The sequence below is a fragment of the Pristis pectinata genome, chromosome 31 (genome assembly GCF_009764475.1).
Source record: "Pristis pectinata isolate sPriPec2 chromosome 31, sPriPec2.1.pri, whole genome shotgun sequence".
NCBI lineage: Eukaryota > Metazoa > Chordata > Chondrichthyes > Rhinopristiformes > Pristidae > Pristis > Pristis pectinata.
Genome location: NC_067435.1, coordinates 20,237,440 through 20,495,695, shown reverse-complemented (window position 1 = coordinate 20,495,695; position 258,256 = coordinate 20,237,440). Strand labels below are relative to the sequence as shown.

Below are 258,256 nucleotides of genomic sequence, written 5' to 3'. Positions count from 1 at the left end.
ATCCTCATCAACACCACCAGCAAATGTCCGCACCAGATCCCGGTACCGCTCCGTGGGCATCTTCCCCCTCCTGCCTGTCTCCTGGTCCCCCAGCCCCAATCGCCAATCTCACCCTTCCCTTTCTCCTCTGACCACCTCCCCCCCCCAACAAGCCCTCCCTCCCGTCACCCCTTCTAAATCCAGCTCCAACCCCTGCCATTGTCCTAACCCACACCCCCCCCTCCACCACCAGTCCCTGAGTGGTCTGTCCACAGCGGAGGCCTTCATACCCTGCACCTGCACCCACACCTCAACCTCAACCAGCTCCAGGCCCAGCGTGAAGCCGAGCTCTTCTTCCACCACCTCCACCTCCGGGCCTATTTCTTTGGCAAGGAGCCCTCCCCCTTGCTGATGACCCTTTCTCCCATCTCCAACGCTCATCAACCACACAGACATCCCCTTCTGGCCATTCACCCTCTCCATCTTTTCACCTCCATTTGTCGACACAACGTCAACCACCTCAACCTCTGCACTCCCCTTTCCCGCTCCAACCTCACCCCCTCCGAACGCACTGCTCTCCGCACCAATCCCACCCTCGTCACCAATCCCACGGACAGGGACAGTCCTGTTGTAGTCTGGCAGACCGACCGGTACCTTGCAGAGGCCAGGTGACGGCTCTCGGACACCTCCTCATCCCTCCCCGGGACCAGGACCCTACCAACAAACGCCAGGCCACCGTCTCCCGCACTCTCACAGATCCCATCACCTCAGGACATCTCCCCTCCACAGCCTCCGGCCTGGTGGTTCCCAACCCCACACTGCCCGCCTCTAGCTCTTATCCACGATCCACAAACAGGGCTGCCCTGCTCGGCCCAATGTTCCTGCCTGCTCTTGCCCCACTGAACTTATCTCCTCATACCTCGACTGCATCCTGTCCCCCTTGTCCTGTCCCTTCCCACCTACCGCCGGAACACCGTGCATGCCCTCCACCTTTTTAAGAACTTCCAGTTCCCTGGCCCCAATCACCTCATCTTCACCACGGACGTGCAGCCTCAATGCAACTCTATTCCCCATCAGGGAAGTCTGAGGCCCCTCTGCTTTCTGGAACAGAGATCCAACCAGTGTCCCTCCACCAACACTCTCATCCTCCTGGCAGAACTTGTCACTGCCCTCAGTAACTTCTGGTTTGGCTCCTCCCACTTTCTACAAACCAAAGGTGTGGCTTTGGGCACTCGCGTGGGCCTCAGCTACACCAATCGGCTGCATGGAACAGTCCCAAACCTACCCGGGCACCTTCCCCAACTCTTCCTCCCCGACGCCGATGACTGCATTGGTGCTGCTTCCTGCACCCGTGCAGAACTCATCAATTTTAGCCCCACCTCACACCTGCACCACCTCAGATTTGTATCAGCTGTGTACGTTGTTTACTCTGTGAGCTTCACCCAAGCAAGGAATTTCATTGCATCCTGATGTATGTGATAATAAACTAATCTGAATCATTCCCACAGCACCTTTCTTTCCTCAGCCTCGTCCACTGCCACAGAGGAGCAACACCACATTCCACCTGGGTATAGTACAGCATGGAAACAGGCCCTTCAGCCCAACTCATCCCTGTTGTCCATCTGACCTCGTCCCATTTACCTGCGTTTCGCTCATATCCCTCTAAACCTTTCCTATCCATGAACCTGTCCAAATGTCTTTTAAACATTGTAGTTGTAGCCGCCTCTACCGCATCCTCTGGCAGCTCGTTCATATACCCACCACCCTCTGTGTGGGAAAAGTTACCACTCGGGTCCCCTTTCCCTCCCCCCCACCTTAAACCTGTACCTCTGGTTTCAGACTGCCCTTCCATGAGAAAAAGACTGAAAATCTGTCATCCATGCCTCTCATGACCTCGGTAAGGTCACCTACATTCCAAGGAAAGAAGTGCCGGCCTCTCTGTATAACTCCCCTCCAGTCCTGGTAACATCCTTGGGAATCTTCTCTTCACCCTTTCAAGCATAATGACATCCTTCCCATAGCTGGGTGACCAGAACTGCACACAATACTTCCTGTGGTTTCACCAACACCTTGTACAGCTGTAACATGTTCTCCCAACATTTGTACTCAGTGACCTGACCAATGAAGGCATGTGTGCAATATCCATCGTGTCCACCTGTGTCGCCCACTTTCCCTGATGATCGAGATCCTGTTGTAACATTAGACAACCTTCTTCACTGTCCACCCATCTTTCCTACATTCTAATCCAAATGGTTAATATAGATGACAAACAACAGTGGCACACCACTGGTCACAGACGTTCAATCTGAAAACAACCCTCCACTACCTCCTCCGGCCCCCGAACACCCTTCCCATCCCCTGCAGCTCCATCTACCCATCAGCCCGCAACTTCACCTGGTTGCACCTATCAGCTACCAGCCCCTGCCTCCCACTCCCTGTACCGGCAACCTCCCCTCGTCTCTCAGTCCTGTTACAGGGTCTTGACCTGACACAACCCTTTGCCACAGATTCTGCTCAACCCACTGAGTTCCTCAAGCAGATTGTACATTGCTCCAGATTCCAGCATTTGCAGTCTCTTGTGTGTCCCGGTACAGTCTGTGCGTAACCTGTCCCAGTCTGTGTGTAACCTGTCCCGGCCTGTGTGTAACCAGTCCTGGCCTGTGTGTAACCTGTCCCGGTCTGTGTGTAACCTGTCCCGGTCTGGGTGTAACCTGTCCCGGACTGGGTGTAACCTGTTCCGGTCTGGGTGTAACAAGTCCTGGTCTGGGTGTAACCAGTCCTGCTTGTACAGGTCTTGACCTCCCAAGGACCCAGAAATCCCTCCTCTGTACCGTTTGTTCAACCAAATAATCATCCAGCCTGTTCTCCTGTTTTATACTCAGGAGTGTGTGACACAGGGAGTAATCCTGAGATTCAACCGGAGTTCCTCACTCTTAAATGTTGTTCCTATTCCTGCCTCCAGCACCTCCTCTGGCAGCTCATTCCAGGTATCAACTGCACTTTGTGTGAAAGAATTACCCTTCAGATCCCTTTTTACCCTTCTCCCTCTCACCTTAAACTGATGCCCTCTAGTCTTACACATCTGTACCATGGGAAACAGATGACCCTACCTATACCTCTCTGTGCACTGCCAGGGGTGGCAGAAGCTGATAAAATAATGGCATTTACAAAGCTTTTAGATTATGCAGGGAATGGAGGGAGATGGATGATGTGCAGGCAGATGGGATTAGTTTAATTTGGCATCATGATTGGCACAGACATCGTGGGCCGAAGGGCCTGTTCCTGTGCTGTACTGTTCTGTGTTCTGAAACCCTAGATTCAACATTGGTTGAGCAGAAGAAGCCAGAGAGCGATAGGTGTGCCACCGGGAGCAGCACAGTGCCTGTTGTTGTTTATCATCAATATTAATGACTGAGATGATAATGTGGTAAACTGGATCAGCAAATTTGCGGATGACACCAAGACTGGGGGTGTAGTGGACAGTGAGGAAGGCTGTCAAAGCTTGCAGTGTGATCTGGACCAGCTGGGAAAATGGGCTGAAAAATGGCAGCTGGAATTTAATGCAGACACGTGTGAGGTATTGCACTTTGGGAGGACAAACCAGGGTAAGACTCACACAGCGAATGGTGGGGCCCTGAGGCGTGCGGTGGAATAAAAGGACCTGGGAATACAGGTCCATAGTTCTTTAAAAAGTGGTGTCGCAGGTAGATATGAGCTTTTGGCACATTGGCCTTCATAAATCAGGGCATTGAGTACAGCAGTTGGGATGTTATGTTGAAGTTGTAGCAGATGTTGGTGAGGCCAAATTTAGAGAATTGTGTGCAGTTTTGGTCACCGACCTATACGAAAGATATCAATAAGCTTGAAGGAGTGCAGAGAAACTTTCCACAGATGTTTCCGGGACTTGAGGACCTGAGGACTTTATTCCCTGGAGTGCAGGAGGATGAGGGCAGATCTTATAGAGGTATACAAATTGTGAGGGGTATAGATAGGGTGAATGCATGCAGGCTTTTTCCCCTCAGGTTGGGTGAGACTAGAACTAGAGGTCATAGGTTTAGGGTGAAAGGTGAACTATTTAAGGGGAATCTGAGGGGGAACTTCTTCACTCAGAGGACGGTGTGAGTGTGGAACGAGCTGCCAGCAGAAGTGGCGGATGCGGGTTCAATTGTAACATTTAAGAGAAGTTTGGATCGGTACATGGATGGGAGGGGTTTGGAGGGATATGGTCCAGGTGCAGGTAGATGGGACGAGGCAAAAGATCAGGTCGGCATGGACGAGATGGGCCGAAGGGCCTGTTTCTGTGCTGTATGACTTCATGTGACCCCTCAGCCTCCTCTGCCTCTCAGCCTGTCCAGTCTCCTTACAACCCACATCCTCCAGTCCAAGCAATGTCCTCGTGTGTCCTTTCTGCCCCCTTCTGGCTGAGTCACATCCTGCAGGTGAGGTGAATCCCACAGCCTCTTGCTTTTGTGCGAATTATACCTTCAGCCAGTATTTTACCCTTGATACCCAGTCATTAAGTTTTTCCATTGTAACTTGGTGTGGTGTCCAACATCATTCACATCCGTGAAATTTGGGCCTTTTGTCCTGGTTGCCACTAAGGTCTGGAGCTGAACGGTTGCCTCGTGAAGCAGGTTATTGGTGTCGGGTTACTGCAATAACTGAATGAACGTCACTCGGGAACGTCACACTGAAATCAACTGTGGTAACCGCAGCATTAGACAGGGCAACTGGACAACACTCTCACAGTCACAGTTCTTGCTCTTTATGTGACTTTGACAAGTAGCATCAGGTTGACCAGCAAGGATGTGTTATTGCCAAAAAAAGGCTTGGGACATTTTCTAGGTCTCTTTCACTGCACAAAGAGAGGGAGATAACTAAAACACAGAGTGCTGGGGGAACTCAGCAGGTTAAACAGCATCTGTGGAGGTAGAGGGACGGTCAACGTTTCAAGTTGAGACCCTGCATCAGGACTGAGTGTGTGGAGGGGAGGGAGAGAGTATAATGGGGGAGGGGTGAGACAGGAGCTGGCAGGTGATTGGTGGAACCAGATAAGGGAGGGATACGAGCCGATGGAAGCTGTGGGGGGAGGGGAGAGTGGAAGCCGAAGGTGTAGCGTGTGGGTGATGGCCAGAGGGAACTAGGTGAGGGAGGGGGCAGACAGAGGGAGAGAGGAGCCCAGGGAATGACCTGAAGTTGGAGAATTCAACGTTCGTACCATTGGGTTGTAGATGACCCAGGTAGAACATGAGGTGCCAAGGACCAACAGGGGGTGTGGAAGGGGAGGGTCGGTTGCCCAGGCTAACGCTTGATCTCACCGGTGGAGCGGAGGCCACACTGGGAGCTCCGAATGCAACGGGTGAGATTTGGGGAGGCGCGTGTGAATCCCTGCCTCACCTGGAAGGGCTGTTTAGGCCCCTGATGGTGATGAGGGAGGTGTTAGGGACAGGGGTTACACCTCCCACGGTTACAGGGGCAAGTACCGGGGATGGGTGGGGAGGCGTGAGTGAACCAGGGAGTCACAGAGACAGTGGTCCCTGTGGAAGGCAGAAAGAGGTGAGGAAGGGAGGATGTTACCGGTGCAGGGATCACATGAAATGTCAGAGAGTGATGTACTGGGACGCAAATGCTGGTGGTGTGAACGGTAAGGAATTCAAATTGGTTTATTATTGTCACCTGTACTGAGATACAGCTTCTGTCTGTGCTCCATCCAGACAGATCATTCTGTACACAAGTACATCAAGGTCATAGAAGGGAAACAGAATGCAGAATATAGTGTTAGAGTTACAGAGAAAGTGCGGTGGAGGTAGACAAGGGCCATGATAAGGTTGATTGGGAGATCAAGAGTTCATCTTTAGTATATGAGAGGTCTGTTCGAGAGTCCGATAACAGTGAGATAGAAGCTGTCCGTGAGCCTGATGGTTCGTGCTCTCAAAGTTTTGTATCGTCTGCCCGATGCAAGAGGGGAGAAGAGAGAATGTCCGGGGTGGGTGGGGTCTTTGATTATGCTGGCTGCTTCTCTGAGGCAGCGAGAAGTGTAGACAGAGTCCATGGTGGGAGGATTGGTTTGCGTGATGGACTGGGCTGCATTCACAACTCTCTGCAATTTCTTGTGATCTTGGGCAGAGCAGTTGCCACACCAAGCTGTGATGCATCCAGGTAGGATGCTCTCCGGATAGGATCATGGGAACTCTGTGCTGTGGGGCTGGGGAGGTGGTGAGAGGGAAGAGTAGGCATCTGGGAAATGGAGGAAATGTGGGTGAGGGGCCCATCAACTACAGAAGAAGGGAAACCATGTTTCCTGAAGGGGGAGACCATCTCAAATGTGTTGCAGAAGAAATCCTCTTCCTGAGAAAAAATTGTGGTGGAGACGGAGAAACTGAGAAAAAGGGATGGCATCCTCACAAGAGACGGGGTGGGAGCCGGTAGGTTGGTAGTAAATCTCAGTGGATAGTTTGTCTACTGAGACGGAGACACAAAGATCAAGGGTGTCAGAAGTGGTGAATTTGAGGACAGGATGGAAGTTCATAGCGAAGGTGATAAAATTGGCAAGCTCTGCACGGGTGCAGGAAACGGCACCAATGCAGTCGTCAGAGTCGGGGAGGAAGAGTTGGGGAGCGGTGCCCAGGTAGGTTTGGGACATGGACTGCTCCACGTATCCAATGAAAAGGCAGAAGTAACTGAGGCCCATGCGAGTGCCCATGGTTACACCTTTGGTCTGCAGAACGTGGGAGGAGCCAAAAGAGAAGTAGTTGAGGATCAGGACAAGTTCTGCCAGAATGAGGAGGGTGGTGGTGGAGGGGAACTGATGGACTGTGTTCCAGCAAGTAATGGAGAGACCCAAGGCCTTCCTGATGGAGACTAGAAGTGTATAGCGAGTGGAGGTGTACGGGAATGGGAGTGTACGGGAATGGGAGTGTACGGGAATGGGAGTGTACGGGAATGGGCTCCATGGTGAAGATGAGGCAGTGGGGGCAGGGAATTGGAAGTTGTTAAAATGGTGGAGGGCACGTGAGGTGTCCCGGAGGTAGGTATGAGGAGATAAGTTCAGTGGGGCAAGAGCAGGCAGGAACATTGGGCCGAGCAGGGCAGCCCTGTTTGTGGATCGTGGATAAGAGCTGGAGGCGGGCAGTGTGGGGTTGGGAACCACCAGGCCAGAGGCTGTTGAGGGGAGATGTCCTGAGGTGATGGGATCTGTGACTGTGTGGGAGATGGTGGCCTGCTGTTTGTGGGTGGGTTCCTGGTCCTGGGGAAGGACGAAGAGGTGTCCGAGAGCCATCACCTGGCCTCTGCAAGGTACAGGTCAGTCCGCAAGACTACAACGGGACTGCCCTTGTCTGTGGGATTGGTGACGAGGGTGGGATTGGTGCGGAGAGAGTGAGAGCAGTGAGTTCGGAGGGAGTGAGGTTGGAGTGGGAGAGGCGAGTGCAGAGGTTGATGTGTGACAAATGGAAATGAAAAGGTCAAGAACACAGAACAGTGCAGCACAGGAGCAGGCCATTCGGTCCACAATGTCTGTGCCGACCATGATGCCGAATTAAACCGATGCCTTCTGCCTGCACGATGTCCATTCCCTGCATACTCATGCACCCATCTGAGAGCCTCTTGAACACCACTGTTGTACGTGCTTCCCCTGCCACCCCTGGTAGCCTGTTCCAGGCACCCACCCCCTCTGTGTAAACAAAAAACTGCCCCCCACATCCCCTTTAAACTCTCCCCTCTCACCTTAAAGCTATGCCCTCTAATAATCACCATTTCTACCCTGAGAAAAAGATTATATTTAATTTAGGATTTAATTTAGGAGATTTAGTTTCCCCAGTATTGACTAGGCACCCAGAGTCTTGAGGGTCTGGATGGGGTCGAATTTATGAAACTTGCCCAGGAAAGTTTCCTGAGTCAATATGTAGAGGACCCTACTTGGGTGGTGCAACACTGGACCTTCTCTTAGGGAACGAGGCAGGACAATTAACTGAAGTGGCAGTCAGGAAGCACTCGTTTACCATCACTAGTTTACAGGGATCACTGTGTGAAAACTAACAGAAGTATGCTCCCATGACCATTATTCTATTAGTTTTAAGATGGTGATGGAAAAGGATAGGACGGGCCCACAGGTTAGGGCCCTAAACTGGAGCAGGGCTAAGTTTGGGGGCATTAGGGAGGATCTAGCAGAGGTTGATTAGGTGAGCCTGTTTGAAGGGAAAGGAATGAATGGAAAGTGGGAGGCTTTTAAGAGGGTGATATCGAGAGTCCAGGGGCAGCATGTTCCTGTTAGGGTGGAGGGTAAACCTGGTAAGTTCAGGGAAACTTGGCTGATGAGAGATATTGAGGCTCTGGTCAAGAAAAAGGAAGCACACATTGCGTTTAGGAGGTCGGGGACAAGTGAATCCCTTGATGACTTTAAAAAGTTTAAGAATACACAAGAGGGCAATCAGGAGGGCAAAGAGAGGGTATGAGGGATCTAGCAGGAAAGATTAAGGAAATCATAAGAGGTTCTTTAGAGGGTGGCCAGGGAGAGAGTAGTTCCCCTTATAGATCAGCAGGGCCGCCTATACCTCAAGCCACAGGAGACGAGTGGGATTTTTAGCGAATATTGCTCCTTGGTGTTTACTGAGAAGAAAATCATGGTTGCTCAAGAGATAAGGGAAACTAGTGGGGATGTTTCGGAGAACATTCATATTACATGGAGGAGGTATTTGCAGCCTTACAGGGCATTAGGTGGTTAAATCCCCAAGGCCTGGCTGAGTGCATCCTCATTTAAAGAGAGGCCAGAGAAGAAATTGTGGAGGCCCTTGTGGAGATATTTGCTTCATCGTTAGCCACTGGTGAAGTTCCCAAAGACCGGAAGGCAGCTAATGTTGTTCCGTTGTATAAGAAGGGAGCAAGGACAAGCCAGGGAACTACAGGCCGGTCAGCCTGACATCAGTGGTGGGGAAGTTACTGGAGGGAATTCTGAGGGACAGGATTTACCAGCATTTGGATAGACAGAGTCTGATTAGGAGGAGTCATGGCTTTGTGCGTGGGAAGTCGTTATTGATGAACCTTTTAGAGTTTTTTGAAGAGGTAACGAAAAGGGTAGATGAGGGTAGGGCAGTGGAGGTTGTCTATTTGGACTTTAGCAAGGCCTTCGACAAGATCCCACATGGCAGGCTGATCTGGAAGGTTCGGTCCCATGGAATCCAGGGAGACTTGGATTCAAAATTGGCTCGGAGGTAGGAAGCAGAGGGTGGTGGTTGAAGATTGTTTCTCGGAATGGAGGACGGTGACTAGTGGTGTGCCACAGGGGTCGGTGTTGGGACCCTTGTTATTCATTATTTATACAGTAAGTCTGCGGATGACATGAAATTAGGAGGTGTTATTGAAAGTGAAGAAGGTTAATCGTAGATTACAGGGGGATCTCGATCAGTGAGGGAAGTGGGCTGAGGAATGGTAAATGGATTTCAATGCAGATAAGTGTGAGGTGATGCATTTTGGAAAGTCAAACCAGCGTAGGATTTGTACTATGAATGGTGGGACACTAGGGAGTGTAATGGAACAGAGGGACCTAGCAGCACAAGTGCATAGCTCGTCACAGGTAGACAGGGTGGTGAAAAAGACATTTAGCACGCTGGTCTTTGTCAGTCAGGGCACTGAGTACTGGAGTTGGGACTCAGTCGTTGGTGAGGCTGCACTTGGAGTTTTGTGTACACCTTTGGTCACCTTATTATTGGAAAGACATGGTTAAACTGGAAAGATTTACAAGGATGTTGCCTAGACTAGGGGGCCTGAGTTATAGGGAGAGGTCGGCCAGGGTAGGTCTTTATTCCTTGAAACTTAGGAGAATGAGGGGCAACCTTATAGAAATGTTTAAAATTATGAGAGGCATAGATAAGGTGGACTAATGGTCTCTTTCCCAGGGTAGGGGAGCCCAAAACCTACAGGGCATAGGTTTAGGGTGAGAGGGGAAAGATTTAAAAGGGACCTGAGGGGCAACTTTTTCACACCGAGGGTGGTGAGTGTATGGAACAAGCAGCCAGAGGAAGTGGGTGAGGCACTTGGATTGGTACATGGAGGGGTGGGGCTTGGAGGGATACGGGCTGAATGCAGTAAATTGGGACTAGCTGGGTGGGCACTGTGGTCAGTATGGACTCGTTGGGCCGAAGGGCCTGTATCCATGCTGCATTGCTCTGTGACTCAAGCTAGAATAAGCTGCCAGAGGAAGTGGTTGAGGCAGGTACATGACCAGCATTAAAAGGCACTTGGACAGGCACATGGATGGGAAAGGCTGGTTTAGGGGATACGGGCCAAACATGGGCAAATAGGACTAGCTTAGCTGGGCAACAGAAACTCTGTTGGAAGAACTCAATGGGTCAAGAGCATCTGTGGGAGATGCTCCCACGGATCTGTGGACAGCATCCCACAGATGCTGCCTGACCCGTCGAGTTCCTCCAGCAGATTGTTTGTTGCTCCAGATTCCAGCATCTTCAGTTTCTTGTATCTCTCTAACTTAGATGGGCACCTTGGTTGGCATTGACCAGTTGGGCCGAAGGGCCTGTTTCCATGCTGTATGACTCTATTCAGTGGTGGTAAAGCCATTGAATGGGAGATGATTAGACTCTCTTGTTGCAGGTAGTCATCGTCCTGGTTGTCTGTGGGAGCTTGGAGCTGTGGGCAGCTTCATTTGCTGATGTTTTGTTGAGCTATGACTCCATGTCCTCTTTTCAACGCCCATTGACTTCAGTTTAACTGGAGTCACAGAGCTCCGCTGAGTCTGTACTGTCCATCCACACTAATCCTACGTTAACCCGCTTTATTCTCACCACATTCCCACGAACTCCTCCCAGATTCTTCCACCCACCTACACGGGGACAATTTACACAGCCAATTAACCTCCCAACTTGCACATCTTTTGATGTGGGAGGGAACTGGAGCTCTGGGTGAAACCCACACATGCATAGGGACAACGTGCAAACTCCTCACAGACACAGGTCGGGATTGGACCCTATCGTCAAGCTGCACCACTCTGCTGCCCTTGGGGGCATCTTGCTACCGCACTCAGTGAGGTGCAGTCTTATGTCGAGGGTGATCACTCTGATCTCATCCCTGGACCAGGGTTGTGACGAGGTCTGGAGCAGCCCTGACTTGTGTGATGGCAGGGATCTCAGGAGAAAGTCAAGATGTTCTGTTTGAACATGGTTGTGAATGTCTTCTGAAGAACATGGAACAGGCCCTTCAGCCCACGACATTGGGCCAAACTAATTAAACTAGTAATTAAATGCCTAATTAATCTAATCCCATCTGCCTACACAATGTCCACATCCCTCCATTCTCTGCACATCCATGCGCCTATCTACGAGCCTCTTAAACGCCTATATCGTATGTGCCTCCACCACCACCCCTGGCAGTGCATTCCAGGCACCCACCACTCTGTGTAAATCTCCGCACATCTCCTTTGAACTTGCCCCCTCTCACCTTAAAAGAATGCCCTCTAATATTAGAGATTTTGACCCTGGAAAAAGATACCAACTGTCTACTCTCATAATCTTCTATCAGGTCTCCCCTCCAGAGAAAACAACCCGTTTGTCCAATGTCTCCGTGCAGCACATGCCCTCCAATCCAGGCTGCATCCTGGTAAACCTCTTCTGCACCCTCTCCAAAGCCTCCACATCCTTCCCATAACAGGGAGACCAGAACTGAATGCAATACTCCAGATGCAGCTGAACCAGAGTTTTATAAAGCTGCAACATAACTTCCTGACTCATGAACTCAATGCCTCGACTTGTAGACAAGCATTCCGTACGCCTTGTTTACCACCCAATCAACCTGTGCAGCCACCTTCAGGGAGCAATCACGTGCAGAGCCCTGTCATGGTTAGGGACTGGGATGTTGAGAGAGTCACCCCACATGTGCTTGCTGACCTTTTGTCCATCTACACTATTCCCATTGGCCCACAATAGGACCATATCCTTCTGTGCTTTGTCTATTTGTGTCAGTCCAAATGCCTTTTTAACATAGTCATTGTATCTGACCATCACCTCCTCTCACAGTGTGCTCCAGATATCAACCGCTTGGTGTAAAAAGAACTTACTCCTCAGATCCCCTTTAAAACAACTTCCTCTCACCTTAAACGTATGCCTTGTTGTCTTTGAGAGGCCAACCATGGGGGAGAAGTTTTGACTAGCCACCCTATCTGTGGCTCTCATAATCCTACACACTTCTCTCAGGTCACCCCTCAGCCTCTTTCACTCAAGGGAAAATCCTGTCCAATCTCTTCCGTAACTAAAGTCTTCCAATCCAGGCAAAATCCCGGTGAATCTCCTCTGCACCCTCTCCAGCGCGACCACATTCTTCCTGTAGTGTGGTGACCAGAACTGCAAACTGAGTTTAAAAGACAGTTGGACAGCTACCTGGATTGGAAAGGTTTAGAAGGTTATGGACTAGCAAATGGGACGAGCTTGGATGGGGCATCTTGGTCAGCATGGACCAGTTGGGCCGAAGGGCCTGTTTCCATGCTGTGTGACTCTATGACCGTGACTCTATCAGCTAACATGTAAATAATGAGAGAGGAAATGGCTGGGACCGGGGGGTGCAGGACCGGGGGCTGCGGGACCGGGGGGGTGCAGGACCAAGGGGTGCGGGACCAGGGGGTGCGGGACCAGGGGGTGTGGGACCAGGAGGTGTGGGACCGGGGGTGCGGGACCAGGGGGTGTGGGACCGGGGGTTGCGGGACCAGGGGGTGCGGGACTGGAGGTGTGGGACCAGGGGGTGCGGGACTGGAGGTGTGGGACCAGGGGGTGCGGGGGGACCAGGGGGTGCGGGACTGGAGGTGTGGGACCAGGGGGTGCGGGACCGGGGGTGCGGGACCGGGGGTGCAGGACCTGGGGGTGCGGGACCGGGGGTGCTGGACCAGGGGGTGCGGGACCAGGGGGTGCGGGACCGGGGACCAGGGGGTGCGGGACCGGGGGGTGCGGGACCTGGGGGTGCGGGACCAGGGGGTGCGGGACCGGGGGTGTGGGACCGGGGACCAGGGGGTGCGGGACCAGGGGGTGCGGGACCGGGGGTGTGGGACCGGGGACCGGGGGTGCGGGACCGGGGGTGCGGGACCGGGGGTGCGGGACCGGGGGTGTGGGACCAGGGGGTGCGGGACCGGGGGTGTGGGACCGGGGGTGCGGGACTGTCCACTGACTGTGCAGAGAGAAACACCGAGTTATGTGACAACTGGTGAGGGACTGAAAAGCAAAGGGGTAGGGGGAGGGATTTCTTCCAGCTTTATCAAAACAGACCCGGATCACTGACATCGATAAGGGCTTGAAAACTGGCAAATGTGACTGAAATTGCAAATTTCCACTTGACAACGTTTCCCAATTTCTTTATTGATTCAGTTGTGACACATTCTGAGCAACATTTCCACTTCAGTTCAGCATCAGACTCTCCTGACTGGATTTGTAAGCATCAGGTCTGATTGAACCTTTTACCATCAGACCTTCATTAACACAGCACAAGCCAGGGATCCGTGCAAACCACAGGGGCAAAAGGTGGCTGAGGGGCAGATAATTGATCAGGGCTTAGACAGCTGGCCACTGGAAATGGTAGAGTAGACTGGTGGGTGTGGAGCTGGGTCTAGACTGCTGGGTACTAGATGCTGCATTTAGGTTGGGTACTGAGTGACATGTTTAGATTGTTGGGTACTGTGTGCTGCGTCTAGGTTGTTGGGTACCGTGTGCTGCGTCTAGGTTGTTGGGTACCGTGTGCTGCGTTTAGATTGTTGGGTACCGTGTGCTGCGTTTAGATTGTTGGGTACTGTGTGCTGCGTTTAGATTGTTGGGTACTGTGTGCTGTGTTTAGATTGTTGGGTACCGTGAGGTGCGTTTAGATTGTTGGGTACCGTGTGCTGCGTTTAGATTGTTGGATACCGTGTGCTGCGTTTAGATTGTTGGATACCGTGTGCTGCGTTTAGATTGTTGGGTACCGTGTGCTGCGTTTAGATTGTTGGGTACCGTGTGCTGCGTTTAGATTGTTGGGTACTGTGTGCTGCGTTTAGATTGTTAGGTACTGTGAGGTGCGTTTAGATTGTTGGATACCGTGTGCTGTGTTTAGATTGTTGGATACTGTGTGTGGCGCTTAGATTGTTGGGTACTGTGAGCTGTGTTTAGATTGTTAGGTTTTGTGTCCTGCGTTTAGGTTGTTGGGCTGGGTGCTGCGTTTCAAATGTTCTGTGTGCTCTGTTTAGGTCGTTGGTACTGTGTTTAGGTCGTTGGTACTGTGTTTAGGTCGTTGGGTACTGTGTTTAGGTCATTGGGTACTGTTAGTTCTGTTTTGAATACTTTGTTTAGTGCTGACCATTCCCTGATCAGTGAACATTTCCCACAGTCTAGGGCTCAAATTTAGTGTCATTCCAAGGCTTAATCTTTCCAATGGCGTCAAGCAGAGACTGGTGGTCAACGGCGTCACCAAACTCCTTCTCCCGGTGCTCCAGCAGGACCCCCTGTGTGGGCAAAATACCAGCAGTTCAGCACAATCACAAGGCAGCAGCTCATCAAATCACTTCCTATCTCTCCTCCCCTTCACACCCTCCCCTCAAACTCTCTGCAGGACACCCTAAAATCTGCCCCTCCAGTAGGCTACCCCCTTCTTCATCTCCAAACTATACCCTCCCCTCACATCTCACCCTCACACACCCCAGAGAATCAGGTTCAATCCCGACCTCTGGTGCTGCTTGTGTGGAGTTGGCATGTTCTCCCTGTGACCATGTGGCCTTCCCCTGGGTGCTCAGGTTTCCTCTCGCATCACAACGACGGTGATCGGCCACTGTAAGTTGTCCTTGGTGTGTAGATGACCAGTAGAATTTAGGAAGGGAGAGGAAAAAGGACAGGCAGCTGGGATCAAGTGAAGCCCTGGAGGAGGAGGAGTGTACTCAAGAAGGAAATCAGGAGGGCAAAAAGGAGGCATGAGATCACTTTGGCAGAGAGGATTAAGGAGAATCCAAAGAGATGTTCCAGGTATACAGAGGGAGAGTAGGGCCCCTTAAAGACCAAAGCGGACACCTTCGTGTGGAGCAGCAGGAGATGGGTGAGGTCCTTAATGAATATTTCTCCTCTGACTTTGGAACTAGAAAAAGTAAATGGGGAGGTCTTGGGGATGGTCCGCATTACAGTAGAAGAAATGCTGGTTGTCTTAAAAGGCATGAAGGTAGACAAATCTCCAGGGCCTGACCAGGTATATCCAAGAACAGAGAAGAAATTGTGGGAGCCCTGGCTGAGATCATGGTTCGACATGGGTGAGGGTGGCGAATGTTGTGCCTGTATTTAAGAAGGGCAGCAAAGAAAACCCTGAGAACTATGGACCAGTAAGTCTAACATCTATGGTAGTTAAGTTACTGGAGAGGATCCTGAGGGATAAGATATACATCTGGAAAGACAGGGGTCGATTAGGGATGGTCAGCACATCTTTGTGCGTGGGAGATCACGTCTTACGAACTTGATTGAGTTTTTGATGATGTGGCCAAGAAAGTCAATGAGGGCAGGACGGTAGATGTGGTTTACATGGACTTCTGCAAGGCCTTTGGCGGATGGTAGGAAGCAAGAGGTTAACGGTGGAAGTTTGTTTATCAGACTGAAGGCCCGTGACGAGAGGTGTTCCCCAGGGGTCAGTGCTGGGCTCATTGCTACTTGACACCTCTATCAATGATTTGGACGGGAATGGACAAGGCACGGTTAGTAAGTTTGCAGATGACACTAAAATAGGTGGTGTCATTGATAGTGAAGAAGGTTATCAAAAATTACAGGGGGATCTTGATCAGCTGGGTAAGTGGGCCGAGGAATGGCAAATGGAGTTTAGTTTGGTTAAGTGCGAGGTGTTGCATTTTGGAAAGTCAAATCCAGGTAGAGCTTTCACAGTGAACGGCAGGGCCCTGGGGAGTGTTGCAGAACTGAGGGACCTTGGAGTACAAGTACATGGTTCACTGAAAGTGGAGTCGCAGGTAGACAGGGTGGGGAAGAAGGCTTTTGGCACGCTGGCCTTCATCAGTCAGGGCACTGAGTATAACAGTTGGGAGGTCATGTTGCAGTTGTACAGGATGCTGGTGAGGCCACATTTGGAGTACTGTGTTCAGTTTTGGTCGCCCTGCTACAGGAAAGATGTTAGAAGGTTATGGGCCAAACGCTGGCAAATGAGAGTAGATTGGAGGGGGCATCTTGGTCGGCACGGACCGGCTGGGTCACAGGGCCTGTTTCTGTGCTGTGTGACTCCATGGTGGGAGAATAAAATGTGTTAGTGTAAAAATAGGTGATTCATGGTCAGTGTGGATCAGTGGGCTGAAGGAGCTGTTTCCATGCTGTAAGTAGACAGAGGGAGAGCACACTGAGGGGGAAGGAACAAGTGCACAGAAAGAGGGAGGTAGAGGATGCACATAGAGTGCACAGAGAGAGAGTACACAGATTGCAAATGCACAGAGAATGGGAGAGGGAAAGGGAGAGAATGGAGAGAGAGAGAAAACGTGTGCAAAGGGAGAACAAACGTACAGAGCAAGAGCCAGCAAGGTCATAGAGAATGAAAGCAAGAGTGCCCTTAGAGATTCAGAGTGATAGAGAATCGAGAGAGACAGAGCGAGCATGAGAATGCAGCAAGGGATCAGTGTGTATATAGAAACATAGAAACACCTACAGCACAATTCAGGCCCTTCGGCCCACAAAGCTGTGCCGAATATATGGGATGAGGAGCGAGTGTGTACACGGCGTGAGCTAGGAAGTGTACTGAGAGAGGGGGCAGGCACGGCTGAGCAAACACAGCACGGGTGCAGTGAGAGTGGATACAAATGGGTAGAGAGTGCAAGCACAGTGAAAGACAGTGTCCGCAGCGAAAGGAAGAGCGACAGGTAGTGAGGGAGACTGAAGATGCCGGGAGGAGGAGATCCCTTGAGCATGCACTGAGCCTCAGTGGACACTGCTCCTCCCAGTTGGCTAGACTGCTTCTCTTGCCCATTCTACCGTTCACCAAGATCTTTTACTCAGTAGCACCCCCTGCACTGACCCGTGTGCCCTGATTCCATTAATATCTAAAAATCTATCAATTTCTGCCCAACATACTCAAGAACTGACACTCCAACAGCATTCCTTGGGAACAGAATTTAAAGATTCATTTGGGTGGAAAAATGTCCTCAGCTCTGCCTTGAACTCCTTCCTTTGAGACTGGGACCCGTCACTCTGGACACAGCCAGAGGAAACGTCATTCATGCATCCATCCTATCAAAGACCTTTTGAAATAAAAGTGGAAAATGCCGTAAATACCAAGCAGGTCAGGTACCATCTGTGGACCTGACACATTAACCCTTTCTCTTCCCACACAGGCTGCCTGATCTGCTGAGTGGTTCCAGCATTTTCTGGTGAACCTTTGCTGCATTCACTGGTCTACTCCTGATCCTGCTTCTTCTCTTGTGGCAACTATATCTTTGCTTGGGTAAAAAGACCAAGCGTACACAATGTTCAGACACAGTCCCTCAAGTGCCCTATATCATTAGAGCACCACATCTCTACTTTTGTGCTCCAATCATCTTGCAATAAAGGCCAGCATGCTATTTGCCTGCCTAGTTAACATACATGATTCACATCTAAGGACACATTTCAAATTCTCACCACTTAAAAACTGCCCAAGTGGATGACCTAACATTTTTATACCTTATATTTCACCTGCCATATCCTTGTCCATTCTATCTCCCTGAAGCCTCTGTACAGCCTCATCACAGCTCACAGTCACCTAACTTTATATCTTCAGCATATATTACATTTGATCTCCTCATCCAAATCATTAACATAAGACTCTGAAGCACTGGGACCCAGCACTGACTCCTGTCACACTACACTGACCACAGCCTCTCGCCGAAAACTAATTTGCTTATTCCTGCCCTCTGTTTTCTGCCAATTAAGCACTGGTTAAATCTGGCTCCCAAATTTCTGGACCTATCTCGGCAGCAAGGCTAGGCTTCTGCACCAGAGCAGAGGACAAAACAGAACAGTATAGCACAGGAACAGGCCCTTCAGCCCACAATGTTTGTGCCAACCATGATGCCAAATTAAAGTAATCCCTTCTGCCTGCACATGATCTGTCTCCCTCCATTCCCTGCTTCCCTAAAAACCCCATAAACGCCACTATCGTATCTGCTTCCACCACTACCCCTGACAGCCCATTCCAGGCACCCACCACTCACTGGGTACTAAAAACCCTTTAAACTTTCCCCCTCTCACCCTCAATGCACTCTCTCCAGTATTTGACATTTCTACACTGGGAAAATGATTCTGACTGTCTACCCTATCTGTGCCTCTCATCATTTTATAAACCTATCAGGTCTCCCCTCAGCCTCTGACACTCCACAGGAAACAACCCAAGTTTGCCCAACCTTATAGCTCATACCCTCTAATCCAGGCAGCATCCTGGTGAACCTCTTCTGTACCCTCTCCAGAGCCTCCACACCTTTCCTGTACTGGGGGCGACCAGAATTCCAAGTGTGACCTAAACAAATTTTTTATATGGCTGCAACATGACTTCCTTCCTGTTATACTCACTGCCTGACCGATGAAGGCAAGCATGCTATATGCCTTGTTTACCACTCTACTTGTGTTGCCACTTTTAGGAAGCTATGGACTTGGACCCCAAGGTCCCTCTGTACATCAGTGCTGTAAAGGGCCTGCCATTAACTTTCCCCTTACATTTGACTCCCAAAGTGCAACACTTTATACTTGCCCAGATTAAACTCCATCTGCTATTTCTCTGCCCATATCTGTAACCGATCTATATCCCGCTGTATCCTTTGATGACCATCTTCACTGTCTGCAACTCCACCAATGTTTGTGTCTTCTGCAAACTTTCTAACCCATCCAGCTACTTTTTCGTCCAACTCATTTAAATACATTACAAACAACAGAGGTCCCAGTACTGATCCTTGCAGAACTTCACTGGTCACAGACTTCCAGCCAGAACAATACCCTTCCACCACAAGTTTTTAAGACATGACCTGCCCTGTACAAAGCCAGGCTTTTCCAAATGTGCATAAATCCTATCCCTAAAAATCCTCCAATAGCTTCCTTACCACTGATGTGAGACTCAACGGTCTATACTTCCCTGGATTATCCCTATTTCCTTCTGAAACAAAGGAACACTGACTATTCTCTGGGACCTTGCCTCTGGCTAGAGAGGACACAAAGATCTTCGTCAAGGCCGCAGCAATCTCCTCTCTTGCCTCTCTCAATAACCTGGGATATGTCCCATCAGGCCTTGGGGATTTGTCCACTTTCATACTCTTCAAGAGACCAACACCACATCCTTGATCTCAAAATGCCCGAGCATTAGTATACCCCAAACTTGTATCTCTATCCTCCACATCTGTCTCCTTGGTGAACACCAATGCAAAGTACTTGTTTAGTACCTTGCCCACATCCTCTGACTCCAAGCATAAATTCCCTCTTTTATCCCTGAGTGGTCCCATCCTCTCGTTTTTAATGTACGTATAAAATGCCTTGGGATTCCCTTTAATCCTATTGCCAAGGACATTTTATTGCCCCTTTTTGGCCCTCCTGATTCCCCGGTTGAGTTCTTTCCTGCTTTCTTTTGTACCTAAAATATTTTTCACCTAAAGCTGTTGTACTTAAAATCTCTCAAATATCCTTTTAATCAGTTCACAGCCCAAGTCGCCCCAATGCCCTGGAACTGCCCTGCAGAATTTCCAGCTGTTAGTTGCTTCTGTTGTTTCCTAACTAGTGATTCAGCTTGTTGGGTCAGATACAACTCTTTGCCACCTCTTGTGACGACCTTCAACTTCAGCCCTCTGACTATTTCTGCAACCCCTTCCATCAGCTGTTCACTCCCCAGAAATACCCTCTGCACTCAAAGAAGTTCTGGGCTTCACTCACTATTAACCTCTTGGGGATTACTTCTAACCAACAACTCACTTGGGCCAGCCACATGAACACGAGGGCAGTGATCAAGGGCTGAACCATCTACTGATGTCCCAAAGCTTTCCAATGCACAAATTGGGGGTACGAGATGCAGTGGGGGTACGAGAGGCAGTCTAGATGAGTGTAGATCCAACAACATTCAAGAAGCTCAGCACCAATCAGGACAAGGCAGCCTGCCTGACTGGCACTCCATCAACCACCTGAAGCGTCCATTCCCTCCACTAGCGATGCACACCAATTGCAGTGTTTACAATCGATAAAAATGCATCTACCCACCTAGACTACTCGACAGCACCTTCCAGACCAGCGACCTCCACCACAGGGTGCAGGAGCTTGGGAGGTTCCACTCTCAGGTGCACTCCATCTTGAGTTAAAATATATTGCTGTTTCTCATCATTACTGGGTCTGACTCCTGGAACTCGCACCCAACAGCACTGTGGGGACACATTTCACCAGGACTGCACAGGCAGATGGATATTCAGTGCTGGCTGACGTCCACACATTGTAAATTGAACCGATTAAAGATCTCAGCTGATCCTCCACCTCCACCCAAGTCCCACAACTCTCATGTCTGTTCCTGTCCCAAACTCCCACCAAAACCCATCAGCTTCTCTACCTGCTCCCCAGCTCCGATGACAAACACTCCTCCAAGGATGAAGCCTTCTCCATCGGTGTTCCCGGTGAATCCCTTCTGCCAGGCTCGGAAGAAGTTCCTCCAAACGCTCAGGCGTACAAGTCCCATCAGTCCCAACACCCGCTGCCTCGGCCCATAGAAGTGTTTCTGCAAATGGAGCGATGTGTAGAGTGAGTGACACAGGGGTGGGGATGGGGAAGTGTGGGATTGAGGAGTAGGGGTGGGGACAGGAGGAGTGTGGGGGTGGGGACAGGGGAGTGTGGGGACGTGGATGGGGGTGGGTGGGGGAGGGGTCAAGGAGCAGGGGGTGGGGACAGGCGATGGGAGCGTACGGAGGAGTGTGGGGGAGGGGATGGGGAAGGGTGGGGGTGGGGACGGGGAGTGCGGGGGAGGGGACGGGGATTGCGAGTGTGGGGGTGGGGACAGGGGAAGGGAGCGTATGCTGGAGTGTGGGGGTGGGGATGTGGGGGAGGGGATGGGGGTGCGTGGGGGTGGGGACGGGGGAGTGTGGGGGGAGGGGAGGGGGTGTGGGGGAGGGGATGGGGTGTGTGTGGGGGGGACGGGGGAGTGTGGGGCTGCGGACAGGGGGTGTGTGGGGGTGAGGATGAGGGTTGTGGATGGGGGGTTGTGGGGTGGAATGGGGGAATGGGGGTTGGCATCACTGAGGGGGTGGGCTGGATGCTGTGGGGGCGTTGGGGACACATTCCCCTCACCAGCTCTCTGCCAATCGGACAGTCCACCCGCTCGATCAAGAGAGGGGAAGTGAAGAAGAACCTTTGGGAAGATCTGATGGCCCCCACCATCCTGCTGCACCCGAGGTGCCCACAGTGGGCACGGTTGGGTCAGGCCCAGGTTTCCATGCAGCCAGCCTTTACTGCTTCCATCTCTATGCAGTTTGCAGCTGTGGCAGAAGACAAGGTGTGCTGGTATCGCCAAGGACCGTCCAAGCTCCAAACTCAGGGACATCAAACAATCCTGGACTCCACCAGTGAGGGAGCCAAGCTGTGTCCCAGGGAAATGCAAAGGCATAAAAAATATTGACATTCAACATGAATCTCCAGTTTGTGCTTGCGATACCCAGCACCCAACCGTCTCAGGGGCAGTGGCTGGAGTTCAACCTCCATACCCTGATAACTGCTACCCTCATCTCCACTTCCCAACACCAGGACATCGAGTACATACATTGACATCTAGAAAGATTTCTCCTTTGAAATAGGGCTGGAAGTCCTCCACTTCAGTTTTGATGTTTTCTTTGACGACGGCGTAAAGAGGGATGCCCAACTCAGTGAGCTGGGGTTTCAGAGAGGAGATCTCAGTAGCCTCCTGCAGGTAGAAACAACAAACATCAACTCAACGTCAGGTATAATGGAGCTGCAAGGAGATTGGGGTTGGAATGTGCATCCCATAGGGTGATCCAGCAATTACTTAGTGAAAGATCAAAACAAATACTGGAGATGCTGGAAATCTAGAATAAAAAAATAAAATGCTGGAATACTGAGCAGGTCAGGCTGCATCTGTGGGAAAGAGAGGGGTCTTTGACCTGAAGTGTGAACTCTTCTCACAGATACGGCCACACCTGTTAAGTATTTCCAGCACTTTCTGTTTTTATGGCAGGACTGAGCACGGTTTCTGTTCAGAAAGCAGCCAAACAGACAGAGTCCCTCAGCAGCTGCTGAACTGCCAACTTCTGGCCACCAGCATTGGGTCCTTTGCTGGTCCCGTTCTCCCTAAAGAAATGGGGATGACTGGTTCTGTCTGGGACGTGGTAAGGAAGACTGAATGGGACATTCTGGGATGGAAAGGCAGGGTCTGAGGGGTCAGAGACAGAACACATTGTTGAGTTTTGGTCTCATGGACGGTGGGCATTGAGATATTTTGGAAGAGGATGAAGGAAGCTGCAAGGTTATTGTATATCTCTTTGAATATATGTTCCTCCCAAGTGAGAGATGTGGAAAAACTAGCTGACATTTCTCAGCTGTCTCCATGTTAAGGATGGGGTTGGGTGTGAGGCCCCTTTCAATGCCAACTCCCATCCAAGAAATGTCTTCAAGCATACCTGGTCAATTACCTGGGAGAACCAGTATTTGATGTTCTTGCCAAGTCTGATTAATGAAAATCCAAAGGCATTTTATACATACATTAAAAACAAGCCAGGGAGAGAGATGGACTCAAGGATAGAGGAGGGAATTCATGCTTGGAGTCGAGGAAGTACTTTGTATTGGTATTCACCAAGGAGAAGGACATGGTGGATCGCGAGATCAGAGTGGGGTATGCTAATAACCTAGGGCATGTTGGGGTAAAGGAAGAGGAGGTGTTAAGTCTATTGGAGAACATATAGAACATAGAACAGTAGAGCACAGGAACAGGCCCTTCAGCTCACCATGTTGTGCCAAACTAATTAAACTAGTAATTAAATGCCTTACTCTAATCCCTTCTGCCTTCACAATGTCAAATCCCTCCATTCTCTGCACATCCATGTGCCTATCTAAGAGCCTCTTAAATGCCTCTATTGTATCTGCCTCCACCACCACCCCTGGCAGCACATTCCAGGCACCCACCACTCTGCCCCACACATCTCCTCTGAACTTAACCCCTCTCACTGTAAATCCATGCCCTCTAGTATTAGACGTTTCGACCCTGGAAAAAAGCTACCGACTGTCTACTCTATCTGTGCGTTTCATAATCTTATAAACTTCTATCAGGTCTCACCTCAGCCTCCGCCGCTCCAGAGGAAACAACTCATGATTGTCCAACCTCTCATTATAGCTCATGCCCTCTAATCCAGGCAGCATCCTGGTGAACCTCTTCTGCACCCTCTCCAAAGCCTCCACATCCTTCCTATAATGGGGTGACTAAAATTGAATGCAATACTCCAGATGCAGCCGAACCAGAGTTTTATAAAGCTGCAACATAACTTCCTGACTCTTGAACTCAGTCGCTCGACTAAGAAAGGCAAGCATACCATACGCCTTCTTTACCACCCTGTCGACCTGTGCAGCCACTTTCTGGGAGCTATGGACTTGGACCCCAAGTTCTCTCTGTACATCAACCTCCTGCCCTTAACTGTGTACTGCCCCTTTACATTTGATCTCCCAAAGTGCAACACCTCACATTTGGCCGGATTAAAATCCATCTGCCATTTTCTGCCCATATCTGCAACTGATCGATGTCCCGATGTATCCTTTGGCAATCTTCTATGTTTTCCGCACCACCACCAATTTACTAACCCACCCATCTACATTCTCACCCAGGTCACTTAAGAAGTACTTGGAGAGGTACAAGGAGGGGAGGGGCCTGGAGGGATATGGGCTGAATGCAGGAAATTGGGACTAGCTGGGTGGGCACCGTGGTTGGCATGGACTTGTTGGGCCAAAGGGCCTGTATCTGTGCTGTATTGCTCTATGGCTCTATAAACTTCTATCAGATCTCCACTCAGCCATTGTCACTTCAGAGAAAACAACCCAAGTTTGTCTAACCTGTCCTTATAGCTCATATCCTGTATTCCAGGCAACATCCTGGTAAACCTCTTCTGCACCTTTTCCAAGGGTTCCACATCCTTCCTTAATGGGGCAACCAGAATTGCAGATAATTGATTTAAAAGGATGCTGCCTGGAATGCAGAGCATGCCCTATGAAAGCAGGTTGAGGGAACTCGACCTTTTCTCCTTGGAGTGACGGAGGATGAGGGGGGACCTGATAGAGGTGTATAAGATGATGAGAGGCATTGATCGGGCGGATAGTTAGAGGCTTTTCCCCAGGGCTGAAATGGTGGCCACAAGAGGACATAGGTTTAAGGTGCTGGGGAGTAGGTATAGAGAAGATGTCAGGGGTAAGTTTTTTACTCAGAGAGTGGTGAGTGTGTGGAATGGGCTGCCGGAAACGATGGTGGAGGCGGATACGATAGGGTCTTTTAAGAGACTGTTGGATAGGTACATGGAGCTGAGAAAAATAGAGGGCTATGGGTAAGCCTAGTAATTTCTAAGGTAGGGACATGTTCGGCACAGCTTTGTGGGCCGAAGGGCCTGAATTGTGCTGTAGGTTTTCTATGTTTCTATAATACTCCAAGTGCAGCCTAATCAAAGTTTTATACAGCTGCAAGGCTTCCTTACTCTTATACTCAATGCCCCGACCAATGAAGGCAAGCATGCCATACGCCTATCTATTACCACTCTAACTACCTGAGTGGCCACTTTCAGTGAGCTGTGGACTTGGACTCCAAGATCCCTTTGTATTTAAATGCTGTTATGAATCTTGCCATTAACTGTTTACACTAGACCTCCTAAAGTGGAGCACCTCACACTTGCTCGGATTAAACTCCATCTGCCATTTCTCCACCACGTCTGTAACTGTTCCTGCTGTATCTTTTGACAGCCCTCTACACTGTCCACAACACCACCAATCTTTGTGTCACCTGCAAACTTACTATTTCACCCATTTACATTTTCATCCATATCATTTATATATACACCACAAACAGCAGAGGTCCCAGTACAGATCCCTGTGGAACACCACTGGTCACGGACCTCCAGCCAGAATGAGTCCCATCGGCCACTACCCTCCGTCTTCTATGGACAAACCAAACGGCCAAGTCACCGAGGATCGCATACACCTCAATCTTCTGGGTCAGCCTACCATGAGAGACCTTGTCGAATGCCTTACTGAAGTCCATGTAGACAACATCCACTGCACTACCCCCAACAATCACCTTCATCACTTCCTCAAAAAACTCAGTCATGATCTGCCCCACACAAAGCCACGCTGCCTGTCCTTAATCAGGCCATGTTTTTCCAAAAGTGTGGAAACCCTATTCCAAAAAATCCTCTCCAATAGCTTCCCTACCACTGAAATGAGGCTCACCGGCCTCTGATTTCCTGGATTATCCCTATTTCCCTTCTTGAACAAAAGAACAACATTGGTTACTCTCCAATCCTCCAGGACCTCATCTATTGCTAATGAGGACACGGAGATCTTTGTCAAGGCCCCACCAATCTCCTCTCTCGCCTTGTTCAATAACAAGGGATATATTCCATCAGGCCCTGGGGACAGAACCACCTTGATGCCCTTCAACAGAACAGGCCCCACCTCCTTCCTGATCCAGCACATCAGCGTGCTGCACTCTGTTCTCACTGTCCTCCACGTCCTTCTCCTCGGTGAACACCAATGCAAGTACTCATTTAGTACCTCACCCACATCCTCTGACTCCAGGAATAAATTCCCTCCTTTATCCTTGAGTGGTCCTACCCTCTCCCTAATTATCCTCATTTTAATCCTACCTGCCAAGGATATTTCCCACCCATTACCTTAAAGCCATGTCCTCTTGTTTTGAGCATTGGTGCCCTGGAAAAGAGGCGCTGGCTGTCCACTCTATCTATTCCTCTCAATATCCTGTACACCTCTATCATGTCTCCCCTCATCCTCCTTCTCTCCAATGAGTAAAGCCCTAGCTCCTTTAGTCTCTCCTCATAATCCATACTCTCTAATCCAGGCAGCATCCTGGTAAATCTCCTCTGCACCCTCTCCAATGCCTCCACATCCTTCCTATAATGAGGTGACCAGAACTGGACACAATACTCCAAGTGTGGCCTAACCAGAGTTTTGTAGAGCTGCATCATTATCTCACGGCTCTTAAATTCGATCCCACGACTTATGAAAGCTAATATCCCATAAGCTTTCTTAACTACCCTATCCACCTGTGAGGCAACTTTCAGTGATCTGTGGATATGAACCCCCAGATCCCTCTGCTCCTCTACACTGCCCAGAATCCTGCCATTTACCTTGTACTCCGCCTTGGAGTTTGTCCTTCTAAAGCGTACCACCTCACACTTCTCTGGATTGAACTCCATCTGCCACTTGTCAGCCCAGTTCTGCATCCTATCAATATCCCTCTGTAAGCTTCGACAGTCCACACTATCCACAGCACCACTGATCTTTGTGTCATCTGCAAACTTGCTAACCCACCCTTCCACCCCCTCATCTAAGTCATTAATAAATATCACAAAAAGTAGAGATCCCAGAACTGATCCCCGTGGGACACCACTAGTCACAGCCCTCCAGTTCGAATGCACTCCCTCCACTACAACCCTTTGCTTTCTACAGGCAAGCCAATTCTGAATCCGCACTGCCAAGCCTCCCTGGATCCCTTGGCCTCTGACCTTCTGAAGAAGCCTACCATGTGGAACCTTGTCAAACGCCTTACTAAAATCCATGTAGACCACATCCACTGCACTACCCTCAGCAATCTTCCTGGTTACTTCCTTAAAGAACCATATCAGGCTTGTGAGGCAAGATCTTCCCTTCACAAAGCCATGCTGGCTGTCCCTAATCAGTCCATGATTCTCTAAATGCTCATAGATCCTATCTCTTAGAATCCTTTCCAACAGCTTACCCACCACAGACGTCAGGCTCACTGGCCTGTAATTTCCTGGACTATCCCTACTACCTTTTTTGAATAAGGGGACAACATTCGCCACCGTCCAATCCTCCGGTACCATCCCTGTGGACAATGAGGACTCAAAGATCCTAGCCAACAGTTCAGCAATCTCCTTCCTCGCCTCATGAAACAGCCTGGGGAATATTCTGCCAGGCCCAACACATCCTCTCTCTTGATATCTACATACTCTAGAACATTACCCTTACCAACACTGTCCTCAGCGTCATCAAGACCCCTCTCCTTGGTGAATACTGAAGAGAAGTATTCATTGAGAACCTCACCCACTTCCACAGCTTCTGGGCACATCCTCCCACCTTTGTCTTTAATTGGACCTACCTTTACTCTAGCCATCCTTCTGCTCTTTACGTACGAGAAAAAAGCCTTGGGATTCTCCTTAACCCTATTCGCCAAAGCCTTTTCATGTCCCCTTCTCGCTTTCCTCAGCCCTTTCTTGAGTTCCTTCCTTGCTACTCTATATTCTTCACAAGCCCTGTCTGATCCTTGCTGCTTACACCTTATGTATGCTGCCTTCTTCTTCCTAACTAGCTGTTCCATCACTCTCGTCATCCACGGTTCCTTCACCCTGCCATTCCTTCTCTGCCTCACCGGGACAAATTTATCCCTAACATCCTGCAAAAGATCCCTGAACATCGACCACATCTCCATAGTACATTTCCCTTCAAAAATGTCATCGCAATTTACACTCCCAAGTTCTCGCCTTATAGCCTCATAACCCACCGATAGATCTGTCACCTGACCCAGTTCATTACCTAAAACTAGATCTAATATGGCATTCCCTCTAGTCGGCCTGTCAACATACTGTGTCAGGAATCTGTCCTGGACACACTTAACAAACTGCGCCCCGTCTAAACCCTTGGCACTAAGTAGGTGCCAATCAATATTTGGAAAGTTGAAGTCTCCCGTTATAATAACCCTGTTATTTTCGCATCTTTCCAAAAACTGCCTCCCAATCTGCTCCTCAGTATCCCTACTGCTACCGGGGTCCTATAGAATACACCCAGGAGGGTAACTGCCCCTTTCTTGCTCCTAACTTCCACCCATATTGACTCTAGAGAGGATCCTTCTACATTATCTACCCTTTCTGCAGCTGTAACAGTGTCCCTGACCAGTATTGCCACCCCTCCTCCTCTTCTCCCCCCTTCCCTATCCCTTTCAAAACACTGAAAACCAGGAATATTCAATATCCACTCCTGCCCTGATGTGAGCCATGTCTCTGTAATAGCCACAATATCATAGTCCCATGTACTTATCCAAGCTCTCAGTTCATCCCCCATATTCCTGATGCTTCTTGCATTTAAGTAAATGCACTTTAGCCCATCCACTTTACTACTTTTATAGCCTGTACTCTGCTTCTCCTTCCTCAAAGCCTCTCTACATGTCAGATCTGACTTTTCCCCATCCCCTTCTTCCTCTGACCTACTCCTCTGGTTCCCATCCCCCTCGCAAACTAGTTTAAACCCTCCTGAACCATGCCAGCAAACCTGGTTGCAAGGATATTGGCCCCCCCCTCAGGTTTGGGTGTAACCCGTCCTCTCTGTACAGGTCCCACCTTCCCCAGAAGAGATCCCAATGATCCAAAAATCTAAAACTTTCCCTCCTGCACCAACTTCGCAGCCATGCATTTACTTGTTATCTCCTCCTATTCCTACACCATCTGCCTGATGGGAGGGGGGAGACGAGAGAATGTCTGGGGTGGTGGGATCCTTGATGATGTTGGCTGCTTCATGAAGGTAGTAAGAAGTGTAGATAATCTATGGAGGGAGGCTGGTTTCGTGATGTGCTGAGCTGTGTCCACAACTCTCTGCAGTTTCTTGTAATCATTGGCAGAGCAGTTACCGTACCAAGCCCTCCTTTAGGCTTGGTGTGGCAGCAATTATCAATAGTTTGATATCTATTATCAATCCATTATCAATTGAGGCATAAAGTGTAAAAGCAGGGAGACTGTGTTGAGACACTGGTTTGGCTGGAGCATTGTGCTCAATACCGTCGGAAGGATGTGGAGGCATTAGGGAGGGTCTGGAAAGCACGAGAACAGTGTCAGCGGCTACAGTTACAGCTGTTTTCTTTAGAGCACAGGAGGAGATTTGATATGTATATAAAATAGCCAGGGGTCTGGAGAGAGTGATGGTGGAAGGGTCATGGACTAGAAGTCACACGAACAAAACAACAGTGAAAATAATTAATGACACGATGTGAAACTTTTTTTTTTACATGGTGTGGTTAGAAGTAAAACACACAGCCTGCAGATTGTGGCCTTCAAGAAGGAACTGGACATCTGAAGAGGAAACATTTGCGAGGCGACGGAGATGGGGCTGGGGGTGGAACAAATGAGTCACTCTGTTGGAGTAAAAATCCAAATAACTGCAGAACCAGCAGTTTTCATTTTTATTTACTCTAGGAGAGGGCTGGCGTGTACACGATGGACTTAATGGCCTATTCTGTGATTAGCCAGACTGGATTGGTCCTGCTTTTTGTGAACAGGATGTACTTGGGAATTTTCCACATTGTTGGGTAGATTTCAGTGTTGTAGTTCTACCAGAATTGTTTGCCGAGAGGCACAGCTAATTGTGGAGCACAGGTCTTCAGTTCAGCTGCTAGGATGTCATCTTTGTTGTATCCAGTGTGCTCAGTCATTTTATATCATGTGCGGTGAATTGAATTGGCTGGACTCCGGCTTCTGTGATGGAGGGGAAGCAGCCAAGAAGGATCATCTGTTGATCTGGTTGAACATGGTTGTGAACGCTTCAAGTCTCAACTTTGACATTGATGTGTTGGGCTTCACCATCTTTGAGGATGGGGAGAGTCTTGAAGTCATCCAGCTGTTCAACTATCCACTACCATTCGTGACTCAACGTGGTCTCAATGTGGTAAGACTGCAGAGCACTGATCTGATCCACTGATTGTGGGATGACTTGGTTCTGTCTCCTTTTGTTGTTCAGTGCACATGTAGGTCCTGAGTTGCTCTTCCACTGGGCCAGCCCCTCATTTTTTGAAATGCCTGCTCCCTTCTACATTCCTTGAGACAGGGAAGGTGCTGCACCACATGGACACCCAGTTTTTCCACACGATATGATGGAAGGTGTCCTCGCTGCGAGGGCTGTGCTCACTTCTGCCAATGATGAGAATGAGATTCCTCACATTGAAATCCCCACCCAGAAAACATTATGTGCTCTTGCTGCTTCTTCCAAGGTGTTACTCAAAAGGAGCAGCAGCAGAGAGAAGATAGTAGGTGGTAATCAGGAGTAGCTTTCCTTGCTCATGCTTGACCTGATGACCCCGTGGGTCTGGAGTCAATGTTGTGCATTCCAAGGGCTACTCCGTCCTGTACATCACTGTGCTGCCACTTCTGGTGGGACAAGGCAAACCATGGAGGGGTCTGGCAGCATAGTTCAATCATGACCACGGGTGCTGTCTGTGTGGAGTTTGCATGTTCTCCATGAGGCTGTCTGGGTTTCAAATTTTTAAATTTTATTTGCAGCATGGTAACAGGCCCTTCCAGTCCAATGAGTCCGCGCCGCCCATTTTAAACCCAAATTAACCTACCCGTACGTCTTTGCAATGTGGGAGGAAACCGGAGCACCCGGAGGAAACCCATGCAGACACGGGAGAACGTACAAACTCCTTACAGATAGCGACGGAAATCAAACCCCGATCGCTGGCACTGTAATAGCATCGCGCTAATTGCTACCCTATCGTGCTGCCCTGTGGGTGTTCCTGTTTCCTCTCACATCTCAATGATGTACAGGTTGGTAGCTTAAATTGTAAGTTACCACTAGTGTGTACTGGATAAAAGGTGGTCTCTTCTGTCACGGATGAAGCCTAAACTCATTCTATGCAACCTTCCCTGAAAAATTAATCCCTCCAAACCTGGCAATATTCTAGTGAACCCTCACCGCACATTTCCAGAGCTCTCTTGGTGTACGACACTGGGTGGAAGTTAAACAGAGCTCAGCAAAGGGAAAGGGATCTGTCATCTTATCCAGCTCGCTGACTGGAAATTGATGTTGTGGGCCTTGGGTCTGCTCGGCATCTTCACGCACACCAACTCGCTGGTGCCCAACCATGCTTCTGGCCAAAGAGGAACTGAGAATGGCAAAAGTAAATGACTTCAGCTCTTTAGAAGTTAATTATTCAGATGTTTGCCCCATTTTCATGTGGAACTTGAGCTCAGAAGCTGTTGTCAGACAGTGGTTGTTGCACAGAGCCAATGACCCTGTTCTCAGGGAAAGTTCGAAAAAGAAATAGGTGGAAGTAACCGAGTCAGAACTTGTCCAGTGCCTGAAAAGATATGTTAAAGTGGTGCTGAGGATGCAGGCAGAACAGTGCCTCCCAACAACCAACCCCCAAATACCTCCTTGCCCTGCAACAAAATTCTATTGGGCATGAGACATAAGATCCACGAGACCTTTTCCACTGCCACTTCTACCGTTGGACTACAAACTGCACGAGTCAGGGTGCAGAGAAACTTGAGCTATGATTGTACATTTGCTTCCTCAGAAAATGAAACAGTCCATCAACACTGCACTGACAGGTGGCAAATAATAACCAGGCAATGTCCATCTCCAACAAGAGGGAATCAAACTACCATGTCCCCCATTATCAAAACTGAACCTGAAATTTAACCAGACTAACCTCACAGGCCAAAGAGTATGTCAGACGCTGCGTAAATTGGTAAGTTGGTTTATTATTGTCACATGTACTGAGGTACAGTGAAAAATGTTGTTTTGCATGTCATCCATACAGATCATTTCATCACAAAAGTACAAGAGAAAAGCAGTAACAGAATGCAGAATATAGTGTTACAGTTAAAGAGAAGGTGCAGTGCAGGCAGACAAACAATAAGGTGCAAGGCCACAACGAGGTAGATTGTGAGGTATCCTATGGCAACAGACTCGTATATCGATTCTCTAAAGTCTTTTCACCACCTACAGGGCACCAGTCAGCCACTCTGTGGAATACTTTCCACTTGCCTTAATGAACACAACAAGAAACTCAACATCATCCAGGTCAAAGCAGCTCTTCTTCCACGCCCCAAAATATTTCCTCCCTCCACCACTGATCCACCTTGGCTGCAGTTACCATCCACAACATACACTGCAGTCCGAACTGCCCTATCAACCAGGTGGCTCCAATAAACAGTGGAATCACCTCTGCAATCCTCGCCTCACCCCATCATGTATCCACTTTGTTCTGTTCTTCCTTCCCCACTCTCTCTGCAGCTTAAAGCCAACTTGTTTTCTCTCATTCCCAGTTCTGATGAAGGGTTTTTGCCCTGAAATGTTCTCTTTCTACAGACACTGCCTGACTGGCCAAGTGTTTCCATTGTTTTCTGTTTATACCATTGCTCACTGAGGCTATTTGGACAGGACACACACCTTTTGAAGCCCACGCCCTCTACCATCAACATTAGCAGGGGAACACACTGCCTGTAGGTTCTTCCCTGTCCAAGGGGAGAAGGCAGGAGAATAGGGTTGAAAAAAAATCAGCCATGATTGAATGTCAGAGCAGATTTGATGGGCCGAATGGCCTAATTCTGCTTCGAAATCTTATGGTCTTATAAGTCACTAAGCCATTGTGACTTGGAAATACGTTGTTTATCCTTCAATATCACTGGGTCTAAATCACAGAATTCCTTCTCCAGCACAGTGGAAGCAGCTTCATTAGAAGTACTTCAGTGTTTCAACCAGATGGCTCACATTAGGACAGTCTGGGATGGGAAATGAATGCTGGCTTGATTCACAATGCAATATCATTAAATTGATGTTTTTAAAAACTAAATGCTGACACTTGATGTGACTCAAAGCCATCTGCTCTGGTGACATGGAACACTATCTCGATACCAATACCTCTGTCAATCAATTAGTCCTTTCACTGCTGTATCCAGGATGCTGCAAGTGCAAAAATGTTGTATCACTGTCACTAAAGTACAAATTAATGTGTGCGTGCGTTGTTTATTCTAAGGTGAACACTTTCAAATGGAAGTATTATTACTGAAGAAAGTGGGAGGAAATTCTATACTCAAATAATGACTACCCAAAAGCTTAGCAAAAGAACCTGGAGGGAAATTGTATGTTATTTTTGTAATATTGCACGCATGTCCCTTGGTGTCACTTTGGCTGTCTGGCTTCAAACGACCCAGAGGGAGGAATGGTCAGAGATCCCATGCACCTCAAAAGGTGTGTGTCCTGTACCCAATAGTGTAAAGGTATCTGCTCTGTTCAACCATTAGAGTCATACAGCACGGAAACAGGCCCTTTGGCCTAACTCGTCCATGCTGACGGTGTTGCCCAATGAGCTAGTGCCAGCTGCCCGTACTTGGCCCATAGCCCTCTAAACCCCTCCTATCCATGGACTTATCTAGATGGCTTTTAAATGTCGCTAATTTGCCCGCCTCAACCACTATAACCAGCAGGTACGGTAGTGTAGCGGTTAGCGTAATGCTTTACAGCACCAGCGACCCAGGTTCAATTCCAGCCACTGTCTGCAAGGAGTTTGTACATTCTCTCAGTGTCTGCGTGGGTTTCCTCCGGGTGCTCTGGTTTCCTCCCACATTCCAAAGACGTATGGGTTAGGAAGTTGTGGGCATGCTATGTTGGTGTTGGAAGTGTGGTGACACTTGTGGGCTGCCCCCAGAACACTCTATGTAAAAGATGCATTTCACTGTGTTTCAATGTACATGTGACTAATAAAGATACCTTATCTTATTTCTGGTAGTTAATTCCAAATACGCACCACCCTTTGTGTGAAGCTGCTGCCCTGATGTCCCTTTTAAATTTCTTGCCTCTTATCTTAACCCTAAGCCCTCTTGTTTTTGGCACCCCTCCCTGGGAAAAAGACTATGTGCTTTCATCCTGTCTGTGGTCTTCATGATCTTATACACCTCTATCAGGTCACCCCTTAATCTCCTACGTTGCAGGGGATAAAGTCCTAGTCTACACAACCTCCCTTTATAACTCAGGCCCCCAAGTCCAGGCAACATCCTGGTAAATTTTTCTGCTCTCTTTCTAGTTTAATAACATCTTTCCTATAATAGGGTGACCAAAAATGTACACAACTCTCTGCAGCCTCACCAATGTCTTATATAACTGCATCATAACTTCCCAACGAGAAGCTAGAGAAACTGACAGGCACCCAAATTCCCCAGGGCAGTGCAGCACAAGGCAGGTGGAAAACCAGGAAGGGCATGCAAGGTGTTTTTATATACTACCAAAAAACCTTAGTGGACACTTCCCAAGAATATCAATGCAAGTACATTGGCCACTGGTTGCAATTTTCAGTTACAACACCTTTGAGCAGTTTTTTTTTAAATAAGTAAATTGAGATCAAATGTAAGGGGACAGGTACACACTTAATGGTAGGACCCTTAACAGTGTTGATGTTCAGAGGGATCTTGGATCCAAGTCCATAGCTCCCCGAAAGTGTCTGCACAGGTTGATACTGTGGTAAAGACAGTGTATGGCACGCTTGCCTTTATTAGTCCAGGCACTGAGTTCAACAGTCAGGAAGTTATATTACAGCTTTACAAAACTCTGGATAGGCCACATCTGGGGTATTGCATTCAATTCTGGTCACCCTGTTATAGAAAGGATGTGGAGGTTTGGAGAGGGTGCAGGAGGTTTATCAGGATGCTGCCTGGATTAGGGGGCATGTGCTATAAAGGGAAGGTTCGACAAACTTGGGGTGTTTACTCTGGAGCGTCAGAGACCAAGGGAAGACCTGATAGAAGGTTATGAGATTATGAGAGGCATAGACAGAGAACACAGCTGGTATCTTTGTCCAAGGGTCAAAATGTCCAACACTAGAGGGCATGGATTTAAGGTGAGGGGGGCAAGTTTTTCCACACAGTGGTGGGTGTCTGGAATGCACTGCCAGGGGTGGTAGTGGAGGCAGATATGATAGAGGCATTTAAGAGGCTCTTAGATAGGCACATGGACGTGCAGAGAATGGAGGGATGTGGACATTGTGTAGGCAGAAGGGATTAGTTTAGTTAGGCATTTAATTACTAGTTTAATTAGTTCAGCACAACATCGTGAGCTGAAGGGCCTGTTCCTGTGCTGTACTGTTCGATGTTCAAACTTTCTACTGCACCTAATTTGATGCATGCCTGAAAATAGAGGTGGTTGTTAAGGAGTGTTTAGCAGGGAAGAGAAGTAATTTATTTAAGTCATTCAGAGCTCAGCTTCCAGTGCACCGAACTGTTGAAGCACAAGTTAGTGTTGTCCTTCACCCTGAGAATATTTTACAGTGAAGAATGTGTGAAAGTTCATGTACAGTATATGTGAAGCACTTATTATAAGGTGCACATTTTAAATGGAAATACAGTACTCTATTGGAGAAAGAGGGAGGAAATTCTATACTCGTACAACTGAAATGATTATCCAAGGCTCAGTTCTCTTGCTCCCAGGTCAGAACATTGTGTATTCCATTCCAAAGGCCCACCCTTCACAAGTAACGTTAAACAAAGCTCCGTTTTCTTTTCAGTTGCATGTATTGAAGTTCATTTCTATTTGAAAGAAGAGCACGGAAGTGTTCTGGACAATACTTACCCCTTCAACTAGTTTCACTAAAGCTCATCACCTGGTTACTATCACATTGTTGTGTGCATCCAGATTGGCTGCCATGTTTATTACATTACAACACTGACTACTTTTCACAAAAAAAAGTACTTCATTAGCTGGAAAGAACTCTGAGACATTGTGTAGTCATGAATGGTGCCAAGTGCATGCATACATAAAATACATGTTCAAAAAGATGCACATTCTGATCAGCTGAATCCTATCCCATGCTCATACAATGAGAAATACTGTGCAAGAACCAAACAGGGTCAATGCAGAAACCCAGAGTAGCACCCAAGGCTCAGTCCAAAGCAGAGGCCACCCAAGAATACAGACGAGCCCTTGGCCTTGGTATTCAGCAGCCAGTAATCCACTTCTTTTCCCCTCACTACCTTGGTTTTGCAGCAGCCAATGACCGCAGCTGCAGCAGGCTTGAGTTTTACCCTCTCCACCTTCTGCTTTCCTCTCCAGCAGATGAAAAGGCAAAATGAAGACAATGAAAACCAGGCTCATGTTCTGTGGATAAAGGGGGGGGGGGGGGGGGGGGAGTGGGTGTACTGAGATGTCCAGAAGGCATCAACAGCTATTGTCAAAGCTAAAAGCTCACACTGTATGAGACAACATATTGGAGTCGACAGAAGATTGGCTGGCTAATAGGATACAGAGAACAGGCAGAAAGTCTGACTGCAAGATGTAACAAGTGGAGTACCACAGGGTTCAGTGCTAAACCCTAAACTTTTACAATTTATAAAAATGACTCAGGTGAAGGGACCAAAGGTGCGGTTGCTCTGGATCAGTACATGGAACTACGATGCTGTAGTCATTACAGAAATTTGGTTGAGATCCCAGTCCTGCTTTTTTCCCAATATTCTAGGAGTCACGACAACAATCTTTCCTTCGATGTCAGCAAAACAAAACAGCTGGTCATTGACTTCAGGAAGTGGGATGCAGCACACGGCCCTGTATGTATCAATGGTGCCGAGGTGGAGATGGTTGAGAGCTTCTAGGTGGAAACATCACCAATAGCCTGTCCTGGTCCACCCACATTGATGCCATGGCCAAGAGAGTGCATCAGTGCCTTTACTTCCTCAGAAAGCTAAGGAAATTCAGTCTCCATTAACCCTCACCAATTTTTAATCAATGCACCATAGAAAGCATCCTATCCGGATGCATCACAGCTTGGTACAGCAACTGCTCTGCCCGTGACCGCAAGAAACTTCAGAGAGTTGTGGACACAGCCCAGCGCATCAAGGAAACCAGCCTCCCCTCCATGGACTCTATCTACACTTCTCGCTGCCTCAGTAAAGCAGCCAACATAATCAATGACCCCTCCCATCTGGGACATTCTCTCTTCTCCCCCATTCCATCGGGCAGAAGATGCAAAAGCTTGAAAACACACATCACCGGGCTTAAGGACAGCTTCAATCCCACTATAATAAGATTATTGAATGGACCTCTTGTGCAATAAAGATGGACTCTTGACCTCACAATCTACCTTGTTATGGCCCTTATACCTTTTTGTCTACCTGCACTGCACTTTCTCTGTAACTGTAACACAATGTTCTGCATTCTGTTATTGCTTTTCCTTTGTATTACTTGGATGTACTTATGAAATGATCTGTATGGATGGCATGCAAACCAAAGTTTTTCCACTGTCTCTCGGTACACAAGACAATAATAAACCAATTACCAATTTGTTAGGTACACCCAGGAGGGTTTTTGAAACAATATGTAGGCAGCGCAACCAGGAAAGGGGACGCACTAGACCTTGTACTGGGCAATAAGCCTGGCCAGGTCACTGAAGTTTCAGTGCAGGAGCACTTTGGGAACAGTGATCTGAAAGCTGTTTGTTATGGACAAGGATAAGACTGGTCCTTGGGTGAAAGTGCTAAGTTGGAGGAAGGCAGTATTAGGTAGGAGCTGGGGAGAGTAGATTGGTGGCAGCTACATGAGGGTAAAACACATCTGACATATGGGAGTCGATAAGAGTTCAGGACCTGTAAGAATAAAAGATAAGGAAGACAAGGCTCAAGAACCTTGGATGACAAGAGATGTTGTAAGTTTAGGCAAAAAGAGAAAGGAAGCACAAGGTTAAGGAAGGTGAAATTGGACAAGGCCCTTGAAGAATCTAAAGGAATCATGGGAGAACTTAAACAAGGAACTAGGAGTGTTAATAGGGGCTATGAGATGTCCTTGGCAAGTAGGATTAAAGAGAATGCCAAGGCATTTTATGCCTATATTTGGAGCAAGAGGGTAGCTAGGGAGGGTAGGTCACTCTAGGACAAAGGAAGGAGTTTACGCATGGAACCAGAGGAAGTGGTGGAGGCAAATACAATGGCGGCATTGATGTGCGGGGAATGGAGGGATATGGACATTGTGTAGACAGAAGGGATTGGTTTCATTCGGCATTTAATTACTAGGTTAATTAGCTCGGCACAACATCGTGGGCCGAAGGGTCTGTTCCTGTGCTGTACTGTTCTATGTTCTAAGTAGGTGAGACACCTATAGAGTTCTTTACATTGGCATTCACCAAGAAGGACATGGATGGTGGTGAGATCTGGGATGGCTATGCTGATACTCCACGGCATGTTGACATTAAGGAGAGCTGCTGAGTCTCCAGAAAAACATTAAGGTGAAGTCCCCATGGCCTGTGGGATCTATCACAGGGCACCGAGAAAGGAGAGTGCTGGGGCCTTGACAGGGATCCTTGTATTCTCTTTAGCCATGGGGCAAGGTCACAGAACACTGTGCACTCACCTTCCTCATTGTCCACGGGATGCTACGGGAGGATTGGAGGGTGGCAAATGTTGTCACCTTATTCAAAAAAGGTAGTAGGGATAGTCCAGGGAATTATAGACCAGTGAGCCTTACGTCTGTGGTGGGCAAGCTGTTGGAAAGGATTCTTAGAGATAGGATCTATGGGCATTTAGAGAATCATAATCTGATCAGGGACAGCCAGCATGGCTTTGTGAAGGGCAGATCACGTCTCACAAGCCTGATAGTATTCTTTGAGGAGGTGACCAGGCAGATTGATGAGGATAGTGTAGTAGGTGTGGTCTACACAGACTTTAGTAAGGCATTTGACAAGGTTCCACATGGTAGCCTTCTTCAGAAGGTCAGAGGGCATGGGATCCAGGGAAGCTTGGCTGTGTGGATACAGAATTGGCTTGCCTATAGAAAGTAGAGGGTTGTGGTGGAGGGAGTGCATTCAGATTGGAGGGCTGTGACTAGCGGTGTCCCACAAGGAACGGTTCTGGGACCTCTGCTTTTCGTGATTTTTATGAATGACTTGGATGAGAGGGTAGAAGAGTGCGTTGGCAAGTTTGCAGTGACACAAAGGTCAGTGGTGTTGTGGATAGTGTGGAGGGCTGTCGAAGATTGCAGAGGGATGCAGAGCTGGGCTGAGAAGTGGCAGATGGAGTTCAATCCAGAGAAGTGTGAGGTGGTACACTTTGGAAGGACAAACTCCAAGGCAGAGTACAAAGGTAATGGCAGGATACTGGGTAGTGTGGAGGAGCAGAGGGATCTGGGGGTTCATATCCACAGATCACTGAAAGTTGCCTCACAGGTGGATAGGGTAGTTAAGAAAGCTTATGGGATGTTAGCTTTCATAAGTCATGGGATCGAGTTTAAGAGCCGTGAGGTAATGATGCAGCTCTACAAAACTCTGGTTAGACCCCACTTGGAGTACTGTGTCCAGTTCTGGTCACCTCATTATAGGAAGGATGTGGAAGCGTTGGAAAGGGTGCAGAGGAGATTTACCAGGATGCTGCCTGGTTTAGAGAGTATGCATTATGAGGAGAGACTAAGGGAGCTAGGGCTTTACTCTTTGGAGAGGAGGATGAGAAGAGACATGATAAAGGTGTACAAAATATTAGGAGGAATAGATAGTGTAGACAGCCAGCGCCTCTTTCCCAGGGCATGAATGCTCAATACAAAAGGGCATGGCTTTAAAGTAATGGGTGGGAAGTTCAAGGGAGATATCAGAGGAAGGTTTTTTACCCAGGGAGTGGTTTGTGCATGGAATGCGCTGCCTGGGGTGGTGGTGGAGGCAGGTACATTGGTCAAATTCAAGAGATTACTAGATAGGCATATGGAGGAATTTAAAACAGAGGGATACGTGGGAGGAAGGGGTTAGATAGTCAGGTGAGGTTTAAAGGTCGGCACAACAGTGTGAGTTGAAGGGCCTGTATTGTGCTGTACTGTTCTATGATTCTATGACTGGAGAATAGCCAATGTTGTTCCTTTACTTAAGAAGGGATAATCCAGGAAATTATAGGTCATTGAGTCTTACATCAATGGTCGGGAAATTATTGGAGAAGAATCTTAGGGGCAGGGATTATTCACATTTGGAAAAGCATGGACTTATTAAGGAGGATAGTCAGATGGTTTTGGGCGGAAAGGCTCCGTCTCTCAAATCTGATTGAGGTCATGATGAAGATGATTAATGAGGGTAGGGCAGCAGATGGAATTCGGTAATGCATTTAACAAGGTCCTTCATGGTAGGATGTTCCAGACGATTAAGTCACACGGGATCCACGTTAAGTAGTTAGCTGGAGACAAAATTGGCTTGGCCATAGAAAGAGGGTAGCGATGGAGGGGTGCTTCTCTGACTGGAGGTCTGTGACCCATGGTGTTCAGCAAGGATCAGTGTTGACCTCTGATTTGAATGAAAATGTAGGTGGACTGATGAGTAAGTTTGCAGATGACATGAAAATTGGTGAAGCTGTGAATAGTGAGGAAGGTTGTCAAAGGATACAGCGGATATAGATCAGTTGGAAATTTGCAGTTTAATCTGGACAAGTATGAGGCAATGCATTTTGGGAGGTTAAATTCAAGAGTAGAATACACATTAAATGGCAGGACCTTTAGCAGCATTGATGTAGAGAGAGATCTTGGAGTGCAAGATCTTTGGCAACAGAAGTGAACAGGCTGGGAAAGAAGGTTAGAACAATACCTGCCTTCATTGGTTGGGGTGTTGAGTATACAAGTTGGGAAGTCATGTTGCAACTGTATGAAACTTTGCTTAGGCCATGTTTGCAGTGTTGTGTGCAGTTCTGGTTGCCACATTATAGGAAGAACATGGAGGCTTTGGAGAGGATGCAAATGAGGTCCACCAGGACGTTCCCTGGGTTAGAGATTATTAGTTGTAAGGAGAGGTTGGACAAACTTGGGTCCTTTCTTCTGAAGCGGTGGAGGGTGATGGGCAACCTGATACAAGTTCATAAAGTTACGAGAGGGATAGAAAGGGTAGACAGCTGGTATCTTTTTCCCCAGGGTGGATAGTCAGAATCTATATCTCAGGGTGGAAAAATCAAATCATAGACAGCATTGATTTAAAGTGAGAGGTGGAATGTTTAAAGGAGATATGCGAGGCAAAGTTTATTTTAAACACGAAGAGTGGTAGGTGCCTTTAACACACTGCTAGGGGAGGTGGGAGAAGCACGTATGATAACAATGTTTAAGAGGCATTTAGACACACAAACAGGTAGAGAATAGAAGGACATGGACCACGTGCAGGCAGAAGGGATTCGTTTAATTTGGCGTGGACGTAGGTCGGAAAGTAACTTTTGAAGAGGATGCAAGGCGGTTACAACGGTTTTTGCCTGCTCACTTAACCCATCAATAATGAACCTTATTGATACGTTAAGAAAACAGGCAAGGACCTGGCAAATGGAACATAACTCGGAAAAATGTGAAACTGGGAAGGAAAAATAAAGGAGGATATTTTCTGGGTAATGAGAGATTGCAGAGCTCTCCAATATACAGGGATTTGGGTGCCTGAGTGTATGATTTGCAAAAGACTAGTCGGAAGGTACAGAAAGTAGTTGAGAAAGCTAACTGAATATTATCATTTGTGAGGGGAATTTAATATAAAAACAGGGAGTTTGTTGTAGTTATGTAGGGAACTGGTGAGACCCCATCTGAAGTATTGTGTACAGTATTGCTCTAATTCAAGGAATGATATCCATGTACCAGAAGGGGTTCAAACATGGTTAGCAAGAAGGAAGATGCGGAAGATACTGAGATCGGTGTGAACTGTGCTAATATATTAGGGCATTTTGAGATAAAGAAAGAGGTAGTGTTGGTTCTCTTGAAGAATGTTAAGGTGGACAAGTCCCCAGGATATTGAGAGAGGCAAGAGGTGACCAAGAGCTATCTGGCCACAGGAGGGGTCCAAGAAGGGAAATAGAGATAATCTTGGAAACTATAGACCAGTGAGTCTCTCATCAGTGGTAGCGAAGCTATTGGAGAGGATTCTCAGCGTTAGGATTTATGAGCATTTGGAAAACCATGGCCTAATTAGGGACAGTCAGCATGGCTTTGTGTGGGGCAAGTCGTGTCTTACTAACTTGATTGAGTTTTTAGGCAGTGACAAAGGTAAAGATGTGGATGTTGTCTCCATGGATTTTAGGACAGTGTTTGACAAGGTCCGTCATGGTCAGCTCATCCAGAAAATTAAGATGGATGGGATCAGGAAGATTTAAATTAGTTTGGCAGTGGGATGGGAACCAGAGCACCAGGTCAAGATGTGGAGGGACTGAGAGGAAGTTAGATGTCAAGTCTGCAAGGATGGGCAAGAGTGAGGTAATAGACACCAAGATCCTGGAGGAACTCAGCAGGTTAGGCAGCATCTGTGGAGAAAAACAGTCAACGTCAGGGCCCTCCTTCAGGACTGAAGATAGGAAAAGGGGAAGCAAAGTATATAGGGGAGCAAAACAGAGCAGTGATAGCTGGACAAAAGAGGGGAGGCAGGGTGGGCACAAGGTGGTGATAGGTAGATGCAGGTAAGAGATAGTGATAGGCTGGTACGGGGGAGGAGGGGAGAGCAGATCCACCAGGGGATGGGTCAAAGGTAAAGAGGCAGGCATCCCATGGGGGCAGGGGAGGAGAGGAGAAAAAGGAAATAGGTGAGCAGAAAGAGAGAGATGGGCTAGGAAAGGGAAGAAGACGATGCAAGGTTGGGGGGGTGCTTTTGGTTTACTTAAAGTGGGAGAATTCAATGTTCATGCCGTTAGGCTGTAAGATCCCAAGACGGAAAATGAGGAGCTGTTCCTCCAATTTGCGTTTGGACTTCTCCTGGTGGTGGAGGAGGCCGAGGACTGACATATCAGTAATGGAGTGGGAGGGGGAGTTGAAGTGACTGGTAATGGGGACATGCAGGTCATGGTTACGGATGGAGCACAAGTGTTCAATGGTCACCTGGTCTGCGTTTAGTCTCACCAATGTACAGGAGGCCACATTTGGAGTAGCAAATGCAGTAGATGTTATTAGAGGAGGTGCAGGGAAATCTCTGCCTCACCTGTAAGGACTGTTTGGGTCTCCAGATGGAGGTGGTGTAAGGGCAGGTGTTATGGTAGAGGATTAGGCAGGAACGAGGGAGTTAATTGGGAACAGCTGTTTTTGGGCAAGTCCACATCTGACACGTGGGGGGTGTTTAAAGACCAACTGCACAGAGTACAGGACGGGGATGTTCCTATAAGAAGAACAAGGATGGCAAGGTCAGGGAGCCTTGGATGTCGAGAGAGCTGGTGAATTTAGTCAATAAGAAAAAGGAAGCGAATGTAAGGTTTAGAAAGCTAAAATCAGATGGAGCCCTTGGGGATTATAAAGAAGCTGGAAAAGAATTCAAGAAGGGAATTAGGAGAGCCAGGATTAATGTAGGATTAAAGAGGCTGAGGAAAAACCTCATAGAAGTTTATAGAGTCAGAGAGCGAAACAACACAGATACAGGCCCTTCAGCCCAACCAGTCCATGCCAACCATGGCGCCCACCCAGCTAGTCCCAATTTCCTGCGTTCAGCCCATATCCCTCTAATTCCCACCCCTCCATGTACCTATCCAAGTATTTCTTAAATGATACTGTTGTACCTGCCTCACCCACTTCCTACAGCAGCTCGTTCCATATACTCACCGCCCTCTGCGTGAAAAAGTTGCCCCTCAGGTCCCCTTTAAATCTTTCTGCTCTCACCCCAAGTCTATGCCCCCTAGTTTTGGACTCCCCTACCCAGGGGAAAAGACCGTTACCGTCCACCTTATCTACGTCTCTCATAATTTTAAACTCTTCCATAAGGTCGCCCCTCATTCTCCTATGTTCCAAGGGATAATGACCCAGCCAGGCCAACCTCGGGCCCTCTAGTCCTGGCAACATCCTTGTAAATCTTGGCCTGCAACATAATGTCCTAACTCCGAAACTCAATACCCTGACTGATGAAGGCCAGTGTGTTAAATGCCTTTTTCACCACCCTGTCTACCTGTGACGCCGCTTTCAATGAACCATGCACTTGTACTCCTCGGTCCCTCTGTTTCATTGCACTTCATAGTGCCCTGCCAATCATAGTACAAGTCCTACACTGGTTTGATGTCTCAAAATACATCACCTCACACTTAGAACATAGACATAGGACAGTACAGCGCAGTATGGGCCCTTCAGCCCACGATGTTGTGCTGAACTATATGAACACCTCCTCCATGATCAATCTTCACTCCTGCACAGCCCATAACCCTCCATTTTTCTTACTTCCATGGGCCTAAGAGCCTTTTAAATGACCCCATTGTATCAGCCTCTACAACCACCCCCAGCAGTGCATTCCAGGCACCCACCACTCTCTATGTAATAAAAAAACTACCTCTGTCATCTCCCCTAAACTTTCCTCCACTCGCCTTAAAAAGATGTCCTCTGGTATTGGTCATTGCCACCCTGGGCAAAAGGTGCTGGCTGTCCACTCTATCTATGCCCCTCATAATCTTATACACCCCTGTCAAGTCACCTCTCATCCTCCGTCACTCCAAATAGAAAAGCCCTAGCTCGCTCAGCCTTTCCTCATAGGACATGTTCTCTAATCCAGGTAGCATCCTGGTAATTCTCCTCTGCACCCTCTCTGAAGCTTCCACATCTTTCCTATAATGAGGCGACCAGAACTGAACACAATATTCTAAGTGTGGTCTAACTAGAGTTTTATATAGAGCTGCAACATTACCTCATGGCCCTTGAACTCAATCCCCGGACTAATGAAGAGCAGCACACCATACGCCTTCTTAGCCACCCTGTCAACTTGCACAGCAACTTTGAGGGATCTATGGACTTGTGGCCATTAACCTTGTACTCTGCCTTCAAGTTCGATCTTCCAAAGTGTATCAATTCACACTTTTCCGGATTGAACTCCATCTGCCACTTCTCCACCCAACCCTACATCATGTCTATATCCTACAACAATGTTCTACACCATCCAAAACCCCTCCATCCTTCGTGTCATCCGCAAACTTACTAACTCACCCTTCCACTTCCTCATCCAAGTCATTTATAAAAATCACAAAGATCAGGGGTCACAGAACAGATCCCTGCAGAACACCACTGGTTACCGACCTCCAGGCAGTATATTGTCCATCTGCTATCACCCTATGCTTTCTGTGGACAAGCCAATTCCGAATCCACGCAGCTAAGTCTCCAGGGATTCCATGCCTCGTGACTTTCTGGATGAGCCTACCATGGGGTCGCTTTACTGAAGTCCATATACACCACATCCACTGCTTTACCTTCATCTATTTGTTTTGTTACCTCCTTGAAAAACTCAATTAGGCTCATGAGGCACGACCAGCCCCTCACAAAGCCATGCTGACTATCCCTAGTAAGACTATGCTTCTCCAAATGCTCGTAAATCCTGTCCCTAAGAATCCTCTCCAATGGCTTGCCCACCACTGACATAAGACTCACTGGTCTATAGTTCCCAGGATTATCCCTATTATCTTTCTTGAACAAGGGAACAACACTTGCCATCCTCCAATCCTCTGATACCACTCCTGTGGCCAGGGAGGATGCAAATATCATTGTCAACACCCCAGCAATCTCTTCCCTCACCTCCCGTAGTAACCTGCGGTATATCCCGTCCGGCCCCAGGGACTTATCTACCCTAACGTTTTTCAGAAGCTCCAACACTACCTCTTTCTTAACCTCGAAGTGCTCCAGCACATTAGCCTGTTCTACACTGACCTCACATTCATCAAAGTCCCTCTCCTTGGTGAACATTGAAGCAAAGTATTCATTAAGGACCTCTCTGAACTCCTCTACCTCGAGGCAATTTTCCCCCTTGATCCCCGAGTCCTACCCTCACCGTAGTCATCCTCCTGTTCTTCACGTATGTGTAGAACGCCTTGGGGTTTTCCTTAATTCTACTCGCCAAAGCCTTCTCATGTCCTTTCTAGCTCTCCTGAGTCCCTTCTTAAGCTCCTTCCTGGCTACCTTATAATTGTCAAGAGCCCTGCCTGATTTTTGCTTCCTAAACCTTAAGTATGCTTCCTTCCTCTCGTCAACCATGGGTCCTTCACCCGCCCATCCTTTCCCTGTCTCAGTAGGACAAACCTGTCCAGAACCCCATGCAGTGGTCCCTGAACAGCCTTCACGTTTCTTCTGTGCATTTCCGAGGACCTCTGTTCCCAATTTACCCTCCCAAGATCCTGCCTAATACCGTCGTAATTAGCCCTCCCCCAATTAAAAACTTTCCCATATCATCTGCTCCTATCCCTGTCCATGGCTATGTGAAAGGTCAGGGAGTTGTGGTCACTATCTCCGAAACGTTCGTCCACTGAAAGGTCTGTCACCTGACCAGGTTCATTGCCTAGTACTAGATCCAGTATGGCCTCTCCTCTAGTCGGCCTGTGTACACACTGTGCCAGGAATCCTTCCTTGATACGCCTAACAAATTCTGCCCCATCCAAACCTTTTGTACTACAGAGGTGCCAATCAATATTAGAGAAGGTGAAGTCTCCCATGACAACAACCTTTCCAAAATCTGCCTCCCAATCTGCTCCTCAGTGTCCTGGTGGCTATTGGGGGGGGGGCCTACAGAATACTCCCAATAGAGTGATGGCTCCCTTCCTGTTTCTAACTTCCACCCACAACTGACTCAGTAGACGATCCCTACATGATGTCCTCCCTTTCTGCAGCTGTAATACTTCCCTGATTAGCAATGACACTCCCCCCCACCTCCATTTTACCTCCTTCCCTATCCTTTTGACACATCAAAACCCTGGAATGTCAAGCAGCCAATGCTGCCCTTGCAACATTCAAGTCTCTGTAATGGCCACAACATCGTAATTCCACGCACTGATCCGTGCTCTGAGTTCACCACCCTTACTCTTAATACTTCTCGCATTAAAGTAAAGACATTTCAACCCAACCAACTGACTGCATTTATACGCTATCCACTGTCTATCCTCACAGTCTCTCTGCACAATGCATCTACTTTACACCAACTGCTGCATCATCTGACCCAACACTCTGGTTCCCATCCCCCGCCAACCTAGTTTAAACCCTCCCCAACAGCTCTCGCAAACCTGCCTGCAAGGACATTGGTCCCTCTCGAGTCCAGTTGTAACCCGTCCCTTTTGTACAGGTCATACCTTCCCCAGAAGAGATCCCAATGATCCACAAATCTGAAACCCTGCCCCCTGCACCAACTCTTCAGCCATGCATTCATCTGCCAAATCATCCTATTCTTATAAGAAGAATTGTTCCCTCTCACTGCTCCGCCGCTGTGATCTCCTCTGCTCTCTGGCTCCTCGACTATGTGTTGTCCACCTATCACTGCTCTGCTTTTCCCTCCTACATATTGGGGCACCTGGAAGGCAACATACCATCCGGGAGTCTTGTTCTCGTCCACAGAATTTCCTATCCGTTCCCCTAACTAATGAATCCCCTATCACTACCGCACTCCCCTCTTCCCTTCTGCGCCACAGATTCAGACTCAGAGACCTTGGCCGCTGTGGCTTTCCCCAGGTAGGTCATTTCCCCCCCAGCAGTATCCAAAACAATATACTTGTTATTGAGGGGAACGGCCACAGGGGTGCCCTGCTCTGACTGCCTATTCCCTTCTCCTCCCCTGACGGTTACTCAGCCACCTGCATTCTGCAACCTAGGTGTGACTGCCTCCCGGTAACTCCTGTCTATCAGCTCCTCAGTTTCCCAAAAGATCCAGAGTTCATCCAGCTCCAGTACCCAAACACGGTCAGTAACGAGCTGCAGCCGGATGCACTTCTCGCAGGTGTAGTCATCAGGGACACTGGAGATCTCCCTCATTTCCAACACCTGCAAGAGGAGCAAACTCCTGCCCTGCCTGCCATTCCCACTGCTCTAAACTGTGCAGAAAGAAAAAAGAGACCTCACCTGAACCTCTGCTCACTTACTCTGCCTCTTCACGCTGAAGTCTCTTGAACTAAAGCCTCAAGGTCCCACTCTTACACTGAGCCACTCAAAAATTGTCTCTACACTTCAGTTTACCTTCTTTATATTGGCTGCTGCTGCCAATTAGACTTGCTCTTCAAACTGCTTCCCGCTCTCTTATCTGTATTGAAATCCATTTGCCACTCCTCAACCCACTTCCCGAACTGATCAAGATCACCCTGTAATCTACGATAATCTTCACTATCAATAACCATCCTATTTTCATGTCATCTGTAAACTTGCTGATCAAGCCTTGTGCATTCACATTCAAATGATTTATATACATAACGAACAACAAGGGTCTCAACACCGACCTCTGCAGTACACATCCCAAGGCATTCTGTACATACATCAAGAGCAAGAGGGTAACTAGGGAGAGAGTAGGACCACACAAGGATAGAGGAGGGAAGATGTGCTTGGAGGCGGAGGATGTGGGCGAGGTCTTAAATGAGTACTTTGCATCAGTATTTACCAAGGAGAAGGATGTGGAGTATACGAGATCAGTGTGGAGCGTGCTAATATGCTTGGCCATTTTGAGATAAAAAAAGAGGTTGTGTTGGGTCTCTTAAAGAACATGAAGGAGGATAAGTCCCCAGGGGATCTAACCCAGGTTATTGAGAGAGGCAAGAGATGAGATTGCTGCAGCCTTGACCAACATCACGTGTCCTCTCTAGCTACTGGCGAGTTCCCAGAGGACTGGTGAGTAGCAATGTTGTTCCATTATTCTAGGAAGTAAATAGGGATAATCCTGGAAACCATATACCAGTGAGTCTCACATGAAGAGCTGTGGATGTTGTCTCCATGGATTTTAGTAAGGTGTTTGACAAGGTCCCTCATGGTAGGATCATCCAGAAGATTAAGATGCATGGGATCTACGGTGACTTAGCCATTTGGATTCAGAATTGACTTGCCAATAGAAGACAGAGAGTTGTTCACGTTGGCTGGAGGTCTGTGACCAGTGATGTTCCGCAGGGATCTGTACTGGGACCTCTGCCGTTTGTGATGTATATAAATGACTTGGATGAAAATGTAGATGGGTGGATTAGCAAGTTTGCAGACAATATATAGACTGGTTGCGTTGTGATTCATGTAGAGGATTGCCAAAGAATACATCAGATGCCAATATGGGCAGAGAAATGGCAGATAGAGTTTAATCCGGCCAAATATGAGGTGTTGCACTTCAGGAGATCAAATGTAAAGGTACAGTACACAGTTAATGCACAGAAGGACTTTGGGTTTCAAGTCCATAGGTCCCTGAAAATGGCTGCACAGGTTGATAGAGTGGTAAAGAAGGTGTATGGCGTGTTCGCCTTTATTAGTGGGGGTGTTGAGTTCAAGAGCCAGGAAGTTACGTTGCAGTTTTATAAAACTCTGGTTTGGCCACATCTGGAGTACTGCATTCAATTCTGGTCACCCCATTATAAGGAATGTGGAAGCTTTGGAGAGGGTGCAGAAGAGGTTTACCAGAATGCTGCCTGGATTAGAGGGCATGTGCTACAAGGACAGGTTGGACAATCATGGCTTGTCTTCTCTGGAGCAGCAGAGTCTGAGGGGCAACCTGATAGAAGTTTATAAAATTATGACAGGCATAGATTGACATCCGGTATCTTTCTCCCAGGATCGTAATGTCTAATACTAGAGGGCATGCATTTAAAGTGAAGGGGGCAAGTTCAAAGCAGATGTGCAGGGAAGTTTTTTTATTATACACAGAGTGGTGGGTGCCTGGAATGTGCAGCCAGGGGTGGTAGTGGAGGCAGATACAATAGAGGCATTTAAGCAGCTCTTAGACAGACACAGGAATGTGCAGAGAATGGAAGGATATGGATCTTGTGCAGGCAGATCTGAAAATAGGGGCCACAGTTTGAAAATAAGGAGTCACCCATTCAACATGACAGTGAGGCATTTTTTTTTCCTCTCAGGGGGAAATGATTCTTTTGAATACTCTTTGTCAAAGGGCAGTGGAAGCAGAGTATTAAGGCAGAGATGAGTAGATTCTTGACAGGTTACTATAGGTAGAAGGGAACGTAAAGTTGAAGTTACAATTACCTCAGTCATGGTCTTATGAGACGGAGGAACAGACTTGAGAGACTTCTCTTAATTTGTATGTCCACTTCTGCAAGTCTGGACAAGTAAATGGACTAATGAAAGCTGAACCATTACACAGAACATTTATGTCTGCTGCCTGCCTTACACAGGAACATCTGGGTCTTATCCAAGGATATCTGATGGTGATTTAGTACCACAGGGGGATGATGATCAGTGAGGGAAGTGGGCTGAGGAATGGCAACTGGATTTCAATACAGATAAGTGTGAGGTGATGCACTTTGAAAAGTCAAACCAGCATCAGACTTATACTACGAATTGCACAGCACAACGGAGTGTAATGGGACAGAGGGACTTAGCGCATAATTTGTTGAAAGTGGCGTCACAGGTAGACAGGATGGTGAAAAAGGCATTTAGCATGCTGGCCTTCATCGGTCAGGGTGATAGGTAGTCTCGCTGGCTGCACATCCAAAAGGAGTACAGGAGTTGGGACATTACATTGCAGTTGCACAAGTCGTTGGCGAGGCCTGTGTACAGTTTTGGTCACCCTGTTATGGGAAAGATGTGGTTAAACTGGAAAGAGTACAGACAAGATTTACGAGGATGATGCCAGGACTGGAGGGCCTGAGTTATAGGGAGAAGTTGGCCAGGCTAGGTCTGTATTCCTTGGAACGTAGGAGAATGATAGAAGTGTTTAAAATTAAAAGGGACCTGAGGGGCAACTTTTGCACAGAGGGTAGTGAGTATATGGAATGATAAACCAGAGGAAGTGGGTGAGGCAGGTACAATAGAATCATTTTAGAAGCACCTGGATAGGTACATGGAGGGGTGGGAATTAGAGGGATATGGGCCGAACGCAGGAAATTGGGACTAGCTGGGTGGGCACCATGGCCAGCATGGCCTGATTGGGCCAAAGGGCCTGTATCTGTGCTGTATTGCTCCATAGAGTCATGACATGGGCTGCTGGTTCAAACCAAAGGTATCAGAAATTTCTGCTAATTGCCTATTCTCGGGAAGGGTCAAAGTACTTATCCAGACACCGGGTTTTTGCACAGTCTCACAACCAAACCTGTTGTCTTAGAACACATCCTCTGCTAATTACTAGCAGCAGTGTACAAATCCATCCGTTAGGAACATAAAAAATAAGAACTAAGACGAGTTGATCATTTGATGGTTCATGCCCGCTCTGCTATTCATCAAGATCATAGGCAAGTTCTTCTCCCTGCCCCAGGGCATAGGGGGGTGGGTCTTCTCCCTCGCTACACATCTGAAATTATTCTTCATCCTTCTCCTTCCTTATCAGTTCTGAACCATTGTACTTTGATTCTGTTGTTTCTGGCTTACCAGGCTAGCCTGTGTCCACTTTTCATTGGCTCTGGCCCAAGGCTACAGGAAGCATTGCCTCATTGCTCTTCTCCCAAATGATATGCCTCTGATGTCATTCCTCTGCTTGTCCCTGAATCAGGCCATTTCAGACCAGTTACGGGCAGCTGAAGTCAGACACTGGGCTCAGGTTATTTCAGTTCACAGATGCAGACTATTCTTCTTAAAAGCCTGCGTTGATTCTTTGTCCTTATCAAAGAGCATCCCACAAATAACTTATTTGAAAATGATCTGATTTAGCAGATTATCAGTAAGACCTTCGTTAGGTCCACTTTTGATTACTTTAATCCAGCAAGAGTTAGTTCAGAAAACCAGTTCACAAAATGGTGGTCACAAGAACAGCATCAGGAAACGACAGCCTCCACTTCTTCATCACGTGGCGAGAACAAAGTCATCTGCTTTGTTTACTCGTTCACTGTCCTTGACTTGTTCCAACTAGCTGTTTTGTAGATTTTTGATTTCTTCAGGCCAACAACAGCTCCCACTGCAACTGGATCTTTGACTTCCTGACCAACAGTCCACAATCCAAGGATAAACAGCAACACTTCCGCCACACTGGTCCCCACAAGGCTGTGTCCTCAGCCCCCTACGTTACTTCCAATAGACCCATGACTGCGTGACCAGATTCTGCTCTAACTCCATGTACAAGTTTGCAGATGATACCACCGTAGTGAGCTGGATCTCAAGTAACGATGAGTCAGAGACAGGAAGGAGATAGAGAACCTAGTGACATGGTGTCACGACAACAACCTTTCCCTTAGTGTCAGCAAAACAAAAGAGCTGGTCATTGACTTCAGGAAGGGGGACGGTGCACATGCTCCTGTCTATATCAACGGTGCTGAGGTCGAGAGGGTTGAGAGCTTCAAGTTCCTAGGAGTGAACATCACCAATAGCCTGTCCTGGTCCAACCACCTAGATACCATGGCCATAAAAGCTCACCAGTGCCTCTACTTCCTCAGGAGGCTAAAGAAATTTGACGTGTCCCCTTTGACCCTCATCAACTTTTACTGACGCACCATAGAAAGCATCCTATCTGGATGTATCACGGCTTCGTATGGCAACTGCTCTGCCCAGGACTGCAAGAAACTGCAGAGAGTTGTGGACGCAGCCCAGCGCATCACGGAGACTAGCCTCCCCTCCTTGGAGTCTGTCTTTACTGCTCGTCTTGGTGTAGCAGCCAGCGTGATCAAAGACCCCACCCACCCGGGACATTCTCTCTTCTCTCCTCTTCCATCGGGTAGAAGATACAGGAGCCTGAGGGCATGTACCACCAGACTTAAGGACAGCTTCTGCCCCACTGTGGTAAGACTATTGAACGGTTCCCTTATACAATGAGATGGACTCTGACCTCACGATCTATCTTGTTGTGACCTTGCACCTTATTGCACTGCACTTTCTCTGTAGCTGTGACACTTTGCTCTGTACTGTTATTGTTTTTACCTGTACTACATCAATGCACTCTGTACTAACTCAATGTAGCTGCACTGTGTAATGAATTGATCTGTACGATCGGTTTGTAAGACAAGTTTTTCACTGTACCTTAGTACAAGTGACAATAATAAACCAATACCAATAGATAGCATCCTATCTGGATGCATCACGGCTTGGTACGGCAACTGCTATGCCCAAAACTGCAAGAAACTGCAGAGAGTTGTAGACACAGCCCAGTGCATCACGGACACCAGCCTCCCCTCTATGAACTCTGTTTACACTTCTTGCTGCCTCAGTAAAGCAGCCAAGATAATCAAAGACCCCAACCACCCCAGACAGTCTCTCTTTTTTCCCCCCTCCCATCGGGCAGAAGCCTGAAAGCATGTACCACCAGGCTCAAGGACAGCTTCTATCCCACTGTTACACGACTACTGAATGATCCCCTAGTACGATAAGATGGACTCTTGACCTTATGACCTTGTGCCTTATTGTCTGGCTGCACTGCACTCTCTCTAACTGTAACACTGTGTTACAGTTGTATGCTCTGTTATTGTTTTACCTTGTACTAACTCAATGCACTGTTGTAATGAAATGATCTGTATGGGTGGCATACAAAACAAAGATTTTCACTGTACCTCGGCACATGTGACATTCATAAATCAATATAATTTAATTTTTAACTAAATAAGAATAGATACACAGTTACACACATAGCCATCTCAGACCTTAAATGTGCCTAACACCCCAAAATTAAGTCTAAGTAATAAAGGACCTCAGATCCTTGTGTGTAGCTCCTTCCACCCTCAGATATAGAGGTCTGATTCTATCTCAGACCACCACAAAAAACATTGGATTAGAGAGTTTCACATTCAACAAATACTATTCATTAAATTATTTATACACACAGCTTCAACAGTATCATTAAAGTCTACATAGTAATTTTCTTCCTGATAGTTAACCCTACCTTAATAAAAACTTCAGCCACCTTGTACCCTGCTGTGGTCTTATTCCTCCCAGCACCAATACAAAGACAGGCTGAAAGGAGATGTGGCTGTTTTATACCCAATCTGCACTGTTAGCCAAATGCCTGCATTGCACAGAATACCGGCAGCTCTGGCCAGGTCACTATGACACCAGAACACCACCAAGGGCTGGCTACTGAGAGATGCTTGGAATACATCTCTGCTCCTTCTCGGGACTGAGCCAAGCTGAGTTTTGTATTCCTACCACTGTTCGGGATACACTGACTCTAAAGCTGCTGATGGTTTTCGCCAAATGCAACATACAGGCAAAATGGAACACGCATTTACGAAACAAGAACCAGGCACTAATTAGTATATAATGAAATAAAATACAATAATTAACCTACCTCTTACATTTGCTGTAAAGTGTGGTGGACAATATTCTAGCTGTGGCTAATCAGTATTGTTGAAGAGCTCCCTGATCTTATGTTCTATCCTGTGTGCCCTCTCATCTAGCTCTCCAACTACTTTTTGGGATTTGTGGACACACGCTCCCCATGTTCCTCTGCACATTTCAATTTCCTGTCATTTATTAGGTATTTGTTTATCTTGTTTACCCTCCCCAAATGCACTGGCTCGAACTTCTCCTGTGTATTCCACTTGCCACTGTTTTGTTGATCTAACCAGTTTCCACAAACCACAGCTTCATCCCCCAGAGACGTTTGTTCCACTGCCTCAGCACTGTATTAATTCAGTTAAGTATTTACATAACTGCTATGGATCTATTTTGAATTTGCATTTCACTCAAATCATCAGAATCTAGTTTACAAATGAAGAAAACACTCCCTTCAGGTTATGCCATTAAAATACTTGGGAATTGAAACCAGTGGAACAAATTTTCAGAAGCAGTGCTCATCAGTTTGTCAGACTCAGTGAATGGAGTGGAGAGAAAGTTTGCTGCCTTGTGACAGCACGGACTGACAGTCATCTCTCTAGTTTTTCAGCCTTTACCTTTAACCCATCCAGGTGTTACATCCACACTCTGAGCCAATCCGCTTTCTGTTGCCTTTTCCCATATTCTGAAGAACATAACAAACAGAAGCAGAACTACACCCCCACCCTTCAAACCTGCTCTGACATCGATCATGGCTGACCACCTAGCTCACTGCCATTTCCCAGCACTATCACAACCGTCAAGTCCTTTAAGAATGTGATCTCCTCTCATTCTTCTCAACTTTGTGAACAGACTCCAGACAATACAGATCTGAACACAGAACAGTACAGAACAGGAACAGGCTCTTTGGCCTACAATGTTGTGCTGAACTAATTAAGCTAATGGCACCTAATTAAACTAATCCCTTCTGCCTGCACAATGTCCACATCCCTCCATTCTCTGCACATTCATGTACCTATCAAAGAGCCTCTTAAACGCCTCTATTGTATCTGCCTCCACTACCACACCTGGCAGCACATTCCAGGCACTCACCATTAATTGTGTGTAAGAAAAACTTGCCCCACACATCTCCGTTGAACTTTTCTCTTCTTACCTTAAATGCACACCCTGTAGTATCAGACATTTCAACTCTGGGAAAAAGATACTAGATGTATACTCTATCTATGCGTCTCATAATTTTATAAAGGTCTCATATATATCAGATCTCCCCTCAGTCTCTTCTGCTCCAGAGAAAATAACCCAAGTTTGTCCAACCTCTCCTTATAGCTCATGCCCTCTAATCCAGGCAGCATCCTGGTGAACCTCTTCTGCACCCTCTCCAAAGCCTCCACATCCTTCCTATAATGGAGTGACCAGAAAAGAATGCGATACTCCAGATGCAGCCTAATTAGAGTTTTATAAAGCTGCCACACAACTTCCCGACTCCTGAACTCAATGCCTTGACTAATAAAAGCAAGCATGCCATACACCTTCTTTACCCCCATCAACGTGTGCGGCCACTTTCAGGGAGTTATGGACTTGGACATCAAGATCCCTCTGTTCATCAACACTATTAAGGGGATTTACATTTAATCTCCCAAAGAGCAACACCTCACATTTAGCCGGATTAAACTCCATCTGCCATTTCTATGCCCATTCTGCAACTGATCTATATCCTGCTGTATTCATTGGCAATCTTCTTCACTATCCACAACACCACCAATCTTTGTATCGTCTACAAACTTACTAACCCACCCATCTACATTCTCATCCAGGTCATTTATCACAGACAGTCTTGGTGCACCTGAAACATCGACAATTCCTTTCCTCCCACAGATGCTGCTTGATCCGCTGAGTTCCTCCAGCAGATTGTTTTTTGTTTCCATTGATCCCTATCCCTTTGCCTGTCGAGCAACAAATAACCCACAATCCAACAACACCTTAGTTTAAAACTCTCAATGTGTTTCAGTCCATCTATCATCTCGCTGTTCCCATCTCTATTTTTTTTTCAGTTCTATAACATGAAAAACTTACATTTTCTGAAACATCGAAAATGCCTAAGCTGCAGGAGAGAGGGAGCAGATAATAAAATTGCACTGAGGTAACATATTGGCCGGGACAGCGAGGTAACAGGAAACAAAGAGCATGCAAAAATGGATCTTTTTCCAATTGGTAAGATGCAATAAGTTATGTGCCCCAGGGAACGGTAGTGAGGATGGAAAGTTCTCCCATGACTATCTCTGCTTGGAGAACAAGGCAATGTACTATTCAATACGGGTCCATGGATAGGAAAGGTTTAGAGGGATATGGGCCAAACATGGGCAAATGGTTAGATGTGAATCGGTCGGCGTGGACCAGTTGGGCTGAAGGGCCTGTTTCTGTGCTGTATGGCTCTATGATTCTAATTAAACACACACAAAACCAAAAGTTCACTCTTTACCTCCCGGCACAAAAATCATCCTGGTCTTCGGACCACCATGATTACTGCTCCATTGTTGTGCCACAGTTCACTTGCTTTAAACGTACGTCCCTCTAGAAAAATACAAACAGTGATTAAACCATTAAGTGATAGGCAAAGATTTGGAAACGAATTTGTAAATTAACACAGTACAGGGAGTCCCCAGGTTTGGGCAGGTTCTGTTCTTGAGGACCGTCTGCAAGCCAAACTGTTCTCAAGTTGAAAACAATGCGTGGGAGAGGCTCACAGTGACAGCAGCGGTGGGAGAGCCAGCAGGCAAGGGAAGAGCGGCCGCCAGCCGGCCTCACTGACTCAGAGAGCAAGCGAGTCTGCTCAACGCTCCGGGCTCAACTTGGCTCAACCCAGCTCCCGGTTGTTGAGGGGCAGCGCGAGGACGTGGGGGGAAGACGCACCCGGAAATGCCCTGTTCCACGCGGCAGAGGGTACCTGCAGCCCCACAGCAGCCGGCAAATCCATCCCGCTGGTCTCCCAAACGCTCGTTCGTATGTACAGGGTGAACACAAGTTGGGTGTTTGTAACCTGGGGAGGACCTGAGTCTGCAAATCTCTAAATCCCCATTACTTAAACTATAAAATTGTATAAAAATGAGATTAGGCTATCTCCCTACACACTGGTCTACACCAACACTCACCACTCACACTGGCTTGCAGGAACTGATTTAAGATTCTCTGCACACAGACGATGCAGTTTCCAAAATTAACTGTCCAACAGCTTCTGGTTTAACTCCCCATAAACTCAAGTGTGCCTGCATACATACATACCCATCAGCAGTAACCAAGCTTAAATCTCTCTCCCTCCACAAACAAACAAACTGCCCAACTGTTTCCAGGATTAATTCTGCTCACACACACTGGTGTCCGATTTAACTATCTCCACAAACAATGGTCTACAGTTACCCATTTAACTGATCTTGCATGCACTGGTCTGCAGAATCCTGGTGTCACTTGCTTCCAATAACCTGCTTACTGTTGCCAGGGACCACTCAAGTTGACAATGAATGCCCTTGACATCAAGACCAAGAGTGGCATCACAGAGCCCACGTAAAGCTGAAGTCACTGGACAAGACGAATGCCCTTCAGTGAAGTAACAGGATGCAGACAAGAGGAACCAGTGAATCAACCACTCTTTCCGGAAGGCATTTGGTAAGGTGTTCAAAGGTCATTGCAGATAATAAAAGACACATTAAAGATAATAATGACACATTAGTGCGTCATTGAGTTACACAGCATAGAAACAAGCGGCTTGGCCCATATCCCTCTACACCTTTTCTACCCAAGTGCTTGCCTTTTAATCATTGTAATCTTACCCACCTTCACCACTTCCTGTGGCAGCTCATTCCAGATACCCACTGCTCTTTGTGTGAACCATTTACCCCTCAGATCCCCTTTAAACTGACGCCCTCCAGTTTTAGACAGCCCTGCCATGGGAAACAAGACTCTAGTGATCTACCCTATCTATGCCTCTCATAAGTTTATAGATCTCCTTCACGTCACCCCTCAGCCTCCTTTGCTCCAGGGAAAAGAGAGCCAGCCTTTCCAACAAACAATCTGCTGGGGGAACTCAGCGGGTCAAGCAGCATCTGTGGGAGGAAAGAAATAGTCAACGTTTCAGGTCTAAACCCCACACCAGTCCCAATGCAGGGTTTTGACCGGAAATGTTGACAATTCCTTTCCTCCGACAGACACTGCTCGACCCACTGAATTCCTTGAGCAGATCGTTTGTTTCTCCAGATTCCAGCCTATCCAATCTTTCCTTACAACTCAAATCCTAATCCAGGCAACGTTCTTGTGAACCTTTTCTGCACCCTCTTTAGCTTCATCACATTGTTCCCACAGCGTGTTGACCAGAACTGTACACAATACTCCAACCGCAGCCTAATCAAGAGTTTGTACAACTGTAACATGACGTCCTAACCCTTGTACTCAATGCCTCGGCTAATGAAGACAAACATGTCATATGCCTCCCTCACCACCTTGTCTTCCTGTGTCGCCACTTTAGGGAACCATGCACTTGTAGCCCGAGATCTCTCTGTTCCACAACAGGGCCCTGCTATTGACTGTGTACATTGTGCCCTGTTCTAACTTCCCAAAATGCATCAATTTGCACTCATCCAAATTAAATTGTATCTACAATTCCTTTGCCCACTTTCCAGTTGATCCAGATCCTGCTGTAACCTTAGACAACCTTCTTCACTGTCCCCCACACCAGCAATCATCTGCAAACTTTTACTAATCATGCCAGCATTCTCTTCCAAATCATCAGTAATATGATAAACAAGAGAGGACCAATCCCTGCAGCACCCTGGTCACAGGCCTCCGATCTGAACAACTCTCCACTACCACCAAGCCAATTTTGTATCCAATTGGCTGGCTTACCCTGGGTCATCACTGTCAGTAACTTCAACTTCCCCAACGTAGACCGGGAACTCCTGAGTGCAAAAGGTTTAGATGGGGTAGAATTTGTTAGGTGCGTTCAAGAGGGTTTCTTGAAGCAGTATGTGGATAGTCCAACTGGAGGGGAGACGATACTGGATCTTGTACTGGGGAATGAGCCTGGCCAGGTCATTGCCCTTTCAGTGGGTGAACACAACTCCTTAAGCTTTAAGAGAGCTATGAGTGGGCCTTGCAAGAAACTATTATATTGGAGGAGGGCAAATGATGAGGGCATAAGACAGGAGGTATGGAGAGTGAATTGGGAAGAGTTGTGTTCAGGCAAACCCACATCTGACACGTGGAGGTTGCTTAAAGACGAGCTGCACAAAGTTCAGAACCGGTTTGTCCCAGTAAGAGGAAAGGACAAGGATGGCAAAGCGTGGGAACCATGCGTAACAAGCGAGGTAGTTAACTTAGTCAAGAAGGAAGAAGCATTTATTCACTTAGAACACTGGGAGGCAACAGGGCACTTGAGAACTATGAAGTACCCAGAGAGGAGCTCAGGAAGGGACAGAGGGGAGATAGAAGGGGTCAGGAAAAGTCATTGGCAGGTGGGATAAAAGAGAATCCCAAGGCATTCTGCACATACATCAAGAGCAAGAGGTTAACTAGGGAGAGTAGGACCGCTCAAGGACAAGTTGGTAACTTAGTTTATTATTGTCACATGTACTGATTTTCAGTGAAAGACTGTGTTTTGCATGCCACCCATACAAATCATTTCATTACAATAGTGGTAGATGTGAGGTCAAGAGTCCACCTGAACGTACTAGGGGACCGTTCAATAGTCTTATAACAGTGGGATAGAAACTGTCCTTGAGCCCGGTGGTATGCGCTTTCAGGCATTTCTATCTGAAGGGAGGGGGAGAAGAGAAAATGTCCAAGGTGGGTGGGGTCTTTGATTCTATGGGCTGCTAGAAATGTAGACAAGAGTCCATGGAGGGGAGTCCAGTTTCCATGATGTGCTGAGCTGTGTCTACAACTCTCTGCAGTTTCTTGCGATCACAGGCAGAACAGTTGCCACACCAAGCCATGATGCATCCAGATAGGATGCTTTCTATGGTGCATCGATAAAAGTTGATGAGGGTCAAAGGGGACACGTCAAATTTCTTTAGCTTCCTGAGGAAGTAGGGGCAGTGATGAGCTTTCTTGGCCGTGGCATCTACGTGATTTGACCAGGACAGGCTGTTGGTGATGTTCACTTCCAGGAACTTGAAGCTCTCAACCCTCTCGACCTCAGCACCATTGATGTAGACAGGAGCATATACACAGCCCCCTTTCCTGGTCAATGACCAGCTCTTGTGTTTTGCTGACACTGAGGGAAAGGTTGTTGTCATGACACCATGTCACTAGGCTCTCTATCTCCTTCCTGTACTCCGACTCATCGTTATTTGAGATATGGCCTACTATGGTGGTATCATCTGCAAACTTGTACATGGAGTTAGAGCAGAATCTGGCCACGCAGTCATGGGTCTATTGGAAGTAATGTAGAGGGCTGAGGACACAGCCTTGTGGGGACTAGTGTAGCAGAAGTGTTGCTGTTTATCCTTAGATTGTGGTCTGTTGGTCAGGAAGTCAAAGATCCAGTTGCAGTGGGAGCTGTTGTTGGCCTGAAGAAATTAAAAATCTACAAAACAGCTAGTTGGAACAAGTCAAGGACAGTGAACGAGTAAACAAAGCAGATGACTTTGTTCTCGCCACGTGATGAAGAAGTGGAGGCTGTCGTTTCCTGATGCTGTTCTTGTGACCACCATTTTGTGAACTGGTTTTCTGAACTAACTCTTGCTGGATTAAAGTAATCGAAAGTGGACCTAACGAAGGTCTTACTGATAATCTGCTAAATCAGATCATTTTCAAATAAGTTATTTGTGGGATGCTCTTTGATAAGGACAAAGAATCAACGCAGGCTTTTAAGAAGAATAGTCTGCGTCTGTGAACTGAAATAACCTGAGCCCAGTGTCTGACTTCAGCTGCCTGTAACTGGTCTGAAATGGCCTGACTCAGGGACAAGCAAAGGAATGACATCAGAGGCATATCTCATCAGGGGTATCTTGATGCTACCTCATTGCTCTTCTCCCAAATAAGGATATGCCTCTGATGTCACCTGTAGCCTTGGGCTAGAGCCAATGAAAAGTGGACACAGGTTAGTCCAACAGAATCAAAGTCAAGGATCCAGTTGCAAAGAGAGGTGCTGCGTCCCAGGTCGAGGAGTTTGGTGATGAGTTTGCTTGGAATTTTATAGTATTGAAGTCAGAGCTATAGTCAATAAACAATCCTCTAACACAAGTGTCTTTACTGTCCAGATGCTCCAGAGATCGACATAGGGCCAGGGAGATGGCATCCACCGTGGACCTGTTTCAGTGGTAGGTGACTTGCAGTGGGTCGAGGTTGTCTGGGAGGCTGGAGTTAATGCGTGCCATGACCAGCTTCTCGAAGCACTTCATGATGGTGGATGTCAGAGCCACCAGTCAGTAGTCATTAAGGCACGGGACCTTATTTTTCTTAGGTACCGGTGTGATAGTGGTCTTCTTAAAGCAGGTGGGAACCTCGGATTGAAGTAGGAAGAGGTTAAAATGTCTGCAAATACTCCCATCAGCTGATCTGTGCAGGATCTGAGGACATGGCCACAGATACCATCCAGGCCAGGTGCTTTCCTTGGGTTTACCCTCCAGAAAACTGATCTTATGTTCGCAATGGTGACTGTGGATTCAGGCGAATTGGAGGCTATTGGGGTGGGTGGTGACATTCCAGTCCCCTTCTGTTCAAAACGTGCATAGAATGCATTAAGCTCATCAGGAAGGGATGCAGTTGTCTGCGATACCGTCCAACTTCATTTTGTAGCCCTTTATAGCATGTAATCCCTGCCACAACTGACGGCTGGTCTGGACTCTATTTTGAACTGATATTGTCTCTTGGCATGCCTGATAGCTTTACAAAGGTTGTATCTCGATTTCTTGTATAGATCAGGGTCACCCAATTTGAATGCTGCAGTCCTGGACTTCAGTAGGGAGTGGATCTTCTGGTTCATCCATGGTTTCCAGATTGACCTCTTTGGAACACAGTCCTCTGCATACTTGCTGATAAAGTACGTGATGGTGGTGACTTACTCATCAAGGTTGGCTGCTGAGTCTTTGAATATGGACCAGTCTTACCATGTCAAAGCAGTTGCACAGAAGCTCATTTATTTCCTCAGACCAGCACTGTGCAACTTTCTGCACTGGATCCTCCCGTTTCTGTCACTATGTAGGGAGGAGAAGCACAGCCTGGTGGTCTGATTTACCAAAGTGCATGTGGGAGATGGATTGGTAGGCATCCTTGATGGTTGTGTGGCAATGGTCAAGGGTGTCTGGCGCCTGGTTGGACAGTAGGTGCTGGTAGTACTTTGGTAACACATTCTTGAAGTTGATCTGGTTGAAATCACTGGCTGTGATAAAGAGGGCCTCGGGGTATCCTGTTTCAAGGCTGTTGATTGTGGAGCATAGTTCGCTGAGTGCAGGATTCAGGTCCGCCTGCGTGGGACGACGTCTGCCTTCAGGACAGCTTCAGAATAAAGGAGAAAACGCGCTTAGAGGCAGAAGATGCGGGCGAGATCCTAAATGAGTACTTTCCATCGGCATTTACCAAGGAGAAGGATGTAGAGGATAGTGAGATCAGTGTGGAGAGTGCTAAGATGCTGGGACATTGAGATTAGGAAAGAGGTAGTGTTGGGTCTCTTGAAAAACATTAATGTGGATAAGTCTGATGGGATATACCCCAGGTTATTGAGAGATGTCTGTACTTTCAATTCTAAACAAGACCAACATCAAATCCGTTGATGAAGTAATTTTCTATGAATCACCCTTCCAAATGTTGTAATTGTTTTCCACTGTCAGGATCACTCAAAACTAAAACTTAAAATTGAAAATTTAAAACTTTGGTCAAACGGCACAAAGCAGATTCAAGGAAAACATTTTTGCTCATTATGTGATTACGATCTGGAATTCAATTTCTGTAACTCCCAAAGGCACAAACAATCAGGGCTTTCAAAAGCAAACTGGACAGGAACTTGAGCGAGAATAATTTTCAGGGATCTGGGAACGCAGCAGGAAAGTAGGGCTGACCTGACAAGATATATAGTTATTCTTTTATTGTTGTTGGGTCTTGGAACTTTCTCTCTAACAGGACTCTGGGAACAACTTCACTGGAGGCACTGCAGTAGTTCAAGGCTGGATGGACAGTAAATGATGAGCAAATCGGGATGGGATGAATCGCAAGCCAAAAAGTGAACAAGTAAACCTATAAATTGTAACTCCCTGAGGTAGATGATTCTGAGGATTTATAACCATTTCATAAATGCATTTCCTCCTCATCTTGAAGCCTTACCCTGAAGCCCTGTCCGTTACTTCTGTACCTCTCAATGAGATCACCCTTGCACCTTTTAAACTCCAGTGAACGTGAGCCTCATAGGACTAAACTCCTCATCCCAACAGTCAAGGTCAATCAGACATTACGAAATCCTTCACTACCGTGACCTGCACTAAGGCCCTTTCTGCTGTAAGACATGGCAAAGAAAATAACAACCAATTAGTATTCTCAAATACAGTCACTGTTATAATGTAAAAATATAGCATTCAATATATGTACAGCAAGTTCCCAAAAATCAGATCACTTGGATACACAAACATTGGCCAGGGCACTAGAGATCACTCCACTGGCTGTTTCTTGGTTTAATGTCCCATCTAAAAGGCAACCACTTCAATGGTGCAGCAGATCATTGGTATTGCAACGAGTCTCGGCCTGTACACAAGTCTCCAAATTGAAGTTCAGAATCGTTACAGGACAGAAAGAGGCCATTCAGAACATAAAAGAAGAGACTGACAATCCAATACCAATGGTGGCTCCCAGAAAAGCAAACCTGTCAGTTCCAGTCCTTGCTTCTTCTCTTCACAAAGACAAATTACTCCACCAGGTGATAAGACAAAAAATATTCTTTCCCCCCCCTCCCCCATCTTTTTATCGTGGCTTCTGCCCTCTTCCTTTCCAGTCGTGATGAAGGGTCTCGACCTGAAACGTCGACTGTTTATTTCCCCCCACAGATGCTGCCTGACCTGCTGATTTCCTCCAGCATTTTGTGTGTTAATATTTTCTCTACCCTGTCTTGAATCATCATGTTGAACTAAACCCACAAACATTTGTCAGATGTGAGGTACAGCCAACTGCTGTAAGCTTGAACCATAATGGGAACTGAAATGAGAAAGACTGCATCGTGCAGTGAATATTGCACTTGCCTGGATCCAAGGTTCTCAGATCAGCCTCTGACAAATAGGCTAACAATGCAGACTCAGGCTGCGACATCAAGAGGTTGGTGTTTGCCAGGAACACACTGCTGATCACAGCTCCCAGAGCACCGAGCCCCACCGTCCACAGAGCCAGCTTGAAATCAACCTGATCACGGCTAGACTTGACACAAGACTGAAACACCAACAGGGAGAGGTAGAATAAATTCAGTAAAAGGATAACTCTCACCAACCGAACCACCCTCCCCCTACCCCTCCATCCCCCTCCCTCCTCCCTCCACACCTGCCCCCTCCACGCCAGCCCTGCACCCCCCACCCTGCACTTCCCCTCCCTCTCCACCCCGCCCCACTCGCCTTGCCTCTCTCTGCCCCTCTCTCTCTCTCTCTCACTGCCCCCTCTTTCTTCACCTTGCCCCTTCCCCGCTCTCTCTCTGCCCTCTGTGCCCTCTCTGGGCCCTACCCCATGCACACCCCTCTCTTTGTCCCCTGGCCCCTCACTCTCTCTGCCCCCTGCCCCACTCTCTCTGTGCCCCATACCCTCTCTCTCTACCCCCGCCTCTCCTTCTGTCTGCCCCCTCCCACTCTCTCTCTGCCCCTTGCCGCCCTCTCCCCCTCTCTCTGTCCCCTGCCCGTTCTCCCCTCCTCCCCCTCTCCCTCCCTCCCTCCTCCCCCTCTCCCTCCCTCCCTCCTCCCCCTCTCCCTCCCTCCCTCCTCCCCCTCTCCCTCCCTCCTCCCCCTCTCCCTCCCTCCCTCCTCCCCCTCTCCCTCCCTCCCTCCTCCCCCTCTCCCTCCCTCCCTCCTCCCCCTCTCCCTCCCTCCCTCCTCCCCCTCTCCCTCCCTCCTCCCCCTCTCCCTCCCTCCCTCCTCCCCCTCTCCCTCCCTCCTCCCCCTCTCCTCCTCCCTCCTCCCCTCTACCTCCCTCCCTCCTCCCCTCTCCCTCCCTCCTCCCCCTCTCCCTCCCTCCTCCCCCTCTCCCTCCCTCCTCCCCCTCTCCCTCCCTCCTCCCCCTCTCCCTCCCTCCCTCCTCCCCCTCTCCCTCCCTCCCTCCTCCCCCTCTCCCTCCCTCCCTCCTCCCCCTCTCCCTCCCTCCTCCCCTCTCCTCCCTCCCTCCTCCCTCCCTCCCTCCTCCCCTCTCCCTCCCTCCTCCCCCTCTCCCTCCCTCCCTCCTCCCCCTCTCCCTCCCTCCCTCCTCCCCCTCTCCCTCCCTCCCTCCTCCCCCTCTCCCTCCCTCCTCCCCCTCTCCCTCCCTCCTCCCCCTCTCCCTCCCTCCTCCCCCTCTCCCTCCCTCCTCCCCCTCTCCCTCCCTCCCTCCTCCCCCTCTCCCTCCCTCCTCCCCCTCTCCCTCCCTCCTCCCCCTCTCCCTCCCTCCCTCCTCCCCCTCTCCCTCCCTCCTCCCCCTCTCCCTCCCTCCCTCCTCCCCCTCTCCCTCCCTCCCTCCTCCCCCTCTCCCTCCCTCCCTCCTCCCCCTCTCCCTCCCTCCCTCCTCCCCCTCTCCCTCCCTCCCTCCTCCCCCTCTCCCTCCCTCCCTCCTCCCCCTCTCCCTCCCTCCCTCCTCCCCCTCTCCCTCCCTCCCTCCTCCCCCTCTCCCTCCCTCCCTCCTCCCCCTCTCCCTCCCTCCTCCCCCTCTCCCTCCCTCCCTCCTCCCCCTCTCCCTCCCTCCCTCCTCCCCCTCTCTCTCCCCCCCTCCCTCCTCCCCCTCTCCCCCCCTCCCCCCCCCCTCCCCCGCCCGCCCCCCGACACTATCAGGGACCACACACCCTGTTCCAATCCTTCGCTATTTTTCAGCCGCTGCTCAAGGTCCGAATTTCCACTTGATTCCCAACCGACAGAGGAAGAGGCGGGACCGCGTCCTGGGTCGGTAGCCAATCACAGACGACGGAGGGGGAGGCGGGACCGCGTCCTGGGTCGGTAGCCAATCACAGACGACGGAGGGGGAGGCGGGACCGCGTCCTGGGTCGGTAGCCAATCACAGATGACAGAGGGAGAGGCGGGACCGTGTGCTAGGTCAGTAGCCAATCACAGACGACGGAGGGGGAGGCGGGACCGCGTCCTGGGTCGGTAGCCAATCACAGACGACGGAGGGGGAGGCGGGACCGTGTCCAGGGTCGGTAGCCAATCACAGACGACGGAGGCGGAGCACCTGTCCCGGAGTCATGGATACGGCACGGTACAGGTCATTCGGCCCAACGAGTCCATGCCAACCCTGGTGCCCGCCCGTCTCGCCGCGCTGCGCTTCCTCTATAGCTGCCACACTCTGCCTTGTGCACCGCCTCACCCCGTGCTACCTGGGTGCACTGTGTAATGCAGTGATCTGTATGAATGGGGTGCAAGACAAGTTTCTCACTGTAGCTCGGTACAAATGACAATAACATTCCAATTCCTGGCAAGATTCTCATAAATCTTATTGTCACTCCTTCCAGTGTAACAATGTCCTTCCTATAACAGGGTGACCAAAATTGTACACAATACTTCAAGCGTGGTCTCACCAACATCTTGTACAACTGCAACATAACATCCTGACTCCCAGACTCAATCTGACTGATGAAGACCAGTGTGCCAAATGCCTTCACCACCCTGTCCATCTGTGACACCACTTCTGTGAAACTATGTACTTGCACTCCTAGGTCCCTCTGTTCCACAACTCTCCCTAGGGCCCTACCATTCACTCCATAAGACCTACCCTGGTTTGACTTACCAAAAGGCAACACCTTGCACTTTTCGGAATTGAAAGCCATTTGCCAATCTTCGGCCCACTTACCTAGCTGATCAAGATCCCCCTGTAATTTTTCCTCGGTAACCTGGATGTCTGCATTTTTCTGCGTTATATTCCATTTAGCCATGTCCTCTTCCATTCACTTGGCCTGCCAATATTCCCTTGAGGTCTACCTGCATCTACTTACAATTTGCACTACCATCTAGCTTTTTGCCATCAGCAGGTCTGCTCCCCTCATTCAAATCATTGATGTGAACTGTGAGTAGCTGGAAGCCCTGCACTGATCCCAATGGCACCCCACTGGTCATAACCTCTCAAGCCAACATGACCTGCTCATTTTTGCTCTGCTTTTCGTCCATAAACCAATCTTCAATCCATGGACTCAGAGTTGCACAGTACAGAAGCAGGCCCTTCGGCCCAACTCACCTTTGCTGACCACGATGTCTATCTACATCAATCCATTTGCCTGCATTAGGCCCATATCCTTCTACTCCTTCCCTAACCAAGTACCTGTCCAAATGCCTTTTAAACGTTGTAATGATATCTGCCTGTACCACTTGCTCCGGCAGCTCATTCCATATAACCACCATCCTCTATGTGAAAAATTTGCCCATCAGATCTCCGTTAAATTTCTCCCCTTTCACCTTAAACCTATGCTTTCTAGGTTAAAACTGCTCCCCCCCCCAACCCTAGGAAAAGACTCCAATTGTCTACCTTATCTTTGCCTCTCATTATTTTATAAACCTTTATAAGGTCACTGTTCAGACACCTGTGTGACACCTCCAGTGAGAATAAACACAGCCTCTCCAATCTCTCCTTGTAATTATAATCCTCCATTCCAGACAACTTCCGCCACAACAGCCGGGACCTCCCGGTGTCCACCCACTTCATTTCCACATTCCATTCCCATACTGACATGTCTGTCCATGGCCTCCTCTACTGCCACGTTGAGGCCAGGCGCAGGTGGGAGGAACAACACCTCATATTCTGCCTTGGGAGTCTCCAACCTGATGGCCTCAACCTCGGTTTCTCTAATTTCCCATTACCCCACCCCTTCTTTCTCTTCCCTCTCCCACTACTTTGTCTTCCCTTATTCCCACGGCTCCCTTCACCCGCCATGATGACCTGCCCATCTCCTCTCCTCCCCTCCCCCATCCTTCATTCCACGGTCCACTGCCCTCTCCGACCAGATTCCTCCTTCTTCAGCCCTTTGCCTCTTCTATCACCTCTCAGTTTATTACATCTTCCCCCCCCCTCACCTCTCCCCTGCCTGCGTGCGCTCTTCCCCCTCCCACCACCTTCTTATTCTGGCTTCTGCCCTCTTCCCTTCCGGTCCTGATGAAGGGCCTGTACTCACGCTGCACATAGCACTGGTCTGCTGGAGGAGCAGGCGGGTCGAGCAGCTTCATGTCTTCACGTACCGATGGGATACGGGACCAGGACTCCTGATGTACACTGACAGGTACTGGTCTGACACCGCTGGTACACATACACGGGACGGTGGTCCGAGGGGTTGGGTAGGACCACAACGGCATTGGTCTGAGACTCCGACACACACCAAGGCATCTTAATCTGAGTCCATTGAACGGCACCTCATATTCCAGCTGGGCTGCACCTCCCCACACATGGGCACCTTCCCACACACGGGCACCTCACCTCACACGGGCACCTCCCCACACACCTCCCCACACACGGGCACCTCACCTCACATGGGCACCTCCCCACACACAGGCACCTCCCCAAACACCTCCCCACACATGGACACCTCCCCACATATCTCCCCACACACGGGCACCTCCCCGCATATCTCCCCACACAGGGGCACCTCCCCACACACAGGCACCTCCCCAAACACCTCCCCACACATGGACACCTCCCCACATATCTCCCCACACACGGGCACCTCCCCGCATATCTCCCCACACAGGGGCACCTCCCCACACACGGGCACTTCCTCACACACGGGCACCTCGCCACACACCTCCCCACACACGGGCACCTCCCTACACACAGGCACCTCCCCACATGCGGGCACCTCCCCACACATGGGTACCCCACACACGGGCACCTCCCCACACTCCACAATAATTAGACGACCTGTTACATATCTAATTTGCAGTGAAGTTTCAGGTATTTTAATAAGGGACACCAGACTGGACAGTGGGCTAAAGCATCTTATTCAGACACATTGAACATCTGGTATAACAATAGGACAATAAGGCTATTTATAACAAAATGACTTTTTTTTTAAAAAATACACCTTTCTATGCATACAAAATAGTCAAATTTCCTAAACAGGCTATGCTCTTGGTACAATGAGGAGAGAACCCCCTGAAGTGAAACATCACACTAACAGTTTTGATTTCTGTAGCATGTTCATCCTTTCGCCTTTCACACACATTTGTTCCTTCGAATAACGTCCAGATTTTCTTTGCTGGCTGAGAAAGCAATGACATAAGTTTGATGGAAACAGGCAGTGAGCTGGATCTGGGATGGTCATCAGACCATTTAACTCATAGAAGATAAGAAGATCTTCTTACACCAGCTGCTACCCTTTGGCTCATTTCAATGTAACATCTAGAATAATTAGTGACCTATTCACAGAGTGACAGTGGAGCAAGCTGGAGCAACAAAGCAGCCTACTCTTACCACATCCCAGCCAAATGGGGAGGATCTCGACAGTGGAATGGTTACAATGGTATTAGAAGAAAAGCACTGAGAAACATTTCATTGGTTTAGTTAGGAATGAGGCTTGATTAGATCAGGTTCTTGGGGGGGTGTGAATGAATTATCAGTAGGGAACACCTGGGGAGCAGTGAGCATCAGATCATAAGGTTTCAGCTCATGATGCAGAGGCACAGCAAGGGAACTTGTAAATTAGAGGAGGTCTAACATCAATGGGGTGAGAAGTCCAGGATATTGTGGAACCAAATGTAGGCAGGTCAGATTGAATGAACAGATACTGTAGGCACAAGCTGAATACATTCAAAGCGGGGAAAGGGAGCACACTGAAGCCAAAGTCCCTGGGATAACAAAGGAGAGAGTAGATGATTCAGGAAAACAGGCAGACAGTGCCACTGGAACTTGAGAGCAGAAGTGGAAAGGCAAATAAATGGAGAATGTGAGAAGAGAGTGGTGGTGAACGGAAAGCGGAATCCTGAGTCCCCTGTAGGTGTGTAAATAGTGAGGGGAGGGCTGGGACCGATGGAGATTAACAGAGACAGAAAGCACAGCTGGAATACTCGAATCGATCTCTACCAAGAGTGAGGTGCTGCCAAAATCTCAGGAGAGGGGGTGGTAGAGAAAATGGATGAGGTGACGATTGATAAGATTAAGGCTGGCTGGCTGTGTGTAAACGAGTCACCGGGTTTATGTGGGATACATGCTAACTTCCTGAGGGAGGTCAGGAGGGGACTACAGGAGGACTTGGTACAACCTGTGATCCAGGAGAGGTGCCATGGGGCTGAACAGTGAGAACTGGCTCACTAAGGACAGGCCAGGCAGTTTTGGTTGTGGGGAAGCTTTCAGAAACAATAACCAGGGAAACCATATCAGGCACTTGGAGATGTTTGTTGATGAACAATATCCAGCACAGGGGTGTTAAAAGCAAATTGTGTTTGATAACCTGACCAAAGCTGCTGTAGGGAAAACAGCAGTTGTTTTCAGGAGATATTTCACAATATCTGAATCCAAAGCTGAACCCAATGGAATTAAAGAGTCAACATGAAATGATTTACAGCAGAAAGCAGACAGGGAGACAGTGGTGTTCCCCAGTATGACTGGACATTGGAGTACGGGGTAAAATTTGCAATATCGACATAGAGGCAATATCGACAATCTGGCACAGGTCCAAAAGATGTGCAGGAGCAGAGGGATCCGAGTGCACGTGAATAAATCCTTGCAATTGGCAGGGCACGTGAGAGACGTTAGTGGAGCACATGAGATCTGGGCATTCCCAAAGTACAAAAGCAGGAAAAGTGCACTGAACCCAAAACACTGGTTAGGCCACACAGGAGTACTGCACTGATTCTGGTCACTGCATGTTAGGAAGCATGCAGAGACCCAGAGAGAATCAAAATACATTTGCCTGAATGATTCCAAGGTTGAGATATTCCTACTGCATTTGGAGGAACTAGGTTGTCCATGTTGCAATAAAGAAAAGTGAAAGATTTAACAAAATCAGGACAAGTTTATATAAAGTATAAGAAAGTGCCAGTTCAGATTTGCAGATGGTTCAACAACCGGGGCCCAGGTTAAATATTTTGGCCAATAACTACAAGTGGCACAGCTGGTGTGGATGTGCTCCCTGTGACCGCGTGGCCTTCCTGCCACATCCCAGAAACATGCAGGCTGGGAGATTAATGGGCTGCTGTAACTTGCCCCTAGTGTGTAGGGGAGTGGTAGAATCCGGCAGTGGGGGGGGGGGGGGGGGGGGGGTGAAGCTGAGGGGAATATCAGGAGAATAAAATGGGATAAGTGTAAGAGGGTGTGTGATGGCTGGCACAGATTCATGGGCCGAAGGGCCTTTCTCAGGTCTGTGTAACCGTAGCATCTGAGGATACGGTCTTTTCTGCCATGGGCAGCGTGATGTGGGATTGAGTGCCTGGTGGAAACTGGGCCAGGCAGGGTGCAGGGGGAGTAATCTACAGTGGGGAAAGGGTGGGGCAATGGGACTGGTGAAACCGTCTACCAGTAGGTGGCAGCATCTCGATGGGCTGAATGGCCATTTGGTGAGGTGCAACACGTCCACCTTTCTGTGATGGGAGACTTCAGCTTCTCTCACAGACGTGAACAGTTCTGGAAATCCAACATGGTCACCAGGCAGCTCTTCATTCATGAGCGGGTGCCATGGGTGAAGCCGCCATCGGTTGCTCATTTCTTGCCGCTGCTGACTTGCTGTGTCACATCGAAGTGTAACCGGAGCCGGGCAGGTGTCTGAGTTGTACCCACACCTGGTCGCATTCTCCACAGGACAGTAGTGAACACGCTCGGTTTCTGGATCTAGGGAAAAACTGAGCAGCCAGAATGCTCAATGTGCAGATCTGTGTTTGTTTTAGGCTGAGAACTTTATACATGGGCAATGTCAGAAGGATTGTAACAAGGTTACTGACTCGTGAACCCAGGTCGTGGACTGTTGAACAGCAAGGTGACCCTCTGACATACCGAGGGCCATTGTGCAGCAGTTGGACAGTACGTCTGATGTGAGGACGGCCCGTGGTGAGTGACATCGGCAGCACCGCCCTGGTGGCGGGGTGAGGGCTGGTGGCCACAGCTATAGAGCTGATGCTCAGTCATGGGGTGGTACAGCCCAGAAACAGGCCCCTCAGCACACTGCAACCACACTGACCATCAAATCCCCATCCACACTATGGACCCATTTACCCGCATTTGGTCCCCAGCTTTGTAAGTATCTCAGCTAAATCACACAGCATCCCTCTGTACCAGTGAGCCAAAACCACCAGATTGTCACGAACACTGCCCTGGGTTACTGGTGCCCTCAGAGGGAAGAGATGTGCTGTCCGCCTCTGGTCCGGCACACGGGGAACTTCAGACCCATAGCCACAGCTTCTCTGTTCCGTGCAACAACTGGCGGCAGTGATCTCAGCCAGTGAACGGACTCTGACAGGGATCCCACTCCATCAATACAACCACTGCAGGATGGATCCCTCAAGGTGAGTGGCTCAAGTCACAAAGTATGGAAGAAGTTTCCTTTCTCACAGGGAATAGTGTGAATAGCAAGGTGTCAGGGTGTTGATACAGTCGCACACAGTGCAAGTTGTCAGGGTGTTGATACAGTCGCACACAGTGCATGGTGTCAGGGCGTTGATGGGACTCGGCATTGAATTACAGCAGAAAGTGGCTCACATGAGCTTCCAGGACCCATGGACATTGTGGGGCTTGGGTTTGGAGTCCCACAGCACAGACAGAGGCCCTTCGGCCCAGCGTGTCAATGCTGCCCATTGTATCTACCTACACTAATCTCACTTACTGCATTAGGTCTGGAGCCTTTTATACCGGGCGATGCTAGTCTAGATACTTCTTAAACACTGTGAGAGTGTCTGTCTCCACCACCCCCTCAGGTAGTGCGTTCCTCATTTCAACCCTCCTCTGGGGGAAAGAATTAGAACATAGAACAGTACAGCAGGGGAACAGGTACTTCAGCCCATGAAAGCGTGCCAAACTAGTTAAGCTAATGATGACTAACTAAACTAATCCTTTCTACCTGCACAAGGTCCATATCCCTCCATCCTCTGCATATCTGTGCCTATCTGAGAATCTCTTAGATGCCTCTATTGTATCTGCCTCCACCATCACCCCTGGCAGCGCATTCCAGGCACCCACCACTCTCTGTGGTAAAAAAAAACTTGCCCTGAATATTTCCTTTGAACTTTCCCCCCTCTGACCTTAAATTAATGCCCTCTAGTATTAGACATTTCGACCCTGGGTAAAAGATACTGGCTGTCTATCTATGCCTCTCATAATTTTATAAGTTTCTATCAGGTCTCCCCTCAGCCTTCGACCCTCCAGAGAAAGTTTGTCCAACCTCTTCTTATAGCACCTGCCCTCTAATCCAGGCAACATCCTGGTGAACCTCTTCTGCACCCTCTCCAAAGCCTCCGCATCCTTCCTGTAATGGGGCGACCAGAACTGAATGCAATACTCCAGATGCAGCCTAACTAGAGTTTTATAAAGCTGCAACATAACCTCCTGACTCATGAACTCAGAGCCTCAACTAATAAAGACAAATGTGCCGTACGCCGTCTTTACCACCCTGTCAACCTGTGCAGCCACTTTCAGGGAGCTATGGGCTTGGTCCCCAAGATCCCTCTGTACATCAACACTGTTAAGGCTCTTGTGTTCTGTCCCTTTACATTTGATCTCCCACAGTGCCCCTCCCAAAGGTCCCCTCTACACTTTCTACCTCACACCCACCCTGGGAAAATGATTTTTACTATCTATCCTATCTATGCCCCTTGTAAGTTTATACACCTCTGTCGGGTCCCCCCCACCCCCGCTCCCTGCAGTGATTCATTCCCCACCGCCCCCCCCCCCCCCCCCCCAGTGTGAGCAACTTAACCCTCAAGTCCCCTTTAAATTTATCCCCTCTCACCTTAAACCCGTGCCCTCTGGTTTCCGACACCCCTGCCCTGGGAAAAAGACTATCCTATCTATGCCCCTGATAAGTTTAAACCTCTACGAGGTCACCCCTCAGCCCCTCCATCCCAGTGAGCTTTACAAAACTCTAGTTAGACCACACTTGGAGCACTGTGTTCAGTCCTGGTCGCCGCATTATAGGAAGGATGTGGAGGCGTTGGAGAGGGTGCAGAGGAGATTTACCAGGATGCTGCCTGGATTAGAGCGTATGAAATATGAGGAGAGGCTTAAGGTGCTAGGGAAAGGAGGAGGATGAGAGGAGACATGACAGAGGTATATAAAATATTGAGAGGAATAGACAGAGTAGACAGTCAGCGCCTCCTTCCAAGGGCACCAATGCTCAAGACGAGAGGGCATGGCTTTAAGGTTATGGGTGGGAGGTTCAGGGGAGATGTCATGGGGGAGGTTTTTAGCCCAGAGAGTGGTTGGTGCATGGAATGCACTGCCTGGGGTGGTGGTGGAGGCAGATACATTGGACAGGTTCAAGAGCTTGTTGGATAGGCATATGGAGGAGTGTGGGATGGGGGGATATGCGGGAGGAAGGGGTTAGGTAGTGTGAGGGTGGTTTGATGGACGGCACAACATGGTGGACCGAAGGACCTGTTTTGTGCTGTATGGTTCTATGGTTCTATGGAACCCAGCCTGTCCATTCTCCCCTGATAGCCACAGCCCTCTGCTCCAGCCAACATCCTGGTGAATCTCTCCTGCACCCTCTCTGTTGCTACCACATCCTTGTCTAAAGCCTGACTAAGGTCCAGGTAAACCACATCGGCTGCTCTGCTTTCATCAGTTTTCTTGGTCACCTCTTCAGATTTGTGAGACAATCTCCCCAGCACAAAACCCTGCTGTCTCCTCCTCATCAGTCCCCGCCTTTCCAAGTGAACAGAAATCCTGTCCCTCAGAATCTTCCCCAACAACTTCCTCACCACTGACCTGGAGTTTCCAGGCTCACCTCTTCTGCCCTTTTGGAAGAGGACACCACTAGCTATCCTCCGGTCTTCTGGTACCTCACCCACACTAACGAAGATGGGAAAATCTCCACCAGAGCCCCAGCAATCTTCTCTCTTGTTTCCCTTAGCATCCTGGGATAGATCTCTTCGGTCGTGGGGATTTGTCCACCCTCATGTGCTCCAATATTCCTCACGCTTCCGCCTTTCTGATACAGACCTGCTCCAGAATATCAGTGCACCCCTCCCTGAACTCTCCAGCCGCCACACCCTTCTCGCTGGTGAATACTGATGAAAAGGATTCTGTATTAGGATCTCACTCATATCCCCTGGTCTGCGCATAGATGACCCCTCTGGTCCCTGAGGGGACTTGCTCTTCCCTTGGCTACGTCTCGCTTCTGATAGGATTTAGGATTCTCCTTAATCCAATTTGCCACGGTTATTTCATGGACCCTTTCGGCTCTCCATATCCCCTTTAAACTTCAAGTGACTTGTTCGATACCAATTTCCTACCCTGACATACACTCGCATCTTTTCCCGGACCATGCCTTCAACATCCTTTGTTAGCTGAGGTTCCCCAGACTAACCACCTCGTTGCACACACCCCTTCCTGATCTATTGCTGTTCAGATAATGATCCATCTTCCTGTTGCCACCAAAGTGGATCACCCCACGTGTCCCCATGGGGTGCTGCTTCTGCCCTGTCTGCCCGCTTCCTCGATCTGTCCAATCAGTGCAGCTTCTCTGCACCTCCTCAAGGCTCCCTATTGCCCCCCAGCCGTGTGTGTGAGTGGAGCTGCCCGACCAGGCTGCAGGGTGGACCCAGGCTGAAGCAGTCTCTGCACTCTCCCCTGTGCGCTCCCATGACCCAGCAGCACAGGGCTGGTCGTTTAAAATAAAAAAGATCAAAAAGGGAGAGGGTGTGACCACGAGGCTTCAATCTGAAAGCCGGATCTCCTAACTGTGGTCTCCTGACAGAGTCTTTGCCAGGACACAGCCCAGCGGCCCTGGGTGGCGCCCTGAACTAGGGAGCTGCTCTGTTAGAGAGACAGTATGACACAAGGGGCCAAATGGCTTCCTACTGTACTGTCCCTGTTCCAAGAAACAATAACCCTGCTCCTCTGTCTATAGCAATTTCACTCTTTCATTTAAGTTACACAGTGTGACTGAAGGACAGGGAGCTCAGTACAGCCAGACTACAGGGTGAACAGTGAGGAGCAGGTAGCTCAGTACAGCAGGACCACAGTGTGAACGGCAAGGGACAGGGAGCTCAGTACAGCAGGTCCACAGTGTGAACGGCGAGGGACAGGGAGCTCAGTACAGCAGGACCACAGTCTGAACGGCGAGGGACAGGGAGCTCAGTATAGCAGGTCCACAGCGTGAACGGCGAGGGACAGGGAGCTCAGTACAGCAAGACTACAGTGTGAACGGCGAGGGACAGGGAGTTCAGTACAGCAGGTCTACAGTGTGAACGGCGAGGGACAGGGAGCTCAGTACAGCCGGACTACAGTGTGAACGGCGAGGGACAGGGAGCTCAGTACAGCAGGTCTACAGTGTGAACGGCGAGGGACAGGGAGCTCAGTACAGCAGGTCCACAGTGTGAACGGCGAGGGACAGGGAGCTCAGTACAGCAGGTCCACAGTGTGAACGGCGAGGGACAGGGAGCTCAGTACAGCAGGTCCACAGCGTGAACGGCGAGGGACAGGGAGCTCAGTACAGCCGGACTACAGCGTGAACGGCGAGGGACAGGGAGCTCAGTACAGCAGGTCTACAGCGTGAACGGCGAGGGACAGGGAGCTCAGTACAGCAGGTCTACAGCGTGAACGGCGAGGGACAGGGAGCTCAGTACAGCAGGTCTACAGTGTGAACGGCGAGGGACAGGGAGCTCAGTACAGCCGGACTACGGTGTGAACGGCGAGGGACAGGGAGCTCAGTACAGCAGGTCTACAGTGTGAACAGCGAGGGACAGGGAGCTCAGTACAGCCGGACTACAGCGTGAATGACGAGGGACAGGGAGCTCAGTACAGCAGGACCACAGCGTGAACGGCGAGGGACAGGGAGCTCAGTACAGCAGGTCCACAGTGTGAACGGCGAGGGACAGGGAGCTCAGTACAGCAGGTCCACAGTGTGAACGGCGAGGGACAGGGAGCTCAGTACAGCCGGACTACAGTGTGAACGGCGAGGGACAGGGAGCTCAGTATAGCAGGTCTACAGTGTGAACGGCGAGGGACAGGGAGCTCAGTACAGCCGGACTACGGTGTGAACGGCGAGGGACAGGGAGCTCAGTACAGCCAGACTACAGTGTAAATGGCGAGGGACAAGGAAGTGATGCAGCACAGGTGACACAGTGTCCATCCCAGCAGTCAGTCTGTATCTTTCACTACCTTAGTGATTCAAGTACTCGTCCAGATACTTGTTAAACGTCATTACAGCTTCTGCCTCCACACCCTCTCACGCAGTGGGTTCCAGATTCCAACCCCCCTCTGGGTGAGAAATTTCCTCTTCAGATCCTCCCAAACCTCTTGCCCCTCACGCGAAGCATATGCTCTTTAGTTTTACCTTTGATATTGGGATATGTTTCTCACTATCTACCCAATCCTTTACCCCATAAGTTTTGTAAACCTGTATCAGATCATCTCTCAGCCTCTCCTCACAAGTAAAAGAGGTGGGACAGGGGTGCAGCTGCCTCACTGCACCAGAGACCCGGGCTCAATCCCGACCTCCGGCACTGTCTGTGTGAAGTTTGCATGTTCTCCCTGTGACCATGTAGGTTGTCCCCGGATGCTCTGGTTTCCTCCCACATCCCAAACGACTGGCCTCTGTAATTTGGCCCTCGTATGTAGGTGAGTGGCAGAACATAGAGGGGAGAAAATAATGGGAATGTGGGCAGAATTAAAAACAAGATGAACGTAGGATTAGTGCGAATGGGTGGTTGATGGCAGCAGGGTGACAGTGTTACTGATGTGCTGTTTGTGAGATGCTTGGCCCTGCTAGAACACTTACAGAAACCACTGACCTGTGGTCTGGGAAAGGGACTGTGCAACTGGCTCAGAGGATGTGTGGGCTGTGAATGTCCTTGGTACAGAGGGCAGACTGACAAGGTGGTCCAGGTTCTTGTACATCTGGTCAGTTTGATTACAAGATCTTGATTTGTAAAGCCTTGAAAAGTATAAAGTGTGCTAAGAAATACACATCTATATATATATTTATATATAAATAAAAACTTTTTTAAAAAGGCAAATAATTGCATCCAGAGCACTGATCGCATAACTGCTGTTTTAAGGCTTAACATTTTGTAAATATGAAACCAGTCTCTAGAATTGTTTTGAACAAGGTGTCACTTAACACGAGCAGTTGTCAGAGACGTAATCAAACTCCTTGAACATGATCTGTTCCTTCTCACTGAGAACGCGAGGTTCCCTCGGCGGGGTCAGTTTCGCTTCTTCTGCTGTAAACTCCTCATCAAAATTGCTGACATCTTCCCGATCTTTGATGGTAGGTATGAAAGGTGGCTTCACTTTCTTTGCCAGTAAGGCTTCCCAATCTATTTCCTGAGAATTTTAAGATGTTAGGAGTTCAACATTGGGAAATAAAGTGAAAAGTGAACATCTGAAACATTTGGAGAAGCGTGCTGTTTAAGCAAAGTTACTCCAAAATGAAAGACAAATTAGTCACCACCACATAACGACATGTGCTACCAACAAGAATTTTTATTAGAGAGTTTTAAACCAAAGTGAGAGTGTTGTGGAGCAGTACTGAAAGAGGGGCAAATTCCACCCAGGAGGTTATATAGTATAAATACCAATAGATTCAGGACGGGGCTGTGGTAAGACAGCAATTATAACTGAGGTGACATAAGGTAAAAGCAAGTTACAACCAGAGGCACTGTACAGGTAAATGTACAAAGTATTCATAACAAAACAATGGTTTTTCAAATTTACAGATGTCTCTGGTAGGGTCAACATTAAACACTAAGTGAACTATACCACAGACAGGCTGGAATACAAACTGGTCTAAGATCCGTGCAGAGTTCTGCAGTACTACATACAACCGTGAGCAGCACACTTCAGCAAGACCCTGGAACTCCCTTCCTTCAAAAGCGATTACAGAACTTGTTAAGTTCAGGTACTTACCAGACTAATAAATTGGAGATACAACTTCAAATCCCACCAAGGTAGCTCCCGAATTTCAATTCAGTTAATTAAAAGAATTTAATTAAGAAAGAACTCGCCTCAGTTGTGGTGACCTGAAAACTGCTTCACTCCTGTGGTTTAGGGTTGGAAATCTGCCATCGTTACCTGGTCCGGCGTACGTGTGACTCCAGACCAAAAGTGGTGTCTGTGGAAACCTGTGTAGTGTGTCAGTCCCAGCTACTGGCTAACCATGTTACAGAGCTGGGCTGTGGATGGATTCACCGTGGAGATCCTGCAATGCTTACACATCCCTGGTTTAGTGAGGTAGTCACACCACAGGTACAGACCACACAGGTAGGGAGGGAATGGGGAACAACCAGGCAGATAGAGGAAGTGGTGGTAGTGCAGGGATCTTGTCTCCAGTAGAGACACCACTTTACATACTGAAAGGGAAATGGTTTCTCAGGGGAACGAAGCAGCAATTTGTGATGTACATTAACAACTTGAAGGTGAATGCAGGAGGTCTGATTAGTAAGTTTGCAGGTGACACAGAAGTTGGTGGTGCTGTGGACAGTGAGGAAGGTTGTCTAAGGCCACAGCAGGATACGGATCAGATGGAAAGTTGGGCGGAGTGCAGGCAGATGGAATTTAATCCTAACAAGTGAGAAGTGATGGATTTTGGGGAGTCAAACAGGGGTAGGACACCTAAGGTAAATGCGAGGGCATTGAGGAATGTGGATGAATAGAGAGACCTAGAAGTCCAAGTCCAAAGTTCCCAAAAGGAAACACTGGTCGATAGGGTGGTGAAGAAGGCGTGTGTCACACTTACCTTCATAGGTTGGGCATTGCATATAAATGTTGGAATGTTATGTAGCGACTTTAGGTTTCGTGGGTTTCGCTTCAGCAGACGTCGGGACTTTGGAGCAGATAAGTTTTTTTTAAAGTAGGGTTTTTATTATAAGGTTTAGTTTTTATAAGGTTCTTTTTTATGTTGTTATTGTAGTGGTTGCTACCGCGGAATAAAACAAGACTCTACTCAGAGGATTGCCAAACAGAACTGGTTTTATTTTCCCGCCTTGCGCGGGCCCTTTAAGGGAGAATGTTCCCGCCCAAAATAACCGGCAATGACGTAAGTCCTACGTCATCAGGACTTTCCCGCGCGCGGGTTCTCCCCGTCGCTCAGAAAGACGAGGCCCGCCGCCATCTTGGGCCTCGTCGCTCCGACACCGCGCGACCCGACTGCCGAGCCGGTTCGCCTGACTAGACGGTGAGTCGCCACATTATATACGTTTTAATCGCGAATAGTGGGGGCTGGACTGCGCAGGAGCGTGCCGTTAGCAGGTAAGGCGTGAGCAGTTTAAAAAGCAAACCGCCATATCCAGCGGGCAGCGTCAGAGCGGGCAGCGGAGTGAGAGGGAGCAGAGTGGTTGGGCTTTGGCTTAAGGGGCTTAGACGTAAAGGGGCAAGGCGGGTGAGTAGCTGGTAAGTCGATAAAGGTAAGATTTTACCTGTTATCGGTTTATAAATTTTTAAGTAGGAAAAACTAGGGGAACAAAAGAAGAATTAGTTCAGATGGAGGACGTGGTGGTGTGCTGCAGCTGCTTGATGTGGGAGCCCGTGGACCACAGCAAGGTCCACGATGGCCACATCTGCAGTAAGTGCTCGAGGAACTTTGGCTCAAACTTGATAAGCTGGAGTTGAAACTTCAAACACTGCGCAGCATCAGGGAGGGAGAGAGTTACGTAGATGCTGTACATCAGGAGACGGTCACCCCCCCCCCCCCCCCCCCTTAGAGCAGGTACTTCTGGAGTCCAGGAAGTAGGTAGAAGGGTGACTGTCAGGGGAGGGAAAAGGAAAAAGAAAACGAACAGGCGGACGGAGCAGAGGAGCCCGGAGGCTGTTCCCCTCAGTAACAGGTTCTCCGCTTTGGAAGCTGTTGAGGGAGATGACCTGCTGGGGCCCAGCAGCAGTAGCCAGGTCTATGGCAATGGGACCGGTCCTGCTGCTCAGAAGGGAAGGGAGAGGAGGAAGGCAGTAGTGATAGGGGGCTCGATAGTCAGGGAAACAGATAGGAGGTTCTGTGGCAGTGAGCGTGAATCGCGGATGGTATGTTGCCTCCCAGGTGCCAGGGTCCGGGATGTCACTGATCGGATCCACAGGATTCTTGAGCGGGAGGGAGAACAGCCAGAAGTCGTGGTTCATGTTGGTACCAATGACATAGGTAGGAAGAGAGATGAGGTCCTGAAAAGTGAGTTTAGCGAGCTAGGCAGAAGGCTGAAGGACGGGACCTCAAGGGTAGCAATCTCGGGATTGCTGCCAGTGCCACGTGATAGTGAAGGTAGGAATAGGAGGAGATTGCAAATAAATGCGTGGCTGAGAAGTTGGTGCAGGAGGGAGGGTTTTAGATTTTTGGATCATTGGGATCTCTTCTGGGGAAGGTGGGACCTGTACAGAGAGGACGGGTTACACCCAAACCTGAGGGGGGCCAATATCCTTGCAACCAGGTTTGCTAGGGTGGTTCAGGAGGGTTTAAACTAGTTTGCGAGGGGGATGGGAACCAGAGGGGTAGGTCAGTGGAAGAAGGGGATGGGGAAAAGTCAGATCTGACAGGTAGAGAGGCTTTGAGGAAGGAGAAGCAGAGTACAGGCTATAAAAGTAGTAAGGTGGATGGGCTAAAGTGCATTTACTTAAATGCAAGAAGCATCAGGAATAAGGGAGATGAACTGAGAGCTTGGATAAGTACAAGGGACTACGATATTGTGGCTATTACAGAGACATGGCTCACATCAGGGCAGGAATGGATATTGAATATTCCTGGTTTTCAGTGTTTTAAAAGGGGTAGGGAAGGGGGGAGAAGAGGAGGAGGGGTGGCGATACTGGTCAGGGACACTGTTACAGCTGCAGAAAGGGTGGATAACGTAGAAGGATCCTCTCTAGAGTCAATATGGGTGGAAGCTAGGAACAAGAAAGGAGCAGTTACCCTCCTGGGAGTATTCTATAGGCCCCCAGATAGCAGTAGGGATACTGAGGAGCAGATTAGGAGGCTGTTTTTGGAAAGATGCGAAAATAACAAGGTTACTATAATGGGAGGCTTCAACTTTCCAAATATTGATTGGCACCTACTTAGTGCCAAGGGTTTAGACGGGGCGCAGTTTGTTAAGTGTGTCCAGGAGGGATTCCTGTCACAGTATGTTGACAGGCCGACTAGATGGAATGCCATATTAGATCTAGTATTATGTAATGAACTGGGTCAGGTGTCAGATCTATCGGTGGGGGACAGTGACCATTGCTCCGTAACCTTTAGAATTGTCATGGACAGGGATAGGAGCAAAGAGGACGGGAAGATATTTAATTGGGGGAAGGCAAATTATGAGGCTATAAGGCGAGAACTTGGGAGTGTAAATTGGGACAACATTTTTGAAGGGAAATGTACTATGGAGATGTGGTTGATGTTCAGGGATCTTTTGCAGGATGTTAGGGATAAATTTGTCCCAGAGAGGCAGAGAAGGAATGGCAGGGTGAAGGAACCGTGGGTGGCGAGAGAGTTGGAACAAGTAGTTAGGAAGAAGGAGGCAGCATACATAAGGTGTAAGCAGCAAGGATCAGACAGGGCTTGTGAGGAATATAGAGTAGCAAGGAAGGAACTTAAGAAAGGGCTGAGGAAAGCGAGAAAGGGACATGAAAAGGCTTTGGTGAGTAGGGTTAAGGAGAATCCCAAGGCTTTTTTCTCGTATGTGAAGAGCAGAAGGATGGCTAGAGTAAAGGTAGGTCCGATTAGAGACAAAGGTGGGAAGATGTGCCTGGAAGCTGTGGAAGTGGGTGAGGTTCTCAATGAATACTTCTCTTCAGTATTCACCAAGGAGAGGGGTGTTGATGATGCTGAGGACAGTGTTGGTAAGGTTAATGTTCTAGAGTATGTAGATATCAAGAGAGAGGATGTGTTGGAGCTGTTAGAAAATATTAGGACACATAAGTCCCTGGGGCCTGACGGAATATTCCCCAGGCTGTTACGTGATGCGAGGGAGGAGATTGCTGAACCATTGGTTAGGATCTTTGAGTCCTCATTGTCCACAGGGATGGTACCGGAGGATTGGAGGGTGGCGAATGTTGTCCTCTTATTCAAAAAGGTAATAGGGATAGTCCAGGGAATTACAGACCTGTGAATCTTACGTCTGTGGTGGATAAGCTGTTAGAAAGGTTTCTAAGAGATAGGATCTATGAGCATTTGGAGAATCATGGACTGATTAGGGATAGCCAGCATGGCTTTGTGAAGGGAAGATCTTGCCTCACAAGCCTGATAGGGTTCTTTGAGGACCAGGAAGATTGATGAGGGTAGTGCAGTGGATGTGGTCTACATGGATTTTAGTAAGGCGTTTGACAAGGTTCCACATGGTAGGCTTCTTCAGAAGGTCAGAGGCCAAGGGATCCAGGGAGGCTTGGTAGTGTGGATTCAGAATTGGCTTGCCTGTAGAAAGCAGAGGGTTGTGGTGGAGGGAGTGCATTGGGATTGGAGGACTGTGACTAGTGGTGTCCCACAGGGATCGGTTCTGGGACCTCTACTTTTTGTGATATTTATTAATGGAAGTGTGGGTTAGCAAGTTTGCAGATGACACAAGGATCGGTGGTGTTGTGGATAGTGTGGAGGGCTGTCAAAGCTTACAGAGGGATATTGATAGGATGCAGAGCTGGGCTGAGAAGTGGCAGATGGAGTTCAATCCAGAGAAGTGTGAGGTAGTACACTTTGGAAGGATAAACTCCAAGGAGTACAAGGTGAGTGGCAGTATTCTGGGCAGTGGAGAGAAGCAGAGGGATCTGGGGGTTCATATCCACACTTGGAGTATTGTGTCCAGTTCTGGTCACCTCATTATAGGAAGGATGTGGAGGCTTTGGAGAGGGTGCAGAGGAGATTTACCAGGATGCTGCCTGGATTGGAGAGTATGGATTATGAGGAGAGACTAAAGGAGCTAGGGCTTTACTCATTGGAGAGAAGGAGGATGAGGGGAGACGTGATGGAGGTATACAAGATATTAAGAGGAATAGATAGAGTGGACAGCCAGCGCCTCTTTCCCAGGGCACCAATGCTCAAAACAAGAGGGCATGGCTTTAAGGTAATGGGTGGGAAGTTCAAGGGAGATGTCAGAGGGAGGTTTTTCACCCAGATGATGGTTGGTGCATGGAATGCGCTGCCTGGGGTGGTGGTGGAGGCTGAAAAGTTGGTCAAGTTCAAGAGTTTGTTAGATAAGCATATGGAGGAATTTAAGAGAGGGATATGTGGGAGGAAGGGGTTAGATAGTCTTAGGTGTGGTTTGAAGGTCGGCACAACATGGTGGGCGGAAGGGCCTGTATTGTGCCGTATTGCTACATGGTTCTATGGTTTATGAAACAGTGGTTAGGCCATACCTGGTGAGCTTGTGTGCAGTTTTGGTCACCACACTAGAGGACGGATGTGATTGCACTGGAGAGGGCGCAGAGGAGATTCACCAGGATGTTGCCTGGACTAGAAGCCTTCAGTTACCAGGGGAGATTAGAAAGCTGGGCTTGTCTTCCCAGGAGCAAAGGAGGCTGAGGGTTGATCTGATAGAGGTGTATACGATTATGAGACACATAGATAGGGTAGACAGTCAATTGTTTTCCCAGTGGTAGGAGTATCAAAGACAAGAGGGCAGAGTTTTAAGGTGAGAGGAAGGAGTATTAAGGGTGACCTGAGTTTTATTTTCAGACAGAGAGATGCTGATATCTGGAACAAGCTGCTGGAGGTAGTAAAATCTGTTACCGCTGCTGTTGGTAAAATCTCAGATGGCGATGAGGAGGTGTACAGGAATGAGACAGATTAGCTGGTTGAGTGGTGTCACAACAACCTCGCACTCAATGTCAGCAAGACCAAGGAACTGATTGTGGACCTCAGGAAGGTGAAGTCAGGTGAACACACACCAGTCCTCATTGAGGGGTCAGCGTTGGAAAGGGTGAGCAGCTTCAAGTTCCTGGGTGTCAGCATCTCTGGGGATCTGTCCTGGGCCCAACACATCGATGCAATCATGAAGGTGGCACACAGCAGCTCTACTTCGTTAGGATTTGAGGAGATTTGGTACATAACCGAAGACTCGAGCAAATTTCTAAAGGTGTACGGTGGAGAGCATTCTGACTGGTTGCATCACCGCCTGGTACGGAGGCTCCAATGCACAGGATCGCAAGAGGCTGCAGAGGGTTGTGGACTCAGCCAGCTCCATCAGGGCACAACCCTCCCCACCAGTGAGGACATCTTCAAGAGGCGGTGCCTCAAGAAGGCGGCATCCGTCACTAAGGACCCTCACCACCCGGGACATGCCTTCTTTCATTACTACCATCGGGGAGGAGGTACAGGAGCCTGAAGACCCACACTCAATGATTCAGGAACAGCTTCTTCCCCTCCGCCATCAGATTTCTGAATGGTCCATGAACCCATGAACACTAACTCATTGTTCCTTTATGTTTTGCACTACTGATTTATTTTGTAATTTATAGTGTTTTATATCTTTGTGCGGTACTGCTGCCGCAAAACGACACATTTTACATCATATGATAATAAACCTGATTCTGAAAATCAGATACACTTGCTATGTTTAAGAGGCATTTAGATAGACACTTAAATGGACAAGGCACATCCCAGGACATTGTGGGAAGCCAGCGATAAAATTGCAGGGGTCCTGGCAGAAAGTTTTGCATCCTTTAGCCACAAGTAAGGTACCCAACAACTGGAGGTTGTGCCTTTATTTAAGAAGGGCTGCAAGAACAAGCCAGGGAACTACAGGCTAACATCATTGGTGGGAAGTTACTGGAGGGGATTCTGAGAGACAAGATCTACCAGCACTTGGAAGGGCAAGGACTGATTAGGGATGGTCAATGTGGCTTTGTGTGTGGGAAATTGTGTTACACAAATTCGACTGAGTTCTTTTGAAGAGGTAACAAAGAAGATTGACAAGGGCAGGGTGATAGATGTTGTCTACATGGCCCTTGGCATGCCCTTTGACATAGTAGGCTAGTCTGGATGGTTGGATCACATGGGGTCCAGGATGAACTAGCCAACTAGACAAGAAAAGGCTATGTGGAAGGATTCAGAGAGTGATAGTGGACGGCTGTTATTCACTTCAGAGGCCTGTGATCAGTGGCGCGCTGCAGGGATCGCTGCTGGGTCCACAGTAGTTTGTCATCCGTATTAACGATTTGGATGATAATATTGATAACACGGTTAGTAGGTTTGCAGATGACACCAAAATTGGTGGTGTAGTGGACAGTGAGAAGGTTGTCTAAGGTTACAACTGGACCTTGGTGAAGTGGGAAGTGGGCCAAGGAGTGGCAGATGGAATTTAACTTGTTCAAATGTGAGGTGTTGTGTTTTGGTAAGTTAAACCAGTAGATGGCAGGGCCCTGAAGAGTGTTGTAGAACAGAGAGTTCAAGGGGTGCAGGTACAGAGTTCCACGACATAGGTAGACAGGGTGGTGAAGGTGGCACTTGGCACGCTTGACTTCATCAGTCAGGACACTGAGTACAGGCATTGAGACGTCATGTTACAGCTGCACAAGTCATTGGTGAGACCACATAGAGTCATAGAGCTATACAGCACAGAAACAGGCCCTTTGGCCCATCTAGTCAATGCCAACCTGATCTTCTGCCTCATCCCATCTACCTGCACCCAGACCATATCCCTCCAAACCCCTCCCATCCACGTACTTATCCAAACTTCTCTTAAATGTTACAACTGAACACGCATCTACCACTTCCACTGGCAGCTCGTTCCACACTCGCCCACCCTCTGAGTGAAGAGGTTTCTCCTCAGATTCCTCTTATAGATTTCAACCTTTCACCCTAAACCTCTGTCCTCTAGTTCTAGTCTCACCCAACCTGAGGGGAAAAACCCTGCATGCATTCACCCTATCTATACCCCTCAATTTTGTAGACCTCTGTAAGATCTCCCCTCATTCTCCCGCGCTCCAGGGAGTAAAGTCCTAACCTATTCACCCTTTCCCTAGAACTCAGGTCCTCAAGTCCTGGCAACATCCGTGTAAATTTTCTCTGCACTCTTTCAAGCTTATTGATATCTTTCCTGTAGGTAGATGACCAGAAATGCATGCAATGTTCTAAATTCAGCCTCACCAATGTCTTATACAACTTCAACATACCGTCCCAACTCCTGTACTCAATGCCCTGATTTATGAAGGCCAATGTGCCAAAAGCTACCTACCTGTGATGCCACTTTCAAGGAACTATAGATCTCTATTCCCAGGCCCCTTTGTTCTATTGCACGCCTCAGTGCCCTACCATTCACTGTGTAAGTCTTACCCTGGTTTGTCCTCCCAAAGTATATCACCTCACCATCTGACATTTTTCAGCCCATTTTCCTAGCTGGTCAAGATCACGCTGCAAGCTTTGAACCTAGAATCAGAACAGTACAGCACAATACAGGCCCTTCGGCCCACAATGTTGTGCCGACCTTTAAACCTCACCTAAGACTATCTAACCCCTTCCTCCCACATAGCCCTCTATTTTAAATTCCTCCATATGCTTATCTAGCAATCTCTTGAATTTGACCAATGTACCTGCCTCCACCACCACCCCAGGCAGTGCATTCCATGCCCCAACCACCATCTGGGTAAAAAAACCTTCCTTTGATATCTCCCTTGAACTTCCCACCCATTACTTTAAAGCCATGCCCTCTTGTACTGAGCATTGGTGCCCTGGGAGAGAGGCGCTGGCTGTCTACTCTATCTATTCCTCTTAATATTTTGTACACCTCTATCATGTCTCCCCTCATCCTCCTCCTCTCCAAAGAGTAAAGCCCTAGCTCCCTTAGTCTCTCCTCATAATGCATACTCTCTAAACCAGGCAGCATCCTGGTAAATCTCCTCTGCACCCTTTCCAACGCTTCCACATCCTTCCTATAATGAGGCGACCAGAACTGGACACAGTACTCTAAGTGTGGTCTAACCAGAGTTTTGTAGAGCTGCATCATTACCTCGCAGCTCTTAAACTCGATCCCACAACTTAGGAATGCTAACGTCCTATAAGCTTTCTTAACTACCCTATCAACCTGTGAGGCAACTTTCAGGGATCTCCAGATATGAACCCTCAGATCCCTCTGCTCCTCCACACAACCCAGAATCCTGCCATTAACCTTGTAGTCCACCTTGGAGTTTGTCCTTCCAAAGTGTACCACCTCACACTTCTCCAGATTGAACTCCATCTGCCACTTCTCAGCCCAGCTCTGTATCCTATCAATGTAATAGGCTTCCTCGCAGTCCACTACGCCCCCAGTCTTGGTGTCATCTTCAAATTTGCTGATCCAGTTTACCACATTATCATTAACATAGATGATAAACAACAACGGGCCCAGCACTGAGCCCTGCGGCACACCACTAGTCACAGGCCTCCAGTCAGAGAGACAATCATCTACTACCACTCTCTGGCTTCTCCTGCTAAGCCAATGTTGAATCCAATTGGCTACTTCATCCTGAATGCCAAGTGACTTAATCTTCTGGAGCACGTGGAACTTTGTCAAAGGCCTTGCTAAAGTCCATGTAGACAACATCCACCACCTTTCCCTCATTGACCTTCTTGGTAACCTCCTCGAAGAACTCTAAGATTGGTTAGACATGACCTACCACGCACAAAGCCATGTTGACTATCCCTGTCTATCCGAATACTTATTTACCCATGACTGACATAAGGCTCACCGGCCTATAATTTCCTGGCTTATTCTTAGAGCTTTTCTTGAACAATGGAACAACATTAGCTATCCTCTAGTCCTCTGGCACCTCACCCGTGGCTAAGGATGTTTTAAATATCTCTGCCAGGGCTCCTGCAATTTCTGCACTAGCCTCACACAAGGTCCAAGGGGATGTCTTGTCTGGCCCTGGGGATTGATCTATCTGATTCGCCTCAAGACAGCAAGCACCTCTTCTTCCATAGTCTAGATAGAGTCCATGACCTCACCACTCTTTTGCCTCAGTTCTATCATCTGTGTCTATCTCCAGAGTAAATACAGATGCAAAAATTTCATTTAAGATCTCCCCCCTCTCTTTCTGCTCCAGATGATCACGCTGATCTTCAAGAAGACCAATTTTGTCCCTTGCTACCATTTTGCTGTTGATATAGTTATAGAAACCCTTGGGATTCTCTTTCACCGTTTGCCAGAGCAACCTCATGTCCTCTTTTTGCCCTCCGATTTCTCTCGTGTTCTCTTGCATTTCTCATACTTCTCAAGAGCCTCATTTGATCCTAACTGCCTATACCTGATAAGCATCTCCTCCTTTTTCTTCACCAGAGCCTCAATATCGCTCGATAACCAAGGTTCCCTAAACCTGTTAGCCTTGCCTTTTATCCTAATAGGAACATACAGATTCTGTACTTTCAATGTTCCACTTTTGAAAGCTTTCCACTTACCAAGCATCTCTTTGCCGAAAAACAGCCTGTCCCAATCCATGCCTGCCAGATCCCTTCTGATGCCCTCAAAATTGGCCTTCCTCCAGTTTAGAAACTTAACCCTGGGACCAGTCCTATCCTTCTCCATAATTATCTTGAAACTAATGGAATTATGATCACTAGATCCAAAGTGTTCCCCTACACTCACTTCTGTCACCTGCCCTGTTTCATTCCCTAAGAGGAAGTCCAGTATCGCGCTCTCTCTCTATTTGGGACCTCTGCATATTGATTGAGGAAACTTTCCTGAACATATTTGACAATATCAATCCCATCCAATCCCTTTACAGTATGGGAGTCCCAGTCAATATGTGGAAGGTTAAAATCACCCACTATCACGACCTTATTTTTCTTGCGACTGTCAGCTACCTCTCTACAAATTTGTTCCTCTAAATCCCGCTAACTATTGGGAGGTCTATAATATTGTCCCATTAATGTGGTCGTCCCTTTATTATTCCTCAGTTCCACCCATATTGCCTCAGGAGACGAGCCCTCCAGTGTGTCCTCTCTGAGCACTGCCGCGACATTTTTTCTGATGAGTAATGCCCCCCCTCCCCCTCTTTCATGTCTAAAACAACAGAACCCCGGAACATTGAGCTGCCAGTCCTGCCCCTCCTGCAACCAAGTCTCACTAACGGCAACAACATCATAATTCCACGTATAGATTCATGCTCTAAGCTCATCTGCCTTACCTACAATGCTCCTCGCATTGAAATAGATGCATCTCAGAACATTAGTCCCACCACGCTCAACAACCTGTCAATTTCTGTCTTTGCTTGTCGGACAGCTGGAGAATTGTGCATAGTTCTGATTCCCCAGCTACAGGAAAAATGTCATTAAGCTGCAAAGGGTAATTTTTAAAAAAATTTTTTAATTTTATTTACAGCGTGGTAACAGGCCCTTCCAGCCCAACGAGTCCACGCCGCCCATTTTACACCCAATTAACCTACCCATACGTCTTTGGAATGTGGGAGGAAACCAGACCGTCCGGAGGAAACCCACACAGACGCGGGAGAATGTACAAACTCCTTACAGACAGTGACGGGAATCGAACCCCGATCGCTGGCGCTGTAATAGCATCGCGCTAACCACTATGCTACCGTGCCGCAAGGATGTTATCAGGACCGGAGGGCTTGAGTTATAAGGAGAGACTGGGTAGGCTGGGACTGTTTTCCCTGGAACATAGGAGGTTGCGGGTACATGATCACGTCTCACGAACTTGATTGAGGTTTTTGATGATGTGACCAAGAAGATCAATGAGGCCAGGTGGTCTATATGGACTTTGACAAGATTCCCCATGGTAGGCTGCTCTGGAATCCAGGGAGAGCTGGTTAATTGGATGCACAATTGGCTTGATGGTAGGAAGCAGAAGGAGATGGTGGAAGGTTGCTTCTCAGACTGGAGGCCCGTGACTAGTGGTGCTGGGCCCATTGTTGTTTGTCATCTATATCAATGACTTGGATAAGAATGTACGAGGCATGGTTAGTAAGTTTGAAGATGACACGAAAAAAGGTGGTATAGTGGACAGAGAAGATTATCATCAAAAATTACAGGGGGATCTCAATCAGCTGAGTCAGTGGATCGAGGAATGGCAAATAGAGTTTTATTCAGATAAGTGTGAGGTGTTGCATTTTGGGAAGACAAACAAGAGTAAGACTTTCACAGTGAACAGTAGGGCCCTGGGGAGTGTTGTAGAACAGAGGGACCTCGGAGTGCAAGTACATGGTTCACTGAAAGTGGCATCGCAGGTAGACAGGGTGGGGAAGAAGGCTTTTGGCCCGCTGGCCTTCATCAGTCAGGACACTGAGTATAGAAGTTGGGAGGTCATGGTGCAGTTGTACAAGATGTTGGTGACGTCGCACTTGGAGTACTGTGTTCAGTTTTGGTCGCCCTGCTATAGGAAAGATGTTATTAAACTCAACACAGTGCAGAAATGATTTACAAGGATGTTGCCAGAACTTGAGTGACTGAGTTATAAGGAGAGGCTGGACAGGCTAGGACTTTATTCCTTGGAGCTTAGGAGACTGAGAGATCATCTTATAGAGGTGTGTAAGATCATGAGGGGCATAGATAAGGTGAATGCACTGTCTTTTTCCCAGGGTTGGGGAATCAAAAACTAGAGGCCATATGTCCATTTGTTTCATCAGAGAGACATATACACAAACAGACGTCTGTCTGAGTACGGATCACAGGGTGTCTGCATTACCCACACCACAGCAGCTGGCAGCAGCTACTGGATGACACCTCCACCAGCCTGGTCCCCAGACAGCAACTGCAACAAACGTGCTCCACAGGATAACCCACTTCAAGGGTTTCAAGGACTCTGCTCACTGACGACCTGTGGCTCCCAACCATCAGGATCTGGACAGTGACTGGTCTGCCAAAAGACCACCATAAATGGCATCTCCTACTGGTGGCACAATGGGAAGAATGAGTCTCACAGCTACAGGGACCCAGGTTCAATCCTGACCTCTGGTCCTGTCTGTGTGGAGTTTGCACGTTCTCTCCGTGAACACATGGGTTTCCTCTTGGTGCTCTGGTTTCCTCCCACGTCCCAAAGAGCTCCAGGTTGGTGTGTTAATTCCCCACTAAAATATGCCCCCGACGTGTAGGTGAGTGTCAGAATCTGAGGAGACGATGATAATGTAGGGAGAACAGGTTATAGGGAATGGGACTGAACTATGAGCTGGCATGGCCTCAATGGGCTGAATGTCGTAAAGTGTGGAAATTACCTTCCCAGCTTCTTCACTGGAAACCCCTGGGTAAGTCTGATGAGAGTTACCGGAGGAGCAGAGGCCAAGCGTCCTTGGCTGCCTTCCACAGCACACTATCCCCTATAATACCCTAGCCTGATAGAGGTTGACAAACCCGCCCATCCACTGAAAAACAAGGTCTCTGGAGCAGATAAAATGTCTGCTGAAATAACAAAGCATCCTGGTTCGAATTCACAACCCCATCTCCTACCTGTTATTCCCGTTAAAGCACATGAAAACAGGACACCCTTTCAAAGGTGTGACTTTGGCTTGTTTGAAGATAACAAAATAGACAGACATAATGCACCAGTACAAACAGCAGCTGTGAGACAGAGAGGAGGCTTGTTATTCCTTTACTCACTCTGAAGAATGGCTGTTTCTTCACTTCCTCTGCATCTCGTTCACTGGATCCCAAGCGACGCTCTGGATTCCTTCGCAGTAGCTGGGCACCAACGTAATGTTTGTCATTACTCAGCCATTTACTATAAGATCTTGTAATTCAATACAAATTCACATCTCCACTGTTAAACCCCCTCATCCTTATTCAGTTTTGTTTGTCAATAGTTTCAAACAATAAAAGACCTAGGACAGTAAGTCATTAGGTCATTAGACCTAAGACAGTAGGGAGGGCACAAAGGAAAATGGAGGGTGGGCTAAGATCCTTTGATTTAGGATATAATATGGAAAATGTGTAATTGTCCATTTTGGCAACAACATTAAAAAAAAATCTAAATGTAGACAGGTTGCAAAATCTCGCCTCTCCCTCGCTTGAGTGATTCAGGCTATTCTGGAAAAATGATTCCTAATTTTATGCAGTATTTGAAAAACTGAGGATTTCGTAAACCCCCTGGGGACCAGTTTGCCACAACTCCTGATGCATTGGTTTATCCTTGTAGACAATTCATGTTGTTTTCAGTTTCCTATTTTGTACCTGTGCCAGTCTAATTAGCAACTGGTGGGATTTCATCCCGTCTTCTGTGAATTTATTGGGCCAAAAACAAGAACACAAGAAATAGGAGCAGGAGGCGGCCATCTGGCCCATCGAGTCTGCTCCGCCATTCAATAAGATCATGGCTGATCTGGCCGTGGACTCAGATCCACCTACCTGCCTTTTCCCCACAACCCTTAATTCCCCTACAATGCATAAATCTAACTGTGTCTTAAATATATTTAATGAGGTAACCTCTACTGCTTCCCTGGGCAGAGAATTCCACAGATTCACTACTCTCGGGTAAAAGCAATTTCTCCTCATCTCTGTCCTAAATCTATTCCCCCAAATCTTGAGGCTCTGCCCCCTAGTTCTAATCTCTACCAATGGGAACAACCTTCCTGCCTCTATCTTATCTATCCCTTTCATAATTTTATATGTTCTAATAGGATCCCCTCTCATTCTTCTGAATTCCAGCAAATATAGTCCCAGGCAACTCAATCTCTCCTCATAGGCTAACCCCCTCATCTCTAGAATCAACCTGGTGAACCTCCTCTGCAATGCCTCCAAAGCCAGTATATAGAACATAGAAAATCTACAGCACAATTCAGGCCCTTCGGCCCACAAAGCTGTGCCGAACATGTCCCTACCCTAGAAATTACTAGGCTTACCCATAGCCCTCTTATTTTTCTCGGCTCCATGTACCTATCCAAAAGTCTCTTAAAAGACCCTATCGTATCCGCCTCCACCACCGTTTCCGGCAGCCCATTCCACACACTCCTGAGTAAAAAACGTACTCCTGACATCATCTCTATACCTACTCCCCAGCACCTTAAACCTATGTCCTCTTGTGGCTACCATTTCAGCCCTGGGGAAAAGCCTCTGACTATCTACCCGATCAATACCTCTCATCATCTTAGACACCTCTATCAGGTCCCCTCTCATCCTCCATCGCTCCAAGGAGAAAAGGCCAAGTTCCCTCAACCTGCTTTCATAAGGCATGCTCCGCATTCCAGGCAGCATCCTAGTAAATCTCCTCTGCACCCTTTCTATGGCTTCCACATCCTTCCTGTAGTGGGGTGACCAGAACTGAGCACAGTACTCCAAGTGGAGTCTGACCAGGGACCTATACAGCTGCAACATTACCTCTCGGCTCCTAAATTCAATTTCCCGATTGATGAAGGACAATACATCATATGCCTTCTTGAGCACAGAGTCAACCTGCGCAGCCGCTTTGAGCGTCCTATGGACTCGGACCCCAAGATCTCTCTGATCCTCCACACTGCCAAGAGTCCCACTATTAAGACTATATTCTGCCATCATATTTGACCTACCAAAATGAACCACTTCACACTTATCTGGGTTGAACTGCATCTGCCACTTCTCAGCCCAACTTTGCATTCTACCTATGTCCCTCTGTAACTTCTGCTTGAGTATATCTTTTCTCAAGCAAGTCTTTGCAATGTTAGCATTCATTTCAAGAGGTCTAGAATATAAAAGCAAGGGTGTAATAGTGAGGCTTTATAAGGCATTGGTCAGACCACATTTGGAGTATTGAGAGCCGTTTAGGGCCCCATATCCAATGAGGAGATTTATAAGAATGATCCTGGGAATGAAAGAGTTAACGTATGAGGAGCGTTTGATGGCTTTGTGGAATTCATTACCACAGACGGCTGTGGAGGCCAAGTCATTGGGTATATTTAAAGCAGAGGTTGATAGGTTCTTGATTAGTAAGGGTGTCAAAGGTTACAGGGAGAAGGCAGGAGAATGGGGTTCAGAGGGAAAAATAAATCAACCATGACCGAATGACAGAGCAGACTCGATGGGCCAAATGGCCTAATTCTGCTCCTATGTTTTATGGTCTGATGGTAAGGAGGTCAGTACCCCAGGTGTAGCCTCACCAGTACCCTGTACAGTTGCAGCATAACCTCCCTGCTCTTAAATTCAATCCTTCCAGCAATGAAGGCCAACATTCAAGACAAGATTTCTTTATTAGTCACATGTACATTGAAACATTCAGTGAAATGCATCTTTTGCGTAGAGTGTTCTGGGGGCAGCCCATTTGTCTTCTTGATAACCTGCTGCACCTGCAAACCAACCTTTTGCGATTCATGCACAAGCACTCCCAAGTCCCTCTGCACAACAGCATGCTGCAATCTTTCACCATTTAAATAATAATCTGATCTTCTACTTTTCCTTCCAAAGTGGATGACCTCACATTTACCAACATTGTACTCCATCTGCCAGACCCTTGCCCACTCACTTAACCTACCTATATCTCTCCATAGACTCTCCACATCCTCTGCACTATTTGGCTTTCCACTCAATTTAGTGTCAGCAACAAAATTAGATACACTACACTTGGTCCCCTCTTCCAATCATTAATGCATATCATGAACAGTTGCAGGCCCAGCACTGACCCCTGCGGCACCCCGCTCACCACTGATTGCCGCCAACTCCACGTATCCTCATCTTATGGATGTCTTTTATGCGGCACCTTATCGAACGCCTTCTGGAAAACCAAGTATACAACATCCACCTGTCCCCCTCTATCCACTGCACTCATTATAGCCTCAAAGAGCTCCAGTAATTTTGTCAAACAGGACCTACCCTTCCTGAATCCATGCTGCGTCTGCCTGTGTCTATCCCGACATCTTGCTATTTCTTCCTCAATGATGGTTTCAAGCATTTTCCCGACTACAGACGTTAAGCTAACTGGCCTATAGTTACCTGCCTTTTGCCTACATCCTTTTTTAAACATTGGCATGACATTCGCTGTCTTCCAATTGACCAGGACTAGCCCAGAATCCAGAGAATTTCGGTAAATTATCACAAACATGTCTACTATAACTTCCACCATTTCCGTCAGTATCTTGGGATGCATCCCATCAGGACCAGGGGACTTCTCTACCTTGAGCCCCACTAGTTTGCTCATCACTGCCTCTTTAGTGACAGCGATTGTATCGAGGTTCTCACCTCCTGAGAGGCCGAGATTATAGTAAACCTGCTCTCCAAGCTTTGCACACCCCATTTAGAAGTCAGTGGGTTGTATCTGCTTCAGAACTGTTCCACTGCTATTCATTTCACTGTTTCTCTGCCTCTTAATCTCAAATATCAATGCAATGTTTGTTTTTAGTTTGCTGGCTTTCAAATTTTATTTGGCTGCTAGTTGTACCTGACAACACTTCTGCATTATATTGATGGATGGTGAACTGATTTTGTAGAGCATCACTGTGTTAACCTTGCTGTCAGTGAAACTTTATCCCCACCTCGAGTGAAGGGTGTAGAGAGATCCTTATTGATGAATCTGATCTTTCCACCAAGAAAATATGAAGGTTTAGGCAGCTGGAATCAAGCGAATCCCTTGAGTATAAGGGATGTAGGAGCACATTTAAGAAGGAAATTAGTAGGGCAAAAATGGGACATCGGATATCCTTGGCAGATAAAGTAAAGGAGAATCCCAAAAGATTCTATCAGCATATTTAGAGTAAAACTAGGTCCCGTTAAGGATCAGCGTGGAGCCATGCAAGATGGGTGAGGTGTTAAAGGAATACTTCTCACCTGTATTTATCATGGAGAAGGTCATGGTAGTGAGCAAGTTCAAGGAAAAGAACAATGATATCCTAAAACATATTGATATTACAAAAGAGGTGTTGGAATTCTTGAAGTGCATAAAGGTGGATGAATCCCCAGGGCCTGACCAGGTGGTGTATCCTAGGAAGTTCTGAGAAGCAAGAAAGGAGATTGCTGGGGCGCTGACAGAGATATTTATATCTTCATTAACCACAGTTGAGGTACAGGAAGACTGGAGGATGGCTAACGTTGTGCTTTTTTAAGCAGGGCAGCAAGGACAACCCAGGGAACTACAGGCCGCTGAGCCTAACATCAGTGGCGAGTAAGTTACTAGAGGGGATTCTAAGAGACGAGATCTACCTGCATTTGGAAAGGCAAGGACTGATTAGAGTTATAGATTTATGCAGCGTGGAAACGGGTCCTGAAGCCAAACTGGTCCATGACGACCAAAATGTCCCATTTGCCCGCATTTGCCCCACATCCCTCTAAACCTTTCCTATCCACGTACCTGTCCAAATGTAAGCAATATAATTAAGGATAGTCAGCACCACTAGTCTGTTGAAAATGACGTCTCACGAATTTGACTGACTTATTTGAAGAGGTGACCAAGAGGATTGATGAGGCAGAGCGGTAGATGTTATCTACAAGGCCTGTGACAAGATCCTGCGGGGTAGATTGGTCTGGAAGGTTAGATCGCATGGGATCAGGAGTGAGTTAGCCAATTAGATACAAAATTGGCTTGGTGGAAGGAGTCAGAGGGTAGTGGAGGGTTCTTATGCTGATTGGAGGCCTGAGACCAGTGGTGTTCCGCAGGGATCGGTGCGGGGACCCTGTGATTTGTCATCTATATTAACGATTTGGATGAAAATGTAGGCACAAGAGTCTGCTGATGCTGGAATCTGCTGGAGGAACTCAGAGGGTCGAGCAGCATCGGATGCAGAGTTTTGAGCTGAAATGTCAACAGTTCCTTTCTTGCCACAGACGTTGGATGAGAATGTAGGTGGCATGAGTGTAAGTTTGTGGATGGCACCAAAATTGGTGGCATGTTGGAGGGTGAAGGTTGTCTATGGTTACTACAGCATTGAGATCAACGGGGAAAGTGGGCCAGGGAATGGCAGTGGAATCTAACAAAGTGTGAAGTGATGCATTTTGGGAAGTTAAACTAGGGCAGGAGTTATACAGCGACTGACAGGACCCTGGGGAGTGTTGCAGAACAGAGAGACCTCGGGGTCTCTCATAGTTCATAGCACATAGAACATAGTTCCCTGAAAGTGGTGACACAGGTAGACAGTGTGGTGAAGGTGGCGCATGGCATTGAGTCCAAGAGTTGGGGATTCCTGTTACAGTCATACAAAATGTTGGTTAGACTGCACAGAGTATTGTGTGCAGGTCTGGTCACCCAGCTATAGGAGGGACATGATAAGCTAGAGAGGGTACAGAAAAGATTCATGGGGATATTGCCTGGACTGAGGGTTGAGTTATAAGGAGAGACTGGATAGACTGGGACCCTTTTCCCTGGAGTGAAGGAGGCTGAGGGTGGACTTTATGAGTGGCAGAGATAGGGTAGATGGTCACAGTCTTTCTCCTAGGGTAGGGAAGTCTAAAACAAGAGGGCATGGGTTAAAATGAGAGGGGAAAGATTTAAAGGGCATCCGGGGGCAAGCTTTGCACAGAGGATGGTGGATTTGTTGAACAAGCTGCCATGGGAAATGGTAGAGGTAGATACAACTACAACATGACAAAAACACACTTGGACAGGTATATGGATAGGAATGGGATTAGCTTAGATGTGTACCTTGGTTAGAATGAACAAGTTGGGGCCTGTATTTTGAGACTATATTTTGGACAATCAACCAGTCGTTCTCCCCAATAAAGCTCTGTACCCTTTACCAATTACAATATTCTAGTAACTCCTCCCTCATTGAACTAGCATGATGCTAACATTATCAATTCACATAAAGGTGTGATAGATCGATCACTTACCCTTCTCATTATGGCAATGGCTTCTGAAGACAGGAATCGAGGGTATCGAACCTCATCATTGACAATGCTGTCAAATACTTCCTCTTCATCATCTCCAGGGAATGGTGACTATAAAACAGAGCGAAACTCAGTACTTTTAACCATAGCTCTATCAAAAGAATTCACAATTACTGAGTTACAGAGTCATAGTGCAAGGAAACAGGCCCTTCGGCCCACTAGATATATGCTGACCATTAGGTGCCTACCTACACTCATTCCATTTTCCAGCACATGGCCTGCAGCTTTTATACCTTGGCCATTGTGGTAAGAGTCTTTCCTCCACCACCCTTCAGATGGTGTGAAAGATTCCAACCATTCTTCAAGTGAAAAAAACTCCCCCTGCAGATTCCCTCTGAACCTCCTCCCTTACCTTAACCCTATGCACTTGTGTTTGATACCTCTGCTATGGGGAAAAGTTTCCTCTATCTATCCATCCACCCCCCTCACCATTTTCTACAGCTCTAATAGGGCCCCCACAATCTCCTAAGCTCCAAAGAAAACAGACCCATCTGATCCATCTTGGTGAATCTCCTCTGCACCCTCTGCAGTGCAGTCACATCCTTCATGTGGTGTGGAGACCAGAGCTGCACACAGTCCTCCAGGTGTGACCTAAACAATGTTTTGTAAAGTTGTTTCATAACCTTCCTGCTCTTATATCCTTTATCTTGGCTAATGGAGTATTCCGTAAGCTTTCCTAATACTTTACCTACCCAAGCTGCCACCTTCAGGGATCCTCTGTCCCTCAGTGCTCCCCACTGCTCTGTTTCAGTCCTAGCCTTACTCGACCTCCCACAACACATCAGTTCACGCCGCAGGGTTACAGTATCTGACACGGCTTTGTCCACCCTACCAACCTGCACCCTGCTGTGGTCTCTGACACGGCTTTGTCCACCCTACCAACCTGCACCCTGCCGTGGTCTCTGACCACCCTTCTCACTTTTAACAACAACACAAATTTTTGTGTGATCTGCAAATCACGCTACTCTGTCGTTAATGTCTCTAACAAACTGCAAGGAGCCCAGCGGTGATCCCCGTGGTTTCACAGAACAACCCACCACCATCACCTTCTGTCCTCTATTAACAAACCAATTTTTGATCAAATTGCCAACTTGCCTTGATGTTAGTCTCACCGGCCTGCAATTACCCGAATTATCTTGAATAAAGTTAGCACATTTGCTGTGCTTTACCATCTGACACTTCACCTGTGGTCAACAAATGTCTAAATGTCTCCATCGGAGCCCCTTGCCTCCCCTTCAGTAGCTTGGGATACATCATCTCACTGGGCCCCATGGATTTATCCATCTTTAGGCCCACTGACGGCAACCAGCTGCTCCTTTGTACAATAACCTAATCACGTGACCTACATGGTGGCTGACATCCATCAGTGGAGTGCAAACACGGGCCATCTTTTGATTCGCCAAACATGACCCACCTTTTGATTTGCCGTTGTGCCAGTATGGGATTTGACAAAAGACCGAACTGTAATCGCCCAGTGACGTTAGACATCGGCATCTACTGCCCCAGTCATGGGAGAAACCAGATGATGACACACAATTCAACACAAGCCGAGCAGTCGGCAAGTTTCTGGCACCCCAAGGAACCAACTTTATAAAGCCAGGCTCTGTCCCTTTGATGAATGGGATCGACTGGGGACAGCCCGGCCGCCCCGACACTAACATCCCTTTGAAATCTGAAATTAAAACCTGACTGCTGGAAGTACTCAGAACTCAATCAGATTCGGTAGATAGAGGACCAGTTAATGTTTCAGATCAATGAGCTTTTATGAGAACTGTTAATGTTAGAAAACAAATATATTTTAGGGTGCAAAGAAGGGGAAAGGCTGGGGAGAATGAAGGGAAAGCAGAGATCTCGCTGTCACAGATAGTGTTGGGCGAGTGAAGGGGGAGGTGCACACAGAGCGAGATGAGTGCAGAGCAGAGAGAAAAGGTACAAAATAAATGTTGTATCTGTGATGTACAAAACAAAGCAGATGCTGGAAATACCCAACAGGTCAGGCAGCAAAGGACAGAAAACAATGGAGTTAATGCTACAGGCTGACGCCCTTGCGTTGGCCGGTTCTGATCAGAGGCAGGGTGTGTAGGTGGAGGGATGGAAGCTTGTGACCAGTGTGCACCAGAGGGGTTGGTGCCTGGACATTCACTGCTATACTCATCAAAGATCTGGACATAAATGTGGCAGGTATGATTTGTAAGCTTGCAGATGACACAGAAAGTCTGTAGTATTGCTGGTAGTGAGTTGGCTATCTGTAGGTTACAGTCGGTAAGATGGGGTGAGCAACAACACATACAGCTTAATGCTGACGAGTACACGGTGATGCACTGTGAAGACTACCAAGGGTAGGGCAGAGGTACAAATCCAAGCATGCCCGAGATGGCAATGAAGGCACACAGGATACTTGACTTCATTAGCCAGGACACAGAACATAAGAGCAGGAAAGTTATGGTACAACTTTACAGGCCACAGCTGGAGCACTGTGCACGGTTCTGTTCACCACACTGTGGGAAGCTGTTGTACCGGAGAGGGTGCAGAGATTCAGCCGCACGTTGCCTGGGAGGGAACATTGTCATTATGAGGAAGGACCAGATGGAGGGATATAAAATGAAGAGGCACATAGATAGGGGAGATGGTACAAAACTTTCCCCCTTAGCAGAGGTATCTAAAAGTAGGGGAAGAGTTTAGAGGGGAGCTGAGGAAGAACTCTTTCACCCAGAGGGTGGATGGAATCTGGAACACGCTGCCTGAGGGGGTGGTGGAGGTGCAGGCAGAGACTCTCACAACAGTTGAGTATCCAGATGAGCACCTGAATCGGCATCACATAGAAAGCAATGGACCAAGTCCAGTAAATGGGATTAGTGTAGTTAGGTGCAGTGGTCAGCATGGACAAGATGGGCCAAAGGGCCTGTTTCTGTAATGACTGTACCTGTCTGGAGGAGGTGCAGGTGGAAGGAAATGACAGCAGAGGAGAGGGAAAAGGTAAATAAAACAGTGCTGGATCAGTGATCTACATAACAATGCAGATGCTGGAAATACGAAACGAGAATGTTGGAGACCTCCAACAGCTCACACCGACTCAGTGACAGAGGGATGGAGTTAACGTTACAGGGTGATGACCTTACGTTAGAACTGTCCCGTTCGCATTAACTGGAAAATCAGTTATCCACAATTTTGAAATCAATGTTGAGCCTCGAGAAGGTCAAAGTACAGCAGGTCGGAGTGGGAGTGGGACGGAGAAGTGACAGACAGCTGAGAGGTCAAGGTCACGCCTGCCGAATGAACCGAGTTTCCTCCAAAGCAGTCACCCATTCAGTTTTTGGTTGCTCCAATAAAAAGAGCTCACATTATGAGCTCCGTGCAAAACATTAAACTGGGAGAAGTGGAAGAGGATTGCTGCTTCAGCTGGAAGGTGTGTCCTTGGGTCCCTGGACGGTGGGGTGGGAAGGTCAGGACAGAGAGAATCCCATCCTTGCTCTGGGTGGGGGAGAGAGAGCGAGGCAAACATGGTTGGGAGTCCTGTCAACTATGGTAAACTGGAAAGCAGGGTTAAGGAAAGAGAAAGACACCTCAATGCGGAAGACCAATAATCAGACGTTACAATAGATCTGTAGAAACTGAGAATGGAATGGAATCCTGACTGGAAGCAGAAAGAAAATCAGAAAGTGCTGGAAAAACTCAGCAGGGCCGGCAGCATCTATGGGAAAAGAAACCTTCGAGATCTTCATCAGACGTGGGAAAGAGAGAAGATGGAGAGGGACGTGTGGAACAAAGGTAGCGTCTGTGGGAGAACCTATCGAAATGGCAGCAGTTACCAGCACATCCAGCATCCCGGTGTGTGCAATGTGTCGTTTATGGTAAAGTGCTGGGATCTGCCCAGCAGGCTAGACTAGTTGGGTAAGGAAAACTGAACCAACATGATATAAAAACAGAAAATGAAAAATGCTGGAAAAACTCAGCAGGTCAGGCAGCATCTGTGGAGAGGAAAACAGTTAATGTTTTATCAGACCGGAGAAAGGGAGAAATGTTAGACTGGGTAGCAGTAAAGGTAGGAGAGGGCGAAGGGTGGGCCAGAGGGTATTTCTCTGACAGAGGGAAGGTGGGATCAGACACTACGATGCGTAATTTGTCACTGATGTGGTTCTGGTAAACCGGACATGCCCAGCGTCAGACTGTACACAGAGAGGGGGGAAGAGAACGGCAGGTGGATATGGTTCTAAAGTTAATTTGATAGGCTGCAATGTGGCCGGTGGAAGATGAAGTGTTGTTCTGGACTAACTTCTGGCCAAAGATAGCACCAAGGTAAGGGTGGCAAAAGAAGAGCTCAATGTGTTGTCACGCCCTGAGTTCATTGAGTTGGGGAGATAACGCAATGAATGATCAGAAAGTTGAAGATCAGAGGCCCAGTGAAAATACAGCAGTGGGTGGGACACTGGGGAGAGAGGATTAAAACTCAAAAACTGGTGAAGTCTGCAGTCTTTGAAGCTTGAAAAGAGCACAAATAACAGAGCCACTGCCTCACAGTACCAGATGTTCAATCCTGCCCTTGGGTGCAGTTTGTGTGGAATTTGCATGTTTTTCTGTGGTGTGGGTTTCCTCCGGGAGCTCTGGTTTCCTCCCACATCCCAAAGACATGCAGTTTGATAGGTTAATTGGCTGCTGTGAATTGCCTCTGGTGTGTGGGGCAGTGGGAGAATTGAGGGGAAGTTGATGGGAATGTGGGGAGAATAAAATGGGACTAGTGTGGACTAGGTGTAGATGGGTGGTTGATGGCTGGTGCAGAGTCGATGGGCCAAAGGGCCTGTTTTCCTGCTGTTTCTCTCTCTGTGACTCCATGAAAAGTCTTTAGTTGAACACCAATGTGCAAAAGATGAAGTGGAATCACAGACCAGCACGGTTTTGAGATGGAGTGCGTGAGAGGGAGCGGTCAAACGGACGCATCATCTCCACCCCACCACAGGCAATCTTTTTGTTTTACCCATTCCCACCTTCCCTGCTCTTCAAAACTATTTTAATTTCCAACTTTTCACAGTTTTGATGAAAGCTCGTCAAAAATTGTTGACCATTTCTCGCTCTGACGTGTCACCTGACCTGCTGAGTATTTCCAGCATTTTCGGTTTTTACCAGGGTAAATATTGATTTAGCCAAAGTCTAAATTGGAAAAGCTTCCCAAAAATAAACTGTTCGGAGCAGCCGGCGGCATTCAGGGAGGAGGAAGTGAAGACTCAGGACAAATGTACAGCAGTTACAGTAAAAAAGGGACCTTCCAATTCCAGAGGCCCAGATACCCAGAACAGTATAGCACTGGACAGGCCATTCGCCCACCATGTTGTGCCAATCTTGATGCCAATTTATACTGTGTCCTCCTCCTGTGTATCATCCACATCCCGCCATTCCCTTCATATTCATGAATCTATCTAAAAGCCTCTTAAACTCCACCAAACTGCCCTCTCCCACCACTACCCCCCGTGACCCACTCCAGGCACCTACCATTCACTGTGTTAAAAAAAAAACTTGCCTCTCATGTCACCTTTAAACTTCCCCCCCCCACCCCCAATCTTAAAAGCATGTCCTCTGGTGTTAGATATTTCTACCCTAGAGAACAGATTCTGACTGTCCACCCTAAACTGTGCCTCTCATAGGTTTAAAACTTCTCTCGGGTCTCCCCTCAGCATCAGACGCTCCAGGGAGACAGCTCATACCCTGTAATCAGGCAGCATCCTGGTGAACATCCTCTGCACCCTCCCCACATCCTTCCTATAATGGGGTGACCAGAACTGCACACAATCCTCCAACTGTGGTCTGACTAAAGTTTTATGTGGCTGCAGCATGACTTCCTGACTCTTGTACTCAACGCCCCGACCAATGAAGGCAAGCGTGCCGTACGTCTTCTCTACCACCATATTCACTTGTGTAGCCACTTTCAGTGAACTATGGACCTGGACCCCAAGACCCCTCTGGCCCTCAACGCTATTTAGGGGCCTACCATTGACTGTACACTTTCTCCTTTCATTTGACCTCCCAAAGTGCAACACTTCACACTTGCTCGGATTAAACTCCATCTGCCACTTCTCTGCCACTGATCTATATCTGCTGTGTTCTTCGATAGTCCTTTACACCATTCACAACTCCACGAATCTTGGCGTCATCTGCAAACTTGTTAACCCACACATCGACATTTTCATCCAAATCATTGATATACATCACACACAACAGAGGTCCCAACACCGATCCTTGCAGAATACCACTGGTCACAGACCTCCAGCCATCCACCCCTACTCTCTGTCTTCTATGGGGAAGCCAGTTCTGAATCCAAACTCGCAATTCACCCTGGATCCCAGGCATCTTTATCTTCTGAATCAACCTACCATCAGGGACCTTGCCAAATGCCTTACTGAATGCCATGTAGATAACGGTCACTGCCTTACCCTCATCAAGCAGCTCTGTCACCTCCTCAAAAAACTCAATCAAGTTTGAAAGGCATGACCCGCCCCACACAGAGCCGTGCTGACTGTTCCTAAGCAGGCCATGCCTTTCCAGGGCAAGGTAAAACAGTAAATCTGACAGATACCCCACCCCCACCACCGCAGAAACCCCAAATCTGACAGATACCACCCCCACCACCACAGAAACCCCAAATCTGACAGATATCCCCCACCACCACAGAAACCCCAAATCTGACAGATACGCCCCCCCCACCACAGAAAACCTGAGCGAGGACAGAAGATACAGAAGTGAAATTAAAATGGAAAGTAGAAAAGCGAAGAGGATGCATGAAAAAATTACCAGTCGATAAAATGAAGGGAACCTGAAAACATCCCGCAATTCTGAGAAGAGAAAGAGGTTTAGAAAGGAGAGGATGGGGGCTGAACACACGTAGAAGCTCCGAATGAATGCACGGCGTGCGTCTGTCATCCTGGAAGAGTGGTGGAGTGCGGGGAACCGCGGCCTCACAGCTCCATGACCCAGCTTCTCCCCAGGGACTTTGCACATTCTTCCTGTGACTGGGCAAGTTTCCCGGGTACTCTGGCGTCCTCCCACATCCTAAAGGATGTGTGGGTTGGTAAGGTAATTGGTCTGGTATATAGTGACGGGGTGGTTGTGGGGAGGGAAACTGATCGTAACGTAAGGAGAACAGAACACTGGGGAAATTAGTGATGAGCAAGTTATGTACTTGCCATCTTTCTCAATAATGAATCTATAACAGACATCTGTCCATTATACTGTGGTTACAGATGTCAACGGTACGTAATCATGTAGCATTGCTCTACCAGAGTGTTACTGTTCAATAATTGGGTGATACTTAAATGCCACTTAATCCAAACCCTGGCTAGTACAGTGATTCCTTACTGGACAAGGCAGAACTCTGGAATTCTCACTGGGCCACTTCTTAACTTTACGCAAGGAGGTTGCTGAAGTAAATGAAGGTGGTCAGGCTGAGAAGACTCCATTAATGAATTCAAGCAATAAGGTCCTGGACTGAAATGACATCTTTGACTTATTTCTGACTCCAGCCACCAGGCCACTACTTCCCTGGGGTCCTCTGCTCCACGGGGGAACATTACGCTGGCATTATTCTCCCACCTCTTCACTGGCATCCAGGACATTTTGATCCAGGCTGGAATGTTATCTGGGAAAACCCAAACTGAGGAATGACAGGTAGCTGACAGAGCCAACCAAACTGTTTCTATGCAAAGAGCAGGCAATTTGCAGAGTTACTTGGAACAGCTTAGCACTGGATGTGAGACAGGTGAGAGTGGGTTGGGATGGAGGAGAATTCGGTATCACATTTGGAACGGGCAGGACCCACTGAGTAAGTGCGACCACTGAGAGCAACCGGTTGTAACCACATTTGACATCCATGATAACGGAAATTGCAGAAAACATCATCAGCTCAACAGCTCTAGTGGAAGATACTTGCAAACCAATAAATCTTTGTCTAGTGCACACTTCTTGAAGTTGACCATGGTTGAGGATATTTACTGCTGACCGCACACATCCTTCTCTACTCCACATGAAACTTGAATCAGCCTCGTGTATTTTCAGTGGGGGAAGATGCCGTACCAAGGGTACAAAGGGTGGAGGTCCATAGTTCTGTATTAATCAATCACTCTTGATCTGTCTTTAGCTTATCCCACCCAGCACTGTGATTGTGGAACACGATGTGATTATGTGCAGTTGACATCTGTACCAATGGTGTACTGAACAAACACCTGCAATAGATTCATTAGCCAGGACGATGCTCAGTAAGTAACTTCCTCACTCCCCTCATAAATGTAAAATTTTATTAATTTATTCCATGTGCTAACAACCTTGAACACTCACCTCTCCCACCAACATCTCATAGATAAGGACACCGAGTCCCCACCAATCTACAGCCCGTGTGTAGGATGTGTCTGTCAGAACCTCAGGAGCAAGGAACTCAGGAGTACCACAGAAAGTGCTTGTCCGTTCTCCATAGCCCATGCCTACAGTGAAAAAAACAGGTGCTCTGAACCTTTGCTGTTGCACAATTTAAACCGAACATATTGAAGAATTCACCATGAGGAGCAGAAATATACCAAACGTCATTAGCCTGTATGGAATTAAGAAAAGGTTCATCAATAAAAAGCTGCAGACGGGAGATGTCTCATTGGTCTCGACAGTGGATAAATCTCCAGGGCTGCTATGGGAAAAGTTTGCTGAAGCCCAGAGGGGAGATAGCCAAAATAAAGAGGTGGGGGGGGGGGAGGGGGGAAGACATCTCCACCATTGTAACAACTTATGATTCCCTGACCCCACTGCCTCATCTTTACCATGGACGTCCAGTCCTAGACACTTCCAATCCCCATCAGGAAGGCTTTAGGTCTCTCCGTTCTTTTATACAACATAGACCCAACCGGTTCCCCTCTACTGACAGCCTCCTCCCCCTGGCAGAACCTGTTCTTACCCCGAACAACTGCTCCTTTGATTCCACCCACTTCCTACAAATCAAAGGTGTCGCCATGGGCACTTGCTCAGGCCCCAGCTATGCCCGTCTCATTAGGCAGAGAGAAAGAGATACAGCATGAATACAGCACTTTTGTTGGCTACATAGAGAAATCTTTAAATCAAACCTACCCAGGCACCACTCCCCAACTCTTCCTCCCCAACTCCGACGACTGCATTGGTGCTGCTTCCTGCACCCGTGCAGAACTTGTCAATTTCATCAACTTCACAACCAACTTCCACTCCTGTCTCAATTCACTTGGTCCATCTCCCACACCTCTCTCCCCTTTCTTGATCTCTCCGTCTCCATCTCAGCAGATGTACTGTCCACCGACACTTACTACAAGCCCACTGGCAGCATCGGCAGATCAAGTGATTAAGAAGGCAGATGGGATACTGGCCTCATTAGTGGAGGCACTGAATACAAGAACAGGGAGGTTATGCTCCAACTTTATAAAACATTGGTCAGACCTCAGCTGCAGCACTGTGTTCAGTTCTGGTCATCACAGTATATTTAACTTTATATTCTCATGATTTAGTACATGATTTTGTATATTTCACAATCTTCATTGCTCTTAGGGGAATGACTCCAACTTCTCCAGCCTTTCAGAGTAACCTAAGTCCCTCGTCCTGATTTCATTCTCGACTTGGTAGTGTCTACAGAAAGGGAGAAGGATCAATCGTTGATGACAACACTCAACAGGAAGAGGAGTCATTTCAAGGGGAATGAAAACAGACTGGCAATTAGAACAGTTTATAAGCAATGGGAAATTTGAGGAGGAGCTGGTTCAGGTTCAGACTCAAAATACGTGCAATAGAAGATAGAAGAGTTCAAAACTGAGCCGGAATCAAGCAGAAGGGAGAAAGTGGAGGATTGAAAGTGGACCGTGGAGGGGTCGAGGACTGCCGGGGGGGGGGGGGGGGGGGGGGGGGAACGATGAGGACGGGAAGTAGTATAAAAGGGAACTCTAACGTGGTTTGTTTTTTTAAAAAATTATAAAGGGGTAGTCAAAGGAAGAATGAAGGTAGTTTAGGACCATAGCAAAACTCTAGAAAAACTTTCACAGCTGTACAAAAGGTGACTTTCTATCCCTACACTAAATGATGCTATCAATGTTATAACAAAGGAGGTGGCAGAGAAATTGTGATTAGAATGAAAACCAAAGGACAGTGGTTAAAATACTGTCAGCTCTCCAGCAGAAATATTCCCAGGTCAGGCGATGCACAGATGGGGTTGAAGGAGGATGAACATAGCAGAGGTCTGATTTTCCTTGTGTAGGGGAGCGGTGACAGAGGACGGTGATATAGCTTACAGACACGTTCAACAACAAGATAAAGCCAGTCAGTCAGCTGGAAGGTGACGGTTGGGTTATTTTAAACAGCCATGATCAGGGACAAAATTAATTGTCACTAAGGAGGACTGACCCAGTGCTGAATTCAAGGGATCAACAATGTCAGAGGCCAAAGACGGGAAGGTCAGACTGGGAGTGGGAAGGCAAATTAAAGTAACAGGCAACTGAGAGCAGTCCATAAGGATAGCCTCAAGTATCCAGTTGCCTGTCACTTTAATTCACCATCCCACCTGAAAGCTTGGATCATCCTTGCAAACTTCTTCCAGTTGCCTGAAACGTTCCTTTGCCAGACAACTCCTGTTCTGATCACCCAGTCTTTGAGCCACCGTGTTTCAATGAAGCTCAAGGAACAGCTTCTGCCCGAGGACATTGTAGTCTTTCAGATAACCAGCCTTTTCAGTTTGTGTCAGACCTGGGCAGGAATGGTGTGGGAGCAGGGAATGCCGGTGCACTTGGTGGGTCAGACTGCATCTCTGGAGAGGGGGCAGTTGTTGACGTTTCAGATCAATGAACTCTCGTGCGAGGGTGCTGCCAACCTGGTTTGTTGGCTCTAGTTCTCTCTCTGTGGATGCTGCCTGGCCTGATGAGTGTTAGCCTTCTTCACCACCGGGAGTCACCATCCCTCGCTGTTGTCCATTTTCTCTTCAGCTCCACCATATCAGAGACATTCATACACAGAACAGGAACAGGCCCTTCGGCCCACTAAGTCTGTGCCGACCATGATGCCAAATTTGACTAATCCCATCTGCCTGCACGTGGTCCATATCCCGCCATTCCCGGCCTGTTCATGAGCCTGTCTAAATGCCTCTTAAAGTTGTTATTGTACTTGCCACCACCACCAGCCCTGGCAGTGCGTTCCAGGCACCCACCACTCTCTGTGTAAAAGAAACTCATGCCGCACATCTCCCTTAAACCTCCCCCTTCTCACTTAAAAGCTCTGCCCTCGAGTATTCGACATTTCCACCTTGTGAAAAAGACTTTGACCATCTACTCTATCTATGCCTCTCATAATTTTACATACGCTGTCAAGTCTCCCCTCGGCTGCCGATGCTCCAGAGAAAACAATCTAAGTTTGTCCAACATCTCCTTATAACTAAAACCCTTCAATCCAGGCAGCATCCTGGTGAACCTCTTCTGCACCCTCACATCCACAGTAGTGTAGCGGTTAGCGTAACGCTATTACAGCGCCAGCAACCCGGGTTCAATTCCCGCTGCTGTCTGTAAGGAGTTTGTATGTTCTCCCTGTGTGTCTGCGTGGGTTTCCTCCGGGTGCTCCGGTTTCCTCCCACATTACAAAGACGTACCGGTTAGGAAGTTGTGGGCATGCTATGTTGGCGCCAGAAGTGTGGCGACACTTGCGGGCTGCCCCCAGAACACTATGCAAAAAGGTGCATTTCACTGTGTGTTTCGATATACATGTGACTAATAAAGATATCTTATCTTATAATGCAGTGACCAGGACTGCACACAGCAGCTGAACCAAAGCTTTACACAGCTGCAATATGATCTGCCAACATTTAAACTCACTTGCCTTCATCGGCTGGGGCATTATGCCGTGCACCTTCTTTAACACCTCATCTACTCGTGTTACCACCATTCCCTCTGACTTTCCTCCCCTCCTCTGGATGTCACTCCAGACACACCTTTGATGACCTTTGAGTGGCCCCTGAGAAACCTGGAAAGCCATTCAGTAGGACTAAACCATACAACATAATACATTAAGAATAAAGCCCGATAGACCATCCAGATCGACCTAAACACTGGATTCTAACATTACAAAAGGTCACACAACTAAATAAACCTGTTAAGTTTTCCTTACTAATGTGTAAGAATTGGTCCCTAAGCTGAGAGAGCTATCCCAAAGACTAACCAAGCAATGCCTGGGATACTTGTCCCAGATCCCCAGCCATGACAGGGGAGGAACTACAAGAGGCAGGGACATTGTCATATTCATTAAGGAGACTATCACTGCAGTAACAAGGCTGCATGTGTGGCAAGATCTTCAGCTGAGGCCATGTGGGTAGACCTGAGAAATATAAAGAAGGTCAGATCACTTTGCTGGGATAAAGAAAGGGAGAGCTCTGAGAGCTCGGACTGACCTGGATCTGAACAAAGGTCCATAATTACTCAGCACTAAATAAAGGAACTGTACCAACCCTAGTCAGCATTATAGTATTGTACATAATCCCCACACTAAATAATAGAATTAAATTGACCCAGATCATAACAAAGAGATCCGACTGATGCTGCCTTTTAAGAAGAATAATTTTAGTTCCAATATCTTGTTTAGACCAAAAAAACAAAAATCAGAAAATGCCTTATTTCAGGGATTTGTACTGTTCCGGGAACAAGGTCATGACCAAGGCTGATTATTCCAGGGTCCGATGTGCATGATGGGGGAAGACTCAATACTCAGAAAGTGTCCTTCCAAATAACTTGATGCTTATCCAACAAGAAAAAGGATTCCAGAGGGAACACCCGTGGTGATTCATGTCTGAATATAGGATTCATACCGACCTGGACTGACCGGGCCAAACTGACAGGTGTAAATAATGGTGTCATAATAACTCTGTGCTAAACGGTGAATATTGACCCAGGTCTGAAGAGAGGGGTCGCACTGCATTAACATAAGTGACACCAACCTTCCTTGCAGAGTCCAAAATCAGCAATTTTCACAAAACCCTGTGTGTCCAAAAGCAAATTGTCCAGCTTCAGATCCCTGCAGAAACAACAGACATATTACTTCTGTCTAATGTCAAGTGGCAATAATTTGGGAATAATCTACTAAGCAATAACACAAGCAAAATAATCAGCGCTACTGAAAATACAATTGGCCAAGGCAATGCATTTAAATAGCCTCCAAATAAGGCTCTGACCTAAATGGTCAGCTCCTGTCCCCTTTATTGGGTTCTCCAGCTGGAGAATCTGTCAGTCTCCTCCACAAATGTCCAGGTCTCAACGACACACCTCATTCCTCCAAACTCCACATTGGTGGCTCTGAGCTCACATATCGCCCAGAGCAGGTAAGCAGGAGTGCATCAGATGAGCATTTCCAACAATCCAGTAGTTTGGTGATTTCCATTGCTCATTCCAGATTTCTTTTCTATAAAGTTATTCAAAACTAAATTCTCCAACTGCCATACTCCAAACTCACTTCTCTGGATCAAGTAACCACCATGGTCCAGTGAACACCATGGTATCACACCTCAGTGAAGACTTCTGATTGTATAAAGCCTCAGCTGTTTACTACCCATCGTCATTTCTCAGGTCTTTGTCACCAAGGAACCAACATTTATTTTTATTTTCCACTTTGTTTGCACACTTGTCTAACGAACTTTAGTTTTTACATTTCTTGCTAATTTGCTCACATCTGCATAGTCTTTTTTTTTACACTGTATGGTATTATTTTAGGTATAATTTATGTACAGTTTATATTCAGAGTGTTGTCTGTAGCCATGTGTCTGTGATACTGCTGCATCAAGTTTTTCATTGTACCTGAACCTCACCGTACTTGTGCACATGACAATAGACTCTTCTTGACTTAACATTTATCTTTTCCCTTTACCAGTTTTTTGAATTTCCATTGTTACTTCCTAAAATTCTTCCAATTCTCAGCCTCGAGCTTTCTTGCCAAAATTATAAATCTCCAGTAATTTAATATCCTTTGTTAGCTATGGATGGATCGCAGTTTACCATATGTTGTTATTTAGGTTTTCAAACAAATGTACATTTGCTGAGGAAGCTATTGATATGATCAACTGACAAAAGCTTTTAATCTAATTTTCACCCTTTCTTACAAAATTCACCCAATATACCTCTGCAATTGACTTTAATTAAGTTTAAAATTTTAGTTTCTGACTAAACTTGCAAACTGAATACAATGTTCCCCATCGCTTTTCGCCATCAGGATCCCTTACAAGGTGGGCACGAGAAAAGGCTGAAATCAGTCTGTTTACGAGTTGGTTCCATGATGTACTCAGAGTTATGTAGCCATACAGCAGAGAAACAAGGCGCTGTCTGCGCCGGCCATCAAGTACATGTCTTAATCCCATTTTCCAGCACGACACCCATAACCTTCAATGCCATGCCCACTCAAATGATCATCTAAGTACTTCCTACAATATAGAGTAGCAAGGAAGGAACTTAAGAAGGGATGGAGGAGAGCAAGAAGGGGACATGAAGAGGCTTTGGCGAGTAGGGTTAAGGAGAATCCCAAGGCTTTTTTCTCGTATGTGAAGAGCAGAAGGATGACGAGACTAAAGGTAGGTCCGATTAGAGACAAAGGTGGGAAGATGTGCCTGGAAGCTGTGGAAGTGGGTGAGGTTCTCAATGAATACTTCTCTTCAGTATTCACCAAGGAGAGGGGTCTTGATGACACTGAGGACAGTGTTGGTAAGGTTAATATTCTGGAGCATGTAGATATCAAGAGAGAGGATGTGTTGGAGTTGTTAGAAAATATTAGGACAGTTAAGTCCCCGGGGCCTAATGGAATATTCCCCAGGCTGCTTCGCGAGGTGAGGGAGGAGATTGCTGAACCATTGGCTAAGGTCTTTGGGTCCTCGTTGTCCACGGGAATGGTACCGGAGGATTGGAGGGTGGCGAATATTGTCCCCTTATTCAAAAAAGGTAGTAGGGATAGTCCAGGGAATTACAGACCAGTGAACCTTACGTCTGTGGTGGGTAAGCTAATTGGAAAGGATTCTAAGAGATAGGATCTATGAGCATTCAGAGAATCATGGACTGATTAGGGACAGGCAGCATGGATTTGTGAAGGGAAGATCTTGCCTCACAAGCCTGATAGGGTTCTTTGAGGAGGTGACCAGGAAGATTGATGAGGGTAGTACAGTAGATGTGGTCTACATGGATTTTAGTAAGGCGTTTGACAAGGTTCCACATGGTAGGCTTCTTCAGAAGGTCAGAGGCCAAGGGATCCAGGGAGGCTTGGCAGTGTGGATTCAGAATTGGCTTGCTTGTAGAAAGCAGAGGGTTGTGGTGGAGGGAATGCATTCAGATTGGAGGGCTGTGACTAGTGGTGTCCCACAAGGATCAGTACTGGGACCTCTACTTTTTGTGATATTTATTAATGACGGATGAGGGGGTGGAAGGGTGGGTTAGCAAGTTTGCAGACGACACAAAGGTCAGTGGTGTTGTGGCTGTCGAAGTTACAGAGGGATATTGATAGGATGCAAAGCTGGGCTGAGAAGTGGCAGATGGAGTTCAATCCGGAGAAGTGTGAGGTGGTACACTTTGGAAGGACAAACTCCAAGGAGAAGTACAAGGTTAATGGCAGGATTCTGGGGAGTGTGGAGGAGCAGAGGGATCTGGGGGTTCATATCCACAGATCACTGAAAGTTGCCTCACAGGTGGATAGGGTAGTTAAGAAAGCTCATGGGATGTTAGCTTTCATAAGTCGTGGGATCGAGTTTAAGAGCTGCAAGGTAATGATGCAGCTCTAAAAAAAAACTCTGGTTAGGTCACACTTAGAGTACTGTATCCAGTTCTGGTCGCCTCATTATAGGAAGGATGTGGAAGCATTGGAAAGGGTGTAGAGGGGATTTACCAGGATGCTGCTTGGATTGGAGAGTATGGATTATGAGGGGAGACTAAGGGAGCTGGGGCTTTACTCATTGGAGAGGAGGAGGATGAGGGGAGACATGATAGAGGTATACAAAATATTAAGAGGAATGGATAGACAGCCAGCGCCTCTTTCCCGAGGCACCAATGCTCAATACAACAGGGCATGGCTTTAAGGTAATGGGTGGGAAGTTCAAGGAAGATATCAGAGGGAGGTATTTCACCCAGATGATGGTTGGTGCATGGAATGCGCTGCCTGGGGTGGTGGTGGAGGCTGATACGTTGGTCAAGTTCAAGACATTGTTAGATAAGCATATGGAGGAATTTAAAATAGAGGGATATGTGGGAGGAAAGGGTTAGATAGTCTTAGGCGTGGTTTAAAAGTTGGCACAATGTGGTGGCCAAAGGACCTGTATTGTGCTGTATTGTTTTACGGTCTACATGTTGCAGAACATGTTCAGGTTGTGCATTCCAGATTTAGCCTCCCTCTGGGTGAAAAAATTCTTTCTCAGATCCACTCCATCTCCTACCTTAAACCTTTGCCTTCTGGTTCTGGACACTGTGTTAAGAGGAATAAGTTCTCATCATTGACTCTATCTATGCTCCTCATCTGGTTCACCTCATTCAGGTCCCCCTTAGCTCGCTCTGCTCCAGGGAAAACAAAACCAGCCTCTCTTCATGGCCGAAACATTCAAGGGAAACTGAACTGAATGCATTCCCTGAACTCGCGCTAGGCCCAACTGATCCATGCTGACCAGACGAGCTGTGTTTAGCTTTGCCAGTTTGAAAAACAAATAAGCTCCAGATGTTGGGAATCTGAATTACTTAGCGTGAGAGGGAAACAGAGTCAACTATTCCAGTCAGTGTGCTTCCAATGAAAGGTGACCAACCTGAAGCATTAACTCAGTTTTCCTCTCCACAGCCATTGCTGATTATCTGCATTTCAGCATTTTCTATTTTAGCCAATTCGATCTCCTTCATTTAGAACATTAAATATCCCAACCATTACTCCTTCGCTGCAAACTTTTCTTATTTCTCCAGTCATTTGCTGTCCAAGAACTGTTATTGCAGAGTTGACGTAGAAGGGCTATGTCCTGCAGTCGATAGTGGTTGTGGTCTTTATCTGTCCCTCTGGAGTGACAACAATTACTGACTAATTCTAGTTCCTGTTTTACTGGCCAAGATCACACCCTTCTGCTGCACCACATTCCTCCCTTTTATCAGCACTACCACACCTCCTTCATTCTAAGTGATGCCCTTTGGGATATCTAATTCCCAACCCAGATCACCATGGATCCGTCACTGTGACAGGCGTTAGATTAGACTCATCCAAATGTAGTAATGCCATTAGTTCATCTAATGTTAGGGATCTTCATGCATCATATACAATGTCTTTAATTTTAACTGTTTAACATTATTTCTTTGATATAACTTTGACACTTTCCTTCCTATAACATTGCTCTAATTCTACAATGTTCCACAGAGCTGAATGGTTCCCCTCCTCTCGTACTCTCACAATTGTTTTGTTTAAGCTCCATTTACAGCTTTATTGTTCAACTTACTAGATCATCAGTAAATCACAAACATCTGTGGTGTTGTTGAAAGAGGATTATAGTCGTGGATTGATGTTGTTCAGTTGGTCAGATGGACGGAGCGACGGCAGGTGGAATTTAATCCTGATAAGCGTGAAGTGGTACATCAGGGGAGGACCAACAAGATGGTGAAGATAACAAGTGATGCGTTTTCATAGGATGTACACAATGAACGCTCGGGCCCTAGCGAGTATTAAGGATCAAAGGAATCTAGGTATACCAAGTCCAAAGAGATAGGTAAGGTGATGAAGGTGGCATTCAGGATGGTGCCCTCATCAGCTGGGGCACAGGGAGGCTGTGGTACAGTTTGATATAACATAAGGAGACATTGGACGAGCTTGGATCATTCTATCTGGAGTGTCGGAGGCTGAGAGGCAACCTGACAGAAGGATACAAAATTATGAGAGACATAGACAGGGTTGACAGAGTCTTTCTCTCAGGGTGGAAATGTCAAATATGAGATATCGGTGCTTTACGGTGAGAGGGAAAAGTTTAAAAAAGAGTTATGAAGCAGGTTTTGTTTTTACACAGAGAGCGGTGGGTGCTTGGAACAGGCTGCAGGGAGGGTGGTGGAGGCAGATACAATAGCAATGTTTAAGAGGCAGCAGATGAATGTGCAGCTGAGGAGCAGGGGGCAGGGTCTTAGGTTTCCGGATCATTGGGACCTCCTCTGGGGCAGGGGTGACCTGTACAAGAGGGACAGGTTGCACCTTAACTGGAGGGGAACCAATATCCTGGCCGGGAGGTTTGCTGCTGCTACCCAGAGGGTTTAGGTTGGCAGGGGGATAGAAACCAGAGCACCCAGTCACAGAATGGAGGGGGTGAAGCTAAGTCAGATGTCGTGAACAGTAATACTGTAAGAAACGATAGGTAGGAGCCAGGGGTATAAACAACACGACAGATCAATAAGATGTGTTTATTTCAATGCAAGGAGTATTAAAAGTAAGAGCAATGAACTTAGAACATGGATCAGTAGATGGAACTATGATGTTGTGGCTGTTACAGAGAGAGGGACAGGACTGGATGGTTAATGTTCCAGGGTTTTGATGTTTGAGAAGAGACAGGGAGGGAGGTGAAAGAGGGGGAGGGATTGCATTACTAGTCAGTGACAATATCACAGCTGCATTTAGAGGGGAAGAACTGAAGGGCTCATCAACTGACCCTATGTGGGCAGAACTCAAAATAACAGGAGGTTTACCAGGATGCTGCCTGGTTTGTCATGTGCTAGGAGGAGAGGTGGGACAAGCCGGGGATGTTTTCTCTGGAGTGGTGGAGGCTGAGGGGAGATTTGATAAGAGTTTATAAAATTATGTGAGGCAGAGATGGAGTAGACAGCTGGTATCTTTTCCCTGTATTGAAATGTCTTGTACTAGAGGGCATGCATTTTACTTGAGAAGGGGCAAGTACAAAGGAGTGGTGGGTGCTTGGAATGCTCTGCCGGGGTGGTGGAGGCAGATAGCATAGGGGTGTTTAAGAGATTCTTAGATAGGTACATGAATATGCGGAGAGGGGAGGGATATGGTCAACATGGGGGGAAGAGGGATTAGATTAATTAGGAGTCATTGGTTTAATTAGTTCGGCATGACATTGTGGGCCAAAGGGCCTGTTCCTGTGCGTATTGTTCTATGTACTGTGGTCTGTTGGTTAAGCCATAACTATGTGTTTAAAACATGAGTGCTGTGTGTGTTTCTGGTCACCACACTGTAGGAAGGACGTGATTGCACTGGAGAGGGTGCGGAGGAGATTCACGAGGACGTTGTCTGAGATGGAGTATCTCATTATGAGGAGAGGTTGGATAGCCTGGGTTTCTTTTCTTTGGAGTGAAAGAGGCTGATGGGGACAGGATAGAGGAGTACAAAATTGTGAGGGCCATAATGGGATAAATAGGACACCTTTCTCAATAGTAGAGTCATCTAGAATGAAAGGGAAAAGCTTTAGGATAAGGGATAAGAGGTTTTGAGGAGATTATTGTTATTTTTTAAGTGTATTAACTGGACTTGGGTCTGCAAGGGACAGCTTCAAAATTGCAATGAGTGGTTGGAATCTCAAGCACACTACTGGGGTGGGTGTTGGAGGCAGACACTCTCACAGACTTGAAAATTATGTAGTCAAGAATGTGAATGGCCAAGGCATTGTCTATAGACCACGCGCTGGTAAATGGGGTTAGTACAGATGGGTTCTGGATGGTTGGGATAGATGTGGTGGGCCAGAGGACCTGTTTCTGTGCTGTATGAGTCTACGCCTGTGCTCAGATGGCTCCACCCCATTACAGCACAGGTACAGTCCAGTACAGGTAATCCGAGAATCAAAACTCTGTTCAACTCCACACCAAGTTAAGGGTGGTTGAGGTAATGATGCACAGATTGTTACCTTGAGGTTCCATGATTTAATCTGAATTTCAGGGGCTGCACGCTGCCCATTCCATCACATTATCCAATATCCTCTTGAAATCTATCATCATCATCTTCACTGACTGGTTTTGTGTTATCTGTAATTTTGGAACTGTCCCCTGTAGTCTCAAGTGCACTTAATACACATCATTAATCCTTGTGGAATCCCACCATATACCCCCCTCGGTATGAAAGGAGGCCATTTACCATAACTCTGCTTTATGTCCCTTGGCCAATTTTGAATCCACACAATTACTGGCATTTTTATTCACAGGTTTTAATTCTGTAAAATTGGAAGCAAATTTCTCTAAAAATCAAGCAGTGTCCATGCTATTAGGATTAAACTGAGCCTCAAACTTGTTTGTGAGCTGGAGCATAAAAACCATCTGACCTGTACACGATCATGTTGTCATGGAGAAACTGCAATCCAAGAACAACACAAGCTGAGTAGAACCTGCAGAAAAAAAAGGAAACATTAATTTGCACGTTACCTTTAACTGTGGTCACATTCCATGATCAAAGTGAGCGGAGATGCTGCTCCCTGCACTCTGTATTACAAGTCCATAACCAGAGTACAGAGAAAGAGTTCAGCTCTCAAGCTGCGTACAGGCCAGGCTGGGAATGGGAGGCATATTTCATATAAAGGAGAAAGGAACCCCAGCTTATTTATCCCCTCTTTGCAGATATAACCTCTCTGTTCTGCATCATCTTTGCAGGTCTTGCATTTTCTCATCTGGTATTTGTCCTAACACCATTCAAGCGTCCCCCACTTCTCTCAATGCTGGGTTAGGTGGGGAAATCCCTGTGGCAACTCCATGTGAAATAACAAAGCCACAAAGAAAGGGCAAACCGAGCACTTGGGTTTCACATCAAGGAAGGTGGAATTGAAAAGAATTGAAATGAGATAAAACTTATATGGAACTGGTTAGGTTATTTTTGCTGAAGTACTAAAATAAAAACAGAAAATGCTGGAAACACTCAGCAGGTGGAGAGAGAACCAGAGTTAATGTTTCAGGTCTGAGACCACTTCTTTTCCAGGAATTCCCAGCACACGCAGTTTTTTGATTTCCATTTTCTGTTGAATTCACCGTCATATCTCCAGGACCGACAAACTTGAAGGGTCTTGGATTTTAAATGTTAACTCTGTTTCCCTTTGCAGAGTTTTATTTTATTTCAGGTTTCCAGCAAAGTGTGTTTTTTAAAAAAATTTCCAATTGTTGAAGTATTTTACACTCACAGTTCCATCTAATAAAATGGATAGAGAACCTCTGAACAAAATGTAAGATCGACAAGGAAGGTACCAGATGTGAGGGATTATGTCTGTAAAGAAAGGCTGAACAGGCTGGGGCTCCTTTCCCCTTCAGGTAACAAAATATCCCCTGCCCTGGATGTGACTCCAGACACACAACAGCGCAGGTGACCTTTGATTGACCCCTGAAAGGCCTGGCAAGCCATTCAGTAGGACTAAACCAATACAACATAATACATTAAGAATAAGGCCTGATAGACCATCCAGATGGACCCAAACACTGGATTCTAACATTACAAAAGGTCACACAACCAAATAAACCTGTTAACTTTTCCTTACTAATGTTTGAGAATTGGTGCCTAAGTTGAGAGAGCAATCCCAAAGACTAAACGAGCAACTGCCTAGGATACATGTCCCACATCCCAGCCATGACAGTGGAGGAAGTATTAGAGGTGGGGACGTGTAATATTCATTAAGGAGACCATCACTGCAGTAACAAGGCTGCATGTCCAGCAGGGTCTTCAGCTCAGGCCATGTGGGTAGGCCTGAGAAATATAAAGAAATGAGATCACTTTGCTGGGATTACACTGATGGTCTCCCATCTGTCAGTAGGAGGTTGAGGCAAATCACACTGAGGTGAAGGAGTGGTAAGGGATTTCAACTTACCGAATGTTAACTGGGATGCCTTCATGTGAAAGGATTAGAGGAGACATAATTTTTAAAGTGCATTCCAAGAGAGATTTTGAGCCAGTATGTAGATAGTCCTACTGGAGAAGGGGCAGTAAAGGACCTAACCTGAGGGGATGAAGATGAGCAATTGGTCAGTATCTGTGGGAGATAATGACCAGTTGGTAAGATTCAAGGTGATTATGGAAAGCATAGGGTCGTCCGCAAATAGTCGTGAACAGGCCCTTCGGCCCAACTGGTCCATGTTGACCAAGATGTCCCATCCAAGCTAGTCCCATTTGCCTTTGTTTGGCCTATAACCTTCTAAATCTTTCCAATACGTGAACCTGTCCAACTTTTAAAGGTTGTTATTACACCTGCCTCAACCACTTCCTCTGGCAGCTCGTTCCAGATATTCACCACCCTCTGGCTGTAAAAACTGCCCTTTGGGTTTTTATTAAATCTTTCCCCTCTCACCTTAAATCTCTCCCCTCTAGTTCTTGGTTCCCCAACCCTGGGGAAAAAGACTGAGTGCATTCACCCTATCAATGCCCCTCATGATTTTACACACCTCTATAAGATCACTTCTCAGTCTCCTAAGCTCCAAGGAATAAAGTCCTAGCCTGTCCAACCTCTCCCTATAACTCAATCCCTCAAGTCCTGGTAACATCCTGGTAACTCTTTCCAGTTTAGTGACATCTTTCCTATAGCAGGGCGACCAACTGCGGCCTCACCACTGGACCTATCAACTACAATATCATCAGGCAGCACTGACAGAAGCAGACTGGAGCAGCCACTTACAGGTAAACCTACAGCCAACAAACGGGAATCTTTGAACTGTGAAACAGAAAGTTCAGGGTCAGTGTGTTCCTGTAAGGGTGAAAGGTGAGGAATGCAAGTCCAGGAACCCTGGGTATCAAGGGTTTGGCAGCTACTGAGTACTGAAAATAGAAGAGACCCTCAAGGAGAACAGAATGTGTAAAGAGGTATTTAAAAAAAGTAATTTGGATGGCAGAGAGAGGCACAAAGTATCATCAGCAGAGAAAAATCCTAAAATCTGGCCTAATCCTGCCACAGATTAACACATCTAAATGGCTTCAGTGAGGAAGAGGTCAGGTAGAATTCTGGAACCACAGAACCATTATGGTGCAGGAAAGCCAGTGAGTTGGTGCCAGCCCAGCACCATGATCCGGTTGTCCCATTTACCCGCACTTCCCTCTGAGCCCTGCATGTCATTTTCCCTCAGGTACCTTTTTTAAAGTTCTAACTGACCACCTTTCCAGCCTCTCTACTGGAACTGACTTCCAGAACACGTACCCACTCTGTGTAAAAGTCCTTGTCCTCATACCCCCTTTGTATCTGTTGCTCATCACTTTAAATCTGTGCCCGTGGTCCTTGAACTGTCCACCAATGAGAATAGTTTCTCCATACTTACACTACCTGACCACACCTCCAAGTCTCCTCTCAACCTTTGCTGCTTCAAGGATATCAACCCCAGCTTCTCCAATCTACCCGTGGCCAAAAATTCCTCACACCTCGAACCACTCTAGTCTAGTAAATCCCTTCCACATCCTCCACAGGAGCTTCACATCTCTCCCAGAGTGTGAGCAGAACTGAACAATACTCCGCTGGAGCTTAACTCGTGCTTTCTGCACCGGGCTGTTTCACTGAGTCTCCCCGGCAGAAAAAAATCTCTCATCCACCAAAAAGTTCAGTGAATCTATGCTGCACCACTGCTAGGGCAGGCTTTTCCCTTCTCAGGCTCGCACCACTGCAGGTCTGGTCCCATCAAAACACTGCACACTTTGCAGGGGCTTCTTTATTCCTGTGTTTTATGAACAAGAATGTCAAATTCCCTCCACACAACGAGGGTTACGAGTTTCTTGCTGTTTAAAAAATATTCTAAATCAGCAGCCTACTTTAACACATACTCCAGTACACATCATGTAATGACAGACATAGGGAGGGTGAGTGGGAGAGCAAACCCAGTGCTGCCGCTCGGTGAAACGTCCTCTGTTCAAAGCCTTTCCTCATCAGTAATTTTGTCTTAATCCATTGTCACTCTCCTCCACCCCGAACCTGCCCTCCCCCCGAACCTGCCCTCCCCTCCCCTCCTCCTCCCTGAACCTGCCCTCCCCTCCTCTTCCTCCTCCACCACCCCAAACCTGTCCTCCCCGCCTCCTCCTCCGTCCCGAACCTGCCCTCCCCTCCTCCTCCTCCGTCCCAAACCTGCCCTCCCCTCCTCCTCCTCCGTCCCGAACCTGCCCTCCCCTCCTCCTCCTCCGTCCCAAACCTGCCCTGCCCTCCCCTCCTCCTCCTCCTCCACCCCAAACCTGCCCTCCCCTCCTCCTCCTCCATCCTGAACCCCAGATCTTCATTTAAATATTTTTGATCCTGCCAAGCCCTTACAGGCATTGTCATCCTAAATCAAAACACACGTAGACATTTCTGATGACTTTGTACAGCTAAGCAAGTTGCCGGTTGTCACAAATGTTAGACAACTGTATTAGACAGATGTTAGACAACATTTTACATAAACCAGCAAAAGTGCAGATTCTCAGCTTTTTATGTTTCCTTTTCATTGCAAAAATATCCATGGGGATCTTCAAACAGCAGAAGATTGCTCTATGAAACAGCTACAAATTAGCCCCTTCTCTTTGACCCCAGCCCTATAATTATGGAGACAGAATACCAGTTACCATCTGGAGTCATCGCTGGATTCGCTTCATCTCCATTGTCAGCAGTTTGCAGAGCAAGAAAATAAAACACCACCAACTGATTCTTTGGCCCCCTGCTTACTGCCACTGGAATTAGTTTCTCCCAATGTAAAAAGGCCCTCATAATTCTGAAGATCTTTTATCAATCTCTTTGGTCCTTCAACCCTTTTGAGTTGAACAATTTAGTTGTGCTGCTCCTTCAACTTTCTATTAAAATGGATCACATTTATTGTTGATTTTAAAAATAACCAAATCAGCCAATGCTAAAATTAAGATTTGAGAATTAATACCACTGGAAACAATGCTCCTTAAATACATGACAGATCAACATTTATGACCAATGTTAGAAAGCTACCAATACTCACACAGCTCGAGGTTCTGAGAAGACATCAGCGTGAATGTGCATCATTAGATCACCGCCGGCTGTGTATTCCATCACAAAACACACATGCTCGAGGGTTTGAAAACAGGCAAATAGGTTGACCAGGAATGGATGATTGGAGAGGTTTACTGTCTCGAAAATTCGTTTTTCACACATTAAGCTGTGGAAGTAAGAGAACATGTTGGTTGACACAATGCATTGTACCAGCATGCTAGGGCCACAGAAATGTAAAGTCAGTATCACTTTAGAGGGTGCATTGAGTTGATATTCAAGTCATTGCACTGAATTGACAACATTACTAAACCAAAGATCTTTCACTGCACCAATCACAATGGTTGATTAACTACAGGTAGACTCAGAGCAGTACATCACGGACACGGGCCCCTTCACCCACCACATTCATGCTGACGAACCAATCCTATCTCAACCAATCCCACTTATCAGCATTTTGTCCACCACCTGCTATGTCTTGACGATTCAAATTTTAGACGCTTCTTAAATGAGAACCTGCCTCCAGCACCGTTTTGGACAGTGCAATCTGGCTTCTAACCACTCGCTGGATGAAGAAAATCTTCCCCATATCCCTTCTAAACTTCTCACTCTTCACCTTAAACTTACATCTCAGACACCTCTATCATTGGAAAAAGTTTCTTACTACCTGCCCTCTCTATGCTTTTCATAATTTTATATAGCTCCATCAGGTCTCCCTCGGTCTCACACACCCAGTCGATTCAGTCTCTCCCCAAAACTGAAACACTCTGTGAATTCTCCTCTATACCCTCTCCGGTGCCCTCATGTCTTTCCTATATGGTGGCAACCAGAGCTGCACGCAGCGCTCCAGCTGACCGACGTTCCACGAAGTTGTGCCCAGATCTCCCCAACCCTCCGTACTGTGCCCCGGCCAATGACGGCAAGCATCCCATCAGTCTTCTTCTCCATCCCATCCACCTCTGCTGCCACTTTCAGGGACCTTTAGACTCAGTCCCTTTGTTCCTCAGGACCCCCGAGAGCCTCACCATTCATGGGACGCGTCTTATCCTCATTAGGCCTCCCAAAATGTATCACCTCACACTGATCAGGATCAATCCCCACGTCTCTTTACCCTGTCCAGTTCACCAGCCAGAGTCACACAGCACAGAAGTCTTCCCTTTGACCTATCACATCCACATTACCTGTTGTAACTGTCTGCTCCAATCCCACTCACCTGCCTTCCATGCCTTGTCCAGATGCTTCTTAAACATCGTGAGGGCACCCGCCAACACCACTTCTTCAGCTGAGAAAACTCCCCCCAACTCCCCCCACACCCCCACTACGTCTCACCATCAACCTTTTCTCAGACATCCTCACCCTGAAGACAAGAAAATAGCAGGAGTAGGCCACTCGGCCCCTCAAGCCTGCCTCACCATTCAATATGATCATGGCTGATCTATGATGGTCTCGACTCCTCTTCTGCGCCAGTTCCCCATAACCCACAATTCCTTGATCTTTCAAGTATTTAATCTTTCTCCACCCTAAATATATCAAATGATCTGGCTCCACCACCTTCAGGGGCAGAGAATTCCAGAGATTCACCACCCTCAGAGAAGTTTCTATGCACCTCAGTTTTAAATGACTGGACTCTTACCTTAGAGTCATTGTCACAGAGTTGTACAGCACGGAAACAGGTCCACGCCAACCCAGACGCCCATCTCCCCTGTGCCCATTTGCCAGCATTTGGCCCAGATCCCTCTAAGCCTTTCTAATCCACGTACCTGTCTGTTACAGACTTGGCGAATGTCCCTTTAAGATAGAGCATAGCGGTGTGTGTGTGTGTGTGTGTGTGTGTGTGTGTGTGTGTGTGTGTGTGTGTGTGTGTGTGTGTGTGTGTGTGGCGTGGTTACGACAACAGAAGATAAAGGATGTAATGACGTTTTTGAAGCAGTCAGTCGGAACCAGTGAGAGAGAGAGGGAGAGAGAGAGAGAGAGAAGAGAGAAGAGAGAGACACCAGCCTGCTAGTTTCTCTATCAATGGATGAGAAACAATAACTGTGCCTGTCACTACAATCCACCTATGGATTTTTGGAGTAACCCGGTGGAGTCCACTTTGTCGTTAACCTGTAGAGGGAAACAGGTATTTGTGTGGACGGCCACATCTCGGATGCTTTTCAGGGTGGCAGATACTTCGGAACAAAGCAGTGGAGTTCACTTTGTTGTTGACTTGTAGAAGGAAACAGGTATTTGTGTGGATGGCCACGATTCGAGAGCCTTTCAGGGTGAGGAAGATGCGGTGGAGTGGTCACTGCTGAGTAAACACTGAGGTGTCGTTTGGGTTCCAAAGTGGAACATTTGGATTTTGCAGTATCTCTATTTTCTCTCTCTACATCTACGTTTTTGTCTTCAGACAACGGTGGTTGTTGAAGAAGCTTTTGCTCACGTTTCACCTTACGGCGTGCTGACTGGAACTTTAAGAACCATTCTTGGACTTGGAGTTTGGGAATTTGCCACACACACATGAAGAGTTTAGTTTTTGGGGTTAATGTTCAAGGTTTAACATTTTTACTTCTAACATTCTAACATTTTTACTTATATTTTTCTCATTATAAGTAGCTATTAATAAAGTAGTTTTTAACACTGAATCGTGACTCAGTGTGTTTCTTTTGTTGCTGGTTCGTAACACTGTCCGACTGTGTTTTAAATGTTGTTATTGTACCTGCCTCAACCACTTCCTCTGGCAGCTTGTTCTATATATGCACTACCCCTCAGCGTCTGACACTGCAGAGAAAACAATCCAAGTTTGTCCAGCCTCTCATAGCTAATACTCTCTAATCCAGGCAGCATCCTGGTGAACCTCTTCTGCACCCCCTCTTTCTGTAATGACGCAACCAGAACTGCACACAATACTCCAAATGTGACCTGATCAAAGTTTTACTCAACACCCCGACCAGTGAAGGAAAGCATGTCTTACACCCCATCCACTTGTTTTACCACTTTCAGGGAGCTATGGACTTGACTGCAAGATCCCTCTGTATATCCATGCTATTAAGTGTCCTGCCATTCATTTACTGTGTACTTGTCTCTTGCATTTGACCTCCTAAAGTTCAACACCCCTCATGTGTTCCAATTAAACTCCATCTGCCATTCCTCTGCCCACATTTCCAACAGCCCTGTTGAATCCTTTGGTAACCCTCCTCACTATCCACAACCTTGCCAATTTTTGTGTCATTTGCAAACTTACTAATCAGGCTACCTACATTTTTGTCCAAATCGTTTCATTGGCAGATCAATTAATTGGCAACGTAGTTTTAACATCAAAGAAACGCATTACACTTTGGTGAACAGCACACAAACCAAGTGATCATGGATCACCAAGCACTTCTTTGCACTCATCCCATTTACCAGCATTGACCCGAAGCCTTCTTTGCTTTGTTAATCCAGTGCTCATCCATCTAGAGACCTGGTTCACGAAGGGGATGTAGAGGGGAACAAAACTGACGTCCCTCCTGAGGACTGGTTTAGGATCGGAGAGGGGAAGATCTGAGGGACGGTGAAAACACATCAGGGGATGGAACTGTGGGCACAGCTGGTGTCAGAGTAAAGCAGAGAAAGATCCCAAGGAATATTCTGTTTCAATATCTGTGGGTTTTGATTTTTTTTAAATTTTCACAAAAATTGCTGGGAGATCAGAAATCTGTACTGCACGAACTAGTTGAGGCAAATTGTTGGCAAATTGGTGAGACAACCATAAGGCAAAGAATTGGAGAGTTACGATAAAAGAGTGAGCTCGAATGGAGCAGAAATGTCTGCCGGTCTGAATGACAGAACACTCCAGTTCTTTATCTAGTTTTCTACAAAATACAGTGTACTTATGATGAAAAAAGTAAAATTTCACCTGTCAACCTCATCTCTTGCAACAATATCTCCTTTCTTCAAGGCTTTGATGGCAAACAGTTGTCCTGTCTTTTTGTATTCTGACAAGAGCACCTGTAAAAAAGAAAATCTCCATGGTGACAAAAGTTCAAGTGCAATGACAACAGAGCTGTGTTGCTGCTCCCTCCTCCTCCCTGTGACCTGTTTGAGAACAACATGGTTGCATTGTTTAGGCTCGGTGAATGTCCACCTTAGACTCCTCTTTATGAGCGAGAAACAAACTGCTGGAGGAACCAGAGGCAGCATCTGTGGAGGGAGATGACAGCCGATGTTTCAGGTCAAGACTCTTTACCTGGACTGAAAGAGTTGGGGGGTGGGGGGGGGGGGGGGGCGGCTAGCCATATAAAGGGTGGGACAAGAGCTGGCAAGTTATAGGTGGGTCCAGATGAGGAGGGGTGATAGGCAGATGGAGGTAGCGACAGGCTGGAGGGTGATAGGTGGAGGTGACAAAGGGTTGAAGATGATGGAATCTGATAGGAAAGGAAGATGGAACATGGAACCAAATAAGGAAGAATCATTGTAACCAATTAAATTGCACCTTAGAACAAGTCATGTGAAGACTTTACTTTTAGCTTCCATTAGAAGTAGAATTCCCAGAGGAATGCGACCAGTGCTGACGGTAATTTTTTGTTAATTACTCTTTATATTACAACAATACAATACGTGAACTCCATTACCAAAACTAGGGCGGGTGACACAGTGTTGATTTGAGCCTGACATCAAGTGCTGTCTGTTTGGAGTTTGCATGTTCTCTCTGCGACTGTGTGGGTTCCCCTGAGTGCTCCAGTTTCCTGCCAAATCCCAAATTCTTGCTACTTGGTAGGTTAATTGGTTGCCCCTAGTACCGTGGATGGTTGGTGAATCGGGGTGTAGTTGAGGGGCATGTATCAGACAATGGGTTGCAGGGAAATAAGTGGAATTGTTCCTGGAATTAGCATAGGCTCGATGGGCTGAATGCTCCCCTATATTGTGAGAAACTCTGAAACTAAAATATGGAAATATGAACACAGTATGAAAATAAAATAAAATACGATAACGTATATGGGGTCACCATCAGCTGCTAACTTCCTCTCCAAATCACACACCACACTGCCGGAAATCTATCATCGCCCCTTCACTGTCACTGGGTCTAAACCCCTGCTACCTAGCAGCGTTGTGGGAATTACCTTTACCAGAAGGACTGCAGTGGTTCAAGGTGGCAACTCACTATCACCATCTCAAAAACAATTAACACACACTGCTCACATCCCAAAAATAAAAATAAAAACAGGTAACCTTCAGCTTTCATCTGTTGAAGAATGTTGATTTAAACGTGCTTTATTAAATACACGAGGGCCTTGGGAGTACTGAGGAACTTCAGTGTACTAGTCCAATGATTCCTGAAGGTGTCCACACAGGTAAACAAGGTGAACATACAGCTTACCCACCTTCATCAGTCATGCGTAGAATTCAAGTGCCGGCAAGTGATGGTACAAATTTATAAACTTTGGTTGGGCCAGTGCTGGAGAACTGTGTACAGTGGTCACCACACTATAGGGGAAATGTGATGGCACTGGAGAGGGTACAGAGCAGATTCACCAGGATGTTGCCTGGGATGGAGCATCTCAGTTAATGAGGAGAGACTGGTTTGCAAGTAGTGGTTATGTAAGTGTGTGTTCTGCTGCATTGTTAACTTCTGGAAATCTCAGTCAATATTAGCCCAATTACTTTGAGGAACAAATTATGAACAAGACCTTTGACTCTCTCTGTCAGTTGGTAGCTGCTAATTGTGTTAGTGAATACAACAGAGCCTGAAGTACCACAATGAGCTTTGAACCTTCTCCCAATTTTCAGTACTGTTCCATTAACCGCAAGGTCATTGCAGCATCAATCCTAACCATGCAAGAGATTTTTAAAAAAATCATTGAACATTAAGAATCAGAATTTGTATCGAACAGAGTCAGACAGAAAGATCATCTGAAATGTTTTGGAGACCACAGTGAGATGTCTAACCAAAAAGGGGAGAATTTTGTAAAAACAAGAGCTTCCCATCTCATAATCCCTTCAAGTTAAGTATATCCCACAATGCTTCACAAGAGGGTTTAAGGATAAACAAAGTAGTGTGACTGACTTTTGATATCAGAAATAGATTTTAAGTAAACATTTGTTTGACAATGTTTAAGGATAAACAAAGTAGTGTGGCGGACTTTTGATATCAGAAATAGATTTTAAGTAAACATTTGTTTGACAATGTATTTTCCAAATGTTTACTATGCTATCCACTGCCTTGACTAATAAAGACAAGCATGCCATACGCCTTCTTGATCACCCTATCAACCTGTGCAGCCATATTCAGGGAGCTATGGACTTGACCCCAAAATCCTTTTGAACCTCAGCACTGTTAAGGGTCTTGCCATTAACAGCGTACTGTCCCTTTACATTTGATCTCCCAAAATGCAACACTTCACACATAGAGTCACACAGCACCGAAACAGGCCCTTTGGCCCAACTGGTCCATGCCAACCAAGATTCCCATCTAAGCTAGTCCCACTTACCCACATTTGGCCCATACCGACCTAAACCTTTCCTATCCATCGACCTGTCCAAGTTCCTTTTAAACGTTGTTGATGTACCTGCTTCAACCACTTCCTCTGGCAGCTCATTCCATATACGAACCACCCTCTGGGTGACAAAGTTGCCCCTCTGGTTCCTATTAAATATCTCCCCTCTCACCTTAAACCCATGTTCTCTAGTTCTTGATTCCTCAACCCTGGGAAAAAGATTGTGCACATTCACCCTATCTATACCCCTCATAATTTTATACACCTCTATCAGATCACCCCTCATTCTCCTATCCTCCAGTTGAAAAAGTCCCAACCTGCTCAACCTTGCTCCATAACTCAGTCCCCCGAGTCCCAGCAACATCCTCGTAAATCTCCTCTGCACTCTTTCCAGCTACAGTAAGTGGCATCTTTCCTATAGCAGGGTGACCAAAACTGAACACAATATTCCAAATGTGACCTCACCAATGTTTTGTACAGCTGCAACATAATATCCCAACTTCTATACTCAAAGCCCTGACTGATGAAGGCCAGCATGTCAAAAGCATTTTTCTCCACCCCGTCTACCTGCGACGCCACTTTCAGGGAACCATGTACTTGTTCTCCTAGATCCCTCTGATGTAGAAAACTCCCCAGGGCCCTACCGTTCACTGTGAAAGTCCCACCCTTATTTGTCTTCCCAAAATGCAACACCTCATACTTATCTGAGTTAAACTCCATTTGCCATTCCTCTGCCCACTGACCCAGCTGATCAAGATGTCTCTGTAAATCCTGAGAACCACCTTTACCATCAACGACACCACCTATTTTAGTGCCATCTGCAAACTTACTAAGCACGTCTTGTACAATCTCATCCAAATCATTGATATAGATGACAAATAGCAATGGGCCCAGCAGCGACCTCTGGGAACACCACTAGTCATGGGCCTCCAGCCCAAAAAACAACCTTCCACCATCACTGTCAAACCAATTCTTTATCCAATTACCCATCTCTCCCTGGACTCAAGTGATCTAACTTTCCATGGAAGCCTACCATGTGGAACCTTATCAAAGGCCTTACTGAAGTCCATAGACCACGTTTACTGCCCTGCCCTCATTGACCTTCTTGGTTACTTCTTAAAAAAACTCAAACAAATTAGTAAGACGTGATCTGTCATACACAAAGCTGTGCTGACTATCCCTCATCAACCTCTGTCTTTCCAAATGCTTCCATATCTTATTCCTCAGAATTCCCTCCAGTAACTTACCTACCACAGAGGTTAAGCTTACTGGTCCATAGTTCCTAGCTTTTTCTTTGCCACCCTTCTTAAATAAAGGCACAACATTCACCACCATCCAGTCTTCCCGAACTTCACCCGTCACTAATGATGATGCAAATCTCTCAGCCAGGGCTCCCGCAATTTCTTCTCTAGCTTCCCACAGTGTTCTTGGATGTACCTGGTCAGGACTTGGAGATTTATCCACCTTCATATGCTTTAAGACATCCAGCACCTCCTCTGCTGTCATGCAAGCTACCTTCCAGACCTCCCCCATTTACTATCTCAAGGTCCGATGTCTTTCTCCATAGTAAATAGAGGAGAAATAGTCATTGAGGACCTGGCCCATCTCCTGCGGCTCCACACAAAGGTGTCCACTTTGCTTTTTAAGGGGGCAGATTAAATCTTGGCCAGATTAAACTACATCTGCCATTTCACGGCCTATATCTGCAACTGTGGCCTACTGTATCATTTGGCAACCTACTACACTATCAATAAACATCGTCTGCTAACTTACCAACCCACCCATCCATGGTTTCATCCAAATATACATCACAAACAGCAGAGGTCCCAGTACAGATCCCTGCGGAACACGACTAATCACAGACCTCCAGCCAGAATAAGTCCCATCGACTACTACCCTCTGTATTCTATGGGCAAACCAATTCTGAATCCAAACGGCCAAGTCATCGTGGATCCCATGCATCTTAATCTTCTAGATGAGCCTACCATGAGGGACCTCATTAAATGCCTCACTAAAATCCATGTAGACACCATCCACAGCTCTACCTTCATCAATCACCTTTGTCACCTCCCCAAAAAACTCAATCAAGTTAGTAAGACATGACATGCCCTGCACAGAGCCATGCTGACTGTCCCAAATTAGGCCATGGTTTTCCAAATGCTCATAAATTCTATCCCTATGAATCCTCTCTAACAGCTTCTCTACCACTGACGTGAGACTCACTAGTCTATAGTTTCCAGGATTATCGTCATTTCCCTTCTTGAATAATGGAACAACATTAGCTACTTGCCAGTTCTCTGGGACCTCACCTGTGGCTTGAGAGGACACGAAGATCTTGGTCAAGGCCCAAGCAATCTCATCTCTTGCCTCTCTCAATAACCTGGGGTATGTCCCATCAGGCCCTGAGGACTTATCCACCTTAATGGTCTTTAAGAGACCCAACACCACCTCCTTCTTTACCTCAACGTGTCCTAACATACTACCACATTCCACACTGATCTCACTATCTTCCTTGGTAAACCCCGACACACAGTACTTACTTAGGACCTCTCTCACATCCTCTGCCTCCAAGCATGTCTTCCGTCCTTTATCCTTGAGTGGTCCTACCCTCTCCCTAGTTATCCTCTTGCTCTTGATGTATGTATAGAATGCCTTGGGATTCTCTTTAATCCTACTTGCCAAGGACTTTTCATATCCCCCTCCTGGCTCTCCTAGTTCCCTCCTCGAGTTCTTTTCTAGCCTCTTTATAATCCTCAAGTGCTTCCTACAATGATTTTTCTTCCTGCTGTTAACTCTGGTGTCCCCAGTTCAAGGCATCTTATTATTTCACAACAAGCTGCCCGTCAGTAGCTGCCTCCAGCATCCCTTCAGGCAATATGCTGCAAATTTCAACCCCCTCTGATCAGCTTCCACATGTATTCTGACAACACCTCCAGCCCCTGCTTCAGTCACTCGGCTCTCATTGTGTTTACAGGCGTCCAAAGGCAGAGACTCAGCAGAAAACCCAGGACCTAAAGAACAGGCAGTGCTGGAGATGGTGCAGGAATCTCAGCAACTTGCCAACAGCCATGAATGTGAACAGATTTCAGGGCTACAAAAGCGCCAGCACCCAAGGCCCACCCCACTGACAGCCAGGATCAGAGGTGAACACGTCAGGAACAGAGAAGCAGTCCCAGACCACTGGAAGAAACACCAAAGACCTTCTCAACTGTGACTCTACCCTTGGTATGAACACGGAACCCCACCCACAGCAGCCTATCCAGGCTCGTTTTGATGCTGCGCCTGATCAACAAGAGATCAAAGAAGGCTGTATCAAATTCAAAATTAACAAGGTCTCAGGAGCAGATGGTATCACTGCTGAAATCCTAAAATTCAGGGTCAAAGAGCTTCAGGCTTGTCACCCATGAGAACATTCCGGGGGAATCTCAGAGATGCTGGAAGGACCACCATCTTCCAGACGTCCAGCTGTGAGGGGTCTCCCTGCAGCCTGCCACAGGAAAGCTTCCACCAGGGTTGTCCTCAACTGCCTTCACCCAGAGCACAAACAGCCACTCCCCAGATCCAGTGCCGATTCCATCCATCCGGAGGTTGAGTGGACATGCTCTTCACCACTCAACAACTGCAAGGAAAATACAGAGACCAACCACCTTGCTGGCCATCTTACACCTCACCAAAGCCTTTGACTCCACTAATTTGGCTGACAACAGAAATTTGTTGGGATTTTGTTCTTATTCCATGTGGGCACGCATTCCAATGGGGCTACAACAGATTCTCAGTGGAGACTGGTATCAAACAACGCTGTGCCTTTTCCTCAACAGATTTCTCAATCTTCCTTGCTGAATCTTGCACCTCTCCTTCAACAAACTTTGAGGGACAGGAGCTAATCTTTAGAATTAATAAGAAAGCTGTTCAACCTGCAGCTATTACACAGCAGAGCTCCACACGTCCATAGTCAAGCTGCAGGTGCTGGTGCCCATGGTGAGGAAGGTGTGTGTAACACTCGTCTTCATCGGTCAGAGCACTGAGTACAGAAGTTGGGACATCATGTTGCAGTTGTACAAAACGCTGGTTAGACCACACTTGGAGCATTGTGTGCCGTTCTGGTCGCCACGCTACAGGAAGGAGGTGATTAAGCTAGAGAGGGTGCAGAAAAGATTCACTAGGATGTTGCTGGGACTGGAGTGTTTGAGTTATGAGGTGAGACAGGATAGGCTGGGACTGTTTTCCCTTGGAGCAAAGGAAGCTGAGGGGCGATCTTCTAGAAGTTAATAAAATTGTAAGGGGCATAGAAAGGGTAGATAAATCACAGTCTTTTCCCCAGGGTAAGGGAGTCTAAAACTAGAGGGCGGAGATTGGTGAGAGGGGAAAGATTTAGAGGAGACCTGACCGGCAACTTTTCCACAGAGGCTGGTGGGTATGTGGAACTACAGCTCTCCATTCCAGGTAACATCCAAATTCACCGGAGGGACAATTGAACCAACATCATGGTCCTCTTCCAGGCTGATGACCTCAATACTGAGGTCCTAGTTACACTTGGTCAGCACATCATTCACATGCCCCACACCAGATTCCAGAAACTGACAGCTTATTCCAAGTTCTGTCCCAGGAAATAATTATCTGGTCAACATGTGCTTAAAGCCAACATCCTCAGACTCCTGGGGATCTCTGGCCAATAACCACTCAAAGTGGAGAAGGAGCATTTGGGATGGAAGCAGACACAGGTCGTGCTGTGGGAGGAGCACACCCTCCTGCCCCATCTGTGCAAGTTCCCACATCGGCCTCACCAACCACAAACAAGTATTGACTTAAAGTAAATCTGCCCTTGGTGCTGATGTGGCATCCTCTCTTTGTCTACTCTCCTTTATTTGTTCTCGTATGTACCTCCACAACAATACCCCCTGTAGTTCCCCACTGGCCCTCAATCCTCAGCCCTTTCATCTCAAATTCAATTATGCCAAGCAATCACCTTGCCCCAGTTATATCCTCCCATCCTCAGACTCTAGCTTCTCATTCACCCTCGAACTGTAAAATCCTACCCAGTGCCATCCCTGGTGCAGCCTGACCTCACACAGCTTAAAGTTGTCTCTGAGTGTGACATACAATCCTTGTCTCTTTATGAAATCACTCCCAGTGCCTTTTTCAATGTTTTTGGTGCTTTATAAGTGACTTAATGTATGAGAAAGGATTTACAGAAACAACAAACCACAGACTAGTGGAAGTTCTGCCAAGTGGCTCTCAAACATTGGAATCCTTACCTTTCCAAAATGTCCCCTTCCCAGGACAGCAATGAATTTGAAATCATGTAGACTCAACAAAGGTTTTTGAGGCACACTGTGTGGAGGAAGAGGAAACACATATTAATACAAATGATGATTAAAGTTTAGTTTATTCTTTGTTAAGGAGACAATGGCATTTAGATTCATAGTAATTTTCATCAACAATAGCAACATAAGTGCAATTTAGATTAACGTCCCAGCTCTCTGTCCATTGTTCATGTGGTACTTCAAGTGTTCACTACATACTTTTTAATTGTGATGAGAAGTTTTGCCTCCAACCTCTTGTCTAGTAAAGTTCAGCCGTGACCACTTCATAGGTAAAGAAATTTTTCTTCAACTCCTCTCTAAAACTTGCACCAAGTTATAATCCACAAAACACATTTTCCAAAACTAGTACTTAAAAACTCAATAACAAATTAGACAAAATAATTATCATAATTACCCAAGTCATAACTCAACTACTAATTCAAAAGTAAACTAAGTTAAGACAGGTACATCAGGTGATGTGGTTTTACAAGTTACTATGTTGAGGAACCAACAAGGGAAAAATTTTAGATCTAGTTTTGTGTAATGAGAAAGGATTAAATAATAATTTGGTTGTTTAAGGGCCTTTAGAGAAGAGTGATCACAATGTGACAGAATTCCTTATGAGATTGAAAGAGACTTAGTTCAATCTAAACCAGCGTCTTAAATCTAAGCAAAACAAACTATGATGAGCCATGCAATGAGTTGACTCTGGTAGATTGAGAAGTTGCATTAGAAGGTATGAATGACAGTAAACAAACAATCACCAACATTTAGATTTACACAAGGAGTATTGAGGAACAAGGGGACCTTGATGTACTGGTCCCTAGATTCCTAAAGGTGGCAGCACAGGTAGATATGGTGGTGAAGAAGGTGTACGTGATGCTGGCCTTCATTAGCTGAGCATAAAATATAAGAGCAGTGAGTTTTGGAACAACCTTATAAACTCTGATTAGGTCACAGCCAGAGTACTGATTGTCAATCCTCTTGATCACACCTTCAAAAAACTCAAATTCATGAGACAAAACCACCCATGCACAAAGACGTGCTGACTATCCCTAATCACTCTTTGCCTTTCCAAATGCAGATAGATCCTGCCTCTCAGAATCCCCTCCAGTAACTTTCTCATTCATCACTGATGTTCGGCTCACCAGCCTGTAGTTCCCTGGCTTGTCCTTGCAGCCCTTCTTAAATAAAGACACAACATTAGCCACCCTCCAGTCTTCTGGGACCTTACCTATTGTTAAAAAGATACAAAAATATCTGCCAGGATCTCAGCAATTTCTTCCCTTGCTTCTCACAATGTCCTAGGATTTACCTGGTCAGGTCCCAGGGATTTATCTACCTTTATGCGCCTCGAGACCACCAACAACTCCTCTTTTGTACTATCAGTACGTTTCAGGACATCGCTGTTCTCTTCCCTGAACTCACTCATTCTCTTGACCTTCTCCACAGTAAATACAGATGAGAAGTGTTCCTAAGACCTCACCCATCGCCTGTGCCTCCACACATAGATTACCGCATTGATCCTTAAGGGGAACTATTCTCTCCCTACTTACCCTTTTGATCTCAATGTACTTATAGAATCTTTCAGGATTCTCCTTTAGCTTATCTGCCAAGGATATCTCATCTTCCTTTTTTTCCCTCTTGACTTCCCTCTTAAGTGTACTCCTGCATCCCTTGTATTCCTCAAGGGACTCGCTTGATCCCAGCTGCCTATACCCGACATAAGCCTCCCTCTTCTTCCTGATATTACTGTTGTAATGTCCCCCATCAAACAGGGTTTCCTAACCCTACCAGCCTCCATCTTCTATGACCAAGCTAATTTTGAATCCAATTTACCAAGTCTCCTTGTATCCCATGTGACTTAATGTTCTGGATTAGCCTACCTTGTCGAAGGCTTCACTAAAGTCCATGTATATAACATTCACTGCCTCACCTTTGCCACCTCCTCAAAAAATTCAGTCAGGTTTGTAAGACATGATCTCCCCTGTACAAAGCCATGCTGACTATCCCTGATGTCCATGCTTTTCCAGATGTGAGTAAATCCTATCGCAAGGAATCCTCTCCAATTATTTCCCTACCACTGACATAAGGCTCACTGGTCTATAATTTCCTGGTTTGTCTCTATTGCCTTCTTAAACAGCATTGGTTATTCTCCAGTCGTCTGGGACCTCCCCCCGGCTAAAGGGATTGCAAAGATCTCTGTCAAGGCCCCAGCAATCTCTCTCCCCACCCCACCACCTCTCTCAATAACCTGGGATAGATCCCATCAGGCCCTGGGGACATATCCACCTTAATGTTCTTAAAGAGCCCCAACACCTCCTCCTCCTTGCTATCAATATTCCCTACAATATGATTTTACCCCTCCCTAATCTCGCTCTCCTCCATGTCCTTCTCCTTGGTGAACACCAATGCAAAGAACTTGTTTAGTACCTTGCCCACATCCTCTGGCTCCAGGCATAAATTCCCTCCTTTATCTACGCTCTTGTTTTGAATGCATGCATAAAATGTTTTGGGAATCTCTTTAATCCCACTCACCAACGATATTTCATGGCCCCTTTTAGCCCTTCTGATTCCCTGTCCTGCTAACTTTATATTCTTCAAAGGCCCCTGTATGCTTATCTCCTTCATATGACAATGTCATCCCCATTGTTAAAAAGAACACAGAAAACCACAGAACATTTAAATGGGTTGAGGCTGTAAATGTTAGAACCATAGAACACCACACAGCACAGAAAAAACAGGGCATTTGGCCCTTCTAGTCTGTGCCGAAACGTTATCCCGCTAGTCACATTTACCTGCACCCAGTCCATAACCCTCCAGACCTCTCCCGTCCATGTATCTATCCAATTTATTCTTAAACCTCAAGAGTGAGCCCACATTTACCACATCAGATGGCAGCCCGTTCCACACTCCCACCACTCTCTGAGTGAAGAAGTTCCCTTTAATGTTCTCCCTAAATCTTTCCCCTTTCACCCTAAAGCCATGTCCTTTCCTAATCTAGGTGGAAAGAGCCTACTTGCATTAACTCTGTCTATACCCCTCATAATTTCGTAAACCTCTATCAAATCTCCCCTCATTCTTCTGCGCTCCAAGGAATAAAGTCCTAACCTGTTCAATCTTTTCCTGTAACTCAACTCCTGAAAACCTGGCAACATTCTAGTAAATCTCTGTACTCTTTCAATCTTACTGATATCCTTCCTTTAGTTAGGAGACCAGAACTGCACACAATACTCCAAATTTGGCCTCATCAATGACTTATACAACCTCACCATAACATCCCAACTCCTATACTCAACACTTTGATTTATGAATGCCAGGATGCCAAAAGCTTCTTTTACAACCCTGTCTACCTGTGACGCCACTTTCAGGGAATTATGTATCTGAACTCCCAGATCCCTTTGTTCCTCCGCACTCCTCAGTGCCCTACCATTTACTGTGTATGTCCTACCTTGATTTGTCCTTCGAAAGGCAACACCTCACACTTGTCTGCATTAAATTCCACCTGCCATTTTCTGGCCCATTTTTCCAGTTGGTTCAGATCCCTGTGCAAGCTTTGAAAGCCTTCCTCGCTGTCCACTGCGCCTCCAATCTTAGTGTCTTAGTTAAACACGATCTACCATGCACAAAGCCGTGCTGACTATCTTTAATCAGCCCTTGGCTGTCCAAATACTTGTATATCCGATCTCTCAGAACACCTTCCAATAATTTACCCACTACTGATGTCAGGCTCACCAGCCTGTAATTACCTGGTTTACTTTTAGAGCCTTTTTTAAACAACGGAACAACATGAGCTACCCTCCAGTCCTCCGGCACCGCACCCGTGACTAAGGACATCTTAAATACATCTGCCAGGGCCCCTGCAATTTCTACACTAGTCTCTCTCAAGGTCCAAGGAAATATCTTGTCAGGCCCGGGGGATTTATCTACCTTTATTCACTGTAAAGCAGTAAGCACCTCCTCCTCCTTAATCTCTATATGTTCCATGACACTATTGCCTGTGTCCCTTCCTTCCATATCCACTATGCCAGTTTCCTGAGTAAATACTGATGCAAAAAAACTGCTTAAGATCTCCCCCATCTCCTGAGGCTCCACACGTAGACAACCACTCTGATCTTCTAGGGGACCAATTTTGTTCCTTATTATCCTTTTACACTTCATATACTTGTAGAAACCCTTCGGGTTTACCTTCACATTATCTGCGAAAGCAACCTCATGTCGTCTTTTTGCCTTCCTGATTTCCTTTTTTAGTATTTTGTTACGTTTTCTATACTCTTCAAGTACCTCATTTGTTCCTAGTTGCCTATACCTGCTATACACCTCTCTCTTTTTCTTAACCAGACCACCAATATCCCTTGAAAGCCAAGGTTCCTGATGCTTGTTAACCTTGCCTTTGATCCTGGCAGGAACATGCTAATTCTGCACCCTCAAAATTTCACCTTTGAAGGCCTTCCACTTACTGAACACATCCTTGTCAGAAAACAACTTATCCCAATCCACTCTTCCCAGATCCTTTCTCATTTCCACAAAATTGGCCTTTCTCCAATTTAGAACCTCAACCTGAGCACCAGACCTGTGCTTATCCATAATTAACTTGAAATGAACGACATTATGGTCACTGGACCCAAAATGCTCACCTATACATACTTCTGTCACCTGACCTGTCTGGTTCCCTAACAGGAGATCAAGTATTGCATTCACTCCCGTTGGTACCTCTATATATTGATTTAGAAAACTTTCCTGAACACATTTGACAAATTCCAAGCCATCCAGCCCTTTCAAGGCTGGAGAGGGACTCAGTTCAAAGGAAGCTGGATGACCCTGTACATGAATCATTGCATAGTGGTGGACACAGCTCAGCACATCACAGAAATCCGCCCGCCCTCCACGACTGTCTACACCTTGCTGCCTCAGAGAAGCAGCCAATGTAATCAAAGACCCCTCCCACCTCAGGCATTCTCTCCTCTCCACCCTCCCATTGGGCAGAAGATAAAAAAGCTTGAAAACACACACCACCAGGCTCAAGGACAGCTTCTATTCTGTGGTCTTGACATTTTGGAATGGACATCTTGCATGATAAAGATGAACTCTTGACCTCACAATCTACCTCAACTTGGCCTTGCACCTTATTGTCTACCTGCACGGCACTTTCTCTGTAACTATAACACTTTATTCTGCTTTCTCTTATTGCTTTTCCCTTGTACTACCTCAAAGTACTTATGTTTTGAGATGATCTGTATGGATAACATGCAAAACTAAGTTTTTGCACTGTATCTCGGTACACGTTACAATAATAAACCGATTCCAATTCACGTGCAGCTACATTAGAGCAGATAGAACATTGTCTGACAGTCTTTGCAGAAGTGCGGCACAGTAGTGTAGCGGGTAGTGCTGCTGCCTCACAGCACCAGAGACCTGGGTTCGATCCTGACTCACGGTGCTGTCTGTGTGGAGTTTTCACGTTCTCCCTGTGAGTTTCCTCCCACATCTCACAGACATGCAGTGTAAATTGCCCCTGTTGTGTAGGCATGTGGTAGAATCTGGGAAATGTTGATGAAAGTATGGAGGGAAAAATGGGACTGATGTAGGATTGGGGAAAATTGGTGGCTGATGGTCGGTGTGGACTTGGTGGGCCGCAGGGCCTGTTCCTGTGCTGTGACTCTGTGTGCTCCATGATTTGAATACAAGCTGCAAGTGTACTGGGCCCTGGAACATAGTGCGCAAGTCTGGGTCCCTACCGAAGGAAGGATATACTGTACTTGTGAAAGACGGAGTACAATAAAGGTTCACCAGGTTGATCCCTGGGTGATACACGTCACATGGAGAGAGATTAAGCACACCCGGACCTCGAGTCTCCTGAGTTTGGCAGAATGAGAGGTGATTTGACTGAAACAGGCAAAACTTCCTAAGGGGTTGGTGAATAGATGCAGGGAAGGGGGATCTGGAACCTGAGGGTCACAACCTCAAATTAAAAGGTTGGCCACTCAAGACTGAGATGAGAAGAGATTTCTTCACCCAGAGTGCAGGGAATCTCTGAAATTTTCTACCCAAGTGGACTTTGGAGGCTCAGTTACTGAATAAACTCAAGACTGAATGATAGAATTTTGAATATTAAGGGAATCAAGGGATTATGGGTAAATCCAGGCAGGATATCCTGGGTCAAAGATAAGTCTTGAATTATTGAACTGCAGAGCAGGCGCCAGAACTGAATTGCCTGTTCCTACTTTTATTTCTTATTGAATCTGTTTCCTAATTATTGATCTCTCTGTTGGAGAAGAATAGTTCTCAATGTTGTTGAGATCTCTCATAACTTTACAAATCTTAATTACGTTTTATTTCTTGTCTATATTTATATAATAAACCCACAGACAAGGGTGGTGCCGTTTTAGTCTGGTGAACTGATCTCTACCTTGCAGAGACCAGACGGCAGCTCTCAGGCACCTCCTCATACCTCCCCAGGGCCAGGACCCCACAGATGGTCATCAGGCCACCGTCACCCGTACCATCGCTGACCTCATCACTCTGGAGATCTCCCCTCCACAGCCTCCAAACTTATTGTTCCCCAACCCCACACCACCCGTTACCACCTCCTATCCAAAATTCACAAACAAACCGGCCCCAGCAGGCCCATTGTTCCTGCCTGATCCTGCCCCACTTGACTCCGTCTGGTCGCCCAGTCCAGTCCCTTCCCACCTACATCCATGACACCTCGCATGCTCTCCACCACTTCGACAACTTTCAGTTCCCTGACCATCTCATTTTCACCACGGACATCCAGTCTCTGTCCCCATCAGGAAGGCCTCAGGGCTCTCTGGTTCTTTCTGGAGAACAGACCCAACCAGTTCCCCTCCACCACCACCCTCCTCCGTCTGGCAGAACTTGTGCTTACCCTCAGCAATTTCTCTTTTGTCTCCTCCCACTTTCTCCAGACCAAAGGTGTAGCCATGGGCACTCGCATGGGCCCCAGCTATGCTTGCGTTTTCAATGTGTACATGGAGCAATCCATGTTCCAAACCTGCCCGAGCACCGCTCCTGAACTTCTCCTCCCCTACACCGACGACTGCATTGGTGCCGCTTCCTGTGCCCACGCAGAACCCGTCAATTTTATCAACTTCACTATCAACTTCCACCCCACCCTCAAATTCACTTGGTCCATCTCTGACACCTCTCTCCCCTTTCCTGATCTCTCTGTCTCCATTCTCAGAAGCCAAACTATCCACCGACATCTTCTACAAATCCACTGACTACCTCGACTACACCTCCTCCCACCCTGTCACTTGCAAAGACCCCATTCCCATTTCTCAGTCCCTCTGTCTCCACTGCATCTGCTCTCAGGATAGGGCCTTCCCCTCCAGGACATCTGGGGTGTTGTCATTTTCCAGAAAACTTGTTATGGAGCCCTCACCTGCATCTCTTCTATTTCCTGCACTTCTACACTCACCCATTTCCCCCATCTCCCCAGACAAAACAGGCATAGAGATCTCTCGTCCCCACCCCAGCAGTCTACACATCCCACATATCATTCATCGCAATGTCTGCCATCTACAACGGGATCCCACCACCAAGCACATCTACCCCTGCCCTCCCCTCTCTGCAAGGATCACTTTTTCTGTGATTCCCTGATCTGCTCATCCTTCCTCACCCCTCCCCCTCCCTCCACAGGCACCCTCCCCTGTAACCACAAGAGGTGTACCACTTATCCCTGCACCTCCTCCCTCACCTGCATCCAGGGACCTAAACAGCCCTTCCAGGTGAGGCAGTCCTTCACGTGAACCCCACCATGTTATTTGTCGCATCTGGTGCTCCTGGTGCAGCCTCCCCTACATCAGTGAGACCTGATGCGGATTGGGGGATTCACTTCGCCGAGTGCCTTCACCCCGTCTGCCGTACCGGCCAGGATCTCCCGATGACCAGCCATTGTAATTCCACCTGCCATTCCCACACCGACATGTCTGTCCACAGCCTCCTCCTCTGCCAGGTCCGGCTAAATGCAGATTAGAGGAACAGCACCTCACATTCCACCTGGGCAGTCTCCAACCCGGCGGCACGAACACAGGATCCTCAAACTTCCGGTAACTGCTCCCCACTTTGTCCCTTTCTCTCTCCTTCTGATCCAGCTGGTCCCATCACCCTATCTCCTTCGCCCAGCCTCTCTATCTGCCTATCACCTCCCACGTTCCCCTCCCCTCCTCCCTCATTGATTCCAGGCTCCACCTTCCTCTCCTATCAGTTTCCATCACCTTCAGCCCTTTGTCACTTCCACCTATCATCTCTCAGCTTCTGGTGCTATTCCCACTCTCCCCTCCCCCATCTGCCCTTCACCCCCTCACCTGGATCCACCTACTGCCTGCCGGCTCCTGCTCCCCCCCCTTCCCTCCACCTTTTTACACCGGCTCTCTCTCCTCTCTTTCTTTCAGTCCAGAATAAGGTTCTCAACCTGAAACGTAAACTGTCCATTTCACTGCACAGATGCTGCCTGACCGGCTGAGTTCCTTCAGCACTTTGTGTGTTGCTCCAGACTCCAGCATCTGCCATCTCTTGTGTCTACGACTTGATTAGATTTCAGCCTCCTTTGTTCTGATGAAGAAAACTTCAGGCTAGCCTGTCCCCTCTCAAAGCTTTAATTCACCAGTCATGACAACAACTTTTCCTCTGCACCTTCCCTGGTTCTGTCACATGCTTTCTGTAACGTGGTGGTCAGACTTGTACACATGTGCTCTGAGCTAGTGTTTTACACAGGTCTCACAGTTCCTCCTGCTCTTGCATTCTGTGCCTTAGACAACAAAGGCAAGAACCTTCTCTTCCCCTTTAACCACTTTATCTCCTTTAACCTACCAGCTTCAGTGGAAGCACTAATTCCCTCTGTTCCATCCACCGCACTTCCTTGCGATATGAACACACAGAAGAACCAAACTTCAAATCCCACTGTGACAGGGAATTTAAATTCAGTTAAGATGAGCAAGAAGCTATCAGATGGTGGTTAAAAACCTAAATGTTTCACTAATGTCCTCACAAACAGTGACCTGCAACCTCCAGCCAGTCAGCGTATGTACAATTCCAGGCCAGTCTGAGGTGGATCAACTGTTGCCAGCAGCACAAGCACAATATCATGGGAATCTAGAGAAGAAATTGTGGGATTCTTGGCTGAGATACTTGCATCATCACTAGTCACAGAAGACTGGAGGGGAGCAAACGTTGTGCCTTTATTTAAGAAGGGCGGCAAAGAAAAACCTGGTAACTATAGACCAGTAGGTCTAATATCTGTCGTAGGTAAATTACTGGAGAGGCTTCTGAGGGATAAGATACACGTACATCTGGAAAGACCAGGGTCGATTAGGGATGGTCAGCATGGCTTTGTGCGTGGGAGATCATGTCTCATGGATTTGACTGAGTTTTTTGAAGAAGTAACCAAGGAAGATGAGGGCAGGGCAGTAGAAGGCCTTTGATACGGTTCCACATGGTAGTCTGCTCTAGAAGGTTATATCGCATGGAATCCAGGGAGAGATGGCTAATTGGATGCACAAATGGCATTCAATTAGCTTGATGGTAGGAAGCAGATGGTGATGGTGGAAGGTTGTTTCTCAGACTGAAGACCCATGACTAGTGGTGTTCCCCAGGGGTCAGTGCTGGGCCCATTGCTGTTTGTCATCTATGTGGACGATTTGGATGAGAATGTACAAGGCACGGTTAGTAAGCTTGCAGATGTCACTAAAATAGGTGGTGTCATTGACAGTGAAGAATATTATCAAAAATTACAGGGGGATGTTGATCAGCTGGGTAAGTGGGTTGAGAAATGGCAAATAGACTATAATTCAGATAAGTGCGAGGTGTTACATTTTGGAAATCAAGGTAGGACTTTCACAGTGAATGGTAGGGCCCTGGGAGTGTTGTAGAACAGAGGGACCTTGAAGTTCAGGTACATGGTTCCCTGAAAGTGGCGTCACAGGTAGACAGAGTGGTGAAGAAGGCTTTCAGCCTGCTGGCCTTCATCGGTCAGGGCACTGAGTATAGAAGTTGGGAGGTCATGGTGCAGTTGTACAGGACGTTGGTGAGGCTGCACTTGGGAGTACTGTGTTCAGTTTTGGTCACCCTGGTATAGGAAAGACGTTATTAAACTGGAAAGAGTGCAGAAACGATTTACAAGGATGTTGCCAGGACTCGAGGGACTGAGTTAAAGGGAGAGGTTGGACATGCTAGGACTTTATTCCTTGGATTGTCGGAGACTGAGGGGTGATCTTATAAAGGTGTGTAAAATCATGAGGGGCATAGACAGGGTGAATGCACTCAGCCTTTTCCCCCAGGGTTGGGGAATCAAGAACTAGAGGGCATAGGTTTAAGGTGAGAGGGGAAATATTTAATTGGAACTTGAGGGGCAACTTTTCTTTTTAAAAAAAGAGGGTGGTATGCATGTGGAACGAGCTGCCAGAGGACATGGTTGGGGCAGGTACAATAACGACTTTTAAAAACAGTTGGACAAGTATATGAATAGGAAAGATTTAGAGGGATATGTGCCAAGTGGGACGAGCTTGGATGGGGCATCTTGGTCAGAGTTTATAAGGATGTTATCGGTATTGGTTTATTATTGCTACTTGTACTGAGGTACAATGAAAAACTTGTCTTGCATACCGTTCGTACAGATCAATTCATTAGACGGTGCATTGAGGTAGTACAGGGTAAAACAATAACAGAATACAGAGTAAAGTGTCACAACTACAGAGAAAGTGCAGTGCAGGTAGACAATAAGGTGCAAGGTCATAACGAGGTAGATTGTGATGTCAAGAGTCCACCTTATCGTATAAGGGAACCGCTATAACATGAATGATAGAGAACTGGAAGGCTATGTGGGAGGGAAGGGTTAGATAGATCTTAAAGCAGGATAAAGTGTCAGCACAACATTGTGGGCCGAAGGGCCTGTACTGTGCTGTAATGTTCGATGTTCTATATGTTCTATGTTCTAGATGGGGAATAAATGTCAGCCTTACCAGCAACACCCACACCTCAAGAATGACAAAAACTCTTCATGTTACACTGATTTAATGACAATGCAAAACAAATGTACCTCTGCTGCTTATCTCCTGTATCAGATGATGATAAAATTCGCTTTCGTGGAGAAACGGTTTGATTGGCATCAGTCTCATTGGTCTGTCATGGAGAAACCAATGAATGCAAAAATATCATTAGACATTAAAAGAAACTGTTAATTGCAAAATACTTGTTTTAGGCTTTTAAAAAGTTAAGCCAGCAGTATCAAAATATTTCCAAAGTTATTGAACTGAATGTTTTTAGAATTCACAGGAGTCTTCTGTTCTGTCAGGAGTTTACTTTTTTTAAATTGACTTTGAGGGTTGTCTTCCAGTGCGCACCATAAAAGGTCACACAATGGAACCTGCATCAGGAATCTGACTGCAGCTTCCTGGTCTCCAAAGACTGTATGACAATAAACAGAGCCCAGCCTCCGCTACGCAGGCCCACAGGACTGAGATACATTTATAGCATTAATTACCAATTTTCAAATAGTTTTTAACCTCAGTATAAATTTCACAAAATAAACACAAAAGTTTAAAGAACTCTGAGCACTACGGCAATGTACAGCAGAAAACAGGGAGATGATTAAAGTCCTTACTCCTTACCATACTTCAGCCACATAAACAGTGACCATAAGAACACGTCGAAACCAATCGGCAATAGTTAACATACTCAGTAACACCTCACAGACCCAACAAACCATCTACAAAGCACAATTCATGACACAGGTGGAATACTCCGTTTGCCTGGGTGAGTGCGGATCCAACAACACTCATAGTTTAACAACAGTCAGGAAAAAGAAATCCATCTATGGGCACCCCATGCACCAGCCAGGCAGAATGGCCGCAGTGCATACCATCAACAAAACACACAGCATTTACTCAGTGCCTTCCAAATCCATGAACTCAACCACTAAGAACAAGAGCAGCAGCCACAGGGGATCCCCACAACCTGCAGCTGTCCTCCGGGCCACACAACATTGTACCCACCCAAAAACACTGGCAGTCCTTCCATCAGAGGGTGGCCCATCAACACATTCTCAAGAGCAATAAGAGAAGGGAAGCAAATGCTTGCTTTACCAGTAATCCCAGAGTCCCAAAAAACAAGCAAAATAACATACTAGGAGCAGTCAGCCGCAGAACAGGGACTGAGGCCTCAGTCTGGCACCAAGCACAGTCCCAATGATGGGCAATGTGACAGCAGGTGCCGTGGGCTAGGGAGCAGACAGGGTGAGCTCAGGAACAACCCACAGAGGAAGTGTCTGTCTGCCAGCCAGCAGCCAGTGTGCAGAGGAGCAGCAGCAACAGTCTGAGCAGCAGTTCTCAGTGTGGTCGACATAAGCAGATGAGCAGTCAGTCTGTGAGTGAGCAACAGTTAGCAGAGAAGTGTGTCAGTCAATAATCAGAGTCCAGAACAGAGCCATATTATGTCAGGTCAACAGGGACAGTATACAGGGGAGTGGTCCGTCTGTCCGTGGGAACATCCACAAATGCACCACCTGTACGTCAATATCCCCGAGCACTGTTGTCACAGCACCAATCTCTCTGACAGTAGAGACACCTACAACAGGTCTCTCAACAAAGCCAACTATGAAGGAGGAGTCAGGGACGTTCAGTGGAAGAGTTAATGGGTTAGTCAATACGGTCAACTGGAAACAAAGGAAAGATAGACAATTTGTTAGCAAGCAGGGTTGATGATGGAGCAATCACTCTGACATCAAGATGGGGCCTGTACGAGGAGGACAGGTTGCACTTAGACTAGAGGGGAACCAATATCCTCAGAGAAAGGTTTACTATTATTCACTTGGGAGAGTGTTAGAGGGGGTGTAATTCTAACTGGAGGGCTGTGACCAGTGGTGTTCCACATGGGTCAGTGCTGGGACCTCTTTTGTTTGTGTACATAGATGATCCAGACAAAAGCTTAGGCAGGCTGATTAGTAAGTTTGCAAATAACATTATGGATAATGAGGAACTTATCAAAGAATTCAGCAAGATATATAGACCCATTGGAAATATGGACATTGAAATTGCAAATAGAGTTTAATTGCAAGTATGAGGTGTTGCACTTTGGGATGTCAAATGTAAGAGGAACACAGTAAATGGCAGGACCCTTCAGAGCACTGGTGTACAGTGGGATCTTGGGGTACAAGTCCATAGCTTCCTGAAAGTGGCAACACAAGTAGACAGGGTGATAAAGGTGGTGTACGGCACGCTTGCCTTTATCGGTCGGGGTACTGAGTATAAATGTCAGGAGGTCATGTTGCAGCTGTACAAAACTTTGGTTAGGCCACATTTGGAGCATTGTGTGTAGTTCTGGTAGCCACACTATAGGAAGGATGTGGAGACTTTGAAGAGGGTCCAGAAGAGGTTCACCAGGATGTTGCCTGGATTACGGAGAATTAGCTATAATGAGGGTTTGGACACACTTGGATTGTTTTCTCTGGAGCAATGGAGGCTGAGGGGAGACTTGATAAAAGTTTATAAAATTATGAGATGCGTAGGTAAGGTCGACAGTCGGAGTCTTGTTCCCAGGGTGGAAATGTAGAATACTAGAGGGCATGTGTTTAACGTGAGAGGGGGAAGTTCAAAGGAGACGTGTGGGGCAAGTCTTTACACAGAGAGTGGTGGGTGCCTGGAACGGGCTGCTGGGGTGGTGATGGAGAAGGACATGATAGTGGCGTTTAAGAGCACGTGAACAAATGGGTAATGGAGCGAAATGGATCATGTGCAGTCAGACGGGATTAGATTAATCTGCCATCACAGTTGGCACAGACATCGTGGGCTGAAGGTCCTGTTCCCCTGCTCTACTGTTCTACGTTCCTAGTCCATGAAGGAGAGGGAGGCAGGATGCAGGAACAACTGACAGGGAAATGGTCAGTCTGACAGCAGGCACAGTCTATCAACCAGCTCAATCCATGGAGGAGAAGTCGGTGTGAATTCAAGGACAGTCCAGGAATTAGGAATTGTCAGCTGGTACAGTCGACGGAGGAATTGTCAGTCTGTCAGCTGCCACAACACTAACTGCAGCACAACCTCCAGAGCCATTGGACTGAGAAGAGTCCCTGAAGGACATTCAACATATTCTTGGGAACAATTGACAAACAATTTGACTTTCAACCAGCAGTATAAATGTTGGAGCAGTCAGTCCGACTCTGGGCACAGCTGATAGTGCAGCATCAGTCCATCAACAGCACAGTCAACGTAGAGTCAGAGAGCCGTACCGCACAGAGACAGGCCCTTTGACCCAGCTTCTCCATGCTGACTGCCATGCCTTTCTACAGTAGACCCATTTGCCTGCATTAGGCCCGTATCCCTCTGCTCCTTTCCTATCCAAGTCCCTGTCCAAATGCTTTTTAAATGTAACCATAGCCGCCTCTACCACTTCCTCTGGCAGCTTGTTCCATATCCCCACCACCCTCTGTGTGAAAAACATGCCCCACAGATCTTATTTAAATTTTACCTCTTTCACCTTAAATCTGTGCCCTCTGCACTGGGGAGAAAGACCATAACCATCTGCCCTATCTGTGTCCCTCATGATTTTACAAACCTCTAAGGTCGCCCCTCAGCCCCCTCCGTTCAAGTGAGAACAAACCCAGCCTATCCAATCTCTCCTTGTAACTACAGCCCTCCATTCCAGGTAACATCCAGGTGAATCTCCTTGGTACTCTCTCTAACGCTGCCACATCCTTTCTGACCGTTACTGATGTGACCACATCCTTGGGAGTGGGAGCAGTCAGTGTGAGGGTAAGTGCAGTCCATGAAGGAGCAATCAGTCCCCGGCAGAGTTGACGGGCACAGAAATTCGGAGAGCAGATGATCCAGCACAGGCACCAGAGGAGTCTCGAGGACCTGACTACAGCACAGGAAGGAACAGAGTGAGCAGCTCGGATCAGAGCATAGACTCTCATATTCTTATAGAATCATTAGTAACCCAAGGTTTCAAAGCAAAACAACACTAGACTAAAACGGAACAAAAAAATTACTAAATAGATTTGAAAATGAATGCACTAAGAGGTTCACATCAATAGCCCAATGCAGAAGGGAGAAAGATGCCCAGCTATAAAAGAAAGATGCACCCATGCCAGAACTCACTTCTGTAAACAGCTAATAGGACTAAAACAGAAGCTGTGTAGTAATGAGAACATTAGCTTTAGCCCAGCCTTGCCGTAAGTGGTGGGGCTACAGCATGTTGTCCATGCAGGTGGAACCCATACCTGAAGTTGCCTGTAACACTGCAATATGACAGACTGTGTTGAAGAATACAAGATATAAAAAAAACATAAGCATTGTAATTACGTATCAGTTACCACATTTAAAACAAATTTTCATTAATTTTTTTCAAAAGCCATCCACAAAACTGTGGATGATGTCTACATGGACTTCAGTAAGATGTTTGACAAGGTCCCTCACAGTAGGCTCATCCAGAAGATTAAGATCCATGGAATCCATGGTGACTTGGCTGTTTGGATTCAGAATTGGCTTGCCCATAGAAGGTAGTGGTTGATGGGACTTATTCTGGCTGGAGGTCCGTGACTAGTGGTGGTCCGCAGGGATCTGTACCGGGACATCTGCTGTTTGTGATGTAAATAAATGACTTGGATGAAAATGTTGATGGGTGGGTTAGTAAGTTCGCAGATGATACAAAGATTGGTGGCATTGTGGATAGTGTAGAAGACTGCCAAAGGATGTAGCAGGTTATACAGTGGCATGCAAAAGTTTGGGCACCCTTGGTCAAAATTTCTGTTACTGTGAATAGCTAAGTGAGTAAAAGGTGACCTGACTTCCAAAAGGCATAAAGTTAAAGATGACACATTTCTTTAATATTTTAAGCAAGAGTACTTCTTTATTTCCATCTTTTACAGTTTCAAAATAACAAAAAAGGAAAAGAGCCCGAAGCAAAAGTTTGGGCACCCTTAATGGTCTGTACTTAGTAACACCCCATTTGGCAAGTATCACAGCTTGTAAACGCTTTCTGTAGCCAGCTAAGAGTCTTTCAATTCTTGTTTGGGGGATTTTCGCCCATTCTTCCTTGCAAAAGGCTTCTAGTTCTGTGAGATTCTTGGGCCTTCTTGCATGCACTGCTCTTTTGAGGTATATCCACAGATTTTCAATGACATTTAAGTCGGGGGACTGTGAGGGCCATGGCAAAACCTTCAGCTTGTGCCTCTTGAGGTAGTCCATTGTGGATTTTGAGGTGTGTTTAGGATCGTTATCCTATTGTAGAAGCCATCCTTTTTTCATCTTCAGCTTTTTTTTTTTTACAGACGGTGTGATGTTTGCTTCCAGAATTTGCTGGTATTTAATTGAATTCATTCTTCCCTCTACCAGTGAAATGTTCCCCGTGCCACTGGCTGCAACGCAAGCCCAAAGCATGATCAATCCACCCCCGTGCTTAACAGTTGGAGAGGTGTTCTTTTCATGAAATTCTGCACCCTTTTTTCTCCAAACTTTCCTGCGTCCTCACCACAAAATTCAGTGTCAGAAGTTTGCAAAGGAACATCTAAACAAGCCTGATGCATTTTGGAAACAAGTCCTGTGGACTGATGAAGTTAAAATAGAACTTCTTGGCTGCAATGAGCAAAGGTATGTTTGGAGAAAAAAGGGTGCAGAATTTCATGAAAAGAACACCTCTCCAACTGTTAAGCACGAGGGTGGATCAATCATGCTTTGGGCTTGCGTTGCAGCCAGTAGCTCGGGGAACATTTCACTGGTAGAGGGAAGAAAGAATTCAATTAAATACCAGCAAATTCTGGAAACAAACATCACACCGTCTATAAAACAAAAAAGCTGAAGATGAAAAGAGGATGGCTTCTCAACAGGGTAACAATCCTAAACACACCTCAAAATCCACAATGGACTACCTCAAGAGGCACAAGCCGAAGGTTTTGCCATGGCCCTCACTGTCCCCCGACCTAAACATCATCGAAAATCTGTGGATATACCTCAAAAGAGCAGTGCATGCGAGACAACCCAAGAATCTCACAGAACTAGAAGCCTTTTGCAAGGAAGAATGGGTGAAAATCCCCCAAACAAGAATTGAAAGACTCTTAGCTGGCTACAGAAAGTGTTTACAAGCTGTGATACTTGCCAAAGGGGGCGTTACTAAGCACTGACCATGCAGGGTGCCCAAACTTTTGCTTTGGGCTCTTTTCCTTTTTTGTTATTTTGAAACTGTGAAAGATGGAAATAAATAAGTAATTTTGCTTAAAATATTAAAGAAATGTGTCATCTTTAACTTTATGCATTTTGGAAATCAGGTCATCTTTTACTCGCTTAGCTATTCACAGCAACAGAAATTTTGACCGGGGTGCCCAAACTTTTGCATGCCACTGTAGATCAGTCGCAGATATGGGCAGAGAAATGGTGTCACAAGATCACAAGATAAGGGAGCAGAAGCAGGCCATTCAGCCCATCGAGTCTGCTCCAAGGAAAAGGGAAAAAGAAATGGGGTGGGAAAAAAAGAGAGAAAAAAAAACTATTCTAATCCCATTTGCCAGCCTTATCCCCATATCCCTTGATACCCTGACTATTTAGATATCTGTCTATCTCCTCCTTGAATACCCCCACTGATCTGGCCTCCACTGCTGTGCGTGGCAAGGAGTTCCACAATTTCACCACCCTCTGGGTAAAGAAACTTCTCCTCATCTCTGTCTTGAAACTGTACCCTCTAATTCTAAGATTGTGCCCTCTGGTCCTGGACACGCCCACCAAGGGAAACAGCCTAGCCACATCTACTCTATCCTTACCGGTCAACATTTTAAATGTCGCTACGAGGTCCCCTCTCATCCTTCTGTACTCCAGCGAGTACAGTCCAAGAGCCGACAAACGCTCATCATACTTAAGCCCTTTCATTCCTGGAATCATTCTCGTAAATCTCCTCTGAACCCTCTCCAACGTCAGCACATCCTTCCTAAGATGCGGGGCCCAAAACTGCGCACAGTATTCCAAATGAGGCCTCACTAGCGCCCCGTAGAGCCTCATCAACACTTCCTTACTTTTATACACTATACCTCTCGAGATGAATGCCAACATAGCATTCGCTTTCTTAACCACCGATCCAACCTGGTGGTTAACTTTTAAGGTATCTTGTACGAGTACCCCCAAGTCCCTTTGTACTACCGCACTATCAATCTTCTCTCCTTCTAGATAATAATCTACCCGCTTATTTCTACTTCCAAAGTGTACAACTGCACATTTCTCAACATTGAATCTCATCTGCCATTTCCTTGCCCATTCTCCTAAACTGTCTAGGTCCCTCTGCATTCTTTCTATTTCCTCTATGCTCCCTACTCCTCCACTTATCTTGGTGTCATCCGCAAACTTAGCCACACAACCATTTATTCCATCATCCAAATCATTGATGTACAAGGTAAAAAGGAGAGGCCCCAACACCGACCCTTGCGGCACACCACTAGTAACCGGTAACCAACCAGAACGAGATCCTTTTATTTCCACCCTTTGCTTCCTGCCAACCAGCCAATTCTCCACCCATTTTGCTACCCTGCCCATAATTCCATGACCTCTCATCTTATTAATCAGTCTCTTGTGAGGCACCTTATCGAAGGCCTTTTGAAAGTCTAAATACACAACATCTACCGCCTCTCCCTTATCCACCCTACCTGTGATTTCTTCAAAAAACTCCAATAGGTTGGTCAGACAGGACCTCCCCTTCACAAAACCATGTTGACTAGGTCCTATCTTGCCTTGCGCCTCTAGGTATTCGGTAACCTCCTCCTTGAGGATAGACTCCAATAATTTTCCCACCACTGACGTCAGACTAATAGGTCTGTAATTGCCTTTGTGCTGCCTCCCACCTTTCTTATACAACGGAACTACATTCGCTACCCTCCAGTCCTCCGGAACCATGCCAGAATCTATCGATTCCTGAAAAATAATCGCCAACGCCTCCGCTATCTCCACAGCCACCTCCTTCAGAACCCGGGGATGCACCTCATCCGGTCCGGGAGACTTATCAGCCTTAAGCCCCTTTAGTTTTCCAAGCACCTTCTCCCTATTAATCTCAATTGAACTCAGCTCCAATTCGTGAGACTCCTGACTAATGGGCACATTGCTTATGTCCTCCACGGTGAAGACCGATGCAAAATATTCATTCAATTCCCTTGCCATCTCACTATCATCCATTATAATACCTCCTGCACCGTTATCAATTGGTCCTATGTCAACCCGTCTCTCTTTTATTCCTTATGTATTTAAAAAAACTCTTAGAATCCTTCCGAATGTTGTCCGCCAGCTTCCTTTCGTAACTCATCTTTGCTTTCCTAATGACCTTCTTAGTTTCTCTCTGCAGATTTTTAAAATCGTTCCAATCTTCTGTTTTCCCACTAATTTTTGCTATTTTGTACGCCGCCCCTTTTGCTTTTATTTTATCCTTCACCTCCCTCGTTATCCACATCTGTGCCTTTTTTCCATTCAAAACCTTCTTTTTTCTTGGAATGTATCTGTCCTGCATTGTCCTTATTTCCTGTAGAAATTTCTTCCATTTTTCCTCTGCCGTCCCTCCAGCTAACTTACTCCTCCAATCAATTTGGGCCAACTCATCTCTCATACCTTTGTAATTTCCCTTATTCCACTGAAATATCGATACACCAGTTATCAGCTTCTCCTTCTCAAACTTGAAACTAAACTCAATCATATTGTGATCACTTGTTCCCAGTGGTTCCTTTACCTTTAGTTCCCTAATCACCTCGGGTTCACTACACAGCACCCAATCCAAAACAGCTGATCCCCTGGTGGGCTCCTCAATAAGTTGCTCCAGAAAAACATCCCTTAGACATTCCACAAACTCACTCTCCTGAGTACTACCGCCTTGCTGCATTTCCCAGTCCACCTTCATGTTAAAATCCCCCATAATTATCTTCACATTGTCACTCTGACATGCTTTTTCTATCTCAATCTGCAACTTATGGTCCACTTCCTGACTGCTGTTCGGGGGCCTATATATGACTGCTATTATTGTTCTTTTACCCTTGCTATTTCTCAGCTCCACCCATAAGGATTCCACCTCCTCTGACCCAATGTCCTTCCTTTCTATTGATTTTATATCGCTACTAACCATCATGGCCACACCTCCCCCTCTGCCTACCCTCCTATCCTTCCTATATACTGTATACCCCTTGACATTCAGTTCCCAATCACATCCATCATGAAGCCACGACTCAGTGATTGCAACGATGTCATATTTATTAACCTGTAGTTGTGCCACTAGGTCATCTACTTTATTCCTGATGCTACGTGCATTTAAATATAGTACGCTTAGACTGGTATCTGCTATTGATTTTATTGTACCTCTATTGATCAGCAGATTATCCTGACTTTCTACCTGTCCATCCTTCTTACTATCTTCGCTACCTACTATCTTAGACATGTTCGTGTAGACCTCATCCCCTATCCTAACATTCGGTATCCGAACATCCTCATCCCCGATCCTAACATTCTGTATCCTAACATCCGGATTTGTTGTACTTCTATTATTCAGTAAATTATCCTGACTTATCACCTGCCTGTCATTCTTGCCATCCTCAATGGATTCGTTTCTATACACTTTCTCCCTCACCTTAGCATCTTGTAACCTAGCATCCTGGTTACCATCCCCCTGCCAGATCAGTTTAAACCCTCCCCTACAACTAAATTAAACATTCCCGCCAGGATATTGGACCCTTTGGAGTTTAGATGCAACCCATCCTTAGCAAATAGGTCTTGCCTCCCCCAAAAAAGGTCCCAGGTATCCAAGAATCTGAAGCCCTGCCCCTTGCACCAGTCACTCAGCCACGCATTTAACTGCCAGAGCTTTCTATTCTTCCTGTCATTGATACGCGACACGGGTAGTAGTCCTGAGATTACTACCCTTGAGGTCCTACTTTTCAACCTTCTCCCTAATGCCTTGTATTCCTCCTTCAGGACCTCTTCTCTTTTCCTACCTACATCATTGGTACCTACATGTACCAAGATTTCTGGCTGCTCACCCTCCCCCTTCAGAATATTCTCGACACGGTCTGTGATATCCCGTACCCTGGCACCAGGGAGGCAACACACCATCCGAGACTCATTATCGCTATCGCAGAATCTCCTATCCGTACCCCTTACTATCGAATCCCCAATAACCACTGCATGTCTCTTCCTCTGCTGGACCACAGTATCAGACACGGTGCCAAGGTCCTGGCTGCTGAGGTCTTCCTCTATGAAGTCATCCTCTCCAACCGAATCCAAAATGAGATATCGGTTTTTGAGGGGGACTGCCACTGAGGTGCTGTCTACATAATCTTTATAACTCCTGTCTATCTCCTGCTCGCTCTCCCTAACCAACCGAAGGTCATCCAGCTGCTGCTCCAGACTCTCAATCCGTTCCTTGAGGAGCCGCATCTCGGTGCACTTTGCGCTGTTTAATCAAACTGGAGTTTAATCCAGCCAAATGTGATGTGTTGCACTTTGGGAGATCAAATACTAGAGGGAATGCATTTAAGGTGAGAGGGAAAAGTTCAAAGGAGATTCGAAGGTTCAAAGGGCGGCACGGTAGCGTAGCGGTTAGCGCAACGCTATTACAGTGCCAGCGATCAGGGTTCAATTCCCGTCACTGTCTATAAGGAGCTTGTATGTTCTCCTGTGTCTGCGTGGGTTTCCTCCAGGTGCTCCAGTTTCCTCCCACATTCTAAAGACGTACAGATAGGTTAATTTGGGTTTAAAATGGGCAGCGCGGACTCGTTGGGCCAGAAGGGCCTGTTACCACGCTGTAAATAAAATTTAAAATTTAAAAAAAAAATTTAAAAATTTAAATTTAAAATTTAATTTAAATTTAGATGTGTGGGGCAAGTATTTTTTTGGAAACAGTGGTGGGTGCCTGGAATGTGCTGCCGGGGGGGTGGGGTGGAAGCAGATATGATAAAAAGCTCTTAAGTAGGCACATGAATGTGCAGAAAGTGAGGGATATAGATACTGTGCAGGCTGAAGGGATTAGTCTAGTTAGGCATTTAATTACCAGTTTAATTAGTTCAGTACAACATTGTGGGCTGTAGGGCCTGTTCCTGTGCTGTAATGTCCTATGTAAAGCAATGTAACTGGCGCTGGGCAGACTGGAATCTCTCACAGGGGTCCAGCTTGACCTAGGACCCAATGGCAGCATGGAGTCAGAGAACAGAGCCCAGCACATTCACGCCAACCATTGCACTCATCTACACTCATCCCATTTTACCTGCACTTGGTCCACAGCAGTGCAGTGAAGGTTGGAAAGAATAGGTGAGGTAAATCAGGTAGCTATGATAAGGTAAAACAAGCTTTGGTTTTAAAAGTCTGAGGCCTGAGGGTGAGGAAGTCTTTCACAGATATAACTAGACCTGTGGGTACAGTGATATCATGGTAAAGTGGGCAGGATACTGGACTGGTAATGCACAGGTCTCTTCTGGTCTCTGACACCAACAGTTCAAATTTCTCCGGAGAATTTTAAGTCAGACAATTAAACAAAGACAGCATGGTTAATAGTCAGAGCACAGAAACAGGCCCTTCGCCCGCATCCAGCAGCAAGCACCCAACCGCACCAACCCTATTTTTCCACATCACCATTAACTTCCTCACCAAGCCCCAATTCTCTTGCTGCCCACCCACACAAGGGGGAATTTACAGAGGTCAACCAACCTCCCAGCCAGCACGTCTTTTCCACATGGCCATAAGACACAGGAGCAGAATTAGGCCATTCGGCCCATTGAGTCTGCCCCACCATTCAATCACGGCTGATTTATTTTTCCCTCTCAACCCCATTCTCCTGCCTTCTCCCCGTAACCTTTGACACCCTCACTAATCATGAACCTATCAACCTCCGCTTTAAATATATCCAGTGACTTGGCCTCCACAGCCGTCTGTGGCAATGAATTCCACAGATACACCACCCTCTGCTGAAGAAATTCCTCCTTGTCTCAGTTCTAAAGGGATGTCCTTCTATTCTGAGGCTGTGTCCTCTGGTGTGAGACTCCCCCACAACTGGAAACATCCTCTCCATGTCCAGGCCTTTCAATATTCAGTAGGTTTCAATGAGATCCCCCCTCATCCTTCTAAACTCCAGTGAGTACAGGCCCAGGGCCATCAAATGCTCCTTTCGTTCCTGGGATCACTTTCGTAAACCTCCTCTGGACCCAGTCCAATGCCAGCACATCCTTCCTTAGATAGGGGGCCCAAAACTGCTCACAATACTCCAAACGTGGTCTGATCAACACCTGATCAAGCCTCAGCATGTGGGAGGGGAAACGTACACAGTCACAGGGAGGACATGCAAACTCCACCCAGGACCCAGGAGTTGGGAGACAGGAGCACCACCGCGCCAGCCGCAGTGACGAGGAATCCACTGCAGTGTCGTTAACCACCCTCCTGGGCCTCTGTGTGACAGCACACACAATGCAGCTGACTCTCAACTCCCCTCTGACATGTCCGAGCAAACTGGAGACACAAGATTCTGCAGATGCTGGAATCTGGAGCAAAAAACAAACTGCCAGAGGTCCTCAGCGGGTCAGGCAGCATCTGTGGAGGGAAACAGACAGTCGCCGTTACAGGTTGGGACCCTGCGTCTGTCCATTTCCCGCCATGGATGCTGCCTGACCCGCTGAGTTCCTCCAGCAGTTTTTTATCTCCTTGCAAATCATTCAGTTATATTAAACCACCAGGTTCTGTAGCTTCACCATTTTCAAGATTACCACCTTCTCGAGGAGATGAACAATAAGTGGTGAGAACATTAGAGACTCTAGCATTTACAAATAAAAATGTAACATGAAGTTCTGATACCCCAGCTACTCTATTTCTGTGCAGTGGGACTATGAGTTCCAACATCAGAGGTATGATAAGACTCCGATATCTCAGTGATGTGCTCTCTACATCAATGTGCACTGTAGGAGTACAACGTCAGTTTTCAACTTCGTAGCTGCTACATTATTTTTCATCCTGAGGCAGTCCCTTACTTTGGTCTCAATAAAAATTTCATAGCAATTATATCACTTTATTACAGGAAATTGCCCCAAGTCACTTCACCAAAGCATAATATAAATTATGTCTACCAAAGAATATTGACAGAGTACATGAGAGAAATGAATCGGTAAGTTACCAAACAAGAGTTAACACCAAAACACCTAGGGAGATATTAGGAATCCCAATCAAAATCTTGGCCAAGAGGATGAGTTCTAAGGAGTATCGTAGATAGCGAAGAAGGTTGTCTAAGCATACAGCAGAATACACTGTAGGTCAGCTGGAGAGTTGGGCAGAGAGGTGGCAGGTAACATTTACTCCAGACAAGTGTGAGGTAATGCATTTTGGGAAGTCAAATTCCATTAGGATATTAGAGTAAATGGCCGGGACCTTAGGAGTGTTGAGGTACTGTGACCTAGGGGTGCAAGTCCATGGCTCACTGACACTGGTGACACAGCTGGGTAAGTTAGTGAAGAAGGCATTTGGTATGCTTGCCTTCATAAGCTGAGGCACTGAGTCTGAGAGTTGGGATGTCACATTGCAGCTGGTTAGACCACACTGGGGAGTACAGTGAATAGTTCTGGTCACCACACTGCAGGGAGGATGTGGTAGAAAGGGAGAGACTGAAGAAGAGATTCACCAGGATGTTGCCTGGAGCGGAGGGGTGTGGTTATAAGGGGAGATTTGGAAGGCTGGGTTTGTTCTCACTGGAACATAAGAGGCTGAGGGGTGAACTTATAAAGGTTTATAAAGTTATGAGGGGCATAGATAGGATAGTAGAATTATTTTCCCAGGGCCGAGGAGTCTAAAACTAGATGGCACAGATTTAAGGTGAGTTGGGAGAAATTTAAAGGAGATGTGAGGGGTAAGTTTTTCCACACAGAGGGTGGTGGGTATCTGGAACAAGCTGCCAGAGGAGGTGGTGGACGCAGACAGAATTACAATGTTTAAAAGGTGTTTGGACAGGTACTTGGAATAAGCCTAATGTAGGCAAATGAGATTAGTACAGCTGGGCACCACGGTTGGCACAGACAAGGTGGGCTGAAGGGCCTGGTTCTGTGCCGTAGTTTCTACGATTCTAGGATCATTAAAGAAGAAAAAAAGAGGCAGAAGGGGGTTAGGGAAGGACTCTTGCAGGACTCAAGAATTGGACGAACGCTGATGTTTCAGACAGACATCGGCTGTCAAAGGTGACAGAGGCGGGCAGGGGAAGGATCTGAAACAAGGAAGGTATTGCTTAACTGAAGACTACTACAGGTCAGTGAGCACAGAGATGATGGGTGAACAGGCAACAAGCAGAGTTTAGAATTACCTTGTTTACTTTGGTGCAAAATGGGAGGGAGGATTAGGAGTGCATCTGAGTCGTTAAATCTGAAGGTTAGCAAAGATACGATTGATGGTTCAGGCATCAGATAAGCCGAAGCCATTGGGACTAGGCAACATTAATAGAAAAGCTGAAAATACCCAATCAGAATGATGGCATGGGTATGTGACTGGCAACTCTCCTTGGAATCAAAGGTTACAGAGAAGCAGAGGACAGATGAGGTACCTCAGTCTCACACACAGGAGACCATTTGGGCAAAGACCTGATTGCAGACATTCAGAGTTACAGGAAAGATGGCACGACCTCGAGAAAGAACAAGTCCAGAGTTTACTGTGGTATCCGTTCCTTAACATGTACTGCTTCTCACTGTGAAATTCTGCAAAAATGGAAAAGTTCCCAACCTGCATTGGCTTTTCTCCATTGTGGCTGCCCCTCGACTCCAGGGAAGCTTTCCGGGGTGTACTTGAGGGTTCATCTGCCAAATCTAACGTCAACTTCTCAAACGACAGGTCTCTGAAACGAAAGAAGCTCCATCAGCAGGTGGTGATGTACTCAGCGAGGATGGATGTCGTCCCAAGTACAATTGCTGAACACTGAAAACCACCATTCAGTCGTCAGTCACTGTCCCATCTTCTTCCACACTGTTCCTTTTCAAATACTCTTCCACTTCATTTTTTAAATCTACTTTTTCCTGCACATTTCCACGTGACATAGGAAGAGGCGAATCAACCCTTGGTTCAACGCTGGCTCTGGAAGCAATCCCATCAATCCCATTTCTCCGCTTATTTCCCTGCAACCTATTCTCTCTCACCTGCCCATCAACTCACCTGCAGCAGTCAATTAACCTACCACCACCATTTCTTTGGGAAGTGGGAGGAAACCAGAGCAGCCGGGAGAAATCCCTGCAGAGACACGGAGAACATACAATGTCCCCACTGACAGCCCCAGAGGTCAGGACCGAAGGCGGTTCACTGGAACTGTGCAGCAGCTGTGCTGGCTGCACCACCGCACCATCCTTTAAAAGGTATGGATTCTGTTCCTGGTAGGCATCCCTTTTCGGAAGAAGCCTCAATAACATCTCCAAACTTTATTACTTTATACCCTTCAGTTACAAATTCATTGATTAGCAGTATTTTCCCGATTACTTCATCAAAGCTTTTAAATTGCGTGTGGTCCCTCCACCACCCTCCCGGCAACCTAATACTTCACTCCCTCCCAGCAAACGGAAACTGTTTCTCTTTCCTCCGGTGTTGCCTGACCTGCTGTTTTATTTCAGAAAATGATGTAAATATTTAGCAGGTCAGGCAGCACCTGTGAAGAGAGAAACCGTTCATTTTTCAGTTACTTAAAAACAGGAGCAGGTGGCCACCTGGGCCTTCTAACCTGTGCCACCATTCATTGGGATCAAGGCTGACCTTCTCCTGCAACCCCCTCTCCCTGCATATCCCCCTGGACCAGAATACTTGTCAATCTACTGAGGTTTGTTTAGAATAATCTCAATGACTGAGCTTCAACGGTCTTCTGGAGTTGACAGGTCCACAGATGCACCTCCCTTGCATGAGGAAATTGTTCCTCATCTCAGGCCCACACAGCCCCCCCTCAATCGCAGACTGTGACCATTGGTTTTAGAGAAACCTGGCTGAGCTGCCTTGTTGAATCATGTAAGAATTTTGCGAATTTTAATGAAACCACTTTGCATTTTTCTAAACTCTAGAGAATACAGGCCTGGATCAGCTTCATGAATCTTTGTTAAACTCCCTTAAATAACTTTTACTTAGGTAAGGAGCCCAAAACTGCACAATGCTCCAGGTGCAAGGCTGTGCCAAGTGAACATTTCATTCTGTGGAGAAGTGGAGAGGAACTGAGGAAAATGACATGGTTCCACGTCAAAAGCTACAGACAAAGAAAAACAAGCAGGAATAGATTTCCTTCACTACAATCACACAGAATTTCATCAGTGACATTGATATGAACTGTCCCAGTACTGTGACACGTATAAATACACAAGAATACAAACAATGCTTTGCTGTTTTAAAAGTGGACAATGCTCTCTTCTTAACAAATTAGCCCACTGCCAAAGCTCCAATCCAAGTCTGAATCTACAACCTTTGAATGAAGAGTAAGAAAGGTTGGCATGGACTCAGCTGCTAATTTTTTATCTTCTGCTGCACATAGATATTACCAGCAGCTAAAAATTAAAATAGTTGCAGAGAACCTATCATATATTGTACAGAAATATGTACAGAATAACGTTAATGTAATCAATGAAGAAGGGAAATTAATGAAACACTAAGGCAGCATCTGTTAAAGAGAAACGATTAATATTTCATCTTAACTCGGAATTGTCAAAGGTGAACTGATCATGAGCAAGTTCAGACCCAGGGAGAGAGGGGAAGAGGTCTGTAACAGGGCAGGAGGACAGCAGTGATTAAATAAAAAAGGTTTGGGCAAGGGTGATATTCAGAGAAGCACTGAAACTAAAGATAGTGCAGAGGTAAATGGTTTCAGAGAGGGAGGGAAGCACAGAAAATCTGATAAGGAAAAGGCTCTTGTGGATTGGAAACATGGCCAGAAAGGTGGCTGTGATCATGCCGTTTGGCTGTGTTCTGAAAAGGAATCAACAAGCCAAGCACCAGCCACAATCCCTTCACTCCTGGTGCTCTGCTGCACTCATTCTCCATCATTAGGCCTTAATTTTAAGGCCTGAAGGTTGCGGAAGGTCAGACAGGAAAAAGGGGCAAGTTTCATTGGAACATCGCAAAAGGTGGAGAAAGCAGATTGTGAAGAAGAATTAAAATGATAACCAAGTGGAACTCAAGAGTCAAACTTGCACACTGAACGTCAAAATGATCACCAAATCTGTGCTGGTTTTCCCAATGTAAGTGAAGACACACTGAACTGCAAAATCAGTATAAAAATAAATGAAATAGAATGGAATGAAGAGGGAAGAAACTCAACAAGCACCTGAAGACCAAAGTCCAACAAAAGATCATGAGCTAAAGAACAGACAGAGGGAGGGAAGTGTGCAGCAGATCCAACATCTAAGTGACAACTACTCACATTGATTCTTCAGCACTGTTGAGGCCATCTATGACTCAAAGACAGACCACACTGGGGTCTTGCTGAGCTTATCAAGGACAGCAAAGCAGTCAGCATCTCAATCAAGACTTTGTCTGGGATGCAAGTATCCTTGAGTCCATTCCACAGCACACTATCTGCCACAACCTTGATGCTACACCAGCTTAACAAGAGGTTGGAAAGAGCTTCCATCATCTGGAAAAATAACATTCCCTCTGGCGGAGATGAAATCCCTGCTGAAGTACTAAAATATGGCAGAGAAATAACTCTGATGTGAATTTTGACCGGATCTCCCTCTTCTGGGAAGTTGACAGTGCCCCGAGGATCACAGATACCACATTAATTCAAAGAAAGGAGACAAATCCAACTGCAGTAACCACAGAAGATCTGCAGACTGACTGACACACAAAAATCATTGGAAGGATCCGACTCAACTGCCTCCTCTCCCGGCACAGAACTCCTCCCCCGGCACAGAACTCCTCCCAGAGACACAGTGCAGATTTCACCCACAAGAGGCAGAATGGACTCTGCATTCTCCATGCAACAAATCCAAGGAAAGTGCAGGGAGCAGAATCAACCACAACAGCATGGCCTCTGAAGCAGGTGAAATCCCTGCTTGAACTTCACAAAGTTCTGTCAACTGAATACAGGATCTTTCTCAAATCTAATTATCCCCAAAAAGGCATCATCATTCTCCATCCATTGCACGCTGACATGCACGCCTTGATTCTCACTGATGGATGCCCACATACCCAATCCCAATGCAGACTGGATCCAACCAAGGCCGTCTCATTGCACTGACAGTCCTCTCAATCTTCCTCTGGGCAATACTTTCCCTTTCCTCTAACTAGCTCCCCAATGAATGGAGTGAATCGGTAGGACAAGTGGGAAACTATTCAACTTCATCACTCGTGTTAGGAGCAGTATTCAAGGAGGAGGCAGAGGATATATAAACCACCTTGATGGGAACAAAAACAAAATCACCCAATCAACGTTGGTCTTCCCAATGTAAATGACATCACAGTGTGAGCAACAAAATCGGAGAGTCAGAGAGCCATGCAGTCATCCAGCACAGAAACAGGCCATTCGGCCCACCACACCCATGCCACCCTTTTTGCCTGTCAACACTACATTTACCCACTTTAGGACCATATCCTTCTTTGCCTTGCCTATTTAAGCGTCTGTCTATCTAAATGTCTCTTAAACGTAGTGACTGAATCTGATCCCACTACCTGCTCTGGCAGTGCGTCCCAGATACCAACCACTCTGTGCAAATCGAAACAATTTACCCCTTAGATCTCCTTTAAAACTCCTTCCTCTCACCTTAAATATTTGCCCTCTTGTTTTTGATATCCCTTCCAATGGAAAATGATTTTGACTGTCCACCCTACCTCTGCCTCTCATAATCTTATATACTTCTATCTGGTCACCCCTCAGTCTCCTTGGCTCCAGGGAAAACAAGCCCAGCCTATTCAATCTCTTCCCATAATATTCTCCAATCCAGAAAACATCCTGGTGAATCTCCTCTGCACCCTCTCCAGTGCAACCACATCCTTCCAATAGTGTGGTGACCAGAACTGACCACAATACTCCAAGTGTGGTCTAACCAGTGTGTTGTAAAATTGCAACATAATCTCCCAATTTTTATATTCTCTGCCCTGACCTATGAAAACAAGTCTCCCTGTATACATCCTATATATTCACTTCCCAATATATTGAAAGTAAATGAATCTGAATGGAATCACCATCGAGGAGGAAGAAGCTGGCACTGGAGATGAAGACGTGAAGACTGGACACCTTGAAGAGGATGGACGCATCAGGAACTGCATCTCCTGGTGAATAAGAGAGCGCTGAGGGTTTGACAGAAAAGGAGGTTAAGGTGGAAAACCTGGCAGAGAAGTTGCCCATGTGAGCTGGAAGAGACTGGACAAAAGCAGGACAACAGTTCAAATTATTTAAATAATATGCTAGTAAGTTATGACAGGAAATCCAGCACAGTGTGCACCTAGGCCGTCGCGATCTTACCCAGGCATGTTGTTGGATAGAGGCTGCCTACCCTCGGAGACAGCAGCCATGTAAGATGAGGGACTGTATGTCCCGGTGGAGTTAACAGCAGGAAATGCTTTCCTCAGCAACCGACCCCAAGTTGCAATGTTGATATTCATCTGAGGAGCTCGAAGGAAAGCCTTCCCTAAAACACAATACATTGGGCAGTTCATTAGTAGGATTAGGGAACACATGCTTTATAAATGAGAAACCAATCGACAATTGTGGGTTTCACTCCAAACTATACCCACCTGTCTCACACCCAAAACTCCCAATAGGTATCTCAAACACTCCTCTGATACACATCTCTAAGTGATGAGTCTTGTTAACAACTTAGGAAAACAGATCTGTGTACTCAGGTTTGCTAACGACACTGAGGTAGAGGTTGAGTAAAAGTGTAGGTGGGAACAGAACGTTGCAAAGGGACATTGATAGATCACGGAAGTGGGCAAGACTGAAATTAAATGGTGGAAAGTACAAGGTACCACATAGAGCCATCCTTCTAAATCTCCACATGGAGAGAAGTAGAATTCTCTCCCAGGGCAGAAATGTTGAATAATAGAGGGCATAGCTTTAAGGTGAGAGGGGTAAAGTTTAAAGGAGATGTGCAGGGCAATTTTTTTTTAAACAAACAGAAAGTGGTGGGTACCTGGAATGTGCTGCCAGGGGTGCAAACAGATATGATAGGGGTGTTCAAGAGGCCCTTAGATAGGCACTCCATGAAGGGAACAGAGGGATGTCGATCCCTGGCATGCAAAAGGCATTAGTTTAATTTGGCATCATGCTCAGGACAGATGTTGTGGGCCAAGGGGCCTGTTCCTGTGCTGTACTGTTCTATGTTCCAGAATTATGGAAGAGCAGAGGAATTTAAGGTTCCAAGTACAGAGATCATAATGAACTGGTGGACAGGTATAACTTGCATTTTTAAAGTAATTACTGCAGAGAAGCAATGTCAGGCAAAATTTGATTTCAAGTCACATAAAGAACTATTAGGACAAATGACCAGAAGTTTTCTTGAAGAGCATCTCAATACAGGAAAGAGGGATAGAAGGTTAGAGCCAAGGGCCTGGAATAGCTTGAAGGAACAATGGTGAAAGAGTTGAAATCGAGATGCACAGGAAGCCACAATTGGAGCAGCACTGCACACCAGGAGGGGAGTGTGGGATGGGGAGGGGAGTGTGCGATGGGGAGAGGAGCATCCCCAGAGAAATTCAACAACAGGGTGATCATTTTAAAATTAAGATCTCAAATGGAACAGCCTTTCTTTCAAGGACTGACAGGTGTACAAATGAATGGTAGATATGTTATAGTTGTGTAAAGCTCTGGTTCAACTGCATCTGGAGTATTGTCTCAATTCTGGGCACTGCAGTTCAAAGTATATATAAGGAGCTCGAGAATACTTAATGAATTTTATAGAGTTGTCAGAACTTTATTTTCTCTGGTGAAACCACCCATGATGGATTAATGATTATTAATGATTTAGATGATAATGTGGTAAACTGGATCAGCAAATTTGCAGATGACACCAAGACTGAAGGTATCGTGGACAGTGAGGAAAGCTATCAAAGCTTGCAGTGTGACCTTGACCAGCTAGGAAACTGGGCTGATGGAATTTAATGCAGACAAGCGTGAGGTGTTGCACTTTGGGAGGACAAACCAGGGTAAGACTTACACAGTAAACGGTAGGGCTCTGAGGTGTGCAGTAGAACAAAGAGACCTGGAAATATAGATCCATAGTTCCTTGAAAGTGGCATCATAGGTAGATAGGGTCGAAGAGAGAGCTTTTGGCACTTTGGCCTTCATAAATCAGGGCATTGAGTACAGAGGTTGGGATGTTATGCTGAACCTGTACAAGATGTTGGTGAGCCAAATTTAAACTATTGTGTGCAATTCTGGTCACCTACCTACAAAAAAGATATCAATAAGCTTGAAAGAGTGCAGAGAAAATTTACAAGGATGTTGCTGGGACTTGAGGACCTGAGTTACAGGGGTAGGTTGAATAGGTTAGGACTTTATTCCCTGGAGCACAGGAGAATGATGGGAGATCTTACAGAGGTATTATGAGGGGTATAGATATGAGGTTGGGTGAGACGAGAACTAAAGGACAGAGGTTTAGGGCAAAAAGTGAAATATTTAAGGGGAATCTGAGGGGAAACTTCTTCACTCAGAGGGTGGTGCGAGTGTGCCAGTAGAAATGGTAGATGCAGGTTCAATTGCAATATTTAAGAGAAGTTTGGATAGGTGCATGGATGGGAGCGGTTTGGAGAGATATGGTCCAGGTGCAGGTAGATGGGACTAGGCAGAAGATCAGGTTGACATGGATTAGATGGGCCTAAGGGCCTGTTTCTGTGCTGTAGTGCTCTATGACGCTATGGTTTTCTCTCCAAATCATGGGGGCACAATCTTAAAATTAGACCATTCTGGATGATATCAAAGCTGGGGAGAACCTGTACAAAGATCTCTTTCGTGGTCCCAGGAATCCCATCTCTTGATAACCTGGGATAAATCCCATCAGGTCCTGGGGACTTATCCACCTTAATGTTCTTCAAAAGACCGAACAACTTCTCCTTGTTGATCTCAACATGCCCTGGAATATCGCCATTTCAGCATACCCCTCCCTGATCTCACTATCCTCCACGTTCTTCTCCTTGGTGAACAACGATGAGAAGCACCTCGCCCACTTCCTCTGGCTCCAGGCATAAATTCGCTCCTTTGTCCTTGAGTGGTCCAACCTTCTAGTTTTTAATGTATGCATAAAACATCTTGGTATTCTCCTTAATCCTACTCATTGAGGACATTTCATGGCTCATTTTAGCCCTCCCGATTCCCTGTTTCTTTGCTGTTTCCTTTATATTCCTCATGGGTCCTGTCCGATTTCAGTTTCCTAACCCTTACATGTGCTTCCTTTTTTCTTTTTGACTAAATTTACAACATCTTCTTAAAGAAGATTTAGAGGAGATTAAACAGAAAGGTTAATAATTGTGGGCAGATTTGTTGTGTTAATTGGGTAATAGCAACTCAACAACTGCTAGAAATTGCTAACTTGTGGACAGGAATTTAAAACTACTATCAAAAGAACAGTAAGAATTTTGTTTTAAAGATAAATAATTGGAAATTGGAGATGCACTTTATTAAACAGTTACTCCATAATTAAAATTAATAATTTTCAAATCCTTTTCCATGGTCGTTCATCTGAACATGAAGTAGCACGAGAAAGACAAATGATTTTCAAATCCACCCAGTTCAGAAGATTTCATTCCAACAACATCAATGGACTGAGAAACCAACATTAAATGTAGCAAAATCAAAGAGTGATCAGGCTGAGACTGATACTGAAACAAGTTTGCTTTACCTTGCTGCTTGGAGAAAATCTTCTTCTGCCGTTGCAGTTTGGGTATTCGTTCAATGACTGGATTGGAGAATGTGACCTGCCAAATAACAATGAGTACCAGAATGGAAGAGCAGCAACTGATATGGTACAAGAGGAATCAGCCTTGCAACCAACTGAGCACTGGAGCTGATCATTGCTCAACCCTGGGGTCACATTTCCAACCTATGTTCACGTTAAAATATCACTGTCAGATACGGAACATAATCAACAAGGCAAATGGAAATACAGTGGCACAGTGGTGATGCTAGCAGAACCACACCTCACAGCTCCAATGACCTGGGTTTAATAGAAAAACAAAGGACCGCAGATGCTGGAATCTAGATGAAAAACCAAGATGTTGATGGTCTGCTTTTCTCCACGGAGGCTGCCTGGCCTGCTGAGTTCCTCCAGCATCATCGTATTTTTGACCTGGGTTTAATCTGCTTGTGTGGAGTTTGCATGTTCTCCCTGTGACTGCATGGTTTTCCCCTGGTTGCTCTGGTTTCCTCCCACATCCCGAAGATGGGTTAATCAGGCACTGCAAATTGCCCCGAGTATGCAGGTGAATGGTAGAATCTGGGGGAGCTGATGGGAATGTGGGGAGAATAAAATGGGTTAGAGCGGGATTAGTTGGCATGTGCTCGGTGGGCCGAAGGGCTTGTTTCCATGCTGTGTCTCTCAATGAATCTAGGAGAGTGACAGCACAGGGGAATAGACGTTTTGCTTCAGCTGTACAAAACCCTGGTTCTTGTGTACCTGAGCTACACTAGAAAGGGTAGTTTAAACCTCGAGGGTAATCAACATGGATCTGTCAGAATAACTGGACTCCAAGGGCAATATATATGGTGAGATGACTCATACTTGGGCTGTATTTCCAGGAATTTGAAAGAAGCGACCCTGAAGTTTTTTGAGATGTTAAAGGCTCACACTCAGACATTCAGAAACAGCTTCTTCCCCTCCGCCATCACAGTTCTGAACGATCCATGAACCAATGAACACTATCGCGTTATTCTTTTTTTTTGCACTATTTATTTCTGTAATTTATAATTTTATGTCTTTGCACTGTACTGCTGCCGCAAAACAACACATTTCACTTCATGCAAGTCAGTGATAATAAAACTCATTCTGATACTTCCCCTTAAAAACACAAATAATTTCCCTTGATCTACCCTTCAGAAGATTCTGATTCTGAAGGGTAGATCAAGAGAAATTGTGTGTGTTTCCTGGGGGAAGCATGCAGAAACATTGGAAGCAGCCTTTCAAGACTGAAATTAGTGCTTAAGGATTGTAGAAGACTGAAATGTTCTTCCATGAATGGTAATTAGTGTATGATTAATCCTGAGATCATAAGATTTTAGTTAACAGAGATAAAAGCAAAGGCAGCTCTTCTCAGACAAAGGCACATGAAGTGAATTTACAATTCAGCCATGAATTGCAGAGCAGGATTGTGGGGGTAGGTAACCCTCTTCTCTTTGTAAAATCAACACATGCAACTGCTTCTGACAAAAAAAGACCATGATGTTTCAGAGCCACCAAAATGACCCTCTCTCCTTACATTTATCCCTCTGTTTACACAACACAATGGAAGCCTTTTTGTGTATCAATAAATCCTGTAAGCATTCGTTAATCACTAGAGCTGATCAGTTAATAACAGAATTAAATAGTTCACCAGATTAATTAATTTTACTGTTAAGCTTCCAAAAGCAACTACCAGAACCTAGTTGATAGAAACATTGGCCTTTGTCTTTGTGAGCCCAGGCTGGTACGGAGTTCTTTTGTGTGAAGCCTATTTCAGCAGTCTCTATCCAACTTTGAACTGGCGTGACTTGAAGCATAAAGCACTCTTTAATTCAATTCAGACTGGCAATTTCATGCCCCTTTCTCTGTCTGAGTGACACCAGTACTGACTGGTATATGGGGAAAACATTAACTAACCATTGAATGAAAGGAGATGAGCGAGCTTCACTCTGAATCCAGCTGCACGGTCGCCCACACCACAGCCCACCTTTGATGATAAATATCAAGAGTTCAAAGTAGTACAAAATTATGCCAGAAAATACGGCTTCATCAAACAGAGGATTTATTCCCCTTCCCAAATGTCTCCCAGCTCTGGATGTTCCTGAATTTTGCATGATTTAAGCCCAACACTCTATCCAACTGGCCATTTCATCAGCTGAGGTCCTCAGTGAAGGTTGGAGGAATAATTAACCATATCTCCATCAAGTCCAATCTTATCTTTGCAACAATTCATGAACATACGAGTACATAAACACACCCACACACAAAAGCAAAGGCACATCTTACACACAGACATACTCATCTACATGAGTAAAGGTGCACCGACCCAAACATCTGTGTACACACTAACAAGTAAACAGATCTGTCTAGAGACACCAATGCAAATCCAAGCACAGATGCAAAGGCACATTCAAATAGATATACTTACACAAATGTAGATGCATCTAAATGATCACACACACAGAAGTACAGACACACAAGTAATGCATACTTGTTACCACCCATCATCAGTAATAATCTGATTGATTTTTCTGCTCCAGTGCCTGGGTTTGCAACACCCTACTACATTGGTCATTGCTAAGCTGGCGGCAGGACTAATTAGTACAGAACAGACTAAGGACCAGACTGAAGGATCTGTGTCTTGTGCATTCAGCAACTCTTATACCTCAATTCCAAAAAATTAATCTCCAAACTCCTAAACCTTGAACTCTGCACCTCACCCCTCTGCAACTGGATCCTTGACTTCCTGACCAACAGACTGCAATCAGTAAGGATAGGTCTGAAACACCTCCTCCTTGATTATCCTCAAAACCGGTGCCCCACGAGGCTGCGTCCTCAGCGCCTCACTGTATTCCCTACACACACACGACTGTGTGGCCAAATTCTGCTCTAACTTCATTTACAAGTTTGCAGATGACACCACCGTAGTGGGCTGGATTTCAAACAACGAGACAGAGTACAGGAAGGAGATGGAGAGCCCAGTGAAATGGAGTCAAGACAACAATCCTTCCCTCAATGTCAACAAAATGAAGGAGCTGGTCATCTCAGTACACATGATAATAAACCAATACCAATAATACTAATCATCTGACCTCCATTAAAAGGAGGTGTGTAAGTGTATTTTCCTTAACTAATAATGAGAGGGCTGTTTCCATTCACAATATCACTGAACAAGGCTCTAGCTAAACTCTTCAGGAATGCTAGGGAAAACCTAAAATCTGAACTCGGGTGAATTTGAAGTCTTGCTGCTTACCCTTCTCCATTTAGTATAACATTACTCTGTGAAAGTGGACACATCTCCTTTAATTTACAGGGCAGATCTTCCTGGGTTTTGCCAGCACCTCTGTGGCAACCTGCCAGTAACTTTTAAGGTTTTCTAAATGCAGAACTCCCTAGTTTGCCAGAAGAATACTTATAGAATCTGTTTGGCCCAGCTCACAATTCGCATTCCCAGTCATTTTTAACCCCTATAGTATTGAAAAGTTATAGTACGAGACTGCAGATGCAGGAATCTGGAGAAAAAAAACTGCTGGGGGATCTCAGTGGGTGAGGCAGCATCTGTGGAGGCAGAGGGATGGTTGATGTTTCAGGTTGAGACCCTGTATTGAGACAGAGTGTAGAGGGGAGATATTAGTATAAAGAGGTGAGAGTGAGGGATGGCCAGAGGCTGGTAGATAATAGATGGATCCAGGTGAGGAGGGAGATGATGGGCAGATGGAGCCAGGTGGGGGAGGAAGGAGGTAGAGATAGGCTAGAAGGTGATGTGGAAGGAGCTGCAAATGCTGGAATTTGATAAGTGAGGAAGGTGATAAGTGGAACCAAATAAGGGAGGGATGGAGCCAGTGGGGCAGGGGAAAGACATTGTGTATTGAGGGGATTCTGGGTAGGGGGGTTGAGGGAATTTGGGTGTTGCCTGTCCATCTGTTCACCTATCACCTGTCAAGTTGCACCTTCGCTCTCTCTCACCTCCTTACACTGGCAATCCCCCCTCGACACTCTCAGTCCTGATGCAGGGTCTCGACCTGAAACATCGGCTATCGTTCTGCCTCTACAGATGCCGCTCGACCCACTGAGTTCCTCCAGCAGTTTGTTTTTCATTCACAATTTTAATGATTTTTGAAATCTTTTACTTGTTTATTTGAGTTTAGTCGCTTTTGAAGCCTTTGAATGTCGAGTACATTTAGAAATACTGCCTGTCAGTTTACCTCAGCAGTTTCACGGACTGGGCTTGTTCTGCCTCACCAAAGGGGTTTGATTACATTGTGTGAGCCACCGGCACTATGCAGGACCTTACTGACCGGGCCCAGAAGACAAACAATCAGCAAATTCTTCCCTATTGATAAGTGTGAGGGTAAGAGCGAGGTAAATACATACATCTCAGCAACAAGTGTGGGCGGTGAGTCACACACAGTGAAATTCAGGCCAATATAAATGCTGCAACATTTGCAACATGCCTTCTGAAAACAGAACAAAGTGACCTTATGTCAATGGGTCATCTCTCTCGGCTGGAGTACCTGCTGTTGGCCTGCAGCCAGCACAATAAATGGGCAGTAACGTTAAATCTGACAACAGGTACTTTTGCCCAGGATGGTAACTCATTTACGCACCTTCATGCACCAGGTAGCCAGTGTCCCCAAATCACATGGTGCACCATTACTTATCTTTCCTGATTCACTCTCTCAGATCTTCAGCAAGAATACAGGATATTTACAAATGCCAGACATCATGCCAACATCTCTTCTGTCACTGTTCTGCTTATCGTCCCCTCTTCCTTCCCACCCCCACCCACTGACTGAGTCCACCAACTCAGTCACTATTTCCCACTGTAATGAACGTGCCACCAGATGTACCTCGGTCAGCAGCACTCCCTGAGGCTCCAAATCCAAGTGAATCTCATGCCGCTGATTATCCAGGAAATCTTCCAGCTTGAGATACTTTAATGCACAGAGTGAACGCCAATCTCGCCAATAAACGCTGATCTCCAGTTCCCGAGACTGCAACATAAAAAAAGGGGGATTATAATTAAAACCGCCAGATGCCAAGAGAGTCCAGCTCATTCTATTGGTGGCAGGAAAGTAGGAAAGTGTTTTCATGTAATGAAGTAATAGGCTTTCCAAATCCACCAGCAAAAGGTTGTGCTACGTGTTAGTGTTAGGTATAGTTCTTAGATCTGGGTTAATGGAAGAGTAGGTTTGGAAACACACTAACCATAAGCATCAGCCTCTAATATTCTTATTCTATATCATCATGATTGTGAAGGACGATACAAATGTGTGAAATCTGTAATTGTATAACGTGTAGTTAGATAAACCTGTGAAGTGTGCGCTAGTCTTTCAACTGCATAGTGTGCACTCTTAAAACACCGTGAAGCACAAGGCTTACTTAACCAAAGTAAAAAATTCATAGTTCAGGAGGGGCCCTTTAAAATGTAGCATTCAGGATCAAAACATTCATTGTGCAATGGAATCTTGAGAGTTGGAAGGAAAGGGTAAGAGGAGACGAGATGGGCCAGAACCCCAAGTCACAACGTCTCACGTTGCCAATGTGCAGAATAAAGGCCCACACACAGGGCAGGGAAAACAAGATGGAGCAGCAGCAATAAGGAGCAAGAGGATGCCATACAGCACAACAACAGGCACTTCAGCCCATCATATCCATCCCAGCCATCAAATACCCATCTATACTAATGAAGACACAGGAGATTGTTTGTTGCTCCAGATTCCAGCATCTGCAATCTGCTGCAGGAACTCATCATCAGCCCTGATGCAGGGTTTCGACCCAAAACGTCAACGATTCCTCTCCTCCCACAGATGCTGCTCGACCCGTTGAGTTCCTCCAGCAGATTGCTGGTTGCCCCATCTATACTAATCCCAGCACTCGGTCCATAGACTTCAACGCCATGGCGATTCTAGTTCTCATCTAGATACTTCTTAAATGTTGTGAGAACTTCTACCTCCTCCAGTCTCGCCACCAATCACCCTGTGGGTGAAGAAGCTGTTCCTCAGATCCACTCTAAACCTCTGACCCCTTAACCTAAACCTGTGCCCTCCAGCTTAAGGTAACTGCCGTTGGGAAAATATTCCTACTAACTACCCTGTTTCTACCAGTCAGAATTTTGTACACCTCTATCAGGTTCCCCCACCCAACCTCCTCTCCTCCAAGGAAAACAAACCCAGCCCATCCAGTCTCTCCTCATTGCTGAAATGCTCCAATCCAGGCAGCAACCTGCTGAACCTCCACTACACTGACAGCATGAACGAGGAGGGGAAATTACATTACAGATCAGTGAGAATGTAACAGCATTCTGGAGGGCTCAACCACTGAGACAATGTGGGTAGAGCTTAGGAAGGGGAAGATGGGAGAACACACACCAGTCCTCTTTGAGGGGTCAGCAGTGGAAAAGGTGAACAGCTTTAAGTTCCTGGGCAACAACATCTCGGAGGATCTATCCTGGGCCCAATACATTGATGCAATCATGAAGGCGGCAGGCCAGTGGCTCTACTTCGTTGGGAGTTTGAGGAGACTCAGTACGTCACCAAAGACTCTCGCAATTTTCCACAGATGTACGGTGGAGAACATTCTGACTGGTTGCATCACTGTCTGGTATGGAGGCTCCAATGCGCATGATTGCAAGAGGCTGCAGAGGGTTGTAAACTCAGCCAGCTCCATCACAGACACAACTCTCCCCACCATCGAGGACACCTTCAAGATGTGGTGCCTCAAGAAGGTGATCAGAGTTTCAGTGGGTGAGCTTTTAGGGAACAGTAATCAAAATTCCATATGTTTTAAGATAGTTATGGACAAGGATAAGACTGATCTCTGGGTGAAAGTGCTAAATTGGGAGAAGGCTAATTATAACAGTATTATAGGGAGGGTGGATTGGGAGCAGTTGTTTGGTGGGAAGTCCACATCTAAGATGTGGAAGCCATTTAAAGGCCAGCTGGTTAGAGTTCAGGACCAGCATGTTCCTGTGAGTATGAAAGATAAGGATGGCAAGGTTTGGGAACCTTGGAATGCAAGAGATCTTGTAAGATATCACTTGCCAGCTCCTGTCTCACCCCTCCCCCTGACCTCTTTACACTGACTATCTCCCCTATAAACTTTTGGCCCTGATGGAGGGTCTCGAATCAAAGCATTGACTATCCCTCTGCCTCCACAGATGCTGCCTGACCCACTCAGTTCCTCCAGCAATTTGTTATTTAGCAAAAGATATTGTAAGTTTAGTCAAAATGAAAAAGGAAGCATATACAAGGTTTAGGAAGCTGAAATCAGACAAGGTCCTTGAGGAATATAAAGGAAGCAGGAACGAATTTAAAGAATTAGGAGGTCTAAAAGGGGCTTTGAAATATCCTTGGCAAGTAGAATTAAGGGGAATCCCAAGGCATTTTATACCTATTAAAAACAAGAGGGTAACTAGGGAAAGGGCAGGTCAACACGGATAAAGGTGGGAATTTATGCCTGGAAATGTCCTAAATGAGTACTTCACATCAGTATTCACCAAGGAGAAGGACATGGATGATGGCAAAACCAGTGAGGGGTATGTTAGTTTTCTTGAGCATGTTATTAGGTAGGAAGGGTTGGTGAGTCTCTCGAAAAACATCAAAGTGTATTAGACCCAGGGCCTGATGGAATCTATCCCAAGATACCAAGGGAGGCAATGGAGGAGATTGCTCAGGAATTTTCTATGATCTTTGTATCCTCTTTAGCCACAGGCGAGGCACAAACCTGGAAATTATAGCCAGTGAGCCTCACATCAGTGGTATGGAAATTACTGGAGAAGATACTTAGGGACAGGACTAACTAGCATTTGAAAAAGCATGGACTTATTAGGGAAAGTCAGCCTGGCTTTGTGTGGCAGAGAGGTCATGTCTCACAAATTTGATTGGGTTTTTTTGAGGAAGTGATGAATATGATCGATGGGGGCAGGTCAGTGGATATCGTCTACAGAGATTTTAGTAACGCATTTGACAAGGTTCCTCATGGTAGGGCAGTCCAAAAAATGAAATCACATGGGATCCAGAGTGAGTTGGTAAGTTGGAACCAAAATTGGCTCAGTCATAGAAGACAGAAGGTAGTGGTTGAGGGGTGTTTCTCTGACTGGAGGTTCGTGGGATCAGTGATGGGACCTCTGTTATTTGTAGTATAATGACTTGGATGAAAGTGCAGGTTGTCTAATTAGTAACCTTGCAGATGACATGAAAATTGGTGGAACTTTGGATAATGAGGACAGTTATCAAAGGATTAAGCAGGTTGGAGATTTGGGCAGAGAAATGGCAGATGGAGTTTAACCCGGGCATGTGTGAGGTGTTGCATTTTGGGAGGTCAAATGTGAGGGGAATGTATACAGTTAATGGCAGACCCTTAACAGCACTGATGTACAGGGGGATCCTGGGCTTTAAGTCCATAGCTGCCTGAATGTGGCCACACAAGTAGATAGGATGGTAAAGGCGGCCTATGGCATTGTTGCCTTTATTGGTTGGGGCACAGACTAGAAGAGTTAGGAAGTTATTTTGCACCTATATTAAATTTTGGGTAAGTTGCACTTGGGGTATTGTGTGCAGTTCTGGTTGCCCCATTACAGGAAGGATAGTACAGCACAGGAACAGGCCCTTCAGCCCAGAATGTTGTGCTGAACTAATTAAACTGGTAATTAAATGCCCAACTAAACTAATCCCTTCAGCCTACATTCATGTGCCAATCTAAGAGCCTCTTAAACACCTCTTTCGTATTTGCCCCCACCTCTGACAACTCATTCCGAGCACCACCACTCCTGACTCGATGGCAAGACCCTTAACAGCAGTGATGTATAGAGGGATCTTGGGGTCCAAGTCCATAGCTCCCTGAAAGTGGCTGCACAGGTTGATATGATGGTAAAGGAGGTGTCTGGTATGCTTGCCTTTAGTAGTCGAGGCACTGAGTTCAAGAGTCAGGAAGTTATGTTGTAGCTTTATAAAACTCTGGTTCGGCCGCATTTGGATTATTGTATTCAATTCTGGTCTCCCCATTACAGGAAGTATGTTGAGGCTTTGGAGATGGTGCAGAAGAGGTTTACCAGGATGCTGTTCTTTATCTCAAAATGTCCTAGCATATTAGCACGCTCCACACTGATCTCACTGTCCTCCACATCCTTCTCCTTGGTAAATAATGACGCAAAGTACTCATTTAGGACCTTGCTCACATCCTCTGCCTCCAAGCACACATTCCCTCTTTTATCCTTGAATGGTCCTACCCTCTTCCTAGTTATGCTCTTGATGTATGTATGGAATGCCTTGGGATTCTTTTTAGACCTACTTGCCAAGGACTTTTCATGGCTTCTCCTGGCTTTCCTAGTCTCCTTCTTGAGTTCTTTTCTAGCTTCTTTATAATCCTCAAGGGCTCGATTTGATTTTAGTTTCCTAAACCTTACATAGGATGTGGAGGCTTTGGAGACGATGCAGAAGAAGTTCACCAGGATGTTACCTGGATTGAACAGTATTAGCTATAAGGAGAGGTTGGACAAACTTGGATTGTTTTTGCTGGTGTCAGAGGCTGTGGGGCAACCTGACAGAAGTATATAAATGATGAGAGGCATAGGTAGGGGTAAATCCCAGAGTGGAAATGTCCAACACTAGAGAGCATAGGAGTATAGGTTGAAGGCAAGAGAGAGAAAGTTTACAGGCGATTTGCAAGGCGAGATTTTCTTTTACACACAGAAATTGGTAGGTGCCTGGAACGTGTTGTCAGATGCTGTGGTGGAAGCAGATACGATAGCAATGTTTAAGAGGCATTTAGACAGACACATAAATAGGCAGGTGAAAGGGGGATACGGACCATGTGCAGGCAGATGGGATTAGTTAATTTGGCATCATGGTCGGCACAGATATGGTGGGCCAAAGGGCCTGTTGCTGTGCTGTACTGTTCTATGTTCTTAGACTTGTACACCGAGATCCCTTCTTTCCCCAATATTCTCTGGGACCCTTCTGTGTATATCCAACCCTTACTAGTCCTCCTAAAGTACACCACCTGGCACTGATCAGGATGAAAATCCACCCGCCATTGCTGATCAACACCACCCAGTAGCCCAGAGCTACCCTCTTCACTACCAACACCACCTTCTGCAAACTTACCAATCATATGGCCACACGATGTACAGAAATCTATCGATCTCGGTTTTAAATGAACTCAATGTCTGAGTGTCCAGAGCCTTGCAGGGTAGAGAAGGCCACTGGTTCGCCACCCTCTGACTGAAGTCATTTACCTTCATGTCACTATGAAACGGCTCCCCCATGTTCTGCAATTGTAAGCCCTCCTTGGTTTAGGCTCAATACTCACATACGTTCACATCACAATCTGCTTTTGGTCAATCGTTGCTTTAGTCTCATTTGTGAATGAAGTCCAAAGTAACGCTGACAATGTGGGACATTCTCTCGTCACAGATTCTTACTTAGATGCTTGCATCGATTGAGCAAGGATCTGCTACATCTGTCCCTCCCAACTCTGTGTGCACATTGACCACTCAACACTTTCAATTCAATGCCCTAAATTGTCTCAAATTCTGGGCACCACACTTTGGTAGCAGACGACAGAGCACCGAGGGCTGACATCTACCCATCAAGTCTGCACTTGTTCTTTCAAAGGGCAATCCAGGTGGCCATAAGCCTACAATTTCCTGCTTCAATTCTCTGTTATGGCTAACACTGAATCTTTATTTCCCGCCTCTAGGGCCGTGCATTCCAATTTCTCACAGTTTGATACATTAGAAACATACAACAGTATAGCACAATAGGCCCTTCAGCCCACGATGCAAAATTAAACTAAATCTCTCTGCCTGCACATGATCCACATTCCTCCATTCCCTGCATATTCATATGCCTATCTAAAAATCTCTTAAATGCCATTATTGTACCTGCTTCCACCACTACCCTTGGCAGCACATCCCACGCACCCACCACTCTCTGTGTAATCAACTTTCCCCCTCTCACCTTAAATGTAAGCCCTCAAGTATTTGATAATTCTACCCTGGGTAAAAGATACTGGCTGCCTACTCTGTCTATGCCTCTCATAATTTTATAAACCTCTATAAGAACTGCTCCACTGCTCCAGAGAAAACAATTCAAGTTTGTCCAACCTCTCCTTATAGCACATGCCCTCTAATTCTGGCAGCATCCTGGTGAACCTCCTCTGCACCCTCTCCAAAGCCTCCACGTCCTTCCTGTAATGGAGTGACCAGAATTTCACATGTTTTTCCTTATGCTCTCTCCCTCGATTCTTTACCAATCACTCTAACTCCGTAAGTACTGGAGTTTTTCATGAATCACCTCAAGACTTTTTATACCTTTGTCAAATCTTCCCTTAGCCTTAAATAAAAATAGGTCAGGCAGTATTTGTAGAAACAAAAGGTCATGACCTGCAATGTTAACTCTGTTTTTCACTCCCCTCAGATCCTGTCTAACCTACTGAGTGTTTCCAGCATTTTCGGTTTTTTTGTCACTATAATTCCTAATTCCTGTAGCAATTCTGGTAAATCTCTTCTATTCCTTTATAGAATCATAGAGGTACAGTTTAAAACACCAAGTCAGCACTGACCATCAACTACTCATTTATATTAATCCTATACTAATCCCCACATTCTCAGTTCATATGAGACATCGGTGAGGCCGCGGAGTACTGCGTGCAGTTTTGGTCACGCTGTCATAGGAAAGATGTTATTAAACTAGAAAGAGTGCAGAAGAGATTTGCCAGAATGTTGCCTGGACTTGGAGGCCTGAGTTACAGGGAGAGGTTGCACAGACTTGGATTTTATTCCCTGGAACATAGGAGACTGAGGGATGACCTGATAAAGGTGTACAAGATCATGAGGAGCACAGACACGGTGAAAGCACATAGTCTTTTTGCCAGGGAGGGGTGCTCAAAACAGGGAGTGGGCATAGGTTTAAGATCAGAACTGAAAGGGATATCAGGGGCAGCTTCTTCACACAAAGGGTCGTACACATTTGGAATGAGCTGCCAGAAAGACTCATTGAGTCGGGTACATTAGCAACATTTAAAAACCATCTAGATAAGTACATGGATAGGAGAGGTTTAGAGGTCTAGGGGCCAAATGCGGGCAGGTGGGACTAGCTCGCTAGGCAACACAGTTGGCATGGACCAGTTGGGCCAAAGGGCCTGTTTCCATGCTGTATGACTCTACCATTCTCCTACACACTGGGGAGAATTTACACAGTCAATTAACCTACCAATCCACACATTTTTTGGATGTGGGAGGGAACCGGAGCACCTGGAAGAAAACAACGTGGTCACAGGGAGAACACGCAAACACCACATGGACAGCGCCCAAGGTCAGGATCGAACCGGGGTCACTGGAGCTGTGAGGCAGCGGCTCTACCAGCTTTGTCAGTGTGCCGCGCCTTTCGGCCTGTCAGAAGCTTCCTCAGGTGTTGTAATACGGATCGAATGAAGCAGTTTCCTAAGCAAGTTGAGCATAATTTGCTGGCTTTAGTGGATACTGTATACTTTATTGGATGCTTTGTTAACCTGTCCTGCCATTTTCCAATATTGCCTCTGGCTCTCTCTTTTATATAACTTTTAAAACTGCAGCACTTTGTGTGCACAAGTAATCCTAACCTCTAGAGTCATAAAGCGGGGAAATGAGCCCTTCGGTCCACCCCATCCACACCCACTACTAGAACCCATCTCACTCTTCCTCTGGGATCCCCTTTGACTTCCCCATCCCCCATTGCTCTCCCTTCACCCACCTGCAGTTTTACAGAAGCAACTAACCTACCAACCTGCATCTTTGGGGTGTGGAAGGAAACCGGAGCATCCAAAGGAAACTCACATCGTTGCAGTGAGAATGTGCAAACTCCATACCAACAGCACCCAAGGTCAGCATTGGACTCGGGTCACTGGGTTAAGTTAACCATTGCTTCACTGTGATACTAAAAGGAATTAGTTACTAACAAATGAATCAGTTTGCACTTTTCTGTCCCAAGTGTTCACCAATTCCACAACTGTGTCTACAAAATGATGAAGTCATTATTTCCAGTATCTCTCCGGTCCACCATCTCAGAGTCCTTTCTCCCCGATCACCTCACAATTTGCTCTCATATATTACTGTGCACCCATCTTACTACATGATCATTATTGCCTAGACGTTCATCAATGTTTAAATCTCTTGTCTGCTCTGAGGCACTACCCTGCGACAAGCAGCTTCAAGAATCTTTCCTTTACGTTCCATTCTGGTCCCTAGGATTCTTACTGCTCAATCCAAGGATTTGTTAATTTAACTTGGCATTCTATTTACTTGGTTACTCGGACAAGGTCAGTGCAGAACTTTCAATCTTTGTTTGTTCAACATCAATGTTTGTTATTTTCCCTTATTCTGTGTGATCTCGCACATATCGTCTTTCCCACTCAAAAATGCCGTCCTGATCACCTGACATTCCCTTGGCTCTTTCATAATTTATTCGGCCTTCGACGAGACAAATTCAAATTCGATCCTCGGTGCAGATGAAAAACAGCAAGTGTCCAATCACTGAGGTACACCAGCAAATAATTTCACTCTGGCTCATACAGTACTTTCTCCTCAGTACCATATGCCGTACCCAGAAGGTTGTGGGTACAACTCCTGAAACCTGAGCACAAAAGGTAAGAAAGGGCAATGTAAAGGGCACACTGCATTGTATGGAAAAAGGGAATTCAACTCCCCACCAACTCTATGCCCCAATCTATTGTCCTCTTTGCGAAGGGAAAATGGTCCTTTCTGTTTACTCTGAGTTAACCTCTCATAATTTTACAATACCTCAATTAAATCCCCCCTCAGTTCCCTTTGTCGTGAAGAAAGCAACCTCAACCTAGCCAATCTCTCCTCATTGTTATAACTCACCAGCTCTGGCAATATTCTAGTGAATCTCCTCTCCATTCTCTTGAGTGTGATCACATTTCTGTAACTAAAACTGCACACTGTGCTCTAGCGGTGACCTAATTATGCCTTGGCCAATAAAGGTGAATATCTCTTCCTATCAGGTTACTTACCTGTTCTGCTACCCTCAGGGATCTGTGGACTTCAAGATTTGTGTTCACATTCTCTTCTTACTGTCCAAACATTAATCGTATATTCCCTTGCTTTGATCTTATTTTCTGTATTAGTATCTCTGAATTCCTTTCTTTTATTCAGTTCCATAGTAATCTCCAAGTTTCATTCAAAATATATCTTTGTGAAACATTACCAATTAACCTGGGGATGCCAGAAGTCACTTTTACTTTCACCTTCAGTCGGAATCTGCCGTGTACTTATGTATTGATTATCGAGGGCTATAGAGTCACAGAGCACAGAAACAGGCCCTTCTGTCCACCACGTCCACGTCGCCCATTGCATCTACCCACACTAATCCCATCTACCTGCACTATGTCTGTCGCCTTCAAGCACTCATCTAGATGCTTCTTAAATATCAGGTGGATCTGCCTCCACCACCTCTTCAGGCAGCATGTTCTAGACTCCAACCACCCTCTGCGTGAAAAAAACTCCCCCCCATATTCCCTCTGAACCTCCTCCCTCTCACCTTAAACCTATACTCTCGTCTTTGACACCAACACCATGGGAAAAAAGATTTTTATTGTCTACCCTATCTGTCCCCCTCTGAACATTATATATCTCTATCAGATCTCATCTCAGCCTCCTTCACTCCAGGGCAAACACGCCCAGCCTACATAGGCTCTCCTTATAACTGAAATGCTCCAATCCACGCAACATCCTGGGAAATCTCGCCTGCACTCCCTCCAGTGTAATCACATCCTTATCTTTACTCAGTAATTAAAATTATTAAAACCCATTCCATTCACTCACACGTTCCAACTCCACCGTGAAGTTCTGATTCCACGACTGTTCACCTATCGACTTCCATGCAGTCTGCCCGACAACTGTGTTGTCGAGCTTCAGGACAGCACTCACTTCATCTGGAGAGAAAGGAACATTGCAGGTGTGAAGAATATTATAATAATTAGCTTACTTGCAGTAAACATCAATGGTGAATCCTGCTCAGTCCTGGGAAACACTTTCTTTCACAATCCTTGGATATCCTGTCAGTGACGTGTCAGCCGTGTTTGCTGTGCACATTGCAACTGAGGTGAGCTGTACCCTTGCGTGCAGTCTCCCATCACACATTAGTGAGGAAAAGCAAAGCTAGAGGCCGCCCTCTTGGTATCCAGTCTCTCAAAACTCTGTTGAATTACTAAGGCAACTTGTGACAACAGTTGTGACAACAGTAGTGCCAACATTACTCATTGTGGGACACCATCACTCATCATGGTCCATTGGGAGCAGTTTCTCCTCACACCCACCTTGCATCTTTTGGCCAGAATTTTAAACCTCTGCCTCAAGATGCTTAACTACCCTCTAATGGGAACAAATTTCCTCCACTTATCCCATCTAAATCAACTATGATATTTGCACCTTAAATAAATGTTGTCTTTCTTTCTTGAAGCCAGCCATTACAGTCATACAACCCTCTACTGCAGTGCATTTCCTGTAAGGACTCCATCCATTCTCCCAGTTCCTCCATCTTTGTCTCATTTGCTCTGGAGGCAAGACTTTCCCCACCGGTACATCAGAAATGTCTTCTTTCTTTCTGAACCGTGGCTTTGCTTTAGCATAGGACAGAGCCCTAACCACATCTCATCTGTTTACCACACTGACTTGTGCTCCCCCTGGTTACAGCCAGAACAGAGTTCTCCTGGTCCTCACCTTCCACTTTTCATTCAATGAACCATCCTTTCCAATTTCCCCATCCCCAACAAGGTTCCACCATCAGACACATATTCCTCTCCCCTCTCAGCATTTTGAAGGGATGGCTCCCTGGTCCAGTCTTCCATCTCCATCCACCACTTTCCATCTTATGGCACTTTCCCATCCAAGAACAGGAGGTGCGACACCTGTCCTTCCACCGTCCAAGGACCCAAACTTTCTTCCCAGCTGAAGCAGTGATTGCTGTGCACTTCTTCCAGTCTAGTGAACTGCACTCAGTGTTCTCGACATGGCCTCCTCTACACTGGAAAAACCAATGCAGACTGGGAGACCACCTTGTGCACCACCTACGTTGGATCTGTAGGAGTGACCCGGAGCTTCCGGTTACCTACCACCAATTCTCCATCCCACTCTGACCAACCAGTCTGTGGCCCGTTAAACCATTTCAACGATCCCAACACAAGCTTGACGAACACGCTGGGCACACTGCAGCCTCCAGACAATATCAGATTCTCCAACTTCAGGTAATTTGCATCTTCCGTCTGAGACAGAACCGGCCATTTCTGCCAGTTCTCCACTTGGGCTCAGTATTTCCCTCTCCGTTAGACCATCCTGATAGATAGAGCAGCACAGTCAGCCTCCAATGCCTTATTAACCCATTTAACCTGCTCTTGCCCCATAACAAAGGTTCCCTTCGCTCCATCTATCCCTCCTGTCACCTTCTCTGCAACTTACAATTACCTCTTTTTTCCTCTTTCCCTGGTTCTGTTATGTGGTATCAGACCAGGAACCTCAACCCTTTCTCTTTCTCCACAGCTGCTATCGAGCTGCTGAGTGCTTCCAACATTTTCTGTATTTATTTCAGACTTCCAGCATCTGCAGTTTTTTTTTAAGTTCCTCCTCCTACTGTCATACAGGTCCTTCGGCCCATCACTGCCATGCTGGCTATCAAGTACCAAGCTCTACTAATCCCATTTTCCAGCACTCAACCCACGGCCTTTTACATCGTGACAGACAGTGGTGGAAGCAGAGTCGCTGACAGCATTAAGAAGCACCTAGACAAGCACTTGAATCACCTAGTCAAGACGGTCATGTCCAGTTATCATGCTGGAAGATGGGATTAGTACAGATGGGTGCCCAGTGGTGGGCCGAATGGCCTGTTTCCATGCTGTATGGATCTGTCACATTTCAAGTGCTCACCTAAATACTTCCCTCTTCTCATCTACATGCAGTCCAAATTTCAACAATCCTCTGGGGGAAAAAATTCTTCAAGTCCTCTCCAAATCTCCCACCCCTTATCTTAAACCTCTTCTCTCTGGTTAAAGTCTCCTATGATAAAAGGAAATGTTTCTCACCATCTACGCCCCTCATCATTTTGTAAACCTCTATCAGGTCCCCTCTCAGCCTCTTCTGCTCCCAGGAAAACAGACCCAGCCTCTCAAGTCTCTCCTCAGAGCTGAAATGCTCCATCCCAGGCAACATCCTGGTGAATCTCCTCTGCACCCTCCCTTGTGCAACCACATCTTTCCCACTGTGTGGTGACCAGAAATGCAGACAATACTCCAGCTGCGGTCTAACTAATGTCACATATACTTGAACCATAACCCCCCCCGTTCCAGAACGTAGAATATAGAACAGTACGGCACAGGAGCAGGCCCTTTGGCCCACCGTCCACGTCCCTCCATTCTCTGCACATTCATGTGCCTGTCTAAGAGCATCCTAAATGCCTCTATTGTATTTGCTCTGATATATCATGCCCTGACTAATGAAGGCAAGCTTCACATATATCTTTCTAACTCGTGTGTCTACCCATCTTCAGGGATCCTTGGACATGTACACCGAGTTTCCAAAGCTCCGCAGTATTCTGACTCCACATATTCTGATGTTATTGATCTATTACAAGGCACCTTATAAATCCAGATAAATTAAATATCCTCCATTACTATTGCCTACTCTCTGTTACCTCTTCAAAAATTTTCATTGAAGTCCACCAAGCAAGATTTTCCCTCTTGTAATCCATATTGACTATTCAGTGTTATACTTTTAGTTTCTCTGTGTTCTTCTATTCTCTCCTTTCTTTGTTTCAACCAGTGCTAAGCTGACTGGTCTGTAATTCCCTGGATGCATTCTCTCCTCCTCCATAAACAGTCCCGATGTGGAGAGCTCCCCAGATGTGCAGCATCCAACTGTGGCATCGACAATAGCAGGAAAATCTTCACATTTTAAAGTAGCAAGACAGCTTCCAAACAATTCTTATACATTTCTCTATATCAAGAATTTACAGAGTGATTCACAAAATTAAAAGGTATTTTAACGGTACAATGATAAGCTGCCACATTTGTTGAATGTTAAGATGGAGAACGATACAAAGCTTTCTGTCCCAGAGAGAGGAAGAAACGTATGTAGACTATTCCTGTCCAAGTGATATGGTGTTCCATTACTGCTGAAGTTATCAAAGACAAAATAATTATTAAGGAAATTCTGGGACTGGGGTGTTCCATCCACAAAACTGAATTACAGTGACACAGCTGAAGCTATCGTTTACCCTATACACAAAATAAACAGATAAATGTATATTCACAAAAAGCTGACAGCACATCTGAAGAAACTCAGGAACATGTGTCACAATAAAGTCACAACTATGGGTCTAATTTTTTGTGCATTTAAAGTAAGAGGGGGTAGTTTCAGAACAGACGTGAGGGGTAAGTTTTTTTATTCAGAGAGTGGTGGATGCCTGGAATGTGTTGCCTGATAGGGTGGTGGAGGCAAATTCATTGGGGGCTTTTAAGAGGGGCTTAGATGGGCACACGAATGAGAGGAAAATAGAGGGATATAGACATTCTGTAGGTAGGAGGGATTAGCTATGTCGGCACAACATTGTGGGCCGAAGGGCCTCTTCTGTGCTGTACTGTTCTATGTTCTACAACCTGAAATGTTATCTCAGCTTCTCCTTCTGCAGATGATGTCTGACCTGCCAAGTGTTTCCCACACTTTCCGTTTTATTTAATAAGGGCAGCTTGCTATCTATTGTACTTATAGATTCAACTGAACAAAACCTCCCTTCGGTAAATGTTGGATTGAAGTTAATTTGTAAACCTGAAGATAAAGAATTGGTTTAGAAAACTCAACTGGACAAGTCCTCAGTTTTGATGAAGTAACGGCCGCTCCCGCTGCCACTCCTTCCGTACAGGCCACGGCTGGTTCTGCTCATGAAAGAATTCCTACTTTCACTGGGACTGTACGCGGGCAGAAGAGTACCAGACCCACGAGAACGCCCTGGAACAGACTCCAAAAGACCCGTGCAGCCCGCGATTCGGACCTCCAACGTGCCTGAAATAAACAAACAGTAAACAGCAAAGTGCTGCGTGATGTTCCATCAGTGTGCCCACCACAATTAGAGATGGACAACTCCAAATTATTTACCCAATTCTTTCCTTTTTTTTATCCTGTGAATACCACCTAAAATTATTCAATTTATAATCCCACAATGTAATCATTTGGTGCAAAATTCTACAGTGGCCCACAGCTGAATGCACCTTCGGAATTAACTAGCATAAATGTTATAGCTCTGAAAAAGGCCCTTGGACCTGGAACGTTTACTATTTCTCTTTTTCACAAACACTGCCTGAACTGTCCATATTTCCTTAGGACAGAGGAGCCGATCGAGTTTTTGCTGGCTCATTCATCAATCCCATCCTTGTAATCCATTCTCCCCATATTCCCATCAACTCCCCACTGATTCTACTGCGCACACACCTGGTTGGGGCAACCTACAGTGGCCAAATAACCTACCAAACCAAGTGTTTTTGGGATGTCTGAGGAAAGCCACTCAGCCACAGGGAGAACATGACAAATCTGAATCAGACACGTGATATTATTTTGAGTGGTGGCAATACCAACTTCTCACAGTAACCCAGCAGTGTCTGAATGAGAGAGGTTGTCTTCTGGGGGATGTCACAGACAGGGTAATGGGGGCCCAAATCACTCACTGCCTGCCTGCACAGTGTGACCTCCAGTGCAGTCTTCCTGCTCCCAGAACCTCTGTGTGCCCCAGGGCAACATAGGAGCCAACTCAGCCAAGGCATTTGGTGTGCTCAATCTAATCTTTGAGTCCTCGTTAGCCACGGAGATGGTACCTGAGGATTGGAGGGTGGCGAATGTTGTCCCCTTATTCAAAAAATGTAGTAAGGATAGTCCAGGGAATTACAGACCAGTGAGCCTTATGTCTGTGGCGGGTAAACTGTTAGAAAGGATTCTAAGAGATCTATGAGCATTTAGAGAATCATGGACTGATTAGGGACAGCCAGCATGGCTTTGTGAAGGGAAGATCTTGCCTTACAAGCCTGATAGGGTTCTTTGAGGAGGTGACCAGGAAGATTGATGAGGGTAGTGCAGTGGATGTGGTCTACATGGATTTTAGTAAGGTGTTTGATAAGGTTCCGCATGGTAGGCTTCTTCAAAAGATCAGAGGCCAAGGGATCCAGGGAGGCTTGGCAGTGTGGATTCAGAATTGGCTTGCCTGTAGAAAGCAGAGGGTTGTGGTGGAGGGAGTGCATTCGGATTGGAGGACTGTGACTAGTGGTGTCCCACAGGGATCGGTTCTGGGACCTCTACTTTTTGTGATATTTATTAATGACTTAGATGAGGGGGTGGAAGGGTGGGTTAGCAAGTTTGCAGATGACACAAAGATCGGTGGTGTTGTGGATAGTGTGGAGGGCTGTCGAAGCTTGCAGAGGGATATTGATAGGATGCAGAGCTGGGCTGACAAGTGGCAGATGGAGTTCAATCCAGAGAAGTGTGAGGTGGTACCCTTTGGAAGGACAAACTCCAAGGCGGAGTACAAGGTAAATGGCAGGATTCTGGGCAGTGTAGAGGAGCAGAGGGATCTGGGGGTTCATATCCACAGATCACTGAAAGTCGCCTCACAGGTAGATAGGGTAGTTAAGAAAGCTTATGGGATATTAGCTTTCATAAATCGTGGGATTGAGTTTAAGAGCCACAAAGTAATGATGCAGCTCTACAAAACTCTGGTTAGACCACACTTAGAGTACTGTGTCCAGTTCTGGTCGCCTCATTATAGGAAGGATGTGGAGGTGTTGGAAAGAGTGCAGAGGAGATTTACCAGGATGCTGCCTGGATTAGAGAGTATGGATTATGAGGAGAGACTAAAGGAGCTAGGGCTTTACTCATTGGAGAGAAGGAGGATGAAGGGAGACATGATAGAGGTATACAAGATATTGAGAGGAATAGATAGAGTGGACAGCTAGCGCCTCTTCCCCAGGGCACCAATGCTCAAAACAAGAGGACATGGCTTTAAGGTAATGGGTGGGAAGTTCAGGGGAGATGGCAGAGGGAGGTTTTTCACCCAGAGAGTGGTTGGTGCATGGAATGCGCTGCCTGGGGTGGTGGTGGAGGCTGATACATTGGTCAAGTTCAGGAGATTGTTAGATAAGCATATGGAGGAATTTAAGTTCGAGGGATATGTGGGAGGAAGGGGTTAGATAGTCTTAGGTGTGGTTTGAAGGGCGGCACAACATGGTGGGCCGAAGGGCCTGTATTGTGCTGTATTGTTCTATTCTATTCTATTGTATTCTAATGTGATGGCCAGTAATGTCCCAGTATTAAAGTTACTGGTTGCTTGTTACTAAATTCACAGAGCAACTTTGAGGACCCGTTAAAAAATATAGGAGAATGTAGTCAAAATGATTTTTAAAAATTATTAAAATTTTGCATTGAAAACACTGAAAAGCATATTCATGCCCTAAGATCAATGTTTCAGTGTTTTAACATTGAAACCAAATTAGCTAAAAACTTAGAAGAAATACTGTTTTTCCTGGGATCCAAAGCCTTCGTTCCAAGGAATATAGTCCTAGCCTGCCCAACGTCTCCCTATAACTCAGGCCCTCCAGTCCTGGCAGCAGCCTCGTAAATCTTCTCTGCACTCTTTCCAGTTTAACCACATTTTTCCAATAACATGACGACCAAAACTGTACACAATGCTCCAAGTGTGGCCTCACCGACGTCTTGTACAACTGCAACATAACATCCAACTTCTGTACTCAATGCCCTGACTGATGAAGTCTAGTGCACCAAACGTCTTCTTCACCACCCCTTCAACCCGTGACACTGCTTTCAGCAGATTATGTACTTGTACTCCTAGGTGCCTCTGTTTCACAGCACTTCCCAGGATCCTACCATTCACTGTATAAACCCTACACTGGTTTGATCTCCCAAAATGCAATACGTCATATTGAAAGCCATTTGGCAGTCCTCAGCCCACATATCCAGCTGATCATGATTCCCCTGTAATTCTTGATAACCTTCTTCACTGTCTACAATACCATCTATCTTAGTATCATCCACAAACTTACTAACCACGCCTTGTACATTCACACCCAAATTGCTTATATAAATAATGAATAACAAAGGTCCCAGCACTGACTCCTGTGGCACACCACTTGACACAGGCCTTCAATGCAAGAAACAACCTCTGACCATCACCCTTCGCTTCCTTCCATCGAGCCAATTATGAATCCAATTAGCTACCTCTCTCTGGATCCCATGAAACCTAACCTTCCAAACTGGTGTGTCATGTGGGACCTTGTCAACGGCCTTGCTAAAGTCCGTATATAGATAATGTCCACTGTCCTACTCTCATCTGCCCTCTTAGATACCTCTTCAAAAAACTCGAAGGGATTTGTCAGGTACGATTTTCCACACACAAAGCCGTGCTGACTGTCCTTTATCTGTCCTTGTCTTTCCAAATGCTGATACATCCTGTCCCTCATAATCCTCTCCAGTAACTTAGCCACCACTGATGTCAGACTCACTGGCCTGTCGTTTCCTGGTTTGTTTTTGCTGCCTTTCTTAAATAACGGTACAATATTAGCCACCCTTCAGTCTTCTGCAACTTCCCGTGGCTAAAGATGAAGCAAATATCTCTGCAAGGGCTTCTGCAATTTCTTCCCTAGCTTCCCAAAATATCCGATGGTGTGCTCAATCAGGCCCTGGAGATTTATCCACTTTAATGCGCTTTAAGGTCGCCAATACCACCTCCCTGGTAATTCGTGTGCGGTGCAAGATATCATCATTCATTTCCTTCATTTCTTTAGCGTCCATCATTTTCTCCACTGATTAATTAATATTAATTAAAATATTAATATTGATAAATAATATTAATTAAAAATCTCGCCCATCTCCAGTGGCTCCACACATGGACAGCCATGCTGCTCTTTAAGGGGACCAATTCTCTCCCTAGCCACCCTTTTACTCTTAATATACCTATAGAATCTTGGGATTTTCCTTAACCCTGCCTGCCAGATCAATCTCATACCATCTTTTTGCTGTTCTGATTTCCCTCTCGTGTACTCCTACACTTATCATCATCATTGAGGGATTCGCTTCTTCCCAATTGCCTAAACTCACTGTATGCCTTCTTCCTGACCAGAGCCTCTCTCTCTCATCAGCCAGGGTTCCCTAAATTTGCCAGCCTTGCCCTTCAGCCTAGCAGGAACATGGTGCCCCTGCACTCTTGATATCACACTTTTAAAAGCCTCCCACATGCCAGTTGTCCCTTTATCAGCAAACAGTCTAACCCAATTGACCTCTGCAAGATCCTGTCTAATGCCTTCAAACTTGGTCCTGCTCCAGTTTAGGATCCATCCACAACATCTTACCCAAGGCTAGCATTTTTCATGTAAAAGCTATTCAGCAATATCCAGCAACTGGACAAGGACACCTAATCTTGGAAATAACGCTGTTGCTTACTGAGATGCTCTGCTCCTACAGTGGCTGCAGAATACTGTCAGTCCATGTTACCCATTAGGAAAATACACTGAGTGGGTAAAGTTCCTGTACATACTCAGGTATAGGAAGTAAAGATGCCACAAAAAGATAGGACTTCTTCATTCCCTTTTAACAACGTGGCTAAGTCTTAATTACCACCAAAAAATCTTTGGGACTGAAAATTAACTTTTACTTGAACCTATTATTGTTAGTGATGATAAAAATTAAAGGAGGCTCATATTGTTCATTTTTTTCCATCCAATTTACCTCTTTTAGTCCATCCCTCCTTTTTCTCCCTTTATTTTGCTTTCTGTACCTAAATCCATTAACTCAGGGTTTTAAACAGGCAGTTCCCAATTCAAACACTGCACTGCTCGTTAATAATTCATCAGTTTCATTGGTTAAAAAACTGTTTTTGAATAATTGATTTACTGCATGCCCCAGTGGAAAACCCCAGTGCAAATTTATGAGCAAATTGAAGAACTCAATATCTGCCCAGCCAGAAACTGTAATCTGGATTGTTTAAAACAAACCAATTTAGCAATATCCATCAAGGAAGGAAAGCTGCTCCTCCTGCCTAGTTTGGCCTTTGTGGTTAATCCTTCATGCTAATAGTATCCAGTGGCCTCACCAGTAACACTGACATCCCAAGAATTTATTCAGGCATACCTGTTAGTGGTGAAGGCTTGTACAGTGTGCTGTACTGGTTCTGGTGATAGGAAGCGTTGCTCCGATTGCTGAATGCCGGAGAACAGGCCATGACAAGTTCTTCTTTAACAATACACCCTTTGGGGTGATCTTCTGGGAGCTCATTTAATCTCTGTTCCAGAGAATGTTTTAATAGGTCCAATTTTTCACTTGACTCGTTCAGCCTGGATTGAGCCTAGGATGAAAAACAAATATTTCTGATATATCGTGTACATTACTTAAAGTTTATTTTAAAAAAACTCATACACAAATCAAACTTGAGTGACTGAGTAACTAATTCCTACAAAGATTCCAGCATAATAACAAAAATGTCCTTCATGCCTTTGCCAGTTCTTTGAAGTATCTTTTCAATTTCTCACGTTACCCCAATCTTTCGAATATTTTCTTCTTTTACTTCTCAGTGATGGAAGAAAACAACACTTAGATTTAAATAAAACTTTTCACCAGCCAAATGCACTTATGTCAATTCTTTAAAAGCATTATTCAGCTTAATTCTACACCCTAACATTTCCCCAATAATCCTGCAAATTAGTTCCCATCAAATGTGCACCCAATTGTTTCTTCAGGATTCATTTGGAATTTGAATCCTCCAGACATACCAGCAGTGTCCACACGAGCTTAAGAGCCCGATTCAGTGCTTGTTTATTTTGAACTTCCAGCATAGTATCTTTTCCTCCTTTATAAATACTGGCAAAATGGAGCTTTATACTGTCTGCCATCTCATTATTTTCATTTATAATATCACAAGCACTGATTTTAAGGAGACCCACTTTGTTCCCAAACACCATTTGTTTACTGAATGGATTCACACAGCACAAAAGCAGGCCCTTCGGCCCACCATGCCCATGTCGACCACTGCACTGATCTACACTAATCCCATTTGCCCACATTTGGTACGTCGCCTTCTATGCCTTAGTGATTCAAGTGTTTATCTAGATGTTTCTTAAATGTTGTATAAGTTCCTGCCTCCATCACCTCCTCAGGCAGCACTTTCCAGGTTTCAACAGTCTCAGTGTGAAAAACTCCCCCTCAGATCCTTCAACACTCATCCTACAATAGTTCAGTTTTTATTTTCCCCACATTCTCATCACCTCCCCCCAGATTCTACCACTCATCTGCACACTAGGGACAACCTATAACAGCCAATCAACCTACCGGCCCGCACGTGTTTGTAGTGTGGGAGGAAACTGGAGCACCCAGAGGTCACAGCAGAACGTGTAGACCCCAGACAGACAGAATCTGAGGTCAGGATTGAACACGCATCCCTGGAACTGTGATGGTTCTATCGACCCTATCTATCTCCCTCACAACATTGCACACCTCTATGAGGTAACCCCCTCAGTCTCCTACTCTCTGGAGAAAACAATCCCAGCCACTTCTTATAACCAAAATGCTTCAATGGCTACATTCGGGTAAATAAATCCTGTCCCTTGGAATTTTTCCAATGTTTTCTCAATGACTGGCCTGGTTTATCCCTGCTGCCTCATTTGTTACCCTCCAGTCATCTGGTACCTCACCTGCAGCTAGTGAAGACGCAAAAATCACCGTCATGGCCCCACCTTATCTTATCAGGCCTTGGCAGCTTATCCAACCTTATTTCATACTTCCCTGTGCTCTCAGTGCTCCTCAAGGGTTTCTCCCACTTTCAGTTGACAATAATTACCAATATGCTTCCATTTTCTTCCCTTGATCAAACTCTCGATGTCCCCTATCCCCTGCCACCCTTGCTTCTCACTCTTGTGGGAAAATTTTGGTCCTGAACTCTCGCCATCACACTTCTAAAAGATTCCCGCTGTTGAGTGTTGATCTACCCACAAGCAGCTGCTCCCAATCCACATTCATCAGCTCCCATTGTATGTTATTGCAATCGGCCTTCAAATTTGGACCCTAACATCCAGACCATCTTTCCCATAGTTACCTTGAAACATAAAGAATTATGATCCTCAGTAACATTTCCACCTGGCCTCATTTTCCAAGATTAGGTCAAGAACAGCCCCATTTCTAGGAGGACTATCTTCATATTGACTCAAAAACTCTCCAGGATGCACTTTACAAATTCTACCCAATCTTAGCCTGTTGCACTAAAACAATCCAGTCAACCCTGGAGAAGTTAAAATCTCCCTCTACTTTAACCCTATTGCCTTGCACCTTTCTGTGGGTTTGTCTCTGATTGTAGTATAATCCCAGCAAAGTAATCACTCCTTTCTTATTTCTAAATTCTACCTATATGGTCTCATTTTAGGACCTTCCAGGACATCCTCCTTGAGTACTGCAGTGATGTTCTCCCTTTCCAATCCTGCAATGCCCCTCCTCTTTTACCTCCCCCTCTACCATGACTGAAACTTCTACACCTTGGAACATTGAGCTGCCAGTCCTGCCCTTCTTTCAACCACATTCCATGTGCCACTCAATGCTCTAAGCCAGAGGTTTTCAACCTGTGGTCCGCGGACCCCCAAGCCAAGAAAAAAAACGGAAAAGTGACCTGTTACAAAGACGTAGCTTACTTGCTTGCTCCAGTTTTCCACTATTCAGAAAATCGGCTATATCTATTCTGTTATAGGTGACAATCTTAGAGACTTAGACGGTGTTCCCTGCTGGTAAGCTGCCGCTTAATATTCAATTTGTGTAGTCAGAGTAGTCAGTAGTGTTCACTACTCACTACTATTCTGTTGTGCACTGTAGTGTTAGCGAGACTGAGTGACGTTGTTGGTGTGCCTTAATAATATTGCTTACTTACCGTGCATTTATGCCACAGTGACGTCACTGTTAAACGAAAAGTGCGCAAGCGTGTAAATTTTAGATTAGTTTTGATAATTTTGTTTATCAGTAATAGTAATTAAACTGACCAGCGTGTATTGCTGAGTGTGGAGAAATTTCTGAAGAGAACAGCTGACCAGAAACCAGAAGGTTCTGATGACGAAGGGGATAAGGGTGACCGAAAGAGAAAACAATGCAAGTACAATCCAGAATACATTTCATGTGGCTTCATCGCAGTGGGGACAAATGCGGACCAACCTTTCTGTGTTGTGTGTTTGTAAACACTGTCCAACGATGTAATGAAACCAGCGAAATTGAAGTGCCATTTAACAACAGTGCATCCAGACATTGCCAGTAAGCCGAAGGAATATTTTGAGCGGCAAAAGGAGCTGTACCTCAAGCAGAAAGGCAAAATGACAGCCTGCGCCACTGTAAATGAGAAGGTTCTTCGCGCATCATACTTGGTAGCATTACAAATAGCACGTTCCAGAAAGCCTCACACAATTGGAGAAGAGCTTATACTGCCTGCAGCGGTAGATATGTGCAAAGTTGTACTGGGAAAAGAATCCAGTCAAAAACTGAAAGCCATTCCACTGTCTGATAACACAGTAAGCAGAAGAATTGGCGATATGGCGGAAGATATACAGAGCCAGCTGATAGCACGTCTTCAGCAAGTCAGATTTGCGATTCAGCTCGATGAAAGTACTGATGTTGCCAGTGCTGCGCAGTTGTTGGTTTATGTTCAATATTCCTGGGAAGGAGAGGCTTTGGAAGACTTTCTGTTTTGCAAGGCGTTCCCAGGGCGTACAACTGGTGAAGAACTTTTCCGTGTGCTTGACACTTTCTTTGCACAATCAGCATCGGCGTGGACAGTGTATTGGAGTATGCATGGATGGTGCTGCCGCAATGACGGGAGGGAAGTCGGGTCTAGTCGCACGATTGAAAGAAGTCGCTCCACATGTAGCAGCAACCCACTGCATGATTCACCGTGAGGCTTTGGCTGCAAAGGATATGGATGAAAATCTTGTGGATGTGTTTTTCACGTGCATTAAAATCATTAACTTTATCAAAGCCAGGCCGCTCAATCATTGTTTGTTTGAAAACATATGCCGTGAAATGGGAGCCGAGCATAAGCATTTGTTGCTACATACAGAAGTCAGATGGCTGTCACGAGGCCACGTTGTGCAGTGTGTATATGAATTGCGAGATGAACTGCCCATTTGTCTAAATGAGCATAACTGATCATTGGCACAGTTCTTGACAGATGAGACCTGAGTTGCCAGATTAGCAGATCTTGCAGATATTTTGAACAGCTTAAATCTATCATTGCAAGGACCTGGTTCAAATGTTCTGAAAACGCATGACAAGATCAATGCCCTCCAGAAAAAACTCCGTATCTGGAAGGGAAGATGTGAGCAAGGCGTCTAGGATATGTTTCCGTTGCTGGCTGACTTTCTGACAGTGAACGAGAGTAAGACAGAGGCCATTGCGAGCACCGTTTTGAACCATACTCAACAGCTGTCACATTATTTCCATGAGTATTTCGGCGATGATGACACGAGCATGTTTGATTGGATCTGAAATCCATTTGAATGCTTGCTTACTGATTTAACTGGATGTGAATAAGAAGAATTGGCTGAACTGTCATCTGACTGGACTTTGCGCTTGCAGTTCAACCGAATGTCACTGTTGTCGTTCTGGATAGCATGTTCCCAGGAGTATCCACTGCTGTCCGGCAAAGCCGTCAATGTTCTGTTACCATTTGCGACCACTTACTTGTGCAAAATAGCATTTTCTGCAGTCACTGCCATGAAAACCAAATACAGATCAGGACTGAATATTGAGGATGACATATCCGTATGTTTGTCGCCATACTACCACGTTTGGACAAACTCTGCAGTGCAAAACAGGCACAACCTTCATATTGAATTGAACACTGAAAGACACTGCTGGTAATTACTGGTAATTGAAATAGTCACTATTTCAATAGGGCCTATGTGCAGTAATTTAAGTGTTGTATGCATGAATTATCGATTGTTTGATTTTGTGGGCTTTAGGGGTCCGCTATCTAACAAGGGCATGTTCTGGGGGGCCGCAGCATGAAAAAGGTTGAAAACCACTGCATCAGTCTTACCTGTCAGGTTCCATGCATTAAAATCTGTAGCTTAGCCTACCAGTCCTCCCAAGTGCATTATTATGCCTCTGTCTGCTCTGCTAGAGTTGTAGATCTATAATGATTTGATAGCTTATCCAAGTTACAGGATGAACTTCAAAACATGCAACTGAGTTACAAAGTTGTGGAAAAGTAAGAAACCTTTTGCTAATGGCAGTAACTTGCATAATCATTTTTGTTTCTGGAGCAGTGGTCAAAGAGTTCAAGCAACACAAACACTTTTATACCTGCAGTTATTCATCCCTGAGCATCGTGGTATAACTTCTTCAATTCATCCTATATCCAGACTGAGGGGAAAGCAGACCCCATCCTGGGCGTGATCTATTCCCAGGGGCAGATCCCATCAGATTGCCAAATGACCAAACCCCACCAGTTAACAGTGTGCTATAGTTTATTGCTCAGGCAACTGAATACAAAAGTGGGGACGTCATCACTCGGTTATATAGGGCATTGGTGAAATAGCCTCTGGAGTACCACGTCAGTGTTGGTCTCCTTATTTTAGAAAGGACATAAACGTATTGGACATTGCTCTGAGAATACTATATGAATACCAGGAACAGTGAGATTGTTTTACAAGGAAATGTTTGTCAGTCTATGATTGTAGCTGCTGGAGTTCATAAGAGTGGGAATTTGGATGAAATCCTGAGGGATCTTGATGATAGATGTGGAGAGGACATTTCCTCATGTAGCAGAATCTAAAGCATGAGTCACTGATTACATATAAAGGGGTCATTGATCTAAAACAGGGATGAGGTGAAACATTTATATCTTAGAGTGTCAGGAGTTGGAACTATCTTCTTCAAAAGGCAGTGGAAGTAGTCTTTGAATCTTGTTAGGGCAGAGGTAGATGGATTCTTGATAACCAATGTTACTGTGGGTAGATCAGAAGGCAGAATTGAGGTAACAATCAGATCAGCCACAAGCTTAAAGTATATTTATCTCATGGAACTGCTGCCTCACAGCACCAGAGACACAGGTTCAACCCTCACGCTGGGTGCTGTGTGGAGTTTGCACGTTCTCCCTGTGACTTTGTGGGTTTCCTTCAGGTGCTCCAATTTCCTCCCACATTCCAAAGATGTGCACACAGGTGGTAGAATCTGGAGGAGTTGATGATAATGCAGGGATAATAAAAAATGGGATTAATGCAGGATAAGTGTAAATGGGTGGTTTGGTTGATGGTCAGTGCAGACTCGATGGGCTGAAGAGCTTGTTTCAGTGCTGTGTCTTTCTATGACTCTAAATGGGAGAGCAGACTCGAGGTGCCAAGTAGCCTTCTCCTGTTTTTACTTCATTTGTTCATATCTAAATCTTGTGAAGCCATGATTAGATTGCCACCAACAATCACCAGCACTGCCAAGTCCAGGGCAACGTGCTTCACCCTGCAATAGCCCATTACACGTGGTCAATTCCAGAAATATTATTGCCCCTCATTCTTTACCTCAGACAGTGCTTTCTTATCGTGTACCTTCCCTGAGCCCAGCAGACGAAGGACGTTTTTGGCACCTTCTGACACTGCATGTTCCACACGAAAGTGATGCCGCAATTCCTCAATTCTCAGTTCAAGGAGACTTATCTCTGGCTTGGCTTTAAAAGTAAGTAAAAGGCCATGCATTAATGAAGGCGAACATTCTCAACATACACTTATTTCAATTGGCACAGCAGCCCAAGCTTTTGTCTTCGTGGGCTGCAAACGTGTGGTTAGTGGTACCTCAGAATGTACAGTGAAGACCTGAAGAAGTAGAAGCAGGAGTTAGCCATTTCAACCCTCAATTATCTTTTGTTCAGCGTCACTTTCTTGCATCAACCTCAAATCTCTTAAAGTTTAAATCTCTATTCCTACTGGGTTTCATTTATTTCAAGTTGCAGTTACCCACAGACCCTGATGCTCCCATTCAAACCATCACTGATAATAACCCATTGGAAGCTCTGGGCATCAAAACGCAATCAGAATATTAGAAGAGTACTGCTGTGGTAGTGGTAGAAGGATGTTTTTCCTCATTAGAAGTCTGTGGCATACTGCAGGGATCAGTGCTGGGACCACGGTTGTCTGTGAGATACATTAACAACTTGTGAATGTAGGAGCTACAATTAATAAGTTGGATGACACAAAATTTGGTGTGTTCAAGGAAGGCTGTCTAAAGCTACAGCAGGAAAGAAATCAGATGGAAAGCTGGGAAGAGTGTGGGTAAATGGACTTCAGTTTCAACAAGTGCAAGGTGATGCATTTTGGGAAGACAAATAGGGGTAGGACATATACAGTAATGGTAGGGCGCTAAAGAATGTTGATGAATAGAGGGACCTTGGGATTCAAGTCCATAGTTCCCAGAAAGTGGCAACACAGGTGGTCAAGAAGACATATGACATGCTGGCCTCCATAGACTGGGGCATGGGAAATAAAAGATGAGACATTATGTTGAAACTTTACAAAAGACTGGTTAAGTCACACTTGAAGTATTGTGTGCAGTTCTAATCACCACACTCTTGGAAGGATATGGTTACACTAGAGAGAGTGCAGGTGAGATCCACCAGAATGTTGCCTGGACTGAAGGACTTTACTTAAGGGGAGAGATTAGACTGGCTGGAATGTACTGCCTGAGAAAAGTACCTGGATTAGCACTTGAATCACTAAGGCATTGAAGGTCAGAGATCAAGTGCTGGTACGTGGAAATAGTATAAATGGGGACTTGATGGTTGGCATGGATGTGGTGGGCCGAAGGGCCTGTTTCTGCGTGTGTGATTCTAAGACTAAGACTCTAAAACTATATGCAGTGAGCAGGTACAAGATCTGTTTGAAACTGTACACAAGCAATTTTCCACCAAATCAGACCGAGACGTGGATGTCTGTGGGCGCCAGCGGACAACCTACAAGGGGAGTCCGGTTTGAGAATGGACACAGAGCTGGGTCCAGGTTCTGATTGAGGCTGTTTTCATCCTGGGCTGTGATGATACACAAGGTAATGGATATGGAATCACTGTTCATCGGCAGCACTGTTCCCGTTTGTGACAGCAAATCAGGAGCAGAGTTTCAGTTCTGGTTCATTGTACCGGGCAGCAGGGTACAGAACCTGTGACTTTACACAGAAAGCAAGGTACATGCCTCGTTCAACTCTGTCCATAGGCAACAGGGTTTGGAACCTGTTTGACTAGAGAAGAGGGTGGGCTCTCTGTCTAATGATGTACATAGGCAACAGTGTACAGGTATTGTCTGAACTAAGGTAACCTGGTATAAAGACAACGCTTTAGACAGAGTATCGAGGAATCTAGGAACCAGTCCTTTTTAACACCCTGTATAGGTCAAACAATACAGGTCCTCTTTGACACTCTGCTTTGGTAAGAGTCCTGTCTGAGAATGTACAGAGAGAGGGTAGGAGTCCAATTGGACATCGTGGATGAGTTCTGCCCTGTCTGAGGGTGGCCTCTCAATCAGCAACCTTCTTCTCCAATTCTGGTCCCTTCTGCATGCCCTTTTGCAATTACTTTCCCTTGACATTGTGTCTCCAGTTACCAAACTATTTAATACTAGGTTTCCCGCATTCAGCCTTTCCATGGCTCAGTCATGCCTTCCATCTTCCAACTGTCCTTCCACCTCCTTATATGGCTTGGTATTAAAATTAGCTGGATGTCACTTTCATGAACTGCCTTAAACACTTCATAAAGTAAAAACTGTTTTTATTATTGATACATAATCCCTGTGTTTAACTCAATCATATAGGTGTTGTTTGTCTTTGAGCTCTCGTTTTACCATGATGTACAGAGGGGGCAGTATCCAACAGATAATCTAAACTCAGTCTGCATTGATGCATTTGAGATAGAAACACTTTACGTTGTTCAATGAATTTTATGTTCATTGCCACTAAAAGAGTAACTATTCTTACACTTTGTTTGTAAGAAAGATTTCATAATGTATGCATTACTGTCCAGCTTAGACTGCTCCATGGTTATCACCAAGCTTTCTCACAAATATTACCTTGTCCATCCTCAACTTCTACATGCATCTCATCTGCCTGTATTGCTTTACGGACTTGCATACGAATCACTTCAATTTTGGTTTTACTGTCCTGCAACAGCTGTTGAGCAGCAGACAGCATCTTTCGATCCTGTGGGATTAAAACAAAATCAAAATTAAACTGTTTCAGTTGTTCGTGTGGCGGTTAAGCACAGATGGTGAAATTGGAGGGGAGTAAGGAGAGATCTGGAGACGGTAAAATAATTAAATCAAGAGCCAAAGGACAGGGGAGAGTGATCCAAATAAGCTGTCTTTACACAGACTGTGACATGGTTGCCATTCATGAGGCATGGTCAGGCCGGGAACTAACAGGTTTCAGGGTCTATGAGCAAAATGGTAAAAGGGGAAGAGTAGTTAAAGGTGTAGTTGGGTAGTTAAGGAATAATTAATAATGAAATCATATGAGGATACAATGAGAGTTGAGCCAGCAGTGAAGACTTCAAAGGTAAATTAACAAATAGGATTAAAAATTAACATAATAACACAAACAGAAACAGGAGTAGGCCATTTGGCCACTTGTATCTCTTCCACCGTTTATCTTTTACATCAGCACCACCTCCTCTGCCAGAATTGGTCTCCTTATTTAAGGTAAGATATAAATACATCAAAGGCAGTTCAGAGAAGGCTGATTGGACAAATATCTGGAATGGGTGGGGTGTCTTGTGAGGAAAGGTCGGGCAGTTTATATTTGTATCTGCAAAGAATGAGCATTTAATTGAAAAGTCTAAGATCAGGATTAGGGTGGAGAGGCTATTTCCTCATGTGGGAGGACTATTTAAAAGTAAAGGGTTGCCTAAAAAGGGGATAAGGTCCTGCAGATAAACATTGAAGAATTAAGAAATAAGTGAATAAACAAGACACAAAATTGGCAATTTCCAGATGACTTCCTGATCCAGGTACCGGTGAGTATAGAAATAGGAGGATTGCACGTTTAAATGTTTGGCTGAAGACAGTACAAAATCGAAGATAGGATTACAATCCACGTATGGAAATGCAAGAAGCCTATTAAACAAGAATGAGAAACACAGGTGGAATTAACTACATGGGATTAAGAGATATCACTAACAGCGTCCTGACTAAGTAAAGTGCAGGAACAGATTCTAAATTTTCCTTCAAACAAGGAATGCAGGAAAGATAGGGAAAGGAAGAAAGCATGGATTAAGGAGAATGTTGCAGCACTGGAAACCAAGGATGTCCTGGAATGAACAAGGACAGAATCTCTGCTCATTGTTGAGAAACACCAGAAGTGCAAGGACAGTGCTAGGAGGATGCATTCGCCCAACTAGTGAGAAGGGTGTCAAGAGGCAAATTTGCAGGAAAATTGCCAAGGTGTGTAATCTGGATCAGAATTGGCAGTGATTTGATGAGAAACGTCAGCAAGACTTTATTAAAAGGCAAATTAGGACCAAGTTGCTTCAGACCATGATTCTAAAATGAGTACATGAATAGAGATCTGGGGTCATAGATGCACAGTGGCAAGTGGTGTCAGATTGTGAGATAGTGGAAAAAAAAGCAGATGGGATCCTGGGCTTTTCAATTAGAAAGATAATGTGTAAGAGTGAGGAAGTCGCAGAGACAGGCCTTTTGGTCCACATGTCCATGCTGACCATCAAATACCTAGCTATACCAATGTCATTAACTTGATCCATAGCCTGACTATGCCTTGGCAATTCAAGTACTTGTCCAGATGGTGCGCAAGTATCTTCCTCCATGACCTTCTCAGGCAGCATGTTTCAGATCACAACCACCCTTTGGGTGAAACATTCTTCCTCAGATCCCCTCCGAACCTTTTGCTCCTTATCTTAAACCCTTGCCCTTCGGTCTTAGACCCCCTCTGCATATCAACATTTCTTATCATCTACCCTCTCTGTGCTTATGATAGTCTCTATCCAGTCCCCCGTCAACCTCCTCTGTCCCAAGGAAAACAGACCCGACCTATCCAATGAAACATTCCACCCCAGGCAAGTCACGATGAAACATCCCTCATCACTTTTGGTTTGTCAGAAACACAGCAGAACAAACTACTGCTTTGGAAGAATACAGGTTTGGCCAAGGTGGAGTATTGTGCCCATTTCTGTGCACCACAACTTAAGTAAAGGTGTGAAGGCTTCGGACAGGGTGCAAACAAGATCTACTGAAAACATTCCAGGGATGAGGAACTTTAGTAACACAGACAGATTAGGAAAGCAGTGGTTACATCTGCTTAGAACAAAGGAGGTTGTGACGAGATCAGAAAGGGGGAATTAAATCACAAAGGGTATAGACAGAATGGCTGGAGAGAATCAGAATGAAGGTGATAGGCAAATTAACCAAAAGTGATGAGGGAAAACCTGTGTTTCATAGCAAGTGGTTTAGTAACAGGAATGACTGCCAGGGCAGCAGTGGAGGCAGATACAATTATAACATTCAAATTTTGGAGATGGGGGGAGGGGGGGGAGAGAGGAGGTAGGGGGGGGAGAGAGGAGGTAGGGGGGGGAGAGAGGAGGTAGGGGGGGGAGAGAGGAGGTAGGGGGGGGAGAGAGGAGGTAGGGGGGGGAGAGAGGAGGTAGGGGGGGGAGAGAGGAGGTAGGGGGGGGAGAGAGGAGGTAGGGGGGGGAGAGAGGAGGTAGGGGGGGAGAGAGGAGGTAGGGGGGGGGAGAGAGGAGGTAGGGGGGGGAGAGAGGAGGTAGGGGGGGAGAGAGGAGGTAGGGGGGGGAGAGAGGAGGTAGGGGGGGGAGAGAGGAGGTAGGGGGGGAGAGAGGAGGTAGGGGGGGGAGAGAGGAGGTAGGGGGGGGAGAGAGGAGGTAGGGGGGGGAGAGAGGAGGTAGGGGGGGGAGAGAGGAGGTAGTGGGGGGAGAGAGGAGGTAGGGGGGGGAGAGAGGAGGTAGGGGGGGGGAGAGAGGAGGTAGGGGGGGGAGAGAGGAGGTAGGGGGGGAGAGAGGAGGTAGGGGGGGGAGAGAGGAGGTAGGGGGGGGAGAGAGGAGGTAGGGGGGGGGAGAGAGGAGGTGGGGGGGGAGAGAGGAGGTAGGGGGGGGAGAGAGGAGGTAGGGGGGGGAGAGAGGAGGTAGGGGGGGGGAGAGAGGAGGTAGGGGGGGGAGAGAGGAGGTAGGGGGGGGGAGAGAGGAGGTAGGGGGGGGGAGAGAGGAGGTAGGGGGGGGAGAGAGGAGGTAGGGGGGGAGAGAGGAGGTAGGGGGGGAGAGAGGAGGTAGGGGGGGGAGAGAGGAGGTAGGGGGGGGAGAGAGGAGGTAGGGGGGGGAGAGAGGAGGTAGGGGGGGGGAGAGAGGAGGTAGGGGGGGAGAGAGGAGGTAGGGGGGGGAGAGAGGAGGTAGGGGGGGGGAGAGAGGAGGTAGGGGGGGGAGAGAGGAGGTAGGGGGGGGAGAGAGGAGGTGGGGGGGGGAGAGAGGAGGTAGGGGGGGGAGAGAGGAGGTAGGGGGGGGAGAGAGGAGGTAGGGGGGGGAGAGAGGAGGTAGGGGGGGGAGAGAGGAGGTAGGGGGGGGAGAGAGGAGGTAGGGGGGGGAGAGAGGAGGTAGGGGGGGGAGAGAGGAGGTAGGGGGGGGGAGAGAGGAGGTAGGGGGGGGGAGAGAGGAGGTAGGGGGGGGAGAGAGGAGGTAGGGGGGGGAGAGATGAGGTAGGGGGGGGAGAGAGGAGGTAGGGGGGGAGAGAGGAGGTAGGGGGGGGGAGAGAGGAGGTAGGGGGGGGAGAGAGGAGGTAGGGGGGGGAGAGAGGAGGTAGGGGGGGGGGAGAGAGGAGGTAGGGGGGGGAGAGAGGAGGTAGGGGGGGGAGAGAGGAGGTAGGGGGGGGAGAGAGGAGGTAGGGGGGGGAGAGAGGAGGTAGGGGGGGGAGAGAGGAGGTAGGGGGGGGGAGAGAGGAGGTAGGGGGGGAGAGAGGAGGTAGGGGGGGAGAGAGGAGGTAGGGGGGGAGAGAGGAGGTAGGGGGGGAGAGAGGAGGTAGGGGGGGAGAGAGGAGGTGGGGGGGGAGAGAGGAGGTGGGGGGGGAGAGAGGAGGTAGGGGGGGGAGAGAGGAGGTAGGGGGGGAAAGAGGAGGTAGGGGGGGAGAGAGGAGGTAGGGGGGGAGAGAGGAGGTAGGGGGGGAGAGAGGAGGTAGGGGGGGAGAGAGGAGGTAGGGGGGGAGAGAGGAGGTAGGGGGGGGAGAGAGGAGGTAGGGGGGGAGAGAGGAGGTAGGGGGGGGAGAGAGGAGGTAGGGGGGGGAGAGAGGAGGTAGGGGGGGGAGAGAGGAGGTGGGGGGGGAGAGAGGAGGTAGGGGGGGGAGAGAGGAGGTAGGGGGGGGAGAGAGGAGGTAGGGGGGGGAGAGAGGAGGTAGGGGGGGGAGAGAGGAGGTAGGGGGGGGAGAGAGGAGGTAGGGGGGGGAGAGAGGAGGTGGGGGGGGAGAGAGGAGGTAGGGGGGGGAGAGAGGAGGTAGGGGGGGAGAGAGGAGGTAGGGGGGGGAGAGAGGAGGTAGGGGGGGAGAGAGGAGGTAGGGGGGGGAGAGAGGAGGTAGGGGGGGGAGAGAGGAGGTAGGGGGGGGAGAGAGGAGGTAGGGGGGGGAGAGAGGAGGTAGGGGGGGGAGAGAGGAGGTAGGGGGGGGAGAGAGGAGGTAGGGGGGGGGAGAGAGGAGGTAGGGGGGAGAGAGGAGGTAGGGGGGGGAGAGAGGTAGGGGGGGGAGAGAGGAGGTGGGGGGGGAGAGAGGAGGTAGGGGGGGGAGAGAGGAGGTAGGGGGGGGAGAGAGGAGGTAGGGGGGGGAGAGAGGAGGTAGGGGGGGGAGAGAGGAGGTAGGGGGGGGAGAGAGGAGGTAGGGGGGGGAGAGAGGAGGTAGGGGGGGGAGAGAGGAGGTAGTGGGGGGAGAGAGGAGGTAGTGGGGGGAGAGAGGAGGTAGGGGGGGAGAGAGGAGGTAGGGGGGGGAGAGAGGAGGTAGGGGGGGGAGAGAGGAGGTGGGGGGGGGAGAGAGGAGGTGGGGGGGGAGAGAGGAGGTAGGGGGGGGAGAGAGGAGGTAGGGGGGGGAGAGAGGAGGTAGGGGGGGGAGAGAGGAGGTAGGGGGGGGGAGAGGTAGGGGGGGGAGAGAGGAGGTGGGGGGGGAGAGAGGAGGTAGGGGGGGGAGAGAGGAGGTGGGGGGGGAGAGAGGAGGTGGGGGGGGAGAGAGGAGGTGGGGGGGAGAGAGGAGGTAGGGGGGGAGAGAGAGGAGGTAGGGGGGGAGAGAGGAGGTAGGGGGGGAGAGAGGAGGGAGAGGAGGTAGGGGGGAGAGAGGAGGTAGGGGGGAGAGAGGAGGTAGGGGGGGAGAGAGGAGGTAGGGGGGGAGAGAGGAGGTAGGGGGGAGAGAGGAGGTAGGGGGGGAGAGAGGAGGTAGGGGGGGAGAGAGGAGGTAGGGGGGAGAGAGGAGGTAGGGGGGGAGAGAGGAGGTAGGGGGGAGAGAGGAGGTAGGGGGGGGAGAGAGGAGGTGGGGGGGGAGAGAGGAGGTAGGGGGGGGAGAGAGGAGGTAGGGGGGGGAGAGAGGAGGTAGGGGGGGAGAGAGGAGGTAGGGGGGGAAGAGAGGAGGTAGGGGGGGAGAGAGGAGGTAGGGGGGGGAGAGAGGAGGTAGGGGGGGGAGAGAGGAGGTGGGGGGGGAGAGAGGAGGTAGGGGGGGGGAGAGAGGAGGTAGGGGGGGAGAGAGGAGGTGGGGGGGGAGAGAGGAGGTAGGGGGGGGAGAGAGGAGGTAGGGGGGGAGAGAGGAGGTAGGGGGGGGAGAGAGGAGGTAGGGGGGGGAGAGAGGAGGTAGGGGGGGAGAGAGGAGGTAGGGGGGGGAGAGAGGAGGTAGGGGGGGGAGAGAGGAGGTGGGGGGGGAGAGAGGAGGTAGGGGGGGGAGAGAGGAGGTAGGGGGGGGAGAGAGGAGGTAGGGGGGACCTTGACAATAAACAGTAAGAAAGAGTGTGAGGCTACGTGAGCTTCCCATGCAGAGAAGGGCCACTAGCATAATTAGTTGGACAGCAAGAGGCTGAGTGATTACAAAGAAACAGTGAGGCCAAGTAGGTGTAAAGAGCAGGAGAGTGAGGGGACATGCGAGTGTATCGTGAGTGACTAAACCAGACGTTGTGATCATAAAGAAGGGGAGAGTGAAGAGTGCAAGAGGCCGAGTAAGTGTGAAGAGTAGGACAGGGGCAGAGCAATTCTTGTGAATGTTGTGTACCTGCTGCAATGTGCCTGTGATGCTGCTGCAATAAGTTTTGCATTGCACCTGTGCACACATGGGCTTGTGCATGTGACAATAAACTCAATTTTGACCTTGAAAGGCAGATTCTGTTTGGTTAGAGGTAACAAACAGAAGAGGGAACATTACACTGCTGAGTGTATTCTCAGGTAATCAAGGAGTGAGAGAGATAGAGCAAATATGCAGGGGAATTAGAGAAGTGCCAAAACTATAAGGTAGTTATAACTGGGGACTTAATGTAAACTCAGCTAATAATAACATCTAAGGCACAGGCAGTGAAGAGTTAACTACAATGTGCCCAGAATAGTTTTCATGAGCAGTGTGTTCCTGGTCCATTGAGGAAGGAGGAATTGCTGGATCAAGTTCAGGTCAAGTGCACCAAGCTTCAGTGGGAGAACATTTAGTGACTGTAAGATCATAAGATTTGGGTTAGCTACAGAAAAAATGAGGAAGTTAAAATTGGAGGATGATCAATTTCAATAGGATGAGAGTGGATCTGGCCCTCCTAAACTTGAATCAAAGATTAACAGGCAAAACAGTAAGATAAGATATCTTTTAGTCACAAGTACATCAAAGCACACAATGAAATGCATTTTTTGCGTAGTGTTCTGGGGGCAGCCCTTAAGTGTCGCCACGCTTCCAGTGCCAACATAGCATGCCCACAACTTCCTAACCGGTACATCTTTGGAATGTGGGAGGAAACTGGAGCACCCGGAGGAAACTCACGCAGACACAGGGAGAACGTACAAACTCCTTACAGACAGTGGCCGGAATTGAACCCGGGTCGCTGGGGCTGTAATAGCATTATGCTAACTGCTACACTACTGTGCCTACCCTGCAGTAGGGGAGGGGAGTCTGAAACTTGAGGGCACAGGTTTAAGGTGAGGGGAAAGATTTAAAGGGAGGCTGAGGAGCAAGCTTTTCCATACAGAGGGTGTTGGGTAAGTGGAATGAGCTGCCAGAGGGAGCTGCAGAGGCAGGTACAATTACAATGTTTAAAAGACATTTAGACAGGTACATGAATAGGAAAGGTTTAGAGGAATATGGGCCAAATGGGACTAGCTTGAGTAGGCAACTTGGTTGGCATGGACGGTTGCACTGAAGGGCCTGTTCCTGTGCTATATAACTCCAGCAGAACAATGGGCTGCCTTTAAGGAAGAGATTATTCAGGCATGGTTGAGGCACATTCCCTTTGGGAGCAAAGGAAGAACAAACAAATCCACAGCTCCCTAGATGATGAAAGAGATACAGAGGAAAATAAAGCTAAAAAAGCTGCTTCTGGGCAAGTGTTGGGATATAAATACTAGCAAGAACCACTCTGATTACAAAAGAACCAGAGGGGAAGGGAAAATTAAAATAAGAGAAGTAAAGAAAGAGCATGAGAAAGGATCAGCAGGCAACATAAATGAGAATCCAAAAGTATTCGATAGGCACATAAAGAGTAAAAAGGTAGTACATGATGGAGCGGGGACTATCAATGACAAAAATGAGAACTTGCACATAGATGCTCAGTGCATAAGGCATTAAATGAATACATTTTCATCTGTTTTCACCAAGAAAGAGAATACTTCCAAGTAATTATGAAGGAGGAGAAAGCTGAGATACTGTATGTATTAAAAACTGATAGTGTGCACGAGTTAGGAAAGTTAACTGAAGTTTAAAGCTGCTAAGTCAACAGAACCAGATGGCACGTCTCCTAGGATTTTGAGGAAGTACAGCAAGAACAAAAGCTAACAAAGGATAATGGTTAGCAAAAGATTGAAAGCTTGATCAGGGAAAACAAGGAAGCACAAGTCAGGTTTAAGAAATTGTTATCAAAGGAGACACTTCTGGTTTATAGGGGATATAGCAGAGAAGTTAAGAAAAAAATTACAAGGGCAAAAAGGAGCCATGAAATTACCTTGGCAAGTGCAATTAAGGAGAATCCCAAAATTTTTTATAAGTACATTAGAAGCAAGAGAGTGGCTAATGAGAGAGTAGGTCCCCTCAGCTATGTGTGGAGCGAGGTCCTAAATGAACACTTCTCATTGGTATTCATCAGGGAGAAGGATGTGCAGAGTTAAGGGGAGGGCACACTGATATTCTGGAACATGTACTTTTTGAGTTAGAAATAGTGGTGCACATTAGAGTGGATAAATCCCCAGGGCCTGGCGGGATCTATCCCAGGATGCTAAGGAGAGCAAGTGGCTCTGACGGAGATTTTTGCACCTCTGTTAGCCATAGGCGAGGTATCAGAAAACTGAAGGATAAGCCAAGGTTGTCCCCTTGTTCAAAAAGGGCAGTAGGAATAAACCTGGAAAGGTCCCTCACAGTAGGCTAATCTAGAAGATTAAGATGCATGGGATCCATGGTGACTTGGCCATTTGGATTCAGAACTGGCTTGCCCATAGAGGGTAGTGGTCGATGGGACTTATTCTGGCTGGAGGCCCATGACTAGTGGTGTTCTGCAGGGATCCATAATGGGACCTCTGCTGTTAACTGCACTGTGTAATGAATTGACCTGTACGATCGGCATGCAAAACAAGTTTTTCACTGTACTTTGGTACAAGTGACAATAATAAACCAATGCCAATACCATATAAATGAGCTGGATGAAAATATGGATGGGTGGTAAGTTTGCAGATGATAAAGATTGGTGGTGTTGTGATGCTGTAGAAGGTTGCCAACACAGCAAGATATAGATCAATTGCAGATATAGGTGGAGAAATGGCAAATGGAGCTTAATCTGGCCAAGTGTGACGTGTTGCACTTTGGGAGATCAAATGTAAAGGGACAGTACACAGTTAATGGCAAGACCCTTAACAGCATTGATGTACAGAGGGATCTTGGTGTCCAAGTCCATAGCTCCCTGCATTTGGCTGCACAGGTTGATATAGGATGGTAAAGAAGGCTTATGACATGCTTGTCTTTATTAGTTGAGCCACTGAGTTTAGGAATCAAGAAGTTATGTTGCAGTTTTATAAAACTCTAGTTAGGCTGCATCTGGGGTATTGCATTCAATTCTGGTCACCCCATTACAGGAAGGATGTGGAGGCTTTGGAGAGGGTGCAGAAGACGTTCACCAGGATGCTGCCTGGATTAGGGGGCATGAGCTATAAGGAGAGGTTGGACAAACTTGGGTTGTTTCTCTGGGGTGGCGGAGGTTGATGGGAATCTTTTTCCCAGGGTCAAAATGTCTAATACTAGAGGGCATGCATTTAAGGTGCGAGGGGGTATGTTCAAAGATGATGTGTGGGGAAAGTTGTTGATTTGTTTTGTTTTAAACACAGAGAGTGGGGGGTCCCAGGAATGGACTGCCAGGGTAGGTGGTGGTGGAGGCAAATACAATAAAGGCTTTTGAGGCTCTTAGGCAGGCACACAAATGTACAGGGAATGGAGGGATACAGACATTATGGAGGAGAAGGGCTAGTTTAGTTAGGGGTTTAAATACTAGTTTAATTAGTTCAGCACAATTGTAGGCCAAAGGACCTGTTCCTGTGCTGTACTGTTCTACGTAGGCCAGAGAGTGTAGGGAAGTTGCTGGAAGAGACTTACATTGATGTAATCACGAAGAAGGCACACCAGTGGTTCTACTTCATTAGGAGTTTGAGGAGATTTGGGTATGTCACCAAAGACTCTTGCAATTTTTATAGATGTACAGTGCAGCGCATTTTGACTGGTTGCATCACAGCCTGGTACAGAGGCTCCAATGCACAAGATCGCAAAAGGCTGCAGAGGGTTGTAGACTCAGCCAGCTCCATCACGAACACAACCCTCCCCACCATCAGGACATCTTCAAGAGATAGTGTCTCAAGAAGGCGACATCCATCACTAAGTACCTGCCCTCTTGTCGTTACTACCATCGGGGAGGAGGTACAGAAGCCTGAAGACCCACAGGTAAGAGGTAATTAAAAAAAATTGATGAAAACAACAGTGGTAGGCTGGTACAGAGGGTTAAGGCACAAGGGATCTGAAGCATGTTGGGAAAATGGATCCAAAACTGACAATGATAGGAGGCAGAGGGTAGTGGTGGATGCCACAAACAAACAGTGGCTCAAGCTGTTGACGTATTGGGTCGAAACCCTGCATCGGGTAGTGGTGGATGGGCGTTTTTCCTGATTGGAAGTCCGTGAGAAGTGGTGTACCACAGTGATCGGTGCTGGGAACTTTGATGTTTGTAATATGTATAAATTACTTGGATGAGAACGTAGGTGGTGTGATTAGTAAGTTTGCAGACGACACAAAAATTGTTGTTGTAGATAATGAAGGAGGTTGTCTAATGATACAGTGAGACACAGTTCAGCTGGAAAGTTGGACAGAGCAGTGACAGACAGAACTTAGTTCAGACAAATGAGGTAATGCACTTTGAGAAATCAAATTTGGCAGACCACTTAGAGTAAATAGTAGGGACCTCAGGAACATTGATGAAGAGAGACCTTGGGGTGAAAGTCCATGGCTTCCTGAAAATCATGACACAGATGTATAGGGTAGTGCAAATGGCATTTGGTATGCCAAGGCATTGAGTACAAGAGTTCGGACGTCATGATGCAGCTGTACAATCCATTGGTTAGGCTGGGTTTACTCTCACTGGAATGTAGGAGGCTGAGGACTGGACTTATGAGAGGCATGGAGAGGATGAATAGTCAGTTTCCCGGGGCAGGGGACTCTAAAACTAGAGGGCATGGGTTTAAGGTGAGAGGGGAGAAACTTAAAGGAGGGGTAAAATTTTCACCCAGAGGGTGGTGGTTATCTTGAACGAACTGCCAGAGGAATGGCAGAGACAGATGCAATTACAATTGGACAGGTACATTGACAGGAAAGGCAAAGGGGGTTACAGGCTTAATGCAGGTGAATGAGCTTAGCATGGATAGGTTGGCATGGACGAGCTGGGCCACAAGGGCCTGTTTTGGTGCTGTATGTTTCTGTGATTCTATGAAAAAATTAAAGGATACCGCCATAATCTTTGAATTCCTTTGGAACATAGTGGTGGTGCCAGAGGACTGAAGAGTAGCAACTGTTACTCCCTTCTTTAAACTAAGGGAGTAAGGACAAGCTGAACAATGGCAGGTCAGTCAGTCCTTTGGAAATGTTGATCTGGGACAGGATTAAGTCACCTGAAGGAAAGGCAGATTTATTAAGGGCGAGTTGTATTTACATCCGGTTTCTTGATCAGCTGACAGACAGAGCTGATGAGGACTTCCAGAGTTTTTTGATAAGGGGCCAATAACAGGTTTATCGGTAAAAATGCAATAAAGGGGACATTGATAGCAGGGATACAATGTTGTCTAATAACAGACAACAGAAGGTTGAGCTGAATGGTTTTTTGGACTGAAGGAAGGTCCCAAAGATCAGTGTTTGAGCCATTGCTTCCATTGACCTACATTAATGACTTGGACGTGGGGGGGGGGGGGGGGGGGGGGGGTGCAACCCGCAACTTCTAAGTAACTGGCTCACACACAACTTAGCAGTGCTGCGAAAGTGTGAAGAGGGTAGTGACAGATTGCAGCTAGATATAAACAGGCTGATGTAATAGGCAGACGTGGCAGAAGAAGCTCGACATACAAAAACGTGAGGTGATAGAATGAGCAGAGACAAATGGGAATTGGTCTAAGCGGGGACGCAAGTGCAGAGGGACTTGGGGTTATAGATGAACAGATGACTGAGGGTGGCAATGCAGGTTCAGAAAGCAGTAAGTAATCTGGGCTTTATCAATAGAGGCTAGAGTATAAACACAGGGCAGTCTTGCTTACCCTTTATAACACACTGGCCCAGCTATAACCAGAGTATTGTGTTCAATTCTGGTTGAAGATAGGAGGGATATGAAGGCATTAGACAGAGTTCAGAAAAGACTTAAAATAACAGGATGAGGGATGGAGTGACAACGGCAGATTACACGGGCTGGGACTGTTTCCCCTTGGAGAAGAGAAAGGTAATGGGAGGTTTGATGGAAATATATAACATGAGAGTATATTGGGATCCTGCTGCCTTTGGTGAAGAAGTCAAGAGCTTAAGATATAGGAGCAGAATTAGGCCATTTGGCCCATTGAGTCAGCTCCACCATTCAATCATGGCTGTTTTTTTTTCCACTCCGTACTCCTGCCTTCACCTTGTAACCTTTAGCCCCCTTACCAATCAAAAGCCTAACAATCTCTGCCTTAAATACACCCAATGGCTTGGCCTCCACAGCCCTCTGTGGCAACTCCACAGATTCACCACCCTCTGTCTGAAGAAATGCCTCCTCATTTCAGTTTTAAAGGGACATCCCTTTATTCTGAGGCTGTGCCCTCCGATCTGAGACTCTCCTACTAATGGAATCATCCTCTCTACGTCCACTCTGTCCAGGCCTTTCAGTATCCGGTCGGTTTCAATGAGATTCCCCCTCATCCTTCTGAACTTCATCAAGTACAGGCCCAGAGACATCAAACACTGCTCATATGCTCCTCAAGGGCTTGAGGTCACAAGTATAAAATAAAGGCAAAATGAATTGACAATGACATGAATAAAAACTTATTTGAGGCAGAATCTGGAAGAATCTTGCAGATGTGGTGGAGGGAGGCTTCACTGTGGCCTTCAAAAGGGAATTGGATGAACATATGATGAAGAAAAATTTGCCATAGTACAGACAAAGGGTCAGGAAAAGGAACAAGAGAGTTGCTCTGGTAAAGGGTCAGTGTGGATGTCATGTCAGGGTGGGCTGCAACCATGCTGTGCTATTATTGAACGATTCTGAGTGCATATTTGTCTGTGTCCTATATGTGTAGTCAAAATGCACATGTGGGCACTAAATGTGTGAGCAGGTGTCAATGCGTTTGAATCCACACATGTAACTTTACGCAGCTGATGCTGGCCTACAATCCCATTAGGCCATGGCATTGCTCTGACCAGATTCGGTGTCTGATGGTCACCCAACTTTGAGGTAATCACACATTGGCATCTTCTACTCTTCAAGGTGCTGGAACGGACACTTCTGTTTTACTTCCTGTTGCAAAAACCTGAACTAACTTTCCAACCATCAGGAGTTAAAGAGCAGCAAATACAAAGATTGAATTTCAGGAAGTTCTTCCTTACCTTCATGGGTCCACTGGTGTATGTTTGGATCATATTTTCAGCTCCTTGTTTCACCTTCATCTCGATGTCAAGCTGCTTTTCAAGTGCTACAATCCGGTTCTTGTTTGCGGTCGAACGAGCCTCCCGGCTTAAAGCACCAGGAGACTGAGGTCCATCTACACAAAAAAAAAATCAGATCTTCATTTGTATTGTTTCAAGTAAATAAAATTGAGACCAAGTCATTGAAACACATTTCATCTACTTGGTTAAGCATTAAACTGTTACATTAGGAACAGAAGCATAAAACTCAATGAGCTTTCCCAACAATCCTGCTGTAGTCCTTCTGGTGAAGGTGCTCCAACAGTGGCATTGGGCAGGGAGTTCCAGGATTTAGACCCAGCAACAATGAAGGAATAGCAATATATTTCCAAATCAGGAAAAGAACCTACAAGTAGTATGTTCCCATGCATCTGCTACCTGAACTGCTAGTTGAGGGAATGCATGTTTAGGGTGGTTGAGGGGATGCCAATCAAGGTCGCCTTGCCTTGATGGTGTCAAGCTTTTTAAAGAGTTGCTGGAGCTGTATTCATCCAAGCAAGACTATTCCACATGTGCCTTGTAGGTGGTGGAAAGTCATTTAGACGTCAGAAGGTTGAGTTGCTCACCACAGGACATGCAGCATCTGATCTGTCTTATATGCTTCTGATTGATATCACCCAACCCCCACCAACAATGTTATTGATGGTGGAGGATTTGGCAATGGTAAATGGGAAGTTGGAGATAGTGATTGCCTGGCACTTTTGTAGCTGGAATGTTACTTGATAATTATCATCCCATCTCTGAGAATTAACTAGGTCTTGCTACATTCAGGCTGCTTCACTTGCTGAGTGTTTCAAATGGAAATGAACACTGAGCAATCTTCAGGGAATATCTTCACTTCTGACCTTATGATGGAAGCATGGTCATTAATGACACAGCAGATGTTGGGACTAGGACACTGCCCCTGTGATCTCCTGTAGTCCAGGAGCTGAGAGATTAGCCTCAAACAATTACAAACATCTCTTCCATGATTCCAACCACCGGACTGTTTTCCCCTTGACGACCAATGACTTCAATTTTACCAGGGTGCTGTGATGCCTCACTCAGTCAAATATTGCCTTGATTTCAAGAGCAGTCACTCACACCTTACCTCTTTAGTCTATGTTTGGACCGAGTGTGTAATGAGGTCTGGAGCTCAGTGGTCCTGGGAAAGCCCAAACTGGGAATCAACGAGTGGATTATTGGTGAGTAAATTCCACTCAAAAGCACTGTCAGTGACAGCTCCCCTCCTTTGCTCATGATCAAGAGTAGACGGACTATATGGTAATTAGTGGATTGGATTTGTCCTGCTTTCTATGAACAAGACATACTCGCACAACATTCTGCATTATGGGTAGATACCAGTAATGAAACTATACTGAAGCATATTTGGCCAGAGGCACAGCTAATTCTTAAGTGCAGATTTTCTGTACCCACTTCCGAGATACAGCCCAATCCTAGAGCTTTGCTGAACCTTAGACATTTCTTGATATCATGTTGTGAATCAAATTGGCTGGAGACTGGCTTCTGTGATGGTGGGTTCCTGGAGCCTCATCTTCCTGTGTGGTTGGACTGCTGAGCTTTGACCTGATCCATTGGTTGTGAGATGACTATCTCTGTCTCTTGCTTGCTGTTTAGCACAAATGCAGTTCTGGATTGCAGCTTCAGTAGATTCACACCTCATCTTTCATTATACCTGGTATTGCTCCTGCAGTGTGCTTCTGCACTACTCATGATCCCCCTGCTTGGTAGTAATGGTAGAGGTGGGCATAGACCAGGCCATAAGGTTACAGATTTATGGTACTGTACACTTCTGTGCTGCTGATGGCCCACAGCACCTCAGAGGCCCAGTTCAGAGCTGCCAGATCTGTTCTGAGTTTATCCCATTTAGCACCTTTGTAGTGCCACTCAACACAATGGAGGATGTCCCCTGTGTGAAGATGGGACGTTATCTCCACGAGGATGGTAAAGTGGGTGCTTCAATCAACGCCATTAGGGACAGGTGCATCAGCAACAGGTAGATTGGTGAGGACAAGGTCAAATAAGTTTATCCCTTGTGTTTCACTCACTACATCCGCAGACCCATTCCTGCAGCCTTGTCCATCAGGACTCAACCAGCTCAATCTGTGCTGGTGCTGCAAAACCACCCTTGGTGAAGAACAGTAAAGTCCCCACCCAAAGAACATTCTGCTTTTAGGTGTTTCTTCCAAGTGTTGTTCACTATGGAGGAGCAGTGATTGGAAGTGGTAATCAGGAGATTTCCTTGTCCTTGTTTGACCTAATGCCATCCAACTGCATGGGTCTGGAGCCAGTGTTGAGGACATGGAAAGTCAAGGTTGAGGCCTCCAAGGGCTACTCCTTGCCCCCTGTGTACCACTGTGCTGCACCTCTGGTGGTCTGCCCTGTCCGTGTGTTTTCAAACACGTTACAACTTCAAAGAGTTAATAATTACAATGCTTGGAAAACAGTTGACAAACATTGAGCTTCCCATTAGCTTTTCCAACATTAAGTATTACAGAAGAAGAATTAGAAGTGGCAGAGCAGCACTACTAACTATGCAGCAACGTAGAACCACAAAGCAAAGGAGTCCTTTGGACCCACCCCACATCTGTCAGCTTTCCTCCTCAGGACAGTTTTACTTTCCGGATATATAGTAGCTGGGTGGGCACCGTGCCCGGCATGGGTTGGTTGAGCCGAAGGACCTGTATCCATGCTGTATTGCTCTATGGCTCCATATATCACTGTTTTGAAAGTTACAAATAAATCTGTTTTCATCATTTTTCTAGCAAGATACAACACACTTTGGAAAATGTCCAAATCCCTCCCCCCCCCCCCCACCCCATTGATGTTTCATTGGTCACCTTAAATTTCCTCTCTTCTATCACCCACTCTCCTACCAGTGGAAAACTTTTCAATTTACTCAATCAAAGCCTTTTGTGTTTATGAACGCCCATCAAACTCTCCCTGTTCTCCACTCTGGTTCAGAAACAATCTCTGTGTTGCTGCACAGAAGATCATTCAGTCCATCGACTCCACAAAGAATAGTTTGTCTTTTGGAATGAACTATTCATTCCCAATTCCCTGTTCCACAATTACCTTCCTTCAGATCCCTATCCATTACCCATGACAGAGAAGATTCACCAGGATGTTGCCTGGACTGGGGAACGTTAGTTACAAGGAGAGGCTGGGTTTATTTTTCCTGGAGTGAAGGAGATATGAGAGGCACAGATAGGGTAGGTAGTAAGAATCTTTTTCCTATGGTCAGAGTGCCTAAAACAAGAGGGAATGGGTTTTAAGCTGAGAGGAAGGAGGCTTAGAGGCGATCAGCGGGGAAAGTTTTTCCACACAGTTGATATCTGGAACTTCCTGCCAGAGATGGAGTCAGATATAATCACAAGATTCAAGAGATATCTGGTCAGGCACTGGAATAGCCACAGCTAATCATATTGGACTAACCTGATGGAGCTTGTTTTGTGAAGTACAGAGGAAAGTTGATGAAGGGAATGTAAAGATTCTGTCTAGATGGATTTTTCAGGTGGAGTCTGATAAATTTGTGGACGGCACAGTGTGTTGCAACAGGTGATCCTGCAGGTATACAGCTCCAGTGGGCCAGCTTCATTCACTCACTCGGGTCTGTGTGGAGTTTGCATGTTCTTCATGTGATGACGAGCTTCCCCCAGATGCTCCAGTGTCCTCCCACTTCCCAAAGACATGCTAGGACGTTAACTGGCTCCTGCAAGTTACCAGAGTGTGGATGATGAACTGAAGAATCAGTGGGGAGTTAGTGTGTATGTGACAGGGAATCAGTGGGGAGCTGATGTGTATGTGACAGGGAATAGGTCGCGAGGAGGTAAGTAGGGGAATGGAAGGGAGGAGTGTACTCTGACAGCCAGCACACTCGATGGGTTGAATGTCTTCCTTCTGTGTTATCAGGAAATATGAGAAAAGGCTGGTTTGTAAAATTGAGGCACATGGATTTAGAAGGTCAGGATAGGAAACAGGGCAAAAAAAAACAGAGGAGTGATTAAGGGTCATTTTTCAGCTCCAAGGATGGTGGAGTGTGTTCCCCAGGGGGTTAATGCTGGGACTAAAAGTTAGACATGGGTAAAATTTACAAATTTCCTAATAGACCTTATACATAAGGTAGGCTGGTTGAAAAGAAAGAAAGAATAAGGAGAGGCAGTAATAACTAATCAACTCTTCTATACACGTTCAGGATCTGGACACTGCTAAAAAGACCAACATTTATTGCCCATCCCTAATTACCCTTGAAAAGGTCAGTCATCCTCTTAAACAGCTGTAGTCCTGCTGAAGGTACTCACACAGTGCTGCTGGGGAGGGCTTTCCATGACTTAGACCCAATGATGATAAAGGACCAGGATAGTGTGCAACTTGGCGGGAAACCTGCAGGTAATGATACTCTCTTGCCCCTGGTGCCATTGCATTCTTCGCAGTAGAGGACACAAGTTTGGGAGGTGGTGTTACAGTAACCAGAATGAGTGCACACAGCACCCCGCTGTGCAACGTGGTAGAAGGACTGGATGGGCTGCCGATCAAGCAGCCTGCTCTATCCTGGATCATGTCAACCTTCTCCAAATTTGCTGACACTCCACTTATCCGGGAAGGGGTTTTTTCACACATTCTTGACTTGCAGATGTTGAAAGGCCTTGTGATATTAGGATATCCAATTCTTGTAGCCACAGTGGCTGGTTCCATAGAAAGAGACCCTTCAGCCCAACTCATCCATGCAAACCAAGACATCTTCCTGAGCTAATCCCTATGCCCCTCGTGATTTTATAAACCTCTATGAGGTCACCTCATAGGAGGAGGCATATGTCAGGTATAGGCAGCTTGGATCAAGCAAGTCCCTTGAGGAGTACAAAAGATGTAGGAGGATCACTTAAGAGGAAAATCAGGAGGGCAAAGAGAGGACATGTGATAGCTTTGGCAGATAAGGTAAAGGAGAATCCCGAGAGATTCTACAAGTATATTAAAAGGGAAAGAATAGGGGTCCCTTTATGACCAATGTGGTCATCTTTGTGCACAGCCACAGAAGATGGGCGAGGTGTTAAATGAATATTTCTCATCTGTATTTACCATGGAAAAGGTCATGGAAGCTAAGGAATTAAGGGAAATGAATACTGATGTACTGGAACATATCCACATTACAGCAAAGGAGATACTGCCAGTCTTTGGGCATATTAAGGTGAACAAATCCCTAGGGTGGTAGTGGAAAGTTGGTTTACAGATTGGAGGCCTGTGACCAGTGGCATGCCACAGCGATCAGTGCTGGGTCCACTGTTGTGACCTGGATGATGTGGTTAATGTGGTTAGTAAGTTTGCAGATGTCACCAAAACTGGTGGTGTAGTGTACAGTGAAGATTATTTAAGATTACAACAGGATTTAGATGAACTGGCAAGTGGGCCAGGGACTGGAAGATGGAATTTAACTTGGACAAGTGCGAGGTATTGCACTTTGGGAAGTTAAACCAGGGCAGGACTGACACAGTTAATAACATGTTGTAGAACCGAGGGACCTAGGGGTACAGGTTCGGTTCCCTGAAAGTGAAGACAGAGATCGACAGGGTGGTGAAGATGATTGGCAAACTTGCCTTCATCAGTCAGGGCATTGAGCACAGGAGTTGGGATGTCATGTTGCAACTGTACAAGTCGCTAGTGAGACTACACTTGGAGCATTGTGTACAGTTCTGGTAGCCTAGCTATAGGAAGGATGTCGTTAAGCTGGAAAGAGTGAAGAGGAGATTCACAAGGATGCTGCCAGAACTTGAGGGCCTGAGTTAGAGGGAGAGGCTGGATAGGCTGGAGCACAAGAGGCTGAGAGGTGACCTTATAGAGGTATATAGAATCATGAGGGGAGTAGATAAGGTGGATGGTCACAGTTTTTTAACCCAGGGTAGGGGAGTCTAGAAGTCCCATAGATTTAAGGTGAGAGGGTCAAGATTTAAAAGGGACCTGAGGTGAAACTTTTTCCACACAAAGTGTGGTGAGTATATGGAACGAGCTGCCAAAGTTAGAAAGTGGTAGATGCGGGTACAATAATAATGTTTAAAAGACATTTAGACAGGAATGTGATTAGAAAAGGTTTAGAGGGTTATGGGCCAAATGTAGGCTTGGATATAATCTTGGTCGGCATGGACAAGATGGGACAAAGGGCCTGTCACCATGCTGTACAAGTCGATGACCTCCTAGCGACCTTCACTCCAGGGAAAACAGTCCCAGCCTATCCAGTCTCTCCTTATAACTTAAGCCCTCCAGTCCTGACAACATCCTCGTGAATCTTTTCTGCACCTTTTCTAGCTTAATCACATCCTTCCCATAGAATGGCGACCAGAACGGCACACAATACTCCAGCTGCAGTCTCACCAATGTCTTGTGCAACTGTAACGTGATATCCCAACTCCTGTACTTAATGACCTAACCAATGAAGGTAAGCACGTCAAAACACCTCCTTCACCAGTGTCTTCACCTTCTCTCTACCTGTGACACCACTTTCAGAGAACTAGGTCTCTCTGTTCTACAACACTCCCCAGGGCCCTGTCATTTAATGTGCAAATCCTGTCCTGGTTTAACTTCCCAAAATACATCACTTCTCACTTGAACAAGTTAAATTTCGTTGAGCCGCTGGTCAATAGTCACCCACAGAGTACGGATGGTGGGGGACTCTGCAACGGTAATGCCATTGAGTATCCACGGTAGGTGGTCAGAATCTCTGTTTTTACCCCCACAGAGTCACTGACTGGCACTTTTGAGACACAAATGCTACTAATCATTTATCAGGCCATGCCTGAATGTTATCTAGTTCTTGTTACACACAGGCGTGGACTGCTTCAGTCGGCAAGGAGTTCAAATAGAATTGAACATTGTGTAATCATCAGCAAACATCCCACTTCCGACATTGCAATGGGAGGAAGATCACTGATGAAGCAGCTGAAGATGACTGATCTCCAACAGCCATCTTCCACGGGTGAGGTACAACTCTGAAGTGGGCATCATTCACCTCAGTCAAATGTTGCTTTGATGACAAGGGCAGTCACTCTCACTCTCACAATTCAGTTCTAATGCCAGCTCTGAAACAGTGCTTGGGAACAGCAGCACCAGGATGCTGACGCTTGAACTGGCAGTCTCTGGAACTGGCAGGGCACAATGAGAGAGTCATTCAGTCAGTATTGTTACAGCACAGGAAGCCAGCATTAAGTCTATGCCCAGTTCCTTTTCTCTCCCATTCCCACAGTCCTCAGCATTAAGTCTATGCCCAGTTCCTTGAAGAACAATCTCATCAGTTCCTTTCTCTCCCATTCCCACAGTCCTGCGCATTGTTCTCACATGCCCGTGCATATCCTTTGGAAGGTGCTGATTGATTCTGATGCCACCTTTGTCCTGAAGCAGCCCAATGGTTTTAGTGGAAGCACTCTGAGCTAATTAACTGAAGAATGCTAGCTATATATGGAATTTGAGAGTGGAAATAAAACCATGCATGTTCTTTTTTCAGGCTTGGTAGGTTCTTGATAGAGGATGGATTCTTCAGATTTAAATCTTCTTCGTCTCAGGCACCTCCTCAGGGCTGTTACGTACTTCCACTCCAGCTCTGTAGGTTTGGAGGTGATGGAAGAGGCCAATCAAGTCCAGCAGACTCTGTCACAAGAGGAGCAGGAGGTGGGCAGTAGTTTGGGAGGTGGGAGCCACTTCCTATTTTTTGCTGAGCTTCCACATGTTCCCAATGTTCTTGGAGCCATTTGCCTTCTCCATTTGATCAGTTGCAGGCCAGGAATTCTCAGAAATTGGGTCTGCACATTACATTTTGTCCAAGGAATACAGTACTGAGGAACAACCCAGAACTTACTTTCTACACATTACCTATATACAAGACACTCCAGCCATTACCTTGCAGTTCCTCGGGATCCTTCACCACAATATGTGCATTGAGGTCCTGCAGCTGCTCGTGTAACTTCTCCAGTTTTCGATTGGAGTTTTTCAGGACATGTTCCACATTGGACAGGTTCTTTTTGTCAGTTGTCACTTTCCGCAAGTTCTCCGCACCTTCTTTTATCTTCAACTCTTTCCTGATCTCCCGTTTAATCTGCTCTTTGGCTTCATCCAATTTCTGCTGGAATGGTGTGTCTGAGAAATCTGAACTCTGGTCAAATCCCAGTTGTTCAAAAATTGGCAAGTTTCCAGGATCGCTCTGCAAGGAAACCAAAGAATTTAATTGGCTTTGTGTGCATTAAGGACAGTCAAACACTTCACTACAGCAGAAGTACAGTAACTTATTTCAATACTGTGATAAAAATCCCAAAAGGATTGCACTGAGGAGTTAAAGAAAGAAGGATCTGTAGGAATACTACAAGTCATTGCGCAGGTTAAAAAGGCCTTAAACTTAACCAAACTGGGGTTCAACAAAAAAAACAGAAACTATGTTATACTTGTGCACTACAACTGAATAGTTCAGGTTACCATAATCTAAAACAAATATCGAAGCATGGCATTGAAAGGCTGCAGAAAGATTTTCTAAAATAATATCAGAACCAGAAGATCATGCCTCAAAATGGACAGGATGGGACTCTTTTCTCTATAGAACAAATTAACTACAGAATAAATACAAAGAAATCTTTGAGCTTTAGAAAGGTTTTCTAAATTGCTTGTTTATGCAATGAGGAGGTTATTTAATACGCCCATCTCAAAACGTCCTAAAGAAGATGCAAGACCTGAAAAGTTATTTTCCATATTTCCTTTCGACATAGGAGCCAATCATTCGGCCCATCCAGTCCATGCAGCATCAATCCCATTCCCTTGTAGCCTGTTCTCTCCCACTTTTTAAATTCTGTCTCTCTCCCCACAGGTACTGCCTGACCTGTGACAACTCCCAGCAATTTCATTCCATACATTTGCATTTTTTTTCTGCTTTTCATCAAGTGCCAGATCCCTGGGAAATGAAGTAGAGCAAGGTTCAGAGGAAGAGTATTTGCTGTCTTTGGTGTCTTTGTGCAATAATTGCATTGACCTTAAATTTGAAACAATTTTTAGAACAATTGAACACTGTACTTTACAAAAGCTTGTATGGATCATTCAAGGCATGGAAAAAAAAAATGAGGACAGGTTCCTCTGAGCAAAACTTTTCAAATTAAAGAGTTAATAGAATAGTGAAACAACAAACTATGGACACACTCAGCAAAGGATGACAAGGACACACACTATGTCACAATTCAGAAACAAAGACAAGCAGCTGCCTGCTGTAATTAAAACCAAGGGTATCTCCCTCAATATCAAGAGACAGATGGAAAACTTGTTAGTGAAAAAAATGCAGATGCTGGAAATCTAAAATGAACACAGAAAATGCTGGAAATACTCAGTAGGTCAGACCACATTGGCGGGAAGAAAAGGAGTCAAGGTATCAGGGTGAAGACCCTTTGTCAGAACTGGGTGGGAGACAAAAGAAGCTCGTTAAGCAGCAGGGAGGAGGAGAACATGGACAAAAGAGCGTAGACAAGAGAATGCAGAAGTTGTGAAATGCAGAGCAGGAAGACACGTCAGTCTGGACACGTCCTCTACTCCCAAAGGAATAAACACAAACAAGCTGAGCCAACATCACAAATTGACAATTGATACAGACAGAAATTGTTAATTGAAGTTATTTAATTCGAGATCAAGTCCAGAAGACTGTAACATGCCCCGAGAAGTGAGGTGCTGTTCCTCAAACACTGTAACAGTGCAGGAGGCCGCAGACTGAAGGTCAGCGTGGGAAATGGGACGGAGAATTGAAGTGGCACCAATGGGAAGCTCAGGGTCGCCTGTGGACTGAACAGAGGCGCTTTGCAAAGCCATCCCCCAATCGGTGTCTGGTTTTTACAGTGCAGAGGAGATCACATTGCAAATGCTGAATGCAATACAGATGATTAAAAGAGCTGCAAGTAGATCATTCCTTTGTCAGAAAAGGCTGTTTGGATCCCTGGGTCTGAGAAGGAAAGAGGTGAAAGGACAAGTGTTGCGAGATAAAGTCCATAAGACGGGGCGCAGTTGGTGGGCCAGGGAGTTATGAAGAGCATGGTCCCTGCAAAATGCTGAAAGGGGAAGATGTGTCTCTCGGTGGTAAACTTGTTATCTACTTGTCATAGAGGCATTGTGGCTTGGAGTTCTACAGCTACCCAAGAAACAGCTCCAATTATCTGAGAGACATCAAAACTTGTACTGGATGATCAGGAACTTAGCTTGGTAAAACCTGGATTTGCATCTTAAAACTATAACGGATATGTATTTTTTCAAGTTATACTTTATTGTTATTCACCCATATGTTGTAAAAGATGGAGGAATGAAATGTTGTTTCCCCCAGACTCACACAACAGAGGACATACATAGAACAGAGGACATACAATAAACGCAGACAGAGAAATTGCACAAGCACAAATAGTGCAAAAAATGGTATATACAGGATACAAAATGAGTGCAAACTTAGTTGGACAAAGAAAATACAGAACTCAGTATATTGCACTAAGTGTATAAACATGTTCAGCAGCAGCCAAAGTTCTTATGCGCTGTTGTGCAAACTGGGACTTCCGATGCGGCATTTTTGTACATGCAGGTGTGAAAACCTCTCAGGCTTATGTTGTATGTATGTGTACATATAGACTTTGCAATCTTGCTGACAAAATCCATGCTTTGACAAATAACACTGATACCATTTTTCAAGGTGTAACAATAGTCGGGAGTAATGTAAAGAAATACAACAGTCATTTGAAAATATACTTAGACAATAGTAACGTTGGGATTTGGAGTCATCCGTTCCAGACACAAACCCAGATTGGTTGTAGTGATGAGAACAAATCAGCTGTTGCAAACAGTCTGACAGTGCATCCAAGCTCCCAAGGGCAAGAGCAAAATTGGATCAACAGGTGTATACTACAATCCTTCACACTGTGACTGCAAAGTTCTGGCGTAATTACTTCTTTCTGATACAATGTCCCTCAATCCCTTCACTAACTTTCCCATCCCGCTTATGATTCCCTGATTTATCCTTTCTGCCCTTAACTAAAGGCACAACATTAGCCATCCTTCAGTCTTCCATTGCCTCACCTATGACTATCCACATCCACAACACATTGTGCGTTTCTGTTGTACCCTAACGATACCCAGTTCTATCTCATCACTGCCCTTGTCAGTCTATTTGCCCAAAATTCACTACTGATAAGAATTTCACATGACTGAACACAAGGAAGACCCTTTCTCCCTGAGTAGGGGAGTCTACAACTGGAGGGTACGGGTTTACGGTAAGAAGGGAGAAATCTAAAGTGGATCTGAGGGGTAAGGTTTCCACGCAGAAGGTGGTGGGTATAATGAGCTGCCAGAGGAGGTGGTAGAGGCAGATACAATTACAATGTTTAAGAAGGCATTTTGACAGGTACACAGATCGGAAAGGCATGAGCGGATACTGGCCTAATGCAGGCAAATAGGATTTGTGTAGTTAGGCATCAGGGTCAGCATGGACGAGTTGGCCAAAGGGTCCATTTCTGTGCTGTATAGGTCTATGTCTCAGTGACAGAAGCCACTGCCTCACGCCAGGTCATCAGTTCTGTTCCCTAACCACCTCCTAAATCTCTCTCTCTGGTGACTAATAAGACTGAACCACACAGTTCACACCCTTGGTATAACGTTTGATCCTGTGATGATCTTTACAATACATCTCCTTGCCATTACTTACACCAGCTATTTCTACCTCCATAATATTGCCTGACCCCACTCAGCTCAGCTCCCTTTGGTTGAAATACTCATCCATTGCTTCATTACTGCTTAGTCTGGCTTTTCCAATGCAATTCTAATCAACCTGCCTCACTCTACCCCATTGGAACTTCAGGGCAACCAAGCCTCAGTCACCCATGCCCCACCTCACACCAAATCCTGCTCACCCATCATCAATGGGCTACACTCCTACAATAACTGCTCATTAAACAATGCTTCTAATTTACAACGTGCACCTTTACTTTCAAACCTTTCCATGGCCGACCAACCTCTGCAATCCCTTTCCACTTTCTCCAGCCTTTTTGTCATCTCCAAAATTAATCACTTTATCACCGGAGACTGTGCCTGATGCCGCTGGGAACCTCAACTCTGCAATTCCTTTATTAAACCTCTCTGCCTGTGTGAGACATAACCCAAAAGCCCTAATTTGGGCTCAGTCAAAGGTTTTATTAATAACATTGCTTCAAAGCACTTTAGAACATTTTATTTGCTTAAAGACATTATATAAATAAAAGAGAAACAAAGGACTGCAGATGCTGGAATCCAGATGAAAAACACCACGATGCTGGAGGAACTCAGCAGGGCAGGCAGCATCCGTGGAGAGAAGCAGACCGTCAAGCAGGAAGAAGTTTTCTTCCTCTCTTCGACGGGAGCTTCGCAAGTCCCTCGCTCACTGCTCCCCCTCTGATCTCCTCTGCTCTCCAGCTCCTCGACCATGTGTTCACTCAGGCTCAGACCCACCCCACCTCCCCTCTTTTGTCCACCTATCACTGCTTTGCTTTTCCCTCTTATATATTGGGCTTCCCCTTTTCCTATCTTCAGTCCTGAAGATAAGATATGATATCTTTATTAGTCACATGTACATTGAAACACACGGTGAAATGCATCTTTTGCATTGAGTGCTCTGGGGGCAGCCCACAAGTGTCGCCACGCTTCCAGCACCAACACAGCAAACTATGCCCACAACTAAGAAGGGTCCTGACCCGAAATGTTGACCACCTGCTTTTCTCCACAGATGCTGCCTGGCCTACTGAGTTCCTCCAGCATCATAGCGTTATATAAATAAAAACTAGGTGGATCAAGGGGCAAGGATTGTGTGGAAAATGCACCCTGCCATTGGCAGATCTTTTTGTGCTGCAGACTCAAAACTTCTCTGCAGTTTTCAATACATACATTTACTGTTCCAAGTCCAGCAGAATTATTTCTAGAGCAAAAAACAAACTGCTGGAGGAGCTCAGTGGGTCGAGCAGATTCCATCTGTGGGGGCAGAGGGGTGGTCAACATTTTTTGGTCAAGGCCTTGTATCAGGACAGAGAGTGTAGAGGGGATGTAGCGATGAGTGGGAGTGTGGGGCAGGGGCTGGTAGGAGGGAGATGATGGGCAGATGGAGCCGGGTGGGGGAGGGAGCTGTGGAGTTGGGAGATGGCAGCTGGTGGGTGATAGGTAGAGACAGATAAGGAGGGAGAGAATAAAATGAGGCAGAAGGAGCCAGGTAGGGGGAGGGAAGGTGAAACAAAAGACAGGCTAGAAGCTGATATGTGGAGTGAAAGGAGGCTTCAGATACTGGATCTGATAAGTAAGGGAGGTGATTGGTGGAACCAGATATGGAAGGATGATGGGCAGAAGGAACCAGTTGCGGTACGGGTGAAAACCTGGAGATATAATGTGTGGGTGACAAATGATGGAACTGTGGGGCAGGGGATAAGCTGGGTGGATCAGACAGAGAGAGAAAGGAGCATGGGGAATGTGGGTTACCTGAAGTTGGAGAATTCAATGTTTGCACCATCGGGTTGCAGACAACCCAGGTGGAATATGAGGTGTTGTTCTTCTAGTTTGTGTTGGGCCTCACCCTGGCAGTGAAGGACACCGAGGACAGACAGGTCAGTGTGGGAATGGAGAGGGGAGTTGAAATGGCCATGTAACCGGGAGCTCAAGATGGCCACTGCAGACGGAGCGTGGGTGTTCCACAAAATGGTCGCCTACCCTACACTTCATCTCACCGCTGTAGAGGAGGCCACATCAGGAGCACTAAATGCAGCAGACAAGGTTGGAGGAGGTGCAGGCGAAACCTTGCCTGATCTGGAAGGGCTGTTTAGGTCCTTGGATGGTGGTGAGGGAGGAGGTGTAGGGACAGGTGGTGCACCTGCTGCAGTTCAGGAGAAAGTGCCAGGGAACATAGGGTGGGGGCAAGGTGGGAAAGAGATGAGCAGAGCAGGAAATCAAGGAAAGAATGGTCCCCACAGAAACTGGAAAGGGGTGGGAGGGGAAGGTGTGACCGGTGGTGCAATCCCATTGCAGCTGGCAGAAGTGACAATGTGCTGTATGTGGATGCTGGTAGGACAAAAGGGAACTCTGTGTCTATGCCATTGGTGGTGGTGGGGGTGGGGGTGGGGGTGGGGGGGTGGAGGGGGCGAGAACAGAATTCTGGGAAAGGGAGTAAACGCAAGTGAGGCCTCCATCAACAACAGTAGAGGGGAGGCCATGTTTCCTGAAAATGGGGGGGGGAGGGGGCAGAAGGTGCTGATGTGCAGATGGAACCCAGTGGGGCAGGGTGATGAATCCAGATAACGGGGAACAGAGTTGGGGACTGGACAGACCTAAATTTGTCACCCTCTCCCACTGGCTCCATCGGCCCATCATCCCCCACCTCTCCTGGTTCTACCTATCACCTACCAGCTCCCGTCTCCACCCTCCCTCTATCCTCTTTATACCAGCCAACTCCCCTCTACACTCTTGCTCCTGATGCAGGGTCTCGACCCAAAATGTCAACCATCCCTCTGCCTCCATAGATGCTGCTCAATCTGCTGAGTTCCTCCAGCAATTTGTTTTTTACTCCAGGTTCCAGCATCTGTGCCTCCAAATGAAGCAAGACGCTGTACACAAGTCCTCTTGCAGTAAAGGACAACATACCATTTACCCAAGTACATGCTGTATCTGCATATTAATCAGGTCCCTTTGAAAACTAACACCTTTCAAGCTCCTACCAGATAAAAAATACTTCGCTTTTCTATTTTTTCTACTGACGTTGATTCATTGTATTCCATCAGCCGCGTCCTTGCCAATTAGCTTAACCTGCATTTACTTTGATCTGCCTCTCACTCCTTACTGCTACCCAGCTATGAATCATCAGCACAAATCTCTGCAGCAACTCATTAGGGTCAGCTTGCAAAACCAAGAATAACCCATTCCTGTTCATTCCTACTCAGTGCTTTCTATCTGTTAATTAATCCTTGATCTCCCACAGCAATATATCACCCCCAATATCACGCAGTCAAACTATGACTAATAATCTCATGTGTGACACCTCAACAAGCCTTCTGAAAACTCATACTAGCAACTAGTTTGGCCTTACCAATTCGACTCAGAGATTCCCCTCTAACAGATTTGTCAAACACGATTTCATTTCATAAACCCATGTCAACTCTGCCTAATCATATTGTTATTTTCTTCATGCCACTTCCTTAATAATACAGACAAAAGGCCAGGCTGACTGGTCTACACTTCCCGTTTTCTCTCCGTGTTTTTCACATAGATGGGCGCAGACACGGGGGGGGGGGGGTGAAAGGCTAGTTTCTGTGCTGCACGACTCCAAGACATTTACTGTCTCCCAATACCTGGAATTTCTGAAGATGACAACCAGTACATTATTTCACATAGATGGGCGCAGACACGGGGGGGTGAAAGGCTAGTTTCTGTGCTGCACGACTCCAAGACATTTACTGTCTCCCAATACCTGGAATTTCTGAAGATGACAACCAGTACATTCACAATCTCCATAGCCACCTCCTTCAAACCCCTTGGGTGCAGTCATCAAGTCCTCGAGATTTATAGCCTTTCAGTCTCGTTAATTTTTATTAACGCTATTTTCTTTGGGCTCCTCATTCACTCTAAACCTGCTTTCCTCCCGTCTTGACTCTTAAGGGGCTAAAAAAAAGTTCCCAGCAAACCAAAGTGCATCTTTAACCAGTTAATGGTCTTCCAGCAGCTCCCGATGTTTGTCTGTGTCCCCCTGGGAACAGCCCACAGAGCACAGAGTTCTGCACTGGGCAATACCTTGGGATGAAGCTCAACAAAGACCAATGCACCCCTTTCCAGACCCTCCTGGCAAACATGCAGTCCAAGATGACATTGATAGAAGGTTTGAAGGAAGTGGCTATGGAAATTGTGAATGTATTGGTTATCAAATTGAGAAATCCCACATATTGTCTGAAATGACATTGGTAGAGAAAGACCTGCAGAGTGAATGTACGGAATTAGGAAAGAGGTTAACAAACAGGACCTCAAGAATAGTAATCTCTGGATTACTCCCAGTACCATGTACTACTGAGAGTAAGAATAGAAGGATATGGCAGATAAATGCATGGCTGAAGAGTTGGTGCAGGGGGAAGGGATTCAAAACCATTGGGATCTCTTCTGGGACAGTGGTGACCTGCACAGGAGGGACGACTTGTACTTGAACTGGAGGGGAATAAATATCCTGGTGGGCAAATTTGCTAGGGAGGGTTTAAATGAGATTGGCAGGTGGTGGGTGGCTGGGAGTTAATACAGAATTGAGTGGGAACCAGAGCACCAGGTCAGAAAGTGGAGGGGCTGAGGGAGAGGGTAGATGTCATGACTAGTAAGTCTGTGAGGAAGGACAGGCAGGAGCAAGGATCAAAGTGTGCTTAATTTAATGCAAGGACTATTAAGAACAAGGGGGATGAACTTAGAACGTGGAACTATGATGTTGTGGCCATTACAGAGACTTGGTTGAGGGAGGGACAAGTCTGGATGCTTAATGTTCCAGGGTTTTGATGTTTCAGAAGAGATCGAGAGGGAGGTAAAAGAGGGGAGAAGTTGCAAGTACTAATCAGCGAAATATCACAGCTGTACTCCAAGGGTACATAATGGAGGGCTCACCCACTGAATCCTCACATATGGATAGAACTCAAAAATAAGAAGTCACTCTGATGAGATTATACTGCAGACCCCCCAACAGCTAGCGGGACATTAAGGAACTGATGTGCAGGCAGATTAGGGAAAGGTACAAAAACAACATGGTTGTAGTGAGTGACTTCAACTTCCCCAATATAGACTGGGACCTCCTTAGTGCAAGGGAGTTAGACAGGGCAAAATTTGTTAGGTGCACCCAAGAGGGTTTCTTAAATCAGTATGTAGATAGTCCAACTAGAAGAGGGGCTGTACTGGGCCTGGTGTTGGGAAATGAGCCTGCAAGGTGACTGACCTTTCAGTGGGAGAACATTTATACCATAGAAACATTGCACCATAGAAAGCATCCTATCTGGATGTATCACAGCTTGGTATGGCAACTGCTCTGCCCAAGACCGCAAGAAGCTGCAGAGAGCTGTGGACACAGCCCAGCACATCATGGACACCAGCCTCCCCTCCTTGGACTCTGTCTTTACCTCTCGTTGTCTTTGTGCAGCAGCCAGCATAATCAAAGACCCCACCCACCTGGTACATTCTATCTTCTCTCCTCTTCCATCAGGTAGAAGATACAGGAGCCTGAGGGCACGTACCACCAAACTTAAGGAGAGCTTCTACCCCACTGTGATAAGACTATTGAACGTTTCCCTTATACAATGAGATGGACTATGACCTCACGATCTACCTTGTTGTGACTTTGCAATTCATTGCACTGCACTTTCTCTGTAGCTGTGACACTTTACTCTGTACTGTTATTGTTTTTACCTGTACTACATCAATGCACTCTGTACTAACTCAATGTAACTGCACTGTGTAATGAATTGACCTGTACGGTCGGTTTGTAAGACAAACTTTTCACTGTACCTCGGTACAAGTGACAATAATAAACCAATACCAATTTATGAAACAGTGATCACCTTAAGTTTTAAAATAGCTGTAAATAAGGATAGGAATGGACCTTGTGGGAGAGTATTAAATTGTAGCGGGGCAAACTGTGAGAGTATTGGGCAGGAACTAGGGTGAGTTAATTGGGAACAGCAGTTTTTGGGCAAATCCACATCTGACGTGGAGGGTGCCTAAAGCCCAACTGCACAGAGTACAGGACCAGTTCTAAGGAAGGACAAGGATGGCAAGGTAAGGGAACCTTGGATTATGAGAGAGCTGGTGAATTTAGTCAAGCAGATGTCAGGGTTAGGAAGCTAAAATCGCAGACAGCCCTTGAGGAATATAAAGAAGACAGAAATGAAATCAAGAAGGGAATTAGGAAAGCCAGGAGGGGCTGTGAAAAGCCCTTGGCAAGTAGCATTAAAGAGAAAGCATTCTATACATACATCAAGAGCAAGAGGGTAACTAGACAGTGGGTAGGACCACTCAAGGATAAAAGAGGAAACATGTGCTTGGAGGCAGGGGACGTGGGCATTGTCCTAAATGAGAACTTTGCACCGGTATTCACCAAGGAAAAGGATGTGGAGGATAGTGAGATCAGTGTGGAGCATAATATGCCGGGGCATGTTGAGATAAAGAGGTGGTGTTGGGTCTAAGAACATTAAGGTGGAGAAGTTCCCAGGGTCTGATGGGGTACACCCCAGGTTATTGAGAGAGGCGAGAGATAAGATTGCTGGGGTCTCGACCAAAATCTTCATGTCCTCCCTAGCCACAGGAGAGATCCTGGAGGACTGGTGAGTAGCTAATATTGTTCTGTTACTCAAGAAGGGATAAATAGGGATAATCCTGGTAACTATAGACCGGTGAGTCTCACATCAGTGGCAGGGAAGCTATTAGAGAGGATTCTTAGGGATAGGATTTATGAGCATTTGGAAAACCATGGCCTAATTGGAGATAGTCAGCATGGTTTTGAGTGGGGCAAGTCATGTCTTACCAACTTGATTTGAGATTTTCAAGGAGGTGACGAGGGTGATTGATGAAGGTAGCACTGTGGATGGTGTATACATGGATTTTAGTGAGGCATTTGACAAGGCCCCTCGTGGTAGGCTCATCCAGAATATTAAGCTGCCTGGGACCCACAGTGACTTGGCCGTTAGGTTTCAGAATTGGCTTGTCGATAGAAGACAGAAGATAGTTGTCAATGGTAACATTCTGGCAGGAAGTCTGTACTAGTGGTGTTCCACAGGGATCCGTTCGGGGACTTCTGCTGTTTGTGATGTATATAAATGACTTGGATGAAAATATAGATGGGTAGGCTAATAAATTCACAGATTGGTGGCGTTGTGGGTAGTGTAGAAGGTTGCCAAAATATACATTGGGATACAGATCAGGGCAGATATGGGCAGAGAAATGGCAGATGGAGTTTAATCTGGCCAAGTGTGAGGCGTTGCACATTGGGAGATCAAATGTAACGGAACAGTACACTGTTAATGGCAGGACCCTCAATAGCATCCTGACCAATAAAGGCAAGTGTGCTGTACGCCTTCTTTACCACCCTATCTATTTGTGTTGGCACTTCCGGAGAGCTATGGACTTGCACCCAAAATCCCTCTGTACATCAGTGCTTCTTAGGATCTTGCCATTAACCGGGTTCTTTCACCTTACATTTGACCTCCCAAAGTGCAACACCTCATACTGAGCCAGATTAAACTCCATCTGCCATTTCTTTGCCACATTTCCAACTGGTCTATATCCTGCAGTATCCTTTGACAATCTTCCTCATTATCCACAACTCTTCCAATTTACATGTTGTCATGTATTTATCCACCAGGTGTCCAATACTCAGCTATAATGGATTTATGGTTTAACAGGTCAGTGCTGTCAAAGAATGTCAACACACACCACTGACAGCAGCAAAGGTACATTTATCTTTAAATCAGTCCTTCAGACATTTTAGTTCACAACCAGTGTTTTCTTGTCCACAATCATCACACCTAGATAGAATGACTCAAAGCTTCCTCTAGGATCTTCAAGGGATACATCAACAAATGAGTAATTCCCAACAGGAAGCAGTAGCACAGCCATTCATGGAATGCTGGCTGAAGGAATCTGGCACTTCCTGGCACTAGTACAGTGAACACATTGAAATCAATGGAAGAAATCAGCTGCTGGGAGAAAGTAGGTGAAGCCGTGTATTTAATTATTAGTTTAATTGTTTTAATTATTTTAAGTATATGTGTTTTTGTAACTCTTAAAAATACCAAAGCTTTTTAACTTAAAACATTGTTTTAATTTTTGACAGGTCCTGAGTGACTGTGGGTGTATGCAAATATCAAAATTGCTCTTAATAAATTTAAACCGCACTCGAGACTGAAAAACCGCAGGGCTAGCGTTTACCACCTTCAAGACTGTCCCTGCCTCTGCAGCTGGCCATATGTTAGGAGATGCCCTGGGCCTCACCAATGTGCTAGGAGCTGATCTCCAGCAAAAAACTGTGCCTTAGGCCATAGAACAACAGAAGAGCAGTCCCACTTTTGGTTCAAATTTCCTATCAGAATACTGATATGACTGTGCACTTGAAGCTATGCAGCCCTGACTTGTGTATGCACTCTCTCCCTGGGTATATGTTTTCTTATGATATGGAGGGAGGCCATTCAGCTCACCGACTCTAAGCTTGTTCACTGAAGAAGTCTGAGACAAGGGTATTGTTGAGCATTTACAAATTCGTACAGTGTTTCAGACATGCATGATGCCTCATTTGAATGTGATTGATGCCAAACTCAACTTACAAAACAGATTTATTACATTCACCTATAATCATCGAATCCAGCTATAATCTTACCCTCTGTTCAGAACTTTCAAGAACTTTTCAGTCTTTTGTTTAAACAAAAAGTTTGGAGCACACACAACCATCACTAGCAATTGTGACACTAAGCTGAAGACTAACATCACACAGAAGTAAACAGATGCATGCAATATGAGACAACCACATTATTCAGACTTAAAAAGGAAAGAATGAATGGACACTCAAGAGACTCCGTGGATGAATAAAGACCTAAGAGGATATTTGAGGGCAAGGAAAGAGACACTTATTATGTACCAGTACAGCAGATGAGTCAATGATAAGAGAGAGTACGAGGGGTTGAGAAGTAAAAAAAATTGAAAAGCAAAGTAGAACTATGAAATTAGATTATTAAGGAACAAAAAAATTACAAACACAGGAATACAGCCACTGAGGGTGAACAGGACAACTCTCTAGGTAACAGTAAAGGTTTTTATTATAAGGGTTAGATTTTATAAGGTTCTTTTTTAAGTTGTTTCATAAGTTATAAGTTGGGAATAGTGAGGGCTGGACTGCACAGGCCCATGACGTCAGCAGGTAAAGCGTAGGCAGTTTAAAAAGCAAACCGCCATATCCAGCGGGCAGCGTCAGAGTGGGCAGTGGAGTGAGAGGGACCAGAGTGTTTTGGGCTTTGGCTCTAGGGGCTTAGGTGTAAGGGGCGAGGAAAGGGAGGTGACTCGAGGAAAGGAAGGGGTTTGAGTGCGGTTTCCTGTACTGTGTCAGATGTGGGAGTTCCCTGAGTCTCCCTGCCTATGGGAAGGCTACATCTGCACTAGGTGTGTCGAGCTGCAGCTCCTCAGGGACCGTGTCAGGGAACTGGAGATGCAGCTCGATGACCTTTGTCTGGTCAGGGAGAATGAGGGAGTGATAGAAAGGAGCATGGGAGTCAGGCAAGTGGGTCACAGTCAGGATGGGGAAGGGGAAGAGTCAGGTACCAGAGGGTACCCCTGTGGCTGTACCCCTTGACAATAAGTACTCCTGCTTGAGTGCTGTTGGGGGAGACAGCCTAACTGGGGGAAGCAACGGTGGCAGTGTCTCTGGCACAGAGTCCGGCCCTGTGGCTCAAAAGGGTAGGGAAGGAGTGAGGAGGGCACTAGTGATGAGGGACTCTATAGTTAGTTGGGCAGACAAGCGATACTGTGGACGCAGGAAAGAAACTCGGAAGGTAGTTTGCCTCCCAGGTGCCAGGGTCCGGGATGTTTCAGATCGCGTCCAAGATATCCTGGAGAACAGCCAGAGGTCGTGGTACATATTGGTACCAACAACATAGGTAGGGAAAGGAATGAGGTCCTGTAAAAAGACTATAGAGAATCAGGAAGGAAGTTGAGAAGCAGGACCTCAAAGGTAGTAATTTCTGGATTACTGCCTGTGCTAAATGACAGTGGGTATAGGAACAGAATGAGGAGGAGGTTAAATCCGTGGCTGAGATTGGAGTAAGGAGCAGGGATTCAGATTTCTGGATCACTGGGGCCTCTTTTGGGGCAGGTATGACCTGTTCAAAGAGGACGGGTTGCACTTGAATCCCAGGGGGACCAATATCCTGGCGGGGAGGTTTGTTAAGGCTACTGGGGAGAGTTTAAACTAGAATTGTTGGGGGGTGGGATCTGAACTGGAGAGACTGGGGAAGAGGTGATTGGCTCTCAAACAGAGAAAGCTAGTAGTAGGTACGATAGGCGGGTGATAGAGAAGGGATGTGCTCAGACAGGTTTGAGATCTGTCTATTTTAACGAAAGGAATATTGTGAACGAGGCGGATGAGCTTAGAGCTTGGATCGATACTTGGAGCTATGATGTGGTGGCCATTACGGAGACTTGGATGGCTCAGGGACTGGAATGGTTGCTTCAAGTGCCAAGTTTTAAATGTTTCAGGAAGGACAGGGAGGGAGGCAAAAGAGGTGGGGGAGTGGCACTGTTGATCAGAGATAGTGTCACAGCTGCGGAAAAGGTGGACGTCGTGGAGGGACTGTCTACGGAGTCTCTGTGGGTGGAGGTTAGGAACAGGAAGGGGTCAATAACTTTACTGGGTGTTTTTTATAGGCCGCCCAATAGTGACAGGGTTATTGAGGAGCAGATAGGGAAGCAGATCCTAGAAAGGTGTGAGAATAACAGAGTTGTTGTGATGGGGGATTTTAATTTCCCAAATATCAATTGGCATCTCCAGACAGTGAGGGGTTTAGATGGGGAGGAGTTTGTTAAGTGTGTTCAGGAAGGATTCTTGACACAATTTGTAGATAGGCCTACAAGAGGAGAGGCTGTGCTTGATTTGGTATTGGGAAATGAACCTGGTCAGGTGTCAGATCTCTCAGTGGGTGAACATTTTGGTGATAGTGATCATAATTCTATCTCCTTTACGTTAGCACTAGAGAGAGATAGGAACAGACAGACTAGAAAGGTGTTTACTTGGAGTAAAGGGAATTATGAGGCTCTCAGACAGGAAATTGGAAGATTAAATTGGGAACAGATGTTCTCAGGGAAAAGTATGGAAGAAATGTGGCAAATTTTCAGGGGATATTTGTGTGGAGTTCTGCATAGACATGTTCCAATGAGACAGGGGAATCACAAGAGGATACAGGAACCGTGGTGTACAAAGGCTATAATAAATCTAGTCAAAAGGAAGAGAAAAGCTCACAAAAGGTACAGAGAGCTCGGTAATGTTAGAGATCTGGAAGAGTATAAGGCTAATAGGAAGGAGCTTAAGAAGGAGATTAGGAGAGCCAGAAGGGGGAATGAGAAGGCCTTGGCGGGCAGGATTAAGGAAAACCCCAAGGTATTCTACAAGTATGTGAAGAGCAAGAGGATAAGATGCAAAAGAATAGGACCTATCAAGTGCAGCAGTGGGAAAGTGTGTATGGATCCGAAAGAAATGGCGGAGGTACTTAATGAATACTTTACGTCAGTATTCACTATGGAAAAAGATCTGGGGGATTGTGGTGGGGACTTGCAGCAGGCTGAAAAGCTTGAGCATGTAGATATTAGGAAAGAGGAGGTGCTGAAACTTTTGGAAAGCATCAAGTTGGATAAGTTGCCAGGACCGGATGAGATGTACCCCAGGCTGCTGTGGGAGGTGAGGGAAGAGATTGCAGAGCCTCTGACAATGATCTTTGCGTCGTCAATGGAGACAGGAGAGGTTCCAGAAGATTGGAGGGTTGCGGATGTTGTTCCCTTATTCAAGAAAGGGAGTAGGGATAGCCCAGGAAATTATAGACCAGTGAGTATTAATTCAGTGGTTGGTAAGCTGATGGAGAAGATCCTGAGAGGCAGGATTTATGAACATTTGGAGAGGTATAATATGATTAGGAATAGTCAGCATGGCTTTGTCAAGGGCAGGTCCTGCCTTACGAGCCTGATTGAATTTTTTGAGGATGTGACTAAACACATCGATGAAAGGAGAGCAGTAGATGTAGTGTATATGGATTTCAGCAAAGCATTTGATAAGGTACCCCATGCAAGGCTTATTTAGAAAGTAAGGAGGCATGGGATCCATGGGGGCATTGCAGTGTGGATCCAGAACTGGCTGGCCCACAGAAGGCAAAGAGTGGTTGTTGAAGGGTTGTATTCTGCGTGGAGGTTGGTGACCAGTGGTGTACCTCAGGAATCTGTTCTGGGACCCTTGTTCTTCATGATTTTTATAAACGACCTGGATGAGGAAGTGGAGGAGTGGGTTAGTAAGTTTGTGGATGATACAAAGGTTGGGGGTGTTGTGGATAGTTTGGAGGGCTGTCAGAGGTTACAGAGGGACATAGATAGGATGCAAAGTTGGGCTGAGAAGGGACAGATGCAGTTCAACCCAGATAAGTGTGAAGTGGTTCATTTTGGTAGGTCAAATATGATGGCAGAATATAGTCTTAATGGTAGGACTCTTGGCAGTATGGAGAATCAGAGGGATCTTGGGGTCCGAGTCCATAGGACGCTCAAAGCAGCTGCGCAGGTTGACTCTGCGGTTAAGAAGGCATATGGTGTATTGTCCTTCATCAATCGGGGAATTGAATTTAGGAGCAGAGAGGTATTGTTGCAGCTATATAGGACCCTGTATTTGTACTCAAATACAAAGGAAACCTGTGCGTAGAACAACCAAATATTTCAAGTTTGTCACATTTATTCCCTGTTCTCCCCTTAACCCACCACCAATCCAACTCATCCACACCCCATCTTCCTGAAATCACCCTACTGACATCTTCATTAATAGCAATCTGTATCTCAAAAGCAAGAAGGTGAGGGAAAGGATTCACAGGAATGGTCTGACAGCTGGCATAGACTCAATGGGTCAAATGGCTTTCTTCTATGTCTTAAGAAAAAATGGAAGTATTTGCCACATTTCTTCCACACTTCCCAGGGCACCAGTGCTCAAGACAAGAGGGCATGGCTTTAAGGTTATGGGTGGGAGGTTCAGGGGAGATGTCAGGGGGAGGTTTTTCACCCAGAGAGTGGTTGGTGCATGGAATGCACTGCCTGGGGTGGTGGTGGAGGCAGATACATTGGACAGGTTCAAGAGTTTGTCGGATAGGCATATGGAGGAATGTGAGATGGAGGGATATGCGGGACAAAAGGGTTAGATAGTGTGAGGGTGGTTTGATGGTGGGCCGAAGGGCCTGTTTTGTGCTGTATGGTTCTATGGTGGAGAACAGATTATGCTAATTTTTCAGAAATTACTGGTTAATTCTCAGGTGGAATAGTGTCTCCTATTCTGAACAGCACACTTCAGGTAGGATCCCAAATCTTGGAGAGAATATGGAGAAGATTCACTGCAACTAAACCAGGAATCAGGAGCATCAATAGGGTGGAGCGACTGGAGTTGTTTTTCAGGCAGAGGGAAATCCAGAAGTGACTTAACCAAACAGAAATGACTCTATGACGCTATGTTTTCAAGACCGTAAAAGGCTAAGAGGGCAAAAAAGGAAAAACCCTTGCCATCGACAAATGGGTCAGATTCTAGCACGTTATCGTCTGAAATGCACTGCCTCGGAGGGAGGTGGAAGTAAATTCAACAGTAAATTCATAAGGGAACTGGATAAATACTTGAAGGGAGAAAATTCCAGAGCTATGGAGGAAGAGGAGGGAATGGGACTGATTATACAGTTCTTCCAAAATCCAATAAACATATGAGGAGCACAAAGGAGGCCACCACCCCCTTCAAGCCTGCTCTTCCATTTAATAAGATGATCTGATTGTAACTCAAATCCACATGCCCATTTATTCCAGTTTATTAACCTTTCACTCCCTGACTTAAAAATATTTACAGACTGTTTCCACCCCCCCTTTGAGGGAGGGTTACAAAGAATCACAATTCTCTTGAGAGAAAAAGTACTTCTCTCATCTCCATCCTAAGTAGGTGACCCCATATTTATAAACAGTAATCCCTAGTTCTAGATTCTCACACAAGATGAAACATCCTCCCCACATCCACTCTCAAAGCACCTCAGCATCTTACACATTTCAATCGAGTCTCCTCTCTCTCCTAAACTCCAGCAGATGCAACTCCAGCCTGCCCAACCTTACCTCATTAGAGCACCTGCTCATTCTGGATATCGGTCTAGTAACGTTTCCCTGAACTACTTCTTATGCAAAAATAGCACTCAGAGTACAAGATCAATACTGTGCACAATACGCCAAATGTGGTCTCACTATTGCCCTTTATATCTGAAGCATAACCATGTTACCTTTGTATTCAATTCCCCTCACAACAAGCAATAACATTCTACTAGATTTCCTAACTAAATGCAGTACCTGCTTTCTAGCCTCCTTCTTAGCTGTAAAATTCTGTAACCATAGCCTGATGTGTCTGACATACTGTTCTGAACCTAAAAAAAAATCCAGAGGTTTGTGATCATAGAGAGTCATACAGCATGGAAATAAGTCCCTCAGCCCAACTTGACCATGCCAACCAAGTTGCCTATCTGAGCTAGTCCCACTTGCCTGGTTTTGGCCCATTCCTCTAAACCTTTCCTATCCACGTAACTATCCAAATGCCTTTTAAGTACCTTCAGGGATTCTGAGGAATAAGATATACATGCATTTGGAAAAACAAGGGTTGATTAGGGATAGTCAGCAGGGCTTTGTGCATGGGAGATCATGTCTCACAAATTTGATTGAGTTTTTTGAAAAAATAACCAAGAAGGTTGACAAGGGAAGGGTGATAGATGTAGTCTATATGGACTTCAGTAAGGCCTTTGATGAGGTCCCACATGGTAGGCTGCTATGGAAAGTTAGATCACATGGGATCCAGGGAGACCTAGCTAATTGGATACACAATTGGCTTGATGGTAGGAAGCAGAGTGTGATTGTGGAAAGTTGTTTTTCCGGACTGGAGGCCTGTGACTAGTGGGGTGCCTCAGGGGTCAGTGCTGGGCCTATTGCTATTTGCCATCTATATCAATGATTTGGATGAGAATGTACAAGGCATGGTTGGTAAATTTGCAGATGACACTAAAATAGATGGTATGGTAGACAGTGTTATCTGGAATTAGAGGAATCTTGATCAGCTGGCTCAGTGGGCAGAGGAATGGCAAACAAAGTTTAATTCAGATAAGTATGAGGTGTTGCATTGTGGGAAGACAAATCAGGGTAGGACTTTCACAATGAACAGTAGTACCCTGAGGAGTGTTGTAGAACAGAGGGACGTAGGAGTACAAACACATAGTTCCCTGAAAATGGCATCATAGGTAGACAGGGTAGTGAAGAAGGCTTTTGGCTTGCTGGCCTTCATCAGTTAGGGCACCGAGTGTAGAAGCTGGGATGTTATGTTGCAGTTGTACAAGACATTGGTGAGGCTGCATTTGAAATATCGTGGTCACTCTGCTATAGAAAATATGTCATTAAGCTAAAAGATTGCAGGAAAGATTTATGAGGATGTTACCAGGACTTGAGGGACTGAGTTACAGAGAGGTTGAGCAGACTGGGACATTAAGCGTAGGAGGATGAACGGTGATCTTATCGGGGCGCATAACATCACGAGGGGCATATTGTAGCGTGAATGCAGTCCTTTTCCCAGGGTTGAGGAATCAAGAACTAGAGGGCATAGGTCTCAGGTGAGATGGGAGAGATATAATAGGAACCCAAAGGGCAACTTTTTCACCTAGAGGGTGGTCCGTATGTGGAATTACCTGCCAGACGAAGTTGTTAAGCCAGCCACATTAACAAACTGAAAAGACACTTGGACAGGTACATGGATAGGAAAGGTTTAGAAGGATATGGGCCAAACCCTGGCAAATAGAACAAGCTTAGAGGGACATCTTGGTCAGCATGGACCAGTTGGGCTGAAGGGCCTGCTACCATACAGTACAACTCTATGATTCTAAAAGCTGTAATTATACCTGTCTCTGCCACTTCATTCCATATACTCATCATCCTCCATGTGAAAAGTTGCCCCTCATTTATAAACCTGTATATAGTCAACCCTCAGCCTCCTCTGGTCTAGGGAAAAAAGTCCTAGCCTATCCAGCCTATCCTTATAACTCAAGCCCACCAGTCCCGGTAACGTCCTCATAAATCTTTTTTGCACCCTATCCGGTTGCAAGTCATTAATTTTTGTAACCAGGTGTGTTTCGGTTTTGAACACAACATGGTTATTTTTAGTTCTATAAATCTGAAATTTCTCAAGGCAATGCATTTTAGCCTCAAATAATCATAATCTGGAAGTTTAAACTGTCTGGAGATTTCTCAGTTGAAAAACAAATCCTCCATGTACACAAAACTCCCAGGGTCACCTTGTTTGGCTTCTCAGCTGCTGTTGCCTCACTTAGCGTCTTCTCCCTTGGAGTAAAATAAACCCTTTCCTAATGTGTGACAGAAACAATGGAGCTCTTTGACGTGGGTTTCATTCTGACCTTGAAAAATGTGTGGTCGCCAAAGCACAAGACAGTCCTTTAAGCACATTGTTTGCACTTGTTACTTAAGTGGTCTCATGACACACAGCCCAAAGAAATAATAAAGCTAATGATAACTTGGGAACATAAATATCCAAAGTAAGCATTGTTACTGTGGACATCGTTGTACAGCTAACGTTACAGGTTTAAAGCAGATCAGAAGGAAAGCTCAGATGAAGTTTAACTATTAAACCATTTTTGTAAAGATTGGAGTCCAAATGCATTCATTTCCAAATGGATTAATTTCCAAGAACCTGAATCTCAGAAGCACAATCCAGTAATGAACAGGCAGGTCTGCACACCTGGTGAACATCTGCCGCACAAGTGGCCTCTCGTACAGGATTAGAGCCCTATGGCTGAAGGAACCTTTTGATAGCTGACATCTATTCCAATCTACTTGGTATTTGATGAGCCAACTAGCCAGTAGATATCAGCAGATTATTTAAAAAAGGGAATCAGGAGTTCCAGGGTCATGCAGTGGTACAGCACAGAAGTGGGACCTTTGGCCCAGCACGTCCATGCCAACCTACATAAAGCCCATTTGCCTACATTAGGTCTGTATCCTTCTATGCCTTGCCTATTTAAGTGCCTGTCTAAATGCCTCTTAAATATAGTAAATGCATCTGATTTCACCACCTCCTCTGACAGCACATTCCAGATATCAACTATCCTGAACACCCCCAAGCCTTTCCACTATCTACACGCATATCAGGAGTGTTGGAACCTATCACCTGGACTCACCTCTCCCCTGCCTGCGTGTACTCCTCCCCCTCCCCCCACCGTCTTATTCTGGCTTCTGCCCTCTTGCTTTCCAGTTCTGATGAAGGGTCTCAGCCCGAAACATTGACCATTTTCCCTCCATGAATGCTGCCTGACTTGCTGAGTTCCTCCAGCAATTTTTGTGTATTGCTGTTAGAACCGGAATATTATTCTCACGTGTAACTGAGATACAGTAAAAAAAACTTGTCTTGCATGCCATTCCTACAGATCAATTCATTACACAGTGCATTGAGGTAAAACAAAAACAGAATGTAAAATAAAGTGTTAGTTACAGAGAAAGCGCAGCACAGGCAGACAATAAGGTGCAAGGTCATAATGAGGTAGATTGTGAGGTCAAGAGTCCATCTTATTATACTAGGGAACTGTTCAATAGTCTTAGAACAGCAGGATAGAAGCTGTCCTTGAGCCTGGTGGGATGTGCTTTCAGGCTTTTGTATCTTCTCCTCTTGCCTATGCAAGTGCAGCTCTAACAACCACCGGGAAGCTTTACAATATCCAAACAAAAAGCCAGATGTATGATTGGAACATTCCTTCCTTCCACCACCAGTAGACCACTGCTCAATGTGTACCATTTACAAACACTTTGCAGAAGGAGCAGATGCAAGGAAACATAATCAACTACAGGTTCCCCTCCAAGTCCCACACTACCCTGACTTGGAAGTATATCACCATTCCTTCATTGTCCTGGATCTGAATCCTGCATCTCACTATCCAACAACATTGTGGGAGTCCTTCCACACGAAAGTTTGCAGCAGGTCGAGACCCACACCTCAAATGATATAAAATAAACAAACAAAGGTATGTGGTGGGATTAGAGCAAAGGACAGTTGAAGTGCAAGAAATCCAAACCAGAGCAATGAAAACTGAGATGTGTACGTTCAAGGAACCTGAAGGCTTCACCTCTGAACTGGAAAAGTCCTAGATAAATAAGGTGACTGCTCTGTGGAGCACTTGCGTTCAGTCCATGGAAGTGACCCTGAGTTTCCAGTTACCTGTCACTTTAATTCTGTTCCAATCCCACACTGTGGCCTCCTGCACTATTATCATGAGCACCAATATAAGCCTGAGAAACAACAGTTCACCTCGAGTCTGGGCATGCTGCAATCTTCTGGACTTGGTATCAAATTCAAACATTTCAGGTAATGTGCTCTCTCTGCATTGGAATTGGCAGTTCTGCTGTAGGCTAACTGTAATATTTTCTCAGTTTTTCTTTTTCTGCTAAATTACCTGATCTGCTGGCCATTTCCTGGATCTCACATCTCTAATTCACAACTTCTACCAGTCCCTTTTGTTTGTTTCCTCTCTCTAACTGGCCTCATTTACTTACCAACTAAATGGTTTCATCAAGAGCACATTGCCACAGCAATCCTGGCATCACCTGATCACAAATATTCCCCCTGTCCTATCCATTCCTTTCCCACCCCTCTGCAACTTAAAACCAACAGGTTCTCTCTTTCCCAGTTCTCACACAGGATTTCTGACCTGAAGCATTAACTATGTTTCTTTTTCCAAAATGCTGAACATTTCCAGCATTTTATGTTTTTATTTCAGTTTTCTTGCTTTTGCCATTTTTTTTATCTTCAGGACCCTGGAGGGCTTGATAGGGTAGAAGCAATGTTGATGTTTCCCTGGCTGGTATCTCCATACTCAAAATAAAGGGTCATTCTCATTCTTCACCCAGAGGGTACCTTTAACCAACTGGTCTGTGGAGACTCAGCCCCTATATCAGGTAACAAACAACAGATTTTTGGGTGTTAAGGGGATCAAGGGTTAGTTTAGAAAGTAACACTCAAGATAAGTTATGATTTGACCGAAGGGAAAGTACACAGTTAATGGCAAGACCCTAAACAGCATTGATGTACAGAGGGATCTTGGGGTCCAAGTCCATAGCTCCCTGAAAATGGCCGCACAAGTCAATAGGGTGGTAAAGGTGGTGTTTGGCATTCTTGCCGTTATTAGTCGAGGCATTGAGTTCAAGAGTCAGGAAGTTATTTTGCAGTTTTATGAAACTCTGGTTAAGCTGCTTCTGGAATATTGAATTCAGTTCTGGCCGCCCCATTATAGGAAGGATGTAGAGGCTTTGTAGCGGGTACAGAAGAGGTTTACCAGGATGCTGCCTGGCTTAGAGGGCATGTGCTATAAGGAGAGGTTGGACAAACTTCGGTTGTTTTCTTTAGAGCGGCGAAAGCTGAGGGGAGATTTGATAGAAGTTTAGGCATAGATAGACAGCCGGTATTTTTTCCCAGGGTCTAAGTGTCTCATACTAGAGACCATGCATTTAAGGTGAGAGGGGAAAGTTCAAAGGAGACAGGCAGGGCAAGTTTTTTATTTTACAGAGAGTGGTGGGTGCCTGGAATGTGCTGGTAGTGGAGGCAGATACGATAGAGACTCTTAGATGGGCACATGAATGTGCAGAGAATGGAGGGATATGGACCGTGTGCAGGCAGAAGGAATTAGGTGTCATTAGCTTAATTAGTTCGGCACAACATCGTGGACCGAAGGGCCTGTTCCTGTGCTGTACTGTTCTACGTTCTGTCAATGATGGAGCAGACGTGAGGAGCCAAATGGTCTTCTCCTGCTTCTGTTTCTAATGCTCTTTTCCACCGTTAACCATTCAAGCACCAAGTATAGGCCTTCCCAGGTTACAAGCGCAGGACTTACGGACACCTATACAAACGCACACACTAACTTATCAATTTTCAACTTTACAAAAATTTTCTGATGAATTATTAAACAACTTTTGAAACAAGTTAAGCTTCCATAACTTTATAACAGAGCTTCACAGGTGAGTGCGAAGGGAATCTGGTGATTTGGGGTGAAGCAGTGCAGTCACAGCCTGACCGTGCAGACATATGCTGCCGAGGTAGAGGTGATACTTTCGGCAGGAATTAGTAGCTTGAGCCGTTGCGCCGGGTGGTCTGTGGTCTGCATGGAGACGGATCTTCCGGCTTCTGCAGGGCTGCCAACATCTTCCGCCAGGTGGGAACGGGGAATTTCCGTGTGCCTTCTTCCTCACTCACCATTCGCCGCCCCCCACCACCCCCCCCACCCCCACCCACCAGGAGCCACAACTATTGAGGGTTGAATCGAGCCAAGCAGGACTGGGAGTGCTGAGCAGACTCACTCGCTCAATCACCGAGTCAACGAGGCCGGCTGGCGGCTGCTCTTCCCATGTCTGCTCACTCACCTGTCACCGCTGTTTCTGTGATCCTCTCCCACACACTGTCTTTGTTCATTTCCAACTTATAAAAAAATTTAGGTTACAAATATTTCTCACGAAAGGAACCCTTTTGTAACCTGGAACTATCTATGCAGGCCATCCCCAGGTAACCAGAAGTCGATTTTGTCCGTAAATCAGAAAATACACAAAAATCACTTGATGTGACAACCATACCCCCACAGTACTGTAATGAATGACATCAAAAGTGCACAAGACTGATAAAAAAAATTACTAAAAGTGGAGAGGGAGAGGAAACTAGTTCTACCATTCATAGGAACAAACATACGTACATACATCAGACTTTTGAATTTAATATTATGGGAACTCATTCATATGTCTGGGTGACCATAAGTCTGATGTTTATAACCAGTATTCACAATGATTTTCATATTTTAGCACTTATGGTAAAATGAGCCAAGATGCTTCACAGCAATATTACAAAATATGTCATAACCACAAGGGAGAAAATGGGGTAAATCACAGTCGGAGGTAAATTTTGAGGAGGAAAGACAGGTTGGGAGACTTAGCAAGAGAAATAAGTTGTTGTTCTGCTGTATAATCACTCTAAACCACTTACCATATTTCTACAGTAACTCAAGTTTAAACATTCCCAATATAGAATGAGGAAAAATATTTAAAGTCTACGAGAAGCAATTGTGTTCATTATCTCAGGGGATTAACCGTTATCTTTAATTCCTCTGATATTTGGCACAGTCATTGTTGATCATCTAATGATTTCTCAATGATCCAGAAATACATTTTGCACCAACTCATTTCAACTGTCGTTTCTTTGTCAAGTAAACATGTGATTTAACTGACTGCATAATGAGCTGCACTGCACTTCCTGTTAGCTGAAGACTATGAAGCTACAAAACCACAAGAGAAGTACGGCTTACTATAATGTACACATACACTAAAACAACCTGTAAAAAACCTTATTAACATAGCTGAAATTAGTGTTTAAAAAATTGATTTTCAACTTTTCAAAAACTAATGTACTCTTTTCTTTATATTTATCTCTATCTAACAAGCTACAAGCAAAAGAAATATCTGCTGATAGAATCTACATCAGTGACCACAACACATCACACAACAGCATCCCCTCAGCTAAAAGTAGGAAGTTCTTCTAGCTCTGCAATACACAAGTTTCCTCTTTCTCAAACACAATATCAGTGAAACAAATCTAGTCAGTGGGAGGGAGGACAAAGAGGGAGCAGGTCAGGGGAAAAAGGGGTAGGGAGAGTGAGAGAGAGCTGCAGTAGGGATGGAGGAGGAATCAAAGAGAAACAAACTCCTTGGTTTACCGAGTCCACGCCAACCATCAAACACCCACTTACACATTTTATTCTCCCCACATTCCCATCAATACCTCCAGATTCTACCACTCACATGCATAGAAGGGGGAATTTACAGCGGCCAATTAACCACCAAATTGTTTTTGGAAAGTGGGACGAAACTGGAGAACTCCACGCCAACATCAGGGGTCATTGTGCCACCCTCACGAGAGACAAGGGCTTGAGGGGGACGAGTGGAGTTCTAGAGTGGGCACACAGAAGGGAGGACAAAGGCAGGCAGGAAGGAGGCTGGGAGAAGGGAGTCAACGTGGGGGGGGGGGAGCGGGGGGAGTCTGGGAGGAAGCTACGGAAGTAGTGAGGGAACACAAGAAAATAGGAGCAGGAGCAGCCCACTGGCCCCTCACGGCTGTCCCACTTTTCAATATCATCACGGCTAATCTACCACAGGCCTTAACTCCATCTCTGTGCTAGATCAGGATATCCCTAACTTTTCACAAATGTGTCTATCTCCACTTTAAATACTCCTATTAAGCTAGCCTTTAAAACTCTCTTGGAGTAGACGGTTTCTGAGATTCACCACAAGAAGATATTTCTAGATGGCTTGGTTTTAAAGAACCAGCCACTTATCTTGTAACTATATCCCCTCATTAATGATTCTCCCACTAGTGAAAACGTCTTGATATCTACCTTGTCAGGTCCCCTTAGGGTCTTATTTGTTTCAATACAATAACCTGTCACGTTTCCAAACTCTGAAGAGTACAGGCCCTACCTCCCTAGCTTCTTGTTAGGACGACCCTCTCATCCCAGGATTTAGCCTGCTGAATCTCCTTTGCACTATTTCTGATGCTACCATATCCTTTCTTTGGCAAGGGGACCAAAACGCCGAACTGCACTCACAGTCGTAGCCTAACATCCCCCTGTACAATGGTAACAAATGGATGCAGGGAGGAAGGAGCAGGGTGGGAGACTGGGAATGGAGGTGACGGGAGGGACGAAAGGCTGAGGCTGGGATAGAAGAAGGACTGGACGTGAGGGGGAGAAGGAACGAAGTTCTGAGGGTGGGGGCTGAGATTGGGGACGCTGGAAGGACGGACTGGAGGATGGAGGAAAACTGGAGGGGGAAGAACGGAGTGTAGGTGGGGGAGGAATGGGGGAGGGAGGAGTAAGAGGACCGGGGCAGGGGGTGGGGACGACCTGGGCACCAGGCTCTCGCTGAGAGGGTCACTGGAGAAGGGAGGAAGAGTGGGGAGGTGGGGAAGGCTTGGAGGGAAGACCTAGGGTTGCAAGAGGCAGGGGCAGGGATGGGGGTGGGGGGAGGGGGTGCAAAATTAAAGCTCAACTGCATCCGTGTGTCTATTGTGTCCACACTGGACAAAAATGGGAAAAGCCTACTACCCAGCTCTTGTACCGCAGCCTTGTTATTTGGAGCTCTTCTGGGTGCATGTGGTGACAAGATGAGGACATTTAGTGCGTCACATCCTATGCTGGCTCCTAGTATAAAATTCCCAACAATCCCAGAAGCTTGCAAATTCAATCCTCCTTCACTGAGTGCCCTTCCAATTCACCTCTGAAAGCCCTCAGTGATTGCTTCCACCATGGCATCTGTTGAGTTCCAAATCCTTACTCTCAACATTATATCTTTTTCCCATTATTGAGCAATCCAATACCAGAGGGCATGCATTTAAGGCGAGGGGGGTACATTCAGAAGAGACACGAGGGGCAAGTTTTTTTTACTCAGAGAGCGGTGGATGCCTGGAATGTGTTGCCTAGTAGGGTGGTGGAGGCAAATTCATTGGGGGCTTTTAAGACGGGCTTGGATGGGCACATGAATGAGAGGATAATGAAGGGATATGGGCATTCAGTAGGTAGGAGGGATTAGCTATGTCAGCACAACATTGTGGGCCAAAGGGCCTGTTCTGTGCTGTATGTTCTATGTTAAAAGAAACTTTTTTCTTCACTTTTGTATCACATGCCGAACTTTTTAAGCCTTTTGTCCTCCTGGCTCTTGAACCATTGAGTAAGCCAAACCCCTATTACTCCTATCTTACAGCAGCTTCTTCCTGTTCACCCTCCATCATCTCTCTTGATTTTTTGCCCCTCACTTAATAGACCCGTATAATCTTGAGAAAACAACATCAGCCAAGCCAGGGGACACAGAAGAGGCTGCAGATGTTGGGATCTGGAGCAAAAAAAAATCTGCTGGAGGAACTCAGTGGGTCAAGCAACATCTGTGGGAGGAAAGGAATTGTAGATGTTCTGGGTTGAGTTTTATCACTTAATATCACTTACACAGGATGAATTTTAGTACTATTCACTCAGAACTATGCAAGCAGGATAAAAGAGAAAATCATGGAGGGAGGGTCGAGTGTAGAAATGCATACATATTAAACACCTCACCAGCTCCCTAATAAACAGGCACTCACTGTAAAATTCCTCACTGTTTCCTGAACTGGTTCCCATATAAACACACAAATTAGGAGTAGACCACTTGGCCCATCATGCCTGCACAGACATTTAATATCATGACTGATCCAATTCCAACTTCAACTCTGCAACCCCATTAACCCAACGTGATACTTTGTCCCCTTGAGTACCCACAGTGACCTTTCAGCCTTTATCTGGTATCCAGCTACATGAGCCTGAAAAGACTCTGCTTTAACCATCTTGAGGAAGAGAGTTCTAAAAACGCAAAAACTTCAAGACAAAAAGATTTAAATCATCGCTGATTTTTAAATGCACAACTCCTTATTTAGAAACAGTGACTTGTACTTCTGAATTTTCCAAAAAAAAAGTGACTCACTGTAAAGACCCTTCCTATTCCAGTGCTGCCACTCACTGTACACTCACACAGCGTAAACATGTTACCCTCCCCGAGTGCCGGGACCCACTGTGAACAGCCTCCCTCCCCCCAGTGCCGGGACCCACTGTGAACAGCCTCCCTCCCCCAGTGCCGGGACCCACTGTGAACAGCCTCCCTCCCCCAGTGCCGGGACCCACTGTGAACAGCCTCCCTCCTCCCCCCCCCCCCCCGTGCCGGGACCCACTGTGAACAGCCCCCCCCCCCCCCCCAGTGCCGGGACCCACTGTGAACAGCCTCCCCCCCCCCCCCAGTGCCGGGACCCACTGTGAACAGCCTCCCTCCCCCAGTGCCGGGACCCACTGTGAACAGCCTCCCTCCCCCAGTGCCGGGACCCACTGTGAACAGCCTCCCTCCCCCCCCCCAGTGCCGGGACCCACTGTGAACAGCCTCCCTCCCCCAGTGCCGGGACCCACTGTGAACAGCCCCCCCCCCAGTGCCGGGACCCACTGTGAACAGCCCCCCCCCCCCCCAGTGCCGGGACCCACTGTGAACAGCCTCCCTCCCCCAGTGCCGGGACCCACTGTGAACAGCCCCCCCCCCAGTGCCGGGACCCACTGTGAACAGCCCCCCCCCCCCCCCAGTGCCGGGACCGTGTCCCTCTGACAGGTGGATCTCTTGTTGCCAATTCCACCATCACCTCCCTTCCCAGAGCCAGCGGCTGTCCCACCCCTCTCCGCCCTACTTGGCCCCGATTGGCTGTTGCTCCTGCTGCCAGCCTACGATTGGGCTAACTCCCTGCCAATCAGGGGCTGAGCGCTTCCGCCATCAGCCTGGCCCTCCAGCCGGCAGCCACAGTGGGCCGGGGACGCCGAAGCCGACCCTGGGCATCTCCTCCGCTCTCTTACCGGGATCGGCTCGCCGGCCATCCTGTGTAGAACACCGCCAAAGCCGCTGCCGTGGGCGCGAACCGACTGCAGGTGCACACGGGCCAAAAACAGCGAACAACCCGCGCTTACGCGAAGGTTCCGCTACGGCGCCTCCGCCTCAGTCAGTGCGCATGTCCAGCGGGGCTCCAGCCCGCCCCTTGCTGATTTCCATGACGACCGCGCTACGTCACGGGCCAGCCTCCCGAGCTCGAGCGCCCGCCGGTAGCCCCGCCCCCTGGTGTGAGCGCGGGAGTCCGGGCTCCCGCCATGGCGGCCGAGGGTGTGAGGGAGCGTCGTCCGGTCCTGTCAGCGGAGCAGTCGTCGGCTGCCTGGGCATTGAGCGTCTGAAGAGAAAGACCTACTTAGGAAGCGGATAGTGGTGATGAAGGCCAACGCAACAAGGGGGTGTCAAAGCCTCCCCGAGAACGGGCAACCCGCCCCAACCCAAAGCACGGAGAAGGGGAATAATAACAGAAAATGTTCAGCGGGTCGGGTCGTATCTGTGCTAGAAATAGATAATGTTGCAAGTCAACGACATTTCATAGCCTTAGACCACACTCGCAGTATTGTGTGGCAGCTCTGGTCTCCTTCCCTTAGGAAAGGTGTACTTCCATAGAGGGAGTGCAGCAGTGTTCACCAGACTGTTTCCCTTGGCCTGGAAACAGGGGCAGAGGTTCAAATTTCACCCATTTTTCAGGACAAATTTCAAGACATTTCTTCACCCAGAGACCTGTGAATCTCTGGAATTCCTACATGACAGGGCTGTGGAAGATCAGTCACTGTATTCAAAAAAGAGATCGACAGACTTTTAGCTATTAAAGGAACCAAGGGATGTGGGTACAGTGCAAGAAAGTGGTGCTGAGTTTAAAGATCAGCCATGATCTTGTTCAGTGGTTAGCAGGCATGAGGGGCTGAATAGCCTGCTCCTTGTAAGTTAAGGGGAGAGAGCAAAGCAACCTTAGAAGGCAGAGAGAACCAATCAGTCACACTTGTACAAAAGGGAGAGAGAACTAAACAACCACAAAAGGCAGGGAGGGAACCAACTGAGCTCTGGGAGAGTGAGAAAGAACCATCCGAGCTACAGAATAAAGAAAGAAACAGAGAACCAACTCAGTCTGCAGGAGAAAAGTATCCCAGCACCAGGGAGGGAAGCAACACAACCCCAAGAAACAGAGAGAACGCAGCAATCAATAAATACCAAGACCATGTGTCCCAGGCTGCTAGGAGGCCAAGGGACAAGATTGCTGGAGAACTAATATTTTCATCTTTGTTAGCTATGGGTGAAGTACAGGATGACTGAAGGAACTAGGGCTTTACTCATTGGAGAGGAGGAGGATGGGAGACATGATAGAGGTATACAAAATATTGAGAGGAATAGATAGAGTGGACAGCCAGTGCCTCTTTCCCAGGGCACCAATGCTCAAAACAAGAGGACATGGCTTTAAGGTAATGGGTGGGAAGGTCAAGGGAGATGTCAGAGGGAGGTTTTTCACCCAGAGAGTGGTTGGTGCATGGAATGCGCTGCCTGGGGTGGTGGTGGAGGCTGATACATTGGTCAAGTTCAAGAGATTGTTTAATAAGCGTATAGAGGAATTTAAGATAGAGGGTTAGATAGTCTTAGGTGTGGTTTGAGGGCCGGCACAACATGGTGGGCTGAAGGGCCTGTATTGTGCTGTATTGTTCTATGGTTCTCTATGGTAATCCCAGGAGAGGAAGGGAAGCAAAACAACCTCAGGAGAGAGTGAGAAAACCAACCCAAGGAGAGGGAGGGAAAAGCAACTGAACCCAGAGAGAAAGAGAACCAACCAACTAACCTCAGGAGAGGGAGGGAAAACCAACCAAACCCCAGGGGCGAGAGAGAGAAGGAATCTCAAAGGGAAGGGAAAACCAACCTCCGGAAAGTGAGAGGAAACAAACCCAGCCTAAAGGAAGGTGAGGACAACAACCAAGCTGGGAGAGTGGCAAACAGATAACCAACCCTGTGCCGGGGGAGGGTGTGAGAGAGAAACAACCCGGGTCCAGGGAGAATGAATAACGTGAGAAATATTAAGAGCGAGGAACTGATCTCACCCCAGGAAGTGGAGAGAGAACAGATTCAGCCCCAAGGAGGTGACTTTCTATTGAGCATTTGTAGAAGTTCAAGAGAATCCTCGTGGATGTGACAAACCTCAAAAACCTAAGGAAGTAAGTATGCTGATGCGCTTTCTTAGTCACCGAATCACTGTGGAGGGACCAGGTGAGATTGTTGGTGATATTATGCCAAATAACTTAAGGTTGTCAACCATCTCTACAGCAGCTCCGTTAATGACAGGGTGTGTTCACCCCTCTGCTTCCTTAGGTCAACAGCCAATTCTTTCATCTTGCTGACATTGGGGCTAGGTGGTTGTTATGGTGTTGAAGCTGAGCTGTAGTCAAGGAATAGCATCCTGACGAATGTATTGTTGTCAAGGTGATCCAGAGCTGAATGTAGTGCAAGGGACGTAGCATCCTCTATAGACCTACTTTTCCTGTACACAAATTGCAAGGAGACCACATTGGGAGGCTGTTGCTGATGTTAGCCATTACCAATCTTTCACAGCACTCCATTATGGTCGATGTTAGAGCTACTGGTGACACAGGACACTTGAAGCAGAGGAGGACAATAGGTGGTTGAAGATAGCAGCAAAGAGAGTGGCCAGGAGCGTTTACCTTTGTGAAAAGCAGATCTGCCACTGAGATGTAAAGGACAGAGCCAGCAGGGGATGGGGGGATGCGCCTTGGTAGAACTTTGTTTGCCAGCTCAAAATGGGTGTAAAAGGCATTGAGTTCATCTAGTAGAGATGTTGCCGGAGATCACCCCCGATTTTTGGCTTATAGCCCTGCCGCAATCGTCTGTCCTCTGCTTGATTGAATTGAGCCTCTAGCTTGTTCTGGTATTCTCTCTTGACAACCTTGACAGCTTTACAGAGATCATACTTGGCTTTCTTGTACAGTACGGGGTCACCCATCTTGAAATCTTTGAATCTGATCTTTAGTGGATCTCCCTGTTCATTCAAGGTTTCTCTGGAATGCAGTCATCAATGCATTTCTTGATGAAATTAGTGACAACTGAGGTATATTCGTTCAGGCTGTATGAAACGGTCTTGAACATGTTCTAGTCCACCGACTCAAGGCAGTTCTAAAATAGACCTTCAACCTCTTCAGACCACTGCTGTAATACTCTTCCTTGGTGCATCACATTTCAATTTCTATCTGCAGGCTGGCAGGAGCAGCACCAATAGATGATCTGACTGGCTGAAATGAGGGCGAGGGATGGAGTGAAAGATGTGCTTGAATGTGATGTAGTAGTGCTGAAGGAGCCTCCATATGGGGCAAGAAACCTGCTGGTGGTATTTGGGGGAATAAGTTCCTGGTTTGCTTGATTGAAGTCCCTGGCAATGATGAATAGGGCATCAGGGTTTGTTGTCTCAAGAGAGTGAACAGCTGAGTATAATTGACGTTTGCTTGAGGTAGTATGTAGACTGCCAACAAGATAGTAGAGATGAATTCCCTCAATAGATAAAAGGGACGGCATTTAATGAACAGGTATTCCAGGGTAGAATTCAGCTAAGACCAACACATAAATGTACCACGAAGTGTTGATCATGAAGCAGATGCTGCTGCTTTTCACCTTCCCTGAGGATATCATATGGTCTATGTGATAGATGGAGAAACCCTCAGGTTGTGTGGCAGGTGAAAAGGAGAGAGGAAGAGACCAACTGAGCCCTAGATAGTGAAAGAGAGAGTGAACCTCTTACTGGAAGAGTGAGACAGAGAGAGGGCCAACCTTGCCCCAAGGGAGGGAGACAGAGTAGCCTAGTGATGCTGCAGATAGTGCAACTTGATCATAAATCAAGCAACAGGAAATAGGTGGAGGAATGCAAAAGCACTTAGAGCCCGCATAAATTTCAAGTCTCTCTCTCACACACATAATTTTTTATCCTCTCCCATGAATGCTTCAGTTTCTTACTGCATTCCCAAAGATGTAGGTTAACTGACTACTGTAAATTACCCTGTTAGCACTGTAAAGTATTAAAAGAACCAAAGAGGAATTTAGGGACATGAGGGAGAATAGGTTATGGGGAAAGGTGGGACAAATGTGATTGTTCTCACAACTGGCATATAGTCAATGGCCTGAATGGCCTTGCTCTATGTCATAAGGAAATATATGGGAATCAGCCCAACCCCAGACAGAACCAATTGGAGTATTATGTACTGCAGTCTAGTTACCACACTATAGGAAGGATGCGATTGCACTGAAGAGGGTATAGAGGAGATGCACCAAGATGTTGAACAAGATGGAGCATTTCAGTTATGAGGAGAGACTGGATAGGCTAGGTTTGTTTTCATTGGACTAGAGGAAGTTGAGGGGGGACCTGACAGATAAGCAAAATCATCAGAGGAATAGATGGGGTAGGTAACAAGAAGCTTTTCCTCATGCCAAAGGTGTCTTTTGGTATTGGTTTATTGTCACATGTACTGAGATACAGTGAAAAGCCTTTTGCAGCCATCCAGACATCATGCCATACATAATTACTTTGAGGTAGTAGAAAGAAAACAATGCAGAATATAGCGTTACAATTACAGAGAAAGTGCAATGCAGGTAGACAAATAAAGTGCAAGGGCTACAACAAGGTAGATTGGGAGATCAAGACTTCATCCTTCAGCATATGAGAGGTCCATTCAGGACTGGGAAAGAATCTGTCCTTTAGTCTGGTGGTTTGTGCTCTCAGGCTTTTGTATCTTCTCCCTGATGGGAAAGGGGAGAAGAGAGAATGACTGGGGTGGGAGAGGTCCTTGGATTATGAGGGCTGCTTTTCTGAGTCAATAGGAAGTATAGACAGTCAACGGAGAGTAGGTTGGTTTGCGTTATGGACTGGGCTGCATTCACAACTCTGCAATTTTTTGCTGTCTTAGGCAGAGCAGTTGCTATACCAGGCTGTGATGCACCTATAAGACTTGGCAAGGGTCATCAAGGACAGGATGAATTTGTTTAGCCTTTGAGGAAGTAGAGGTGTCCATGTGGCTAGACCAGAACAAGTTGTTGATGATATTTACACCTAGCAACTTGAAGCTCTCAACCATCTCCACCTCAACACAATTGATACAGACATGGATGTGTACTCCACTCCACTTCCTGAAGTCAACAACCAGCTCCTTCATTTTGCTAATGTTGAGGGAAACATGGTTGTGTTGATGCTATG

At 46.5% G+C, this 258,256-nt stretch overlaps 2 protein-coding genes across 2 annotated transcripts; both read right to left on the bottom strand.

Moving 5' to 3' along the window:
- Positions 1-13,308: 13,308 nt before the first annotated feature.
- Positions 13,309-66,091, bottom strand: selenou1a (selenoprotein U 1a). The gene is made up of 6 exons (XM_052042110.1): positions 65,953-66,091; positions 64,187-64,370; positions 56,452-56,543; positions 21,718-21,858; positions 20,518-20,682; positions 13,309-14,440 (listed from the first exon to the last, which is right to left on the bottom strand). The coding sequence occupies exons 2-6, from the start codon at positions 64,251-64,253 to the stop codon at positions 14,327-14,329; spliced, it is 579 nt and encodes a 192-aa protein (XP_051898070.1). The 5' UTR covers positions 64,254-64,370; positions 65,953-66,091; the 3' UTR covers positions 13,309-14,326.
- A 10,366-nt stretch (positions 66,092-76,457) lies between these two features.
- On the bottom strand, positions 76,458-253,350 carry pkn1a (protein kinase N1a). Its single transcript, XM_052042083.1, has 22 exons — positions 253,014-253,350; positions 223,654-223,954; positions 215,695-215,849; positions 202,453-202,582; positions 199,924-200,069; positions 193,517-193,730; positions 188,192-188,392; positions 184,166-184,275; positions 174,192-174,335; positions 169,306-169,381; positions 165,933-166,098; positions 161,231-161,342; positions 146,581-146,663; positions 135,474-135,549; positions 127,641-127,732; positions 123,756-123,932; positions 119,150-119,212; positions 111,845-111,921; positions 107,209-107,351; positions 98,833-98,940; positions 92,710-92,790; positions 76,458-78,560 (listed from the first exon to the last, which is right to left on the bottom strand). The coding sequence occupies exons 1-22, from the start codon at positions 253,032-253,034 to the stop codon at positions 78,351-78,353; spliced, it is 2,886 nt and encodes a 961-aa protein (XP_051898043.1). The 5' UTR covers positions 253,035-253,350; the 3' UTR covers positions 76,458-78,350.
- Positions 253,351-258,256: the final 4,906 nt, after the last annotated feature.

Bases quoted from the DNA above. Each gene is read 5' to 3' on its own strand.
- pkn1a (XM_052042083.1), bottom strand. From the start codon at position 253,034: ATGGCCGGCGAGCCGATCCCG. The intron at 188,393-193,516 runs GTATGCCTGAAT...TGTTTATTTCAG, and splicing joins CAAGCCTTCACCACTAACAG to GCACGTTGGAGGTCCGAATC. The intron at 78,561-92,709 runs GTGAGTAAAGGA...TAAAATTCTCAG, and splicing joins AGAAACAGCCATTCTTCAGA to GAAATAGATTGGGAAGCCTT.